This window comes from Ahaetulla prasina, chromosome 2 (genome assembly GCF_028640845.1).
Source record: "Ahaetulla prasina isolate Xishuangbanna chromosome 2, ASM2864084v1, whole genome shotgun sequence".
Taxonomy (NCBI): domain Eukaryota; kingdom Metazoa; phylum Chordata; class Lepidosauria; order Squamata; family Colubridae; genus Ahaetulla; species Ahaetulla prasina.
In genome coordinates, this window is record NC_080540.1 from 135146976 (window position 1) to 135417479 (window position 270504).

General features: G+C 41.3%; 6 protein-coding genes across 19 annotated transcripts; 2 read left to right on the forward strand and 4 right to left on the reverse strand.

The window, feature by feature from the left end:
• The first annotated feature begins 1673 nt into the window (after positions 1-1673).
• LOC131190576 (autocrine proliferation repressor protein A-like) lies at positions 1674-33949 on the forward strand. Its single transcript, XM_058167916.1, has 12 exons — positions 1674-1860; positions 5103-5286; positions 20960-21092; positions 22643-22741; positions 23658-23747; positions 25044-25173; positions 25707-25827; positions 27486-27612; positions 29397-29485; positions 29694-29778; positions 30662-30727; positions 33308-33949. The coding sequence occupies exons 1-12, from the start codon at positions 1674-1676 to the stop codon at positions 33431-33433; spliced, it is 1437 nt and encodes a 478-aa protein (XP_058023899.1). The 3' UTR covers positions 33434-33949.
• Positions 33950-37981: 4032 nt separating this feature from the next.
• On the reverse strand, positions 37982-115595 carry CYTH1 (cytohesin 1). 3 transcript variants are annotated; one of them, XM_058172840.1, is made up of 13 exons: positions 115444-115595; positions 62202-62284; positions 60496-60560; positions 59693-59759; positions 58784-58902; positions 57471-57551; positions 55889-56001; positions 54060-54208; positions 53633-53745; positions 44498-44576; positions 44029-44100; positions 40948-41102; positions 37982-39654 (listed from the first exon to the last, which is right to left on the reverse strand). In XM_058172840.1, the coding sequence occupies exons 1-13, from the start codon at positions 115472-115474 to the stop codon at positions 39576-39578; spliced, it is 1206 nt and encodes a 401-aa protein (XP_058028823.1). In that variant the 5' UTR covers positions 115475-115595; the 3' UTR covers positions 37982-39575. The 3 variants fall into 3 exon arrangements, with proteins under 3 accessions (XP_058028823.1, XP_058028824.1, XP_058028822.1); XM_058172841.1 differs by lacking the exon at positions 115444-115595 and adding an exon at positions 83209-83400; XM_058172839.1 differs by lacking the exon at positions 115444-115595 and having other exon boundaries at positions 44498-44574; positions 53634-53745.
• A 10552-nt stretch (positions 115596-126147) lies between these two features.
• USP36 (ubiquitin specific peptidase 36) lies at positions 126148-151585 on the reverse strand. Of its 6 annotated transcripts, none has more exons than XM_058173877.1 (20): positions 151312-151584; positions 148472-148777; positions 148166-148381; positions 145502-145612; positions 144690-144792; positions 143544-143611; positions 142741-142811; positions 142012-142094; positions 140446-140557; positions 140073-140213; positions 139404-139504; positions 138470-138608; positions 137321-137980; positions 135804-135919; positions 133821-134348; positions 133268-133491; positions 132273-132422; positions 129822-129937; positions 128626-128760; positions 126148-127754 (listed from the first exon to the last, which is right to left on the reverse strand). In XM_058173877.1, the coding sequence occupies exons 2-19, from the start codon at positions 148722-148724 to the stop codon at positions 128629-128631; spliced, it is 3324 nt and encodes a 1107-aa protein (XP_058029860.1). In that variant the 5' UTR covers positions 148725-148777; positions 151312-151584; the 3' UTR covers positions 126148-127754; positions 128626-128628. The 6 variants fall into 6 exon arrangements, 5 of the variants coding, with proteins under 5 accessions (XP_058029860.1, XP_058029857.1, XP_058029858.1 ...); XM_058173874.1 differs by having other exon boundaries at positions 132273-132425; positions 151312-151550; XM_058173875.1 differs by lacking the exon at positions 151312-151584 and adding an exon at positions 150933-151305 and having other exon boundaries at positions 132273-132425.
• Positions 151586-158295: 6710 nt separating this feature from the next.
• Positions 158296-188516, reverse strand: TIMP2 (TIMP metallopeptidase inhibitor 2). The gene is made up of 5 exons (XM_058173885.1): positions 188061-188516; positions 166622-166722; positions 164868-164976; positions 162873-162997; positions 158296-160840 (listed from the first exon to the last, which is right to left on the reverse strand). Exons 1-5 carry the CDS (start codon positions 188188-188190, stop codon positions 160643-160645), a joined length of 663 nt encoding a protein of 220 aa, XP_058029868.1. The 5' UTR covers positions 188191-188516; the 3' UTR covers positions 158296-160642.
• A 21173-nt stretch (positions 188517-209689) lies between these two features.
• On the reverse strand, positions 209690-223692 carry CANT1 (calcium activated nucleotidase 1). 5 transcript variants are annotated; one of them, XM_058173884.1, is made up of 4 exons: positions 223270-223692; positions 218870-219527; positions 216568-216771; positions 209690-215959 (listed from the first exon to the last, which is right to left on the reverse strand). In XM_058173884.1, the coding sequence occupies exons 2-4, from the start codon at positions 219504-219506 to the stop codon at positions 215589-215591; spliced, it is 1212 nt and encodes a 403-aa protein (XP_058029867.1). In that variant the 5' UTR covers positions 219507-219527; positions 223270-223692; the 3' UTR covers positions 209690-215588. The 5 variants fall into 5 exon arrangements, with proteins under 5 accessions (XP_058029867.1, XP_058029864.1, XP_058029863.1 ...); XM_058173881.1 differs by having other exon boundaries at positions 223146-223691; XM_058173880.1 differs by lacking the exon at positions 223270-223692 and adding an exon at positions 222028-222136.
• Positions 223693-237123: 13431 nt separating this feature from the next.
• Positions 237124-257842, forward strand: C1QTNF1 (C1q and TNF related 1). 3 transcript variants are annotated; one of them, XM_058167192.1, is made up of 5 exons: positions 237124-237684; positions 238998-239112; positions 242141-242282; positions 247556-247683; positions 252125-257842. In XM_058167192.1, exons 3-5 carry the CDS (start codon positions 242152-242154, stop codon positions 252673-252675), a joined length of 810 nt encoding a protein of 269 aa, XP_058023175.1. In that variant the 5' UTR covers positions 237124-237684; positions 238998-239112; positions 242141-242151; the 3' UTR covers positions 252676-257842. The 3 variants fall into 3 exon arrangements, 2 of the variants coding, with proteins under 2 accessions (XP_058023175.1, XP_058023174.1); XR_009153239.1 differs by lacking the exon at positions 238998-239112 and having other exon boundaries at positions 237132-237684; positions 252125-255818; positions 256371-257842; XM_058167191.1 differs by lacking the exon at positions 238998-239112 and having other exon boundaries at positions 237132-237684.
• Positions 257843-270504: the final 12662 nt, after the last annotated feature.

Below are 270504 nucleotides of genomic sequence, written 5' to 3' on the forward strand. Positions count from 1 at the left end.
CTTTGGAGGATTGTTTAAATTTTTCAGAGGCCAGCATGTGGCAAACCATAAAGTCAATCTTTCACAAGTCTCAGCTCTTCAGGGTATCCAGACAAGAGGCATTATACCATGAGTACTAAGATTACCCTTATTGTAAAGTTAATGTAACAGTGACTTGCAAATCTAAAAGCACTTTTCTTCTTCATTTTTATGTTCAGAAAACTAGGAAGATCCCTTCTGAGACACTTCCCATGCTCGTTTTCATCTGTTGGCTGAGATACGTTCGGAATAATGACTGCCTACTAGCTCTTCCTCCTGTCTCCAGATCATTTTCACATATCATCACAAAAAGCATCCTTATTGCCAGGTCGCCAAATGGGCCCACATAAGCTTTCTTAAACATGAAGAGCTAGAGGCCAGTGCTTTGGAAGTATGCTCAGTCTGCCCAGAAATGGACTAAAGGAAATATGGATTTAGGAAATGTGAGAAATAAGGACTTCAGCAGTAGTATTCTAATAAATAGTTCCTTTGTTACTGGAGGGGATGTAGTGGCTCAGTGGCTAAGAGGCTGAGCTTGTTGATTAAAAGGTTGGCAGTTCAGCAGTTCGAGTCCCTAGTGCTGTGTAACGGGGTGAGCTCCCGTTACTTGTCCCAGCTTCTGCCAACCTAGCAGTTCGAAAGCACGTAAAACTGCAAGTAGAAAAATCGGGACCACCTTTGGTGGGAAGGTAACAGCGTTCTATGCGCCTTTGGCATTTAGTCATGCCAGCCACATGACCATGGAGACATCTTTGGACAGCGCTGGCTCTTCAGCTTTGAAACGGAGATGAGCACCACCCCCTAGAGTCGGGAACGACTAGCACATATGTGTGAGGGGAACTTTTACCTTGTTACTGGAATGTCCCTCATGACAAGGAATCTGTGAATGAGCATATCCTTGTGTGTCCAATCACACTTGGCCAATAAAGAATTCTATTGTCTATTGTCTATCATTTTTCAGCTTTTTCTTTTTCTTTTCTTTGCATAGTCCCAACATATTCTTAAAATTCCACATTTGCCTACTGGTCCCCAAAAATTCAGGACATCTTTGACTACTGGTCTCCAAAGATAGGGCATACATATATAAAAATGGACAGGATTATTTTTCTTCTTGTACCTAGAAAGATTTAAACCCTATGGATATCTGCCTGTATTTCTGTGCTCTTTCTTTATCTTTCCATTTTGAGCCTTCTTTTCATTAATTCCACAATTTGTATCAAATTCCAGACTGTGCAATAAAACTTATTTTATTTAGGTCTGTCTTCACAGCTTTGAGAATAATATTTTTTGCTTCTCTCTTACAGCTGGCTGAATATCAGGAAAAGAGTTGTCACATGTATGTTTTTGGCTTTTCTCTAGGCTTCTTCTCCTGTTTCTTACTCTCCAACAAGAGAAGAAAAGCTCCTAATTATGCTTGCAACTAGACTCGTCCCCCAGAATGTTGGGTTCTCTTTTATAAGGTCCCTCCGGTTCAGCCCTCTGAGGTTGCACATATAAGCAGAAGTGGAATATTTGGTCTGACACTCCTTTTGAAAATTACTCCATTGTAGTTTTGAGGTAAGGAATAAGGCAAGTAGATCTCTCCCACCTATTTGCCTAAGAAAGGAGGAGGAGGAGGAGGAACCACACACAGCTCCAACTGTCTATACTGAGGCATGAACCTTCTGTTCTACCTCTTCTTTTTCATCCATGCGCCCCCTGTTTACCCAACGGATCAGAAGGCTTTGGAGGATTATGTGAACCTTCCTGACCCTCATTACAGTTACACCCTTGTGTCTAAAGAGGAGCACCATGATTCCACTGTCTATACCATCAATATGACCTCACTGAAGTGGTTAGATGGTAAGTAGCCCTCTGGAAGTGGTGACTTGGGACTTGTTTGGCTGTTGTTCTTGATTGGTAACCCTTCTCAGGGAAGAAATTTATTAAAAAGGCAGGAGATGCTTTCTGATAAGTTGGTAAAATTTTCCTTTTTCTTCATAAAATGTGATGGGAAATAGTTGCCCCCCCAAAATCCTCTTTCCTATTATATCCCACCTGTAGTTTGAATATAGATTCTTGCTTTACTTACCTGAATCTGTCTAGAAGTGAAAGCTAGAATAGCCGCACAATACTATTGTCGCTGGAAGCACCAGGAGAAATTCAGCTGGAACCGCCTACCAGCTTTCCAAAAGTTATGGTAACATGATGCTCCTGTGCTGATCATCAAAAGACTCAGATTCCTTTGATTTGTTTCCAGTGATTGGAACAAAGCATAATTGAGTTATAGCGCTTTTTGAAGAAATACAGCGAATTTTACTTATATTAAAATTGTATAAATAGTACTAAACTTGACCTAGGGGAACACTTTCCAGAATAAATAACTTGTGGGTGGCCAACAAGTTCAGCAAAGAGGTGGTTTCATTACGTATGTCTTCCCACCATCTCTCCTGCCAGTCATCCCATATCTTGGGGATGTTATGCTGAGTTAATACAAATTGTCACCTCGAAAGCAACACTTCAAGCCTTTCAAGCATGAGGGGGGTTTAGGGGCCATTTCCCTCCTTCAATAAGTGAAAAGATTTTATTTCCTTTTTATTTCGCTACTCACGTGAAAAATAACTATACAGATCTACAATCAGATATACACAACTATAAGGATTACTTTATGCAACTGTAACTATAAAGCTCTATGAACAAGAATGTTGTTATCTGGCATTTTGTTCAGTGTCTCTCTCACCCATGTGAACTGCTTCCTTAAAGGGTAATGCCTTTTCAGCCAGAGAATATATGTTCTTTCAAGCATTTCCAGCATTTCCCTTAGTAAGGTTGTTCAGCCACAGTGGCCTTGCACATCAGTCTCATTTCTGATGGCTTGCCCTCTCTTGAACCAGCTAGAATCCTTGCTGAGGGAAATGCAGGTTGGGCTGTTCATAGACTCTGCCAGTCTTGATTCTCTACACCAACCATCACAAACTGGACACCTCTTACTCTTTTGGCTGCAGTCCTCTTTCCACCAGACTCATGGGACGCAGCTCTTTACAGATAGGGTTAGGGTTAGGGTTAGGGTAGTTCATCCCCCACATGGGTTAGGTAGGGCTGATCATCTCCCCTGAACTTAGCTGCAAGCAGGCATAACAGCTGGGCCTAGGGCAGGGCGGAGAGATAAAACTGGCATGTTCTCATATTACTTTTTCCTCACAAGTAATCTTTTGGTTAGTTGCTTCCCTGAATGGGACAATTTGTTCCTTATTTCCTTTTTGTCTTCTTAAGATGGCTCATGAGTAACCACTGTCTTCCTTTACGTTTTTGCCTCTTTCGTCTCTTATTCTTGAGTAAACTTTCTCCCTCATGGCTCAAGGTTGACTCAGCCTTCCATCCTTCCGAGGTCAGTAAAATGAGGACCCAGCAATATGCTGACTGTAAACTGCTTAGAGAGGGCTGTACAGCACTATGAAGCGGTATATAAGTCTGTTATTGCTATTGTAAATCTGTGTTTTCGTTTGTATCTCCTTTGATTACCTAAGCCATCCAGTTACTTAGCTTTTTTCTGGCCATTTCTTGCACTCTTGGTCCCTTTGATTGAAGCCTGCTAGTAATGACTCACACTTTTATATTTTTTATAAATTATCAATTTATTCCATCCGTTACCTTATCCTGATTACCTCTCAGGCTCCCATTGATCTTCCCAGAAGCCACCCATCTCACCCTGTGATCTAATTACCTTATCTATTCATCTTTAGGTCCTGTTTCCCACATCCTGTAAATTTTGAGCCTTTGTCACCCTCCGTTTCTTTACCTCAGATTATTCTCTTCCTTCTCATAGCAGACCTCTGTCATATGGTTGAGTACAGGCAGTCCTTGACTTACAACCACAACTGAGCCCAAAATTTCTGTTGCTAAGTGAGACAGTTATTGAGTTTTACATTTTATGCTCTTTCTTGCCATACTTGTTAAGTGAATCACTGCAGTTGTTAAGTTAGTAACACGGATGTTAAGTGAATCCCCCATTGACTTTGCTTGTCAGAAGGTCACAAAAGGTGATCAAATGAACAGCCCAGACACTGTCTAGACACTGTCATAAACATGAACCAGCTGCCAACCATCCAAATTTCGATCATGTGACCATGGGGATGGTGCCACTGTGAAAAACGGTCACAAATCACTTTTCTCAGTGCCGTTGTAACTTCAAACAGTCACTAAATGAATGGTTGTAAATTGAGGACTACCTGAAACTCTCTGGCAGGGGCCTGGGATAATTCCATGGGGCACATCTTTCTGCCTATTGAAGCATGGGAGGAATGTATATTAGTGCAGTCGTCTGGTGGAATCCTGTAAGAAGGATCTGGAGTAGCTCTTTCTTTCTTCACTCAGATTTATTTCGCTTCATGTCTAAAAATGTATTAATCACTCTGTAGCTTATGGTTTTCTTGGGGATAATCAGCTAAAATAAATAAAATCCATATACCAATGCAATGTGATAGCATAAGTAGTAAAATGAAACAACCGTGAAGAGCAGCAAAAATAGTTCCTGGATTCAGTAGGTCAAATCTACATATTTTCCTTATGTGGGATCGCATAGGAATGTTGTAGGCTATTGTACGTTCTGGGCACTGTACAAAATCATAAAAACTTGAACTAAAGCTTGAACTAAAATAATCTTAAAAGAAACACAAATCAAACAAAACAGCCCCCTCCCCCCATAAAATACATTAACCCCAGGCCTGAGACCAAAAGCAAGTGTCACTTCTGGCATTTCCTCTCCTTGAGCTCTTTGGCAAGGAGCATCCTGGGATTGGCACACAGAGAGAAGCCACATAGGAGCAGTCTGGTCCAAGGCCTTAGTCACATGCCTATTAGAGGCTATAGCCAATGACTCAGCCCAACTGCCTGATAGGTCTGGTCCCACGCTGTCTCTGGAAATCAACAGGCCATCAGTTGCCTGGGGCAGACCAACTTAACAGGCTTTTTTGTCCCAAGGAGATGGATGGTCCCAGCGAATACTTTATAATGTGATAATGTATCATTGTTGGAGATTGTGTCTGGTTGCATTGGTGTGGGGCTTGGGAGTCTTGTCTTGACTATATCTATCTTTTCATCCCCAGATTCTGAAGTGGATAAAACAATCTGGTGGCATATGATGACCATTGCTGTGCCCAAAGTATATAAGAATGCACAGATGAAGAAGTCATGTTTCCTTTTGCTTGCTGGTGGAAGAAATGGCGATCCAGAAGAACCTGCTGAATACTCTGCTGATCAGATTAAAACTCTAGCAGTCACAACTGGATCGTATGTAAACTTTTCCTTAAGGAGGGGTAATGACAGTTCAACAACTTCTTAGGAAAAGTGATCAATGATTTCCATAGGAATCAGGAACCGTGGTGGCATAATAGTTAGAATAAAGTATTGCAGGCTAATTCTGCTGACTGCCAGTGGTTCGATCCTCACCAGGTTGACTAGCCTTCCATCCTTTTGAGATCGATAAAATGAGGACCCAGATTGCTGCTGACTCGGTAAACATTTAGAGAGGCTGTAAAGCATTGTGAAGCAGTATATAGGTCTGAGTACTATTGCTATCACCAAACCTACAGGAATTAGGAACCTGAAGGCAGGAAAATGTGTTGTAGAAAGCAACAACTGAATGTGTATCAACTGTACATCCAGAGGTGGTATTCAGACAGTTCTGACCGGTTCATCCGAACCAGTAGCAGAAATCGTGGGTGGGCCTGCCCCAGTTCTATGCCATCCTATTTAGGCACGTTTTTGAGGCTGGGTACATTCACGGAAGGCGTGCATGCCAGCAAAGCACATGCGCAGAAGGCTGGGCGCATGCATGGACGGGGCACACACTCACATTTGCGAACTGGTAGGGAAAGTAAGTGAATACCTCCCCTGCGTACATCTACTGTATCTCTAGTTATTTTTACACTTTCTTTGTCGCAAATAAAATTAGGATTTAAAGCGTAATAATAAACAATAGAGGGAGGAAAATGGAATAGAAGTAGGATTAAACAGGGATGTAACTCCAACTTCCTAGATTAAGAACTAATAAAGTATGAGATTTATTATTGTTATTGGCACTTAACTTGGACTTCTTAAATAGACTCTTCCAGAAGTTTTGATCACAGCATTTTCTCCAAATCCCTGTTTCTTTATTTCATCCGATCAACCTATTGGTCCATCATATGTCTTTTTGCAGATTCTCCTGTGACTCTCCTAAAGACCATATAAAGGAATTAAGATAGATGGCTTAGCACAAAGGCTCCAGAAGGTAGTTTGAAATATTAAGGGCAGCAAAGGAGAAAGAGCATTAATCTTTTGAGGGAGGAAAAGGTCTTTGAAAGCTGGCAGAGGAAGAAGTGGAAGAGCAGTAGCTGCAAACTTTATCAGAACAAAGAGCAAAGCAATCAGAGCGGGAGAAGACTGAAGGAGGAGTTCAGCTATTTGCATAATCATGATTTATAGTATCATCATATATTGCTCTGGAAATGTAAAACATCTCTTCATTGCTGTTATATCAGCATATTGGTGTCTGGAGATGCTTGAAGGTGCTATAAATCACTACTGTGGAAATAATTTGGGGATGGGGAAGGAAAGCCAAGCAAAGAGAACAAAGTAGGTATCCCAAAGTGCACTTACTTTTGGTAACATCACACAGAAAGACTTATCCTGTTACCCTTGTAACTATGGGCCTCTGTGGCTCAGACTGGTAAGACAGTCTGTTATTAACAGCAGCTGCTTGCAATTACTGCAGGTTCTAGTCCCACCAGGCCCAAGGTTGACTCAGCCTTCCATCCTTTATAAGGTAGGTAAAATGAGGACCCAGATTGTTGGGGGCAATAAGTTGACTTTGTATATAATATACAAATGGATGAAGACTATTGCTTAACACAGTGTAAGCCGCCCTGAGTCTTCGGAGAAGGGCGGGATATAAATGCAAATTTTTAAAAAAATTGTTTGGGGTAAATTGACTAGTGACCTTCATAACTGAGTTAGATTTGATCTTTGACATCTCGAGTCATTATTTAATTTCATATCACATTGACTCACAAAGACACTTTCTCACTAGTTGCATTAAAACAAATGTCTTGTTGTTTCTTGGGGAGCCAGGTTGTGTATCTGCGTGTCTCTGTGTGTGTTTGGCTTAGTGTCTTAGTAAATAGTAGAATTATTCAATAAATCATGGTGTAGGCTAATGTGTGAAAGAACTCTCTCTCACACTCACATCAACATTCATGTCATTTAGGAAAATATACAGTCCTGTTCTATAAAAGATGTTCTTCCTCATACTAACTTTAGTATGATGCCGTCTGTAAATGTATCTTGAAAACTAGACATAAAATCTAACAAGGATACTTTATCCCATGATGCTGCAGCCACATTCAGCCAGCTATTGAATGTATTATGTAAATGCATATACACATATAGACACTTTTTATTTTAACTTTTAAACAAGAAGACAAAAGCTGATGTAAACTAAAGGAAAGTAAGGAAGAAAAAAAGGAAAGAGGTTAAAAGAAAAAACAATAAGTATAAGAAAAGAAAAATATTGAAGAAAAATATACATATACATATACACGTGTGTGTGTGTGTATATATACACACACACACACACACAGCAATAGCAGTTAGACTTATATACTGCTTCACAGTGCTTTTTCAGCCCTCTCTAAGCTGTTACAGAGTCAGCATATTGCCCCCAACAATCTGGGTCCTCATTTTACCTTATTTGGAAGGCTGGAAGGCTGAGTCAACCTTGACTCTGGTGAGATTCAAACTGCCAAATAGCAGGCAGCCAGCAGGGAGCAGAAGTAGCCTGCAGTACTGCACTCTAACCACTGCACTACCGCACATACACACACAAACACACACACAAAACCTCTGGCCTTTATGTACTTTATGTACTTTTCTTTTATGTACTTTATGTACTTTTCTTTTATGTACACTGAGAGCATATGCACCAAGACAAATTCCTTGTGTGTCCAATCACACTTGGCCAATAAAATTCTATTCTATTCTATTCTATTCTATTCTATGTTCCACATTGTCTCCGGTTCCTCCTTGTACTTCTCCAGTTTCTCATATTCTATATATAAGGACCATAGTTGTCCCAGTGATGATAGAACCACTTGGGGCTGTGCGACTCTTAAGCAGGGCAAGTGGCTCCAACAGATTCCAGGAACAACATCAGAGCTCTCTGTCCAGAAGAGTGCAATGCAAGGAATAGCTGAGATACTGCACAGAATCCAAGATTCTGGTAGAGGACCCAAGATTTAGGAAGACATATACCACGTATAAGCACGACAGGGGAATTTTTATGTAAAGAGAAAATACAGTACTGTACATACATACCTACATCTCTCTTTCTCTAAAGTTACATCATATTGCTCTTCTTTCTATAATCTATCCTGTCTAATCATGAAAACCATAAATTGCAACTTCATTCTTTTCATTTTTCTACAAAAAATCCAAAAGAGGCTTCCAGTCACCAATAAAAATAGAGATAATGTCTTTTCTCTAATTAAGCAAGTTATATTTAATCCTAATATTTTTCTCTTACCATATAAATTCAGATATATATATTTTGCTATTGTTTAAATGGTACATCTAATGTCAAAACACATACATTGTCTATACAAAAAAAAATATCATTTTGGGCAAAAAAAAATCATCTTATTTTACAAATTCTCTCCAAGAGTGACAGTTTTAATTTCTCCCATCTTAATATGTCATTCTTAATTTCAGTCCTTGTCTTAACATAATTATTTTGAAATAGCTTACGATTCATATTTGCCACAGTAACACTCAAATGTTTTACTTTTTTCTACTCTTAAAACACGTTTTCTCTATTGGTTCTAATTAATCTGATTATGAAACCATTAGCTATTTGTTAATATTTTTGTCTTCTGTTTATTCATCTTAAATCTGCTAATATACAAAATCCCTTTGATTTTTCCCATTAATGCTTCTACTCCCTCTAGTGGATCTTCTAAAATTAACATCAGGACATTCACAAATGACCTTAATTTATACATTTTTAAAAAAAATTTACATTTATATCCCGCCCTTCTCCGAAGACTCAGGGCGGCTTACAGTGTATAAGGCAATAGTCTCATTCTATTTGTATATTTACAAAGTCAACTTATTGCCCCCCCAACAATCTGGGTCCTCATTTTACCTACCTTATAAAGGATGGAAGGCTGAGTCAACCTCGGGCCGGGCTTGAACCTGCAGTAATTGCAGGCTGCGGTGTTCTAATAACAGGCTCCTAACAGCCTGAGCTATCCACGGCCCACATTTCAAGCTACATTAATATTCTTAAATGCAGAGAAGACCCTTTGATGATTTGTATTTGTATTTGTTGTTGTTGTTGTTGTTGTTGTTGTTGTTTAAAGTTCCAGAACATATGAACTTTATTAAATAGGTAAAATTGATTTATATTCCTCAGAAATTACAAATAATTGTTAATAGAAAACTAACAAAATCTTAATAGGGGACAAGACAGTATGTCTATTAGCTCCAATTTTGTTCATTTGGGTTCTTGAATAGAGATACAGGTAGTCCTTGACTTGTGATCACAACTGAGCTCAAAATTTCTGTTGCTAAGCGAGATAACATTTAAACGAGTTTGTCCCATTTTACAACCTTTCTTGTCACAGTTGTTAAGTGAATTACAGCAATTGTTAAGTTAGTAACACAGTTGTAAAGTGAATCTGGCTCCCCCATTGACCTTGTTTGTCAATAGGTCGCAATAACTGATCACATGACCCCGGGATCCGAATTTTGATCACGTGACTATGGAGCTGTTGCGATGGTTGTGTGAAAAACATCACTTTTATCAATCTTTTGTTCAGATTGTAACTTTGAACAATCACTAAATGAATGATTGTAAGTTGAGGACTAAAATATGGGGGTTATGATTAAAAAAGAAATAAGTTATGGGTGTATTTTTTTTTTTTTATTGAAAGAGTTTTAAAAAAAACAAAAACATTTTCCCCCCTTTTTTCCCCCTCCCTCCCAAAAAAAAAACAAAACACCCCCCCTCCCCCCCCCCGGCTTCCCGGGTCAATCACAAGGTAAAGTTATACATAAACCAAACATAGAATAAAATTTTCCCTTCCAATCCAAATAACCACATCCAAAGCTTTTCATCTCCCAACCCCCTCCCCATTACATAAAATAACTTTCTAATTATTCAAATGGGTGTATTTTCTAAATATAGTTTAATAATTATTTGAATATCCTCTTCAAGGCTGTACTTATATGCCATTAAGATTATTTAAATAAAAACTTTGAAGTCCAGCAACGTTCAAATCCACACTAATCCATTATTTTCTTACATTGTAATACTATACTAGAGTTGGGTCTAATGGAATAAGCCTAATGTTATTCATTTGAAAAGCAGAATTGTTCTCAATGTCACATAGCTGAAGACATTGAGTGTATGAGCAAGGACCATGAATTTTAGAGCAAGCTGATTGCATTGCATTGAGCCATGGCGGTGCAGTGATTAGAATGCAGTACTGCAGATTACTTCTGCTGACTGCAGGTTGCCTGCAGTTCAGTAGTTCAAATCTTACCAGGCTCAAGGTTGACTCAGCCTTCCACCCTTCTGAGGTTGGTAAAATGGGGACCCAGGTTGTTGGGGGCAATATGCTGACTCTGGAAACTGCTTAGAGAGGGCTGTAAAGCTCTGTGAATCTGTATATAAGTCTAAGTGCTATTGCTATTACAGGACCCTTAGCTACTAAACAGCATATATTTTATTTTTTATTTTTATTTATTTATTTTGTCACAAAGTATGTATAAGCATAAGCATGAAATAACTAAACAATATATAAGCATATATATAAGCATGAGTATATAATAACTATATTAATTGGATATAACGAAAGGAAACAATAGGACAGGAACGGTAGGCACGCTTGTGCTCTTATGCACGCCCCTTACAGACCTCTTAGGAATGGGGTGAGGTCAATTGTAGACAGTTTTTGGTTGAAACTTTGGGGATTTTGGGAAGAGACCACAGAATCAGGTAATGTATTCCAGGCATTAACAACTCTGTTACTGAAGTCATATTTTCTACAATCAAGATTGGAGTGGTTAACATTAAGCTTAAATTGTGTGCTTGTGTATTGTTGCAATTGAAGCTGAAGTAGTCTTCGGCACGAAGGACATTGTAATAGATGATTCTATGAGTTAAACACAGGTCCTGTCGAAGGCGGCCGAGTTCGAAGTTTTCTAAACCCAAGATTTCAAGTCTGGTGGCATAAGGTATTTTGTTGTATTCAGAGGAGTGGAGAACTCTTCTTGTAAAATATTTTTGGACTCGTTCAATTGTATTAATGTCAGAGATGTGGTATGGGTTCCAGACAGTTGAGCTGTATTCAAGAATTGGTCTAGCAAATGTTTTATATGCTCTGGTTAGTAGTGTAGTGTTTTTGGAGAAGAAGCTACGCAAGATTAGGTTTACAACTCTTAAAGCTTTTTTTGCAATGTAGTTGCAGTGGGCTTTGGCACTTAGATCATTTGATTGAAAATTCCAAGGTCTTTAACAGGGTGGGGGTTATCTGTAAGGTAATGTTCATCAAGCTTGTACTTAGTGTTTAGGTTCTTTTTTCCAATATGTAAGACTGAGCATTTGCTGGTTGAGATTTGGAGTTGCCAAGTTTTAGACCATTCAGATACAAACTCAAGGTCTTTTTGAAGGGTAGCTGTATTGTTGGTGGTGTTAAATAATTTGACATTGTCAGCAAAGAGAACACAATTACTTGTAATATGGTTACAGAGATCATTAATGTATAATATGAAGAGTGTTGGTCCAAGAACGCTGCCTTGGGGAACGCCACTTTTGACAGGAACAGGATTTAATAGAGCATTGCCAATTTTGACCACTTGTTGTCTGTTTGACAGGAAAGCTGTTATCCAATTGTGGAGGGGTTCTGAGATGCCATAGCATTTTAGTTTTAGGAGAAGTTTATCATGTACTACTGAGTCAAAAGCTTTACAGAAGTCTATGTAAATTGCATCTATTGCTTTGCCTTGATCAAGATTTGTAGTCCATATGTTTTTGCGGTGGAGAAGTTGTAAATTACATGATAAATTTTTTCTGAATCCAAATTGTTTATTAGAGAGTTGGTTGTTTGTTTCTAGGTGAAGGGTAATGGATTGGTTGATGATAGATTCCATTACTTTGCAGGTGACGCAACATAGAGACATTGGTCTGTAATTTTCAACTAGGCTGGGGTCTCCTTTTTTGAAGACTGGGATGACCGTGGTTAGTGACCAAAGTTTGGGAAGGGAACTGGACGTGAAAGCTTTATTAAAGATTATGCTTAGGGGTTCTGCTATATTAGTGGAAAGCTTTTTTAAGAAGTATGCACATAGTCCATCAGGTCCAATAGATAGGGATGGTTTCAGTTTGCGAAGAGGTTTTTCAACATTATCTTCTGTGAAATCTATTTGTGTTAGGTCGTTGTACTTATTGTTGGTACAATAGGGGAATGTTGGGTATGAGCCATTACTGTTAACAAAGACTGAGCCAAAGAATGTGTTAAAGATGTTTGCTTTAGCTGTTTCATCATTATATTCTTTGCCGTTAGATTCTTTTAGTGGTGGGATAGATCTCGAGTCTTTAAGTTTGTTGTTTACAAAATTATAAAAAGCACGATTGGAATTTGTGCACAGAAGGTCTTCTTCTTGCTTGGTGTGGTAATTGGTGCATTCAATTTTTATTTGGTTGCATATATTTCTGTAGCGGTTTTTGAAATTTGCTACGTAGCCCTTTTTGTTTCTTCTCCAGAGGGATTTTTTTTTTTGGATTGGAGCTTTTTTTTTTTATATGGGTAAATTGTTTTTTTCTGATTTTGGTGGTGATTTGTAGTATGTACAGTTTAATGACTCTATTGATTTCAAGTAGGAAAACTCTGTAGTGGTCTTCAGTCGTGATACAGGTTGAGAATAGATTTTGCCAGTCAAGAGATGAGAGGTAGGTGTTTATAAGGTCATAGTTGGCTTTTTTGAAATTGTAGTTTGGAATACCGTTATTATGATGATTTTTGTAAGGGCTTATATTGAGGCAAAAGTCTATCATGTTGTGGTTGCTGTTGGAAAAGGATTCTTTTATTTGTAGTCCATAAATTGAGTTTTTGTTGTTGCAGAAGATGAGGTCAAGGCAGTTGTTGAGTCTTGAGTTGTTAGTTACTAGTTGTTCAAGACCTAGGTTTGTAACAGCGTTGTATAGGGTAGTATGGATGGGTTCAGTTGTACATTCATTTGTTATCCAGTTAATAAAAGGTAGATTAAGGTCACCCAGGAAGATGAGAGGATAAGGGCAAGAGGTAGCCCATGTTAGTAGTGTGGTTAACATGTTCGCATGAGCGATGTCATAGTCAGGGGTTCTGTAGCATAGTAAGAATCGAAGTGTGATGTTAAGGGACAGGTCGCATACAATAGTTTCAAGAAAAGGAAGTTTATGTGCAACTTGAATATTTTTTAGATTCAGTGACTTTTTGTAAAATATAGCCACTCCACCTCCTCTGCGGGTTTAATGATCTGACCTAAAAACATGATACTCTTTGTCTGAAATAATGGAGTCAGGGAGGGAAGAGTTCAGCCAAGTTTCGCAAACAAATATAATATCAAATGTACCATTGTTTAACAAGAGGATAAATTCAGGCAATTTGTTTACAATGCTTCTTGCATTTATCAATTTGCATTTAAGATCTGTAGTGTTTGGTGTAGAAGAAGTAAGGGGTGTGCGTACCTAGTTTTGGATGATAGTTGATTGGAGGTTATGAACGACGGGTGGTTGGAGATTGGTTATATAACCACCATTCTCTGCTTTTCAGCCACATCTAAAAATCAGAGTTTTGCTACAGTTGATAAATATAAATTGGCTGCTAAAAGAGTTGTTCATTCAGTGCAACATAATCTATTCCCATTCATTCCAATTGCAGGTCAGATCTTTGCCAGACATATACGGATTTAGGGGTGGTGAGGGTGGAGAGACAAAAGTGGTGGAAAAATGCTCCCGCAATTGCAGAGCTCAGATTTATTGTTTTTCTAATGAGTGGGTGGGAATGATGAATGGATGTTTATGTACCTGCAGTTTGATTTCCATTTTGTTGAAATGAAAAGCTTGGGCACTTTCAATTGTTGCTTTCTGTTTAGAATAGTGGAATAGTCTTGACTTAACAACTACCATGGATACTTCCAGCCCTGTGACAGCTGGGGATTTATAGAACATAAAAAGGGATTGAAAGCTGGATCCAGCCCACAGGCTGACTAACTTTAAAACGGCATCTACCTGATGTTACTGTTGTCAAACGATTTTGTCTGAGTTTGCCCATTATAAAGCAGGCTCTGCCAGAGTGGGATGATGTTTTGTTCTTTAAAACTAGTTTGGACTGACTGGTTTGTCTTGGCAGGGTTGCAGTTCTTCTGATGCAAATCCCCTTCCAGCCTCTCACTTTCTACGTAAGTACTTGTGGGTTTTGCCTGCTTTGAAGTTCCCTTCTAGCTTTCAAAGGAGAGGTAGTGGTGCAGGACAATAATTTTGGACCCCAAAGAAGCTCCTGATGGAAACTTTCTGTGCCATTGCAATAGACTGAATGTCTTGCAGCACTGCAGAAGAGCAGGTAGTAACATTCAAAGGAAAGCAGAATCAACAGCCAGCATTTCAAGAGTCATGAACTGAATGAATTAAAAAAAAATATAGCCACTTAGAGATTGTTGCTGTTGTTTTTTTACAAAATGAAATCACTCATTTGTACATCAATACATGTACTCAAATACTTAATCAATGTAAATTTGGAAATAATGTGTATTACAAACACACCAAAAAAAACAAACAAACAATGGTAACTTAGATATATAAGCATACACATATGGCTTTTGAGTAAATGCTATACTTTGGTCTGCAACTTTGGAGCCCTACCAATTTTCTTATGGTACTTTACTGTATGTGGACGAAGCAGTCTTTCAAAACTCGATAATGATAGTTCTGTCATATTCTTCATCTTGGATGGAGTTACCATGGCAGAAGGAACAAATCCAGAAAAAGTTCTTGAAATTCTGATCGTGGCAATATCCCTGTGGTGACATGCTTGACATTTGAGTGCTTTGCAACTGGTGGGCATTCACAATAATTGCAACTTCCTGTAGATACATGATCAGTATTTGTACATTTCACAACCAGCTTCCAATAAGCAGAATCAATGGAGAAGCAGTAAAATTACAATAGAATAGAATAGAATAGAATAGAATAGAATAGAATAGAATAGAATAGAATAGAATAGAATAGAATAGAATAGAATTCTTTATTGGCCAGGTATGATTGGACACAAAAGGAATTTGTCTTGGTGCATATGCTCTCAGAGTACATAAAAGAAAAGATACGTTAGTCAAGAAACATAAGATACAACACTTAATGATAGTCATAGGGAAACAGTCAATATACATCTTAAAGATACCAGCAACAAGGTTACAGTCATACAGTCATAAATGGGAGGAGATGGGTGATAGAAACAATGAGAAGATTAATAGTAATGCAGACTTAGTAACTAGGTTGACAGTGTTGAGGGAATTATTTGTTTATTTTATTTTATTTATTTATTTTGTCAATCATATATAAGGTAACAGTAAAAGTATAAACATAATTTAGATACATGAAAAAAGTAAGTAAAAAGGAGTATTATGACAGGGATGGTAGGCACATAGGTGCACTTACACACTCCTTACAGACCTCTTAGGAATGGGGTGAGGTCAACAGTTGACATATTTGTTTAGCAGAGTGATGGTGTTCGGGAAAAAACTGTTCTTGTGTCTAGTTGTTCTGGTGTGCAGTGCTCTATAGCGTCATTTTGAGGGTAGGAGTTGAAATAATTTATGTCCAGGATGCGAGGGGCTTGTAAATATTTTCACAGCCCTCTTTTTGACTCATGCAGTATACAGGTCCTCAATGGAAGGCAGGTTGGTAGCAATTGTTTTTTTCTGTTTTAATGATGTGATGACTGTAATGTATTACTGTAAGTTTTGGCGGGAGTTTTAGGCGGGAAATATCTCGTTCCTGATTGGTTGCAGCCTCAGGCTGAAGTGTATATAAGGAGAGGTTTTTCTCCAGAGTTTTGCTGGGTCACACTATATTAAAGAGCTGTTGTCACTAACCTGGTCTCCTGCCTCGTCAATACCCGAACTTAACATTGGCGACGAGGATGGGATCTTGAGGCAGAGCACCAGAACAGAGCTGAACTCACTACGAGAATCAAACCCAGCAAGGTGATAGCGAATGCAGCGATGACCGGCTACACGCCACCCACTCCGTTTGACCCTGCTCAGGAAACATGGGGAATATACATGACCCGTTTGAAAGTTTCCTGGAGGCAAGCGAGCTACAGGAGTCTCCGACAACCGCAAACGGGCTTACTTCATAAGCCACTGTGGGTCCGCAGTCATCGCCGTCGCAGAAGCCCTAGCGGAGCCAACACCGCTACACTCCGTGTCGTGGCAGACCCTTCAGACCCTCCTGAAGAATCACTACGCACCAGCCCCGTCCAAATCGTTCGGATGCGAGTTTGGGGAGCGAGGCAACAAGAAGGCGAGTCTATCAGCGACTACATGGCAGCCCTGAGACAAGCCTCCAAGCATTGCAGTACCGCGATCTGGACGAAGAGCTGCTGGAACAACTTATACGGGGGGTCAGAGACATCCGTTTGAGGAGACGGTTGCTAGCCAAGAGCAACCTGACATTGGCAAACGCTCTGGACGAAGCCAGAGCCCATGAGATGTCCAACCATGCAGCAGACACCTTACAAAAGCGACTCACGCCGATGGCGGGCGCAAAGCGAGCACAGTCCACCACGAAGAAACCTATCGTGAGTCAACCAGCGAAGAGGAGGAAGAAGTCCACTACACCGGAAAATCGACAAGGAAGACCCGGAGGAATGCGGAAGTTGCGGGCGACATCAGCGCCAAAGATGTAAGTTCAGGGTCGCCATTTGCCGGCGGTGTGAAAGGAAGGGGCACCTGGCTCAAGTCTGCCGAGCACCCCAACCTTCCCGCCGAAAATTCAAATCGGCCAATCAGAGCGGCTCTGAGTCAGAGATGCAAACCCCACATTCCCGCCGAAATTTCAAACCAGCCAATCAGAGCGCGAGATCGGCGAGGCGACCCGCGATTGGCCAGGAAAGAAAGGGCGCGGAGTCAAACCGAATGACTGTTACCATAGACCACGCAGCTACCCGCATCGAAGAAAAGATCTTCACAAACCCGACAATTGAAGGCGTACCGTGCCGACTGGAAGTAGACACAGGATCAGCTATCACAATCATGTCCTGGGACACTTTTGTGAAAGCCTTGCCGCACATCGCAAAGCGCAAGCTACAGAAACAACGGCTCCGGGTGCAGGATTACCAGGGCAACCGCATCCCTGTTCGAGGGACAACGACCGTCGAGGTCAAGTACGGGACATACGAAAAGACCCTGCCCATCACGTTAGTCGAGGGAACCTTGCCAAGCTTGCTGGGGCTAGACTGGTTCCGGGCGTTGGGAATGGGGGTGACTGGCGTCCACCGGAGCGGATGCAACCTGCAAAACGCCCTAATGGAGGAATTCGCAGACGTATTCGAGGACCGTTTAGGCAAGTACAAGGGGACCCCTATCTCCTTCAATTTAGACCCCCAAATAGCTCCCATTAGGTTAAAGGCAAGGAGGGTTCCTTTTGCACTCAAACCTAAAATCGACAAAGAGTTAGATAAATTAGTCAGCCAGGGGATACTAGTGCCAGTTGACCATGCCAAATGGGAGACGCCAATCGTCACCCTTATAAAACCAGACTGGTCCATAAGAATTTGCGCTGATTACAAGGCTACCTTGAACAAAGCATTGCAAAAGCGCCTACCCAGTTCCAGTAGTGCAACACTTATTGCACTCACTAGGGCACGGACAAGTTTTCGCCAAATTAGACTTGGCACAAGCTTACCAACAGCTACCCGTAGATGCTAGCACAGCTGAAGCCCAGACCATTGTAACGCACCGGGTGCCTTTAAGTGCACCCGGTTACAGTTCGGGGTGAGTGTGGCCCCGGGGCTATTCCAAAATTTGATGGAGCGGCTCCTACAAGGGTTACCGGGAGTCGTACCCTATTTCGATGATGTGTTGGTATCAGGGGAAGATTTAAGAGAACTGGGGAAGCGATTAAGGAAAGTTTTGGCCATTTTTAGGTCGGCAGGATTAAAAGTTAAAGCAAGCAAGTGTCAGATAGGGGTCGAATCTGTTGAATTTCTGGGTTATAGAATAGACAAAAAGGATTCACCCACTGAGAGCAAAGTCAAGGCGATAAAGAGAGCCCCAGCACCCAAAAACAAGACAGAACTCCAGGCTTTCCTGGGTCTGGTAAACTTTTACGCCGTGTTTTTAAAAGACAAGGCAACCGTTGCTGAACCGCTGCATAAATTGCTTGGAAAAAACACTGTTTGGTCGTGGGGGAAGTCAGAGAATAGGGCATTTGAGGCAGTAAAAAGTTTGCTATCAAGCGATAGCCTGTTAATACAATACAACAACAGACTGCCGTTAGTATTGGTTTGTGATGCGTCCCCCTATGGAGTAGGAGCTGTACTTAGCCACAGACTCCCAAACGGCACTGAAGCCCCTATAGCGTTCTATTCACGAACGATGTCCCGGCTGAGAGGAATTACAGCCAGCTAGATAGGAGGCTCTAATAGTGTCAGGGTGAAAAATTTCACGAATACGTTTTGGGAGAGACTTTGAAATTATCACTGACCACAGACCGCTATTGGGATTACTGGCTGGCGACCGCCCAACGCCAGTGGCACTATCACCCGGCTGACCAGATGGACTATTTTTGGCCGCCTACTCTACAAACTACAGCATCGACCTGGAAAGAGCTGGGGCATGCGGACGCACTGAGCAGATGCCCATTGCCGGGAAATCGAGGACCCTACTCCGGCACCCCGTTCTACTAATTGACTCTTGGGACTCTGGCCCAGTCACATCGCAGGAAGTGGCTCGGGCCTCCTACCGGGACATTGTTTTAAGAACTGTAATCGGTTGGGTTCAAAGGGGATGGCCCGCTGCGCCGGGCGACCGTTTTAGAGAATTTGTAAAGAAAAGAGGGGAATTGTCTGTGCAAGGGGGGTGCCTGCTCTGGGGGGATAGGGTGGTAGTTCCAGAGAAGCTGAGGAAAAAAGTCCTGGAACTACTGCATGAGGGTCACCCAGGAATTGTAAGGATGAAGGGGCTAGCCAGGAGCTATGTCTGGTGGCCCCTAATGGACAGGGAAATCGGTGACAGGGTTGGCCGATGCCAGGTATGTCAGGAATCCAGACCACTACCACATACGGCCCCAGTGTTGGAGTGGAGAAACCCCAAGGCCCTTGGTCCCGCATACACATTGATTTTGCCGGCCCCTTCCACGGCCAAACATTTCTAATTGTGGTGGATGCATTCTCCAAATGGCTGGAGATCATCCTAATGAAATCCACAACCGCGGGAGCTGTCATCTCAGCACTAAAGCACCTTTTCGCCACACACGGGCTGCGGACACCCTCGTGTCCGATAACGCCCACAGTTCACCGCAGCATTATTTGAAGGGTACCTGGCTGAAGAGGGCATCCGACATGCCCTCTCAGCGCCGTTCCACCCCGCGCCGAACGGCCTTGCTGAACGCTTTGTTCGGAGTGCGAAGAAGCGCTATCACGAAGCAGCCCGGAGACTGGCAGGCACAAATCGACGATTCCTAACCGTCCAACACAGGACCCCTGTGTGGCCACCGCCGCAGCCCAGCCGAGCTATTAATGGGCGGAAGCTACGGTGCCCGCTAGACCGGCTACACCGAACTACGTGCAGGACGGGTTCAAAACAAAACCAGATAGAATCCGGGAATTAAACATAGGAGACTCAGTGTGGGCACATAATTACAGCGACGGCCCAAACTGGAAGAGGGGATAGTCATAGACAAACGGGCCCCAAATCTTATCTAGTGGAAATAGACGATGGCAGAGTTTGGAGGCGCCACATAGATCAATTAAGAAACAGATTGAGCGATAAGGCAGAATTAGGCGAGACCAGCCCTGACTATGATTTAATTAACCCCACAGCTGACTGGAACCGAGAACAAACAGAAAGCATAGAACCAAACAGAGACTTATCTGAGTCAGGCGAGGTCCAGCGACACCCTCAGGTCCCTCTAGAGGACAGCAGGTCCGAGCCGGCGAATAATCCAGGGCCGGATGGCGGGAGGAGGAGCTCAGAGGCGAAAAGTCCCTCCGGCAAGCTCGACTCAACTCCAGAAAGTGAACTGCGCAGGTCCGGGAGAGTCAGGAGACGCCCCACGTACCTGCAGGACTACGTAGAGAAGTAATATGCAAATATTGGCAAAGTGCCTTCTGGGAGGGAAGGAGTGTAATGTATTACTGTAAGTTTTGGCGGGAGTTTTAGGCGGGAAATATCTCGTTCCTGATTGGTTGCAGCCTCAGGCTGAAGTGTATATAAGGAGAGGTTTTTCTCCAGAGTTTTGCTGGGTCACACTATATTAAAGAGCTGTTGTCACTAACCTGGTCTCCTGCCTCGTCAATACCCGAACTTAACAATGACTTGCTTAATAACTGAATGGAAAATCTACTGCAGTCATGTAATGTTTTACTTAATTGTGTTGCTTAGCAATGGAATTGTCAGTCCCAATTGCTAAATGAGGACTACTTGTACTTGCATTATTTTACAGACATGAAATCATACATACTTTTTTTTTTCTAGGCTGCAGTTGAAGAGAAAAATACAAGCATGACTGTAAATTATTGGCTAAAAGTCTCTTGCTAAGCAAAGAGGTTGAATGCTGAGCAATTTGCAACAGATGCTGGGAAGTAGACAAAATGCATTCGTCCTTGGAGCAAGTGATAGTATCTGCCATTATTTTGTAAAACAAGAAATGATTATTTTTTTCTTATTATTATTTCCAGAAGCATCCTTTTGGGATGAAGAATATAACAGAAAATAGTTTATTTGCATATGTTTTATGGAGATTTATTAATGACCCAACCACTTCACTGGACTGGGTCATCCAATTCCCAATGGTCAAGGTAATCCTGAAATTCATATTCTTTACTATAGAGTTGTAGAGCTTGGGTTCCTCCAGAGGTTATTGGGCTCTGATCCCCATCAACCTCAGCCCGCTTGAACAGAAAAGACAGACTGGTAATCCTCAACATATAGAGCAGGAATCCCCAGCCTCCTGGCTGTGGACTAGTACTGATCTGTGGCCTATTAGAAACCCAGCCACGCAAGTGAGTGAAGCTTCATTTGCACCTGTGTGGGATCTAGGTAGCACATGAAACCATCCAACCCACCTACTTCGTCTGTGGAAAAATTGCTTTCCATGGAATTTGTCTCTGGTTTCAAAAACTGCTGATATAGAGGACTGCAGATTTCCCATATTTACTGTACAGTGCAGCTGTTGAACCCAATGGAATCTTTTTAGGGGACAGATGATTTGTGTAGCTATATGCCCTTCTAATGTCTGTGTCTGTAGACCAGGGATCCTCAATCCCTGGGCCATGGCCCGTTCAGAACTGAGCAACACAAGTGGGGGCAAGCGCTTGTACGCATGCACAGCTCCATTTGTGTGAGCAGTGGGCACTGGCATGTGAAGCTCCATTTGTGGAAGCAGCTGGCGCTTACACAAATGAAGATGTGCATGCTCGTGCACCTGCCACTCAGACAGAACCCTGTCCCACCCCACGCCAGTCCACCAAACCAGAAAGGTTGGGGACCGCTGCTGTAGATCACATGTGATTACCCCGTGAGCTGTCGAAAAGTCCTTTCTATTAAACGTCAGCAATTTATTTATTTTTTTATTTTGTCACACAGTATATATAAGCATAAGAATGTAATAACTATACAATATATAAGCATATATATGAGTATGTAATAACTATATTAATTGCTTAGTCGTCAATGAAAAGAAAGAAGAGAAAAAGGCATTCTCAAACCAATCTGTTCACAGGTGTGGACAATAAAAAGGTTTCCAAACTACTGTTGTTCTCTTCCTAGGAAGACTTCATAAAAAATCATTAGCAAATAACTTGTACTTACCACACTTAGAAAAGAATGACAGGACTTTTAAATACATGCATCTAAATAAATCCTTGTGGCCACTTTAAGATTAGCTTGGCATTGCCACAAAACATTTAATGACATAGATGATGCAACGGCTAACCTTTCATGTTATGGGAAATGAATAAAACTTATAATAATAATTATTTTATTATTTATTTATTTGTCACAACAGTATATATAAGAATAAGCATGAAATAACTATACGATATAAGCATATATATAAGCATAAGCATGAAATAACCATACGAATTGGATACAATCAAAGGGAACATTAGGATAGGAACGGTAGGCGCACTGGTGCTCTTATGCACACCCCTTGTTCTCCTGCCTCACATGTTGAGCACTGCTTGTTCTGTTTTCCCTTTTCAGCAGAGAGATGTTGGTTTTTCAAAGGAGCCTATTAAATATACATGTTTAAAACATAATTTTCTCGATGCTTTGAATCTACCATGTCAAATCTGCATAAAAGCCAACCTCTTTTCAGAAACTATAATTCTGCTCTCTTCCTATGCAGGCCACTGTGCGAGCCCTGGACACGGTTACAGATTTCTTGCTGAAACAGACTTGTGAAGATGTACAAATCACCGAATTTATGCTATTAGGTTCATCCAAGGTATCTGAGAGGGCCAAGGCCTAAGTAAGATAGCTGGACAGTTGGGTTTTTGTTTTTTTTAAGTATGCTCTCCTTTCATCCTCTGGGGGACCCCATCCTTTTTATTCCCCCATCCCCCTTTGTCTTCTCTGCTTCTAATTCCTCTTTGGTAGAGGTAGCAGAACTTGGCTGCAAAAATTCTGCTAAACTCCAAATGACAACAGAGTTTTCTGTACCTGCTAGTTACATCTAGTGGTTGCCTGGACTTTTGCAGCCCAAGTGTGATAATCCATGTAAATTTGATTTGTCTGGCATCCAAGAGTCTACATAATGGTGAGCACTGGTGGTGCATTGGTTACAATGCAGCACTGGAAGCTGACTCTGCCCACAGCCTGGTGTTTGATCCTGGATGACTCAAAATTGACTCAGCCTTCCATCCTTCCAGCGTCAGTAAAATGAAGACCTAGATTGTTGAGGGTAATATATTGACATTTGTAAACCATCCATAGAGTGCTGTAAAGCACTATGGGACAGTATTTAAATCTAACTGCTACTGCTATTGCTATTGCCTGCAGGTGGGGGAAAAGTGAAGGAGACAAAACTGAGTCCTGAGTTAAGTTTCCAAGTCTTTCTTCATTCTCTGGTGGCTGCCAGCACAAATTTTAATGTTTACCACCAAGACAGCTGTATAATAGTATAAAAGCCAAATAATTCTATATATATGTTATGAGAGAAATGTGTATAGATTTACAATTAATCTTTAATGTGATAGAGTGATGGTGTGGTTTATTGTAGGTCATGAGGTTGTAAACAACAAAAAAATACTCCTCACCACTGTCTTTCTTCATTAAAGTATTCAAAAGGCTATCCATTCCCAGAAAAATTCCTGAGTTTATTTCCAGCGGCTCTTCTCCATCTTTCTATCTCCCCCTCTTAGCGTGGATGGATTGCTTGGTTGACTGCAGCCATTGACAAGCGCGTGGTGTCATTTGTCTCAGTCGTGATGGACGTCCTGAATTTTGTTGAGGTGAGAGTTTTCAGCTGCAGTACAGTATACACCTGTACTTTATGTATACTGGGTTGGATTGTGACAGAAGAAATCTTCTGTTCCTCCAGATTTTACTAAAGGAGTTTCTTAACTTTTTGAAGGAGTTCCATAATTATAAAGCTAAACAGCTTAGAATACATAATCAAAGCCTGATAGGTCTCAGACATTAGTTGGAAACTCAGCTATTGGAAATGAAAATTGGGCTATGGTGGAAGAAGGATGAGCATCCTGTTTTAGAAATTCTGGACTTGACCTCACAACAGTCCTCACCAGCACAGCAAGTGGGAAAGCACTGGAAAAGTTGGAGTCCAAAATAATGGATGGAACCAAGCTGCTATTGCTAGCTCTCATTTTAATGGGGAAAAATATCCTGTCCTCTCAGAGCTACTCTCAGATCAATGCCGGTGCTTCCCTGTCTACAGGTTACTTCTCCATTCAGTTCAAATTGAGTTGAGATATAAATCCAAATCTCTGCACTCTGAACATGTAGGCTTACAAATTATTGCATAAACTGGAAGGGGCATTTTGTTTCAAGGTTTGAGATGACTAAATACAAATTCTCAGTGTCTTTCCCAAAAGGAAGCTACTTTCCAGATTTTTTTTCAATAGTTTCTATGGCAACCGCCACCAGCCTCCTCCCAACATCCTAGTGTAATGGTAAGGTGAAGGACTTGTACAAAATACAAAATGACTGCCATTAAAGAAAACAAAAATTTAAAACTTTTCCATTTGGGTTTTTTTTTAAAGGAGGAGTACAGTTAGACTGTCCTAAACATAATTGAAACATAACAGCCCTAGAAAAGTTAGTGAAATTATCATCTCTGTTACTTCATTCAAAATAAAAAAAATGAAAATGGGCATTTGCTCCAAAGCAGAGATGTTATCTGATGTGTCACTAAAAAAATAGATGCAGTTTCCAAAAATCCTAACTAAATTGTCCCTTGAAGAAGCTATCTCTTTCTGTGTCACAACACCTGTATCTGTGTACCTCATCTAGCTCATAGCATATGCCATGTCCCCTAAGAATTTCAGAGAGTTGCAATTTTTACAAATGGAGGGCACAAGGTTGGGAAAAGCTGACATTTATGCTACAATGTGGTTTGAACCCAGTATTACTGACAGGACCTCAGGAGCCAAACTATGTCTGATGCTTGCAGGATTGGTCTGCCCATGTGATTGGGGAGTCAGCTACTTAAAAATCTAATCCCAACAACCTAGCTTTTTCTCAAGCTTCCCTTCATTGCATCAAAAGATCACAGCTATAACCTTCTGCAGAATTTACATCACCAGTACAGATCATATTGTGGCTGGAGTTTCGCACTGGCACCTTTCTACCACATCAATATTACTCAACAGATTGATCATCCCCGTTTTGAACTTATTGCTTCAAATATCGACCCTTTGAGTAAGTAAGCACCACTGAAGATGAAATGAGTGGGTTGAATTAATGAAGGATTGGATTATAGGACTGTGGTATTTAACAGGATACAGATGGATTTAGGGAGATGCAGAGTATGTGAAAAGAACTTGAGACATACATTGATGGGCTTTGAGAACAACCTTGAGGAACAGGAGGAAGAGCTGCAGCCAATGTAATGGTCAGATAAGAGAAATCTTACCTCAAAGGAGGAATAGAATTTGCGAAAATGCCTCAGACCAGACTTTTCCTAATTCTCTTGAGGATAAAAGCAGGGAGGGGAAGATACAACCGGAGTTTCTAGGTTCTGTTACTTTGACACTCTACTTTGATGTCCAATCTGCCTTGAAGAGCTGACATATACTTAAGGTGTGAGTGAGGGGACAAATTAAATATCAAAAGCAGTTCTATTCTCTTTCCTCTGAACAATTACCTCTATCCTATTTTGCTTTCTGCTCAACTTGAGGTAAGGTTGAGATCCACAATCTTCCTTTCCCCCCCCCCCTTTTTTCTGTTCCCAGAATATAATGAGCATTATATAAACAAAGCAAAGTACCTGCTTGTGGCATCAGGAGATGAAATGGGCCAGCCTGACAATTCTTATTATTATTTTAATCAGCTAACAGGAGAGAAATATCTCCGGTGAGTTGAGCCATAGAAGAATGATCTCTGGTGTAGAGGCTTTTGGGCTGCATTTTTAGAAGAGTGGAGGGGAGCAATAACCAGTGCTCAGCAAGAGTTTGAATTAATGAGATGCAAATAAATTGTACAAAAAGAGTGCATCGGAGGGATTTTATTACAATTACAACTTAACTCTTGCAACAACTATACTATATTGATAGCATAGGTTAGAGTCAGATCAGGAGTGTCAAACTTGATTTCACTGAGGGCCGCATTAGGCTTGTGTTTGACCTTGGGGGGCCGGGGTGGGCATAGCCAGGGTGGGTGTGGCCAGCTTGATGTCACTCATGTCAGGAGCACCTGTGGTGGACCGAGTGCTCTGCCAGCAAAAACGGGCTCTCGAGCTCTGTTTTCGGCCGCAACAGCCTCCTGCAACCCTCTGTCAGTGAAAATGGAGCTCCGTTTTTGCTGCCAGAAGGATTACTGGAAGTAGACCATCATATAATTATAACCTACAAACCTGAATCATAGTAACCGCAGAAGATGTCCTCCACTCATGAAGAATCCCATCACTTGGTATAAAAGTGTATGCCATGGGCTGGTCCTTCGCATTTTCTAGGGTAGCCCTGCAGGCCAGATCTAAGTACCCTTCAGGCCAGATCTGGCTTGGGTGCCTTGAATTTAACACCCCTGGGTTAGACAGTCACTTTCAATTTAAAATGAGAAAAAAATTGTGCTGAGCAAAGTCCAAGCCCTCCTTCGGACATATAACTCAATGAATGAGTTTAATTAGTCACTCTAGAGCAGTGATGGCTAACCTTTTTGCTGTCGCATGTCAAAAGCAGGGGGAGTGTGGGGGGGTCACGCACGTGCGTGCCCACACCCATAATTCAATGCCCACCTACACCCCACACCCCCACACATGTGTGCATAACCCCCCATGTTCTCCCCGCTTTTGGCACGCGACAGCAAAAAGGTTACCGGCGGGCCCAGTAGGCCCGTGTTTTGCCCTCCACAGGTTCCAGAGGCTTTCTTGGAGCCTGGGGAGGGCAAAAACGGCCTCCCCAACCCCCCAAGGCCCTCCGGAGGCTGGAAATGGCCTGTTTCCTGACTTTTGGCGGGGGCCCAGACGGCCCGAAAATTAGCTGGCCAGCACGCACATGCACGCTGGAGCTGAGCTAGGGCAACATTCACGTGCCCACAGATATGGCTCTATGTGCCACATGTGGCATGGGTGCCATAGGTCCGCCATTACAGCTCTAGAGCATAATGAGAGGCAGTGGAGAAAAACAATCAGACGTTACTATTCCTAAATGCCTTATAATAATGGCAAGCTTGTTTTATTTGGAAATCACCTCAAATATAGCTTGAATTCCACTTCTCTGATACTATTTGTGGATTTATTGGACTTTGCCGATTGATGAATAATATCAATTCTATATAATATCCAAGGAGCATTAAATAGCTTCCTTGGTCAGGGTAGAGGAGAAATGGCATTTTGTTTGGGAGCAGAGAAATAACCCAGTACTTCAGTTTATTTTAACAGCATAGCAGGATTTGTTTACTTTGCGTGCCAATGCAAAATTAAATAGGCAACTGTGCAAAGCTGTTTCAAAGCAAACTCTTACTATTCAAGCAATGCCTGCATTTCACCCCATTCTCACCCTGATTGTTTACAGGATCATCCCAAATACGAACCATGCCTTAGCTTTCTATGAAGACAATATTGGAGTTCCAACTGCCACTTTTTACCTTATCACCATGCAGAATCAACAGCATCCCCAGGTCCATTGGAACAGGACTGTGGTGAGAGGCACATTATTCACAACAGCCAAAAACAGTTGATCTACTATGTTAAATATGTGTCAGCTTTGGAAGCCGTACTAGGCCGGAAGCTTCCGTGCTGCCACTTTCTCATGTGTGGGAAAGTAGGAGGGGGGCTGTCTTTAGACATAATAACATTCTTCCTGTTGGTCAAGGTCAGGCTGATCCTGCATCTGGAGAAGGAGTGATCAGAGTGCTGTCTTGAGATGGGATGGTTGATGACTGGAGCATGTGATCGACTGCGGAGTCAGGGGATGGTTTTGGAGGGTTTTGATTTACTGAGGGAAAACCTGGATCTCTCAGATTTGGGTTTTCCCAGATGTGCCAGTTTACCTATCTTAGTAAATAGAACTTTGAAAGATGTGTACTTCGGAGTTTTTACTTGGAGTGGGGTTTTTTTTCTGGAACGCTGACAATATGAGCTTAGGTTCCACAAAAGGGCATTTTCAACAAACAATTTAGAATACTCCTTATTACGATACCTTAGTATATCAGTACCTTAGTATATCCAATAGGATGGTCAAGGAGAGCACCAACCTGGAGAGCACCAACCTGGAACCCTCTAGATGGAGTGGTGGGGAATTCTAAGAGTTTCAGTCATAATACCTCTGGTGGACACTTTTTGGGAAATCTTTGTTACGTTACTCATTACTTTTAAGTACAGTGTTTAAATTAGCTATTACTTTATTTTGAGCAAACATTAGTCACAGCAAACCAATATAGACTGTACTCCCAATCCAATTCTGACTGAGAAAATGTACTTCCCATTCTTTGAGAACTGGGGTGATGAGGGTGGCTGGGAGAACTGGGGTTGATGGGAAAAGGAGGGCTGGAGCAGGAGGATTACAGCCCTGAGGACCACATACCAGCCATTGGGTTAGGGATCAGGGTCCATACATTCACTCGTATTCCTGTCCACCCAGATACCAGCCTACCAATGATCTCACTGCAGCTGAGATAGTTAAAGCAAAAAGGATGAGCTGCGGTGGCACAGTGGTTAGAGTGCAGTACTGCAGGCTACTTCTGCTGACTGCCAGCTGACTGCAATTTGGTAGTTCAAATCTCACCAGGCTCAAGGTGACTCAGCCTTCCATCCTTTCGAGGTGGGTAAAATGAGGACCCAAATTGTTGGGGGGGGGCAATATGCTGACTCTGTAAATCATTTAGAGAGGGCTAAAAAGCACTGTAAAGCTGTGCATACCCTAAGTCTGTGCTATTGCTATTGCTATTCACTTGCCTGTCTCTTTCCTGATGCCTCAGTCTTGCTTCCACTGCTGATTTTGTACAGAGCTCTCTGTGGTCCAGTAACTGTAAAATTCTCTCAGAAAAGAAGGTACCAGAGAAATAGGAATGTAAACCTTAAATAGACAAAACAGAAAAATCCCATCCTTTACAAAGAATCCCGGACCCAACCATGTAGTGATGTGACTTGAATCTGCCTATCTCTTAATACATGCTTTCTATTGCAGCCATCATTCTTACCCCTTTCAAATATCAAATCCAGCCTCAAGTTACCAAAATATGCTTGTTCCATAGACAAGCTGATGGCCCATCATATCTTGACTTCATCAAGTCATAATAGAGGATGTTGAGGGTTGACTTCCAAATACATCAGGACAACAGCAAATTAAAGAAGACAGCAAATCGTCCAAGATTTGATTTATGTACCAACAATGTTTTTTGTTTTCACTTAGGGAAAAGGAAAACAACATTCAGAACAACACCTGTCTTTATTTCTTTCTCATTGATCCTTCCTCTTTTTCTAGAAAAATACTGGAGGAGCTATTTACTTTTCCACAGACCAGGAGCCTTCATTGATCTATGCTTATTATGCTAACACTAATGATGATACAAGGTATTGGGGCCCTATACATTTATTTTTTTCATTCTCTGTCCCTTTTTGAGAGTTAATTTTGCAAAACCAAATGACATAATTTTTTTTTAAAAATGATATAAACCAAAAGGAAATATAGAATTAAAATGAGAAATAAACTAATTAAAAAAGGAGGAAGAAAAAAAATATTGGAGTGTACAATTTTCTCCTCTACTTTTAACACCTCTAGGAGAGATTTCAGGATGCACGTGTTATCTGGACAAGAAGCTAAAAGGAATCCTATTAAATGGAATCGTGCTAAGGTGAAGAAAGTGGTGAGCAGACATTCGTTCATTCGTTCATTCATTCATTCATTCAACTTTGGTGGGGAAAAATAAAGCCATCCAATTAATAGCAAGCACCCAGGTGTATAAGACATGGATGGGAAATTTATGGATGTTTAAATATTGTTATCACCCTACAGTTCCCAATATATCTCACCATTGAGTGCCTAGCTGAACCGCTCCTTGATCTGTCATCTCTGAAGAAGCGTTAGCATATTGTAACTCATCAGATAGAGTGGCTATCCAGATCTCACTGTGGGCCAGCTCCTTGGTTTATTTATTTTTTGTTGCACAGTAGATATAAGCATAAGCATGAAACAACTATACAATACATAAGCATATATATGAGTATGAGTATGTAATAACTATATTAAGTGAGGACAATTAATCAGAGGAACGACTTTGCCCAGATGTTGTGGGTGTTCCAACACTGCAGGTCTACAAGAAGAGGCTGCGAAACCATTTGTCTGAAATGGTATAAGGTCTCCTCTCTGAGCAGGTTGTCCTATCAGTAATAGTAACAGAGTTGGAAGGGACCTTGGAGGTCATCTAGTCCAACCCCCTGCTCAAGCAGGAGACCTGTACTAGGGATTCAAACCGCCGAACTGCCGACCTTTCTGATTGACAAGCTCAGTGTCTTAGCAAAATATTTGTTTTTATCTGCTTTGCCTTCCTTTCTCAGTATATGTTTCAGCCCCCCAGACTGCACATTCGGGCTCAATCTGGCCAAAACTAATAAAAACTCACTATTATCGGTCTCTATAAATAATACTCATTCAGATACACCAGAGGTTTGATATCTTGTTTCCTCATAGATAATTTCAACTTTCTAAACAGTAACCAGCTATTTCTTGTCTTTTTCTTTCTTGGAAAGAGCACAAATGTTTATAAGAAAGAAATCAAAAATCCAGACAAAGGATGGACAGGATTCTTCATTGAGGTAAATATTCAGTTTTGGAGATAATGTTTTCATTGGTGGGGGGAGCAGTCAAGGTTAAAGACTGGGCTTCCTCCACTTCTGAATGTTCAAGACTTCTTACCTGAATAATCAGCTTTCATAAGGCTGGGCTTGGTATGGGGGGAGTACCAAATGTTTTAAAAATAAGTCACATCCCTGTCCCTGTATGCAAAAATGGTTTCACATTTGCAAACAAAGCATGCTTTAATTAGGATCTTGGCAGGGGTGGGCTTCAAAAGTTTTAGCAAGGGGTTCTCTGCCTGGTTGCTGGGTGGGCGTGGCCATGGTAGGCGTGGCCTAGTCGCCCTCCTGCACCGCAGGGAGGGGTGGCGTTTTTGCCCTCTCTGGGCTCCGGAGGCTTTTCTCAAGCCCTATGATACTTTTATGTCGTATTTCATAAAAATTACCAAATTTCAGTTCCAGGGAAGTTGTGGGTCCCAGTTTTTGGATAGATTCTGTAAATTAGCCCACTTGAAATGTCTTGGCAGAAAAAGTGTTGATCTATGATGTACCAGTTTATCCAGTTAAAGGTTATAGATGTGAGAGTTTTAGAAGCATATGGCTTATTATGTACTTGTCAGAGAAAGATTTGCGCTTTAGCTGCCAGGTCTGATCACATGTTTTGGAAACCTGGATGGAATGATTCTTCCTCTTTTTGCTACTTCTGAGATTAGAGTCTTCATTGGTATTGAGTTGCCTGTCTTGAACACCAATATTTGTCAATCAGCAAGTTCCCATTTAACTAAGCAATCCCCCTGTTCTTAAAACTACCGTTTGGGCTACTTCAGGCTCTTTCAGAAGTGTGTCAAAAGCTGTGTTTAACAATAACTTGAAATACAGCGTACAGGCAGAGGGCTGGGGGGCGGGCACAGTGGTTGTGGAGTGGGAGCAACCAGACCTGCAGTCAGCTGTTTGTTGGACTACTTTACTGTGCATGCTTGATCTTAGCCGTAAGGCCAACAAGTAACTGGAGCTTTTTAAAACCCCTCTTCTAAAAGGATGCTAAATCCATATTCAGAAGCAACCAGAACATGGGTTTAGCACTTGTTTACAAGAACACTAAGCTTGCATTTAACAGTAGACAGCTTACAGGCATTAGCAACTTGACTTTTCCTGCCACACCTTGTAATTTGACCGCTAGGACTGGAAGAGGTCAGGATAAGCTGGGAGTCTTATCCCTTTACTTCCCAGGTGCTTTACCTGTGGCTGATCTATAGAATCAGGAGAAATTTCTCCTGCTTTACCAGGTGATCCTTGTTCAGCTCATACATCAATATCCTCAGTAACAGAATGTAGATACCTATTTATTTATTTAGTTGAGTACATATTAGATAATATATATAAGTATAAGTATGAATTGAATACATAAAATGAATACAGTTAAAGGGAACATTAGGACAGGGACGGTAGGCACGCTGGTGCTCTTATGCACACCCCTCACAGACCTCATAGGAATGGGGTGAGGTCAACAGTAAACAGTCTAAGGTTAAAGTTTTTGGGGTTTTGGAATAAGACCACAGAGTCAGGTAGTGCATTCCAGGCATTGACCATTCTGTTGCTGAAGTCATATTTTCTGCAATCGAATTTGGAGCAGTTAACCTTAAGTTTGTATCTATTGTGTGCTCATGTATTGTTGTGGTTGAAGCTGAAGTAGTCATTGACAGGTAGGACATTGTAGCAGATGATTTTATAAGCTATGCTTAGGTCGTACCGAAGGCGGCATAGTTCTAAATTTTCTAAGCCCAAAATTTCAAGTCTAGTGGCATAAGGTATTTTGCTGTGAGTGGAGGAGTAGAGGACTCTTCTTGTGAAATATTTCTGGACACGTTCAATTGTATTAATATCCAATATGCAGTGCGGGTTCCAGACAGACGAGCTGTATTCGAGAATTGGCCTAGCAAATGTTTTGTATGCTCTGGTTAATAGTGTAATATTACCTTCCCATCATCTATCAAAAATAAATCCCTGTCCTAGAGGCAACCCATCTTAGAGTGAGGAATTACGTTAATAATTCTTTCAAATTAGTAATTCTTACACTAAAGTGAGAGCCATTTTGATCTAGTGATTAGGACACCATGCTAGAAACCAGGAGTCCATGAGTTCTAGCCCCACCTTAGTCATCAAAGCCAACTGAGCGACTTTGCAAATCACCTCACAGAGTTGTTCTTGTGGCGTAAATAGGAGGAAAGTGTGTAGGGTATGTTCACTGCCTTGAGTTATTTGTATAAATAACAAAAGGCAGGATTCAAATAAATAAATGAAGCTACCTGGAAGGTAATACTCAGTGGAAAAACCAATTTGCTTAATTTGTGCTGTGATAAATCTGTAACAGCAGTACTACTTTCCAACCAGAAGAACATAGGGTATTATATTGCAGCATCCTTCTCTACTAACTTAAAAATGGACAGATGGCATGTTAATATAGGTGTCCAGCTATGCCCTTTAATGCCTCCTCGCCATCTTCATGAGCAATGTAAATTGAGGAATAAGGAACTGTTTGGCACAGCATTCTTTTGCACCTTTTTCTGAAGCAAGGCTTTAAAGAATATGATTCCATTACAGGCTACATATTCCGGCTTTGAGGATTCCAGTGAAAAATTAGTAATAACCTCTGAACTTCACATAATCCCAGAAACTTTTCCATGCGAGGATTGCGTTGGAGAAGAGTGCTATAGCAAACTGGTCTGAGAACATTCAACTAAAATGGAAGATGCCTTTGGATGATCACTAAGAAGAGTCAGAAAAGGGGTAGTCATCCAATTGCTGGAATAACTTAGAAGAGGGAATGGACAGTATGTCCTTTCAGATACTGCTGGGTCAGTAATCTTCAGCAATCTCTATAACACGGCTTCCCCATCTTTAGCATAGGTGGGTCTGACTCACATATTTTGCATAAAGCAAGCTATTTTCAAGGAATTGTCTGGGAATCATAGTGGTAACAAACATTACTGAGTAGATATAGTTGCCTTCAAATGATTTTTCCCCCCACTCTTACTTAATAAAATTGTACTCTGCATCACATCTGGCTAATTGGGATTAATGTACATTTAATATATGCTTGGAATTACAAAGGGTTTGACGTTCTGCAAAATGTTTGGCAATCTGGAAGAAAAAAGGTTGGGTTGATCTCGATCTGATTTCTGCATGAAGAATCTCTGAGTACAGGGCAGAATTGAGGCACTTTTGTTACATTTCACAAAGGAACTGTGATAACATATCACGCTTTATATACAGAGGGAGTGTGTAGCATTAATTCCTAAATCAGATTTAAGAGCAGTTGGAGAAAAACAGACTCGAGGATACTCCCAACAATCTTCACAATGCATTTGCATTTATCAACAGGTTTTCCGAAAACTGTTGTCCAATATATTGGTGCCACCACTAGTTAGTAAATGCCATCCATTTAGTAGTTAGTAGCTGCACCAACATCTTGCACCTGCAAACAATTAATGGTGGCAGATGTTTCTAGTTCCCAGATGACAGAAATCTATCATCATTCTTACTATTCTCTGTAGACTCCTTAGAGGAAAGCTAGCAGATGCAAGAATCTCAAATAAAAATATAAAAGCAGGTTATAGCAATTTTATCTTTACAAGGAGCTATAATATATCCCCAAACTTGTTCGGGGAAGAGAGAAGGAAGACAGCCTGAACACTACAGAGTCATAATAGCATGGAGTCTCAGAAGTTTCCTGGATACCATCCGAACTTTAATTCTTCCCTTGCAAGTTACTTACTGTATAAGAAGCATGCTGTCTGCTCCATCTTCCAAGTTTTCATTGTGCCAGTTGATAAGCAGCTTTGCAGCTGTCGCCTTCCATTCACACAATTTGCTCAAAGTTGATTTATTTAGAAGTTTATTATTGCAGCTCAAACTTCAGCTCTGGATCTGTCACATGGGGGCCCCCTGGTGATCAAACATAAGTCATCACTGAAGGACCTGCGTCTTGCCCTTGTGGAAAGTTTCAATGGATCCTTCTGAGTTTTGGTGAGGGGTGAAAAATCACTTCTGAGATCATGCATTTTATTTATTTATTTTTGCTTTGGCGGGTAATCTGTTCTCTCACTGAAAGGGATTCACCATCATCTCTTCTCACTTCCTGTATTCCCAGGATGTTAGGCTATTAGATAAACAAAAACTGCTGCCATGCCAACATTAACCGTTTGGAAGGCAGTGGACACTTGTCACCATAAAGAGCACAGAAAGAGAAAGGCATTAATTTTTTTATGGAGATGAGGAAGGAGATGCTTTTCTGGAGGTTTTCAAGAAAAGATTGGACATCCATTTGTATGGGATGGTATAGGAATTCCTGCCTTGGGCAGGGGGTTGGATTGGTAGGCCTTCAAAATCCCTTTCAGCCCTGATTCGATGATCTGAAGGAAACATACACAGAAGAAGCTTTGCATATAGGTATTGAGTGAGGTCAGAGGTGGGTTCTACTTACCTTTACTACGCGCGCCGTTCCTGTTGACGCCTGGGTCAGTGGGCCGAGTCTCCCGCCGGTTTTACTACTTGCGAACCGGTCCAAACCGGGGGCAACCCACCACTGAGTGAGGTACTGTACAGTATGAATCAACACAATACTCCCCCTGCCCCAGTTGTCAAACTACACTTTCTAATACTAAAGGCCATTTCACAAAAACACTGAATTCCAGGTAGGCAATTCTCATTCTAAACAGGGTTTAGAATAGGAGTGACAATTCAAAAATCACACTTTGCTGCCATCTTCAGGTAATCAACCAGGCAGCACGAGTTTCAAAAAGTACATTTCAGGAAATTACATGATACACCCGCACACTTATTTCCTGAGTGCCTTTAATAAACAAAGGCCCCGTAACTTGTATCAAGTAACTACAAAACTAAGCAGCTTCAGGTTTTGAATGGCAGTGATGGTAAAAGGGAGCTAATCACCATCAGACATTTCTTTTCCATTTTGCCAGTGAAAATAATAATGTGAATGTAATTTACCTGCGTGCTTGCAAGAGAAACAAGAAATAGCGCTGTCGTGATTCACACATCCTTGTATGCATAGGTATGCATAGGTAATGTTTGCATAGGTTTGGGTTTTGGTGAAGAGTAAAAAAAAAAATCACTCCCAAAACCATACAATAGACCTGTTTGTTTTGGTGGGTCTGCTTAGCGATACTAAACACAGTATCTGAGATTTCATCCCTGGCCAACTCCTGCACTGAAACCATGGACAGCGGCTGCCAGAACATGTTGAGTTTTGGATAAAGTAGACTAATAATATAACTTTTTTTTTCTTTGTTCTTCCTTTTCTCTCTCTCCTTTTGCTTTCCTTTCTCAAATATTTCTTTAAAAATTGTAAGCAAACTAGGAAACGAATCTGGTTCACCTCCCACCCCCAATTCCTTTTAAATGATCTGGGAAATTGGAAAGGATGAGCTCTAACTCTAAAGAGCTCTAACTCTAGCTCTAACTCTAAAGAGTCACCCCTTTTTAACACCCCTCCTCCCTGTAAGTAAATTAATATTTGTATTTAACTTGCCATGCCAAGTGGTATAGCATTGGCTACTCAACTTTCTAGGTCAGGGGTGTCAAACTCAATTTCATTGAGGGCCGCATCAGGGCTATAGTTGACCTCGGGGGGGGCTGGGTGGGTGCAACTGGGTGGAGGTGGCCAACTAGGGGGGCATGGCCAGCTTGATGCCACTCACTGGGTGTGGCTGATTGGGTGGGTGTGGCCAGCTTGACACCACTCCCCAATCTGCTGGCATGTTTCCTCTTTCCATTGAGTAGTCCGGGCCGAAGCCACACTGGCCCCACATTTCCTCTTTGCACTGGGTAGACCGGGCTGAAGCGACATGGGCCGGGCCCTTACGTTTTCCAGGACAGCCCCATGGGTCAAATGCAACCACATTGTGGGCCAGATCCGGCCCGCGGACCTTGTGTTTGACACCCCTGTTCTAGGTAGTTTACAATGCTGTAATGCTTCACAATTTATTCTTTAGAACCCAACCATGTGTTCAATAGATGTGCTGGACTACGACACCCAGCATTCCCAGACAGTATTGCTGACTCCCTTGCCTGATTCCTTATAGAACTTCACCTGCTCTAAATGGTCATCTCATTTCAGAATCTATTTTGAAAGGCATCTAGGGTGGGCTAAATTTAAGATTAGGTCATGTCTGCATGCAAAAGCATCAGTAGCAGCCTCTCAGCTGCAATAGTCTGGAAGGCAAATCTTCTCTTTGGGCAGCCTTCTCTCCCTGGTGCCCCAGCCGAAAGTCCATGCCTTCTGCCTTAGGCTGGTGAAATCTACTTTTTTCATCCCTACAACCCAAAAGGGGTCAGCAACTAAAACTTTGAATGTGGAAACAGGATGTGTCAACTCATTTTCTATACAAACATCCATTCCTAGCTACCTTTCCACTTCATCCCCACTTTCTTAATTTCAGCATCCTAATTTAGTGGGCTGTTGTGAAATGCTTGGGAGTCAGAAACTCTTGATTTATTTCCAATTACCCAGAGATGATCTAGCATATTAGAGTTTCCTGTTTGCCTGCTCCAAGGATAAACACTGCACTTATTAGCTCTAAAGGGACCTGGTTATTTTACTTTCTTGGCTGAGTGGAAAACTTCCTGCTTCCATATTGCAACTCTGCATCTTATTTAGTTAAATTACATAGAGTAGCACTGAAATGTTCTAAGACTTCAACAATTATCTTAGTCTTTTATACATAAGATGACAAGTAATATATAAATCCCATCATCAGACAAGTCTGCACATGTTGAAAAGCTCATTTCTGTATCAGTGGGTATACCATATTTTTAATTTCAAGTAATTACTTAAAGAAAATAGACATCTCTCAGTGTAAGCTGCAAATCAGAATTACCTCCAAAACTGGACTTCATCCTGCCAATATCCTCCATAGCCATTAAGAATTGCTTAGACCCACTTCAATATATTATTTTTTCCCCCAACAACAGGCAAAAACCTAGGATTGGCTGGCAATAACCTCATGCAAAAACATTGCTGCTGGGATTCCAAATTAATTCTATCTCATTATCCCTGTTTACCCAGCTACAAGAAGACCTTCATATGATTTTGATTTTGCAAATTCAAAGAGGCTGCTCAGATTATTTGGCCCCTAACCAGCAAGAGTCGGTTTCTTTTTGTTCTTCTTTTTTTGGTGCAAGACAATCCTCAGAACACAAAATTTGCTTAATTGTCAGCAGAGGAACACAAGCAGACAAAGATGAATGTGAGCCAGATGTGAGTTCAATGTTTATTTGCTGCAGGTGCTCTGTGCTAAATCACAAAGTTGTGGGAAATAAAAGTTCCAAACCAGCCCTGAAAAACAAAACTATAACCCAACTGTCTGACCTGTAATAGCTGTAATAGCTTTCACTCTCCCCATTTTCCCCTTATGCTACAGCAATATGCAGGAATCCTGTCGTGTTTCATAAAAACAATCTTTAAAACAAATACAAAATAATCTCAAGGGGAAAGAAATCTGTACAGAGAGTATCTACATCTCAGATAAATAGACTGATACTAGAGGTGGGTTTGGAGGCTTGGAGAACTGTGTGAGGAATCGAGAGTTCCCCAAAATTTTGCAAGGGAAGGCAGCTTTCTTTGTGGCTCTCCTTCCCACCCCAACAAACCTAGTTGCAAATATTAGCCAGCAAAGCCACCCCCTCCAAATCCCTAATCTCTAACCGCTTACTTGTGCTTCACTCAGGGTCAAGGACTACTGCTTCCACTGGCCCAGGGCAACCTCAGCTGAACTCTATCTGGCCCCATCCCTGCCAAAAAAGAACTGCAAAAGACAACACTCAGGGTGTGTGTTTTACCCTTCCTTATTATCGGAAGTTTCCCCCCACCCCCTTCTTCCTTAAACTCTGCTATTCTGAGCCATTATTCCAATGCTAAATAAAACAGAGGGTGGAGATTTCAAAGCCAGCAGCTGAGTGGGGCAGATCCCCACAAATTGTTGGCCAAAATCTTCCTGCAAAGCATCAATACTAATCACACAATCCGCCTGCCCACTTCTGCAAGCCTGTGAACTGGCTCTCAGCAATAACAAGAACCACTTAAAAGTAGGTGCCCTCTAGAACGAGGACAGTGGAAATCCTGGAGGATGGCAGCCTTGCCCTAGGCCACTAATCCAGGTGTTGGAGCAGACATCTTGATTGCTCAATACTCCTAATGGCTAATTATAAAAAAAGTGAAAGAGGATCCCAGCTAATCATGCCTAACAGACCACATGGCTGAATCGCTTTAGGAACTGAAGCCACCAATCTTGCTTGACTAACAAATAAAAAAATAAAGGCAATAGGAGGTGTCTCTGGAAACTCTAGGCTTCAAAGCTAGCATGTCTGCTCTATAGATCAATGTATACCTTTAAAGGTCCATGGTCCACTCCTGGTGCTTGGGCTTTAGAGAGTAGCAACTGCAACTTAAAACAGAGTTACATCCCCTTAGGGGTGCATGCTGCATGATGCGCTCTACCTCTCCATTAGCTCACACAATGAACAAATCAACTATGATAGCCCCAAAGACTCCAACCGCTTTCTCGCTTGGTCACCTGGACTGCAGAAGATGCAGTGGGATTCAGGTTGCCAAGATAAGAAGCTGGCATTCTTCCTAAGAAAGAAGTTAGTGAGTTGGTGGCTGCCATCTGCTTAGTGCCCCCTCCCCTTCTTCCTGCTCCCAAACAGGAAAAGAATAGCAAAAGCTGAAGCTGGTCTCCTGAAGGCAGCAATAGAGAGCAGACGATCTAGTGCAGCCTCTCGTTCCCCCACCCTCAGGAGATGGGAGGGGCATCCCCTGCCAAGGTCACCACCGCAGAGTTAGACGAGGGGACTAATGCCGCTTGGTGGAGGAAACTTTCTTCTTGCGTGCAGCAAGCATCTCGTAGAAAGGGTCCCGGCTGATTGCAGCTCTGAAGAGAGAAAAATGGGGCAGGGGAAAAAAGTGATAATTAAACTCTTAGGTGACTTCCCAGCAGGACTTAAGTAACAGGGGCTCAGAAATAGCTTCAACTTCTTTCCTGACTCTGTAAGGAAAGCCTTCCTTCACCGGCTGTTCTCCCACCTAACAAGGAGATCACCGGATCACTATTTTAGGTTACAAAAAAGGCAAACATTTTATTATGATTTCATTAGGGATTGCCCTACCTCTTTTCCTCTTAATCAGAGCATTACAGGTAGTCCTTGACTTACAACCACCATTGGGACTTGAATTTCCATCATAGATCATTGTGCTTGTAAATCATTGCGAGACAGGATCTGATTTTACCACCATTTTTAATGCAGTAAGTCAAGTCACACGGTTGTAAGTGTGAATCCTGCTTAAAATTGCAAATCATAATCAGGATACCAATAAAAAAAAAATTGTAGCTCAGGGTCGAAATGAGGGGTCCTTGCAAAGGTGGGTTTCAGCAGGTTCCGACCAGTTCTGGAGAACCGGTAACAGAAATTTTGAGTAGTTCAGAGAAACGGTAGTAAAAATTCTGACTGGCCCCGCCCGCATCTATTCTTTGCCTCCTGAGTCCCAGCTGATCAGGAGGAAATGGGTATTTTGCAATAACTTTCCCCTAGAGTGGGGTGGGAATGGAGATTTTACAGTATCCTTCCCCTGCTACACCCACCAAGCCACGCCCACCAAGCCATACCCACAGAACCGGTAGTAAAAATTTTTGAAACCTACCACTGAGTCCTTGGCACACTCTGGACTTGGTTGTTTTCTTGCAGATGTTTCATTATCCAAACTAGTACCGTTAGCATCATCAGTGCTGTTGATGTTATTTTGGGTAATGAAACATCTGCAAGAAAACAACCTCAAAGAACACCCAATGACCCCTGATTGCAGGATGCTGAAGCCAGTCATAAATGTGAGCCGGTTGCCCAAACTGAGATCATGTGACTGCAGGGGTGGGGTAATGGCCGTAAGTTTGAATTTAAGACATAACCAACTTTTTTGGGGGGTTGTCATTAATTCAAAATGCCGTTAAGCAAACAGTCATAAATCAAGGACTATCTGTATCCCTACAAACCTATTTACAAAGATTAGCAAAAATCTAATGCTGCTCCTCTCTTCCTAATTTCAGCTTCTTCTTTGGCAAGAGATTTATACTTTCTCTTCCTGCTTCCCTATCAAAAATCTGAATTATGTACAACGTTCTAGCAAATTCCCATATTGCTTCAAGCACTGGCCATTCCTTTCTTCCTCTCACTTGATGCATTTGATCCATTCGTCCTTCTCTTCTGTAGTGGGTGCCGAGATGCGGTACACAGTGTGGTTTCCTTCGACCACACGTCCGTCTGCCTCAGTCTTACAGGCTTTGATGACCTGGTCCTTGTTGTCAGGGATATACAGTTCAAAGCAGTTCTGCAAGAGGAACAGGTCAAAACCTATTGCTGCACTTCATTCAAAACTAAGTCAGAAGTGTCAACAACACAGAATGCAGTTGATAGAAAAGTCACAAGTTTTCTGCAGCAAATATCAGTTCCATAAACCAAATTCTGTTAACTGAAGTAGGAAGACACTAATTCAACATAGTTTCCAATGTCATCCAAAATGATAAATTATGATTACCAATTAGACCATCAATATTAATCTTGAATCATTCACTAAATGTGGGTGCCGCGGTGTGGCTCAGGCTGTAAGAAGCCTGTTATGAAAACACAGCTGCCTGCAATTACTGCAGGTTCTAGTCCCACCAGGTCCAAGGTTGACTCAGCCTTCCATCCTTTATAAGGTAGGTAAAATGAGGACCCAGATTGTTGGAGGGGGCAATAAGTTGAAGTTGACTTTGTAAATATACAAATAGAATGAGACTATTGCCTTACACACTGTAAGCCGCCCTGAGTCTTCGGAGAAGGGCGGGATATAAATGTAAATTTAAAAAAAAATGGCTTATTCCAAAATTGGACATATTAATTTCCAAATTCAGTTGAAACAGGAAACTATAATTAAAAGGCTTCCCAATTTGTTCCTCCGTTGGAGGCCTGAACAAAAAAAACCCGGTAGGTCTTGTCAAGAAGTTTCTTCATCTCTTCTTTTATTAACCCAAAAGTCAAGTTACAACAATAATTTATAGAATTGTTAATATGGCATCTACATCCTAGCTCAGATTCTACGAAGTTCGTCTTGACTTGGCAACCATTTCAGGACAGCGCATATCAGAGTTGTCCATGCTTCAGAAATCATTTGGAATGCTTGGGAACATGAGCAGATCACCTCAAGGTAATTAAATCTTTTTTCAGGCTACTGTGCACACCTGGAAAAGATACAACCACATTAAAGAAGTGCTGCTCCCTTTATTTATTTATTCCCATTTTTGAATTGCCCAATTTTCCTCTGAGAGAGGACCCTTTTTTAGAAACAGTGTTAAGCTATTAAAATAGTTTTTAACCTGCCGGGATGAAGGAGAAAGTTACTTATTTTTTCCTTCTCTTTCCGTTTCTTCACACACACCGTTTTTCTTTTCTTTGTATTTTTTTTGGCATGGATGCATAAAAGCACCAGCATGCCTGCCATCCCTGTCCTAATGTTTCCTCTATTTGTATCTATTTTATGTAGCCAATCTACGTTTATACTTATTATCTATACGTTTTTGACGAATACATAAAATTAAAAAAAATATATATGTGTATAATTCTTAATAATGTAATTTGTATTAAAGAAGTATTGCTCCCTTGTATTAAAGAAGTACTGTTCCCTCATGATTCAAAACACCTCTTCCAAATCAGTTCTGAAGTATGGAGAGCCTCAGTAAATGGTTTGTGCACTAAAATAAAATATTCTTTAAAAAAGAACCTTTCACCTTAAGAAATCATCTGATCAAGATCTATTGTAAAACAAATCAAAGGCAGCAAAGGTAGGGTTTGAAAATGTTGTGGGTAAGACCTGGCCAATTCTCAGAAAACTATTTTTTTCCTCTGTAGGATTTCCCTGAGCTCAGTGCTTTGGGGATGTCATGCATACTTTTCCTTCTCTCACTGAGTAATAGAAACAGAAACAATTCTACAATGTGGGTAAACCTGCTTAATAACTCATATTTCAGGGTTACTGCCGCTTTTCTTGAATTCTCTCTCTTTTTCTTTCAAAGCATGCAGAATGGCAACAAATGAGGGGTTGGGAAAATTTTAAGAGGGATTCATTTTGGTATTGAATAATGATCTCCCACCTTGGTGCATATATTAGAACAGTGATGGCTAACCTTTTTGCCATCGCTTGCCAAAAGCAAGGGGAACGCGGTGTGTGTGTGTGTGTCACATGTATGCATGCTCACACCCATAATTCAATGCGCCCTGAACCCCGCACATGCGTGCATGATCCCCCCCCCAGTGCTACCGCTGCTTTTGACACACGATGGCACGGTGAACCCGGTAGGCCCGTTTTTCGTCCTCCCTAGGCTCCAAAGCCTTTCTAGGAGCCTGGGCCCTCTAGGTACAGAAACAGCCTGTTTGTCGTGTCCCACTCCTCCGCTGACGGCCGGGTCAGGGAAATCCGAATCAGGCTTGCCTCTGCAGCTCTGCCCAAAGTCCTAGCAAAGTCCTCAGAGCAGGCAGGAGACCAGAAAGTGACTTCAGCAAGATAAGTTCGACTTTGCCTGACTCAGAGACTGCCAGAAAGCAGATCCTTTATATAGGCCATGGGGTGTAGCTCCATGACTCAGCACTCATTAAGGCCTGCCCCTCCCTTCCTTCTGTTGCCTCCGCCTATCCAGTCTTCTGATGCGAGGGTCACTCCAATCAGCAGCTGTTGGAAGTAAACTTTCCTCAGGCTCACATGCTGTGGAGGAGGGGGAGGGGTCTAGCTGCTCCGTTTGCCTGGGCATGGAGCCAGGGCTGGGGGGTGCTCCCTCCTCTGCAGCCTGCTTGGGCATGGAGCCAGGGCTGGGGCCGGGAGATGCCCCCTCCTCAGCCTGTCTGGGCATGGAGCCAGGGCTGGGGCCGGGAGGACATTCTTCAGCGTTCGGAAGCAGATAAGCAGACCCCGGCTGCGCTGAGAGCGGGCAAGACACAACACTGTTTCCCAACTTCTGGTGGTCCTGGAAGGTCCAAAAATCAGCTGGCCAGTGTGTGACATGCGCGCCGGGGCTCAACTAGGGCAATGCTTATGTGCTCATCGATATGGCTCCGCATGTCACCTGTGGCTCACGTGCCATAGGTTCGCCATCACGGTATTACAACTTTCATTTTGCTTTCAACTTTTAGTAACCATAGTAAAAAAAACCAAAAAGGAACAAAAGGCTGCAAAAAGATGACCTCACCCTATTTCACACGTCTCCAGTCTTAGTATTACTCACCGGCTTCTTAGAATCTTCCACTTCACGGATGCTTAGATTCTCCAATGGAATAATGCCTCTCGGTTCCTTGTCCTACAAGATGGTCAGATTTGAATCCATAAATTATCTTTTCAGTTGTAACGCATGTTCCAAATGTTCATTCATCACAAAGCTAAGTGGGGAAAAACCTCCTCTCTCAGACAAATATATCCAGACAGATGCTTTAAAGACAAAACTTTCAGTGAGGAGGCCAAAGGCATATATCATAATAAAGTAAGGAGAAAATGGCATGAAAAAGGCCAACAAATATATTGGGGCACAATCATTGTGGTATTTATTCCAATAGTGAAGATTTCAGGACAACACTTTATGCTAAATACTCCAATCTTATGTTAAAACAAGACTTCACACTGAGGCCACCACTTAGAGTAGCACTTGGGTTGTACTTGGGTGCATCTGCTCACAAATGGTAACAACCTGAGAGACTCACCGTGGTGTACTCAAAGTAGTAAAGGCAGTTGTCTGTCAAGATGAACCAGCGTCGTTTCCACGTCTTCACTCGGCCACCTGCACAAGGGAGAAGCAAGCTTGACAATGCGTGCCCAGGCCAAAAAGCTGGCTCTGGACACGAGAGCAGCTAAGGCAAAGGCAGAGCTACAGCCTATGGGCACAACAGACAGTAGCCGAGCACATGGTTGTCAACAGCGCAAGCAGAGCCAGCCCCACACCAGAGCAGCAGGTGGCTTCCAGCTGAGCACAACAGCTTGGGGAAGTGGAAAAGGTTGCATTGGTCAACCCTATTATATGCTACCGAAGAAGCCTGCATCTGCTCTGCACAAGGATGGAGAAGAGGCAACTGATTTCCACTAAGATAGACTTGCTATGAGTAAAGTCTATATTTTAGCTGGACCCTCAGATGAAGGTGCTCTCTAGGATTCCACCCGAGTCTAGGAAACCAAATCTGCACCACCCTCTCACCTCTTATTTCATAAACAACCCTTTTTATTGCAGGTGAAAGAAGAGGGAATTATTTACACTCCATGATAATTTGGCAGCCAGGAAACAGCCTTTTTGATCTTGATGCTCTCACCCCTACCTGACCGTGAGACATTATTGTATTTTAAGATACAATAAGCTAGGCTAAGGGTCAACGGGAATAGCTATCTCCACCCCAGTTGCCTTCAAGGTGTAATAAGGATTTTGGATTTGTGAAACATGTACTTGTGCCCCATGCAGAAAAAAGGAAGCATGCTAAAGGGCCTGATATTGGAATTTGGTCTTAGCTTCTTTCAACTCATGCCTTCTAAATTACTATCTCAGACCTATGATTCCCATTTTCCCAGCTTAAGACAGCAGTCCAAATCACCCAAAGGGTACCAGATGAACAAACATTATCCCATGTAAACAGGTTATTTTCAAATGAGATTTCCCCAGTGGATAGGGGATACGTCTAAAAGGGAGTTGGCTTAAATTAACACCTGTTAGGGATATGTATATACATATCTCTTTTCTTTTGCCTAATACTAAGTTCCTCACAGGTAAAACAACCCGGTTTTGCTAGTTGCTAAACAACCTGTTTACTCCCAGTGCGTTTCAGACGTTTATCCTTTACCAAGGAACACTCCAAAACAGAAGCTCGGTGGAAAAGACATAAATCCTGTCAGGTTATTTCGTAGCAATGCACCGGCTCTTACTGGGTTTTCCCCCCTCCCCTTTTCCCACAATTAGCCAATGGCTTTTTCCTGAAAGTCAAGTCAATGTCAATAGGAAGATTCAGATTCAGGGAAGAACATTGCTTTTGGCAAATTGTGGCAAACATTTAAAAAACCCACATCAGGTTTTGTCAGAGATTCAGAAATTGTGAAGGAATCAGTACAAATGGGTACTATTCTGAACAGCTACTTCCTAGAGAGACCACCAAGGTGACTTCCATCCACAACTGCCTGCCTTCACTCATTAAAGGATGGACGTTTGCACAGCCCCCTTGGGCTGGTTTAGCCAGTTTATGCAAAGGGGATGTGTGCGCTCCTGTGGTTCCAAGAGGCAGAGCAAAGTTGAGGTAAAATCAGCTCAATCAGCAGTGGCTATTCTGACAAATCTAGTTGAGCTAACCAGAAATTACCAGGAGCAAAAATATAAGGACCCACTCAGGGAGATTCTTACCGCCACATATAGGCACAGATGAACAACAAGACTTCATTCAAGCAACATAAAAACAAAAAAACAGAAAGAAAGGGACAATGGTGGATGGAAGAAGCCAATTGCTCCAGATAACGTCTGCTACAGTCCCCAAGGAACCTGGAAAGCTTCAACTGTTGTGAGTCCCTCTTACCGACTTCATCACAAGTCAATATATTAAATAAAAACAAAGAAAACAAAACCTCCTCAGCAATTCTCCAGTTGTATCCTCCCAAGTATTTGGCAGTAATGTTTTGTCCATTTCCTTTCACTGTAGACAAAACTCAGCTAGGTGGACAAACAATCTGTGCCAGCAGAAGACAACTTCCAGAAGAGCCCGAAAAAGAATGTGGTGAGATTGCTTCTAAGGAACACTAGGCCGGCCACCTTTAAACTGAGGCTTTCATTAAACAGGAAGAGAAGTGAATTGTCCACAATGATATTAAAACTAACAATTGAGGATCAGGGCCTTGGATGAAGAAGACGATGATTAATATTAATTAATTAATGTATGACTATAACTTGTTGCTGGCAATTCCTTATGATTTATATTGATATATTGACCATCACTTGTGTTGTAAATGTTGTACCTTGATGAACGTATCTTTTCTTTTATGTACACTGAGAGCATATGCACCAAGACAAATTCCTTGTGTGTCCAATCACACTTGGCCAATAAAAATTCTATTCTATTCTATTCTAAAGGTTTTTTTATGTATTTGCCCCAAACTGTGAACAGAAAACCAAAATGTGAAAAGATTTGCCATTTCACCTCCCCTCCCTTTTTTCTTGAAGTTCTTAAAGTGATGGGGAAAGTGATTCTTGTTTGGGGATGGTAGACTTACAAGTGTCACTTTCAAAACACCCTTCAACTTGGGTGAATATGTAAATAAATTCTAGAGTTGCAGTGTGTAATTAGAGGGACATAACCACAAGCAGGTTTCAATCATCTTTTTCCATCTTTTATCTTTTGACAATTGAACAACTGTAAATATAAAACAGCTCAAAATTCAAGAAACACCCTCGCTTCAGAGAGTTCCAATTTGCTGCCATATTTACAACTAAGAAATGCTGAGGGGACAGTGTTATATCTGAATGTTACAAGATAAGAACTTATAGAATAACCACTGACAGGGTTATTAAAATCCCAAAGAACTTCTTTCTGTCAACTATTCTTCATCCTGATTTTCAATTCAGACATGGCAACTTTAATAGTTGGGGTATATTTTTAATGGCCTAAGCCAGGGGTCTGCAAACTTGGCTCTTTTAAGACTTGTGGACTCAGCAAAGCTGACTGAGAAACTCTGGGAGTTGAAGTCCACAAGTCTTAAAAGAGCCAAGTTTGCAGACCCCTGGCCTAGGCAGATTCCTACAGTAAAAGATACACCAGCATTTCTTTTAGTTACACGCTATTTTAACTCCTTCAGGTTATAAATCACTTTAATAATACAGTTATAGTTAATGCTAATATTATATGATTAACGAACGATGGATTTCATCCATTCATCTACAAATTCATTGGGTGGTATTAATCAAGCCTCTGCCTTCATCAACCAGTCATCTCCAGGAATGCTGATACTTTAATAACCACACAGGCTGAAAATTACAGGAGTTACAGTCTGGACTCATTGGGCAGATTCCTGATTGGGGAAGGTTCTGATCCTGTTCTTATTCCAAGTCCATAAAATAGAAAGGATAAGCTATTTGCAGGTTTATTATAAAGATTAAAAAAAGGATTGTAAAAAAAGTCACATCCATAAATTGATCAATAAGTTAACCAATTGAAAAGAAGAGCCTTAATTATGCATGGTGGATTCTAGTCAGTTGGAGTGGCACTGAACCAGAAAACTGTACCTGATAAGAGATAGGATCACGATCTTCTCTCCTCTGATCCAGTTGGACATTTTGATCCTGTGCCATCCCAACTAACTGGAAACGATCTCATATATAATTAAGGGAAGGGTCTTCTTCTCTGTTCCAAACAGGACCACAGCTTCATTAACTCATTGCCACAATCAATGAAACAATGTTCTATTATTCCTTTTCACACTGGCAGCATGTTTGTTTTGTTTAGTGCCCCTGGTTGAAAATTACATATTACCAATACAGATTCTGCATTTAAATCTGCTCTCATTGATTGTTTCGATTTTCTTTGCTTCTTTTTTTTAATGACAAGCAGGAAATATGAATGGGCTCCTCTTAAAAGTATCCTCTTAGTGATACTTTTCCTATTGGAAAGTATTGGGAGAGGGTTAGTCAACTGAAGGTATTTTAGATTTAAACAAAAAAAACCACTATGCTAGGGCCTTGAGGGAGAGGTGAAGAACATAATTTCTGAAAAACATATATGTGGAATTTGGTAGAACATTGTGTAGTAAATGGAAAAGACCCAAAGGTGCTTTTTCTGGAGGCAACTGGACTATGGTGTTTTTTTTTAAGATGTTTCGCTTCTCATCCAAGAAGCTTCTTCAGTTCTGACAGGACAGTGGGGAATGGAAGGATTTATATCCCTTGCAGACAGCTGGTCATTTGCATCCTTTTAGCGGGTCGTTGAAGCACTTGGGGGTTTATCTGTGTCTTCAGGGTCACCTGAGTAGTGCTCCTGGTTCCTGTAGTCTGCTATTTTTCATCTGGAAATCCATTCCCACCCCATTCAAAGGGTGTTCATCCCAAATTATATAGCTAAAAGTCTGTAGAGATTCTCAAATCATCCAGGTCATGGTCATCCCAAAGATGCTTTTTCTGGAGGCAACTAAACTTTCTTGTTTTTTCTTTTGAAAATAAAAGGAATATAAATCCTTCCATCCCCCACTATCCTGTCAGAGCTGAAGAAGCTTCTTGGATGAGAAGCGAAAGTCTTAAAAAAAACAAAAACAAGAAAGTCCAGTTGCCTCCAGAAAAAGCACCATTGGGACAACCATGGCCTGGATGACTGAGAATCTCTACAGACGTTTAAATGGAAAAGAGGTTCATGATTCATCTTACAATTATTTAAATTCATTAGCTGCATGATGCAGGGCTGATGAAGGTTCATGATGGCACTGCAATCAAGACTGAACTACAACATCTGGAAAAGCCTCCTGAAGCAACTACATTGCTGTGAACTGCCCACTGCCTAAGACTGGAATGGTATAACAATTGTGTGAAATACATAATTTATTAATCTGTGGTATGCTAAGTGTAGCTGAAATACAACTCCCAGCATCCTTCAAACTTAATAAGATTTTTTCCCCCCTGTAATATCTATCCCAGAACAGGTCCAACAACATTTTGGGATTGGAAGTCATACTTTATTTTTAATTTATTATTTTTTTCAGCCTGTCAGCACCATAGGGAAAATTTTCAGTAATACTAAGGGTGAAGTGGAGAAAAAGAGGGAAGCTGACAATTCTGAGCTCTCCCTACTCTTTTTTTTTTTTATGGGGTTGGAGAAGTTTAAACTTGCTCTCCTTGATTGTTTCAATTATTTGCTTCTTTTTTTTAAAGTATTACTTAAAAATTACTTGGTATTACTGAAAATATTATGCATGTATCTATATTCTCTATCATCCAATTGTAACTCTGAATACTTCCAAAGGGATGTGGGCTTCCTCAAGCAAGGCCAGCATCCTATTCTACAGGAGGAATAGTTCCACCCCCAACCCCTGAGCCCTATCATGCCCTTCCTAGCTCCTGCCCCTCTGGAAGCCCAAACCCACATCCAGGCCTAGTTCTGACAAAAGGAAGTACTTCAGGACTCTAGAACTTGCCATACTCTCACAGAAGACATCCAGCAAGGTCAATGTGAATTTTAGAAAAGCAGGATGGTTTGGGAAAGTCACTGCTTTCTCTTCTCTTTCCTTTTGGTGCCCAGCAGAACACAAGCACTTCATCTCCCCACCTCTGCCCCCCACCATCCCACGTCTCCCCCACCCCAGCCCAGTTCCCCAGGGACTGTGCAGCCAATTAGCAATGGTGGCAACAACAGCAATACGAGTAACATCAGCAGCAAGTAAAAATAAAAGAGAACAAAAAAACAAGCAAGCACTGCAGCACGGCCTCGGCCCCAGCAAAGCTAGCAAGGAGATATGGGGGTACGTACCTCCTGAAGTTTGGGGGCAGGGAAAGGCAGAGCCAAAATCATGGAAACATACAAATGAGGGAAAAAGAAAATTAAAAAACAAAGGACTAAAATTTGCCCTTCGTGCACATTTCAATTGCAGTCAGCAGTGGGCACTGCCCAAGCTAAACATTTTTGAGCAAAAGGGGAAAGGAGGGAGGAAGAGCTCTCCTTAAAGGGAGTCAACGTATCTCCTACCTTAATTCAAAAAAAAAAGGGGGGGGGATTGAGACATTTCTGGGGCTACCAGCATGCCAGCAAGGCCATGAATGCAGCAGCCGTTGGGATTCTTGATAGAAAGGTTCACCTCTCCTGATCCAATTCCTGCCATTGGGCATATCATGAATGTGTTTGCCACACAAACAGTTGACTGAGGAGTTAGTGATTTTAGTACCAAGGCAGTGGTGGGGGTGTTAAAATGGCCTGGAGCCAGGAGACCTCTAGGAGTGGGATGGGAAGGGTAGCATGCATCATCAAGGGCCAGAGGGTTCAGCCAAAGAACAGCCATATGTGGAGAAAACCAGGGTTATGTCCCACACAGTCAAGGCCAGTGGTCCTATTTGATCCACCTTTGTTCTCCTGTTACCACCACCTCCTTCAACCCTCCCCTCTGGAACACAGCAAAGAGACCTCGTGTCTCCTCCCACTTCTCTGTCTCTACAGGGTAAGCCTCAGTCTCTCCTTCTTTGCTGTGCTCTTAGCCACATTTTCCTGAATTGCACAATACTGCAGTTCGCCTTTTTTTTTTTTATGATGTCACTGAAAAGACATCATCATGACAATTCTAAAACAAGATTTGACATACAATGACGAGGATCATTACTATTGTGGTTGTCTCTTGAACTTGGGACCTTGCTATTTGAGCAAGTCTTCAAGCTATGATGTTCACTCAGAAAAAAATTCATATCTTCTAGATAAATAAATCGGGAGCACTTATTCCACTCTCTTTTGTTGCCCCTGAGAAAAGTTAACAGAAGAAATATCCAAACCAGGAGGCACTGCAGAATTGGGTTTCAAGTACAATGTTGGGGCTCTTGGCATTAATACCGTAACAATTTGAGACACATTTTTTAAAACAGTTGCCACAGAAGTTGAAATTGCAAATAACAAAACATTCTGTCTTTGGAACTGAAGTAAATTTGGAGGTTGTTTCCTGAAATGGAATATTAAAAGTTGGAATTTGCATTTTACTTCTAAATCTTCATTTCTTTTGTTTCAATCAACCTCTCTTGTTAGATGGCAAGAATCTACCCTAAATCATGGTCATTCACTTCGATATCTAAGGGGAGGCCAACAAACAACAACAATAATAACAGACATTGTCTTATTCTGATAGTCAATTTGCCTATAATTTTATAGATTCATCTAATTTATATAGCCACTCATCTCGCAGAAGGTGACAAAGTTGTGCTGTCTCTCAGTTACCTCTACTTGCATAACCTCTTCAATGTGAAGAATCTCTTCAGAACTGGGTCCAGCATGTAGCCAACCAAGCAGCCTTCAATTTTTACCTAAGCCATAACAAATTCTAGTTCTACTGCATATGCAGCTTAATAATTCTGCCCAAATATTGCAGCTATTCTTTAAAATGCCAAGCAAGCTAAACGTGTTTGCTCAGAAGGCACTTAAAATTCCTTTTGTGTAACTACTCAAAGTCCAGTGAAATATTTTTCAATAATTTTTTAGGAATTGTAAAACTGAAAACGGAAGGGATTGAAATTGAAAGTGTAATTGAAAGTCATCAGATTTTCAACTATTTAACTATTTAAATGGAATGCCTATTATTCATTGAGCAGATATGATACAGATAGACTACAGCAGTGGTGAAATCCAATTTTTTTTACTACTGGTTCTGTGGGCGTGGCTTGGTGTGCGTGGTGTGGCTTGGTGGGTGTGGTGGGGAAGGATACTGCAAAATCTCCATTCCCACCCCACCCTGGAGCCAGCCAGAGGTAGTATTTGCCGGTTGTCCGAACTACTCAAAATTTCCACTACCAGTTCTCTAGAACCTGTCAGAACCTGCTGGATTTCACCCCTGGACTACAGCTCCATCATCCCATGGCTATCGAGGCTAGTTAGTGGAAAATAAATTTTGAATCTAATTCCTAAATCACTATAGCTTTCCTATTCCATCACAGAGAATGGAAAGTCTGGACAGTTTGCTACCAAGCTAAGGGAAACCTTATTGTAATAACTGTAATTAAAATATGGATCAATCTTATATTATTAGATAGGAAAATGTGGTTATTATGTGCACTTGCAGTAGTACACAACTGTGTTACTATTGTACAACTACTAGTATGTATTACTGACACACTTATCAGTCTACTCTCAAGACTATGTGAGGACAGATCCAGGTTCCATAATAGCATTAGCAAACCTATATTAGTCCTGTTATAAAACAAGATATATCGTGATCCTTGGTCATTTTTTACATGCCTTGATTGAAAGAAACAGAAGAAGAGGGATAGAAAAAGTGGGGACTTAGAATCAGATCTTATTTTGGACATCAAACCAAGATGAGTGTATGTCTTCTCTCTGGCTCAAAGCAAAGTATGAAAAGTTACGTATGTAGAATAATTTCATTAATTTAATTCAGTTCAGATTCAGCAATTACAAGTTTGACTATTTTAAGAGATTTCCATTTTCAGATTTGATTTTCAGATTTCAGGTGATTTAATATTCCTACAAGAGAGGGAAAAAACCAAAAACTAGGCAACCACCCGTTCTTTAAAGAAGCCCTTTAAAGCCCTTAAAGAAAACTTTTAGAGCCAAATCCTGGCAATTGAAAAAAACAGCTTTGAGTAAACATGAAGCCAAGAGCTGCACAAGGAGAGCTAGTGAATGCATCCTAGTTGACCTGTTAACACTGTCAGTGAGCGCAGAGCTGCTATGCGTGAAGTGATGCCAGAGACTAGTCTGAAAAATGAGAGTGAGACGCAAGGGACCATAGGTAAGTCTTCAGCTTCTCTGTAGGCTGCTGTAGGTGCACATTTTGGAACGAGATTCACCTGCCATTCCTGGGACCCAAGTAACCTGCCTTTTTTCTTCCTAAGTACATTCCTTTGCCCAATTTTGGTAAGAATTGGTTGGCCAAGCCAACTTATGAGGGCCATAGGAAGTTACTGAGCACTGCAACCAAGACCCTCCTCACTGGGTACGCTGTTCAAGAAAAAATAATGAGAAGCTTTCAGGTTGTATAGCTGGTCCTTTGTGCTGGACTGTGGCCACCGAGCCCCATGCAAAGAGACTCCTGCTGAGCTCCATGCTCCCTGCAGCCCATGCCACACCATCAGCAGCCCTGCTCCTTGTTGGTCAGGCCTTGCCTCGTGCAGACACACACACTCACCAAGCTTCAGAAGCCAGCCTTCACGGTCCGGATTAAAGAAGGTATGCGTCAAGTCATTGCCATCATCCTCGGGAATTTTGAAGGGCTCATTTTTTATGCTCTCATAGAGATTCTGGTGTGAGGGAGGAGAAACATGTGGTGGATCACTTCCACGGAAAGGTTCTGCACCACCTTTTCAATATTGCACTAATGCAGTTTCTACTTCCCAAGAACATGACTGAGTTTTGGAAGCTCAGTTATTTGAGCGGGAGATACTGGGAAGACCAAGGTAGGCTCAACCCTGACCTATTCCTGGGTCCTTGGTGAGCCTGCCAGGCAGATAGACAGACAGAAGGGCCTCTGTTCCAGTGATTCACCACCCCCACCGAGTTCTCCATTATGGCCTATTCACAGAATTCCACTCTGTTCTCTTCCCACAAAACTCACCCTGAGCAATTCCTCAGGTAGGTCCCCGCCATCATTGATGCCACGGTTCATAGCGATGAAGCGCTCCACAGTGGGCTTGTCCTTCACGTTGGGATTATGCAAACTGGTATTCAGCATGATTATGGCAAAGGAAAGCACATAACAGGTATCTGGGACCGAAAGAAAAGAGAACAGGGGATTCAAGTCAATTTGGGAACATAGTTCAGGTTATACAGTATCAAAGCATAAGATCAAATCCAAATTAGAGCCTAGAGGTAGCCTTCGACTTATGACCACAATTGGGGGCTAGAATTTCCATTGCTAAGCAAGTCAGTTGTTAAGTGATTCACACCCAATTTTACAACCTTTCTTGTCGTGGTTAAGTGATTAATCTGCATTACATGATTGTTAAGCAAATCTGACTTCCCCCATTGGTGTTGCTTGTCAGAAACCAGCTGAGAAGACTGTAAATGACAATCATGTGACCCCGGGATACCGCAGCCCATTGCCAAGTACCCTGGTTTTGATTACGTGACCATGGGGATGCTGCAATGGTTGTAAATGGACATGCTTGTAACTCACTTTTTTCAGTGCTGTTGCAACTTCCAATTGACATTAAAGAAATGGTTGTAAGTTGAGCACTACTTGAGGAGCCGAAGTTGACCTTTAAAATCTTCTGAAACTCTAAGCCAATTGGGTCACTTTACCTGAAATACTGCTTGCTACCATATTTATTTATTTATATCCTGCATTTAATATTTTAATAAATAACTCAAGGTAGTGAACGTATATAATATTCCTTCCTCCTCCTATTTTTTCCACAACAACCCTGTGAAGTGGGTTGGGCTGAGAGAGTGTGTGACTGGCCCAAATACTCATCTGGCTTTCACAGCTAAGGTGGGGCTAGAAAGGTGTCCTAGGATCTAGTCTGGTGCCTTCACCATTAGACTAAACTGGCTCCCACATAAGACTTACTCATTTCTTCAAAGGCTGTGTGTGCCCACAGAATAAACAAATAGCTAGTAAGGGAGAGGGCTGTTGAGTAATGTCATGCTTAAGAAATAGCTTTCCCAGAAATAAGCATGAGTACCATCTTTATGGTCCTTCTAGTGGCAATGAAGACTGGGGAGGTAGTGGTGGTGCCCATCTCCTTTTAAATAATTCAGCTAAGATATGTTTTTACTTGACATCAAGGGTTTTTTTCACTTTGTCTACATCATTGTTTTTTATTATAATTCCATGCTTAATTTTTGTATTTATTACATTTGCTGTCCATCTGACCACAATGTAACTCCATTGCTGAGTTGTTATAAATTACTCTTAAGATCCTTTGTTATGCGATAGCATGCCAGCAAAAACATCAACAGCAAACTAAGAAGGTTAACTGAGAGCCCTATGTTTCAAATTCTGGAATTCCTGGATCATTCACAAGTATTGCTACTACTTTTTTTTTTAAGGAGGGGAGCATTATTCCCCCATTTCAGTTAAAACAGAAACAAAGGATGAGAACATTTTTAGTTCTTTGGTTCCATCTTCATTCATTTCAGTGTTCAGTCTTTTCCACCTTCATCAATGAACTTGGAAGGTTTGTTCAGCACTGTAAACTAGAAGGCCGTTTTTTCTGGAAATCTTATTGGTTAATTTAACTTTGCACATACTCCACAACTTAAAGTGACAATTAACAAAATAATAGAATAACAGAGTTGGAAGGGACCTTGGAGGTCTTCTAGTCCAACTCCTTAGTCAAACAGGAAACCCTATACCATTGCAGAAAAAAGGTTGTCCAATCTCATCTTAAAAACCTCCAACGTTGGCGCACCCACAATTTCTGGAGGTGGTTGTTCACTTACCTGTTGACTGGAACACGCCAGGATTGCATTGACAGTACCGTTGTGCAAATGCTTCCATCATTCGGTCAATTTTTTGCGCTTCACCTGGCAACCGAAAGCTCCAAAGGAATTGCCTGTGAAGAAAATGAAAATTAAGCCCATGTCCATTTGTGTGCCGTACAGTTGTGAGGAAAGATATACCACAAATAACATTCCGTGCATCTTTCCCCTGGCAAATTGTTGGAAACACAACTCTTAGAATTTCTTGCCTACATAAGCAACCAGCTGGGAATTCCTACAAACCCAGCATATCTGATTGAGGCTAGCTTGACAAAGAAAGTGTTGTGAAAAATAAGGCTGGTTCAAGGCAGGAATGCTTCAGAATTGTCAACAAAGCATTGGCATACTTCTGGTAAGATCAGAAAAACCTGTTTTGAGGCTGAAATAGGATTCAAAACTTTTTCCACACCTCTACCCACCTCTATCCACACCTCTACATCAGGAACAGAGCAGATCTGGACTTTCAAGTGCTACCAGACCCTCAGTAACTCCCATAGCCCAGCCAACATGCCGTATAATCATGGATTCTGATTTGTGTGTGTGTGCCTTTGAATTAGTTTTTCGGTCATTGTGATGTGGTTTGCCATTCCCTCAGTTTTAGGATTAGGAGTGTCAGGAGTAAGCAACAGATCCATTAGTGAAGGGTTCAAGTCAGCAACTTTATTGTGTTCTACCTATAATACTAGAATCTCTCCAGACTAATTGCCTTCTTCTTGGGAATAGTCAGATAAGGTTCCATGAAACTTAGGATGGTGAGTCAAGCTTATGCCTCTTGCGGCTATGCAAGGACCCAAGGCTAGTTCCCCACCTGACCCCTCCTTCCTGCCTGGCTGGGAGTTTCCCAACATTGAGAGATTGTCAGGCTCCAAATCACATAGTTGGCCTTATGGCTAAGGTAGGTCTAGAACTCATGGTCTCCCAGCCTCTAGCCTGGTGCCTTTAACCACAACACCAAACTGGCTCTCTACAGTCATAGAAAATGCTAGTTAATCTAGTTAATCCAAAATCATGAGAAAGAAAACACGATCTACAGCTACAGGTTTACGGGACCGCCTGCTGCTACCGAATACCTCTCACCGACCCGTGCGCTCTCACAGAGAGGGACTCCTCAGGGTGCCATCGGCGCGACAGTGTCGTCTGGCGACGCCCAGGGGAAGGGCCTTCTCTGTGGGGGCTCCCGCCCTCTGGAACGAACTCCCCCCAGAACTCCGTCAACTTCCGGACCTCCGAACCTTTAAATGAGCTTAAAACTCACTTATTCATCTGCGCTGGACTGGGTTAGTTTTAAATTTATGGGTTTTTAATGGGTTTTTATCCTAAATTTTTAATCTTGGCCAATTTAATAAGTTTTTTAATTGTATTTTAATCGTATTTATATTGTATTATTGTGTATTTTTTATCTGGCTGTGAACCGCCCTGAGTCCTTCGGGAGAAGGGCGGTATAAAAATTTAAATAATAAATAAATAATAAATAAATAAATACACCTACAGATGCATAGACATGCATCTGTCTAATATTATAATCTTTTCCTCTGTCACTCACCGCAGTGCCTGTACAAGGTTGAGATCTGTAAACTCGTGCAGCTCCACAAAAGAATGTAATACTTGGATATTGAACTCATCTCTGAGGGAAGGAAACAGAATACATTGAAATTCTGGACCGAGCAATTTATTGTTATAGATTACATCACATACAGGTGACAGAGCTTGACTATAGGTAAGGTCTGTGTTTGCGCCTCCTGCCTAATAATTATATGCTGAATCCATATAGTTTAGAGTTACTACTCTGATGGTCCCTGAATCAGAAGGATCTTCCTATTTCCTCCTTTCTGAGTACAGACTATACATAGGTAGTCAGTCCTCAATTTACAACTACAACTGAGCCCAAAATTTCTGTTGCTGAGGCAGTTGTTAAGTGAGTTTTGCCCCATTTTATGAACTTTGCCACAGCTGTTAAGTGAATCACTTCAGTTGCTAAGTTAGTAACATGGTTGTAAACTGAACCTGGCTTTCCCATTGACTTTCCTTGTCAGAAGGTTGCAAAAGAGGAACATGTGACCCCGGGATCCTGCAACTGCATATAATTTTGAGCCAGTTGCTAGGCGGCTGAATTTTGATCACATAACCACGGAGATACAGCAATGGCTGTAAGTGTGAAAAACACTCATAAGTCACTTTTTTCAATGTGGTTTTTTTTTGTATAATTTTTTTTATTTTTTTCCTTTAAGACAAAACACATAAATACAGAAACATTTTCAATCCAATTATTGTGTGTCGGTGGGGTGGTTACATATCTCTTGCGCACCTTCAATTTAAACATATCCTTAACTTATCTAAAGTTATGTTATCTCCATCTAGTATCTAGACTTTTGATTAACCAATGGCTATAGCCTTTATTTCTCTCATTCCATATGCATATCCACTAGTAAATATTTTATCTGGTAACATCATTCATTCTATCATTCTAAACTGTTCAATTTAATGTTTCCATTAATAATACTCTTTCTCTAATCTTTACTAACATAACTTTCCTTCTAGCCATTGATAAAATATGTCCCATATCTTACAATATTGCTTTTCTTCCTGTTCTCTTATTTCAAATGTCAATTTACTGATTTCAGCACATTCCATTATTTTCCTAATACTTTCATTTTGAAAAGGTATTTTCTTGCTTTTTAACTTTTTTCAATATTGATGTAACGTCACACAATCACTAAAAAAATGATTGTATCTAAAGGATTACCCGTACTCTACTACTGAGTTTGGTCCTTTTTCTAACATTAAGAAGAACAGTGTATGAAGATTAACATACATTCCATTTACTAAGAGGATTAACTAATTAACTAAGTTAATTACCTTTCACCCAGGTAGTCACCAATAGCAGTCTTGTTGAGTCCTTCCCCCTTGTAGAGAAACTGGGCAATGTCCTCACAGGTATTCTTCAAAAGGTCATTCTCTATGAGGAACTGAATCCCCTGCATGTCCAGGGAAGAAGAAGAAAAAAAGAAGCCCTTCAAACATTTGCTGTGCGAGGACATAGAAATAAGAGCTTGTAATGTCTGCCATGCTATTCCACATGAATTTCAAATTATCCTAATTGATTACATCTATTTCAAGCACAAGGGACTGCAGGGAGTTGGAAGTTGCAATCAATATAAACAATAACTTGCTTAAAACTCACTTGATGAATTCTGCAGCTGCAGTTAGTTTGAAATTATTTCTTGACACATGATTTAGCCCAAATTCCACACTTTCTCCATGATCATGAGAAGACCTAACTAACTGAAACCCCAGCTATGTTGGGGTTGTGTTAAGTCAGGGCTGTCAAACTCACGGCCCATGGGCCAGATGTGTCACACGCTGACCATACACACACACCCGGTTTAGTGGGGGAAAGGGGGGGGGAATCCCGATATGTCACGTGACGCCGCCATGACGAAGCGAGTTTGACACCCCTGTGTTAAGCTGTCTTAAGATGAGTTCTGCTTTTAAGAAACAGTTTCACCCTTACGTTTTCCTGGATGGAGAAGGGAAATTGCAGACCTTATTGTTTATTTCCAAAGAATCTTTGAAGGGAAGAATTGTTCTGAGGGGTTTAGCAGATAATTTGGGAAAAGAGGGAAAAATAGAGACAAATACCAATATAAGTAAGGCCCAAACTGATAGCAGCCAATTTGGGATCACAGCCTTTAATCCTGTTGATAACGCAAGATTTTTGCCTGATGCATAGTTGCTATTACCACATCAAGGAAGCAGTAGATTTACCTTCTTAGGATCCATGTTAAATTTCTTCCTCCCCATTGCCACCTGCTTGTTTCTCTGCATGTTTTTCCTAGGTAACACAAAAAGATTGCTCAGTCTCCTTTGCTACAAACCAGTCTGTAGACTCTACTTCTGTAATCATCTCTGCTTGCAATACAGTTAATTTTTTCCTCCATCTTGCATTCTAACTGAAACCTTAACAAACACATTCTCATACCATGCTGTTCAATACTTGATACTGTGACTCTAATGCCCCTGAAAGGCCTTAAGACCCAACCTAAAATCTCTAAACACAAGCAAACTCCTACACTCTCAAACATATTAGGGAATCTGGGTAGCAAGATTAATTTCTCAGAAAACTGAAGTCAGCAAAACTCTCGGTAATATGTCGTCACTGAATATTTTCATGAGAAAATCTCCAAAAAATGTTGATTGTTTAAAACATAAAAACTAGTGTGCTGCATATATAGAATGGCATGTTTGTTATTTGGATTAAAAATCTGTCACCGAATTGCTAGAAAATGGAATGTAAGCAATTCAGTAGGCAAGGCACTTTTGGTTTTATTTATGAAGGATTTCTTGTATTGTTCTAATTGATTGCTATTAGTCACCCAAGTTCTTATGTAAGATAGGGCAGCCATTTAAAATTTCTAAATAACAATCCTGAATACCCACTAACATCAGAATTTATTTTCAACAGATTAGAGATTTTGGTAGAGTGGATTACTTCTTTCTTTCCAATATTCATTCCAAAAATAGTGAAATGCCACCAAATTTCATCTTCCCACTTCTCCATCAGGACTCACCTCTCTTCTGTGGAGCCCAGATTCTCAATCTCATTTGTGACCTCTGCTATCTCATCTTTCAGACGCTATATAGAAAAACAAGGGGGAAAGTCATGGAATAAGTAATGAAGTGATGCTTTTGATCAACTTGAAGCAGGGAGGAAGTTACGTTTATTTTTAACCTCAGAATGGAGAGCAACCTTTATTATTATACCAGCTTTGGCTGAACTCTTTTTTTTTAATACCAGCTTCACTTTTTCAAATTTCTAATTCAGATTTGGAGGGGCAAGGGAAGAGAAGAAAAGGCACACTTGCAGAATATAGAAAAGAATAACCAAATTCATGCTACTGCTAAAAGTCAAAAGTATAAGTAAGCTGAGATTTAGAAGCATCCAATATCCCAATTGCAGCTACCGAACTATCTGACCTCTGTGGCTCCTTTAAAACCAAGGGACATTGTTGCTTCACTGCCCATCTTCTGCAGCCAAAGCTTAGGCCAGGCTGGCCAAAATGAAGCAAGTCTCTCTGTCTTGGCTCTGAGACCAACTAAACCACCAGCATGCTGGCCTCTCAGCAGAATCCTCGGGGCTAACACAATTACTGGGCTAATCCCATTAGCAAGTGTCCGGCACATGGCAGTGATTAGCCTCTGCTGCTGTTTTATTTATTGCTGATGGGCTTGATGAGCATCCGTACCAAGCAAAGCTCCAAGGAGTAAGTTGCTGCAGGGAACAGGCAGCCCCTGCCAGAGCCAAAGGCAGATCTATCTGACTAATAGATAATGCAATGAGTGGCAGGGGATGCAATAAAGCCACCTTTGAAAATGTACAATTTATTGAGCGAAAAATGCAAATTTTTAAAAAAATGGCCCTATCTTGGTCTGATAGGGAAGATGAGAAAGCTGAAGGACTGGGGACAGGAGTGAAGGGAGATAATATAATCAGATAATTCAACATCCTCCTCACTTCTTTGACAGATTCCACAGGCCAGAAAGTTGGTGTCTATTGGGGAGAGGGGGGAATAATTTGGGAGCTGTGCTGTGCAATTGGATCTCCTGGCCATTTTGCACCTCACTCTCCTCAGTGTTCAGAGTCATGGCTGCCCACTCATCTGCAATATTACAGCTCAAGACCTTCACTGTAAAAACTCTCAGGACCACCCAGAGACAAAATCCTCTGGGAAATTGAAATCACCAATTTTTAAATTTTTAAAAACTTACCCAAAGATAGAATCCCTCGCTCTCAGCTACAATGTCCAAGAGTCAGGCTATAGTTACTCAGAGTCAAGGTAAAGAAAGAGGCATGGGAAGGGAAACCTGCACATATTTAAATTTAGCTTATCTTAGCACTAACAGCAAAGCAAACAATTAAGTCCCAAAGGGAATAAGGATGAGACGCCAGAACAAAAGTGCCAGGGATTCAGAGTGAGAGAGCTGTATCCCAAAACAGGGATTAACTCATCTTGGAAGAGGAATGTAAACATGTTTTAAAAAAAGTGTTACCTTATGTTAGAAATGGGGCACACTAAAACCTATTAATTTGACATTGCTTAATCTCTTCTGCAGAAAGCTGTTTATGTGCAGCCAAACTATTACCACTCTTCATATTATTTTGATTGTCAGCAATTCTTAAAGATTTCAGGCAGGTGCTCCAGAGACACGGACTTTAACCCAAGCTATGGCCTACCTGAATTGAACTTCTACTCCCCTGCCCTTTCCACACACACACCTGTATGTCTGCCAGCAGTTCCTGTTTCCGCCGACGGATGTTCTCCAATTCTTGACACTCCTCAGGGGTCAGGTCGCTTGGTACTGCAAGGTGAAACAAGGAGTTATGCTCTAGGTCTGCAGTTGGTTTGCCTAGTCTTATAGGTACCCTCTGTAACTATAAAACGTTCTATGAATTCAGCGGTTGCTTGTGTGAAAATGTAGGGATGTAGAAAAGAAAGGACTGAAAGTACAAAGACTATCAAGAATGCATAAGTGAAGGATGGAGATTGCTCAATATATTTTTTTCACTAGACCAAGGGTAAATGTGTTGTATGTGTGGGGTGTATACACATACTATCACAGAAATGTTCTCCAATGGCCAAGGATACTAAATTCTAGATTAAACATCGGCACCCACAAAACTTCTCTTCTAAAAGACATACACTTAACATTCACTCAGGTTCAGTGAGCACAAATATTACAGTTAGTTTGTTGTCTAATATAGATTTTCTAACATCCCAGGATTGTTGATAGCCTCCCAGAGCAGTGGATCCCAGAGAGGCCGTCAAAAACATAACACCAAAGGGAAAAAGATTCCTAAATACTGTGCATGGAGTTTCCTTACACGAATATTTAATTAATGTAATTTAAAGTAAAAAGAACACACATTTAATTTTTATTCTGGCCCCATTCCTTCGTTAAGTGGGACCCTCTGAATGCCCCTTGAAAGCCTAAGGTTAGATCTCTGTCCATAAAGGCTGTACATTCTAGATCAGGGGTCTCCAACCTTGGTCCCTTTAAGACTTGTGGACTTCAACTCCCAGAGTTCCTCAGCCAGCTTTGCCAGGGATGTCAGGGACTCTGGGAGTTGAAGTCCACAAGTCTTAAAGGGACCAAGGTTGGAGACCCCTGTTCTAGATCAATGTAATGTCCCAATCTGTTCTTTGAGAAATGACAAGTCCCTGACATTATAGGCAGCACAGCTTTCTATCACCAGATTATGCTATAAAACTTTTGGGTATACAGCATATGTCTTCGTGCACACATTCTAGCCATTTTACTTATCTTTCAGCCTTGAGCTTACAAGTTTCCCAGACACATCTGGCTGGCCCCACTAAATACAAAAAGCTGGACTAGAGAGACTCTTTATCTGATCAAGCAAAAATAATATTTGCTTGATCAGAATGAGAAGTGGATCCTGGACTTACAACACAAAATGCCAAAAATATTTATTGTAAATCTGATTTCTTTCTGCTCAACATACTTCCTTACTGTATTACCTTCTGGGCATAATCTGTTTTTAACAATAAAATAAAGATTCTTAAGACTTAGCACTACAGTATATATTTGCACTTTGGAAGAAATGTTTTAATGTTTCTTTTGGGATGGGGAACAATCTTAACTGTAATTTGATATGCATGGAAAATGTTCTTTGGTTTTACCAGCAAGCAGAATCAAGCTTTCTTAGGCTATGATTTTTCTGCTTCTTGCAAACATAAAATGGCACTATCAGATTGTGCAGATTAGGTTAGAAAAGCCTGCATTAGATCACAAGTTCTAAGTGCACACCTTGAACACAGCACAAATGCTACAAATCTCAGATTTGTAATTCTTGGGACAAGAAGTAGAAGGCATTATTATATTTTCTAAGGGGGGAAAAACATATAAAACCATGTAACGTTCACTGAAAATGTGGAAGTCTCAAAATACATTCAATATTCCTAGGAGAATGACCTGCTCAAGATTCCAAATGAGAATGCATTTTTTCTATAATGCTGTGCAGAATGGATACTTTCACCATTCCACAAAGTGAAGAATTTTATTGCATGAAATTTCTGCCTTTAAGACAAAGCGGTGGCAGAAAAGTTTGTGATCCCTGAGCTATATGCTATTTCTTTTTTTACAAAGCACATGAGCTTTTCTCAGTTCTAACTCTTTTACAAAGCATGTCAGCCTAACATTAGCTTCTGTATCACTCTCTCCTTTCACAAATCTAGATTTATACCAGCAGGTTTAGAAAGCTAACCCCAGGAAGGATGGCCGATGGATCCGTTTAATATAAATCAGGATGTTGGCAATGGGCTGGTATTGCAAATGACCCAAGTCTGCTCCAATTATAAATCATAAATAACATCTGATCCTATTATTCAGAAAAATCCTAGAACAGCTTCAACTTTTCAGAGTGAATTAGGATGTGCAGATGTGCATCAGGTGGTGGTGAATGGCAATCATATGCACACAGCTGTGTCCTATCTTCAGAAACAGCTTCACGAATCCCACTGCAATCTTTTGATAGTTAATCTGGTTGACCCTAGAAGCAATACTAGGGTTATGCACAAGGGCTCTGTGTAGAAAAGCTTTGCATCTACTGGCTTTATGCCCACAGCAAGGACATGTGAAAGAGATAATTTATCTTTCCTATATGCACGAGTCCAGCAAATGGAGGAGGCATGGTGCCTTGGGATTCCTAGGAAAAAAATCAGAACTTTGTTGAGCATCCTATCTATATCAAAGATACCCCATAGAAGAGGCAGAACGTGATAGCTGAAGGAGCCAGTTCATTCCAGAACTCTGACCTACATCTGCACAGTGGCATACACAGATTTTCACATATGCAGCCAGCATCATAAGACAGCCTGCAAATGCCACTAGAAGAGTTCAAGCATACTCTCTTCATTACACATGCAAGATGCCTTGACTGAGGATTTTTGCTGATTAAGTTGGCTTGAAATAAGAGTCAAGATGGAACTCCGAGGTTAATATTAGGATATCAGATGTGGAAGACCAACAGTGGGTACAGCCAATCAGCAAATATGTTGTAGATCTACCTGGCAAAGTGTTTGTAGTATTGCCGGAGGGTGTGTGTGTGATATAGAAAGCAATGGAGACGATGTCCTAATGGAACTACAGATTTCCAATTAGGAGTGGGAAGTCAAATCTCTTTAGTTAAAGCCAATTCAGAGAGCAGAGTTCCTGACACAACAAGGCTTCATTGTGTGTCTGCTGGAACAGAGAAGCCAAACAAGGAAAGCCTCTTTCTTTGCTTTGTAGTTGGACACGAGGATAGCAGCCCAAAGCCAAGCTTCCTGCAGCCACAGAATACAAAGGAGGATGGTCTTAAAGAGGCAGCATCTTCTCTTTCAATCATAAGGGTTAGCCTAGGTAGATTGAGCCTTGATGTTTCGCTTAGAATAGAATAGAATAGAATAGAATAGAATTTTTATTGGCCAAGTGTGATTGGACACACAAGGAATTTGTCTTGGTGCATATGCTCTCAGTGTACATAAAAGAAAAGATACGTTCATCAAGGTACAACATTTACAACACAATTGATGATCAATATATCAATATAAATCATAAGGATTGCCAGCAACAAGTTATAGTCATACAGTCATAAGTGGAAAGAGATTGGTGATGGGAACTATGAAACGATTAATAGTAGTGCAAATTCAGTAAATAGTCTGACAGTGTTGAGGGAATTATTTGTTTAGCAGAGTGATGGCCTTCGGGAAAAAACTGTTCTTGTGTCTAGTTGTTCTGGTGTGCAGTGCTCTATAGCGTTGTTTTGAGGGTAGGAGTTGAAACAGTTTATGTCCAGGATGCGAGGGATCTGCAAATATTTTCACGGCCCTCTTCTTGATTCGTGCAGTATACAGGTCCTCAATGGAAGGCAGGTTGTAATTCATGTAGTTCAGATACTATTATAAGACTGACAGCATTCATTTTCAAAATTGATTGAGAACTTTATAACAGTAAATGAGAAATTATATGAAGTCCCCTCTTCCCTATAACTTTGATCTCATTCCTGGGCATTACATCAGCCTTTTTAATAAAGTTATTAAAGTTTCTCAACTTGTTTGTAAACCCTCAGAAGAAAGGCAAAGTGTCTTTCTAAGAACATGGAAAATATTTTTCATTTTTGTGAAACGAATATTTCTTTTATCTGAGGAGCGTGAAAACAGATTCCACACCTTGCTTCATCTTGTCCTTCTTGGATATCAATGTTTCCCACTGCCAAGCTGTACTACTAAAGAGAGGCGATTATCAAGTCAACAGAGAGGGAAAAGTTCAGGGTCTGCTCTGAAGTTAATAAATGGTTTGCATCACATATAGACGAACACAGAAACATGAAGTTGTGTCCTATAAAAGTAAAGCCAGATGTTTCTGTGGTCCTCTTATTAAAGAGCATAACGGTATAGAACAGGATAAGTGTGCACACATCTGGTTTGTAGTAGTATAAATGCAGCTGTCTCCTACAGATCAAATGGGCAATCCTAGACCAATAACATTACAACCCCAATGTCTCAAAACAGATTTCTTAAAAAGACAAGGTAGAACTTTAAGGAGATGGTATAATCTTGGAGGAGACCTTAGAGCAGAGGTGTCAAACTCAAGGCCCACGGGCCGGAGTGCTTAGACCTGGTCCATGGCGCTGCCCTGGAGTCAGCGAAGGACCTGCCCACAGTGCCTCTGCCAGCAAAAGCAGGCTCCCAAGCTCTGTTTTCACTGGCAGAAGCTGGCAGAAGCCCTTCCCAGCCGAAAACGGAGATTGGGAGTCTGCTTTTGCTGGCAGAGTACTCAGGCCCCCACAGGCGACCCTGACATGAGTGACGTCAAGCTGACCATACCCATCCTGGCCACGCCCCCAACGAGATCAAATACAACCCTGATGCACCCCTCAATGAAATCGAGTTTGACACCCCTGCCTTAGAGTTTATCTTATCCAGTCTGCTACTCAACGCAACAATCCTCTACTAAATGATCTCTGAGAGATCACCATCTGGCCTCTGTTTAATCACCACCAGCAAAAAGGGAATCCACTCTGTCAGGTGGCAGTCAATACAGCACCATTGTTGAACAGTTCTTAATTTTCCCCCAATTCTAACCCAACTCTATAGTATTTCCTATCATTCCCACCTCTAAATATTTTTGGAGCAAGAGAGCAAACCCAAATAAATATGAAATCTGATTTCCCTGTTCTATTCTATACTGACATCTAAACTTGTATGTATGCACACAGCTCTACTAGTCTAGAAACAGCAAATGACTAAATCCTGTATAGATCAGCAAAGTATATACATAAACTTTCCAATCAGTTGATGTTCAGAGAGTGGATTATAGTATTTCTCTTTTTTCAAAACAGCTGCTAATAAAGTAAATTCATGCATTTTTAAAACTATTCGTTCCCTCCCACCCGCTTCCAAACAAATTGCTTATGTGATGGTTAGCCTTATCACCCAATATTGCCTTGGGACTTTAATAAAGGAATCTTTCTACAGATTAAATGCATGTGTGCCTAGTTCAAATGAAAGCATCCTATGGGTACTCTTTCCAGCTTTACTCTGTGCCAATATTAAACCAATAATTTTTACAGAAGTGCAGTCTGCGTCTGCAAGAATGGAGCAATCAAGTTCCCATAGATGACAAAAGCTATACTGAGTGTCCAATCTCAAAGTTTGTCCTCTACGCTGAGTCACATGGGTGATTGTATGAAATGCTACATTTTAAGTTTGAAACAGTTCCAATATAATATAAAAAGTCTGGGGTAGTGGGGGGAGAGTTATTATTCTGGAGTTTGGTGTTCAAAGATAAAGGTAAAAGTTCCCCTCACACATATGTGCTAGTCATTCCCGACTCTAGGGGGCGGTGCTCATCTCAGTTTCAAAGCCGAAGAGCCAGCGCTGTTCGAAGACGTCTCTGTGGTCATGTGGCCGGCATGACTAAATGCCAAAGGCGCATGGAACGCTGTTACCTTCCCACCAAAGGTGGTCCCTATTTTTCTACTTGTATTTTTTACGTGCTTTCAAACTGCTAGGTTGGCAGAAGCTGGGATAAGTAACGGGAGCTCACTCTGTTACATGGCACTAGGGATTCGAACCGCTGAACTGCCGACCTTTCAATCAACAAGCTCAGCCTCTGAGCCACCACGTCCCTGTTCAAAATAGAGGATAAATTCAAAATTCCAATATCTTGCCTATCTTTAGTTGGTTCCAACCTTTGATCCAAAAAAAGGAATTTCCTTTGCTCTTGGTGATATAATGTCCATCATCCCAGAAGTTTAAACTCTTGACTATTGCTTCTTTAGAAAATCTTACACCCGAGTTTCTATCTGTTTACTGGTCAGACTAGCAGTCACAGCCCTTAACTCAGGTATCTACCCCTGTAATTCCAAACCAGTACAATTTGTCCAGAGCACATCCAAGACACAAACTGTATCATTTTTCACTCAGGAACATTAAGGAACACTAAGGCTCATCTAGGTATGGACACTCTACTTGCATCAGGAAAATCTAGTTCCTGAATGCACATTTGACAGAATGATGAACATCTGAGATCAGAAGACAAGAGAGATCATCATAAATAAGCCTGCAAAATCCTCAGAACTACAGCCACATTTACCCTGTTGGCCGCTTTTACCCTGAAATCCTTCAAAGGAGCCATTTCTTCCATCCCAACACTAAGGAAATTATTAGCATAATACCCTCTATGCCCCCCCCAAAAAAGCTATTGGGAAACTAGAGTTACAGACAGTAGGCAGATGTGAAAGCAAAGCCCACCAATGGCAGGACAGAAATATATGTCCCACCAAGCATGCCTATGACAGAAAGAACGAGCACATGGGACTCTCATGAATAAGACACAGACCTAGCACACTACATGTAATTGTGACAGATGGGCCAGCATACAGAAAGGGTGCCAAGCAATAGCAGCTTTTCCTAAAGCAGAGACAATTTCCCATTTGCACACACATGCATACCCTTACCCCAATCAGCTGCCTTGCTTTTTCTGCTTGCTATGGATGCAAGTCCTGTGACACAGCATCAGTGCACTGGTAATCCATGTGCTGGGGGAGCCCAGCCTTGTCAGGGCAAAGGGGTTGTTCCTTTTTGGGCCCTCATTCTATTCCACTGTGCTTCCCGGTCGGCCTTCCAGAGAGACTGATGGCTTTGGGACCACCCACCTGCCACTGCACAGAGCCCAAGCATTAACTCCTGCCTGCCTGAACCGCAGCTAGGACTGTACAAAATGTAGTGGAGCTCTTGGTAAGACAACCTTGCTCTTTCAGAAGCAGTCCCAGCCCTATCCCAGTCTTAAATCAGGAATACAAGCCACTTCTACCAAAACGGCTTCTCTTCTCTGCTGCTTACTAGTTCAATACCAGTAAAATCTTTTCCAGAATGCAGAGAAAGCTGAGCTACATTATTTAGCTTAATAGGAACCTATTCAGTAAACACTACCGCATCTTGTAAGATCTGTTTAAGGCACACACCGCAGAATTCTGTTTTTACCCAAATGGATTGGCAACACTTCCGCGTTGCTATAAAGCCATACGTGAACTTTTGTTCTTCTTGTTAAGCAAGCCCACAGTTGTGATTGTTCTTTTTATTCAAAACTCACATCAGTTTGGCAAATGTTGATTTACCCTCTGTTTTCTGAATGCTCATGGATATGCCCCAGCTGACTGAAGTATCCTTTTTCCTCCTTTACCTTTGACTTCATGCTGTTTGCCCTCTTCCAACATAAAAGATTTTCTTCCTCTGCATGCAGTCTTTTCTGCAACAGACTTTTAAAAACATTTTGGAAAGCTTCCTCTTTTCCTTTCTTGGCTTTTAATTGGCTTAAAAGGAGTCACACGTCAAGAGTCAAGTGATTATTATTTGCTATTGGTATTTGCTATAAATTCTGGTAGTTAAAAAGAGAAGTATTTGTGTGCCATCGCCCCTTTTAGCCAAGTAAGGCATTCATCCACCACAGGATTGTCCTGATTAAGTCCTACATGCTCAATGATACTACATATTCTATGAATTTATCTACTTTTTAGGAAAACTTCATAGACAAGAATCAAAAGGAATATTTATGGCATGTTGGGCTGGGGAGAAATGTAGGAAATAAAGAGGGAAGATCCTTATCTTTGGCATAAGTCGGATAAAACAAAGCAGCACTCCAGTTTAATAGTTTTTAAATGCTTTTTGAACAAGACAGTTTTAATTTTATTAATTTTATTAAATTTCATTTGATTTTAATCAAACTTTACATTTCAATCCTATTTATTTATACCATTGGCCTGTTAATAAGCTATTAAAATGCAATATTGTATAACACTTCTGCGTCTGGCTATTCTAGGCATTCTGTCAATATATTTATTGACTTCTTTGTATAAGGAAAGAAAAAGTCTGAAATCCCGTTCAGTGCTGAAAAATATGTTATGAAACTGATTTGTTTGGAAGTAGATTCCACCAGAGATGAATTTTTGTACTCATTCAGGAAATGTGGTTTAGACCTCATCAAAATTAATTTCAAAAACAGGGATCTGATAACATTGTAGTGCTGACAAATCAGGTGTAAAGAACTTCACACTCCAAAAAGATTCTTATTCTAGGCTGGATGTTTATTGTGTGATTATTTGTTTTTGTTTTTAGTTTCAGTATTCTTAAGCTTTATGAATTAAAGAGAACCTTATATTTTCCTCACATGATTTTCATTATGGGAAAATATCATTAGAAATAAGTATCCAAGTCATATTTTTACTTTGGGTTTCTATTTGCTTAACAGTTTTGAGATATACTTTCTACACCAGCCTTTCTAAATAAACTTTGTAAATTTCAACCCTCTTTATAGCCTGAGTTTTATATATCTTATTCTTTGGCCTTGTTTGATACCCAGATCTAAAGATCCATAATATTCGCTCTAATAGGACAAACCTATACATGATTACTTAAAAGTAACACCCATAGATTTTATAGGGGGTTACTGTGAGATACAGAGGATGGAAACCTAAAAATGAAGCAATGAAATTGCTGAAAATGATTTCTCCTCCTATGTGCCTTAAGTAATCTTCATATGCTGGACATTCAGGAGCTGCTGTCTTCCATTTTGTATGTCATTAGATATGTTTACACACAGATGGCCTGTTCCTGCTTGAGATCTGATTTTTTTTTCTAATCCTAATTGCAGATTCAGGTTCAATACTTCCATACGTTTTTAGTTTTTTACTTCTACCCAAGCCACACAGCAAATAGAGGTTAACCTGGGGATTTAAAATAAAAGAGCTACCATCATCATCTCTTCATAATTTGTGTTTTACTGTATATCTAATAAATCAGGAAATCCCTTGCTTCATTTGCTCGGAGTGAAAGATGACAACAAATGCTTAGATGGCATTTACACTTAATTCAGTGCTTCCTTAATACATCTTGGCTAATACATCCCAGCTGCATCTTCAAAAGCCAGATTCCTTGTCAGGATTAATTTTGTCATGGTAGCTACCGACAAGGCAGAAGACAGCAGTAGTTGCCGCAAGCCAACAATAGGAACCAACCATCAATTTGAATGATCAGTGAACTTTGGGGACATTCTGCATTTTGGCTGCCATACAGAGCCTTCCTACAACATGATAAATCTGTTGAAAAACAATTCATCAGAAAAGCCCCAGTGTGGAAAAGCTGATTTAAACACACTCCATATGATGACCTAAACACACCTGTTCCTTCCTGCAAGTTGTAAGGCTCAAGATTCATCTATGTCGACCTTCTGAACTCAATTAATCCAGGTGAAGGAGCAGCCATCACAGCAAACCTAGATTGGGCATCCTTTAAGCAAAGCATTTGAAAGCCTTCAAAAATCAACTGGAATCTCTTCCTCTTTGCTAAGAGTTTCCTATGGCAGTTAATGTCTAAGACTGGACTCCTCTCAGGTTCATTTCTGATTTGTTACTTGCCCATCAAGTGGTATCTATCATTTCTTCCTGGCATGTATTGCTCCTTTGTGAATCCTTATATGATTCACCAGGGTACCATAATTCTGTATTGCACTGCTTTTCAGGATATGATATGAACAATTTCAGACATTGCCATATAGGGAAGCACTTAGAAGAAACATCCACCCTGTAAGAAAGGCTGATAAAGTGCCACATGGGGAGGTTAAGAGAAAAAAATATGAAGAGGGAATTGGCTTTAGTATGTATTAGTGCAAAGGAAAGACTACTCATATGACTGCTGGTAGGTTTTTTGCTACCAGCATATCCAACGGGTCTTAAATGCTTAGAGCAAAGGAGGAAAATTTCACAAGGAAAAGGGAAAGGCAAAATAAGAGATGAGTACATCTACAATCAAGGCTGCTTAGCCATATGATGTGGCGTATGAGATGTAGCTATTTCTTTCCTTCAAAATATTTCCTCTACTTGACACTTTGAGAGGCGGTTTGGTTAATAGTTAAGGCACCAAGCTAGAAATTGGGAGTCTGAGTTCCAGTCTTGCCTTAAGGACAAAGCCAACCAGGTGATCTTAAGCCAATCAATCTCTTCAGCTCTAGGAAGAAGGCAATGGCAAATCATTTCTGAAAAACCTTGCCAAGAAAACTGCAGGGACTTGTCCAAGTGGTCACCAAGAATCAACACTGACTCAAAGGCATAAATAAAAAAAAAAAATTTGAAAGTTTTTCAAGCAGTTGATTTATATGACTGATCAGTCCAAAAAATATAATCAAGTCTTAACCATAATTAGCATTTCCTTATTTATGTCTGCCTCCCCTTTCCTGTTTTCTTTAAATCAAATTATAGATTGTGTATTTCATCCTGGTTCTTTTCTTGTATTCTGTAAAGCAAGCATGCATGTTCATAGCATTCTTACCAATGTATAGTAATATACTGTGTACATGCACTGTCAACTCTCCTAACCAACACACTTAGCTATAAACAAGATGAGGTGTTGCACCACTCAGATGAGAGGAAAGAACTGTTCTACAACAAGACATCTACACATTAAGTTTTAAAAACCCAGACAGTAGCAGTAATTGAAGTTTAGAAAGCAATGGGGAAGATAAATTCCAGATTTACTCACCTTCCTGTGTATGTGTGTGAGGCATATTAGCTCAGTAGATAGCCTAATTATGAAATCATTTGGTGCTTGAAGCAGCAGCAGAGCTCCTGACAATATTTGTTTCTCCCTATCCCTTTTTGAGGGAACTTGGGTCCCTCAAAAGAATTGCTTTTGACATGAGATCACAATATTTACAGTAAATATTCTCATATCACAACTGCAGACAAAGGCAGAGCGGCGGGACAAAAAAAACTTGTTTGTATATTACATCACTCACACCCAATATTCATTGCAAGAACCAAGGCATGTAACTTCCTTAAATCTGAGTTATCTTCCTTGCAAAATTTAGAGATGATGTGAGAAATGCAGGCCACAAGCCATGGAAACAAGCTCATCAAACAGTCCCAAGAGACACATTTGCTATGTCAATGGTCTGACTTCAAAGCACATCTTTGGTGGAGGTTCTACATCCAGATTTGTTATCAAACTCATTAAATTACAGTGGGGTTGATATACTTACGATGTTCGAGGAGCAGAGCACGTAACACATTTTTTTTCTAGAGAGTGGGACAATCTTTATCTTCTGCCAGTACATTTGTTCACAAGCCAATTTATTCATTAACAATTCTCACACAATTCTCCTGATGCAACTGGCATCAGAAAGAGGAAAGGGGAGGAAGGATAATTTATTCAAGAGTGGAGGAGGGTGTTATGTACACTAAACACCATGATACATATCAAATTCTAGCACATTGTAAGAAAAATGCTTCATTTTCCTCTTGGCTTTCAGTGTTGATAAATGGCTGACAGATTCCACCCAAAGAAACCCCATTACTGGAAAGGGAAATTTAGTTTCCTCTCCCTGTTGTTTATTATCATTCAGCCCTCGATCCTCAGTTTTATAATATGTTACTCCCATATCATCACAAGACCTCAGCTATTCATTTATCTGTTACTGATAGAGATAAAGGGAGAGCGTTGGAGAGAAAAAGAGGAACAGGTCTTGCCCACTATCTCTTTGATGTCTATGGAGATTCTCAGTCATCCAGATCAGAGTTGTCTCTAAGGTGCTTTTTTCCTGAGGCAACTGGACTTTCTGGGTTTTTTTAATATCACTTTGATGCAACAGAATATTCCAGCTACGAAGGAGTCAATACTATACTTGGAAGCAAGAATACTGTACTGTCCCCTATGTCATAGGGAGTGTTCAGATGGATTCATGGCAATGCATGTGGGCATCCCTGCCCCAAATTCTCCTAAAAAATCACACTGCCACACGCCTACGACTCACTTGCCTGTTGGGCCAGGGAAAATATGGGTTTGTAGAAGCAACTATTCTTGGGGGTGGAAATGGGGGCAAGGATAGAACTACAGCTAATCCTCAATTTATGAGTACAATTGGGACTGGGATTTTAGCTATAAATCAGTGTGGTCATAAGTCAAGTCCTCATGAGATTTCCTGTGGCTCCGCTGGTCGTTGAGGACGGTATTTTTAGACCGCCAGCCCTGGATCGCATAGAGCCGCTAAGGCAGTGAAAATCAGCTGTCTAGCGGCTTGGAAACCTTTCCCTCGGATGAAGAAGGAAAGGTGAGTGATCGGGTGGAGGTAGAGCTGCCCCAAAAGCACAAGGAATGATCCTGGAGGCTTGAAGGGGAGAGCTCCCTTGGGAACCCGAAGAGCTCCGGATCCAGGACACCTCTGTCTTTTTTGGCAGAGCAAAACACCGCGACCCATCTGCGATCAATATTGAGTTTAAATGGATTTTTGACTTAACCAGACAGGGCAATGTCAGGAGGCAAGGTAGACCTCAACCCCGTGTGTGGATCCCGTTTGAGAAGAAAGGAAATGGCGTATGAGTATAATGGGCATGAAAGTGAAAGTTAAAGAGGTGTTTATTAACACAGTTTATAACTTTGCTTAAACTTGCTGGATTTATGCTTATATGAAGAAACTATAAAGTGAAAGCTGGAAGGATTATGCAACTGACCTAATTTATCTTAAATACTGTGTTTATGGAAAGACTTTGACTTTGTTTCAAATTATAAAATTAAAGTAAGATGGCTTCTGTACAAATACAGCCTGCTGTTTTCAAGGAAGTTGGAGCGCCGTTAGTTCAACTATATGAATTACAAAAGGAGCTGAAGGACTTTCTGAAGGCTCAAATTTCTGTTTGGGATAAAAAAATTAAGGAAATTGAGGAGAAAATATTGAAAATTGAAGACTTTGTTGCAGCTGAGGATGAAGAGATAAGAGAAGAAGTGCTGGCAGCATTTAAGACTCTGGTTGAATACAAAAAACAATTGAGTGAAAAAGTGGAAGAGATGGATCAAGTTAATTCGAACTTAAAAAACAAAATAGAGGAGTTTCAAACCAAGGCAGAGAATATAAAGCAGTTGGATTATAGAGTTGAAGAAATTAATCAAGTTAATTTGGACTTAAAAAATAAAATAGAGGTGCTCCAGATCAACTGGAGAGAGCAGAAGAAGAGCGGGTTCTATTGCAATACAGAGTTATGGAATTTGCATTGAGAGTAAGAGGTTTGAAAGAAAATAAACGAGAGGACTTAAAAAAGATTTTTGCAGAGGCTTTTGCACAGCTGATTGGACAGAAACCAGTGGACTTTGAAATCCAAATTGAAAAAATTTACCGTGTTAATTCATGGGTTGCAAAGCAGAGACATTTGCCAAGAGATGTAGTAATTTATTTTACATCTAGGAAGATTAGGAATGAAATTTCACAAGTTTCTTATAAAAATAAAATTCAAATATTGGGACAAGAGGTATTGGTATTGAAAGAAATTCCTCCTAAAATGTTAAGAAATAGAAAAGAATATGCTTTTTTGGTGGATCAGCTTAGAAATCTCCAGATACAGTATAGATGGAATGTACCAGCTGGATTAACAGTAAACTATAAGGGAGGGAGATATTGTCTTAATACAGTTTTTAAAGCAAGAGATTTTTATACTAAAGTATTGAAGGTTGGAAGTTTGCCATTGTTAGAAGTTAAGATGAAAGGAGAGGTGGGAATGCTTAAAAAAGGGGAAAAGGAAGCAAAGCAAATACAAGCTAAAATTGGGGTTGTAAATTTGGGAGAACACACACAGAAAGCCGTAAGGAAGGATCAAAGTATAATTGTAACTACTAAACGTAAACAGCAAGGAGTAAAGAAATAATATTTCAAATGAAAAGAATTTCCTTTCATGAGATAGAGTAAATTATAAGTGATATTTCTATAGAAAAACTAGAAAGAAGTTATGGATTGTATGATAAATAGGGTGTAAATTGTTTAGAAAGTTATGGTATGGGGAATATGGGGAAGAATATGAGGTAAATGTTAAATTCATATAAGGAAAAATGATGTTTATTATTATGTATGATAGATATATAAATATGATGGATTATAAAGTATACTGAGGAATAATTTTTGATATTACAACATTGGAAGATGGGATATTGTTTATTACAGAAGATTGGACTTTAAATTTAATGGATTTAGATGAGAAGGTAGAATTATCACATTTGAAAGATTATTTTTGAAAGATATATATAATGAAGCCTGAAATAACAAAATACTAAATAGCTTTTAAATGAATAGAAGGTAATTGTATTAGTATTAATATTTTCCTTTTTCTTTTTTATGGAAAAGGGGAGTTGAGGTTCAAGAAGAGGGATGGGAGTTTATGTTAATTAGCATATTTTATTTTATGATTGTTAGATACAATACCCTGTATTTGCTCTGGGAAGTCGGGGGAGAGGGGATGGGGGAAGGAGAGAGGAGGGAGGGGAAGGGTTAGGGTCGAGGGGGGGGATGTATGGGGGGGGGGAAATCTTGTAAAACTTTTTCAATAAAAAAAATAAGTCAAGTCCTCACATGACCAGACATGATTTTACAACCATTTTTTCAGCAGTCGTTAAGCAAATACTTTTTGCCCTTTTTTGCAGGAAACCAGCAAAACAAGTTGCAAATCACAATCACATAAACTACAGGATTTTCAACCAGTCATAAACGTGAGTCGGTTGTCAAGCACCCGGACTGTGATCACCTGACCACAAGGGTGGTACGATAGTTGTAAGTGCAAGTATAGAATCATAAAGCACTTTTTTCCAATTTTGAAATATCATTAAATGGTCATATGTTGAGGACTACCCGGTTTCCCTGAAAATAAGACATCCCCTGATAAGTGCAATCGCACTTTTGAGTGCATGCACTAAAATAAGCCCTCCCTGAAAATAAGCCCTCCCTGAAAATATTTAAATGCATGCGCAGCTGGTCCCCGCCATTTCCTCTGATTAGGGTTAGGGAGACAGAGCTGGAAATCAGATAAGATGGCAAGAGGAGCCCCATCTTGCTCCACGTGCCCCAAAATAATAAGACCTCCCCGAAAATGCCAAGCACTTATTTTGGGGTTCAAACAATATAAGACAGGGTCTTATTTTCGGGGAAACACAGTACCTGTATTAAAGTAGAAGGGAAACGTCTTTCCTTTTATGGGCATTTGCCCCCAGCACCTATAACATTCACAGGAGCCATAAGGAACAAAACATTTTCTCTTCGAATTATGACCACAATTGAGCCTAACAATTCTACTGTTAAGCAAGACTGTTATTAAGCAAACGTAGCCCCATTTATGACTTTTCTTACCACATTTGCTAAGCGAAGCACTGCAGTTGTTAAGTTAGTAACATGGTTGTTGAATGAATCTGGCTTCCCCATTGACTGTCAGAAGGTCGCAAAAGGTGATCACACGATCCCAGGACACTGTGGCCATCCTAAGTATGAGTCAGTTGCCAAGCGTCTGAATTTTAATCACATGACCATGGGGATGCTATAATGGTCACAAGTGTGAAAAATGGTCATAGATCCATTTTTTTTCAGTGCTGTTCTAATTTTGAATGGTCACTAAACTGTTATATGTTGAGGACTTACCTGTACTTCACTCCTTGTGACTAATAGTTGGCAAGATCAGATATGTCTACTACGAAATGATTCATAGTATTGTCAATGATTACTGCAAGTAAGAACTTCTTTTTGCACAGCTATTGACATGTGAGTCCACTCAGCCAAGGAGAGGCAATTCCCAAGATACAGATGTCAGAGTGAGTGCTAATTAGAAGTCTCTGCCTCTGCCCCGCATCAGAATCGTTCATCATATTGTTACCTGCCTATATTTGCATAAAAAAAGTAAGAGTAAAGTAATTTTTATTTTGTTTTTGTGTATTGTGCTTTTTTTTTTGTATTGTGTATTTTAACTTTTGGAAATTCAATAAAAAAAATTTTTTTAAAAAAAAGTAAGAAAACATGTACTTTGCATTGCTTCACTTATTCTAGATTCAGCCTTCCCTCTTCTGGTGACCTTCAGTAGTGTTGTGAGTAGAGTTCCTGGAATAATGCAGTCCTCTACATCTGGACAGCATTAAATTGAATAAAAAGCTGCACTATACATGCTTACATATCAGAAATTCCAATGGCCATATGTGAGGTTTTTCCTTCACAAAAGAGACGAAGCACACCAATTCACATTATGTTATGTTTGTTAAAGGATGCAAATTGTTCTTTTAAATAATAGCTTTGCTGGCTCACATTGTCTCTTATAGCAAAAAGCTGGCATTAAAGTGTATCGGGGTTTTGTGTGTGTGTGTGTGTGTTGTTTTTTCCAGGATTTCAACATTCCTTGTGGCCAGAGCAGAGGCCCCTTTACTAATCTTTCTTTGCTTTCTATTGTGCTTGTTGTTTCAGGGCAAATGCACTGAACAAAAAAATAGAGCCTTGATTCCATAGAACATATCCCAATATATCGCTGGAAAATCCTTAAGCATCTGACTATTAAATGCAGTCTTAAATACAGAGGAAACAAAATTAATGCTAATGGCAATTCAAGAGTAGCAACCTGTACAATCTTAGACCACAGATTGTTCCTAATTTTGTCAAATTCTAGAGTGTTTGGGCAGAGCACATACATGGTAGAATTTAAATTCAAAAAGAAATAGTAACCCAGATGTGCCATGCTCAGTGAACACAAGCAGTAAAGAGAGAATCTAAGCTCCAGTGAGAAAAACCTAGCACTGTGCATACAGGCAGGGAAAAAAAGACCCTGCCATCACTAGCAGACAGAAAGGTGAAAAATGTATGTGGCTACTGAGAAATGAATTGGTACAATAAATCAATGTCCTGGTCATTTCGTTTGCAAGCTTAGGCTATACTATACCTGGCACTATGCAATGGAGAAGTAGCTCTTTATTTAGACCAAGAAACTGAACTAAAACTGCCTTTTGGATCCCACTCCTCTGTCAATTAAACAGTTCAATTTATGCAAAGTGACTGAATGAAAATATATACATGTATGTATGTATGTATGTATGTATGTATGTATGTATGTATGTATATATGTATGTATGTATGTAGGTCTTTTGTTATTCGGGTTTTCTCCCGCGTAAAATTGGAAGTGTCTTGGCGACGTTTCGACGAAGTCTCATTCGTCATCTTCAGGCTTCAGCTTCGTGCTTCTGGGAGCAATGTGCTTCCTGAAGCTGAAGCCTGAAGATGATGAATGAGACTTCGTCGAAACGTCGCCAAGACACTTCCAATTTTACGCGGGAGAAAACCTGAATAACCAAAGACCTACATATAAACACCCGCGAAAACCTCAGAAAACAAATATATATATATATATATCTCAATACTGTTAAAATCAGATAATCAAACCAATTAATTAGCTAACAAAAATAGAAAATACCATAAAACCACCGCAGGCCCCCATCATATGTACATTAAAATTCATAAAGAGCTGCAGAAAAGCCAGTTTTAATAGCTTTGCAAAAAGATGCAGAGGTCAGTGCTAATGGGTGTGGGGGGAATGTGAGCTGTTCAGAGTGAATTGCTCAGAAGCCATGTTCAGGATGGGAAGGAAACCACAAAGTCAAGGCTGGGGAACAACTGATAGCTTTGCAATAAGGGTGAAGGGGAGCCCATGGCTACAAAGCATTGGCTTCTTTGAAGGTTGTCTTATGTTGAAGCTCACCATTATGTAGGGAAGGCCAAACTGGGAAGGCAGGTATAGGACCTCTTTCCAGGTTCACTCCCTTAAGTTAAGCATACTACAGTGTTGACCTTGCTGATAGTCTGTTAAAGCCAGAAGCAATAGAACAGGCATTGGTCCATCCATCTCAATAATGTTTACATGGAGGGAAAACAGAAGAGAATTGGCATAAAATGCTAGACTTAGGAAAACTTGTAATCGCTCCCCAAGAATTTCTAACTCCACACAACAGACAGAAATGAAAAACATTTTCCTGTACCTTCCTGAATATTTGTTTTTTAAATCCAACAATAACACACACATACACAAAGAATCAAGAAAAATGGAAAATATTAGGGAATGTCAAAAGGGCAGTCTTATGGGTTTATTTGGAATGAGGAAATACTTTTAAAACAAGGTTTTACAGTCTCAACATTAGTGGATAAATCTCTAGTCACCTGAAATGTGCCTAGGAATAAATTACAAGTTTCATGTACATTTTCACTGTTGCATATAATGTAATATTAGAATTTGTCTTTAACATTACAACTACATGAGGTTTTCCTTAAATATCTGCATTAGACTATTCCAATAAAGACTGAGGAAAAACCAAGAGTCAATTGTTATAAATGAACAAAAGCTGTGATCTTAATTCAGCTATTGAAAACACATTTATAGGCTCAGCATGTGCACTAAAAAACATCTTTGCCTCTTAATTTTATAATACACAGAAACCTCCAAGACACCATTTTGAGGCTCTTGACAAAAAAAAGAGGTCCATCAAACCTAAAATCGGCCCATTCCCAATTATAAGAACCAGCAGCATCTTCTCTCCCAACCTTACAGAGAAGTTCCTCAGACCTTGCTGGAACTGATCTTCTACAGGCCAAGTAAGTCTTCTGCTAAGTCCCAGCCCACTGCAATCAACAGGAATACTGTCAGGTGTTGCAGGGGGAAAAAATCCTGCTATTCAACAAAATGGTCTGCTGATAACTTGATCAGCATCTTTGGAAAACGACTTAAACTTTCAGTGAACTACAATCTGAATCATTAGTTTCATCTGTTCCTCTAAAACAGGTGGCTGAGAAATTCTGGGAGTTAAAGTCCACAAGTCTTAAAGTTGCCAAGTGGCAACCAAGACCTAAACCAGTGGTCACCAACTGGTGGTCTGTGGAACCCTGGTAGTCCATGAGAAAATTCTGGTGGTCCGCAGAAAAATTATTTGCATTTTTTGATATTGCACTAAATCAGGGGTCCTGAAACTACGCCCCCTGGGCCGGATACATGCAATTAACTTCCGTGTTACTGCAGAGAGTCTCCCCCTTCAGGGTCTTTTTGTGTGGGTTGGAGGGGGACAGAAATTCCGACTAGGGGCCTGCTTCTGCCTCCTGGTGTGGGGCTTTAGGCGAAGGCTAGAGGGAAGTGCCGCTGGTGGCAAGGAGATGGAGGGCCTTGTTCCAGTGGGAATTCCTCGTGGCCTGAAAATGGCTAACCATCTCAGCCCACTGAGCCTCCAGGCACCGGTACCTGGCCTTGCACTCCCACAGGTCTTCTCTCTGCTTGGAAAGCCTATGCTCGTAGTCCTCAGTGAGGTTCTCCTGCTGAACCTCCTTCTCGGTCAGATCCAATTTGAACTGAGTAGCTGTTTTGCCAACTCTTTCTCATGGTGGCTGCTTAGCTCCAACAACTGCTTCCTGTTGGAGCCCTAAGGAGCCCAGGCGGAGAGGCGAGGAATAGCTGGGAGGGTTGAGTAGAGGCCAGTGAGGTGCCCCTTGATGTGAGTGACATTTAGTTGGCCACTCCTACCCAGTCACATGACCACCTGGCCATGCCCACCCAGCCGATCATTAGGCAGATCATATTAGTGGTCCGTGGGATTTAAAATTATGAATTTAGTGGTCCCTGAAGTCCGAAAGGTTGGGGACCCCTGCTCTAAACTGCGGGCATATATGTGTAGTAGTGTTGGTTACAGAGGACTAATTCAGCTAACCCTCAGGAAATCATTTAATAACTTAAAAGTTAGCCAATAAATTAGATGGGCTAGATATTTAAAATGCTGCATTGATAAACAGCCATTATGTTCAAAGGGAGCACAATTAAGTGAAGGCTTTTTTTCCCATCGTGAACATAAAATAATCATTTTACAGCTCACCAAGGAGCGGGAGACATTTACTAGATCAAGTGTGCAGGGAAGAGAATTAAAAAAGCAAGTATCCTTTGATGAATACATTGACTGGGATAGCTTTGGGCTTGCTGTTTAACACACACACACACACAAAACCAGAAACGTTTGACCTTTGTAAGTTGCTAGAATTTTTAAATACCTAATTTTCATACTTGATTTCCACTTAGAATTAGCCCTTTAATAGCCCTTTGAGTACTGTGACAATATTTTGAATGATCTACTGAAAATGTATTCTTTGACAAATCAAGTGGCCTCCCATGTTTTCCCTTTGTGACAACAATGACTATTGCACTTGCTCGTTTACAATGTGTCCCTCAACTAGTTCAACTCTCCAGTTCACCTGGATATACGTGCGCTCAGTGAAAATTACATCATTCAATGAAACCTGCCCCAAATTTGGTTTCACCAAATCCACATGCTCTCTCTCCCAAAGCCTCCTTAGTGCCCAAAGGCCAAGTGGAACAGGCAGGAGAACTCTTGTATCCAAGACATGCTATGGCATGCCTTGTGTGCCGCATGCCTCCACAGCTGCCAACAGAAAGTCTCCTTTTTGAAGTATAGAAAGTTCTAACTCCTCCTACAGAAAAAGAAAAAATGGGGTGCTTCCATTTTCACAAGACCTCCTCAAATTTTTAGAGCCCAGCAACGTTCACAAGAACAAGGGTATGCACTACTGTTTTTTATATAGACCATGCACCCAATGCTGCCCTATATACCCTGGTAGAACTGCCAGGGCTACCTCCAACTTCAGACATATAACTCATGAACAGGAACCCAAGGTATATTTCTACTCTACTGGGGCTGAGAACTGGCAGAAGTTTTGATAAAAGAAACATACCGAGTCATTTTTGGAAAAACATTACCCCATGGTCTCCTAAATTAAACAGATAGACCAAGATGTCCTTATTATATTCAGTCAAAGTGGACCCTAGGATGAGGTCCCTCAAATGAAATGATTTGGCTCAGCCACCCAAATGATCTGGGAACACCTAATACATATATACTCACCACCACTCTCCATCCTGAGCACCATGCTGCCAGCAGCAGAGACAGACTACAGACCACGGCTGGTGTTCGATCCAAGATAGGTGCGGCCCAGCAACTCGACTGGGCTGATACCTGCAACTGACTTGCTGCTTGTCTGTTGTTTCCTGGAATGAGTCAATTCTTGTTCCAGCTAGTGGGTGGTTCTTGCTTAGGACGGAATAGGCGTCACTGCCTTTCTGCCTGCAACGGAGATAACCAGTAACGCCCTGTTCCTGTGCTGATCCTTCAAGCTTAAGAGAACCATTAACCCCTCATGCTCTGGACATCAGACAGAAATTTTAGCCTGATAGATGGAAGTGTAAGAGATCCCACTAAAGAAAGTTCTCAGGAGCATATAGATCCTATATGGAAACAGACCTTGTAGCAAAAGTCTGAGGTCTCTCAGGTTCACTGTTGAGCTTTTTATGCATGTAAGCAATAAACTAAGAGTCAATGGTATATAGGGGTCGGAATGTTGGAAAGAAGTCAAGTTCAATCTATGGTCAGCTTTGAAGTTCAGTGAGTGATCCTGGAATAATCAGTATGTCTGAAGGTTATTTTCAAAAAAAGCTCTGTGAAATTATTAAAATCGTCTACCGTCCGTTAAAGGAAGGGAGGGGAGGAGGGAGAGAGATGTTAAATTACATCATGCCACTGAGGAATTACATGACTTTTACCATCTTTCTAAGCAGTTGCTTAGTCAGCTGTAGAATGGTGTGTGTGTAAAAAATGATTTCATGCCTACCATAGAACATGTGTTAAAACAAATGGCAGTTGGATGTTCTAAGGCAGGGGTCAGCAACCTGCGGCTCTGGAGCCGCATGTGGCTCTTTCACCCCTTTGCTGTGGCTCCCTGTCACTCAAAATATGCATCACAACCGCCAATGTGTGACACCTACCGCCACACAGTTTATTGAGCTTTTCAACCATGGATAAATCCAAGAAAAGAAAAGTTTCAGAAGAAAACAGATTGTTTAATTCAACTACATATGCTAGTTTTGTGGCCGCTCAAGAAATAGTCAGGCACGGGAAGGGTTTTATGGCTCCCGGTGTTTTCTTTTCTGTGGGAAACGGGTCCAAATGGCTCTTTGAGTGTTTAAGGTTGCAGACCTCTGTTCTAAGGGAATTATTGAACTGCTGGATGCAATTGCTAAAATTACCAGATCTGAAATGCAAAAATGTGGATAGCCACTAAAGGGCAGCAGCAGAGTGTCTTTTGCATTTGCATGCTTTTATTTTTCTGATTTCTGCAACCGAGACCTGGCAGCCTTAAATCTACCTTTCTGCAGATTCATTCACCAGTAATGAAACAGTGGTCTCTCGTTATTGAAGACTTTTGCAAACACATCACTCTGGAGAACAATTTTATTTATTTATTTTATTATTTAAATTTGTATACCGCCCTTCTCCCGAAGGACTCAGGGCGGTTCACAGCCAAGTAAAAATACACAATACACTATAAATACAATTAAAGAACTGGTACAGATTAACAAGAAACAGTTAATCCCAGATTTCACCTTATTTCTCTCTATAGGCCCTTTCTGAATCTTCCTAGTATTTCAAGAACTGATAAAGAACAAGAGGGGCGATGGTAAAGAAAGATTCCTGTCTAATGGGAGAAATAGAAAAAAGCACCTCAGTCATCCATTCTAACGCAGTATTCTTTGTTTTGCCCCTTCACGTCTTCCAACTAAAGGCCTTTAGGTATTTGTTTCATCTTGAAATGGAAGGATGGGACTTCTTCTATGGCAGGAGTCACCAACTTTTCGGACCTCAAGGACCACTAAATTCATAATTTTAAATCCCGCGGACCACTAATATGATCTGCCTAATGACCAGCTGGGTGGACGTGGCTAGGTAGTCATGTGACTGGGTGGTCATGGCCAACTCGATGCCACTTACATCAAGGGGCACCTCGCCAGCTTCTATTTGCCCCTCCCCTCCCAGCCACTCCTCGTCTCCCCGCCCAGGCTCCTTAGGGCCCCAACAAGAAGCAGTTGTTGGAGCTACGCAGCCACCACGAGAAAGAGTTAGTCAAACAGCTCAGTTCAGATTGGATCTGGCAGAGAAGGAGGTTCAGCAGAAGCACCTCACTGAGGACTAAGAGCATAGGCTTTCCAAGCAGAAGGAAGACCTGTGGGAATGCAAGGGCAGGTACCGGCGCCTGGAGGCTCAGTGGGCTGAGATGTCAGCCAGTACCAGGCCATGATGCAGTCCCACTAGAACAAGGCCCTCCGGTTCTTTGTCACCAGTGGTATTTCCCTCCAGCCTTCGCCCAAAGCCTCACACCAGGAGGCTGAAGCAGATCCCAAGTCAGAATTTCTGCCCCCCTCTGCCCCACACAAAAAGACCCCGAAGGGGGAGACTCTCTGTAGCAACATTCATTGCACATATGTGTCCCAGGGGCTGTAGTTTGAAGAGCCCTGATTTAGTGCAGTATAAAAAATGCAAATAATTTTTCTGAGGACCACCAAAATTTTATTGTGGACCACCAGTGGTCCACGGACCACCAGTTGGTGACCGCTGTTCTATGGGATCCAAGTGTCAAGAGCACTCCGTTAACTGGGAAGAAGCTTCCAGAATGACCAAAACCAGAATTGGCTTCCTATAGCTTTAAAACCTCTGTAAGAAAAAGAATATCAACAAATGCACTTATTTTCTTATCATGATAGGAAACCCTGTCATTTGCTCTTATTATTAATGTTCCAAATAGTTCTGTCTACCTTTGCACCTCTATCTTCCGGCAAACATATTCAGGAAACATGAAACATCATGAAAGGAATAGCAGCATTTGATCTGCATCGTTGCTACTAGGGAAAGAAAAAAAGTAAAGGCTCATATCCCTAATCACAAGGAAGGACATGATTCGAGAAGAAGCTGGTACAAGCTGCAGCTAAAGAACAGCCATTTTGTTTTATTAGTAGCCAATGCCATACATAGCGGATTTACATCTTAGGGTTTTGTTTTGTTTTTTAAGGACAATCCCTTACATCATTCAAGGCTGAGCCAAAAGTTGAAAAGTTGGGTCTGCGCTGCCCTCTGCTGATTGGGGAAACACATTGGCTTTAACCCAGAAAACAGGGGAGGACGCAGCAGGGGGGGGGGAAATCACACTTTTTACATTGGTACAATTCATCTTCCTGTCATCACTCCCATCTCAGCTTATTATATGCTGACCATAAAAGGAACCACACACATTAATGTGTCAGTAGCTATTTGTACAAGGCAGTCACTCTTTCTTCCTGCCCCCAACAACAGGACTTCTAGGAAGAGATGCTTGACTATTATCAATCTATAATTGCCCCACAACTCTTGCTAGTCTAATAATTTTTCTGTATGCTTTGCAGCCTAGTAGCTGCATGACAAAAACATGTCCTCAAACAGGAAAATATATGCATCTCAGTGCTGTCCCATACCTTCCTCATTATATGTGGATTGGTTCTATTAAACTTATCTCCTTTTTCTCTTCTCAGAATGCATTCAAGCCCTTATTAGATGAGGCTGGAGTGTTTGTAGGAAATCCACCTCTCAAAACTATGCAACAATTTCACCACTGATCAAATTGTGTTAAGAAAATAATTGGCTGCTCTTCAGCCATTCAAATGCCACTCCCAGGAAGAAAAAGAAATGCAAAGAAGTTAATAAATAAACCTTTAATGCAGCCAAGCGTTAAGGACATAACACAAATTTGCCTCTGGTCTTACCATTTCTGAGGCACAGCTGATGTCTGGGTAAGATAGATGGAAAATACCCTAAATCATTATTATCTAAAATGCCCTTAAGCAGGAAATCCATTTGGATGACAAGTCAACTTTGAAAAATTGGACAATCTGTTTTAATTTAACAAAGGGCCCCTTCTGGTTTAAATAATGTCAAACATATGCTATAGATCCTACCTGCAGATTTTGCCAGGCAATGCAGAACTTCCTGTCCTCGGCTGCTGATGCTACCACATCCTGTTTTCCTGATGGCAAATACCTACTGCTTTAGCATCAGAGCAAGAAACAGTGACAGAGAAAAGTCCTAACTTCAAGTCTGTGAGACTTGCGTCTCAATCTTGAAGCTAAAATGAAGCCTACACTATAAATCCATTCTGTTCATTCATACCTGAAATGGAGCCCCTGTCTGGGATTTCTTTGGAGTGGAGGCCAGGTTTCCATGGTCACTTCCTGGCTCCCATTCGCACACAACCCTTCCAAAGCAGATCCTCTTCTGCTGACTTTTACAAATGGATCTAACAGCCACCTGGGAAACAGCTGTCCCTAACATCTGTGAGAGCAGAAAGAATCACACAGCCAGTCTCCCTCTCTTCTCTGAGAAGCACAGTTGTGGGGTTTTGGGGTTTTTTTGTTTTTTGTTTTGTCAAACCACTGGGTATCATAGGATACCTTCTCCCAATCTGACACAAGACTGCAGGCAGAGGTACAAATTTTCACTGTGTTACTACTAGACAACACAGATTACCAAAATGTGTTGCTGTATTGGAGATAGATATAAGGTAGATGGATAGACAGGCACTGCAGAAACAATTTGAAGATACTTTGGGGTTCACAGAATATTTTCGAAGGAGACAAACTAGGTGTCTTCTGGGTACTTTAAACTATAACTGATATAATTTATCTTTCATTATGATCATGAGATTCAGGAGAATTGCAGACCCAAGCATCAGAAAAGCACCAGGTTATTTCCAGAAGAAAAATACATGAAAAGGCAACAGCTAAGCATCAGATTCTGTGGGTTTTGCCTCACTTGCAGATAACCAAAGCGCAAATCTGATTGAAAATTTCTGTCGGCGGAGGATGTGCATTTCACTTGGTTGCCTCTCTAAATGACTTTCTGAACAATCAAGTGTTAAGTTTAGTAACATAAAGAGTCAATCAGGTATGAAACTTGCTGTGCTAATTATATAAAAACAAATTAGTTTACTAATAGAATAAAACAATGTAATTAACTTTTAAGAATAATAATGAGGTAGTCATGGTAGAAAAGTTTCTTTAAACATCTTACTTCATAATTATTCTTTCACCTCCTAGAATATTGATCACCCTATATATTTTAAATGGAAATTAAAATAATGATCTTTACTTTTTTGATGGCTGTTCATCTTCTTGTTGGGAGATATTATCAACAGTACCAGGCATGAATTTTTGAAATAATTTCCTCTGATCAAATAATTTATTTATTTATTTATTTATTCCGATTTTTATACCGCCCTTCTCCCGAAGGACTCAGGGCGGTGTACAGCCAAGTAAAAAATTCACTATATACACATTAAAAGAGATTAAAAAGGAACATATTATAATGTGGCTGAAAATTTAAAACAATTTAAAATCTTAAAATATAAATAACCCCAATAAAATTTTAATCCAGTCCCGCTTGAATAAATAGGTGCGTTTTCAGCTCACGGCGAAAAGTCCGAAGATCAGGCACTTGACGTAAACCAGGGGGAAGTTCATTCCAAAGCGTAGGAGCTCCAACAGAGAAGGCCCTTCCCCTGGGGGCCGCCAACCAACATTGCTTGGCGGACGGCACCCTGAGAAGGCCCTCTCTGTGTGAGCGTACGTGTCGGTGGGAGGCAAAAGGTAACAGCAGGCGGTCCCGTAAGTACCTGGATCCTAAGCCATGGAGCGCTTTAAAGGTGGTAACCAGAATCTTGAAGCGCACCCGAAAGACCACAGGAAGCCAGTGCAAACTGTGCAGGATTGGTGTTACACTATTACCCGCGCAGCTGCATTCTGGATTAGCTGCAGCCTCCGGGTGCACTTCAAGGGCAGCTCCATGTAGAGAGCATTGCAATAGTCCAAGCGGGAAGTGACAAGGGCATGAGTGACCGTGCATAAGGCATCCCGGTCAAGGAAGGGGCGCAACTGGCGCACCAAGCGTACTTGGTGGAAGGCCCTCTTGGAGACGGCCACCAAATGATCGTCAAACGACAGCCGCCCATCCAAGAGGACACCCAAGTTGCGCACCCTCTCCGTTGGGGCCAATAACTCGCCCCCCACAGCCAGCTGCGGCTGCAGCTGACTGTACCTGGGTGCCGGCATCCACAGCCACTCCGTCTTGGAGGGATTGAGCTTGAGTCTGTTTCTCCCCATCCAGACCCGTACGGCTTCCAGACACCGGGACAGCACTTCGACAGCTTCGCTGGGGTGGTCCGGGGTGGAAAAGTACAGCTGCGTATCATCAGCGTACAGATGATAACTCACCCCGATAATAATAATAACTATCTACTGTGCTATCCCTCCGTAAGACTGAACAAATACTGGTAGTTCTTAACAACCATAATTCAACCCAAAATTTCCTTTCGCAAGCAGGACAGTTGTTGTGAATTTTGTGTCATTTTACAACATTTCTTGCCACAATTGTTTAGTGAATTCCTGCAGTTGTTAAATTAGTAACATGGTTGTTAAGTGAATCTGACTTCCTATTTGACTTTGCTTATCAGATTGCAAAAGGAGATCACATGACTCTGGAATACTGCAACCATCAAATACGCACCAGCTCCCAAGTGGTCAAATTTTGATCACGTGACCATGGGGATGTTGCAACAGTCATAAGTGGGAAAAATTTATAAGTCATTTTTTTCACCTCTGTTGTAACTCTGAATGATCACTAAATGAATGGTTGTAAATCGAGGAGTACCTGTATCATCTCTAGTGAATGATGGTAGGGTTCTTTTCTAAAACCACTTTCTTGCTATCTAACAACTAAATCAGTGGTTTGTTCTAATTCGACTAGTTGGTGATTTTTGGGATGGCTGTGGATGAGGTAGACTGATCTACTGTTTATCTGAAGGTAAGAAGCGTTTCAGGCACAGAGAAAGATTTTCTACTATTGAACTGTCCAGCTATTTGGTTTTCTCACAAATCCCAAGTGCTGTTACTGTGTTTCTTGTCTTCTAATATAAAATGTTATGAGGCAGAGATGGTGCAAAGCTGAATGAGAAAGTTACATATTTTTATTTCTTGAATACTACCCTGGTCAAGGAATTAAGGAGTCTACAAAGCAGACAGCTTAATGCTTTTGTAATGCAATGATTCTAACAACAACAATCACTAAATTAAGATCTATCAAATGGCAATTCTCCATGGCGGGACAAGACACATTATAGATCAGGGTCCCCAACCCCCGGATTGAGGAGCAGTAGTGATCTGTGGCCTGTTGGGAACTGATCTGTGCCAGCAGCAGGTAAGTGAGAGAAGCTTCATCTGGTCACGTGTGGGATCTAGGTTGCACGCATGAAACCATCCCCACCCACCCCCGCCCCACTGGTCCATGGAAGATAATTTTGCTCTCAAAGCCAGTCCCTGAAGCCAGAAAGCTTGGGGACTGCTGTTATAGATGATGGCATAATCCAAAAAAAGAAAGTGAAAATATCCCCCGACCCCACCCCATGCTTATAACCTAGCCAAGGTCACCAGACTTTGAAATTGATTCATTTGCTGTTTTAAATATATATATATTTATTTTAGTCTAAATTATCTGCACCAGTCTTCACTAGTGATGATCCAAATTGCCCTAAAAAGGGGCAACATTTAAATATAATTATTTTCATACCTCATACCCCTCCAGGCAAATTCCAAATTGGTTGGTAAAACCTGTGACTACTCAGTTGTACATTTTCTTGTTCGGGAAGGTCGAGCAAAATATCCTGGCTGCAAACCTCCACTAATAGCCATCCTGCTCAGCACCAAGTTGATCCATTTGGGAAGATGTAATTAGCAATCAAACCTATTATTAGGTTTAATAATCTCATTATTTCCAAAGTCACTTGGTTTCTGTTTCCTTGCACAAAGATTCTTCTAGCGATCCAAAAACATAAATTATTTTTGCCCTGCTATAATCAAACCAGAAGTCAGCTCTCCTTCCACCCAATCACTGAAAGTTAGATTGGCTTCCAAACCAAGAAACCAATGAAACAGTTCAGTAGGCAACTGAATTAACTTTGAGTGCACAAGCTCCAAGAAAAAAGGTTACCTTTAAACAGAACATTAGTGTAATGATTCTTGTAAAAGGAAAGCTACAATAAACACACTGAAGTACAATCCACAATACAGCCTTCGGAATTGATGGTAAACAGTGGGATCCCAACAAACAATTCTATCTGTGGCAGAGGAATAACTTAAACTCTCTGCATCTACCCTGTCTTTTGCTTCCCTCTTACCATAACGTCAGCAAAATATTCCACAGCAGAAAAAGTTAAAACACCTACCTGGCTTGGTGTCCACCAAGATGGAAGGGCAGAGGAAGGCTTGGAAACTGGAAGCACAGAGCTCACCGACCGTGCCCATAGTGGCAGCACAAGATTATGCCCTCCCAAGATTGGGTGGGAAAAGCTGCCCTTGGACAGCCAACAACAACCTAGCAAGTCAGAGTTAGCAAAGGAGACCAAGGTGGAGAGCAGAGGTTAGAACTTAGGAAAGTCCAGCTTCATAGCATCAAATGTTCAGCTGCACCTGCCACACTAAGAGGGCCAAGGAAGAGAGAAATACAAAGCAAGGGTTCCCCAGTCCGGCTGGAGCAGAAGGAACAGCAGAGGCTCCCACGCACTGAGCCTAGCCAATCCCAGCTGCCTGCCAGGAAACTATTCCTAGTACTGCAGTGTGCAGCTGACAAGACACACAAAACCATTCGGACAGCAGTTTGGTTTTGGAATTTTTTCCAGATGCCCCTTCTGCTGGCTCCATCCACCTCAGCCACTCCCTTGAACGGGTCTGGGAAGGTTTGGGCAGAGAGTCTTTTTAGGGTGGTTTTATCCAGCTTCATCATTTGAGTTTTAAGCATCTAGCGAGCTGGGCTGTTGCATAGCAACTGTCACTGCATAAAGGAAAGGTGCATGAAGATACAGTGTATACGGACACCAAAGATTGGCAAATACATATGTGTAGATGGAAAGTGCAACATAGCAACTGGGTAGGAGTTGTAAAGCAAGGAAACTGGCAGAATTTTTGCCTCGGCCCCTGCAATACTATAAAGAAGACTCAGGAATAAAATCCATGTGGTTATTCCTGGTAGTTCAAATCTTTGTCAGGAAGTAAAAAAACCTTTTCCAAACAAGTTGGCTAGCATTTCTCTAATTGTACAAGTTTCAGAATCAAGGGTGGTATTCACTTACCTTCCCTACCGGGTCGCAAATGTAAGCTTGCATGCCTTCCGTGCATGCGCTTTGCTTGTGCACGTGCCTTCCGCGTATGCGCCTGGCCTCAAAATCGTGCCTAAATAGGACGGCATAGAGCCAGGGCTGGTGGGAGGAGAGGGCCCACCCGTGATTTTCTCTACCGGTTTTTATTTTTTATTTTTTTTATTTTTTTTTATTTTTTGGATTTATATCCCGCCCTTCTCCGAAGACTCAGGGCGGCTTACACTATGTCAAGCAATAGTCTTCATCCATTTGTATACTATATACAAAGTCAACTTATTGCCCCCCAACAATCTGGGTCCTCATTTTACCTACGTTATAAAGGATGGAAGGCTGAGTCAACCTTGGGCCTGGTGGGACTTGAACCTGCAATATTGCAAGCAGTTGCTGTTAATAACAGGCTGCATTAGCCTGTTGCGCCACCAGAGGCCCACCAGAGGTTCACCTGAATCAGTCTGAACCAGCTGAATACCATCTCTGTTCAGAATATGTAAGCTGCAGTTGCATACTTTATTGAAAACCAAACAACTATGGATGTGTTTTCACTTGTTTTCTGAAAAGGTCATTAATCTTTATGAAGAGAGCAATGCCAGCTAAGGACGAATTGAACAAACTGGCTAGTACTTCCTTTCGACACAGCTTTTATTTGGCTGAGAAGCCTAGCAGGCCTGATGGTTACATTTGTCTCTAGGCAGTGCATCGGCTTCTTCTATATGCTAACGGCTTCTCTTAAAAAGATAGGTTCTTATAAACAGGAAGTCAACTTCTGGCAAAATGAGTCATGCAAAATATGTAAAATAGATATAAACCCATGTATCGAGCAGCAGCAGGAGCATGATAATGGTCCTGAATGAGAGCCAGCCTGCATCCTACAAATGCTATGGGGTTGGCCATATGGGATGATGGCCATTTTAGCCATCATCTTCACTATACAACATGGCTCAAGACGAAGAGGGATTAGACTCTGCCTAAAAATATAGGGCAGTTTTGCTGTGCTTTTATAATTTTATCTCCGAACGACTAAGTGGTGAATGGGATTGAACTGAACCAGTGGTGGGTTGCTCCCAGTTCAGTCCAGTTCTATAGAACCGGTAGTAAAACCGGCGGGAAGCTCCACCCACCTGCTACGTCATCAGGTGTGATCTGCACATGCGCAGAAGCTTCTGCGCATGTGCAAAAGTGTGCGCGCTCCCGCTGCGAACCAGTAGTAAAGGTAAGTGGGAACCACCCCTGGACTGAACTAACAATCTCTGTACTGGAAGTGTTGGGGAGAAGTCATGGAGTGAGCTGGAACTACTTACTCCTTTTCAGATAAGAAAAAGAGAGATGTTCTGTATCTTCCTGGTAAGAGCAAGATTTATGTCTGGCATAGGGGGTAGCCAGGCCAGTTGACTAGGGTTTGAATGGTGAATGCTCACAGAAATGCACTGGTACCCAGATCTATTGGTGATTTTGCTGGTGTGTGTCGTTCAGGTGATATCTGAATCAAATAAATAATTACTATCATTATCTGAGGTGTGATGGGACCTTTTGATATGGGGGAAGACGACTAAGGTCATAAGAAATGGATATTGGGATGGGGGAGTAGCCAGGTAGTGACAAAGGGGAAGCAAGAGACAGAAGGGAAGGCAACCTTGGGGAAGGCAGTCTGAATATTTGGTCCCAATGCTTGCCCTCCACCATCTGTGTTTGGCTCTGAAGTCTGCTCACTGGAGTGTTGGTGGCCCCAGTCTACATCTGCTGATACTTAATGAAATATTGGGCTATAATAAAGCTTGTCTCAACTATAATCATAAATGAGAGCTGACCTGATATGCATTACTGAAACCTGATTGGGCATGAGGGTGGTGGTGGGGTACTTTCTTTGAAATATGCCCACCTCAGTTTTGGATGCAGCACTAGTTGTGAATTCAGGACAAGATGTGTGTGTGGCTATTGTCATCCAAGAAATTCTGGTGGCTGCCATGGTGCTATTCCACAGATACCTAGATGTAAAATCATATCTGTGATGTTGGGTCTTAAGGATGAGCTGGAGTTGATGGCAGCAGACCAATCTTCCTGATGCACAGCTGCTTCCATCCTAAACTGCTGAATTCTAAGGACAAGTTGGCAGTGGAGTTCCCCAGACTTATATATGGTTCTAAGGACTTTTCTCTGTTTTCTCTAGACCAGAGGGTGGCTTAGGAGTTCATGGCTGGCATAGTAATTATGGCCCTGATCCAGGTTATCAGTGGGGGTTATATATTAAGATCTGTTTTTTGTCTTGGGGCAAAAAACATGGTCTGAAGTTGGGAGATGTTCTCATTTATCCCTCATATATGGATCGCTCCCTACTAGTTTCAGAATAAGCCTAGTTACTTACACCCACACACAAGCTGCAAAGAGGTAGGGCATATTTTATTGGTCTGTCCCAAGACATGATTGATCAGTTGGGATTCCAGAGGGTTTTAGGATTAGTCCCTGAAGCTCTATTAAATGGGTTAATTAAAGCCTTAGTCATTGCTTGCAATGAGTGGGTGACAGTTACTTAGGATTTGATCATACCTGTGCAGATTTTTGTCCATGAACCTCTCAGATACAACCTTGGTTTTCAAAGGACCTCCAGAAGATGAAATGACATAAAGATGCCTACAGCTTTGCTAGAAGATGGCGAAGTACAAATCTGACCAAACACCAGGTAAGAGCCTTTATTAAGAATTACCTGTGGTGCTAAGAATGGCAAAATAAACAAAATATCTGCTTCACCATTATGTCCGCAGATAGACAATCACCCTATTCCAGTAACTTGGTCCCTACTGCACGAGGAGGAGCTGGGAAGCACTGCAAAGTCATTATTCTAGGTATTTTAGTAGATTAAATTCTGCCTGTACAAGCATTATGGAAATGACAAAGGCAAAGCCTTGCTTGGTTATCTGGACAGACTTTCAGCGTGTCAGTCCAAAGACAATAGACAATCCTTAAGACTCTGAATTCCATCACCACTTTTGGGAGCCATATTCTTTCTGGCTGGGCAAGGCCTCACAGACAATGAAATGTTTTTGGATCAAGAGATAACAAATGTAGGAAGGGACCATTCTGCCTGCTCTAAAGAGATGATGGTTCATCCTTTAAAAGCTACACAGGATTCAACAGTAGTGGACAATTTTCATCCAGTTTTCAGCTTTATGGGGTTTTGGTGCTTTCTGATCTTGGTTGTTTTTTTGTAGATATTTCATTAGGTAACATCATTGGTGCAAGAATGGAGTTGACTTTGTCCTGAGCAAATGTTGACTAATGAAATATCTGCAAGAAAATAACCAAGAACCCCATAGTTCAACCTTGAGCTACAAATATTCTCGTCTATCAGTTTAAAAAGGCCACCAAAGGAAATAATTATTTAGAACTTTTTCAGTTAGTTTTCAGGCCAGGTTTTTTTTTTCTGTTTTGTTTTGCGGCTAGGTTATAGTATTGAGATGGCATGTTTACACTTATGCTTGTACCACTGGCAGACTCAGGCAGGGGAGGTTTATCTGTCTTAACTCTCTTGAGCTTTTGGTGATCTTCCGTACCATCAATCGTAGTATTCTTCTGGACTAGCTTAGTGAATTGGGATGGAAGGCATTGTTTTACAATGGTTTTCTTCTTTCCTCCAAGGGCACTACCAGCTGGTCAGGGAGGGAATAATCTAGCCAGAAGCCTTTGCTTTGCAGGATGCCTCAAGGCTCAATCCATTCCTCCTTTCTATTTAACATCCACACAATGGATTAGGTCATTTATTAGCATGAGATTAACTATCATTAGTATGGTGATGATATTTAGGTATACCTACAGTATCCACCTGAAGTGATTTCGCAGAAGTATTTTCCCAATGCCTGGAGACAATGAGGGTCTGGGATGTAGAAGAACAGGCTTTGATTCAGTCCTAGTAAACCTGCTTGGCTGATGGCTATGTGGAGACTTTGCATTGGTAACTCTGAAGAAAGCAGCACTCCAGAGTTGGTTCATAATTTGGTTGTTTTTTTTCTGGATTCAAACTCATATCTTTTGCTCCAGTGATTTCTGCCTATTTCCCCAGTTTCAATACTGTCAACATGTTTTGGGTCCCTTTTTTTTTTTTTGAAACAGTGCAATCTAACGGGACCCTAGGAAGTGCACCTTCTCTGTAATGGCATGTGCCCTATGGAACAGGTGTCCCTTGATTTTACCTTCACAAAAACCTTGTGAGGTAAATAGGTTGAGAGTCAATGACTAGCCCAAACCCTCCTGGGGAATTTCATATTTAAGCAGGAATTTCAACCTGGGTATGTGTGGTTCCAGCTTAACAAGAATTAAAAAAAATAGGTATGTGAAAAATACTCCTCTTGTAATATGCAAACTAAACTAGTCCTACCCTCAGTAGGCAGAGAATCCTCATCAAGTTTGAATCTTCCAGATGTTGTTATAGTGACTTCCATGATTCCTATACAACATATATGTACAGAGAACCAAGACAGACATACTGTACATTAAGGATATAAGTTTGGGACATGTGGCTGCTGGATATGCATAATAGCCAATTGAAGAAATCATAGATTTGCTTCTCACAAATGTGGAGAATCATTTGCAAAACAGCTCAACAAAAAGAATTCATCACAATATCCCCAAGTCTCCAAACCACACCTGGGTCTTCCTAAAAGGCTGTTAAAAAGGTTTAGAGGAAAAAGGTGGAAAATTACAGGTCCTAATATAGCTGTTTTCCACATATGACCCGACTTTACTATTCTGTGCTAGTTCTTCCTGCTTCTGATTGGAAGCAATATTTAGCCATTGTACTCTAGTTTCTTCACATCTGTAGAATATTCCTACAAGCACTTAAAAGCTAAAATGTTATAAAAAGGAGGCCTGAGGAAATCTTTTCAATTTTGTAATTTGATAAACTATGGGATAGCTTGGGCAGGAAAGAGAGGAAGCTCATTAAATAAATTAAGCAAAAGACTAAGCCAAGACAGATAGTTCTTATTTGGCTGTAATCTTGTTGCTTCTCAGTTAAAACAAAAATGAAGTAAGTTGACGGTCCACATATTAATTTTGTTCAGTACACAAACCACAAGCACAGTTGTTGTTTTTTTAAAAGTATCTTTTTTTCCTGTTTCCTCTAACAATAGTTCATGCAATTTTTCATATTTATTACATAATCTATAGGCTACTGAATAGAAATAAAATAGTTTAGGAAGCTGACAGAAAACCATACCACTCAATTCAATAGCAAATATAAAATAATAATTTACCAGAAAAGATTTTGCTATAGGAGGGAGAACAGGAGGAACAGAAAGAAGAGGGAAATAACTACACAGGCAATATAAGGCAGGGGTCTCCAACCTTGGCAACTTTAAGACTTGTGGACTTTAAGCAAAGCTGGCTGAGGAATTCTGGGAGTTGAAGTCCACAAGTCTTAAAGTTGCCAAGGTTGGAGACCCCTGATATAAGGAATGAAAAAGTCCAGGGGGAGGCTGTGCAAGAAATGGCAGCGCTCCTTCTTACAAATACACATGCACATGCATATAAATGCTTGCACATCATTGAACACTTTACAGAAACTCATTGTTTGAGGTTCAAATTCTCCTGAGCATTAATTTAAATCTTTATGATACTAGCCCATCAATTGTTTTGGAATCTACAGGTGATTAAATACATTCTCAATGTTCCTTAGGCAATAGGGACCCCTTTTATGTAGGCATTAGTTCAGTTTTCATGTCCAGGATAGATATGCTCCAATAAATGTTAGCATCAGGTTCCTAGGATTAGTGATTGTGAAGTTTGGTTCAGCTTTTCTATTTGTCGAATATTGTGCAGCTTTGGCGACTTTAATAAATTACCTACTTTGCAGGGTTATTGTGAGGTAACCAAATATCCAAGCACAGAAAGCATTTCAAATATAAATTGCTTTTAGAAATAGGGTTTTCTCATGCTACCACCTTTATTTCCACATAATGCTTCTTAGTAAGAAAGAGAACTAGAGTAGGTGTCAAGCCTTAGTCGTTCATATGACAGCTGCAACAGGGAGTAAGGACCAATTGGCTATGGCATATTTTGTCCACGTAGCATAGGAACAATCAAACCCTGTTTTACCTCAAGCAGGTCATGATTTTTTGTGCAAGTTATGATCTCTAACGTCAAAATTGCACTGCATATTATCATCTGCATCCCATCAGTTAGAAGTCATACCATGTGCTGACGAATATGTTGACAAAAATGAACGACCAGTATGGAAGAAGCTCCTTGAGAAGATTGGTTGATGGGACTTACAGAAAAAAATGTAGATTGAATCTTAAAACTTAAAATATGAAGAAAGAGTTGAATGGATTGTTAATCGTTTGCTATTATTGTTTGAAGAACATTACATTAACCCCCAGTCTTGGGACCTAAGCCAGGTTTTAAGAGCTTACTGGAACCCTGGGAGGAGGCACAGTTCCTGTTTCTGGAGCTATGCTGTTTCAGAGGGTGAGAGCTACAATACAGAAGGCACACATCGTCTGTCCCACTAGATGACAATGTTTAATAAAGAGGAGATGGAGTGCACTCACTCTGCAAGAATGGACAGAAATGACTGAAAATACGCAATCTTAAGATATCCAGGCCCTAATGACATACAGAGCTTTATAAGTAATAACCAGGACCAGCTAGGAGATCTTCCATGTCTGACTCATTCATGATAGTCAATACAAAAGAGAGCGACCAGTATGAATAGGAATCATGGTGGTGCAGTGGTTAAAATGCAGTATTGTAGGCTAATTCAGCTCACTTCCAGGAGTTCAATCCTGACCGGCTGTCGTGTCCCACTCCTCTGCTGACGGCCGGGTCGGGGAAGTCCGTATCAGGCGTGCCTCTGCAGCTCTGCCAAAGTCCTAGCAAAGTTCTCAAGGCAGGCAGGAGACCAGGAAGTGACTTCAGCAATCCAAGGTAGACTTTGCCTGACTCAGAGAATGCCAGAAAGCAGATCCTTTATATAGGCCATGGGGTGTGGCTCCATGACTCAGCACTTATCCAGGCCTGCCCCTCCCTTCCTTTTGCTGACGCCGCCTATCAATTCTCCTGAAGCGAGGATCTCTCCAGGCTCGAGCTGTTGGTAATTCACATTCCTCAGGCTCACATGCTGTGTGGGAGGGGGAGGGGGAGGGGTCTAGTTGCTCCCTTTGCCTGGGCATGGAGCCAGGGCTGGGGGCTGGAAGCACGTCAGGCCCTTTGTCTTGCTTGGCCTGTCTGGGCCTGGTGCCAGGGCTGGGGCCTGGAGGCATGCCAGGACATTCCTCAGCGTTCGGCAGGAGATAAGAGGGACCCGGAAAGCAAGCGAGACACAACACCGGCTCAAAGTTGACTCAGCCTTCCATCCTTCTGAGGTCAATAAAATAAATATTGAATCTCGAAACAAATACACTACAGATAGTCCTCAATTTACAATAGTTCATTTAGTGACTGTACAAAATTACAACGGCACTGAAAAAAGTGACTTAAGACTGTTTTTCACATTTATGACCATTGCATCATTCCCATGGTCATGTGATCAAAATTCAGATGCTTGGCAACTGAGTCATATTTGTGACAGTTGCAGTGTCCCAGGGTCATGGGATCACCATTTGCGACTTCCTTACATGCCAGAGTCACTTAACAACTGTGATACTGACTTAACAACTGTAGTGATTCACTTAGCAACTGTGGCAAGAAAGATCATAAAATGAGGCAAAATTCACTTAAATGTTTTTTTTATTATTATTATTATTATTAATCATATTTATATACCGCCCTATCTCCTGAAGGACTCAGGGCGGTTTACGGGCACTTAAAAAACACATAAACACATAAATACAATATAAAAACAATTTAAAAACTTATTCTATAAGCCCGTTATTGAAATATAAAACAAAAACCCAATTAAAACCCATAAATTTAAAATCTAGCCCAGTCCTGCACAATTAAATAGGTATGTTTTAATAGGTATGTTTCATTTAGCAACAGAAATTTTGGGTTCAATTGTTTTATTATTTTATTATTATTATTATTTTTGTCCTTCCTGGTTAGTGCTGGCTGCTCAGGAAGTGACACGAGGCTGGCTCCAGGGGATTATAAATGCTTCTTTGGTGGAAGGGGTTTTCCCCGCCGCCTTGAAAGAGGCGGTGGTGAGACCTCTCCTCAAGAAGCCTTCCCTGGACCCAGCTATTTTGGGAAACTATCGTCCAGTCTCCAACCTTCGCTTTGTGGAGAAGGTTGTAGAGAGTGTGGTTGCATGGCAGCTCCCCCGGCACCTGGAGGAAGCTGTCTATCTAGACCCGTTCCAGTCCGGCTTCCGACCCGGTTATAGCACGGAGACGGCTTTGGTCGCGTTGGTGGATGACCTCTGGAGGGCCAGGGACAGGGGTTGTTCCTCTGCCTTGGTCCTATTAGATCTCTCAGCGGCTTTTGATACCATCGACCATGGTATCCTGCTGCGCCAGTTGGAGGGATTGGGAGTGGGGGGCACCGTTTATCGGTGGTTCTCCTATCTCTCTGACCGGTCGCAGACGGTGTTGACAGGGGGCAGAGGTCGTCCTCGAGGCGCCTCACTTGTGGGGTGCCCCAGGGGTCGATTCTCTCGCCTACCCTGTTCAACATCTATATGAAGCCGCTGGGCGAGGTCATCAGTGGTTTCGGGGTGAGTTATCATCTGTACGCTGATGATGCTCAGCTGTACTTTTCCACCCAGGACCACCCCAACGAAGCGGTCGAAGTGCTGTCCCGGTGTTTGGAGGCTGTACGGGTCTGGATGGGGAGAAACAGACTCAAGCTCAATCCCTCCAAGACGGAGTGGTTGTGGATGCCGGCACCCCAGTACAGTCAGCTGCATCCGCAGCTGACTGTCGGGGGCGAGTTAGTGGCCCCAAAGGAGATGGTTCGCAACTTGGGCGTCCTCCTGGATGGACGGCTGTCCTTTGATGAACATCTGGCGGCCGTCTCCAGGAGGGCCTTTTACCAAGTTCGCTTGGTCCGCCAGTTGCGTCCCTTCCTTGACCGGGATGCCTTATGCACGGTCACTCACGCTCTGGTTACGTCTAGGTTGGATTACTGCAATGCTCTCTACATGGGGCTGCCCTTGAGGTGCACCCGGAGGCTACAGTTAGTCCAGAATGCGGCTGCGCGAGTAGTAACGGGAGCCGCTCGTGGCTCCCACGTAACATCACTACTCCGTAGTCTGCACTGGCTTCCTGTGGTTTTTCGGGTGCGCTTCAAGATTTTGGTTACCACCTTTAAAGCGCTCCATGGCTTAGGACCCGGGTACTTACGGGACCGCCTGCTGTTACCCTTTGCCTCCCACCGACCCGTACGCTCTCACAGAGAGGGTCTCTTCAGGGTGCCGTCCGCCAAACAGTGTCGGCTGGCGGCCCCCAGGAGTAGGGCCTTCTCTGTGAGGGCAGCGACGCTCTGGAATGAACTTCCCCCTGGCCTACGTCAAGTGCCTGATCTTCGGACCTTCTGTCGTGAGCTCAAAACACACCTATTTATTCAAGCGGGACTGGCATAATAGTGTTGAATTTTAAATTTGGGGTTTGTTAATATTTTAAAATTTTAAAATCTAAATTTTTAATTTATCAACCTTTATAATCTGCTATGTTTTAAATGCTGTTTTAATTGTATATATTTTGTGTTTTATCGTTGGCTGTACACCGCCGAGTCCTTCCGGAGAAGGGCGGTATAAAAATTTAATAAATAATAATAATAATAATAAAAGGTGTCTCAAGGAGATGAAAGGTGGGATAAGAACCATTCAGTGTTAAACTGATAAGGAAACACTCACTACTGTACAAGAGAAACTCATTCATTTTATTATCCACATGAGTCAAACAAATTCATGTATCTTTCTTTTTCAGGAGACACAGCACCATAGCCTTCAAGAACCAACCAACCAATCTTCCTTCCTTCCTTCCTTCCTTCCTTCCTTCCTTCCTTCCTTCCTTCCTTCCTTCCTTCTCTTTCTCTTTCTTTCTCTCTCTCTCTCTCTCTCTCTCTCTCTCTCTCTCTTTCTTTCTGCTGTCTATTCACCCATGGCAACTCAAGGTGGCTTACAAAATATAAAACCACATTTAAAACAATAAAACCTAACAAAAGGAATCAAAGAAATTAATATAGTACAATATGACAAAACCACCTTCCACCCCACCTCCAGCGACGGCTGATCACACAAGCCATTTAATGGGCTCCATCCCACTCTGAGTTCCCCAGGCCCACTGGCAGAACCAGGTCTTCAGTGCCTTCCAGAAGAATATTAGAGTGGGGGGCATTCTAATCTCTGGGGGAATGATGTTCCAGAGAGAAGGAGCCACCATGGAGAAGGCCATTCTTCTGGGTCCTACCAGGTGTATCATCCTCAGGGATGGGACCCACAACATTTCCTGCCTCCCCACTCTGATGGGTCAGGTAGATGTGACTGGCAAGAGATGGTCCCTCAGATAACCTGGTCCCAAACATATAGCATAGCTAGTGCTAAAACCTTCTTTAGGAACAGAGGCAAAATTCAAGCATGTAATCTTACAAATTTAGGAAAACACATAGCAAACAGATGTAAATGTTCCAGGAAGGTAGAAGGTGACAAAGCAGGAAAGTAGAAAGCACAAATACAAGACTCTTTTCCCAGATCAATTAAAGCAGCGGTTTGAACTATATAGTTAAAGCAGGTTCAATGCAGGGAGGAGGGGCTGGAGTAAAAAACCTGTCCCAAGGATAAACCTTTCTTTATTTAAGCACTAACAGCAGCCTAAATATGCCCCAGACACGTCTTTTTTTGCCATGTTCTCCAAATGTCACTTTCATCTGATCCTCAGCCCATACCAGAAGAAGCCTTCAATTGTCTTTAGTTGTACTAGCTTTGCGGTAATGTTTTCCCCCTTAGTCCAAGAAAATGTTTGCTGTGAATACAATCTGGCACTCTTAACTGGTTATGCTGATGATGATGCGGTCAAGTGACTTCTACTGGTTGGGATCAACCCAGAGGTGGGTTTCAGCAGGTTCTGACCAGTTCTGGAGAACCGGTAGCAAAAATTTTGAGTAGTTCGGAGAACCGGTAGTAAAAATTCTGACTGGCCACGCCCCCATCTATTCTCTTCCTCCTTCAGAAGATAATCCAGGGCTAGAAGGGACCTGGAGGTTATCTAGTCCAACCCTGCTCCAGCAGGACATTGTTAGTGAGTTTCTGTCTTTTGATCCCCTAGTCACATAGCCACGCCTACCCAGTCACATGACACCCCCACCCCCACCAAGCCACACCCAAACATAAAAAGAATCCAACAAATAGATCTAATGATCTAGGCTCTTGACATAACTCACCTTTTTCCTAGCACCATCCTACATTAAGAAGAACGGGTAGCGCATATTTTCCTGCTGGCTGATGAAATTTTGAGGTGACGGCGGAGACAGGTAACAAAGCCAGCAGAATCTACCATTTCTGGTCTTTAACGGATCTGCACACCCTGCACAACATTAATACCATTTGCCAATACTGTGCCAGCAGCAGCATAGAGACTGTCAGTAAGGACTGCCAATGTAATGCCAGAATTGGTTTCTGCTGTCTCAAATACAGTTAGAAAGAACATTAAGTCAGCCATGACGAAGAGCCCTGTGTGAGGGAAGCCAAGATAAAGAAACCACATTTGAAATACATGCATGTGTTTTACATGCATCCGATGATTGTGCAGTTCTTTGGATTGGTTCTCTTGAAGAGGCACATTGAAATGCAAGGATGGCCCACACCTGACTGATCTTAAAGAAGCTGAATCTTTCCCAAGGAAGCATAGCAGCATAGCCAGCAGCTTGAGCCCAGGAAAAAACAGAGTTGTTTTAAGGTGCTGCAGATAGGGCCTACATTCACATTCCTCTGTATCCCCAAAATACCTTTTTGGAGACAGAAGCTAAAGTACCATGCAACTCTACATCACAGATCCTTTGACTTTGATTCAATTGTAATGCAGAGGATTCCTGGGTTAAAAACTACTGGCCACAGGATGGGTTGGAACAGTGGGGAAAAATAAATGGCTTTGGGATGCACTATGAAAGAACCTCCACAAAAACAAACGGTAAAACTTTTTAGTAAAATCCTGTCAGTTTCTCATATACCAAAGGAAGGTTGGGCTTTTAAAAAACCCGTTTTTTCCAGTATAAAAATAATGCTTCACTAAAATGTATGTTTTAGTCATGTTCTAGTATGTTTTGGGAAGAGCTAATTACAAGTGTTAATATTCTTGGACATCCATATTCTTTGAAACTATAGGTAGACCTCGAGGTATGACCAGTCATTTAATAGCCATTTGAAGTTATGACAATAACTTCACCATAAAACCCAATACATCGCCATAAAACCCAAACAATCCTACCCAAGAACCACCAGTCTCAGATTCCATGTAAGTTACATGAAACTTACAAATAAGATGCTTTCAGATACAGAGTACATACAGTATTTGTAATGAAATATGGCCATTGTGAAAAACTTAACATGCATATAATCTGTATAAGACGTGAATCGGGGTGAAATGCTCCCAGTTCAGACCGGATTGGCCGATCGGGTAGCGATGGCGGAGGATGGTTTGGAGAACTGGTAGCAAAAATCCCTGCCCCCTCCCCCTGCCCATGCCCACCCAATGCCCGGTCGCCTGCTTCCCCACTTGCTGCTTCTTTTAAAAAATGCTTTTAAAAGGTAAAAAAAAGGCTCTGACAATCATAGCTGAGCTGCACGATCGTCAGAGCTTTTTTTTTTCTTTTAAAAGCATTTTTTTACAACCTATTCAGCCGAATAAATTGAAAAAAAAATGCTTTTAAAAGTAAAAAAAAAAAGGATTGCGCGCCACAGCTGATCACCCTCCCCCGGTGCACTTACCCCATGCCTCCTTTTGGCATGCATTGCGTGTGCGCACCTTGCATTTGGTGTGTGGTGCACACTGTGAATGCGTGCACTCAGCACGCATGTGCAACCAGCAAACCGGTAGTAAACTGTTTCAGATTTCACCACTGACATGGATGTGTATATAAGCTCTTTTCTGTCTTGTTTATTTTTCCCCTTTGTTTTGTTTAATTAATGCCCTTCACCATATTAAAAACAAAATCAATAGTGCGCTTCCAAATAATTTTTTGCTGTCAAGTAAGGACTAGACAACGAACAATTTTGCTATTAGCAAGATGAAGCTTGTTTATGGCTAGGCAACACTTCTCTTAGGTTTACTACCCTATTTACATTTGGGTGTATTTCCCAATACTTTACCAGTGGCTAGTAAGAAGAAACTGAATTTCTTCACCTTCCTCTAAAATGAGGCATAAGCAACACTCTACTGGAATTGCAACCATCAACCAAATGTAAATGTAAATGAACTACTTCTAAAACGTTGTTTTTCAATGAAATTGAAGAGACATAGTTAATCTCCAACAAATCTGCATTTTTCTAATTAATCTCTGACAAAGCAGAAAACATACAGCACAAAGTCAAATCGGTTGCCCAATTCCTTTTTCTTACCACTGCAACCAGGAGATTTGGTTGTAGGACCATTCCTACACGTGAAAACAGATCAAAACATATGTACCTCTAGAGCAAGGCTGTCTGGAACAGTGCTGACTAAACAAACTGTCATGCTTCTGAAATGACTTCTTACCACAAAACCACTACTTCATTGCAAGCTACTGTTTTCCCAGATGCCCAGGATTGCCAAAGAGTGCAAGATGATTATTCCACTGCAAGTCTTTTTGCAGAAATGCATGAAACCAAGGCCAGGAATACTGCACTATGAACATGAAATAAGAGGCTGGGTTATGTAAAAAATAAAGATCCACTTCCTAACTCTTAAAACATTTGCGGCCTGTCAATAAAGGATTCAGACCCAGAAATTCTGCAATCTAACACAAAACAATAGTTCTTTGTTTTTACCTGCACAAGCACGTACCATTAGAATAGTGTTGTATCTTATCTACTGCAGCAGTGACCCATCAATCCCTCTTGGACTATCTCTGTTTTGATCAAAGAAAAACCAAAGCCCAACAACCATGGCACCACCAATGTTTCTAATTCCCATCTTTCAAAATGCCAGCTCTCTCCTGGAATAGAAAGATATTTATGTTCTAAATCTGTGAAAGCAAACTATGGCATGCGAGCCAGACGTGGCACCCAGCACCCTCTCTTTGGGCACGTGAACCATCATCCCAGTTCAGCTCTGTCGCGCATGCCTGTGCGCCTCCCACCGGCCAGCTGGTCTTCGGGCCTCTGCTACACATGTGGGGGGGGCGGGGGACGCACGCACACGTGCATGGGGGTGTGCACGCATGTGTGGGGGCTGGAGATGCACGCACAAGTGCAGGGTCGAGGCGCATGTGAGGCTTCCGTGTGCGAATACGCAGGGAGGTGGAGCACGTGCACAGGGGCCTCACGCACATTGCATTTGGGGGGTTCAGGCGCATGCATGCACATTCACATGCGTACATGCACGCTTCGTTTCCGGGAAACGTTAGCCATCATTGTTCTAAATGATGGGCCGTGGTGTGGCTCAGGCTGTAAGAAGCCTGTTATTAAAACACAGCTGCCTGCAATTACTGCAGGTTCTAATCCCACCAGGTCCAAGGTTGACTCAGCCTTCCATCCTTTATAAGGTAGGTAAAATGAGGACCCAGATTGTTGGGGGGGCAATAAGTTGACTTTGTAAATATACAAATAGAATGTGAATATTGCCTTACACACTGTAAGCCGCCCTAAGTCTTTGGAGAAGGGCGGGATATAAATGTAAAAAAAAAAATATATCATAATATCCTATGGCAGGGTATATGGCTCTTTCACCCCTCTGCTGAGGTTCCCTGTCACTCAAAATATGTGTCATAACTGCCAATGTGTGACACCCACCGGCATGCGATTTATTGAGCTTTTCAACCCCCGGTTGAAAACCCCCGGTAGGCGAACCATGGATAAATCCAAGAAAAGAAAAGTTTCAGAAGAAAATGGGACGTTTTGTGGCCACTCAAGAAATAGTCAGGCACGGGAAGGGTTTTATGGCTCCCGGTGTTTTCTTTTCTGTGGGAAACAGGTCCAAATGGCTCTTTGAGTGTTTAAGGTTGCAGACCCCTGCCCAGTGGTGGGATTCTGCTGGTTCTAGGCGGTTCGGCCGAACTGTTTGTTAAATTGCTGGCTCACCCTGCCGCTTGGCGCGCCCCTCCCCACCACTACTTACTGGTCACCAACCGGTGGACCACTGGTGGTCCGTGGCTGGGTCGGGCTCCTCGAGAGACGAGAGCTTGCAGGGAGGCGATCTGGCTTCCGCCTCCCTGCAAGCTCTCCTCACGAGGAGCCCGACCCAAGCTTCCCATGCTGCTTCAGGGAGAACTTGAGAGGCAAGAGCTTGCAGGGAGATGGACACCAGATCACCTCCCTGCAAGCTCTCGTCTCGAGTTCTCCTTCAAGCGGCACGGGATGTCTGCAGGTGATAACTATAATGAATATGTCCACCTGCCCTCCTGAAGCACCACCACAGCGAACAAATAACCCCATTGCTCTGCGCCTCTTCCTGCAGCCAAACGTGCCCACCCATGCGTGCCCTTTCCTCAAATGGGCTGTGCACGGGGCGCTTGGAGAGCAAGCAAGAGAGCTCTCCAACCTCTGTTTTTGTGTGTGCGTGTATGAGGGAGGGAGGGAGCGATTTGAAGGCGAGCCACCCAAACTTCTGGCAGAGATGGGGACGGCTTCTGAGCAGCCCTGAATCAGCCAGCTCCACCTGACCTATTCCCTGAGTCTCGCAGTTCTCCTCGCCCCCCACCCCACTCAAGCAGCGGGCACCATGGATGCATAGCTTGTTGGGGCTGAGCAGGGAAGCTGCTGCTGGGGGGGGGGGCTGAGGAGAACTGCGAGACTCAGAGAGAATAGGTCAGGTGGAGCTGACTGATTCAGGACTCCTCAGAAGCCGCCCCCATCTCTGCCAGAAGTTTGGGTGGCTCGGCTTCAGATCCCTCCCTCACACACACAAAAAATGATTTTGTGATTTCACCCCAGGGCTGAACCCACCAGTGGCTGTCCCCGCCCCTCGCCGTCCCTTCCAAGCCACTCCTCGCCTGGCAAGGGAAGCGGGAGAAATAGAGATTCGCTCCATATTCCAGAGTGGGAGCTGGATCTCGTGGCTGTTTCTTGGTGTCCTGAACCTCGGTCTCCCCGGCTTGAGTTCCTCTCAGCCGCAAGACACTGGCTGGCCCATGAGAAAGAAGGAGAGAGGGAGAGAAAGAGAGGGGGGAGAGAAGGGTAGAAAGACAGAGAAAGACAGAGAGAAAGAAAGAGAAAGAGGGGGGAGAGAGAAAGAGAGATGACAGAATGAGTGTGAGAGAGAAAAAGAGAGAGAGGGGAGAGAGAGAGAAAGAGGTGGGAGAGAGAAAGAGAATGAGAGAGAAAGAGGGGGGGAAAAGAGATTAAGGAGAGAAAGAGAGAAAGGGGGAGAAAGAGATGGAGAGAAAGAGGGGAAAAAGATGGAAAGAAAGAGAGGGAGGGAGAAAGAGATTAAGGAGAGAAAGAGAGAAAGGGAGAGAAAGAGATGGAGAGAAAGAGGGGAGAAAGATGGAAAGAAAGAGAGGGAGGGAGAAAGAGATTAAGGAGAGAAAGGGGGAGAAAGAGATGGAGAGAAAGAGGGGGGAGAAGGATGAAGGAGAGAAAGAGGGAGGGAGAATAGATTTGTTCTGGTAATTGGTTTAACAAGCATGGCACTGAAAAAGTGACTTATGACCGTTTTTCACACTTACGAACATTGCAGCAAACTGTCATTAGGGCAAAGATGCTATGTCACATGACCACCTGGCCACGCCCACCCAGTCACATGAAGCACCGTAGTTGTGACATGAGTGATATGGTTATTAAAAATGCTGCAACAAGCATAAATGTGAAGATGGTCATAAATGCGAGGTCTGATCAAAAGTGCGAGAACCTGTCAGAAACCACTTTTTTCAGTCCTATGGGTAGTCCCTATGTGCATAGGGCTGAAAAAAGTGATTTCTGACAGGTTCTCGCACTTTTGACCAGACCTCGCATTTATGACCATCTTCACATTTATGCCCGTTGCAGCATTCTTAACCATGTCACTCATTTCACAACTGCTTCTCTTCACCACGGTTACAAGATAGGGTGCATAACATAAAATGTGAGGACAGTCGTATGTGTGAGGACTGGTCAAAAGTGCGAGGACAGGTCAAAAATAACTTTTTCAGCCCTTTGAGTAGTCCCTATGCACATAGGGACTACCCAGAGGGCTGAAAAAAGTGATTTCTGACAGGTTCTCACACTTTTGACCAGTCCTCACACTTATGACCAGTCATCATTTATGCCTGTTGCAGCATTTTGTGCATAGGGATTACTCAGAGGGCTGAAAAAGTTTTTTGACCTGTCCTCACACTTTTGACTGTTCATCACACCTACGTCTGTCCTCACATTTTACATTTTGCACCCTATCTTGTAACCGCTGTGAAGAGAAGCAGTTGTGAAATGAGTGACATGGTTGTTAAAAATGCTGCAATGGGCATAAATGTGAGAATGGTCATAAGTGCGAGGACTGGTCAGAAATGACTTTTTTTAGCCCTCTGAGTACTTTCTATGCCCATAGCCATGGCCACCCAGTCACATGACCAGCTAGGCTCGCCCACCCAGTCACAAGACCAGCTAGCCACGCCCACCCAGTCACATGACCACCAAGTCACGCCCCAAAATAAGCCACGCCCACAGAACCAGTTGTTAATCCAACCACTGCCCCTGCCCTATGGAATAATGCCTGAAGTTGGTATTCCCCAACATTGGGATTCAGTGAGGCATAAATGTTAACTTAATAGTATGAGAGTTCTTGAAAATGGCCCCACCTTCTGGCAATAATGATTAATTTCATAATTGTTTGGACATTCATTATAACAAGCTAGCCTTTTTTTTTTAAGGAGTGGAGGATCAATTATGTAACTAAATCTTCTCCAACTTGATGCCATCCAAATGGACTATACCTTTTATTCCATAATCCTCACTTAATTATACCAAAGCAAGTCAGTAAACTAGAGAACAGTCCCTGATGCAACCTAAACGCACTCAGCAAATAAAACCTACTAAATTTCCATAGTACCCATGGAACTATTTTAAATACCATCCCATTTAAAAGAGACATTTCAAGAACAGAAGCAGCCATGTCTCTAGTTACAGGCAGCTGACAGTTGTTCCCTGACCCAGAGCAGCTGCCAGTGAATATATGCACATTTCTATAGCAATTTCATGTAACCTGAGACCAATATCTTATTCTGTTTGTATCCAGAGTCTACAGCTTTTATTAGCTAGCCATTAGAACAGACATGGAAAATACTATTAAATATAATCTGCAAAATGTTATGACTATATTCTAACAAAGCAGACAGCCAAGGACACGACTGCATTGTTACAGCAGATAACCAAATTCAGGAAACTACTATAAAAATGAAAGAAGATGTAAAGAGATACAGTGAATAAAACCTGCAGTTGCCTAGTCCTATCCAACCACAAACACCAAGAATAGGACACACAATGAGACACACAAAGGGCCCTCTGAATCGATGACAAGTCACATTCAGGAGAGAACAGAATCGGAAAGAGAGAAGGATCACATCTGCATGATAACTCAAGAAGCGGAACTGAGATGTGGGGCAAGCACCCAGTTAGGAGAAACAATGTGCTACAGAGGATGTGGCATTCATTTCATGATTGCACACAAAGCATTTTTTCTCCCTATTATCACACTTGAATAAGATAAGACAAAAACCTTACTAAGACTAAGGTCCCCTTGCACCAGGACATCAGACGAAGAGCAGAGGTGGGCGTCACATATGGTAAAACCGGTTCGCCCAGAACCAAAAATGTGAGCGCGTTTGCCTTCCACGCATGCGCATGGCATCAAAAAAACTGGTGATTATATAGGACATGATAGCATCAGGGCAGGAGGGTGGGCCCAGCCGCTGGTTAGAATTGCTGGTTCACCCGAACCGGTCCGAACCAGCAGCAGCCCACCACTGACTAAGAGTACGGGTACCAATTCCCTGAGTAGCCAAATTCCTTTTTTCCTAGAATTAATTTAGTGCAATGAGTGAGATTGTTTACTGACAATCCCATAATCACCAATTATTCATTTAGTGACGTTCAAAGTTACATTGGACACTGAAAAAAAGTGTCTTCCATCTGGTCCTTGGACTTACAACCACTGCAACATCCCATGGTCATGTGATCAAAATTCAGGCACTTGGCAAAGGGGTCATGTGATCGACATTTGGGATCTTCCCAACCAGCTTCCGACAAGCAAAGTCAATGGGGGAAACTGGATTCGCTTAACAATGTCTGAGTCACTTAATTGCAGTGATTTGCTTAGCAATTGTGGTAATAAAAAAAAAGTTGTAAAATTGGACATGATTCACTTAATAAATCATCTTGCTTAGAAATGGAAATTCTGGTCCCAATTGTGGTTCTAAATAACAAATAGGTTGTAAATCTATTTTTCTGGAGATTCTTACTATCATAATTGCAAGAGAATTGCATTCATTTGATGAGTGCCCCCACTTCCTCTGTGGTTGAAATAAGAACCTGACAACACCCATGCAAATCTGGTTAAATTTAGCTTCCCCATAAACAAAATAGGCCAGTAGAGCTGAACCAATGATAGATTTCAGAATGTACTGTAACTGGTCAGAGGCATAGTCAATCAAGTCTATTCTGAATTCCTCCTCCAAAATAATATTCACAGTATTCCCTGGAAACACACACTAATCCATGTGCTCAGATTAAAAGTGATGCCCAGATGGCAAGCAGGGAAAGAAACTCATTTTCCCCCCTGTGCAATTTAATCCTAGACAAGCAACAACAAGACTCCTTTCCTCATCTCACTTAATCTCTCTAGGTCAATGTTTCTCAACCTCAGCAACTTTAAGATATGTGGACTTCAATTCTCACAATCCCCTAAGAAACACAGCTCTAGGTGAACAATGCAAATTGTAAACCTTGTTCAGTCCATTAAGCAAGAAATTTCGGAGGTGCATCATTTCAACATCTCCCTTCTTTGCAGATCTATTTGCTGCACTATTTTCCATTTAAAGGGAAAATAAGTTAAATAAAATCATACTCAAGCTGGGAAACCCCTACTCTCTGATGTAACTGAAATAGTTTAAAAACAATACTGGCATTCTAGAGTGGAATATTGCTGTTCTTATCTGTTTGATTTTCAGAAGTAATTTCACAAAACTTAGAAAATAATCTAAATATGACCAACTGCACTAACAATGAAACCTCAGCTCAAATTGAGCCCCACTTGGCAGCGTCTTGTTAGTCTGTGAGCCAAAAGGCTATTGATCATCTACCCCTGGATCATCTACCCCACTGCCTCTCAGTTATCTCCGTTGACAAACGTACAGGATCCCTCCATGTGACTGGGCAGCACATCCAGGTTGAAAATATAGCAGATTGAGTGATAGGTGAGCAGAACTGGGCAGCCTGCCATTTGCCCAAATGGGAGATTATCTATTGCTGAACATCTAATCCAGCACTTGCAATGCACACTAGATGAGAAAACAGTTGCATAGGTTGTTTCACCATTACAGTACTTCTCTCTTACCAGACAAGTTCCCTAGAATAACAGCATGATGCCTGCAACACAGCTGGAATGTTCATGTACAGATCAATCAAGAACAAGTGTGCGGATGGCAGGGGCATATGTGCACACAGCTTGCCTCTCTAGTACCAGCTGCAGCTCCCATGTCTTTCATCTCCAGTCCAGATCTCTGGAATAAAACAATGTGTCCAAGCTGCTCTAAATCAAAGCCATTCAAAATTCAAAGCTGATTTCCAATGAAACCACAAATTCAACCCACCTGCATTAAAAGGAATACCGGTGTGAGCACCCACAATATTAACTGAAAGGTTAAAGAAATTCCAGGTTTTGTTTCTGTGACAGAATATGCCAAATAAACGGAGCAGGCCTCTTATCACTTCAGCAATGCAGAAATCTGATGCCCAACTCCACTGGGGAAATCTGTAAGTCAGCTACTCACCCATAACTGGGTCATACACACTGATTGGTGCAACAACACTGCAGAGATGCTCTCAACATTCAGAATGTCAGTGGATTTAGAGCCAACATGAATGAAATTAATTATGAAGACAGTGCTGAGGCAGTCCCTCCATTGTACTGTCACACACACCAGGTTGAGTAAGCAAAGGATCACAGTCTCTTTGAAGCAGACTCTACAACTGAGTTCATGCTTCATTTATAAGCCCAAAAGAAACACATGTATTTTTACTGCAAGATCTAAATCTTTTTTTCTCTTAGGCAGTCTGCCTATTCCAGTCTGAAGCTCTCTGGATGAACTGGATCAGAGCTTCTATCTTCCTAGCCTACATACGATGCTGGAAATTTCAGAACAATACATCTGGACACCACCAAAACCAGAAAGCAAATAAAGCAGGTAAATTACAGTTATTCCCACTATCTTTTCTATATATATATTCTGGATCACTATGTGAACTGCACCTCTCTTTCCTAGAGCTATGCACACTTGTTATGAATGAGAAAGACTAACATGCTAACTTGGATGCCCGTTGTTGGACAGTGACAAGAGTTAAGCTATAAATACAGAAGACTGAAGGCTTGTTTCTCAACGTAAGACAGCTTTGCAGGAAACACATCTATTGGAGTTTTAGCAACATTTATAAATTTATCACTGCATTTCTGAATTGATTCCAGTTCCTTATTTATTATGACAGCAGAGTTAGGAAATGAGCCTATCCATTTCTCTTTTTTTTTTAATGCAAAACATGACAGAGTTTTGCCTTGACAAAAGCTTCAGAATCCTTCAGGCCTGGATGCGTTGCTCCTTTGCCAGGACGAAGCCAGAGGAGCCGATTAGGGAGAAAAGGCACAGTTTCGGAGCACTGCCAAGCTGTGAGCTGCACACTCTTCTTACTGCTTCAGAGAACCTATACCTACTTAAAGCTTTACTTTGAGTTTGGTAAGAAAAGGGCTTGGCTAAAGTCCAGGGCCTCCCAGACATCACACAATAGGCTGAACAAACAGAACTTAGACATGGAGCTCACACCACTTCCGTTCAGGACCCAAGTCCACTGAGAGCTCACAAGAGTGGCATGGCAGCAAAGGCTGGCAGCCGTACACCAGTCAAGCGGCACTACCAAGGCCCAAAGACGACGGCATGTTTCCTCTCCTGCAGTCCGAAGTCTGGTTGGCGTAAGAGAGCAAGAACGGCAGCAGCTGCCATCCACTGCAGCTGTTCCCCTGCTGTCATGCCCAACGCGGCACCCCCTTTCGCGATCCGGCCAATGCTTCTCCGCTCGCCTCCTGTCCTCGCAAAACAACCCAGCGGATAAACGCCCGTCTTCCGGCCGGTTGCTCCCCATCCCCAATTTGCCGCGCTTCCAAGAGAGTCCTTGGCCAAGACCGAAAGAGCGACCCGCCATTCCCGCAACCCTGTCGCTGCTAGCAACTCCACGCCGAACTTCTCGTGCCCGAAAAAGAACAGCTGTCTTTGCCCCGAACCAGAGGGCACAACAGCTGCCTGCCTGTTGCGATCTGAAAGGCGTCCAGCCCAGCCCAACCCAACCCAAGGCAGCTGCCCCGCAATTCGGCGCCGCCGCCCCCAACAACGGGGCAGCCTTGAGCCCTCCCCCCCTTCGTCCCCGGTTGCTCCTCGCTCAGCACGTTCCCGACGCCCGAGGTGGTGGGGCTGCTCTTGTCACCGAACACCACCTCCTTCCTGCCAATTCCTTCGCCCTTCGAGCAACCAGCCCCCATGGCTCTTCTTCGGCTCTTCTCTTGCCCGACTGCTTCGTCTCCTTGCTAAACACAGAAAACGATCCTTCAAAAGCCTCCGCAAGCCAGGAGAAGCGGGGGGCGGGGGCGCGGGGAGAAGGGGGGGGGATCACCGGATCGCAGCGCGGCGGATCCCAAGGACAGTTTGGCTGAGCGTATGAGGGCCACTCCCCCTTTATTGCCATCCGGAGATAAAATGCTTCGTTTTATCCCCGCCGCGATGCAGGCACGGCGAGAAGCGCTGCTCCCTCACCCACCCACCCGCAATTCATTCTGCTCGCTCACCGAAACCGGCGGTCTCGTCTTCTTCCTCCATGTTACCAAAGGGGAGTTAAAGAGCTGCCGAGGAGGCAGCGAGGTTGAAGCAGCCGCCGCTTCTCTCTGCAAGTTCCTTCTCAGCCTCCCGAAAAGAGGCGCGGCGTTTTTGTGCCACGTGATCGAAGACGCGCTTCGGGGCTCGTAAATGCCACCAAGCCCCACCCAAGAAGGGGGGGGGAGAAATCGGCGGTTTCTGCTGGGTCAGAGGTGCGCCTGCTGGAGGAAGAGAAGCTACCGCATCTCGGCAAGCCGTTCAGACGGCGAGAAGACGGGGATTTCGGCGTTACACGTCTTACGGCTGCAGGAGGACAGAGTGGACCGTGGGACTAATGTCCCAAGGCGATAGGCGGAGCCACTCACGTCCACGTTATTTGCTTTGGGAATTAATTGTAATTCTAATTGTAATTAATTGTAATTGCTAATTCGTCTGTGTCGTAGCCTCCCACTAACAGCGATTCGGAGAGTTGGGAGCTAGCAAAACTTGCTTCTGCTTGGCCGACTTTGCCCTCCACCCCCCCGAAGCCAAGCACTTCGCCCTTCTGGTTCGCCATGTCGTTCTTCGATGAAACCTTCGAATCCAGAATTTTCCTAAGAATAGCTTTAAAAGTCCCATTGTCATTAAAAAAAAACAAAACACGAAAGATTGCTTGCTTCCTATTTTCGTGCGTCGGGTATTTTTACAGTGTAAGCGGGAATGCAGAAACTGATCTTGTAAATTATTACGGGAAGCTGTTTTTCTAGCTGAGTGGGGTTTTTTAAAACTGCAGCAAGCAAAACTGCCCCAGAAGAAAGTGCATTGGGGGAGGGGGGACACACCTAAAGATTTACTAGAGGAAAGAAGAAAATCACCTGCAACATGTAGTAGAATTTTGAATGCTGGGAAATCGCCCATTGCACAGAAGGTGCTGGTTTGGGGAAATTACCTTTCATGCAAGGACACCTGGTCACATCTAGCAGTTCAACATAAACCCTGTTTGTGTTGGAAAATCAAGAAAAAAGTGGGAAGGAATAACAATAATACTATTTTCTGCAAGACCTTTCCAACAAATGCTAGTTCAGGTGTTTTACATCTTTGAAATTAAAAAAACCTCACTGGCTTAATTATGTCAGCTCAGTCATCATCAACTTGCAAATATAGCCTACATCCAGTGGTGGGATTAAAATTTTTAACAACCGGTTCTGCAGGTGTGGTTTATTTTGGGGTGTGGCTTGGTGGTCATGTGACTGGCTGGGTGTGGCTAGCTGGTCATGTGACTGGGTGGGTGAACCTAGCTGATCATGTGACCGGGTGGCCATGGCTATGGGCATAGAAAGTACTCAGAGGGTTAAAAAAAGTCATTTCTGACCGGTTCTCACACTTTTGACCATCCTCACATTTATGCCCATTGCAGCATTTTTAACAACCATGTCATTCATTTCACAACTGCTTCTCTTCAGCACAGTTACAAGATAGGGCGCAAAATGTAAAATGTGAGGACAGTCGTAGGTGTGAGGACCGGTCATAAGTGTGAGGATTGGTCAAAAGTGCGAGAACCTATCAAAAATCACCTTTTTCAGCCCTCTGGGTAGTCCCTACTCAGAGGGCTGAAAAAGTTATTTTTGACCTGTCCTCGCACTTATGACTGTCCTCACATTTTACGTTTTGCACCCTATCTTGTAATCATGGTGAAGAGAAGCAGTTGTCAAATGAGTGACACGGTTAAGAATGCTGCAACGGGCATAAATGTGAAGATGGTCATAAATGCGAGGTCTGGTCGAAAGTGCGAGAACCTGTCAGAAACCACTTTTTTCAGCCCTCTGGGTAGTCCCTATGCAAGCTATGCATGCATGGTGCCCGCACCAGGATCTGGAGAGAAGCAGAGAAGAAATGCCACTGCTTGAGTGGGGTGGGGGTAGGGGGGGCGAGGAGAACGGCGAGACTCAGGGAATAGGTGAGCTGGAGCTGGCTGATTCAGGGCTACTCAGAAGCTGCCCCCATTTCTGCCAGAAGTTTGGTGGCTCGCCTTCAAATCGCTCCCTACCTCCCTCACACACACAGACGCACGCACAAAAACAGAGGTTGGAGAGCTGTCTTGCTCGCTCGCTCTCCAAGCGCCCCGTGCACAGCCCATTTGAAGTTCTATTTATTTATTTATTTTATTTGTCACAACAGCATATATAAGCATAAGTATGAAAATAATTATATAATATATAAGCATATATATGAGCATAAGTATGTGATTACTATATTAATTGGATATAATGAAAGGAAACAATAGGACAGGAACGGTAGGCACATTTGTGCTCTTATGCACACCCCTTATAGTCCTCTTAGGAACGGGGTGAGGTCAATAGTAGAGAGTTTTTGGTTAAAGCTTTGAGGATTTTGAGAAGAGACCACAGAGTCAGGTAGTGTGTTCCAAGCACTAATAACTCTGTTACAGAAGTTGTATTTTCTGCAATCAAGATTGAAACGGTTAACATTGGGTTTAAATCTATTGTTTGCTCTTGTATTATTATGATTGAAGCTGAAGTAGTCTTCAGCAGGAAGGGAATTTGAGGAAATTTGAAGAAATTTGAGGAAGGGAATTTGAGGAAATTGAGGAAATTTGAGGAAAGGGCACGCATGGCTGGGCACCTTTGGCTGCAGGAAGAGGCACAGAGCAATGGGGTTGTTTTGTTGGCTGCGGTGGTGCTTCAGGAGGGCAGGTGGACATATTCATTACAGTTGTCACCTGCAGACATCCCATGCCGCTTCAGAGAGAACTCAAGAGACAAGAGCTTGCAGGGAGGCGATCTGGCGTCCACCTCCCTGCAAGCTCTCGCCTCTCGAGTTCTCCCTGAGGTGGCACAGGAAGGTTGGGTGGGGCTCCTCAACAAACGGTTCGGTGAGCTCCGAGGCCAGTAAGTAGTGGTGGGGAGGGGTGGGCAAATGGCGGGGCAAGCCAGCAATTTAACAAACGATTCGGCCATACCGCCTAGAACTGGCAGAATCCCATCACTGCCTACATCTCCAGCCAGTATTTGAGCTTTGTAATCAAAGCTGATGCACTCAAACTAACTTTGATGATGGAGAGGAAGGTGGACTCATCAGAGAGTCAGCTACGACAAACTTCAAAACAACAACAAAAATCATCTACAACTGATGCAAGGCAGGTTGAGCTCTGCTGAGAGAAGAACTCCTCCCAAGGCTGAAAGGACTCTGGTTGGTACTGCTCTCCTCAGAAACCACCCCTTGTTAAGCTCTCTGAACCCAGCAAAACCATGCCACATTTTTGGAAAGCTCTCCCAAGCTGTGGGTTTTGTCAGTTTCCTACATTGGGCCTCTATGCAGAACCTTCTCTTTTCCCTGTTTGCTGCTGGGTTTTTTTGTTTTTTTTTGGGGGGGGGGGAGAGAGCGGTTTGAGAATAGTCTGCAGATGTGTGAAACTTCAGAAACCTCTAACAGTAATAAAAATTCAGCCCTGCTCATTCATGGCAGTTTTTATAAGCTGTTGATCGAAAATGCTACAGCCAGTTGTTCACTGATCTATTTCAGCACCATTCTTCACAATTGAAAAAGGTGCGTCACAGGTATGAGTCTCATAGATGGGCTCATGGGAATTCAGGTAGCAGAGAATTTACTGGGTAAATAATATAATATGTCATTCCTATTGCTGTATTAGAATGGAAAGGAAAATTTAGAAACTGTAGCTGTGGAGTTTGGGAGATGAAGTAAGAGACCAGTAGGTCTCTACCACCCCACTTCCTCACTCCTACCTAAAGCTACCAACTTCTAATTATGTTTTCAAAATAGAATAGAATAGAATAAAATAGAATAGAATAGAATAGAATAACAGAGTTGGAAGGGACCTTGGAGACTAGTCCAACCCCCTGCTTAGGCAGGAAACCCTACACCACATCAGACAAATGGTTATTCAACATCTTCTTGAAAACTTCCAGTGTTGGACCATTCATAACTTCTGGAAGCAAGTTGTTCCACTGATTAATTGTCCAAACTGTAAGGAAATTTCTCCTTAGTTCTAAGTTGCTTCTCTCCTTGATTAGTTTCTACCCATTGCTTCTTGTCCTACTTACAGTAGTTAAAAGACTATGAAAATGTCAAGTACTATCCAATCGTATTCAGTTTTCTTAATGTGCTCTAGGGGCAAATTGGGGATCTATCCAGTAGCTTCTTGATTTGACCTCTAAGGCTGATGATTAAATTCCCTAGAAATATGTTTCTTCCTTGTCCTGGGGATCAGATTGGGGGTAGTTTAGGAATTTTTGTCCTGAATAACAGCCATAACTTTGTCTTAGGTCATTATCAAACTCATATGGTTGGCCACATATTAGATCTTTTTTTAAAAAAAACTCAATAGTTCATTCAGATTGGGAAATTGGGTGGGTGGGTGTGTTTCTGTTAATATTTTATCATACCAGATCGCTTTCACTTGTGCTATTTGTTTCTTTTAAGCGTGGAGGACCAATTAAAATACCCACTCCAGGTGCCAAATCCCCATGTCATGCCTGTCTGATGGCAGCATTATATAACCTTATGAAATTTTTAAAACCATACTTTGACATTCATATGAGTCTCCCTTTAAATCTTATAAGCAGCATGGAGATTGTAATGGAGAAAATCTACATAGTCACCAAATGTTTACACCAATTTGATGGTGTATACTTCTGAAACAAGGATCTCAAATGAACATAAAGAATACATCCATGTTTCTCCTGGCCAACTTCTTGTCTTTTCAGTAAATCATACATACCCCTTACCTTATATCTGGCCCACTAGGTAGACCGGAGTAAGATATCCATTTCACAGGAACGTTAAAAGTACTTTTTTTGGGATAGATAGACTATAATATCAGAATCTTAAAAGTCTGACTATACTGTACCTCCTTCTTGTACTTCAGTGAATTGGGGGAGTTCTGAGTCATTTCTAAATGATTTCTGGATATTTAAAAATTTTATTTATTTATTTATTTATTTATTTCGATTTTTATACCGCCCTTCTCCCGAAGGACTCAGGGCGGTATACAGCCAAGTAAAAATACTATTAATACTATTAAAAATACATTAAAAGAAATTAAAAAACATATTATAATGTGGCCGAAATATTAAAACAATTTAAAATCTTAAAATATAAATAACCCCAATAAAATTTCAATCCAGTCCCGCTTGAATAAATAGGTGCGTTTTCAGCTCACGGCAAAAAGTCCGAAGATCAGGCACTTGACGTAAACCAGGGGTAAGTTCATTCCAAAGCGTAGGAGCTCCAACAGAGAAGGCCCTTCCCCTGGGGGCCGCCAGCCGACATTGCTTGGCGGACCGCACCCTGAGAAGGCCCTCTCTGTGTGAGCGTACGGGTCGGTGGGAGGCAAAAGGTAACAGCAGGCGGTCCCGTAAGTACCCGGGTCCTAAGCCATGGAGCGCTTTAAAGGTGGTAACCAGAATCTTGAAGCGCACCCGAAAGACCACAGGAAGCCAGTGCAAACTGCGCAGGATTGGTGTTACATGGGAGCAACGAGTTGCTCCCACTATTACCCACGCAGCTGCATTCTGGACTAACTGCAGCCTCCAGGTGCACTTCAAGGGCAGCCCCATGTAGAGAGCATTGCAATAGTCCAAGCGGGAAGTGACAAGGGCATGAGTGACTGTGCATAAGGCATCCCGGTCAAGAAAGGGGCGCAACTGGCGCACCAAGCATACTTGGTGGAAGGCCCTCTTGGAGACGGCCGCCAAATGATTGTCAAACAACAGTCGCCCATCCAAGAGGACACCCAAGTTGCGCACCCTCTCCGTTGGGGCCAATAACTTGCCCCCCACAGCCAGCTGCGGCTGCAGCTGACTGTACCGGGGTGCCGGCATCCACAGCCACTCCGTCTTGGAGGGATTGAGCTTGAGTCTGTTTCTCCCCATCCAGACCCGTACGGCTTCCAGACACCGGGACAGCACTTCGACAGCTTCGTTGGGGTGGTCCGGGGTGGAAAAGTACAGCTGAGTATCATCAGCGTACAGATGATAACTCACCCCGAAACCACTGATGACCTCACCCAGCGGCTTCATGTAGATGTTGAACAGGAGGGGCGAGAGAATCGACCCCTGCGGCACCCCACAAGTGAGGCGCCTCGCGGTCGATCTCTGCCCCCGTCAACACCGTCTGCAACCGGTCGGAGAGATAGGAGGAGAACCACCGATAAACGGTGCCTCCCACTCCCAACCCCTCCAACCGGTGCAGCAAGATACCATGGTCGATGGTATGAAACGCCGCTGAGAGATCTAATAGGACCAGGGCAGAGGAACAACCCCTATCCCTGGCCCTCCAGAGGTCATCCACCAACGCGACCAAAGCTGTCTCCGTACTGTGACCGGACCGGAAGCCGGACTGGAACGGGTCTAGATAGACGGCTTCATCCAGGTACCGGGGAAGCTGCCATGCAACCACACTCTCTACAACCTTCCCCACAAAGCGAAGGTTGGAGACTGGACGGTAATTTCCCAAAATAGCTGGGTCCAGGGAAGGCTTCTTGAGGAGGGGTCTCACCACCGCCTCTTTCAAAGCAGCGGGGAAAACCCCTTCCATCAAAGAAGCATTTATAATTCCCCGGAGCCAGCCTCATGTCACTTCCTGAGTAGCCAGCACCAGCCAGGAAGGACACGGGTCCAGTAAACATGTGGTCGCATGTAGCCTCCCCAGTAACCTGTCCACGTCCTCGAGAGCCACAGTCTCAAACTCATCCCAAACAACCTCAACAAGACCTGCCTCTGCCATCCCACTTGGATCATTGCAATTTTGGTCTAAACTATCCCGAAGCTGAACGATTTTGTCGTATAGATAACCGTTAAACTTCTCAGCACGTCCCTGTAGGGGGTCATCCCGCCCCTCCTGATGAAGGAGGGAGCGAGTCACCTGGAACAGGGCGGCCGGGCGGTTATCTGCCGATGCAATGAGGGTGGAAACGTAGGAACGTTTCGCCTCCCTCATTGCCACTAGGTAGGTCTTAGTAAAAGATCTCACTAGTGTCCGATCAGCCTCGGAACGGTTAGACCTCCAGGTACTGTCTAGGCGTCTTCTCCGGCGTTTCATCTCCCTCAGCTCCTCAGAGAACCAAGGAGCTAAGTGAGATCTACGCCGGGTCAGAGGCCGCAAAGGCACGACATGGTCCAAAGCCCCAGCCGCGGCCCGCTCCCAGGCCGCAACTAGTTCTTCAGTCATGCCGTGGGCAAGATCCTCAGGGAACGGCCCAAGCTCCGTCCGGAACCTCTCAGCGTCCATCAGGCGCCTGGGACGGAACCAACGCATTGGCTCCGTCTCCCTGTGGTAGTGAGCGGCGGTCCGAAAGTCCAAGCGAAGGAGAAAATGATCCGACCATGACACCGGTTCCGTCACTAAATCTCCTAATACCAGATCATTAATCCACTGTCCAGAGATAAAAATCAGATCTAGTGTGCCTCCCCCCATGTGTGTAGGGCCATCAATTACTTGAATCAGGTCCATGGCCGTCATGGAAGCCAGGAACTCCTGAGCTACCGTTGATGACAAGCCGGCTGATGGCAAGTTGAAATCCCCCATGACCAAAAGTCTGGGAGTCTCAACTGCCACCCCGGCCAGCACCTCCAGCAGCTCAGGCAGGGCTGTAGTCACGCAGCAAGGAGCCAGGTACGCGATCAACAGACCCATCTGATTCCTATGGCCCCATTTCACAAGGAGGGATTCACAACCAGCTATCTGAGGCACAGTGGACACTGTTTAACCTTTGTTTAGACAACAGCTTTTACATATCAGTCAAAGTTGTCTCTGCACCTTAGGATATACTACAATAATCTTTAAAAGTGTGAGAAGGCTTTTGTATAAATTACTGCCAAACAAAATATTCTCAACATTTCCTGTCCAACATCAGCAGGTGAAATACCAACTTGTAATGCATACAGTGTGGGAAGCTGTAAGGCATCCTTTTATAATGATGAACCATTAAGGCAAACCTCTACTGGATTGTTATAAATCTTTTAATGCCTTTTCTTAAAGCCATATTTGCTTTTCTTTGAGAGCCTTTAGCTCTGCACAATGCTTTAGCTTTTGACAGTATACACTGCATTCCTAATTGGAATTGTAGTTCCTATGGGAATATAAGTACCTCTATTATTGCGGAAGGGATGCAGTGGCTCAGGGGCTAGGACATTGAGCTTGTCGATTGAAAGTTTGGCAGCTCAGCGGTTTGAATCCCTGGTGCTTCCGTGTAACGGGGTGAGCTCCCGTTACTTGTCCCAGCTTCTGCCAACCTAGCAGTTTCGAAAGCACGTAAAAATGCAAGTAGAAAAAATAGGGACCACCTTAGGTGGGAAGGTAACAGCGTTCCGTGCGCCTTTGGCATTGAGTCATGCCGGCCACATGACCACGGAGACGTCTTCGGACAGCGCTGGCTTGACTAGCACATATGTGCGAGGGGAACCTTTACCTTTACCTCTATTATTGCGGAATAAATTAATCAGAAATAACAATAGTTCAACTAAATATTGCCTTTATACACCTTTAGCCAAATAATTTTGATGTGTGGAGTCTTTCTTGTTCTCGAAACTTGATTGCTTGCAGACATTTTATTATTTAACTGGATCACATTGGTAGTAGCTAGTGTGGGGTATGCCCTATATCTGATGATGAACCTATGGCATGAGTGCCAGAGGTGGCACATAGCACCCTCTGATGGCACGCGAGCTGTCGCCCCATTTCAGCTCCACCACGCATGTGCAGACACCTCCCATCAGCCAGCTGGTCTTCAAGTCTCTACTGTGTATATGCAGGGGCAGGGCACATGTGGGGGGCATGTGCGCACATGTGCCGCTCACATGTTGCATTTTGGGAGTTTGGGCGCATGCACACATGCTTTGGGCACTCGGTCCGGAAAAGGTTAGGGATCACTGCCCTATATTGAATACAATAATTTGTCCTGCCAGCATTGGTGGGGGTATAGTTATCTCCTTGATAGTTCCTTGATCAGGGCATTGTTTTTTGTTGGCTTGTCTGGTGATCTGAGTGTTGGCTGCTGGAAAGGATGTGTTGGGGTCTTTTTATTTCCTTTTGAGTGGTATGCAAATGTGGTTTATGTTTGGTTCTGATCTCCTTAAGGACCATTACTTACTATTACCATTGCTAGTTCAATACCAAGTAGCTAGAGGACACGCCCACAAGTGCGTCTTCTCTTAGAAAACAAACACATTTGTTATCCCTATTAAACTTCAAATGAAGGGTTTTTTTTTTTGGTGAAAAACAAGTTTTAAAAGAATGCTACAATTGCATGCTTAAGACTAGATTAAAATATTTGAGCAACCATAGTTATGAATTCTACTACTTCTACTATATTGTTCTATAATCCAAAATATTGTCTTGCTAAAATATATAGAGGAAGTTGATGTAAAACAAATCAGGCCATTATTCCATCAAAACTGGTAATGTTGACAAGGGTCTAGATACTACATGACGAGGTTTTGTAACTTTAAATTCATAAGGAAGAGAAGGCTCAGGGGTAGCAGCTATCTTCCAATACTAGAAAGACTGTCACAGAGAATAAGGGGTCAATTTATTCTCTCTAATACCTGCGGGTGGGACAAGAAGTAATGGATGGAAACTTGTGAGAGGGAGATTCAACCTGGAAATAGAGAACAATTAATCAATGGAACAGCTTGCCCCTAGAAGTTGTGGGTGCTCCATCATTGGAGATTTTAAAGAAGAGATTGGAAATCCATTTGTCTGGGATGGTATAAGGATTCCTGCCTTGGACAAGGAGTTGGGCTATACTTCCAAGGTCTCTTCCAGCCATACAATTCTATACACCCCTTTCCTTTAGAAGTTGAAGGAATAATCAAAATACTTCTTCTCAATGGTAGCCAGTTCTGAGAAAAGGTTACTGGGATAAAATCATCCTATGAGCTTCCATGGCTGGGATTGAATTTGAACTTGAATTTCCTGGCTCTAGTGCAACTTCTGAACCCGTGTGACACTGACCAAAAAAAAATGGTTTATTAAATACATGTGATAGCCGGCACTGGTTCTCTAGGGTTTACACTGGAGGGTTTTTTTCCCATACATAACAAGATATCAGGGGGCCAAATAAGCTTTGCTCATGAGCCAATTTTTCCACTGAACCCTGAAGTGATCTAACTTCTAAACTGTATCACAGTTCTGCTAAACCCAATTCAAAAGCTGTTTCTAAACCTTCATTTTCTTCCATGTCTTTGGTAATTAATTAATTTTACCAAAAAAAACACCCTTCCATATATAATTTATCCAGCATTTCTATCACAATCAGAAGCCGAGGGAGGAGTTAATACGTAACAGTAACAGTGCATTATATAAATGAGATTAAACGAATGAGAGTTACTCTCAGCTACTGCTTCTTGCTAATGACCTCCTGGAAGGGTATGTGTGTTTGTGGGGTCATTGAAATGGATGCACAATGGATACCCCCAATATACATGCAATACTTAAAAAATGTGTTAGATGTAGCTACACCCAGCTAAACTCTTCCCACTCCAAAAAAGCTTTCTCCCCCTCACCCCAAATATAACAATGGTTGTGTTTATCTCTGGTACTACTAGCAATCTCTGAAAACTGGATGTCTAAAATTATTTCTTTAGACCTTCTTAATCTCTCATTCATCAGACACGTTAGAAAAAGACACAAGAGCTTAACTGACAGACTGAATAAAACAGGACACATACACAAAACATTCCTTTATTGCACCATGAACCGTTGCTACAATGAGGGCTGTTAACATTAAACCCCAGTATGAGGTGCAAAGTGTGCCCATGTTCAGGGTATCTACATATTGGCAGAAGACTGTAAAACAGAAGACCCTGTTCCCCTCAGAGAAATAAGAGGCCCAGAGTCCCTTTCATCAGAGAAAAACAGTCTTAATTGTGAGCCCAAAATAGATACAAGAGCCAAAATTGGTAACAGTTTTTGTGTGTTATGCAGTGGAAAGAATTAACGAGTTTTCAAGCTTCACACCCCATCTGTGAATAGAGAAAACGGATACCAATCCTAAAAAGGCTAATGAATGGACAACAGAGATATGCAGAATGGATGGAGTGCACATGGACTGCCCCTCAGAAGTGACCGTGCAGTATTGGCATATGACAGATGAAATATGTCAGCCTTAGAAAGAGCAGCAATTGTATTGGTAAACAACAAAGGAATCCCTTTTCTTATTGGTGAAATATCCCATTTAAAAAATTCTTGCAGGCAACTAGTGTTCCTTTTAAATTGGGCAAGAAACAAGATTCTGCCTTAGTGCTAAAGCAGCAATGATTCAGTCACCTCTTTCTAACACTAAATCTGTTGCGTGAATCAGATCTTCTAGGAGACTCTGCTTCTGCCTATCAAATTGTGCAACAATACCCACCAGAAATTAATTTGCATGAGGGGAGAAAGATGAAAAAAAAGCAAAGATAGACATGTCCTCGAATATTCAGATGCCCTACTTCAAGAGTTCCCAGTTTAGGATATGTAATGTTGTTTTTTAAACGTGAAAGGACCTTCAAATGTTCAGTTTTCAGTTTACACATCCAAAATCGCAAGAATCCACCAATAAATAAATTTGCTTCCAAGCTCCTTGAGAACATAAGCTAGTAGAAATCATGTTTAATAAAGGCAAGCCAATCAGACCACCAGCTTTTCTTGCGGAACAGAACTCAGTTCCAAAGATCGTCTGCAGCAAGAATAGATGGTAGAGAAAATTCCTGAGGGGAAAAAATGTTTGTGATGGTGAGAATTTATGCTCATCTATCTGAAAGGCTGAACCAAGGGACAGGTCATGCGGAAGTAAAGAAAAATCATACAAATTACACTCATAATGGCAGCTGTAAGTGGGGAAAGGATAAGTGCCATTTCAGGCAATAATCTTAGAAACCAGGCGAAGTTCTCAGTTTACTTCAAGTTCTCCTGGTAGGAAAGGCTGCTGAGGGCATCACAGCTCACCAAGCCTAGATTTCTGGGTGTGGAGCAGCGGAAAGATTCATTTCCAAGGGCTGACTGCCCTGCCCCCATTCTCAATCCACATTAAGTTACCCTGGAACAATGCTTTTTACTGGCACGGTATCTTGCAGCGCCCCTGATATAGTACGGTCAAGAACCTGTTTTCTCCAGAGGCTGTAGAGAAGCGATGCGACATCCTAGCACTCTGAATAGCAGCACCCTACTCAGGGCAAGAAGAGGCCCTTCTCCCCAGAAGCGGCAACTGATGATTTGATTCTGGTCACTTGAAGTTCCACAGTTGTAGAAGTTGACCAACTGCATTTCTTCAGCCAAGACTCATCTGTCAGGTGGAAATGGAAATGAAATTTATGACACAGAAAAGTCCTCATCCTTGTGGAATCAGAATGACACGAGCCCAGATTCAAACCCAGAAGGGGAAAGAATGGTAGAATTAGTATGAAATGACTTCATCACTCGTGTTCCCTAACTTCAGAGCCACAATGCATCTTCTCCATCCAAGATAATGAAAAAAAAAAAAAAGTCACATTTGACAACTGCAGTTTAGCTATATCCAATAACATACATGTAAAAACCGGGAACAACAGTTATACTGTATAGCACATACTTAAAGATATTTCTGCTTGGATTATTTATCAATGTTATGCAGAGGCCTCCACCTGAAGTAGACATGGGTGTGCAAATAATATCTGTCAGGAAAGTGTTAAACTAAATGCTTATTTTCTCAGAACCATTTGTCAATTGTGAAGCATGGCTAAAGAAGGCCTGTGCATTCCTGCATGCTCCAAGCCATATTTTGCCATCTGAATACAATTTTCCACACAACTCAACACTGTAAATATTGTTTTGAAGAATACATAGCATTTTACCCATCATGGACACTAGTTACCTTTCATTCCCTAACAACTGGCCATTTCCTATTCCATCTTAGCAATTCTATATAAAATAACTATCATCAGTGGTTCTCAACCTTTTTTTCACCATATGCCCCCTTTAAATACCTTTTGTGACATGGACCATGGCCACGGACCACCAAGACTTAAGTCAAGATTTAAATCATAACATTTCTTCAAGACTTTGCAGACCCCCTGTGATGACATCGCAGGCCCCCAGACCATAGGTTTAGAACCACTGCTATCATCATCACCACTCCCACCTCATCTTTCTGCCAATAGGGTGTTCAATTTATTTACCTTTCAAAGCCGATAGCTCAAGCTAGCTACTTTGGCTGGATGTGTCACAGCCCAGAAGTTACGCCTGCTTTGCAATTTTTGGAAGACATTGTAGTTTCTCCTCCGTTCACGCTTGAACTTCCTAATTTTTTTCACCTACGAATAAGAAGATGTTTTATTGCCCAGTTCCTGATACCAAAACTGTGACATAGGAATTATCCTACAGAAATACAAAAGTGTAGAGAGGACAATGTGTTTCTATAAAAGCCTGGCTTTAAAACAAGAACTGAATTTGCTACAAGTATTTTCAAGCCTTCCTAAAACCTAAAGTGTTCTAGACCATCTATCAAGCATTCCAAGTTTTTCCAAGACTGCGTTACTATATTTATATTAGTATTTACTATATTAAAGAACAATGGGAAAAAGTGTCAGAGAAGCTAAAGGATCAGAATTTACTACTATGGGGTTCTAACTGAATCCAAGATCTAACATATCCACAGGCTATATTACTTTATCTTGCACTCTTACCCTGCATTCACCAAGTATCTGAACTCTGTAGTATGCTCAGTGAAAATTATGCTTATTTTAATAAATTTATTTTAATAAATTATATTTAAACTTATGCACGCTAATGGGCATGCATAAGTGCACCGGCGTGCCTACCGTCCCTGTCCTAATATTCCTTTTTACTTACTCTTTTCATGTATCCAAATTATGTTTATACTTTTTACCTGTTATCTTATATATGATTGACAAAATAAAAAAATAAAAAAAAAATTCCACTGGATGGAGAAATGCTTATTTCCCGACTTAACAACTTCTGCTATGGAAATGTAGGTTTAACCTTCCCATCACTCACATTAAACTCTGTTCAGTGGAACTTATTCCTGAACAAATGTCCACAGGATGGAAACCATCAAATAAATGATCTTGCCAGTGTGACATGGGCAGAGGCAGAGAAAAATAAACTGTCTCCCATATTAAAGCAGAATGTAACATTGTACTCACAAGGGCTGCATGATCAAAAATTTCGGTTATGTCCTTGGACTTACATTATTTGTGTATTTTCTGACCAAACTACATTGCAACCGCAATTCTCCATGCAAATATGCATGCATATTTACCAAAACTATCAATTTCAAAACAGAAAATTTTGAAACTCAGCCCAAATGGTGGAGTTGGGGCACTGCTTAGGCTCACACGAAATGGCTCCGTACCTTTCCACCATCAAATTCTTCATCCCAATCATCAAGGATGGACTGCTTCTGGGACCATATAGCATCATGTATGGCATCCTGGCTGATAGCAGATGCTTCACCATTCCATGTTAAAACTGTGGATTAAAAGTAGAGCTGAGAGTGGGAGCAGCCAACCTCTTTATTTCAGCTTACAATGGATTCCTTATTTCTGCCCTGAAGAATCAAGCAAGCATCTATTTTCAGAAGTACAGGCAGGGAAATAGGAACACCTTATATTCACACGTCGCCATCATAAACCTCAGGAGGCCATCACAAAATAACAGATCTATTTTTGCTTTCTTTCATTAAATGAAATATGAGTCCTTGATGATTTAGATGGCAAAGACCATTCCAAACTTGGCACATTTCCAGTCGTCGAAGAATCAGAAACCAGACAAAACTTTTGCATGAATTATTCTCATATGTTCTAAATCCTATTCCAAGGTCTTTTCTTAGCTCCCAAAGTTTCTACAATACGATTCTGATGGAAGAAGTTAGAAAGATGTTAGGCAATAATTTTTCAGGTTATAATTTATTGCTAGATATCAAACTTGGCTAGAGAATTCAGAGCCTGCTAGGTTGATCACATTTCATTATATTTTCCAAACTGTAACTTTCCAGTTACTGTAACTTTCTGGTTGTAACCGCCAGTTGTAGTCCGTGAACTACTGGTAGTCCACGAGAAAATTTTGGTGGTCTGTGGAGAGATCTTTGTATTTTTGCCAGTCCACCCTGATGGAGGAGCTGCGGCACAAGTAGGCCGAAGCAGCAATTGCAATGGCTGGAAGCTGTGGGAGTAAAGCACTACTTGCACTTGCGGCACAAAGCAGCCTTCGTCTCCTGCCGCTTGGGACTTGGAGCGGTAAATGGCGACTGGTCCAGGGAGCAGCGGATTTTGCTCTCTATTGCAGACAGCAGATCGGCTCCTTGCAAGTTCTCGTCTCACGAGGAGTGCTCGCTGAAACGGTGCAGGAAACTTCAGCCGGGCTCCTCGAGAGAGGAGACCTTGCAGGGGGCTGATCTGGCAAAAAGGAGGAGCCCAGCAAAATCCGGCTGCTCCCCTGATCAGACGCCGTTTACAGCTCCGAGTCCCAAGTGGCAGGAGACAAGGGCTGCTTTGTTCCACCGGCTGGGCAAATATACTGAGGCGAAATGCTGATGCTGCGCAAAATGAAATAGAGAAAAAGAGAGAGAATGAGAAAGAGAGAATCAGGATGAGAGAGAAAGCGAGCGAGCACCGCCTTCTTGGAAGAAGTGCGGGGGTGGGGCCGAAGGGGGATGTCTTGCATTAAGTATCGCCCCCCCCACCTCAATTTCGCAAGGTCGGCGCAGCAGGCAGCGGTCCTTCCAGGCGCACCTTGTTTCTCTGGAGCACTTTGCCACCCCCTCCCGCTTCTGCCCACATGCTCCTCCTCCTCCCAGAGTCTCTGGGCTGCTTACTCAGCCGGAGGGAAAACTCAAATTGCGCTCCCCCACCCGGCTTGCCCGCCTCCCCAGGGAGGTCGCCGGGGTGGGGGGGCGTTCTCTTTGCAGCTTTTGCTCGAAGCCATCTGGCTCTGAAAGGGACGCACGGAGAATTAGAATGAGAGAGAGAGAGTGGGGGGGAGAGAGAAAGAGAGTGGGAGAGAGAGAAAAAGAATGAGAGAGAATGAGTGGGGGAGAGCGGGGAGTGGGGAGAAAGAGAGAAAGAGAAAGAATGAGAGAGAAAGAGTGGGAGAGAGAGGGGAGGGGGTGAGAAAGGGAGAGGAGGGACAGTGCCTGAAGGACCCCATCCCATCACTGGGCGTCCAGGCGCTTCAGCAAGCGGCACGCTGGATTCGTATTAGTGGTCCATGGGATTTAAAATTATTAACCTGGTGGTCCCTGAGGTCCATAAGGTTGGGGACCCCTGATATAGATGATCCTCATTCAATGACCAGTTCCTCAGCAACTGTCCGAAGTCATGACAATGCTGAAAGAGTACTAGTTACGATCAGTCTTCATGCTTAGGTTAGTCACAGTGTCCCCAGTCACATGATCATTATTGGTGACCTTTTTTGCCAGCTTCCTACTAGCAAAGTCACTGGGGAAGTCAGCAGGAGGTCGCTAATGACAGCCACATGATGCCTTCAGTGATTTGCTTAACAATGGCAATTGGAAGTTCAGGATTTTCTGCCTCTAATTGGCTTTGTCAGGACCATGTTGTTTACTAACAAAAAATCTAATTGCTATCATTAACTACCTGTGAATGTGTTGCCCCCTTTTTTCCTTTATCTTAATTAGAAAGTGAAGTACAAGACATACAGTAAAAATTGTATAGTAACGAGCATGCAGCAGTGTGACTCAGTAAAAGCTTGGAAGAACATGCATGCTCCCAGTGAGAAATGTTTCCAAAGTCCTCGTGAAAGCTGCAATTGGAAAAGGAGGGAATTCCAAAAGTACTGAGTGTACCTTGTTTTCCATAAGCTTTATCCAAAGAACCCTTCAGTAGCTCCTGAACTACATCAACTGGTCCACATTCGTGCTGCGTAATTTCCTTCTTTGGGCTCAGGACATTGAGGGAGAACTTGTCTCTATGTCCGAGCTGGTTGCCCCAAGCCACTGCTGTTGTGAGAAGAAAAAGGTGAAGAGCATATTAATGTAAGAAAGGTACATGCAAATCTCCTCTTTTCTGCAGGATGAGCAAAGCAGGTAGCAATAGCAATAGACTTATATACCGCTTCACAGTGCTTTACAGCCCTCTCTAAGCAGTTTACAGAGTCAGCCTATTGCCCCCAACAATCTGGGTCCTCAGGTAGGACATCCATAAGTGTTCCTTTAGGGTAGTGTATTCTTAATGCAGTGGAATGACAGGCAAATTTCTCACTTTCAAGGTGAACACACATTGAATTATTTTAGTTCTGCCAGTTATTCTTCACTGCACTATCTTATGAAATACAATGCTGTAATTCAAGCATTTATAGCCAGAATCTATCCTCCAAATCCATTTCTTTTCAGAATATCCGTGCATGTCTGTGTGCAAGGAAGAGAGGGGCTGTTTACTTCTTTCAATCAAGGCTGATGAAAAACTAGCAATGTGGCTTATCCAGGAACAGATGCCTAATCTGTGAAATCCCCAAATGAGGTTTGGGTATAAACACTAGCGACACAAAAGGATCTCGGTGAAAATATCTTGGGATTAATACACTACACTGGTGCTAACAGATGCTTCTGTTTTAATTTGGATGTAAAGACATCCACTCTTATTGCTGATGAGGTAATAGATTTTTATTTACAATTCAGCTTGAGTGCAGTAAGTGGAAGGTCACCTACACCACATAAAGGAAGCCACTAAACTATTTCAGGTGGGGATGTATACCTTCATAAATGAATACCTTCATTACCCAGATTTTGACCTCCCTTGCTTCCCCCTACCCAATCAACTTCGATGCAGGTGTATTACCAACCTGGAGGGCTGCCTCTAGCCTCAGAAAATCCATTCTCGTTTAGTTCTTCTTGGGCACTACAGACTTCAGCCACATGAGAATGCAGTATATTTCTTTGCTTATCTTTGTGATGCTCACTCTCTCCAGAAGAAGTGCTCTTGTCTGAACTGGGTGAAAGCAATTGCTTCTTCTTTTTCTTCTTCTTCTTTGTCCTACAGGAGCTGACTTCAGGTGGAGGAGAACAGCTGTACGTAACAGATAAAAGGTTTTTATTGTTGTTGTCAGCTTTACCAGTAGACTAGACAAGAAACCTGACCAGAGAAGCTGATTTTCTTCACTGTAAAGCTACTTTAACAAAACCTTGCAAGTCTAAAAGTACAATCTTCATGCCTTCTCCTCTAGAGAAACTAAAGTTCCTTCTGACCTTCTTTGCCCAGCCAACTCTCCAGCTGTGGGCTATCTCTTATCATTCCCTAGGCAGCATCTCTTTGCCCTGTCTTCCAAGATATTTCCCACATACCATTACAAGTGGTCAAGTAAAACCTTGACTTGAGACAACCAGCCAAGCACTTACCAGTTCACAGGGGACAACAAAGATGAGCAGTCTTCCTCCCTTTGCTGCAGCCTTTTCTTCTTCTTTTTCTTCTTCTTCTGGATGGAACTATTTTGACTAGTAGCTATTGCCCCATCATCTCCAGCTCTTTTCTCTTCCTCTCCCTTCCTAGTCCTCACCAAGTTGGCTTCCCATGCAGGGGAGATCACAATGCTGCCGTTTTCCTCAAATTTCCTCCTCTTGCTAGGAGGACTGGAGAGCCAAGTCCTCTCACCATTGATGTCTTTCATGTTTCGGCTACCATGATCATCCTGCTCTTCCACTGGGGAACTATGCTTCCTTTTTTTCTTCTTACTGCTGACAACTGATAGGTCTTTGCTGCTGTCTGGATAAGAGAGGTGTGGTGCCGAGGTGGGTACAACAGGTGATGAAAGAGGGGTGGCAGCAGAGAGGCAGCATGATTTGAAGCTGGATGAGGGCATGAAGTTGGCAAAGGGACTTCTGGCTGTTTGTGGAGGTGCTGAAGATTTGGAAGCAGGTGAGAGCACCCTAGAGAACCACATAAACATAAAATTAAGAAGACCAGCAGATTCTGAAGCTTTGTAAATCTTTGGAAAATATCATTGCTGTCGCAATTCTCTAAGGGTCAGTGCCAACCATCTCACTAATTCAATGTACAAACAGAATGGCATTATCACATATCTGATTGCTTCCAGGTGAAGGTCAGAATTACATTTTTCCCTTTTTCAAAAGATCCAAGTACCAACTTAGAACACAATTATTTCAATTCCAGAAGTGGAGCTATCAAAGATTTCACATCACTTTAGTTCCCAACCAAAGAGAATCATATAGCTGGGCATAAATGCAGGACTGTCAACTAACATACTTCCAAGCATGGAGATTTTCCAATTATAGAATTTCTATTTCCTTATTTCACTGCCAAATCTGGAGCCACTTTGTTATGTAACAATGGCTGGGTCACACATCATGCTGGATCTTTAAAGTGGCTTGCATGGTTGCGACTTATGTATTATATGCAAACTAGATAACTGGGGCTTATTTCCCAAATGATTATAATAAATCAAGGTTTATGTGAACACTAATTTGTTTTTCGCTTTGCAGATAGTATTTTATAGTATTTTATACAATAGTTATGTTCCAAGGTAGGATGGGAATGAAATATGCTGTCCCATATTACTTCTAATTTATGCGTAAATGACTAGAAGGCATTTCTCTTCAATATTTCCATCATCTAGTTAATCTAGTTGTACCTTTTGTCCTAGAGCACTCCTTTTTTTTTTTATGGAAGACATCTACACTAGTTCTTAATTTTTAAAAAAAAAATGCACATCCTATGACCTTTTGCTAAATAAACTGACCTACACCATTTGCTCAATTTACTTGAAAAAAATGTTCCAGTATGTGAAGCATTTACTATTCAGCAGCAGGACGGCATTCTGTTTCCAGGGGTTAATCTTTTGCTACAAAGTATATTTATCACTAGGGATTTTAGGTAAGGTGCTGATCGGTTCACAGGTCAATTACTGGACCCTAATAGCAACAGCACTTAAGACTTATATACCGCTTCACAGTACTTTACAGCTTCTCTAAGCGGTTTACAGAGTCAGCATATTGCCCCCAACAACTTGGATCCTCCTTTTACCCACCTTGGAAGGATGAGTCAACCTTGAGCCTGGTGAGGATTGAACTCCTGGCAGTGAGTTGAATTAGCCTGCAATACTGCATTCTAACCACTGCGCCATCACGGTCCAGAATATGGATCAAAAAAGCACCTGAACCAACCAGATTCCTCTAAGCTAGCAGGCTTTTAACCCAGAAATATTTAGGCAAATCCTCGGGAGGGATTCCAACAAAGACTTTAACTAACAAAAAGGCCTTATTGAGGAAAAGGATTAAATACCGCAGGTACCCATATTCTAACGGCACCCAGGCCACTTATGATGCAGGCTGTCCTACCCTGAAGCCCCACTGGCCATAGCTTACCTGGTTTGGACAGGTGCAGCAGCGCAGACGAATTGGGTGGTGTTTGTGGCAGCTGGGGGGGAATGGGGCGGTGCCTGATGCTCATTGCCGCTCACTTTCCGCAGGGTGTTGCTGCCCTGTAGTTATCGACATAAATAAAAACTTGGTGGTCTAAAAGGAGGTTTCCATGACCCCAGGGACAGCGGGTGGCGTAAGAAGAGAGAGTGGGCACAAAACAAAGAGAGGTAGGGGTGGAAGAGGGAGGGGAAGAAGAATCAGAAAAGTGTTTGTGGTTAGAAACAGAGGGAAAACAAGGAAGGACATGTCAAAAGACAGAAGACGTGTTAGAATAAATAACAGGCCACTGACACTTCCCCATTTCCCAGGGCATGCTAACTTTATCCCTGAAGGTCACACCCATGCCAAGCTGCTCTGTTCTGGCCTAATGAAGCAAAAGGCTCTTTCTCTCTCTCCCCAAGCAGTCTCATTTACTTGCAGATGCAGCAGGGGTGGGGGTGGAGACACGCTGTGGATCAGGACCACGAGCTGCTCACAAAGCCAAGAGGGCCTTCCTCAAAACCCCACCCCAAGAGGGTTACCAGCGCATGGCAATTCTCACCATGGCCAAAGGGGGAAATCTGTTACTTCTATATTTTAGTCAGTTAATATCTCCTTAATTGTTCAATTCAATACCATTTTAGATTTTTTTTTTGTCGTCCTGGACTTGTTCTCTTTTTGGAATGCAGCCCTCAGCATGCCATTCAAGTGGCCTAGTATGGCTCTTAGTCCCGTCCCCGTCCCCCACTTCCCAAAAAAAGTTTCTACATCTTACGCTTCATAGCCAGAAAGAGGAGGGGGGTGGGGAGCAAATTCAACATGTTTCACCCCAAGGCCATGGAAAACAGTCTTGGTACAGAGACTGCAAGTATAAAGCATACTTCCCGCAAATGCTGTCTATTGCACTTGGGCATTGCAAGTTTGCTAAATGAGGTATCATTTTGGCGACTGCCTGCATATACAGGGAGTCCTTGACTTACAGCAGTTCGTTTAGTGACCATTCAAAGCTACAACACTGAAAAAAAAAGAGACTTAAGACCGTTTTTCAGAGTGACAAACTTTGCAGCATCCCCATGATCATGTGACCAAATTCATATGCTTGGCAACTGGTTCATATTTATGACCATTGCTGCATCCCAAGATCATGTGATCACCTTTTGAGACCTTCTGATAAACATAGTCAATGGGGAAGCCAGATTCACTTAACAACCAGTTATTAACTTATCAACCGCAGTAATTCACTTAACCGAGGCAACAAAGGTCACATAATGGGGCAAAAGTCACTTAACAACAAAAATTTGGGGCTCAATTGTGGTAATAAGTCAAGGACTACTTGTAGATGCCTCTGAGCATATAGTGAGTGCCTTTACTGATGGAAAGGCCACCCGGTTTTCCTTTATCAAGCTTTCACTTTTCTCACCACCACTCCTCTCCCCCGCACCCCGGAGAACAGTGTGCTCAATCCCTTCCCCCAAACGCACCTTCCTGGCAGAAAGTGCCAGTTTCTTTGCAGGTGGGGGCGACATGGTGCTTCCCAACTCCAGATTGGCCAAATTAGCCAACAACGGGGATTTCAGCTTGGCAAACTTGGTGTCCTCAGAAGCGTATTTCCCAGACACACAGTCCGATTCCTGAGAGGAAGAGTAGCCATCAGCTCCTACTGTGGCATGAGAAAGTCCCTTAATTGGCTTATGAGCTGGACTGGAGGAAGATGAGCTGCTAGAAGACGATGAAGATGACAAGGATGAGTCCTTGCTTGGTAGCTCTGTACCTTCCTCATGCGCTTTGGCTTCAGAGGTTCCTCTAGAGCTGCCTGACAGTTGCAAAGATGCTACCAAGTTCTTATCTCCCCAGGAACTCTGCTTGGCCATCTCCAGTTTAGTACTGTCAGCCTGACCAAAGTCCTGAGAAATCTTGTGAGATAAAGGTGGCTGTTTCTTGGATCTCTTGCTTAAGTCATCCAAGAAAGCAGGCTTACTGGAGAGTTTAGGAGATGAGAATCCAACAGCAGGTATGAGTTTGGGAAGAGGAGGAAGTATCCCGTTCTGAGTTTTGTTGTTGGAAACAAAGGTGTTGCGGGAAACAGGAACACCGGATTCCTCAGGGTCTGAAGCCTTCTTAACCTGAATTGTATCTTGTCTCTATGGAGAAGATAGACAGAAGTGCTGGATCAATAAAAATATCCATTGCACCACTATCTGCATAATAGGGACATACACATGTACCTGAAAGATGAAAAGCTGACTATAATTCTAGTGGCCTTGCCAAATGCAATGGTTGCTGTTATATATATTAACCTAACTATCTTAAGATTCAACCCCATTTGATCAACTAAAATAAGTTAAATGGAATCACTACAGATTACAGTGAAATTCTGCCGCCTCTGCACAAGTTCTCACAACAATAAATCTGTACAGCTAGCAGCCAGATTTGAGAGAAATTAAAGGCAGAGCTAGATTTTTATTGTCTGGGGGCAGATCGTTTTTACTTAATAGCTATACTATATGGATTCCTCTTCACTGGCCCAAATTGACTACTTGGAGGCAAATTTTCCCACCCATGTTTTCTCTCATAGATTCACACAGACACGTTAGACCAATTTTGGTGTGTGGCTCTAGTGTGCCACTCACTTTGTTTATCAGTGGTGATGCCAGGATACCATTAGTTGCACTTTTCTTCAAGTGATCAGAGGAGATGTTTGTTCGGCTGGGCATTGAGCAATTGCTTTTGGACACAAGTCCTTCAGGATTCTTCTTAGTGCTTGGGATCCTTAAAGAAAATTATATTATTTCATTAATTTGTTCATAAATTTGCCTGATCCTTTGCCTTTCACTAAACATTTTTCTGAAGTACGCCCAGCAGCTAACTAGGAATAAGGGTAACTATTTGAACACTCGAAAATTGGGAGCCGCTGCCCCATGGGAGCATTTAGTTGCTATGTATTTTGTGTACATTACTCTGTGTAATAGAAGGAAGAGTTCTGAAGACTATTAAACTCAAAAGCACTTGGGATTGAGGATGTCCACAAAAACATAGGAAGTCGCCTTACTCCACATCAACCCAGTCATGTATTCCGACTTTGTACTGTCTATATCAACGGGCAGCAAATCAGAGATGGAAACTTTTCCGTCCCAGTCTGAAAGTGCTGGGGATTGGACCCAGAATTTTTTTTCCCCCACCGCAAGCATGTTGGCCCTTCTCTAACAGAAAGAATGGCTGGATGCCATGATACAGTGAACACATTTCTCAATAATTAACCAGGCCAATTCAGGTCATCAGTAGTACAAGGAGATACTTGCCACTAAGGCTACCTCCCAGCCATCCGGACTTGCAATGGCACCAACTAGGTTATCCCTAGTATGAATGTTATTGATTTTCATTCGATAATAATCTTGAGGTAGAATGCAATAAAATCCTATCAAATTTCACCAGCTTTTAAAAGGGCATAAAATAAGAAGGCATAAAACATGAATGGCCTAGAAGATACCAGTTCAGATATCGGGGTGACAGCAACAACACCCAAAGGGAAAGTAGGAGAAACTAATAACCACAAACATCTCTTACCTAAGATAGAAGAGTACATAGGCCTGCTGGTTGAGAACAACTTTGATGTTGCTTGAATGTACTAGAGAATCATTCATCTGGTACCACTGCCCATTACTAGCCTAGATATACAAAGAAATAATAATTGGTCACAATCCCCTAGCAAATCATCATTATCCTCAAAAGATGTATTCATTTATTTCATTCATTTATTAGTTAGCAGCAAGGCAGGAAAATCAGCCCAAGTACAGCAATGTCTAAAGAGTAATACTGCAGATTATCTAAGAAGGTGGATAATGTCATACCTAATCCTAATATGCTTTGCCTTTGGTGTCTAGCTAATTTTAATGTTATTAGACTTAAGACATTAGGACAATCACTGTCTGGACTGAGCTCAACTGAGCTTATGATGTCACATCACTTCCAGTAATCTGTAGCTTGGACATCTCAGAAAATCCCCAAATCACAAGTCCTTCAATAACCAAGGAAATTTGGAGATGGATCACAAGATACAGAAACATTCTGCACAGATATTAAGAATATCCACAGGGAGACAAAGTAAAAAAAGTTATGCTGGCACACGGCAATTTTGTGAACTTCTCAAAAGACACAGAAGTAAAGCCTCTCCCGCTAGGCTAAAGCACACTTATCAACTGTTACCCATGGCCCAGCGTATCAACAAAGACCCACCTTGACATAGCAGTAGTAATGCCCTGCATGGCAGCTGTATCCTGAATGCACAAGTACAGCGTAGAGGCCATACCTGACAGGGTCCCCACTGCTCTGCGACATGTAAGGACGAATATTCAGGAATTCAGGGTAACCCACGTCCTACATGAGAGAAAGAGTCCGTAAGAATGTGTTCCACCTTTTACCGATCTGCATAAAGAGCACCAGCCTCACCAGGCACAAGTCAGTGATCTATAGATTGAACTATCTATAGACTGGATTGAGCTATCTATCAGATTGACATCCACTCTTAAGGAAGTCAGAGGTACTGGCCATCTAGATTCACCCAAGCCCTCTTTCTGAGAAGGGACCACCCTCCCCCTTTCCTGATCACCTTGGTAATCTTGCCCCCACTGAAGTTGGCAAAGCGCTTGAGGGAGATGGTAAGGACATTAGAGGCCCGGTGGATAGTAAAACGCTTGGTGGCTGGAACTTTCTTCTTGCATCTGCATGAAAGAGAAATGGGTAAGTTCTATACACCTGCTCAAAACATGAAGTACTTGAAACACAGAGCCAGTCCCTAAACGTCTATCCTCAATAGAGGGTGCAGCTTCTGGACTGCCACACACAGAGGCATGTTTGAAGCATCTCAGTCTGCCATGTACCTGAAAGGAAAACAGCCCTAAATTTAAGGCCACTCCAAAAGAAAAGCAGTTATAAAAAGTCTCCTGCTTCCATTACTAGGCAAATATGTAATTTTTCCCCAAGATAATGTTGCAGGATCCAATCTGGATCAATCACCAGGACCAGTGTCAACTTCGAACCGAACCTGGCAACAGCCATCTTTCTTTTCCCCAGTTGCCGCACAGAGGGGGAAGGAGGTTGGAATGCATTACTAGACGCAACAGAGAGCTTTCTCGTGAGAACCAAGGTCACCTCTACTGGCAACATAAGGTTGGGGAAGAAGTGCCTGAAGAGCCCGCCAATTAATCCAATTGGCCAACGTGACCTATGACACTTGGGGATGGGGTTATTTCCTGTTTACTTTTACTGAAACTGCAGAAAAGATTTAGCATTGGTTTTCTTTCAAAACTGTGCCGATATGATGTACCCAATAAAGAAGACCTTTGAGAAGGATCATAGTTTCAGAGTTCTGATTTGCTTGGGTCCATTAGTCGGAGTCTTGACACAGAGGTTTTGTCTTGGGAGTTTGGAAGACAAAACCTCTGGCCCCAGTGACCGACCCAGATTGGATCCTGCAATCCTTTTCTTTCTTTCTTTTTCTTTCTTTTTCTTTCTTTCTTTCTTTCTTTCTTTCTTTCTTTCTTTCTTTCTTTCTTTCTTTCTTTCTTTCTTTCTTTCTCTTTCTTTCTTTCTCTCTTTCTTTTTCCTTCCTTCCTTCCTTCCTTCCTCCCTCTCTCCCTCCATGTATGTATGTATGTATGTATGTATGTATGTATGTATGTATGTGAAGGCCTTGGTTAAGCCTTGATCATTTGTTCAGCAACTATTCGAAGTTCCAATGCTGCTGAACAAGATGATTTAAAGCCAGATCTCAAGGGTTTAGCATCCCCCCAGTCAGATGATCACAATTCAGGTGTTTCCCAGCCAGCTCACAATTACAATTGCTGCAGCATCCCAGTCACGTAAATCCATTTGCAACCTTCACTGCCAGCTTCCAACAAGCAAAGTCAATGGGGAAGCCAGCAGGTCACAAATAGCGATCATGTAACTGTTGGATGCTGTGACTCTGCAGGATTCACTCAATGATCACAACTTGAACTGCCAGCCTAAGTCAGCAGAGACACATGACATTGTGCTTTAGGATTGTGTCACTTAACCAGGTCCCAATAAACATTGTTAAATGGGAACTACCTATATGTCTAATTATGTGAAGAGAAACTGTTTATACACATAGCAGACAAATCAAGAGGGAAGTCAAGGAAAAAAAGTAACTCACTTGGCACACATGTAGGCATTCTCCCCACTCAAGACATCAGCTTTTACAAATAATTCTAACGCCCGTACAATGTTGGCTGCTTGCTGTAATAAAAAGAGAGAAGAGGGAAATTTAAAGAAGTTTCAGCTTGAGCACCTAGAAGTTCAGACTAGAGGGAAGTAACCTTTATCTCCCTGAGAGCCATCTCTAGTGCTTGGGCTCAAAGATATATCTATAATCATATGCATTCATATGCACAGACAAACAAACATATGTCCACAGGCAGGCACACAAACTTATCCCCTAACAATCTTTCTCTTCATTTGCCTGCCCCCAGGCAAATAAATGTTATTTATCAATGTTGCAACTACTATTGTGTAATAACATAGTGCAGTATCCTTTTTGGGTATTCCAGATTTAAGTGAGGGGAATAAACCTGAAAAGCAAGCTGGGCAAAAGGATTATAGTCTTCCAGAAGTGGGTGTGCCCTAGCTACTTCCTCCTAGTAGCATTTTAGCGGATTTTACTCCTTTTTATAAAGGACAGCTGCCTTTTTCTGCGAAGGCCATGAGCTTTAAGAAACGGTATGCTTGGAACAGCTTCTTGTAAATATATCTACCCCATGGTTTAAAACAATTCAGAAGCTGGCCTTCAATATTTCACTGCTTTCACAACGGACAATTAGATGATACCATCCTTTGAGTTGGATTTTAAAGAAAGAAAACAAGAGAAATAACAATGCTGGCATACCCTTATTTCCAAAGCCACATCCAGGTATGGGTCGTAAGTATCTGAAACACTCTTGCACACGGAGCACTTCACTGCAAAGAAAGCAGAACAGTTGCTTGCCTGTTCTTCATGGTCACAGCTCCCTGACAATGTCACCTTTCATAATGAGACAACGAGGCATGAGGCTTCCGTCTCTGCATCTAGCAAAATCAGCACTGAAATCAGCTAAGCAACCAGATGCTTAGTATCCCCTCCGTAGCCTTGAAAGAGGTCAAAAACTAAAAGGAAACATCTACAGCAAGAATGTCAAAGTCAAGGCCCACTGGCTGCATCCGGCCCACAGGGGGCTTAGATCTGGCCCGTGGGGCCGCCTTGGAAACAGTGAACGACCAGCCCATGACAGTGTCTCTGCCAGCAAAAATGGAAACTGAGAGGGCCATGCGCTGCTCTCCCGAGCTCCATTTTTGGCTGCAACGGCCTCCTGCAACAGTCTGCCAGAGAAAACAGAGCTCAGAAGGGCCGTGCTGGCAGAGTCCTCGGGCCACCACAGGCGCCCGCAACTTTGAACTGGCCACGCCCACCCACCCAAAGTTCAAACACAATCCAGATGTGGCCCTCAATGAAATCGAGTTTGACACCCCTGGTCTATAGTGTCTGGAAAGCAACTACAAATCAACTGAACCTATAGAGGTATAATTGGGCACTGAAGGAAATTTTGGAGATACCATATTATAACAAACTTTGTCAAAATTTAAAACTACAGGAACATGGAAAGGAAACCTCCCAGCACACCCTCATCTGGGGCCTCGCTAAGCTGCGCTCACCACGAGATCGGAGGTAGCCTCCAAAGATCTGGTGCACCAATGTAGTAGCTTGAGTCTGACGATCCAACCTGAAAAGACAAGCAACCAGGTGACTAGATTTCAGAAATGCTTTCATTTAAAACAGGGGTCCCCAAACTCTTCTGCGCATTGATCTCTTCATTAGGTTTCAGATGGTTCATTCACCCCCAACATTTATTATATGAAAATGTAATAAATACAATGTTAAACTATAGAACCATAAATAATAACAATAATAATCAATAATCCCATTGATCCTTGGAGGTCAATACTGATCACTGGGGAACTCTGATTTAAACTGGGTGGCCTAAAAAAGGATTAGGAATGTTGCTATGCTACATTTTCCAGGAATTGTAACCAGCATGGCCTGTAACGTGGCATGATAGGGGATGTAGTTCAAAACTATCTGATAAAAATTCTTCACTTATGAGTTAAAACACAAGCAATCAAAATCACCAAGCATGAATTTCCTCCTCTCAAAGAGCAAAGAATATCTGTAACTCTGGGTTAAACTGGGTTAAACTGAAGGGTTTGGGGGTTTCTATGAGCTCCTCAAATGTTTTTGTTAACAGTGCACTGGCGATATTATCTAGCTTGGTAACAAAACATCTTCAAGAAAATGACCAAGCTAAGAGAACACCAAGAACATAACATGCCATGGTGGCGCAGTGGTTAGTGTGCAGTACTGCAGGTTACTTCTGCTGACTGCCCAGCTGACTGCAATTTGGCAGTTCAAATCTCAAGGTTGACTCAGTCTTCCATCTTTCTGTGGTGGGTAAAACGAGGACCCAAATTGTTGAGGGCAATATGCTGACTCTGTAAAACCGCTTAGAGGGCTGTAAAGCACTGTGAAGCAGTATATAAATCTAAGTGCTATTGCTATTTCTTCCTTTGATAGGAATGTTTGCTATCCTTAAAGCAAGGGTTACTTGCTTTAATATTTACTTCTATAGCAAGGAAAGGAAGATCTAGTCACTATTGTTCATGTAGCATGCGTTTTTCTCCTTCCCCATATTTGGGAAAGCTAATCCTCCAGTACGCAAATTTAATGAGAGGCCACAATTACAACATCAGTTCAACCGAGTGTTCTCTCCCAAGCACGCAGCCAAGTGAGCTAGTTGTTCATACCTAGTGTAACCGTTGAGGCAAGCCTTTTGCATGGCATCAATGGTGTAGCGCAAGAACTCATGAGCATCCTCCTGACTACCAAAACGGAAGTGTCGTGCAATCTCTGTCAAAGGAGATAAAAAAAGAACTTCTTACAGAATACCTCAGAACAGTTTCAGAAACAGATGTCATCATTGAACCCAGCCTGGAAGCTCAGAAGTTTTTCCTCATAAACTGACCACCTCCGAAACCAAACTCTGCGCCTATGTTGATGAGTAAAACAAAAAATAAAATATAGTAAAAAATGTTTTTGAAATAGCCAGTTTGGTCTAATGGCTAAGGCAATAGGCTAGAAAGTAGAAGACTCTGAGTTCTAGTCCAGTTTTGGTCATGAAAGTCAGCTGGGTGACCTTGAGCCAGTCACTCTCTCTCAGCCCAGTCCACCTCACAGGGTTGTTGTTGTTGTGGGGAAAATAAGAGGAGGAAGGCTTGTTGGATATTATCACTGCCTTGAGTTATTTGTAAAAATATAAATAAAATAAAAAAATAAAAAAATAAAATAACATTTTTATGTTTCACCCTTACAATCTTTGAGATGTGTTCAGTTATATCTTGGAAAATCCTGAAAAAGAGCATCTTTGGAGCACAACTTTTACACTGATGGCTGACGTGTCTTAATGCTTCACTTTGTAATCATAAGTTCTAGAAATCTTGCTTAAAAAACAACAACCAAACACCATTCACATGTGAAATGGTCAACATCTTAAAAGGATTGCTGGTCTCTTGCCCTGTGTGAACTGGACAGGTAGACAGTATTCCAACCCCCTGCTTACTTTTAAGATCTCTGATGAAGGACACAGGTTTGATGGCATTACCACTATTGGCAAAAGCCTGGATCATGTGATTCTGCATTATGCACATCATGCAGAAGCCTCCCTGGTGACCTGGAAGAGAAAAAAAATCACAATTGGCTATTTTCATCAATAGCTACATTATACAGTCTGTTGTATCACTTTTTTTTGCTAAAAGCAAAATAAAGATAGAACCTGCACTTGAAACCCTCACTTTACTGAAATAGCCTACCTATTGAGTTGTGATCAGACCTATACAGACCATCAGTCTGTCTCTCTGTCCATCCATCCATCTTCTCTCTTTTCCTCTTTTATCTGCTGGCTAAAGGCTATAATAAACAATATAGATTGATAACATGGACAGTTTAATAACTTCCTATCTTGACTCCAAGCTTCTCTGCCACATACCTGTAAATCTCAATGCAATGTTACCCATTAAATAGCTCAGACAGGCAAACACTACTCAAACAAGGGGAAAAATTTCTAAAGTATGTGCATTAAACTGTTGGCATCTTTTGAGCACAAAATAATCCTTGCTGCTATTTAAATAGCTCATTTGACTTTTAAAACAAAACCACCAAAGCTGCCATCTACCTATCTCTACCTAGTCATAGATGTACACTCTCCAATTAAGGGGTCAGTACCACTAGTAAGGAAGGGATGGCATAGTGAGGAAAGCAACTCTTACGTAAGGCTGACTCAAGACCTTCACAGCTGCTAGCATACTCTGCCAGTCTCCCATCACAAAGTTTGATGCAATGAAAAGCAGCTGGTGGCTGGAACGTGATACAGCACCGCATGTGGGCTAACCTTGCATTACTCACCCTTCCCCTATCCCCACAAGCCAAGAAAAACCCACCCATTAAGCTCACACAACATTGCAGACCCATTAAAGATAGTCCTCGACTTACAACAGCTCATTTAAAGTTACACAGGCACTGAAAAAAGTGGTTTATGACCATTTTTCACACTTATGACCATTGCAGCATCCCCATGGCCACATGATTTACACTCAGGTGCTTGACAATCGGTTCATACCTATGACGACTGCAGTGTCCTGGGATCATGTGATCATCTTTTTGACCTTTTAACAAGTGAAGTTAAGGGGGGAAGCCAGGTTCTCTTAACCGTGTTACTAATTTAACAACTGCAGTGATTCACTTAACAAATATGGCAAGAAAAATCATAAAAGAGGCAAACCTTAACAAATTTCTCACTTAATAACATATGTTGGGCTCAATTGAGGCTGTAAGTTGAGAACTACCTGTATTACAATTGGGTTCAAAGTAATTCTTTGTCACAAGAAGCACTGCGCCTAGATTTCAGTTACAGAAATCAAAGGCCCCAGTAATCGAACATATCCAAATCCTAAACAAAAAACCTCAAATGCAGCAGAATCTAAAATCACAGCCTAACTTCATTATATAACATTTTCTTAAGAGAAAATTACTTAAGATATTTCCTAATGTTTTAAATACATTGAGATTCTTCCCATGTAAGTATGTTAAAGCATAACCTCATATACGATATTGGAAAAATCCAAATGTTTTCCTCAAAACACTATCAGAATAGAGGAATCAGAAATTTGTAATTATAAATCGTAGAGCAATTCAAAAAATAAGCTCCGATCAAGGGGGAAAAAAAGATTTCCACATCAAATGGGCAGAATTATAGAATTTGAAATTATATTTTGGAAAAATAACATCATCATCGTTTGAACAACACTTCTGAGTGGTCAAATATTTTTACTTGCCTGATCTTGATATGATCCTTACTACAATCCTGTAATGTAAAAGGGCATAACTTCCTCCCACAATGCATGAACTCCCACTGGGGATCCTATGCCCATGGGATTGATGAGATCGTGGCAGAAGCAAAACTAGACATAATTTTCTAGTTTTGGGGACAGTAATTCTGCCTGTATCAATGCTCTAAAAGTAATAATGGGGATAAGAAAGGAGTAGCTTACCAGAAGCAGCCCCGAATCCATCCGATCCCTTCCAATTGCCTCAACACACACCAAAAGACATACACCAACAATGTTGTACACATGCACCCTCTAAATGCCTCATTCCCTGATCATTCATCTTCCCTGGGCTGCTCTGCCAGCCATAACCTTATATTTTTAAGAACTCCATCCTTCATAGGCCTTGGAAAATGAAACAGGTTATTTCTATAGCCTTTGCTCTAAGGAGAAAAGAGATTGTCAGGCCTGGAAGCCATCTTTTGCATTGGGCCTTCAGACCTGCCTCATTTACTACTGTGGGAAACTGAGAGGGGGGATTGTATGGAGCACGGGTGATATATAGTCATAACATTCCTTTCTCAGAGAGTTAAGGACAACTTGCCCTGCACCTGGAAAGCTGGAACTGGGAGGCATCTTCAGTTGGGACGGTGCTTTGATTGGACCATATAATGGACTTGTGGGTGTTAGGCAGGGACTTGAACTTTCCTTTGGGTCAGGAAAACCTGGAAACTTTCAGATTCGGGTTTTCCCAGATGTGCCAATATGACATCTCTAATCAAGTGTAACTTTGAGGAAACTCAAGCCTCGGAGTTTTCTTTTGTTGGAACCCTGACAAGAGATATGAACAAATGGGCGCATACAGAACTGCAAAGTGCACACAAACTCAGCCACACACTTACAGTTGCGGCTGTGCTCCTTGGAAAGCAGATAATTTGCTAGAGGTGGAGTGTACGTCAGACACTGTAGAGTTGAGTTGAGGAAGCAGGTGTTGCCCAGGTTGTGGAGACCAGCTCCAACACGATACATCCGCTCCCATTTTAGACAGAGACGCTCCAGAGGGAAGAGGACCTTTTGGGGAGCTGGCACCCCATCACTTCCCGACACATGCTCATTACCTGTCGGAAGAAAAAAGGAGAAGTCAGCAACTCAAAAACAAATGAAGAATTCATTCGCCAAAAGACAAGTACAACAAACGAGGCAGGCACCTTGTTTTCGTATGGGTCCCTCTTCAGAGCTCTTGTGCCGACTGCAGTTTTCTGTCCTTGGGTTCAACAAAACGTACTTGCTCTTGAGGGTCTCCAGCTGGTAGGAGAAGTTTTTGGAGGCTGGTTCAAACTCAATCTTTTGCAGCAAAATCTTCTTGGCAGAAGCTGCCAACAATTTACCCAGTTCAACATCGTCAGCAGAGTCTTTTCGCCCAGGCTTTAGGGCTTCTTTTAATTTGTCCACTATCGGCATGGTGCATCACTTGGTAAAGGCAACAACCACCATCCTAGCAAGGCAACTTCACTCTGCAAAAAAAGGTTTATTCAACCTCAAAATCAGATGCCTCCAGCTCAGCCTTCTTTTCTCTGTACTGTAGTAAAATCCACCCTCAAATATGTTATTGAGACAATCAGATAGTCTTTCTTTTTGTACTTCTACCTCTATTTTGTTTCCCGTGTCTCTCATATTCCTATGATGAATATGGATTATAAGGATTTGGCAGGTACCTTTTTAAATTGCCATGAACTTTATGATGCTTTAGAAATCATGATCAACATGAATTTGGTTTCCACAACACAGCTTCTGTTAAAAAATCTAAAACCAATCTACCTTTAAATTAATTATCTATCTTTAAATTAATTTATAAATGATTAGGTAAATTCAAAGCACATCTATAATTCAGATTTCCCAACTTTAAAATTTCAAATAAAAATGCATAGCAACAAATATATACTATCTATTAAGATACAGGAATAAAATTCCCATGACAAAAACTAGAAATACATTTATTTGAAAGGCAGGATAGGATAAAAACTTTCCACATTTCTGAAAAGCCTAAAATTTTACCTACATTATTAAGCCCTTTATTGTATTCTTTAGCATCTCATAGCTCCTGGATCCAAAATTCTCTACTCAGTAAACAGATTTTTTCCCAAAAACGCATCAAGGGATTAGATTATATAATAGTTTTTGCTGCATATGAGGGCTCTAGATGTACTTTCATGTTCCTTTGCAACTAACTGGAAATTAACTTGTAAATGATGCATTTCTGTTTTCTGAAATGACTGTGCTCTGAAACATGCAATTCACATTATAGCCTTTAATGAGGTGTGAAATTTGCTCAGTCTTTAGACAGATAAATTAGCAGCCATAGCAAGAAATATAAATAACATAAATAAATAAAAAGGCTCACACTATTATCTGACCATTTCCTGGATTGCCTTGAAGTTTGATTGGCAATAGTTTTGCTTCCCATTAAGAAACCCCAAGGGTCCCTACTAAAAGAAGATTAAAACATGCTGCCAGGCTGAATAGATGAATCTTTCTTATAAATATATCAGGCCTTGCTGAAGGAAAAAAGTCATATAGTACTCTGTTTTTGAAGGGAAGGGGGTTTGCATCATGTGTCTCTTTTCTTGGAAAAAGGTATTTTTCCAGAGGGAATGTATTTTTATATATATGTAAATGTAGGTGGCTATATACACGGCATGCTATCACATACACATTAAAGCATACTATAATCTGAACATGAGCATCTCCCTAAAATAAACAGCATCAGGAAAGTTTCCTCAGTCTACCTTGCTTCAAATTTGCCACTCACATCTTTTTTTTTCCATTCTCCCATTAGAACATAGAGGGATCACACTTATCTAACAAAAACAGTCTCCCACACCTGGGATCTTCTAGATGTGCTGGATTACATCACATGATTTCCAGCTAGTGGGCAATTAAGTACAGCCTACCTGGAGGGCACCAGCTGCCATATGCAAAACAAATCTCACCCACTTGGCAAGTAGCAGCATTTAACTGGGCAGCCAAGGGCACACAAGATAAGGATGCTAAGGAAACGGCATAGGAAGGTTGGGGGGGGCGGGGGAGAGGCACAGCTGCAGGCGCATTCTTGCACCTGAGAGCATGTCAGGAGAAACTGAATCATCGGGGAGAAGAGAATGTCACTGGGTGCCTGGATGCAAACTTCTCCAGCGCAGCCTCACAAAGGTAATCTTTCCGAGATGAAAGGGAGGAAGGGGAGAAGGAGGGAGGTTGCTCTGTGAGATAACAAACCAAAATGAGTCCAGCGTTTAGCAAAAGGCAATTATTGCAAGGAATCAGCAGAAATGTCCCAGTTCCAAGGGGAAACTGCTTCCTCTACCCTCCGATCTGTTCAAGATTGGCGAGACAAGAAGGGACTCAACTCTTTCCTCCTCTCGCCCTGTCCTTCCCCTCCTCCCTTCCTTTGCAAAGAGCGCGCGCGCGCGCGCATTAGACCCACCAGCCACAATATTTGTCCCTAGAAGAGTTTGGGATAAGCCATGCGCAGCCCCCTCCCCCTCCCCGACACGCTGTTCTCCCCCATCCCAGAAATCCTTGGCCGAGGTTAATCCGGCGCCCCCCCAACCCCCATAGCAAAATTCAAAGGCGCTCCAGAGCCTCCTCCGGCGTTCGTGCAAGGGCACCTACATGCGTCGCCTTCCGGAGACGGTCCAGGCAGGGCCCGGGCTCGCAGCGGAGGAGGCTCCTCCTCGGCGCGGTCCCGATTCACCGGGTACGCCCCGGGCATTCGAGCAGAAGCCGCTCGCCCTGGCGCCAGGGACCATCAGTCCAAGCAGCCACGGCCCAGAGGAAGCCGAGCAAGGGCTGCACAGGAATAGCCGCGGTGCCGAAAAGGGGCAGAAGGGAAGCGGGGGGGAAAGAGTCACGCAGCCAGGCAAGTCGGACTCCAGAGCGACCGGTCTCCGCGGGCAGCCAACACCCCGTTGCCCCCGAAGCCGTCTCCGTTGCGCCGCGCTGCTCCTGCTCCTGCTCCTCCTCCCTTCCCATCCCGACCTTTCTCCCTCACCATCCGGAGCGGTTCCTACAGCGTGTGCGCATACAAACACGTGTCCAACGCAGCGCAAAGGGAAGGTGAGAGCGCAGCTGCTAGGCCGCGAAGCCAGGCCCAATCCGCCTCCCGACGGGGCGGGGAAACGAAAGCTAACCCTGCCCGTCCTGCTCTGACGCAAGGCAGCGCGTCTGCTGCCCCTTCGCACGTTTCCGGGAGGCAGCGCCGCCTTTGCCCGAGTCGTCTTTGGCCCAAGCAAGCGGCGAAGCGATGGCTTTTTTGGTAGGCAGCAGAGGCCGCTGTGTCCCTCAAACCCTCGCTTTGCTACCCTTTTCGAATAAAAGTTGTTGCCGCTTGACCGACTCTCTTAAGCGGGTCTACAACTCGCCACTGTCCACTCGCAGCAGGACAATTTGCCACGGCCAACTTGCTGCGGAACAACTCTCCACGGGACAAGAGTTTTACACTAATATCGAAGAAAGAGTGGAATACAGGCAGCCCTCTGCTTACGACCGCAACTGAGCCCATAATTTCTGTTGCTAAGTGAAATCCTTTTTTTTTTTTAAAGTTTTATTTTTACAATCATATCAAATAATTCATCCAATGTACAGTTATATACAATTAGTCGGGCTTGCCCAGTCACCACCCCCCTTTTTAACACTCTTCCCTCTTCTACCTTCTTTTACTTTCCAAACCTTCCTCTCCTTCTCTTATCTACATCCTCTCCTCCCTCCACCCTCCACTCCTTCTCCCTCTTCTACCCCTCTTCCTTCCTCTTCTCCTCTTTCCTACCTCCTACTCTCTCTTTTCTCCCTCCCCACTGTTCTAAAATGGTAACTGGGCAGACCCGACCCTACATTAATTATATTTATACATCTTCAATAATCCCTGTACATTAACCATCACTCCATCTCTATCCTCAACCCCCAATTCCCTCCCCTTACCCCCACCCCCACCCCGACTTCCCAGAACAAAATGCAGGGTATCAAAACTAACAATCATAATCTAAAATAATTCCTAAATTATAATCTCTAGTCACTCCACATTTAATCACACTCTCAATTCCCCTCCTTCAGAAATATATCTAATACAAAATATTTCCTAAATTTACTCATATGCTATTTGATATTTTTTTATCTGATATTTTGAATATAATCAATCCACATTTTCCATTCTAAAATATATTTTTCTTGTGTATAGTCTTTCAAATAAGCAGAGATTTTTGCCATTTCTGCCAGATTTGATACTTTAAGTGTCCATTCTTCAATTGTAGGTAATTCTTCTTTCTTCCAATATTGAGCAATCAAAAGTCTTGCGGCTGTTATTAAGTTCAAAATCAATTTAGTCTCTATAGCTGTACAATCCATAATTATTCCTAGTAGAAAGAACTGCGGAGAAAACTTAATCTTTTTCAAAATATTCTGCATGATCCACCATACTTTAATCCAAAATGCTTTAACTTTTTTACAAGTCCACCATATATGGTAATAAGTGGCATCTTCACAATCGCATCTCCAACATTTAGCCTGTACATTAGAATACATACATGACAACTTTTTGGGGTCTAAATGCCATCTATAAAACATCTTATAAAAATTTTCTCTCATATTTTGTGCTTGTGTAAATTTAACATTCCTCACCCAAATTCTTTCCCAAGTTTCCAACATTATCGGTTGCTGAAAATTTTGTGCCCACTTAATCATACAATCCTTAACCAGTTCAGTCTCTGTCATATTCATAATAAAAAATTCTTTCATTTGCTTTTTACATTCATTTACATTTTGTTCATATTTAAACAAATTCTCATTCAACCTCCATGATCTCCTAGCCTCCTTTTCCCGATCAAATTCAATCCAAACCGGACTATGATCAGATAGAGTTCTTGAACAAATCTTCGTCTTCTTCACTCTAGAATACAAATCATTAGAAATCAAAATAAAATCAATCCTCGAAAATGATTGATGCCTGTCAGAAAAGAAGGTAAAATCCCTCTCTTCTGTGTTATGTTCTCTCCAAATATCTCTTAATTCCAAGTCCTCCATCATTTCAAAAAAAGCCTTTGGTAATTTCGCCCGGCTTGACATTTTCCTTAAACTTTTTTTGTCTTTTTGAGTATCCAACACACCATTCCAATCACCCATTAATATATATGATTTATAATCCCAAAATACTATTCTTTTATGTAAAAACTTGAAAAAAATTTCTTCTTGTTGATTCGGAGCATAAACTCCTATTAATAATATCTTCTTTCCCTCCAACAAAAGTTCAATAGCAATGTATCTTCCTTGCTTATCCACCTCAATTAATTTTGCTGATATATCCTTCTTTATATATATAACTAAACCGTTTTTTTTTCCAAAGAGGAGGCAACAAAATGTACTCCCAGTTTTGAGTTTATCAAATATTTCTGGTCTAAAGATCTAATATGTGTTTCTTGTAAACAGGTAATGTCATTTTTAAATTGTTTCAAATAATGAAATACTTTCCTTCTCTTCTGCGGTGAATTCAAACCATTAACATTCCAAGATAATAGTTTAATTGCCATTATCGGCCAAAGGAAACTTTTGGAACACTAGCCGCAGATCACATTTTGCTTTAGGCCTTGCTCCTCCCACTGTTTCCGTTGTAGTAGTTGCCAGTTGTTGTTGTGCCTTCATCTCTTGTTCCTTGCGTTTAGCAGCAGCTCTTGTCAGCCTTTGTTCTTTTGAATCTGAACCCGTCGTAGGTATTTCCAACACTTGTAATAAATCTTCTTCCATCACAATCTGTTCTTGTACCTGCTTCACTTCTCTTTCCTTCACTTCAGCCTCCCTTCTTCTAGCTTCCAATGGGGGAAGACTTCCAACTTTTAATGCCTCAACATAAAATTCTCTTGCTTTTCCAACTGTATTGAGACGATGTACTTTCCCTGCATAATATACTATTATACCAGTTGGGATATCCCATCTATATTCAATCTGACGTTTTTTAAGTTCATTCACCAGGAAGGCAAATTCCTTCCTAGCCCTTAACATTTTGGTGGAATTTCCTTTAATATTAAAATATCTTGACCAGCAATCTGAATCTTCTCCCCTTATATGAGGCTTGCAAAATCTGATTTCTCACTGTTCTGTTTGTAAAATAAATAACAACATCCCTTGGCAACTTTTTTGCCTTGCTATCCAAGAATTCACACGATATATTTTATCAATTTGATAAGCCACATCTGCTGGACGAGCTGCTAATATCTCAGCAAATACTTCAGAAAAATTTCCTTAAATTCTCTTCTTTATTTTCTTTCAAACCACGGATTCTTAGAGCAAATTCCATATTTCTATATTGTATCAAAACTATTTCATCATCTGTTTTTCCATTTTATTTTGAAATTCATCCATTTTATTTTCTAATTTTGAATTATGTTGTTTAATTTCTTCAACCTCCTCTTCTAATAAAATCACATTTGTTGCCAAACTTTGTACTGCAATTACAAATCCTTCCTTAACTTCTTTATTTCCCACTTGAATTTCTGATATCTGCTCTTTCATTTCAGACATCTCATCAGTTATTACTTTAAATTTTTCTTGCATAAAGTCTTTTAAATTCTCTTGTACTGCCTCTAAGTTCAATGTTCTAGTCTCTGCTGTATGAGCTGGAGAGGCACCAGCTGATGAAATTCCAGAGCCCTTTGTTACAGTAGACTTTAATTGCTTGGCTGCCATCTTCTATAAAATTATTTATTTATTTATTTCCAGCTTAATATTCACTTTAAATCTTCTTAAGCTCTGAGAAACACAGTCTTTAAAACAATTTTTTAAAAATCTCCCCTAGATTCTATCAGCAGGCAGCAAAGAGTTAAAAAGTTAAAGTAGCAAATAACATGCAATTTACCAGCAGCAAACGGCGGCCGAACGCTAAAAGTATCACTTTCGCTTTCCACTCGTTAGCTTGTTAACAATTCGCCTCCATTTTCTTGCTGTTTTCAAGCTTGTTACAAAGTATCGGGGAATTGGCTTGGCTACTTGCTTAAGGTTCTCCCACTTTCGTTCTGTCCGGTATAATCCTTTATTGTCCAAAATAAATCTCGGTGTTTGGTCGTGGTGATTGGTTCCGCCAAAGCAGAAAAATCCTCGGATCTGGAGCACTTCGGGTTGCTGGAGGGAACTTAACCCTTCAAACCCCTTTTTTCTCAGGGGCTTTAGGGAAATTCTACCTCTGCCCTCAGCTCACCATCTCTTCTTCTCCCGAAGAGAGGGTTTTTCGAACCACTGGACAGCAGATTTAAGCTGTCCTAGCGATTCCACATAATCCAGAGGTTGGTGATCGTAAAGATCACCGCCATCACCTACGGTGCCAAACAGGAAGTCTCCGCTAAGTGAAATCCTTGTTAAGTGAATTTTGCCCTATTTTATTACCTTTCTTGCCACAGTTATTAAGTGAAACACTGCAGTTAAGTTGGTAACATGGTTGTGTTGGAAGAAATATCCATCTGGGTTCAGTTCCAAGTGGGGAAAAAGACACTGGAAACATGGAGACTGCTTGGAAAGATGGTTTAATGGTGGTCAGGTTCACATGGCTTGAGTTCCTGAACAGAAAAGGGATGAGATCCTGTGCGCTCCCTAGCTTTATGCTTTTTCTGAGCTTTGAACTTTCTGGGGCACAGGAAGAGTACCCTGATTGGTTGTCAGACTCTCGGGGTGGGGGTCTTAGCTAACCTTGCTGGCTGATGTAATCTTCCCAGGTGTCATGTTGTGAGTTTTTGTTGCTAGATGGGTCCTATTGTGTTGCAGATGATGGTCCCATTGACAAAGGTGGGGAGAATGAGTTTCTACCTCTGACCCATTGACAAAGGTGGGGGGGAGTCAGGAAGCTGCTTTGTCTTTAAAACGTGTTTCTCCATTTTTCATCCAGGGAAATATATTCTGCCTTTTAAATATTTTCTAAAATATTTCATTCTTCTAGGAGGGGGGTAGGTGCTAATTTCCTACAGTTGTTAAATGAATCCTGCTTCCCCATTGACTTTGCTTGTTAGAAGGTCGCAAAAGTTGATCACAGGACCCTGGAACACTGCAACCCTCATAAAAGAGTCAGTTGCCAAGCATCTGAATTTTGATCACATGATCTTGGGGATGCTGCAAGGGTCATAAGTATGAAAATTGATTATAGGTCACTTTTTTAGTGCATTTGTAACTTCGAACGTTCACTAAATGAACTGTTATAAGTTGAAGATTACCATAGAATCATTAAAGAAAAGATGTGAATGACAAAATTTAAAACAATTTTTAAAATTATTTTAAACAATTAAATTGAATTGTCCCACAGCAAGTTGGTCAGAGCGAGTTGGCCCATTCAGCTCTTGAGCACCACTGAAAACGAAGAGAGGAGAAGATGGGACACTCCCAAGGCAGCTTCAGGTCCAGAAACCAGGGTCCTGCACAGAACCAATTGCGGCTCCTACCGTGACAATCCAATTTAAATGACCCCACATAGCAGTGCTCAGAGGATCCGTCATCAGGATTTTAGACAACATAGGGTGGATGGTTGTCCTTTGAAGGCAAAAGTTATTCTTTGTGTAATTTTATTCCCAGATACCTAAATCAGGAGGGCTGATGAGGTTGGGGCTGTGCTAAATCAGCTTCTAAAGTTAGCACTGGATAAGTTATTTAGAGCTGTGAATAGCAGTAGTGAATCTTCAACTCCTTTTAACGATCCAGTGTATTCTTCGAACTCTATAAGACAGGGGTGTCAAACTCAAGGCCCGTGGGCCGCATCAGACCCGCAGAGTGCTTACATCTAGCCCGTGGGGCTGGCCTGGAAACAGCAAAAGACCAGACCCCTCTGCCAGACTTTTTGCTGGCAGAGAGCTATCAAAACAAACTAAAAAAACAGAAGAAATATTTCCCCTTTTGTATTTGAGCATGCAAGAAGGAACAGGAAAGGATAAGGAGAAAGAGGAAAGACACAGAAAAATAAGGAAAGAGGGGAAGGAAGAAGAAAGGATGAAAAGGGAGGGAAGGAAGATTGATTATGAGAGTGAGAGAGGGTTTCAGGGAAGCCCTTCCTTAGTAATTGGCCCCCACAGGTGCCCCCACAGGAGTGGTGTTGATCTGCCACACCTATCATGGCCACACCCCAGCCATGGCCACCTGGCCCTCCAAGGTCAAACACAACCCTGATGTGGCCCTCAGTGAAATCGAGTTTGACACCCTTGCCATAAGATAAGTAGAGAGCTTCAATTGGAATTGTGCATAGTTAGGGCTATTGTATCTGAGCTGCAAGAATCCAGGCGATTGCTACATAATAAGCAAAAACAAAAATTGTTTCTGTATTCTGTATCTCTTAGTGATCCATCCAATGATATTGGGGTGGGGTATGCCTTTGTGTCTTGATTCCTGGGTCTGTGCATTTTCTTGGCAAGATTTCAGAAGGGGTTTGCCCTTGCCTCCTTCCAAGGGCAGAGGGAGGTTGACTGGCTCAAGGTCACCTAGCTGGCTTCATACCTAAGATGGGCCTAGGACTTATGGTTTCCCAGTTTCTAGCTTGGTGCCTTAACCACTACACCAAATTGGCTCTGTTTGGAAATAGGCACTTTATATTGCAATGATTTTAAGTTGTTCAGGAAGAATAAGCAGAATTCCTAAGATCCCTTTTGTAATTTTTGCAGTCCTGCTAAACTGAGGGAAGGGCGAGTGTTATGCATACAATATAGAGCCTGATGTATTATTAAACAGCATTGCTGGATTACTACCGTAATTAATTGCCATCACTCAGATAATTGGTAACTCCAATTTTGGATTGGGAAGGGAACATCAAGAACATGGGAGAAATACTGAAAATAGACAGGAAGGGGAAAGTTAAAATCATTGATGCTGGGGCTACGGAGAGGAAAAGGGGTCCTCCATTGATTTGCCTGCATTCTTCCATTCAAATCTTCTCAACTAGTAAGTGGTTAAGAGGCCCTGCAGGAATTTTGGCCGCCTGTCAGCAGAAAAAAAGTGTATGCCACCCAAAAAGAGCCTGTTTCCATTTTCTTTGATAATACTGTTTATTGTCCGGAGACTCAAGTGTCCACATACGAATTATACAAAGCGTCAGAGACATGCACAGTCTGCTTGTCTATTCAGCAACTTTCATGTGTTCCCAGCACAAGAAAATCTCAGCTTTCAGAATCCAACAACAACAAAAACAACCCACCCCATATTATTCTACCCACCAAACAATCTTCCCACCCCAGCTGCTCCCCAAAAAGCTTTAAATTACGGCAGCAAGTTAACTTATCTTTTCATACTCACTAAGCAAAGATTTGAAAATAATGTAAACTCTTTATTATTATTTTTTAAAATATTTTCGAATTGCTGGCGTGGAGGGGAAACTGTTCTGTTATGGGTGCTTCAGGGAAAGTTATGCGTGACACTAAAACCCACAGCTATAAATTAAGCCAATTGAGGAGTCTTTTATATTGTTTTTCCATAAATAGGTCTTTTGCAAGAGTTGTTTTCACACCACTACTTAAATGGCCAACTTAAGTTTGTTTGCTTTCTGGCAGGCTGGGAGCTGCAGTTTGGCTAGCAAGAAGCAGTCACGTGTTGCTGCCATCCTCCAGTCTCTGTAAAAAACTTACACATGCTGCAGGAGAAACCAGAGAAGACCGGAACAGAATACTGCTTCCGCTGGCATTCCGCAATGAGGGAAGGAACATTGTCCTCCATACATTTGACATTCTTCCCAACTGTATGTTAAAAGCTTCCAACACAGAACCCCTTTACAAAGTAATAAGTGCAAATCTAACAGCTAAACAAGGACATTAAAAAAAACATAATAGAGGAATGATACAACTGATTGCTGAAACAAACTGAAAAAAATTAAAAATCAAAAAGTATCAACAGAGAGAAAGAAGGTAAATGTCACATAGGATATAACCGTACAGGAAGTAAATCAGGAGTCTTATACTGGACTGAACAGATTTTTTTCCTTTTTCTTGTTTTAAAAATATATTGAAATCAACAGACTGGCCCAGTATGACATCTTTAAATTCTACCTTGATGAACAGCATGAAAAGGCCACAGGGGGCAGGCTCAAGTGTGAGTGTCCTTCAGATCTAGGTCTGAGAATCCCAAAAGGAGGGGGGGGCACACACAGCTTGGGGAAATCCAGGAAAGAAAGGACAAGCTCAGAAGGGGGAATGGAAGGGTTGAATTGAATAATAGTCCTTTTCAAACAGCGGAGGGTTTTGTCATTACTCCAAAGGAGCATTTATAATCACAGTTTAATAAATGTATCTGTATATCATCGGCCAGCTCTCCTAATCACATATTTGGGAAGAGAACACAAATGTTTGCCATCTGCAAAGAATTCTTGTTGCAATAATTGGTTTCTCCATTCAGCAAGTTGCAGGGCTTGGAACTACATTGGTCTGATTAAAAATTACTCTGTGCCAGGAACTTTGGAGGAGCAAGAGGAAGATGACAATTCCTTGGTCTACAAAGTTCCAAAATACTAACAAAAATAGCAAACCTTACAACTGGCTAAGAGAGACTGATATCAGAATTACATTAATGGCACAAATATGAAAAAGGTGGATCAAGCATATGGAGTAAGCCCATATCCTGAAACAGTTTTTTAAAACTGAAACTTGACAATTCCAGTTGCAAAGCTAAAAGCTGTATGTATCTCCCATGCCTTCCAGGCTACATATATTAACTTAGTAACATAATTACCTCCAATTTTTGCCCCTGAAAGAGGATACTGTCTCTCTCAGATAGTCAATTTTCAAAGAGTTGCTTAGTCCTTGGAAGATAACACAACTCTTCTCTTTGCCAGTGTAAAAGGATGCCCTGGACTGATGGCACCACCACTACTTTTCATGGAGCCCAAAATGCATGTTTAATCTCAGCCCACCACATGTGTCTCTGTGTATGTGTCTAAGAGAAAGGAATGATTTTAAAGTGGTAAGTGTGGAATAATTTCATATGTGGAAAGAAGAGGGGGTTTGACCAGGCAGAAGGTGGGAGAGTGGGAAAGAGAGGGTTTACGAGTTTTCTTCACAAGGAGGGATGTCTCTCAAGACAGTAAGAACCTGGTAGGCCTGCTACCCAGAATCGGAGACAAAACCTCTCAGCCAATCATACTGTTGATACTGTCTTCCTCCATTATACCTTATACCATAGAGTAAGAAGACACTCACTGGAACAGCACTGGAGAAAAAGCAGAAGCAGCAACGTATGAATGGCCTCAGCATCCCTTTCCTTAGCACTCTCCACCCACCACTATTGGCCTGCCCATAAGATTTTATTTTCATGCTGTTTCCAGGAAGTGATGTCAAATGTGGACCGATCTAATTCCTTGCAAGCCATGCTGCCGGTGCCAAAGGAACTCAAGGATCCTCAATGTCAAGGAACTCCTGTTTAGGGGGAGCCACTCCACGGTACCACGCACAGGAACCATCACTCCGCTTGATGCAGGCATAGTGTTTTGCCTGCCGCCCATTGATGTTCTTCTCCGTCACCCAGTCAGTCCACAGACACTCGTCCTGAGCAGAGACATAGCAGGGGATGGAGGGGCAGCGGGAAATCTGCAGAGAAAAAAATACCAATAACATCATGATTTCCTAGGCATTAGCTTTCTTAGGCATTTGCTGGCATTAGATTCAGGTTCCATGTATTGCAGCATTTTGGACCAAACATCTAAGCTATCTGACAGGTTAGCATGCAAGACTACTAGCAAGACAATACCATCAGTATGGAATTATGTGCATTTTAAAATGCCTGCACTGGTTATCAAATTCTGGGTCCAATTTGAAGTGTTTCAAAAGCCCTGAATAACACAGCCTTGGGCAGGATGTTGGACTAGAACACTTCCAAGATCTCATTCATCTGTAAGAGTCTACAAGGTCTTGAGCAATACCTTGCCAGAAAGGAATCTGCCTATCTGGTACGAATGAGAGAGAGCAGGAATTCTGCTTAGTAGTCTGTGCACCATTCACCAGCAGTAGTCCAGGCAACTCTACCCATTTGCAATTCTGGAAGCAAGTTTTTCATGTCAGCCTGCCTCCTGAATTAAGATTCTAATTTTTGGTATTAATTACTATGGTTTTTTGTTTTGTTTTGAGGCTGTACATTACCCAAATCCTTGGGGATTGGGATGGGTTAGGAGTTCCTCAACTGAATAAATACTTTAGTCTGCCAATACTTCCAAGAAAGTAAACTAAAGAGCAAACAGGAGCCATTGACTAAAAGAACATGCTTCTTCAGCTCCTCGCAGGAGGTCCAAAGTTGAAAGGGTTCAGGCCAGGTTACAAGTTTAAGATGGCACTGAATACACTCACAGTTGACCTCTGGCAAGAGCAAGATGGGTGTAATGTGACCATCCTCACTCTTCTTGACCTATCAGCAGCTTTCAATATTAGTGATCATGGTTTCCTTCTGCACTGGCTTTGAGAATTGGATGGGGCAGTATTGTGCTAAGCTGGTTCTACTTCTGGGGTCAATTCCAGTCGGGGTTGATGGGGCAAGAGGATTCAGCCAATGACCTCTACTTTGTGAGGTACCCCAGGCCTAGTTCTCTCTTTTCTCCTATTTAACATCTACATGAGTTTCTGCGTGAGGTGATCATTAAGGATTGGGAAGCTTTATAGCTCCATGCTGAGCTACCATGTGTGTCCTGCCCACAGTGCATGGAGACTCCTAAGGGTTGGGATGGAGTGCAGTCAGCTTCTACTCAAGCAAGACTGAATGGCATTGAGTATTTGGGTCTTCTGGAGAAAAGGTTTTCCCACCATTGGCTTTGGTGGCGTTCCCTTTGTGCAGTCTGGGGGTGGGGAGTATCTTCTGGGATTTACGGCTCCTACTAGAAGACCAGGTAGCAACTGTGGCCAGAAGGGCCTTTGCACATCTTAAGAGTTGTGAGCCAGTTGCACCTGCTGCTGTATTGGGAGTCTTTGTTTACAGTCACTTATGCCTCATGACCTCTTTTCTGGATTGCTATAATGCACTTTACCGGGGACTGCCCTGGAGCATTCAGAAGCTTCAACTGCGGTTGCATGAGCAGTAAAAAGTGTTGGATGCTCAATGCATGTTAACACAACTACTACTGTATGTCAGTGGCATTGACTGCCAGTGTGCTTCCAGGTACAATTCAAGGTGTTGGTTATCACATTTAAAGCCCTTCATGGCTTGGGGCTGGGTTAACTAAGGAACAGTCTCCTCCCAGTCATTTCTACCTGCCAATTGGGTCCAGCAAGTTAGGCGTATTAATTGTCCCATCAGCCAAGGAATGTCGGCTGGCAGGGAACTAGGAGATGTACCTGCTCTGCCATATCCTCTGCCCTCAGGAAAAATCTCCCTTCAGAGATCAGGAAGACCTCGACCTTGTGGGCCTTTTTAAAGACCATAAAGACTTGGTTGTGTGTCTGGGCCTGGGGTTCTTAGTGACTTAAGGGCTCAGTTTCTTGACTGTATTAACATCCATGGCAATATATGTTTATTTTCTATTATTTTAATTGATTTTGTTTTACATTTGATAATGAATGTAAGCCACCCCAGAATCACTTGTTAAGATGGGCAGTTATAGAAATCAAATAAACAAGTACATAAATTCGGATTTACCTTGCATTCACAGCCCATCTGGTACCGCTGGTTGAGACTCTTCTTTTGGGTGGCACTAAGGGAATCCCAAGGAATGATGAAGTCACAAAGGGTGATGTGCATCCTGCCATTGCCCTCCGATTTCCCTGAGAGAACAAAGCAATTATGAATAGCAGCCTGCAAGCCAGAGGGCATTTTCCTGATTATTTCCAGAGTTAACTTATGCAGTGGTCACCCTCTTAATTTGATTGGGAAGACTAAATTGTAAATGAGAGCTAAAACAAACGTTGATTTGTAAGTAATTGCACTCTCCTGACACAGCTTCCAATCAATTGGGGAGCTAGGGTGGCAGCTGGTAGGCACCACTGGAAATTTCCAGATCACACTTTAGATTTATAAAATGGCTGCCCTTGTGGAGAAACTAAACATTCACAAAATGGCTGCCACATTCGGCATCACCTATTGTAAAATAACTATTCCCCAAAGCAAATTGGCAAATCAACCAATCCCTGTTACTCCAGTCTTGCCTCCCCACCTAACTGCAGCCCCTAACAATCAGCCTGTTAAAAGATACAGGACCAACATATATTTGTGGAAATAAAGATGAAGTTGAAAGCTCAGGCTGTGATGTCTAGTATGCTCATTTCACATTCATCTTTTGAAAAATAGAATAAAGTTAATATGTATACTCTATTCCATGTTAGGCTACACATGAAATACTGTTCTCCATTTCTGGCATCTCATTTTAAGGAGATTGAAAAACTGGAATATGCCCAGAGAAGAGTAAGTAGGATGATAAGGGAACCAAAAGGCAAATCTCATTAAGAACATTTCAAAGAAGTAAATTTGTTTAGCCTGTAGTGTAAACACAAGCATATGTGGGCAAACTGAGATTATGGCAAAATGAGGATCCATGTAGAGTGAGGTTTCAACATAAGTTTCACAGTTATATTGTGGTGTCCCAACAAGCACATATGCCACAGATTTTGCATCATGAAGTGGCTGTGTGTTGCATCACTCCTCTACCCTTTGCTGCCCTCACCAATGACTATGCCTAAAAAAGAGAAAATTATGAGCAATTGATAGCAAAGATTACATGTCTGACAAGCTATCATGAGGAAGACAAAACAATTATTCTATTCTTCTAGAAATAATCGTTGGAAATTGCTAGGGAAGCAGATTTCAGCTAATCATTTGAAGACATTTTACAACTTGGAGAGCTTCAGGGATTTAAGATGAACCTGGGCAGCCCCCAACTGTGGATGTATTATAAGAGCCTGGGCTATGAATCTTCTAGAAACCTGGCACCCTGACAAATTAGTTATCAATATCTGCAGACTATGCAACAGAAACAATCAACAAGCCAAAAAGGGAACAAAAAGACCAAAATACCTCCTCACCAGCAGTTAGATCCAGATGAGCACAAAATAACTCCAAAATTAACATCAGACCAACAATCAAGTAAACAATACCCCAATCAAAAGAACTGCCAAATAAACAAACAGTAGACAGCCTAACCAAAGAACCTCTAAGAACACCCCCACTAGCACTGACAGAGCAAGACACTAAAATATTAACCGAGAGCAAACCCCACTCCTTACTAGCACTGATGATGTTATTCGCAGTTTGTGTAATGAAACATCTGCAAAAAAAACCCCAAACTCAGAGGGCATGAAGGACCCCTCACTATGAATCTTGAATTGAGCAGGAAGCTGAACTAGATTCAGACTAAGGTTCCTGTTTATTACTTTATTTTCTAAGAAACAGCCAGTCAAACACCACTGCAAAGTCCTAGTACGGTAGCAACTTGCCAAAGATACATCATCACCTAATTTGAAGTTGCATTTCTTGCTGCAAAGTTAATTGTCAGAAATATTTTGGGGATTTACAGTGGTATGGTGCTGGTGAAAAGTAGGTTTTGAATTTTTATTTTTATTTTGGTCTTTCATACCTCCATTTCATTGCCTTTCTGTTTCTTACTCCTCTTCTAGGCTTTGAAATTTTATTATGCTTTACCTGCAATGAGATATTCCTTCTTGCCACCAACATCCAGTGTCACTCCACACACTGCTGAGGAGGGAGCTGTGAAGATGAATTCAATGTCCTGTTCTGGCCCTTTAAACATCTGAAAGGGAAAGGCCAAGAGTAGAGATCAGCAATCTACCAGTTAATATTTTTTTAAAAAATAAAATGGAACACACCCTTTAAAGATTTTACATGCACAAATCTTTCCTCATGCTAACCATCATGTCAGACATGTTTCTGGTACAGCCTTTTCAAACTGGTACCCTCCAGATGTACTGTTCTCATTCTAGAAATCCTCGCTAGAAACTGTAAGAGCGGTTATCTGGCACATTTGGAGAATATCAAGATGGGGAAGACAACTCTAGTATTTCCAATGTTTTTCCAAGTTCTTTCCCAAACACAGTCAAAAGAGAATGATAAATGTTTTCACAATTTTCTTTAATCCTTTGACAGGCATGTATATTTTTCCTACCTGTTTTCCCTCTTGGAGAAATCAATCCATATGCCAATAAAATGTTGCCACCTATTTATTTTTTAAAGGCCACCCTTTAACCATTATTACAACAAGAGGATTCAAAGATTGTGTCAAGCCGTAAATTGTGATTTAGAAACTAAAGTTATGGTTAATGTGGTATGTGAATTCTATCATTCAATATGCAATCTTATATCCAACTGATTTCCATTTGACAAATGCTAACTTTATGTTTAGGGATATTTTAAAAATTCATAAAGTAATAGATCATTAATAAATCTGGCAAATGGGATGTTGCACTGAGACCTATGATCAAGTTATTTTAGTGTAGAGGTCTGAGGTATGGAAAAAGAGCATTTGTTTTCAATAGCTTCTCCAGCAGAGGGAGAAGCTTTTGCAGATGACATGCAGGGAAACCAAAATAATGTTAATGGGCCAATTCCAAAGAAATTCCAGAAACAGGAAACCAAAAACTGCTCTTAAAGGCTGCTTCTTCCACATTAGTTTCAGTGTATCTCTAGGATACGGAATGATAATTCTTCTGCTCTTTCATTAAATCAGTGTAGGAATAGAATGCCAATTGGATCTAACATGTCAAACCCTTGATTCATTTGCTTTTGAGGTGGTTTTTCAGTGTTTTTATGGGTTTTCTTTTCCTTCCTCTTTCTTATTCTTTTGTTAGACTAAGTATTCCTGACAGATAAACTAATAATATTTTTATAGTTCTAAATAAGGCAGCTGGAATTCTGAAATGAAAACATAGAAAATGTGTAGCATTAAATAGCACTAACGTAACAGGTTTATGGGTTCTCTGCAGTTTCACTCTGTATTGCTGTGGTTCTTCTTTGTGTGTATGTATAAGGCAGAGTTACACAGGCGGTCCCCAGGTTCAGAAAGTAAGGACTATCTCCTAATACAAACAGGCTGCCTATTGCTAAAAATGGCAGACGGTGTTCTCCCTTCCTTGACCCAATGAAGTGCTGAATTCATGCAATGCTTTCAGGAACCATTTTTAATATATAAGCCTGTTTTCAGCCATTTTCAGCAATTCCTGAAAGCATTTTGCAGCTTCAGCAGTTCATCAGCTTAAGGAAGGGCAATGTCAACCCCCCCTTTTTTAGTAACAGGCTGTTCGTGTGTTAAGTACGAGTTCCGACTTCCATACAAGTTTGAGTTAAAGACAGCGTTAGGAACAGAAGTCATTCTTAACCTGGGGACTGTCTGTATACACATAGCCAAAGCTAGAGTTCTCATGTAGTTCTCATGTTGTTACCTTTATCTGTTTGATCTCATATTGGATGTGTTTGATGGGGTTTCCATAGATGTCATTCCCAGAGTCCACCTCTTTTTGAGAGACAGCCTTTGCTCTGATCACTGAAATACAAAGAGACAAATGAAGTTGGAAAGATGCAATGCCAATGGTGAATCCAACCGTTCCAAAGCAGAATACAAATAATGTAACCATGAGTCTCACTCTTCTTCCTTCCCTTTATAGTACTCGACAGCTATTCTCACAAGCAAAACCTGGGGTTATTAATCCTGGGGAGAGTTTCTATTGCATGCTGCTAAGGAAAAGCCTTTTGCCCTTTTTTACTCTTTCCTTTCTGCAGTTCTTTGATTATAGACTCCTTCAAGCTCGCAACAATATTTGAAATGCCACCTGGTTCTGTTTATTTCAGAGATAAGGATAATGTCTGCATTATCTGCAAGCAGCCTCCAGGAACAAAGAAGATTACTTTAACTAAAATGTGCTGCTGTAAGAATACTGATATGAGAAACAGAGGTTAATAGCTTTTCTTGTCAAATGGATTTGCTATTAAAACTCAGGTCTCTTCATCCATAATGAAGCCAAACACATTGAGACTCAACTCAGATGAAAATATTTTGCATTCAGACTCTTTGTACATAAAATCTTCAGGCTATTGTGGATTTGGGGTGGGAAGAAGGAGAGAGTTTGATTTCAGTAAAGGGAAGAGGTGAGAAAGGAAGGATTTCAGTAAAGGGAAGTAGGAAAGAAGATACCTTTTATTCAAAGACTATCAGGATATCACACTAGGCTGAGACCAAGCAAGACTGCACTCACTTCCACATTAGGACTGGTTTATCATATCTTATTTTCTTTCTTTCTTTTTTTATTCAAAAAGTTTTACAAAAAATTTTTTTCCCCTTTCCTCCCCCCTCCCCTCCCCCCTCCCTTCACAACCCCCCTCCCCCTCCCCCCCAACTTCCCGGAACGAGCACAAGGTATAGTTAAAAATAAAACAAACATATGCTAAAAAAATTTCGTCCCAACTTAATTATACTCATACAATTCTCATCAGTTCCTAACTTCCCCCGAAAACAATCAAAAATAATACATCATAATCATTCAAAAGCAGTCTGATAACTCTTAGTCTGATATCTACTTTGAATATAGTCAATCCATTTTTTCCATTCCTTTAAGTATCTTTCTTGCATATTGTCTTTCAAAAAGGCTAAGATTTTCGCCATGTCAGCCAAATTGGCAACTTTCAATATCCATTCTTCTATTGTAGGTACTTTTTTTTTCTTCTAATACTGTCCTATCAGTAATCTTGCATATCTTATTTTCTTAACCAGAGTTTGTTAAAACCACAATTTGTTTTGTTTGCACAAGAAACTAAGCCATTGACAATCTCAGTTGTGCGTAGCAGGCATGGACTGAAATCAGCTTGGGATCTCCTGGTAATATTTCAGAGTACAGATAGCCCTCAACTTAGAACCACAATTGAGCCTCAAATTTCCATTGTTAAACAAAATAGTTAAGAAAATCATCTCATTTTACCTTTTTGCCATGGTTGTTAAGCAAATCACTATAGTTGTTAAATAAATCATGTGGTCATTAAGCGAAACTGGCTTCCCCTATTGACTTTGCTTATCAGAAGCTCCTTAGGAAGATTGCAAATGACAACCCTGGGATGCTGCAACTATCATAGATATACGCCAAGCACCCATAATTTGATCACATCACTGTGGAGATGCTGCAATGGTGATAAGTATGAGAACAGAGGTAAGAATTCATTTTTTCTAGTGCCGTTGTAACTTTGAGTGGTCATTAAACAGATGGTTGTTATGTCAAGAACTACTTATAATTCCTGTTTTTAAACTACCTAACCATTCTAACAAGTAAGCCAGTTTGTTGTTTCTTTCATCTAAAGTAACCATTGAGAAAGTTAACAAAAAATTAGTTCTTTGTGTGAAAGGATTGTGATCTCATTCAGCTGAACTGCTGAAAACCAATTGTTAAGCTCAGAATTCACTCAAAGGCATCTTATTTATTTTAAGCTAAATTTTGTATTCGGATACAATGGAGCCTTGGAATTAAACAACATAAAACACTAATGAGATTTACTTCTGCTGAAATCTGTCCCAGCCCACTTATGGTTCATAATAGAAATTTTTTTTTTGCTTTGATTTCCAATTATATTTCTTGATTTATAAATTCAACCACTCAGATCATAAAATAGCAAAACAATGATCCAAGACGAAACCAAATTTTGCTGTGCAACATTGTAAGAGCAGTGACTGGCGGTTTTCTCTGGCTGAAATCTGAATGCCACCAACTGCAGGCAAAGCTGTCACCAACTGCCATACAGAACACATTTCAGATGATCTCTGCAAGGTATTCCAGCTAATCATTTTCCCCTTAACTTTGTTTCCCCAAAGACTGTTGACCTATTATCCTAACAATGGCTAAATTGCAACAGTTTCGCTGTATTAACTGCAAAGTTGTGGCTGCCAGGATTTGCATAGCTCAGATGCTGCCTCTGTGTAAGGATTCCTGGGCCTGGAGCTGAAAATAAAGAGTTAGGCCTGTGTGAATGTGTTGAAGTTGTGACATGCTGTCACAACTGTGGCCTAGAGGCTAAGATGCTGGACTTGTCGACCAGAAGGTTGGCAGTTTGAGATCCAAGTATCTTGTGACAGGGTGAGCTCCCGTTCTTGACCCAGTTCCTGCCAACCTAGCAGTTTGAAAGCATGCAAATGAAAGTAGATAAATAGGTACCACTTCAGTGGGAGGGTAATGGCATTCCATTCAGCATATAGTCATGCTGGCACATGACCACAGAAACATCTTTGGACAAGGCTGGCTCCCTCAGCTAAGAAACAAGAGATGAGCACCGCCCCCTAGATTCAGACACAACTGGACAGGGGAAATCTTTAGCTTTTTTTTTTTTAAAACATACACATAACTGTTTCAAAGTTACTGATAATTTATCTATTGGCCACTAGGTGGCATGAAATAACTATGGTAGTTTTTTCTGTATGTCCTGAGTGCAGAGATGCTGGATCAGTGTGAGCTTTATGCTATATGCCTAGGCCATATCCATACCAAGAAACATTCTATGATGGAATTGATTTTTTAAAAAAAAGAATATTCCATGTGTAGAGGAACTGAAAAGCCAGGGACATTCCCAGTTGCTCAGGCCACATACCATAAGTTAAAGAGGGGAACCTTTTCAACCATTCTTTCAATTATATACATTAAATTAAAGATAGGCTCATCAATTTCAGGGCTTCAGCACCCTCTAAATCAGGAGTCAAACTCACGGTGTCACATGATGTATTGGGACTATTTTCTCCTTCACTAAACGGCATGGGCGTGGCCAGCATGTGGCGCATCCGGCCCACGGGCCAGGAGTTTGACAGCCCTGCTCTAAATTGTTTTTTCTCCAACTTGGCAACTTTAAGATGTGTGGACTCCATCCGTCATGAATTCCGAGAGTTGAAGTATGAGATTGCAAGATGGAGAAATACTGCTCTAAATCAAGTAACCGATCAACAGCTTTAAAAGTGGAGGGGAGGAAGCAGCTGCCCTTCAAGGCTCCCTTGCAGCCAAAATGGTACTGCAGAACATCCAAGTCCAGTGATCCTAATGGAAAGGAATGGTTCACAGCAGGCCCATTGGGCTAACTGTAGCCCAGTAGATTACTGGCCCCAATCATAATCACATTATCTCAAGCCTCCTTCTCTATGGGGCATTGATTCTCCATACAAATTTGGATCAGTTTTGGCTTGTCTCAACAGCAGAATGCCTGAAAGAGAGACATATCCTCAGCAAATGGTAGGTGGTGCATCTTTGAACCACAATAAGGCGGTTGTGTGGATCAGTCTTTCCACACATTAACCGCCAACAGACTAACCACTAACCACAGACTGAAGACCATATAAGTAGAAGCTAATCAGGTATACCACACCTAATCCATAAAAAGCACAACAATTCATACACTGAAACTGCCAAAACAATCCAATCACTGGGTACAGGACGTGCCAATATAGAAATGTTGTATATTGCATAATACTTAGAATTGTTTAAGGAAAAAAAGCTCTTTCCCTTATTTCCCTGCTGTAAATGAAATGCAGTTCATTTACAACTGCTGTAAATGAAGGTTTACATTATGAATGTATACCTTTATTTACAACAGTTGAGGCTTCTTCTTTAATGTCTCTGGCCAGACCTCTTTTTTTGGGGAGGGGACATGGGGGCTTAATTTACCAAAGCCATCCTCTTGTCTTTTCTATCATTTTCTCTTGCAATTACAAGGGAGACAGGTTTTAAAATACACTCCTAGGGGTCAGAAGCTGAACTATAGATAACTATAGTATGTTTTGTAGAAAATTATATTGTAATTTTTCAGTTTCACCAGCAGGAACTCACAAAATCCTATAGTGACAAATTCCACTGTTAAACTGTTCAACCTGCTAAGCCTGGTGTTTTTCATACACATGTTGCCAACCAGTTTAATTAGGCCTACATTCCAGAAGAGCAGCTATGTGAACTTGTTGCAGGCAGCAAAAACAATGGAGACCCTTGGCATCATAAACACCGTTTTAGCTTTCATGAAGTCAGAGTCTGCTTTGTCAAATATGCTGCCACAATATCTTGGTTAGTCTTCAATATACCACAGAACTTTGCTAGTTTTACTGGCTATAGAAGGTTTGTGTGTGTGTGTGTGTGTGTGTTAACAGATTTTCCATGCGCTGTTAAAAACAGTACAAAACTGACTCAGCATTCCCGCTTAGAAATAAATTTTCCATATATAGCTGTTTTAATGAAAACTAAATGTTTGGTCCAGCTAGGGTAGTAATGATTCAATGTGCACATTCCACCAAGCCAAAAGGTGGTTTGGTTTTGGCTTAGTGTTGTGTAAATCTAAGCCTTCTGATTTGTCAACCAGTTATGATGATTTAATACAATATGTGAGCCCCAGCAAGTTATTGTTGAAATCCAACCATAGTTTAACATAATGTGAACCCAACCGCTGTCTACTTTAACTGAAGTGATTCTCCAGAGCTTTAGGCAGGGATTATTTCCAGCCCCCTCATTCATGATAGGAAATAACATGTACTGAATGTGCCTCACATAGAAGCAAAATATATAAGTACCTATAGCTGAGCAGTAGTTCATTTTCATTGCGATTGCCCAGAAGATTCTAACATAATTCTAAATAGACGATTTGCAATTTCCAAAGTTTACCCTTAGTATTATGCACTAGCTTACTTAAATCTTACTAAGTGTTAGCAATGCTGGTTGCTCCTATGTATTGCCAAGGATGTTTAATATACCTGTCAACATTCAAAAATATCTGCTTTCCTCTCCCTTGCTGATACATTGGTGAGAAAGTGGTGTCCAAAGTGGGGAAAGGTGGTATGTATATAAAGGAACTCGGGAAATGAAGAGATTGTGCAGAGGGCACACAACAGAAGTCAAAGGGCTACACAGAGGCTAGCTGATGAGCAGAGTAGGGGTCAGATGAACACTTGTCAACAACACCCAAACACACTTCTTCCCTCCCCACCAAAAGCAGGCCATCTAAAGTTGCCTCCAAGAGAATACACAGATGACAAAGCATTACAGATTTTATACACCACTGATATGGGACAGGGTTGATTTAAGGAGGAAAAGATGATTTTAAAACCAGTACATCTAGTTCTTGGATTACATCTACTCCTATCTTTGTGGTTTAGAGAATCTGCATTGACATACTGTTCCATATCCCCATGATCCAGTTAAGTACATACAAAATGGAAAATAGGTAACTGAGATGAGGAATATTTCATTTGCTCACAGCTTCTGAAAACATTTTCTCAAGTGTGAGTACAAGAGCAGTTTTTTTCAAAACAGTTTGCTTTAGTTTTAGTAAAATCCTTGATGATTAGTTGGAATTCATTTGCGGTCTAAAATGCAACTTGTAGGCTTCCTGTTGGTCACTCAATGAATCACATCCACTGGATACTTTCCACATTAAAGGCACTTACAAATAAGCTAGTACTAACATGCATGCATTGTCCTATTGAAAACATTATTTTATTAAAGTGCTGAATTTGGAATTAAGTTATCCCTTATAGCAGGATCTTGAAAATCAGTTTCGGGTTAATAATTCTCAGGGATTCCTTCTGCATTTATTACTAGCTATGTGTTTCAATCATTCTATGGCAGGGAGGAAGATAACTGATAGAAACGTGCACAAAACAAGAGGGTAAAAGAAATCACAAGTCCACAAAAAAAAAGGCAAGAGGCTTAAACAAACACATTTCCAATTTACAGAAATTATGAAGGAGACGATACAGCACAATCAGACTTGCAAGGTTCTGTAATTATAGCAATTCTTGATAGAACTACTTTTGTTTTAGCCTTCTTTTGAAGTTGATTTCCTGGCCTGGTCAATTTGGTGGTATCACATAAGAAAAGCAAATAGGCTTCCCAGTTTTAGGGCTCTAGAGTAGAACTACACATCTGGTACAGCCATCATCAATTGTAGTTCAGAATCCCGTCCCCCCACCCCTTTCTGTCTCTTGAAACTGCCTGTGGCCTGACTTGGATGCCTTTGGTCTGGCTGAGACAACTGTGTGACAGCAGCTGAATTTTTAGGCCTAGCTAATAGCTATGGCTCCAGGCTTTTCCACTCACGTGCCACTGAATCACTGTCAAAAAATGCAACCTCGTAGAAAGAAGATTTCTGTGCTGAACAGAGTGGCTTTGTAGAAGGGAATTTGCTGCTTTGGGTTTTCTTAGCCAAGTTCTGAAGGAGGAGGCTGGGAGGAAGGAGAAAGAAATGGGAGAGGGGCAGAGAGAGGATTGAGGAGCATATATATTTGATTCCTATATACAGTGCATTCAGAAAGTATTCAAACCCCCTTCACTTTTGTCAGTTTTGTTATGCTGCAGCCCGATTTGTTGAAATTCATTTTTTTTCTCATCTTAATCTACACTCAGTACCCCATAATGATAAAGTGAAAACAGAATTTTAGAAATATCTGTAAATTTATTAAAAAGAAAAAACTGAAATATCACAGACCCGTCACTCAATACTTTGCTGAAGCACCTTTGGCATCAATTACAGCCTCAAGTCTTACTGAATATGGCACGAAAAGCTTTGCACACCTGGATTGGGGAATTTTCTGCCCTTCTAACTTGCAAATCCACTCAAGCTCAGTCAGGTTGGATGGTGACCATCAGTGAACAGCCATTTTCAGGTCCCTCCAGCGATGTTCAATAGGGTCCAAGTCAGGGCTCTGGCTGGGCCACTCTAGGACATTCACAGAGTTGTCCCTAAGCCACTTCTGTGTTGTCTCGGCTGTATGCTTAGGATCGTTGTCATGTTGGAAAGTAAACCTTGGGGCCAGTCTGAGGCCCCAACTGCTGTGGAACAGGTTTTCATTGAGGATATCCCTGTACTTTGCTCCATTCAGCTTTTCCTCAACTCTGACCAGTCTCCCAGTCTCTGCTGCTGAAAAACACCCTCACAGCCCAATACTGCTACCACAATACTTCACTTTTGGGATGGTATTGGGCAGGTGATGAGCGGTGTCTGGATTCCTCCAGACATAACATTTAGAAGTGAGGCCAAACAGTACAATTTTGTTTTCCTCTGACCAGAGGAATCTTTTTCCTCACAGTCTGAGAGTCCTTCAGGTGCTTCTTTGCAAACTCCAAGTGTTCTTTCATGTATTTTGCACTAGGAGAGGCATCTGTCTAGCCACTCTGCCACAATTCCAGATTGGTGGAAGGCTGCAGTGATGGCTGTCCTTCTGGAACTGTGTCCCATCTCCACACATGATCTCTGGAGCTCAGTCAGAGTGACCATAGGTTCTTGTCACCTCTCTTATTAAGGCCCTCCTCCGAGTTTGACTGGAAGAGAAGTTCTTGAAGAGTCCTGGTTGTACAAAACTTCTTCCATTTGAGAATTATGGAGGCCACTGTACTCTTAGAAATCTTCAGTGCAGCAGAAATTTTATTGTAGCTTTCCAATAATCGCCTTGCAATAATCCTGTCTCTGAGCTCTGCAGGCAGTTCCTTTGACCTCATGGCTTTTGCTCTGCTATAATATGCATTGTCCGCTGTGAGGCCTTCTATAGTGAGATGTATGCCTTTCCAAATCATGTCCAATCCCTTTCATTTACCACAGGTGGACTCCAGTCAAGGTGTAGGAACATGAGAGCCACAATCAAGAGAAATGGGAGGCATCAGAGCTAAATTTCATGTGTTGTTGCAAAGGGTCTGAATACTTATGTCAATGTGATGTTCAGTTTTTTTCTTTTTAATAAATTTATAGACATTTCTAAAATTCTGTTTTCACTTCGTTATTATTGAGGAAAAAAATGAATTTCAGGCTGCAGCATAACAAAAGTGACAAAAGTGAAGGGAGTCTGAATACTTTCTGAATACATTGTATACATTTTGTGCCACCCTAAGAAAAGAAGATTCTTGGTTTTAAGGGGTGGTGGTTAATGCCTGACTAATAAGGCCTCTATTTTCCCTATGGATCATTGTTTGCTAGCTAGATCATTATATAATATTCTAGCTGGCAAACAGTATACAATACCTTTTGTTCATAACAGGTGTAAACAGTAGTTGCCATATTTCATTTGCAAGCAGCTGCAATAAAATCTTGCATATTTGGTTGGACTGATTCTTCACAACAAATGACTGCAGATTCCCACGGGGGTATTACACCAACTCAGAAGCTCATGAAACTCAACCCTGCTTTTAGCACCTTGTAAAGATGGATCCCATCATTCTGCAGATCACATTTCAGTCATCATAGCAATAAAATCAAATGAACTGCCTTTGTGCAAGTTTTTACTTGATTTCAAGTAGGTCTTCAATAAGAAAGAAATTACAGTAACTTAGCCCATTGCGAATGGAATTATGTAGCAACCTTAATTTTTGTCACCATAGATACCCTGAGGGTAGGTGAGGTTACAGATCAAATTGTGTGAATACAGCAGCCAGCAGGCTACCCAATCCCATCTTAACGAGCCCTTCATCACATGGCAGAAGAAATAATTTATTGATCATCTATGCTCCACTTTGACGCAGCAATGAAGGGACCAGACCGAGGCACTGAAATAAAGAGATCTATAGAAACATAAGGATAAATTTAACATAACAATCCACATACTATGAGGTAGCATGTTTTTTCTGATTTCTACTTTATTAAATGACTACCTTTAAGAGCTATGAGAAATACCTTAACCTAGATAAATATATCATTGCAACATACTGTATTGCTATATAAAATTATCTGAATAAACTGTGTTACAATGAGAAATAGGCAAATGAGTCAAAGCCAAGATTTCAACAGTATGTGTACAAATGCAAAAAGCCAGCAGGGCTTTTCAAAACTGTAATATATTGGTAAATATAAAGACAGAGAACCTACAAAATACATATTAGGAACATGATCTCAGTTATAATTTAGAGATCTAAAATAATGGCATTGCAACATATAATAATGATTAGGATTAAAGACATTCCATGTTAGATGTTCCAGACAAATTCCTATGGGAAAAGTAGCAGAATGAAGTGATGTTTGCTAGTATAAGATACACCAATGGCAATTTGGTACGGTGATGAGACAGCTGTCCTGAGGGATTCCATTAGCAATCAGTCCTCCCCATTTGGATCTGTTCATACATCCAGTTACAGGTAATCCTTGACTTACAGCTATTTGTTTAGAGACCGCTCAAAGTCACAAATGTACTGAAAAAAGTGATTCAAGACCATTTTTCACACTTAATCGCTTTGGTTATGCATTCCCATGGTCACATGATCAAAATTCAGGAGCTTGGCAACTGGCATGTATTTAAGACAGTTGCACTGTCCTGGGGTCATGTGATCACCATTTGTATTCTTCCCAGCTGGCTCCCAACAAGCAAAGTCAATGGGGGAACCCAGATTCTCTTGATGACCTCATTATACTTAACAACTGCAGTGATACACTTAACAATTGTGGAAAAAAGGTTGTAAAATGAGGTGCAACTCACTTAACAACCGCCTCATTTAGCAACAGAATTGTTGAGCTCAATTGTGACTGTAAGTCAAGGGCTGGCAATATAACTTTCTTTTCACACAGTGATCTATTAGCCTTTCCTTTCCCATCATCTTATGTCTTCCTATCAGTCTGCTTGCCTGGATTTTACTCACAGTCCCTGAAATATGTTGCCAAGCAAATCAAGTCTCAGCAAGCATATTTATTACTCCGTGAAGAATTCTGGCATTGCCTTAGAGACAGCATGTAATCAATACAATTGGCCTTGATGACATTTAAAGAGCTCAGTGCCCCCCTTCTCACAGCTTTATGGAAGTCAAACTATATTCTTGCTCTCACAAAGCAGCCTTTAATAGAATTTCTGTCATTCAAGAAATAATATATCTTTGGGGGCAAAAAGATAGATTCCCATGTTAGCAGAATTTAGCTTTCTACCAGCAATATATCATTCCCCCACCTTTCAGTCATCTCCACCTTATTTTATACATAAAACTGGGCTTAAACAAACAGGTGTGTCACCCCCTTGCCCCATCTCAGGCAAACATATTAAAGAACAATAGCAGTTGCAGTTGGATTGAGACTGATGAAATCCAGTTTTTTTTACTACCAATTCTGTGGGCGTGGCTTGGTGGGTGTGGCTTGGTGGGCATGGCAGGGGAAGGATACTGCAAAATCTCCATTCCCTCTCCACTCCTGGGAGAAGGATATTGCAAAATCTCCATTCCCACCCCACTCTGGGGCCAGCCAGAAGTGGCATTTGCTGGTTCTCCAAACTACTCAAAATTTCCGCTACCAGTTCTCTGAACTACTCTAAATTTCCGTTACTGGTTCTCCAGAACTTGTCAGAACCTGCTGGATTTCACCCCTGGATTGAGATCAAAGGAAAATTAACAGGGAGCTTTCTTGTGTTCCTTTCAGAACTGAATCAGTGCATGGATGTGATGGAAGCAAGGATAGCTTGATTGGATGGTAGGTATTTGAGGCTGGAAAGGTATTTTGAATTGTCTTGGTTAAAGGAGACTTAGCTGAATATCCTGTTCTTATCCCATCTCTTTCATTTATTTGGCTTGCTGTTCTATTCCCTAAATTACTTTTTCTATACTACGCTCAGCTGTTGTACATCTTTGTATTATCCTCAAACAAGGGAAACTTGTATCTGAGGTTGTGAAATGGAAGCCAGAATCTTCTAAATATGCCTCACCAAATTATTCACAGATACAGCAGCTCAGCTGGTAATACCTCTATGTTGTACTTCCAATGTAGAGATATCACACTGGCAATTTAGGTCTTCCATCTGTTTCCCGTAGCTCCTCACACCTCCCATCACTCATCAGTTTCTTTTACATTACACACATGCATATGCCTTTATTCTAATATGAATGATAGGTCTTGCTTTACTGGCGGCAGCAGCCAAGATTTTCTGTTAAGTTTCTCTGTTTATGAGCTTGATTGCTTACTTAAGATTATGCACATCTCTTTAGTCTTTCTGCAAGTCAAAGAATGGTCCCTCTCAAAAATTAATTTCACACCAGGAATCTGGCAGAGACTAATGGTGACCAGCATTTGTGTTCTTATACATTTGCCTGATGTCCCTGTTCACTACCGAAATACGACTAAAATCAGGCCAGAGCAATTATAGCTCCATTGCTCTTTGCTTTGTTCATTCCTGTTTGTTGTTCATTGTTGGCTAATTTGGATATTTTTCTACAGCACATCCATCCACAAAAATTTGATTAAGCCCGAGTTGATGCAACTCACATTCCTAGCAGTTACCATAGCAAGGGACCCAATGGCCTCTCTGCCTTTTTCTTTGGAGAAGTCCAAGGCTTTAACCTAAACCACTTGCAAGGGCTAAATAGGCAGCTTAAATAGCCAGGATGGATGAACATCAGTCAGGTGCTTTTTTTGGATTAAAAACAACACAGTACAATCAGTACAATCCAAATTAGAGCACTAGTGGCTACTCCTACTGCTTGTGGCAGTCCTACCAGTCTCTGAAATTTTCAAAAACAGGAGAGCTGATTTTCTATTTTCCAGCTGTAAACAGAACCAGAAATGCAGAGTTCTAAATGCATAGCTAACAAAACTGTTTGCATTCAAGATTGTTTCCTAAGGACAATTTTTTAAAATAAAAATTCATCTCACAAGAGTACTCTCAACATCATTTTCTCCCAGATTACAATAGATTATTTTCTAGAGGAAGAAGCTGACACAGTTAAACACGCATAAAGCTAGCCTAAATTTAAAGCACTCAAATGGTCATTTTATTTATTTTAAATTGGACAACCCATACCAAGAACAGTCTCTCTCTCTCTCTCTCTCTCTCTCTCTCATGATTTTATACTTCTGAAAAATGAGAAGACCATACCAGAAAGTGAGAGGGAGTGTCAGACAGGTTCCCTCCCGCTTTTGACTCTGACCCCACCCATTGCTTTCTTCAAACTGCCCTCAACAGAACAGAAAATAAGACGCTCCATTTTTGTTTTACATTTCATCACAACCTTACTTCTTGCAGGTAGAATTTACTTTAAGCAAACTTCAGCTCTTCCCATTACTGCCCACATTTGAAAACCACCCACCTTCCTTACATAGGCATGCCTGAACGGAAAACTGAATTAAATAAAATATTCATTAAATGAAATATTTCGACTTAATCTTTCAGTATTCTCAGCCAAAAAGGAAATGATGCTGGTTCAGTTAACACATCCTACACACTGTCTGGTTTTGGTTTAACATGATGTTTGAGTGTAGTCCCTGTTTTAATAACTATTAGAACATAAAATCAGTTTTCAAATCCCCTCTCCTTTTGACATCCACCCTCTCTTAATTCCCATCCAAATCTTCTCCACAGAGACAATCCATATGCTGTGTTAAATACATATTGTGGCTTCGCATTTTTTAGCTATTAAAGAGTAGCTAGAAGTTTACCTCATAATCACAGAATTTGCTATTTGGCACAAGAAGGAACTTACTCCTGGAACCAGTCATAACTTTTCTCGCACACCAGAATAGCATCTGGGAGAAAACACCCCTGCTCCAGGGGTGAAATGCTTCCGGTTCTGACCGGATCTCGTGATCCGGTAGCGATCGTGGCTGGTGGTTCGGTGATCCAGTAGCGATCGCCGAACCACCAGCAACACCCACTGCCCAGGTGTCATTAATGTGTTTTTTACCTTCTGCGCATGTGCAGGTTTTGCGCATGCACAAAAGGTCTGTGCTTGCATGTGACATGTGCGCACGAGCGGTGCAAATGCACATGGGCATCATGTGGACTTCCGAGCTTGTAAGTAAGGTAAGTAGATTTCACCCCTGCCCTGCTCTGACACCATAGTCCTAAATTACCACCCTTGCTACCCACAGGTTTGGGACAGACAAAATGGCCAACTTTATGTTTAGTGTAACATTGTCAGTTCTCACATAAGAAAAGAGAAAATCTCCTCCAAATTGAGCTTAACATCTGGTGATCTGAGACATATCCATGATTTTTTTTTGGCAAACAGTGACAGATTGGAGGCATTCACAAATTTGTGGATTTCATGAACTCATTCAAGATACTATAAAGTGATGGAAAGTGCCAAGGGTTGCCTTGGTTAACCTTGAGAAGAAGAAAAAATCTGAATCAGGACTGCTTAATACATGGTTGAGATGCGAGGATTGTAGGCTATTGGGAAGTTGAAAAATAAGAAAATTGGAAAGAAGGTATCAATGGTAAACTATTTCTGTATTGCCACCTGTATTACCAGGAATCAAGGTTTTTTTTTTAATCTTCCTAGTTTTTTTACTTATACACATAACTATTGTCATCCCCTAAATCACTGACATCCCCTAAATTCTTCTAACGATGTTACCTAGCCTGGTAACGAAATGTTTGAAAACCAACCCACAAGCTCAGAGAACAAACCTTCACCCTCAACTATTGTGACAAAATAGGGTGCTTATATGCAAAGTCTACATAACCATTTACTTTAAAACGACAATATTGTATTTTTTTTCTTACTATAATTACTATAAGATTTTCAATGTAGTCATTTTCAATATTCTGCAAATATTTTCTGGACTTTTTTTGGTTTTACTTTGTTCACAATTCAACGTTTAGTTTATTCTAAGGCAGCCATTGAGAGTTACTATGAATCTTCTATTTTTATTCTAAGAATTTAAATCAGGATAAATCAGACTGAAATAAAGTAAATAGGGTAGTAAGCAATGCAGCATATGTTAGTTGTATGTATGTGTAAGAGAGAAAGGAAGAAATTGGTAAAAAGAAAAATATATAAAGAAAAAGCAGTTCAAAAAGAACCAAAGTTGGCAATATTAAATGCTCATTTGGAAAGGAAAGGAACACCACCTTAATTTTCCTTGCAATCACCTGATAACATCCAGAAATATTTTTCAAAGGGATAGGCCAATATTTCATTTGGTATAGCAATCAGAATACCCAATGGCTTGGGAAAGATGATTTCATCTTACAAATCGTTCCAAATTTGGAACATTTCCATTTTTCTCTTTTACTAGGAAAATGGATAGCTATTTAACCAGGGTATCTTCAGGTGTTAAGATCAAGAAATCTCTGACCTAAGCAAACTTAGTAGATAATGGGAAGCTAACGTAAAGGTATTCAGTAAGCCAAGATAATCATTGTTTTCCTTTTCAATAAAAGGTTAGTAAGACTAAACCTGGTTAGTAAGACTTTAAGAATTTATATTCTTGGTTGTGAGTGGCTGCTATAAGCTTGACACACACTCATGGGCAAAGATAAACTCCTAAAAATCTCAACCTCTCAGCACTTTCAATTGCTGCTAAGTACAGTAGGTCTCAGTTCATAATTCTGGCAGCCTAAACCCATTTACAAAATCATATCCAACCTTAGCTGTTCTTACCTCTCTCCTCTCTATATACTGAACATATTTGCCTTTTCCTTTTTTGCAAGCATTATGTGTGTGTATATTCACTCCTATCTAATTACTTTTAAAACATCAAAATAAAAGTTATTTGAAAAGGAAAAAAGAGTTATTTGACAAAGGAATATTTTCAGCAAGAACATGAAGCCAGCCCATTAGTGCTGGCCAAGGTAGGCTCTACTTTTGAAGTTTTAAAACAGGTAGAAAGGGAGAGGGTTGAAGGAATTAGGGCTTGATCCTGCAAAAGAAAGGAGGTAAGGGAATTAAGAGTGGGAAGGTTCTTTACACAAATATCCTTGTCTCAGTGTGATGCTTCAATCCTGAATGTATACTCCCAAAATCATGTGCATTATCAATTTATAAGCAAAGTTATGGTTCAGATGGGATCTGAATTCCTTATATCACATGCTGATCTGATGTAACAGACATGGTATTGGGGGGGGGCTTTCCTGTGTGACACTTAAAAGTCATGGGAAAAGAGGTTATTGTCTAATAGTCACCAAGTATCCAATATTATTCATAGCAAGCTGCTGCCACAGACTCTAGATCTGTAGGACAGTTCAATGGCAGGAGCTGATTGCAGTTGTACAAAGGTTTCTGGACTTTTGTGGCTGCATGGCTCAAAACAATGCAAATAAAAATAGCATAGTGTTGTGGCTGCTACAATAGACTCTGCAAACTCTACCACAATTCCATGCGAAGGAATGTGAGTAAACAGACATCTGTTGTTCCTCCAAGTACCATGTCAGCCAAGAGAGCTTCCCAAGGGAAGTTAAAAGGAGCATAAATGAGCATATGGGTGTGTGCCTACATAAGCAAGGGGAGATGGCCTAAGCACATCAAAAGAACCCCTCTGGCTTTGATTTTTTCCCCATCTGGAAATGCCCCTAGAAGTTCTTAAGCAGGGGACAAATGTCTGCAGCAGGAACTCATGTAGTTGCATGACTACCATATTTAAATCAATCACCGGGGCCAATTCTACCATTATGGCAGAAAGAAGAAATCTCTCAGGTAGCATATGATAGTGAAGACAGCAACAATCTCCCCATTCCCTGTGGGTTCCCAGAGTAATATTTTCCCCTGCCCCTCATCTGCTGCTAATCTGAAATAAAAGTCAGATGCCTATACAGTTGCAATGTGCAGGTTGGACAGCAAGACAAAGTATTTTCTTAACTGGGAGCAACAAAATGTTTTGATTGGATTGATTTTTAAATATAACTTTTTAAAAGTTTAAAAATCCAAGGTGTAAGAGACTGGTGTATCTTATCTTAGTCATCTTGGTGTCCATGATTTGATACCAGCTATGCTCTTCTTGCCCAAGCTAATTTCCTGCTTCAATATCTTTCTGCTGAAATAGGAAAAGGAGGAGACCAGGGATTGATTTATAACTAGCTCATTTATTTTTCTGTCCAGTGTTTGGTGATAAATTGTAGTTCAGTGGTACTACACAGCCTTCAAAAGGCTCTAGGTTCAACTGTGCTGGGAAAGGAGTCTGTTTATAACCACCAAAATGCCAAACAATGTAGAGGACACTGGATTAGGTGGCTCATCAGTCTGATCTGATACAGCTTTCTTTGTTTCCTCTTCTAAAATGGCAGAAATCTGCAGAAAATCCCAAGCGTACCCAGAAAAAAAACATAATCAAAAACCAGCTCTGTTCTCCCTGAATAGGATGTGGTCTGAGGGTTTATTTTTCCTTACAGTAGAAATAATCAGAAGTCCTTCAGATACTTTGAACTTTGATTCCATCAGTCCTGGCTATTAGAAGAAACTCGGGATTATAGCCCCAATCATTACAAATCTTAAACATATAAGGGAAAAGTGGAAGGCAACTGATGAAATACACATTACAAGGTCATGATGCAAGTCCTATGATGTCATACTTATGTTCAGCAGAGGGAGGCAAGAATTCATGGGCAGGTTTTGCACTATGATATTGTCACATGTGTGTCACTCTTCCGCCATTGTATCTAGCTATACCAATGATTGTAAAGCTACCAACTGCCTACTTTCAGTAGATTAAAAGTCCAAAAGCAGTGCATCTTCAGGGAAGAAACCTAATTAGAGCTCTGTATGTACTATTGCCTGCAATAGATGGAAGCAAAAAATGTTGCTAAACTTCTAGTTGTGGAAAGAAAATAGTATTGCATAGGCCTTCAGTGTGTATTTCTTACTCCAAATCTGTCCTGCTGTGCTTGTCCTGCTCCCAGAAAACTTTGTTTTGAAGTGGCGTACTCAATGTTTTATAATTGAGTCTGTTCTATGTGTAGTATGTAAAACATGTCATGTTTTTAAATCAGTGGATTCTTTCTCCTCATTCAAACCTTCTGCTAACACATAGACTACATACCAATATACCAACATCCCACTGAGAACTCCCCCCCCCAACACACTATTTATTTATTCTGAAACATGACCAGTCCTTCTCTTTTTCCATTGAGCCACCTAGGTTTGGTTCTCAGATGTCTGTCAGATGTCTATTGTTTCTGTCACTACAGACAACTGCCACATCTCTGGAAAATCAACATATTGTGTAGTCTATTGCCAAGTAGTTCTCTCCCCATCATTTTTCATACTGAATCTTCTATTATGACCTATATTTTCCTGTGTGGTTCTACATCAAGTAATTTCCCTCTGTAATACCCAAAAGATCCAGAATAATTATACTCCATTCTATGTTCAGGGAACCGATGTTCTGAAATATTAATGAAATTTGGAAAGAAACAAAGGAGGCTCATCTATTTTTCTTGCGAGTATTGTTAGTGTTTTGTGAAAACAATTACTTTATACTTTGGATTGAAAAGAATGTAACTCAGAGTTGAACAAAAACTAGAACTCAGTTCATGCCTGAGCTACAAATATTCTTCTCTATTGGTACAGCTTAGATTCCAGCTGTTAAAATTAAAACAGAAAAATATATTATTTAAAGTAAAATTATTAATCAGTATGGATTCTCTCATATATCGACCACACTGCTATCAAGCTGTTAATTTTCCTTTTCAAAACTTGTTCTGGTTGATGAAAAGCCGTACTGTGGTAGCCAATTTAAGGGATACTAGAAATAAGTGAATAGGGCAATCTGTAAAAATAAAGAGTACTGTGAAGATTAAATACAAACAGGATTATTATCACATCAGCAGCTATACACCTTGAATTTGACAAAGTAGGGTTTCACAAAGACTTGTAAAATCAAATTCTTCTAGTGTTTAAGACCCTACAAATCTTGAAATTGTGTTTGTGTGTTTGTATAATACGTGTGTATGTGTGTGTGTTTGTGTGTGTATGTTTGGCTGTTCCAAAAGATTAATACAGTGCTTCCCTGGATAATTAAAATATGTAATATAATTTCAAATTGCAAAAGCACAAGGGGTTCAGCAGGGCACCTTGGCTATAGACTGGTGGCATAGTTGATATTAACCCAAGAGAACTGCTCCTAGAAGGATTGTCTCAATATCCAAGAAGTGCAAACAAGGATTTCAGCTAATTCTAAGAAACAGAAGGGAGTCTTTGCGGTTGAAAAAGTCACAAGACCCTAGTGCAAAAATTCTTTGACTCAGAAATTCTCATGGACGGAAGAAATACTGGATAGTAAAATGAAACTACAAACAATTGCTGCCGAGAGCAGCCAGTCAGTTCCTGGAGACATTACAAAATTAAGGAAGGCAGCTTGGGCATACCAATTCTGCAAATCCTGACAGTCAGAATCAGTGAGACAGATAAACTGCCCCGCCAAAATATTTCCAAATCCCAACTGTAGAGCAAGACCCAGAAAAATGAGGGCTGAGTTGTTTGCTTATTAAGTTAAGGTTTAATAAAAGGAATTTCACAGGGAGAAAAATATGAAACTGAAGCCCAACCCTGTCAGATCCAGTGTTTTCAATAGATTCCAAGCTTAGCAAATTGGGAAAAGAAAAAGATAATGTCAAAAAAAGAAAGAGCAACAAGTGAAGAAGGATGCAACCGAGCCAACGGGTAAAAAAAGAGTCTCTCTCCTTTAACTCGTTCATTCTTTCTTTCCAACTGCCAAGAAAAAGGGACACGATGATGATGATATCACAAGGCCTTGATTAAATCAACATGGAAACAAGGAGTGTGTTTTTTCTCATGAGGGCCTCAGCCATACTGGGACAGAGGCTTTGCTGGAGACATTTTTCCGCTCGCACAAAAAGCAACTACCCACAATGCACAACTCTGGATGGAATTGAAATAAGAAAAAGCTTACTATGAAGGGCCTTCAGAATCTTATATTCCCAAACTGGCAGGTGAAGCAGAAAGAATTAAATGGGCAACCAATTCTTGAATCTCAGTTGCTTGGGAACCTTGTACAATTGTTCAGAAGCTAGGACAAGATGTAGGTTCAGAAATGCTCTCCCCCTTATTACTATTTCATATATTCAGGTTATGCCTTCACTTTGGTTTTGGGTTCCAAATGATAATCTGACTGCCTTTGGACCACTGGATCAGAATCCAAAGGTTACGAAGGCAGAAGGAGATGGCTCTTAATTTTCTGATCTCAGGCCAAAGAAATTATCCCCAAACCAATTATAGGTTGTCCTCAATTTTTGACCATTTATTTAACAATGGTTCAAAGTTACAATGAAAAACTGGGTTACGATCCATCCTTGAAATTATAGCCATCGAACCACCCCACAGTCATGTGATCACAATTTGGGTGCTGGGCAACCAGCTCGCTTTTACAATGGTTGCCATTTTCCAGACAGCTTCCAACAAACATAGTCATTTGGGGAAGCCAGATTCACTTAACAACCCCATGATTCATTTATCAACCACCCAATTTGCTGACCACAGTCAAAATGGTCGTAAAATTAGGTCCAGTCACATGATCACTCACTTAACAACCAAATCACTTAGCAAACCAAAATTGCAATCCCAACTGTGGCCATAAATCAAGAACTACCTGTACCTCTTAAGTACTTTTTTTTGTTACTAGGCAGATGGAGGCTGTCAAATACTGGGAATAAATTTTGGGTCCCTCAGGGTGATTTTACATCTGTCTTCAGATATTGCTACATTACTCTGTGAACAACAGCTCTTAGTTTGATTTCCCCACCCTCACTCCCACCCCCTCCCACAAAAACTTTGGGCCTCTGGCTTGATTACCACACAGGAAGTATGTTGAAGATGATGGAGCAAGCAAAAAGCCCACAGCTAAGGGACCAGTGGTTGCTGGAAGGCTGCTCAAAGCACTCATTAATGGGAAAAAAAGCTTTAATGACATACAACTAAAAGCAAAAACACAGCAGGGTGAACATAGCAACACTTAAAACAGACTCCAGCTTCTGTTAGAGGAAAACCAAAAATGTTCTACCCCTGAGTCAGGAGTTTTAAGAGACTGTAAAGAGATTGTATTTATATAATTTATATAGGGAATGGAAATCTGATTCATTTCCACTACCACTTCAGAGCCCTGGAGCTTTTTTATCCTTTGCCTCCCCGTTTCTGGTTTCCTTCTTTCCAAACCCCTGGTTCTTTGAACCCCTGTAATTCTGCTTTGCCCAACCTGAAAACACTGTTTGAGAAATCTGGGAAAATCTCAGGGCACAATAGGAGTATATTTGCATTTAGAGTTCAAGGCAGAGAGGGACATGAGAACTCTGTATACATTCAAAATAGAACTGTCCAGCAAGTGATTCGATCTACCTCTTTTGCCAAACGATTAGTGGGGTTTAGAAAAGGTTGGCTGCAACCTTTCATTCCAAAACTGAATGTTGCCTTTTCAAAGCCATACAGATCTAAAATCTTACACGTCTAAGGGGGGAATTAATTCTTCTAAGGGGGAACCGATTCTTTCCCCTTCTGGGTCAGAGAAGATGGCCCTATATGGTTCAAGCTTGCCTTTGTGAAGTTTTCGTTTTGCGGTCGTTTCTCTTCCAATTTCCACATACTTCCTCTTCTCCCCTCCCCTCCCCTCCCCATTTCGAAGCTGTTCCATCAGAGTCTGGCAGCAGCCTACATTTTGCAGGCAGAAAGCCATCGCCAGAAATTAGGAATTTCAGTCCGCGGTTGTCTTTGTGCTTTCAAATGAATTCCTGTGGATCAGGTCAGCGAGCGCGCTAAAGCGAAAGGCGGGGAGGGAGAGAGAAAGGAAGGAAGCGAAACGCAAGGCGAAGCGGGGCCGGCACTTCGCTTTTTCTTTTTTTCTTTCTTTCTTTTTTTAATCTTGAGTAAGGTGGTGGTTGTTTTTTTAATCAAAGGGATCTGCAGAATCAGCCCGGGGGCTTTCAGACGCCCGCACTAACGACGGAAACTGCTGGTCGCTACCCAGGCAGGGGCCAAGCGGGAATCAACGTGCGGGCTCCCTTCCAGGTTTCTCCCAAGGCGGCTCTTTCCTTGCAGGATAAAGGGGTGGGGTTGTTTTGGCCGCTAACAAGTGAGTTTGCAGTAGGGGAGAAAAGGGGGCTGCCCGCGATAAGAGAAATGCGGGGTCGACCAAGCCACGAGCAAAGCCACTAGGGGAGCCGCAGAGAAGGGGAGGGCGGTCAGCCGTATTTTTTCTTACCTACATCTGCATTGCAAAACGCCTGTTGCGGATGCACCGGGGAGCAGCTGCAGGCGTCGGCAAGGCGGTCCACCCTCCCCAGGAGCAAGACGGCCAGCGAGGCCAGGAGGCTCGGGAGCGTAGCACTCATCTTGCGGAGCGGGTGGGAGGGAAGGCGGGCTGGCGGAGGGGGTGGCCGAGGCTTGACTGCTCACGGTTCCTGCCGCCTCATCCAGACAGGCGCGCGCGCGCGCCCCCGCTCAGTCCTCTGAGCACGGTATCTGTGGCGATTCCAGGGGGACGCGTGCCGCTTCCGCAGGAGGCTGTCCTCAAAGTTTGCCTCGCCGTCAAGCCTGTCTCTCGGGATGGGGTGGAGAGGCTGGGCAAAAAAAGGTTCCCGCGGCTGGAAAAAGAGAGACGCCTCGCCGATAGCTCCTGCTTCTTGCCTTCTGGAGATGTTTTCTTCTCTGGGTTCCAGCCTAAGCCTGGCTTTTTAATGGGCTCCAGGGAATTGCAGCCCCGCCTCCTGGTGGCGCTGGGCCAAAACGGGCGGTTGGCCTGCTCCGGCCAGAGTGTTCGCTGCTGCTTTGCTTTCCTTCGCCTCCGGCCCTGCGAGATTGGGTCTCGGCTGCCTTTGCTTGACAGGCCCCCACCCTTCTCAGGCGGCATGCAATTCCCCACTTAAGAGCAGCCACTCTCCATGAGTCCGGGCAGCAACCAGGCTCTTATTTTTTATAGTAATTTTTATCAGAATTATAATAGCAGTTGAGCTTAGGAGGAATGCAATTATAGGAGGCGCACCCTGATGTGAGGTCTCCTCCTCAAAACCAAGGTTAACCTGCCCTTTTCCCACTGAACTGACACCACCGAGTCCATTGCTGTCCTGATCCAGGCCCTTAATTGGGACCTCCCTCCACCCAGACTTTGCTGTTTTAGAAGGCTAACCTTGGTACAAGGTGCTAAAGAAGGCCTAGCTGCTATTAGCAAGACAATTAACCTTAGTAAGTTCTCCAGAAATAAATGAACAGCTGCTGAAGAAAATAGACATCACTGTGAAGACAGAGTACCAATCTACTCCTGTTATCAAGACTGAAATGTGGTCAATACAGTACTAATTCCAGAGTCTTGGAAAAGGCATCTCCATCTTTCTCCTTGCATTACTCTTAAAACAGAAGGTGGCGTTTCTAGGCAACCTTAAGTTTTGGCATCAATGAGAAATCTGATTTTCAATAAATATGAAGTAAAGAACTTGAAGCTCAATACCAATCCATTCTTAGTAGTCTTTGGGAGACTGTTTTTGACTCTTTGCCAAAGAAGATGGTTTTTCTCAGGTTCTGAGTTTATTGACTGAATGCCATTTCAGCCATTTCAGTTCCTAACAAAAAAGAACCAAGTGTGCTCTTCTAAATATTCTTGAATATTTTAGAGACAGAATATGTTAGGTGCCACGTGTAGCACATTTTCTTAGACATTCACACTACAGCATTTTTGTTCCTCTTTTAAAAATAATTTCCATCAAATGATTATTGGTATACCGGTTGACACATGGTTTCCCTCTATGGTATGGTATTCCCCATAAATACAATCTTGAGAAACTTGGATTTGGTAAGATTGGTGTCATATTTGGGTTGACAGCAGCCAACTTTACAAAAGTTGGAGGAATGGGGAAGGTCTGAAGTCTCCATTTCAAATTCTGCCTCTTTTCATGTAATTTTGGTTTTTTTCCTTGGAAATATCCTAAACAATATTCTGTCACTTCCTTTGAAAATGGTCATTGTCTAATGTTCTGCATGGTAAACTTTATGGAACTTTGTTTCGACACACTAAGCCTTAACTTCTGCTACTTCAGTGTCCCACATGAGCTTAGTGATGACACCTCCATTCACTTTTAAATGTAGACCAGAAGATAGTGAAGAGAAGGATGTTTGCTTACTATAAAACCACCCTAGAATGTCCTGGGGGCACATAAAAAATTTTTATAATAGGCACTGAAAGAGTGTGTATAAGTGTTTTGACAATGCTAGGGTCAGGAAGCCAGGCTGGAGGCGGGTCTTGCTGACAGCCAAGGAGTGGAGCCGGCTGAGCGCCCAGCGGTGAGTCATGGCTGCTATGAGTTAACTGGAAACACATGTGCAACCATTTGCAGGCTTTATTACTCACAGCAGGGAAAGTGTGGACACTTGGTAAACACAGGCCAAAGGCTGGGCTGATGCTTGCATTCAGACTGCCACAGTTCCCACACCCACTGTTGCAGAGTCTCATCGGTGGAGGATGAGGTCTTCTAACTAAATTCTCCATATTGGCTCAAGATACTCACTGTGCAAATTGAAGCCTCCCCCCTCTCCCAGACATCCTGCTAAGAGGAATGCTTTATGAAGTTCTGCTGTTTCAAAATTTCAATTGTGTCTTCATCAATTCCTCTCCTTGCCCAGGGAGCCATCTGAAGTTGATCATCCTACTGCAGGGCACAATTAACACTCCAAAGGCAAAGAAATGATTTCACACATTGTCAATCTATTAGTTTGTAACTATTTGTGTGCACATATAGCATTCATAATAATACAAATCTTCAATTTCCACTTCAGTCAGAAAAAAACAACCCAAACCAAACAGCAGTAAGAGACCAAGTCTAAGCCATGCCACCTGGTTATTAAAGATCCTTGGAGTTGTTTTTCTCTCTAATGAGCCATATCTACATCTGCTTTTCTTTTTTTTTTTTCTTTACTGAACTTGCTAAACATTATCACTGTGTCTATTTGTGTCCCAAGAAGAACTAGATTTTTTAAAATTTCTTTTGTCACAACAGTATACACAAACAATTGTCATAGATAAAACAACATGTCTTGAAGAAAATATATATATATATATGAGTAAAAAATATGCATCAATATGCATATATGCATATATGCATAATATGCATATATTAATTTGATATAATGAAGGGAACAATAAGACAGGAACAGTAGGCACTATTGTTCTCTTATGCACGCCCCTTATAGTCCTCTTAGGTCGGGGTGAGGTCAATAGTAGGCAGTTTTTGGTTGAAGATTTTGGGATTTTGAGTAGAGACTATGGAGTCAGGTAATGAGTTCCAAGCATTAACAACTCTGTTACAGAAGTCATATTTTCTGCAATCAAGATTGAAGCGATTGACATTTAGCTTGAATCTATTTTTTGCTCTTGTAATATTGCGATTGAAGCTGAAGTAGTCTTTTATAGGAAGGATATTGCAATAGATGATTTTGTGTGTTAAACACAGATCACGTCGAAGTCGACGGAGTTGTAAGTTTTCTAATCCCAGGATTTCAAGTCTGTTGATATAAGGTATTTTGTTGTTTTCAGAGGAGTGAAGAACTCTTCTAGTGAAATATTTCTGGACTCGTTCTATTGTATTTATGTCAGAGATGTGGTATGGGTTCCAGACGGATGAGCTGTATTCAAGAATAGGTCTGGCAAATGTTTTGTATGCTCTAGTTAGTAGTGTAGAGTTTTTAGAAAAGAAGCTGAGTAAAATTAGGTTTACAACTCTTAGGGCCTTTTTTGCTATGTAGTTGCAGTGGGCTTTGGCATTAAGGTCATTTGATATGAGAACTCCAAGATCTTTGACAGGGTGGAGGTCGTCAGTTAGGTAATGTCCATTAAGTTTGCACTTGATGTTAGGGTTCTTTTTTCCAATATGTAAGACTGAGCATTTGCTGGTTGAGATTTGGAGATGCCAAGTTTTAGACCAATCGGAAATTAAGTCAAGATCTTCTTGACGGGTAGAGGTATTATTAGTGGTATTAAATAGTTCGACATCATCAGCAAAGAGAACACAATAACTTGAGATGAGGTCACAGAGATCATTTATGTATAGTATGAAGAGTGTTGGTCCAAGAACACTATATTCAGAGATGTCAGCTATTATCATAGAGCAGGGTTATCAAACTGGCAGCCCGCAGGCTGGATGCGTCATGCGCCATGCCCACCCTAGCTCCACAAAAGGAAAAAAAACATTGCAAAATGTCACGTGATGGCAACATGACACCACAAGTTTGACACCTGTGTCATAGAGGTTGCTTTGGAAAACCAATAGCAGGAAGCAAAAATCGAAATCTCTTGGTGAGATGCAATTAAGGTGAGCCCTTCTTTATGAATGTTTTAGTCCTTATAGTCCTTTCCCTGACTCCACGTTGGGAGGGGGAACTTTGGAGTCCTTAAAATGATAGAGCATATTCACTAAATCAATTTTTCCATGGTTGTTTGAGAAAAGCCAAACTTCACTACTTTGGTACTACGATCCAAATATGTAGCTGGTAGTACCCATATGTTAGCAGCAGAAGATTGAAACAGTAGAAGAGAAAATAGTTTTAATTTAAGGATGCTGGATTAGAAGATTAACATGGTTCTGAAATTGGAAGAAGAAAACTCAATATCTTACCTTATACTGATGACGGTACTGAGGGCAAAAAATAAAAATAATCTCTATAAAAATCTAGGAACCTAATAAAAAACCAGAAGACCAAATAATTAATATGTTTGTATAATACAGTTTCCCATGTTAACTAAACCATGCTTATACCATTCACTCAATTTTCACCATGACTTATGAACCTTAAACTAATCTTATTGGCTAGGCTTATTCAATTTGCTAGGCTAAAAAGTGTTTTGCCTTTTTGTGGCTCAAGATGTTGCCTCAATCAACCTTTGAATGGCATTATGGAATGCAAGAGTCTCAGTAATTTACCTCAGGAAAGCACACTCACCATCGCATAAAAACTCAAGAGTCAGCTATTCGGGAACAACCACAGGAAAGTGTATCTTTTCCACTGAAACTTCATGTGCTGATCCAACATTCTTGAACTTTCAAAAGTGACTACTCGACTACTGCATCTTCTTCATCGTCTGGAGTGAAAGCATCAATCAAGCACACATTTCTATGTGTGTCAAATTCTCACAAGTGAAAGTTTTCAGTTATACTACTTGACCAGATAGGTAACTAGGCATCTTCACTGATAAAGCATTTGTTCTACAATTCCAACTGAGCATCAACAGAAGGAATACCAAGAAATAGGAGAAAGCCTCATTCTAGTAAGTTTAAAGACCTGACACTTTATCACAATGAATCCAGTCTATGCAACTTATCATAATTTTAGTTGGCTTTGAGAAGTTGTATCTGATTATAGCAAATTAAACATGAATCAATTGTTCTCAAACAATTCATTTCATTCGTTTCTTCTCAGATTTGTGGAAGAAAAATAAAAGTAATAATATTTTAATAAAAGTGTAGGTTTTATCTTAACAAGCCTCTTTTCCTTGTCCCCAGGAAACAAGTAGACAGGAAAGTATAATTTAGAATAGAATAGAATAGAATTTTATTGGCCAAGTGTGATTGGACACACAAGGAATTTGTCTTGGTGCATATGCTCTCAGTGTACATAAAAGAAAAGATACGTTCATCAAGGTACAACATTTACAACACAATTGATGGTCAATATATCAATATAAATCATAAGGATTGCCAGCAACAAGTTATAGTCATACAGTCATAAGTGGAAAGAGATTGGTGATGGGAACTATGAAACGATTAATAGTAGTGCAGATTCAGTAAATAGTCTGACAGTGTTGATGGAATTATTTGTTTAGCAGAGTGATGGCCTTCGGGAAAAAACTGTTCTTGTGTCTAGTTGTTCTGGTGTGCAGTGCTCTATAGCGTCGTTTTGAGGGTAGGAGTTGAAACAGTTTATGTCCAGGATGTGAGGGATCTGCAAATATTTTCACGGCCCTCTTCTTGATTCGTGCAGTATACAGGTCCTCAATGGAAGGCAGGTTGGTAGCAATTATTTTTTCTGCAGTTCTAATTATCCTCTGAAGTCTGTGTTTTTCTTGTTGGGTTGCAGAACCGAACCAGACAGTTATAGAGGTGCAAATTACAGACTCAATAATTCCTCTGTAGAACTGAATCAGCAGCTCCTTGGGCAGTTTGAGCTTACTGAGTTGGCGCAGAAAGAACATTCTTTGTTGTCCTTTTTTAATGATGTTTTTGATGTTAGCTGTCCATTTTAGATCTTGCGATATGATAGAACCTAGAAATTTGAAGGTTTCTACTGTTGATACTGTGTTGTCAAGTATTGTGAGAGGTGGAAGTATGGAAGGGTTTCTCCTAAAGTCTACCACCATTTCTACGGTTTTGAGTGTGTTCAGTTCCAGATTTTAAATTATATTAAATTAAATAAATTATAAATTATTTATAAGTTCCAGATTTTAAATTATATTAAATTAAATAAATATAAATTAAATTTTAAAATATATGTATTGGTACCTGAAATGGCAATACATCATTAAGGCAGCAGGGTTTGTGTTGTTTTTCTTTATTTTCTTTTTTCTTTTTTTTTTCTTTGTATTCATGCTGACGGCATTGTACTGATTAGGAGGTTAACCAGTGACTAAATATACAATACATTTTTTTATCTACCAATCTCTCTGACATGTTTTTTATTAAGGAAGTGTTTTGTTCAAGATTAACAATTAAGAAAGGAACAATAGATACATAACTGTTTTTAGTAGCTAATTTAAGATTACTATACCTTCTAATCAATGAAAGACAAAGGCTGAATTCAGCTTCTCACCTGAGAAAATTGCACCCTCATTCCGTTCCCCATGGAGCAGAAGGCTGATTTCATTGTTTATACCAAGAACTGCTTACTTGCACAAAGATGAAGGAGATTATGACATTTTCTGCTGCCAGCACAGTGAAGCTGAAGTCATGGTCCTGCTGCTGTCATATAGCTTGCCAAAATCCTTAGGAAAAACACCCAGAAAAATCCAAAATACCTCCTTCCTCCAATTAAATATAATGTCTTGAAATAAAACATCAAGAATGAGTCTAAGAAAATTTCAATGACCAGAAAAGTGCAAAATGGAGAAGCTTGCTATGGATTTGCAATGTCATGCAAAAATAAGAGCCCCTATACAATGGGGGGAAAAAACCCTTATGGAACAATATGAGCCTTTCCATAGCCTGGATGCTTCGATTTACCATATTCATGATTTTGGAAAATTCAGTTATAAACACAAGCACATCAAAATTATTTATCAACTAAGATTAAGATTAACCCTTAAATTCCATATACATAGTAAATTGTTAAGAACAAAACTCTTTATATTTAATCTAGGATCATGCATAATTTGATTGTGGAACCAAAGAGTATAGAATATAATGCAATATATTCCTCTCCCACTGCTATTTAAATTATGTCCAAACTCAGACCATGATGGTGATTCAGCTGAACATCTAAGTATTTTACTAGAATTTCTATTATGGCTGTCACTTAAGTGAGAGGAGCTATGTATAAATTTGATAAATTAATAAATTCCAGCAGATCCTACAGTTCTTCAGCCAGCTGATCTTAAGAACTGTATGTTTTAAATAACAACATTTAAAAAGAGAAGGCATGTTTTAGTAGAGCATAGACAGAGAAATATATATCCAGGAAGCAAAATGGCTTTTTTGTGGTTTCCATATAGTTTGAAAAAAATATACCATTTAACCTAAAGATGTCCCGTGTGAAATGGATGGGATTGAACAGCAGCTTTTCCCAACCAGGTGTTGGGGAAACTGTGAGATTACATAGGCAGCTGATATTCTCATGGAAACATAACATATGTCCTGACTTGGAATTTGAGATCAGGAAGAAAAGCAGAGAGATGAAAAATAAGGTCAGTCAAAGCCTTCTTATTACTTGAGGTAAAGGTTTCAATTATGTGCACAAAGATTATGTGCACTGGCATGGGAGTCTTGCTCCAACATAGATGGTAGACCATATTTTCCATCAGGGATCTTCTGAAAGCAGCAGAAATCACAATTAGGGGTCTTGGAGTAGTTAGTATAATATACTCAGGTCCTCTTCAAAAACCATCTCTCAGCTATATATGCCACCAAAGGTAGCTCCTCCGCTCTTACTGGTAGAGCTACTGGTTGCAGTAAATAATGTATTCCCAAGGTCCATCGGCATCCACAAGTTTTCTAAGAAATGGAAGGTGCTTTTGTACCTTCCTCGTGGGCTGTACCCACTGTTGCTTCTGCTGTATTGATAAAGCTAGGAAACAGCAGACAAAGGAGGCATCACCAGAATCTCAGCTACTGTCCTCCACTAGCCCTCATAATAAATGAGATTTTTAATCACCCAGCTACACTGTGCCATTGTACATGCCTGCAAACAGAGAAGAGAAAGTTAGCAGTGGCTGGATACAAACCTTCTCCAGCCTGGCACCACTCAATATGAAGGATACTGTTTTCAGAATTCCTGTTCAGCGTGGCTAGATGGATTGAGCCAATCCATCTGGACAGCAGTAGGTAAGGAAGGCTGTACTAAAAGGAGGAGCCTGAAATATCAATTAGCAATTCTTTTTTGTCTCAAATTCCTATGATAGCTTTTGGGGCTAGTTGCCCCAAAATAGATAATAGATAATCCATAGTGCTTATTGTTGGTCCTGGTGATGAGGGTGATGATGATGGATACAATTTCAGAGATGCTACTTTGAATTATTAGCCTAAAATAACTGCTTTAATTAAAACTGTATCCTGTATCACTTTCTAATGTCACAAACTTTCTTGATATTTATATTTCAGAATAAAATGTTATATCCTAATTCAACAGTTGCTTCTCCCTCCATCATTGTAGTGGATGTTTACCACTTGATTAAATAAATAAACCATGATAGTCCTCAAGAATTGCTGTTGTAAGTGAAATTCTGTAAAGTACTGCTTGCTTCTGCCAATCAAATAGATCACTACATTGATGTGATTATGGAATGCCCAGAGGTTATCCAGGAGATTCCAGATTTGGGGCAATTTGCTAGGCTCACATTCTATCAGGGCACAGTTTGTTGGCATCATTAATAGCAGTGCTTCAGATATGGGTTCAAGCCTATCAAATCTCAACTGAAGTACTGTCAATCATACTCCTTTTCTAATGACCAACATTGCATTGAAATTGGTCATCATTTCATGCAGTTTAAGACATCAACCTATGCTTTATCTACTTCCAGGTAGAATACAGTTTGCTCAGATCCCTATTTCAGAAGTCTGATCCTGTTGTCAGATTAAGTTAGTTTGGATTGCACAGGTCTCCAGAATTAGATTCTAGATTTATCTTATTTTGTTAAACTGTCAGAATCTCTGAAAAGCCCAGCTTAACAAGTAAGTTAAATAAATTTAGCCGTAGCAGACAAACTACTGGCAACCAAAATAAAGACATTTGTAACAAACCTGGTGGAAAAATATGCCCTAACTGAAGGATATCTTTAACTTGCTCTAAGCCTACCTTAGTCAGCTGTTTCAGAGAGATAGAGTTTGTGTGAGATCATGCCTTCTGCAAACAGTAAGCAGCCCATCTCGCCAGGCCCAAGCCCGAAGACAAGACAATGAAATTGTCAACTTTGGAAGCCATACTAGGCTGAAGCCTTCCGCGCTACCACTTTCTCCTGTGGGGGAAAGTAGGAGGGGGGGTTAGTAGAAAGGGGCCAATAGACATAATAGCATTCTTCCTGCCAGTCAAGGTCAGGCCAGGACTGCATCTGGAGAAGGAGTGGTTGGAGGGATGTCTCGAGATGGGACGGTTGGCGATTGGAGCATGTGATCAGCAGAGGAATCAGGGTGTGGTTTTGGGGTTTTGATTTCCTGAGGGAAAACCCGGATCTCTCAGATTCGGATTTTCCCAGATGTGCCAGTTTACTTATGCTAGTAAAAGAACTTTGAAAGATGCTTGCTTCGGAGTCTTTACTAAAAGGGGGTGGGGTTTCTGGAACACTGACAGAAATCCAATTGAGTTCAGTCCATTACTTAATTGTACCTAATGGCAGAATCTTGCCAAACTAAAACTATAACTTTCTAATCTAGTCAATATATCCAGAGAGAGGTTTTATAATCTATCTAGTACTAAAATTCTTGTGTCGGTAACCTTTAACTGGACAAAACAGTGCATCAAAGAACTGTAGTTCTTGATTCAAGATGCCTCAAATGAACTAACTTACGGAATGCATCCAAAATCTGGGACTCTTGACTCCCATTGGATTGAAATTTGGCAAATTTGTGGTGACTTCAGTACTGCTGCATTGTTGCCCAGAAGTTCAGTAGACCAGACCCACACTCACCCTTTCGAGGTCAGGTAGACTAGTCCCACAGTCAGCTGCCAGAGGTCAGTCAGTCATAGTCAATTCATCATGAAGTTGGAAATCACCCCTGCCTGCTCCCACTGCTTTTTTGTTTTTTTGCCTTTGGTCATACTATTTCTGTTTAAGTAAAGGAAATATCTCTGAAATGACAATCCAACAGGTCATGGGTTGTCTAGTTATTTTTAAATCTAATTGTAAACTATGTTGAAATCTTTTACAAGAAGTAGTATATAAATGCTGCCAAGATGGGGGTGGTTGATTGCAAACCACTCATGTATTTGAGATGGAAACTAGTTAGATTGTTCTCTGTCCCCACCAACACTTGGATGGTCTCCATTAACCCACCTCTCCACTGTAGCTGTCTGACATTTATATGTTCTAAGAATAACTTTGAGGTCTATGTGGAACACAGAGGCATTAAATAGCTTATTGCATCCTGGAGATTAGCTTTACAATTTCCCTCTTTTTTTAAAAAAAAAAGTAAAGCATATTTACAATATCAGCTTGCGTAAGGCACTTGGCAGGCCCCAGGAAAGGATCTTGAAGCACCTCGATGCTCAAAGGGCATCTAAGTTATCTGTAAGAGATACCTTATGTTGACTTGAAAACATAAGCTTCTAATCTGTTCCCATCTCCCATTCTGAATGAAAATGAGGGAATTGCCTGTCTAAAGTCTGGCTGGATTTATCACATTAAATTATGATTTCACATTCCTTTTAATGAACCTAGTGGTCCCTTCTCTCGTGAATGAATTTGCTTTTTGAAGAGAACATTCCATAGGAGGGAAGGGATGAAAGACTGTCCAGTATAGCAATTTTCCTCTTACTGCTTCTCCATTTCCTCTTGAAGCAAAAAATGATGGGGGCTCTAATAAATGCCTTTGCATATAATATACTATAATCTACTAAATCTAAAAAATAAAAAAACTATCATATCCCTCGTTTTTTCATATTTGTTGAAGTCTTTCTAGATACTGTGTTTAATCTACCAAGGCTTCAGTTCAGAACCCTTATTGATCTAGAAAAGGGTTGATTACACTGCAGTGGACTCACCACTGGTGGACACTGAATTACAAACTACACCTCCTTAATGCAATTATCACTCTTCTACTGCTGCGCAGTATATGGCAATCGTCCTTAAATTCTTCTTGTTGCATTGGCTAGAATTCCCTTTAGCCAGCAATGAGAGAGTGCAAAAAGGAGATTGGGCAGCTTTTTACCCTATCTTAATCTTTACTTCTCAGTGTTGCCTTTTTGCTGTTAGGAAGTGACAGAGGAGGAAATGGGAGAAAACCAGAACACCATGGTCTCCTGGCTTCTGGAGAAAAGTATAATACCAAAATTAGGACATGGTGTGAAGCAAGAGTTCCTATCAAACAACTATCATTGTCGCATGGATTAACTTCTGGGGTTCATCATCTTACAGTTTCAAGATGGCTAGACGTGCAACTTGTGAGGTTATAGAAGGGTGGCATTCATCTGAAATGGGTGGTATCCTAACACATGAGGGTCTGATTGTAGGTGGTCACTTGCAGTGATGCTGATGGCAAGTAGTTTAAGTCTGTCACTTGCTTTTGCTATCTATCAGATTTGGATTGCAAAACTCTAGATGATCCTACATAGCTGCTATGCTTATTGTTATCTAGCAGGCATGTGCAGTTTTGCAATAGCAATAGCGATAGCACTTAGACTTATATACAGCTTCCTGCTGCATATAAGCCCTCTCTAAGTGGTTTACAGAGTCAGCATATTTCCTTCAACGATTTTGGTTCTCATTTTACCCACCTTGGAAGGATGGGAGGCTGAGTCAACCTTGAGCCTGGTGATATTCGAACTGCCAAATTGCAGGCAGCAGAAGCAGCCTGCAGTACTGCATTCTAACCACTGCATCACTGCGGCTCACAGCACAAACCAGAATTGGAAGTCTGACTATATTACTGAAAGATCAAAACAATTATAATACCCCGAGAAGTTTAAAATGCTTTCCTACCCCCATGTACAATACTCAGAGTGCTCAGCTCTTGCAATTCTTATTCAGAACAGATGCAGCAGCATTTAGAAGTCATAGCTTGGGAAGTCTTCTGAAGAGGCAAGCCTCTTGCCTCTCCCACAGCAACTGTGTCATAAGAAAATGTGACCATCCATACAGCCTAAGCACAGCAAAATGTGGCAATACAACAAGAATTTCTGACTATGTATTTCCATAAACCCACACAATGGCACAGTCCAGTAAGTTTCCACTTGAGACAAATATTTTGAATCTATTAAATAAATATGTCAGTAGACAGAAAAGGGAAAGTATTTTTTCCATGGACCAAAACTAGATCTCTCATGCTGATTTTCATCTCACCCCTTGGGGAATTACAAAACATCCAGGTTTCAGGGATTTTTTTTTAGGCATACAGCAAGTTTTAACAATATAAGAATATAATATAATGAAGTTTTTTTTAAAAGCGGCAAGTTTCAGAATTTAAAAGAGTTGGACAGTTAGGGATTTCATGTCATGGGAAGCTTATTCAGGGAATATTTACTTGGTCTGGGGCTCATAAATATATTAAAAAGCATAAACAGAAACTCATGTTGCTTCCTGGTAGATCGTTTGCAATTTCTTGTTCTTTGTCTGATTCAAAAGTACAGGTGGACTGAAAAAATAAATGAAAGATCAACACCTCTGCACTGCCAAATTAATCTGAGATCATTGCAATCCACCAACCATTTTTCATAACCGTATCAAACTTTCAATATCAATGTGTAATAAAAGAGGATAAAATCAGTAATGATGGCAAGCAAAACTATTACATTTTAGTTAAACTAATATCTTCAAAACCATCTAGCCAAACATGAGATTATTGTGATAGTTAAAATGGAAAAGAAAAACAAAACACCTCCCAATCCAAAAGATACAAGAGTTGTTTGAGTTAATGTGAACTTTAGGCTTGGTGCCATGCAGTGAAATCTCATAAGGAGATGTGTGGGGTTTTTTTTTGGTTTCATTTTTATTTATTAAATATATTTAACCTTAGGAGATGACACTGCATAGCATTAACCTAAAGTTCACACTAGGTATTATTTAGACTGCTCTTGTACTCTTTGGGTCAAAAGCAAAACTTGGAAACTGTTTTACACTTCTAGCACATTCTGGGAAACAATAGCATACACATAGTGAGCAATTCATATATGCAAATGGGAAGCAGCATCCTAGGGCATGGTTTGAGAGCATGTGATATGGGAATAGGTCAATAGCTTTAATGATAAGTTTAAATCTCTGAGAGATTCACCTGTTGAGCATGGGACATTCCTCACATCAGCTGAGAGAATTAGCCCTGTTCAGCAGATCATACTGAGGTCTTAAGTAAAGTCTCCACGCTAACAACATGGAAACTAATTTGGATTCTACAGTGAAACCAATCCAATTGCAGAGATTTCTATAACTTTTTCCAATCTGCTTTCAGTCAATTTTGTTAAAATAAAATCTGAATAATTTTGCTTTCCACTGAAATGAATGGTCAGGAGCATGGCTGTCTGAGGAATTCTAAGAGTTGAAGTCCAGAAGTCTTAAAATTGCCAAGTTTGGAGACCCCTGGTCAAGAGCACAAATGTGGCTGAATAAACTCCTATGCATTTCACAATGGAAAAAGTCGAATTTAAAATAAATGAGTATTTGTACATTTAAGCAGATCTCTCAAACAAAGATGAATGGCATTACGTTCAAGTAAGCCGTTTTGCTTTTGATCACATGGATGAGACTTGGAAAAATCAGTCCACAAACTGGCTGCTACTAGTTCCCTTAAAGCAGTTTTTCAACTTTTGTCATAAAGAGCTCTAATTAAAATGATATATTACCTTATTCAATGCTAAATTATGAGAGAAAAGATGCCACTGCATCTTTTCCAATGCAGGGTTAGAAGGAGATAGCGTCATATTTACCCCGCACCCCTACGTGCAATCAGCTAATTGCCAACGGATGAAGGTCACACTCATTTTTAAAAGGTATCGTTTTTAGTATTTATGCTAATCAGAATGAGGTATACAATCATGCTTCCTTCCTATAAATATAGCTACTTAGGTTTGTAGATAAAGATTACAGAAAATATCCAGTGACAAGGAACTATGGTCAAAACCTAATTTTATGTGGCATATGTGAATAGTGTATATATATATATGTCAATTAGAGAAGAGGCATGAGTATGGGACAGAGAATGAATTTTTATTCTAAACTATTTTTATTCATGAACAGAGGTAGTGGTGAGTGGCAGCATTGGTCCTGACAAGCTTCTGAACAGAAGTAGAACATCAAAGAAGTTGCTTTTATAGACCATTAATTAAGCGTCTGTTCTATGTAATCTTTCATGTAACAACTTGTAGATACCATCGCTTAATCTGGTAAGGGCTGGACGAGTTTACAACTAGTGGGTGGGTGTGAGTATATGTTCATGTAAAGTGAACAAGAATATTTCTGTTCTACAGATTATATTGTAGCCTAGGTGATAAGAAGGCTCGCTTTAGCAAAATGTAACTATTGTTTTGACCATTGCAAATATGCAGCCATCTCAGAAAATTTAGATTTCAAGAAAATGGTGAAAGAACCCTTCAGCTTTTTGTGACATTAGGAATTAATAGTGACAATGTAGTTTTTCAAATTGAAGTGTCCCTATCCCATATCTGACTCCCAGTCTAAAGTAAATATTCACCGCAGGCATAAACATCAAAGATGCAACTCAATGCAGCTTGTAAAGACAGTGTAGCACCTGAAAATGAGGCATGATGCGAATAATCTGAAAACAAGTTTATTTTCTCCCATTGGCACTATGCACATTGGACAATATCTACCAATTGCTGTAAACATAAAAAAAAAATGGAGACAAATTTTATTCACTTTGGATTGATTTCTTTCTTCTAGAATCTGTTGCTTCTTTTTAATACATAAGTTAGGGTCTCCAGATGTATTGAAAGAATTTCAGATTGGAGAGAGGCAATTTAAATTATTAAAAAAGTACCTAGGGGAATACAAGAAGATAATAACAAGTTTGAATTGTGATACTTGCAGTGGTCAAACTTCAATGTATCCTGTAATACTATGCCCCTCTCTAATGCTATCTTTTCATGCACTATAGCCTCCAAACTAGGAATTCTGAAGAAAGACAGGAATGCCACAAAAAGAGAATAAGATATTTGAGGTATAGGGTATCTTTAGCATAAACTGCACAGTATGTGTTAAGGTTCATGGAAAGGTGAGAGAACCCCTGACCTATCTAAAATATTTTACCAGATTTCTGCATTGTTCCTCTCCAGAAGTTGTTTCAAAGAGGTTGGTAGCCAAAACATTTGAAAGAGGATATTACCATGATAGCAACCTTTCAAACAAAACCGGTAAGGGCTGTTTACTCTGCCATTAGCAGCAGGTCAAAGTCGCTCTTTAAAAGAGGTCACACAAGTTGAAGAACATACATTCAGTGTCTCTTATTAATCACTTAATGCTGCAATTAGAAACCAATGAAATGTATCTTTCATTGTCCTCCATCATTCATCCATCCATCCATCCATCCATCCATTCACTCATTGTTTTCCTCCCCATGCCATCACTCTGCTAAACAACTAATTGCCACAACACTGTCTATCCCCTGGGATGCCAAACCACTTAGTAGGGCTGTATTACTACTATCCTTCTCATTTTTCCTATTACCTATTTCCTTAGCTTCTTATGACTATAACTTTGTTGTTTGGATCTTATGATTTATGTTGATTGTTTTTATTAGTATCCTGTTATGTATGTTGACTAAAATCAGTGATTCTGGGCAATGAACAATCATAAAAACAATCAAGAGTCCAAACATAATACAAATAGCAGCCAATAGGTATAATCTGTATGTCAATATAGCCAGGAAATGGGGCCCTTCACACACTCAGGACTCCTGACCTGGGCACATAGTCAGGTTTTCAAGGTCTTCCAGAAGGCCAGCAGGATCAGGGTCAGCCTAATTTCAGGAGAGAGGATGTTCCAGAGGGCATGCGCTATGGAAGACCTCCTGGTGCCTGCCACCTGATGTTTCTTGGTTGACAGGACCCAGAGCATGCTCATCCTATCAGATTGGATTGTAAGGATAGAAACAAGAAGAAGACGATCCCTCAAGTATCTGTCCCAAGCAATGGAGAGCTTTAAAGATAAGAACTAGCACCCTGAAGTGCACCCAGAAACACACTGGCAACCAATGCAGCCCTAGTGGGCCTCTGGTGGCTCAACAGACTAATGCACTCTGTTATTAACACAGCTGCTTGCAATTACTGCAAGTTCAAGTCCCACCAGGCCCAAGGTTGACTCAGCCTTCCATCCTTTATAAGGTAGGTAAAATGAGGATCCAGATTGTTGGGGGCAGTAAAAGTTGACTTTGTATATAATATACAAATGGATGAGACTATTGCTTAACACAATGTAAGCCGCCCTGAGTCTTCGGAGAAGGGCGGGATATAAATTCAAATAAAAAAAAAAGAAACAATGGTGGTACATGTACCAAATAACTGCAACTATTTACGTCCTAATTCTGTACCAGCTGAAGCTTCTGAATGCTCCTCAAGGGAAGTCTCATGTAGATCCCTTTGCAATAGTCCAAAGGGAAGGTCACAAGAATGAGTGACAGTGACCAGAGCATCCAGATCCAGGAATGGGAATGGGGACAATTGGCGCATAACCCAGAGGTGTGTTTGGGCCTCTTAGCCACAGCTATCACCTGCTCTTCCAGCTGGAGCCAAAATTTGAATTATGACCAAATTTTCTCTGTGATGGTTATACTGACTAGTAGTGTCCTTTGGGCTTCTAGTTGAACACCCTTCCTTTATTGAATATGGTCATGAAGTACACACAGAGGAAGATTAGAAATCATAAATATGACTTAAAATATGATCTGTTTGCTATATAAGTACTATACTAGTTAAAGAAATCTAATTAAACAAATGAGTCAAAAACATACTTATTGATTTATTGAGGAAAATGATCCAAAACTACATTATGTATGTTTGGGGAAAGTATGTGAACTTTTGCTTTCAATAACCGGCCAAAACTGCCAAATAGCTAAGCTTCCAATAACTGTCGTTCACTCCCGTGCATCAGCTTGGAGGAATTTTAACCCATTCCTCTTTGCAAAACAGCTTCAACTCAGGGATGTGGGTGGAATTCCTCACATAATCTGCCCACTTCAGGTTCCTTCTATCACATTTCTATAGGATTCTATAGTCAGGACTTTGACTTGGTCATTCCAAAACACTACCTTTCTTCTGTTTTACTCATTTTTTGGTCATACAACTTGTGTGTTTTGGGTCATTGTCTTTCTCTTGAGCTTCAATTTATGGACTGTTACTCAGACATTTCCTGTAGAATTTGCTGGTAAAATTCAGAATTCATATAATCAATGATGAAATGCCATTCTGGTTGAGAGGTAGCAAAGCAGGCCCAAACCATGGAACAATCAACACTTTGTTCACAGATGGGATAGAGTTTTTATGCTGCACTGCAGGGTTTATCTTTCGCCAAACACAACATTTTTCATTCAAGCCAAAAAGTTCTATTTTGGTCTCATCCGTCCACATTCTTTCAATAACCTTGTGGCTTATCCATGTGGTCTTTCCCAAACTATGGATGGGCTACATTTTTGGGAGTTTTTCCTTGTAACCTTGTTGTACACACCATTGTTGTTCAGTGGTGGTCTCATGAATAGAGACGTTTGCCAATGCAAGAGAGGCCTTTAATTCCTTATACCTTACCAGCATTCTTTTTAGACCTCCTGGAGTATTACACACCTTGCTCTTAGTGGGAATTTGGTTGATCAACCACTCCTGGGGAGGATAATAATGGGGCTGAGCTGCCTCCATTTGTTCACAATCTGCATGGCAGTGGACTGATGAAGCCCAAACTCTTTGGAAACCATTTTGTAACCTATTCCAGCCTGATGAGCATCAACTGCTTTTTGTTTGGGCTATGACATACTGACACATACCTGTGTTGTGAAGACCAGATTTTGATAGCGAATGCCTGGAATTCTGTTCTTTAAAAAACTCAGGACCTCCCTGATCATCATCTCACTGAAACATCTGAAAATGAACATCTAACCCTAAAACTTCATACATTTGATACACACAAAAGTGCAGCTGTAGATCATTTTCCTCAATAAATAAATAAATAAGATTAATATTTTAAAACTTGTTTAATTGGGTTTCATCTAATTTTAGGATGTGTGGAGAAAAGACCACATTTTAAGTCATCTTCATGCACAAATACTGAAAATTTGAATGGGTTCACAAACTGTCAAGCACCATCCATATATGCTGCTATCTTGGAAATCAGAACTCCTTGGATTCATTTAATTAGCGTTTATTACTTATGGTTCCTTCACCCCAAAATAAGCTTTGGTGTATTTCACAATATCATGCCCAGGACAGGTGTGCGTGTGTGATGTATATATGAAAATATATAATAGTCATCCTTAGATATCATATTGCAGAGCTGAGAAAGTTTTCAGATGGGAACAGATAGAAAAAAGAAAAAGAAGTTGCTTAATATTTTTTTGAATAATTTCATTCCAGATATCAGAGTCTTAGCTTTTTCATTTGGCCAAGTGAATAGATAATCTTAAAGTAAGCACTTTAATTCATATATTGGTTACTTCTCAAAGGTGCTTTTTTTAAAAAGGCAATTGGACTTTGTTTTTCCTTGAAGATGGTTTGCTTGGGAAGCTTCTTAAGTTTGGGACAACCACAACCTGGATGACTGAGAATCTCCAAAGACATTTTGTTTACTTCTCAGTTGTCCTGTGAGACATGTGTTGCAGGGTCTGCATGATGCAGAAAAAACACCATGCCCTGATGTTGCAGTTAAAAATGAAGTTGATTGGAACTTCCTAGATGTTAGCAAACCTTAGCCAACCGATACTGAAAAAGCTAAGCAGAGTTGGTCCTGGTTAGTACACAAGTGGGAGAGTACCACAAAGTATCAGGACTGTAGACTAGAAAACGTTTTTACATCCTAGAAGGAATCATTCCCATATCAGCTCATGTTATGCCCGTGTATTACCAAAACATAATGTTTTATCACTAGGATTAAAAGTTGATGCAAAGACTTTCATTTAATCTTTTACCTTTTCATCTTTGTTTTATCTTTATTTCTATAATTTCAGGACCAACTAGCTGGAGAAATGAAATGGGAGAAATCCTTCTGATTGAGGTAAAATTATAAGCAATATTTTTCATTATTTTACAGTATGCATTATTTTTAATGTTGCCTAATTGTTTCAATCTCTTCAACATTATATGAGATACTGCTGTTTGAGCACTATTTTTAATCTTACTGGCAATAAATATCTTATTCCATCCAATTGAAATATGGTCACCTAAAGCCAAAATACAGGATTACTGTGACTATTTACCTTTATGTGCATTTGACAAGCTGAAAGAAATTCTACTCCCTTGTTCTCTTTTTCTTATTTTTAATAACATTGACTTTTAAATCATAAAATGGATTATTTGTTTTCATCTCCTCAACAGGAGACAGAATAGTGGATTTTTGTCAAAAGAAACATTTTGAAAATGGCAACAAGTCAGACAAATTGAAGCTTACTTATTGCTAAAGAAACAAGAGATTATCCTGGATAATCAATTAGATTCAACAGTGTCAAGAACTTATTTTCTCATGGAAAAAATTCATCTTGATCTATAAAAAAGGAAATGACTAAAGCAGTCATTTCTTGTGCCTTGGCAACTTTAAGATATGCGGATCATATGGCTTGGGGAATTCTGGGAGTTGAAGTTGAAACTGCTGAGAAAATTCTGAAGTAAAATTGTATTGGCTGGGGAATTCTGGGAGTTGAAGTCCACATGTCTTAAAATTGCCAAGGCACAGGACTAAAGTATACACATCTATTTATTTACTGAATGCAAACTACAAACTACAAACTTTTACGGCATTACTAAGAAAATAAATAAATGGACTTTACTGAAATTAATACATTATACAGATTGATAACAACTGGATTTGTTACAAAAATTTACATCACATATAATTTGAATGGGGTGTCAAACTCAAGGCCCGCAGGCCATATCTGGCCCACAGGGTGTTTAGATCTGGCCCACAGGGCCAGCCTGGAAACAGCAAAGGACTGGCCCATGTTGCCTCTGCCAGTGAAAATGGAGCTTGGGCTGTGCACAGCCCCCCCACACCTGATTTTTGCTGGCAGAGGGCTGCAGGAGGCCATTGTGGCCAAAAGCCTCCCTGAGCTCCATTTTCGCTGGCAGAGGGTTAGCAAAACAAACTAAAAACAAAAAAACAAAACAAGAGGAGAAATGTTTCCCCTTTTGCATTTGAGTATGCAAGAAAGGACAGGAAAGGAGAAAGGGAAAGACAAAGACAAAGAAAAAGAAGGGAAGATGGGAAGAGAGCAAGGAAGGAAAAATAAGGAAAGAGGGGAAGGAAGAAGAAAGGAGAACGAAGAGGGAAGGAAAAAGAAAAGGAAGGAAGGAGATTATAATGAGAGTGAGGGAGGGATCTCAGGGAAGTCCTTCCTTAGCACTTGGCCACCACAGGTGCACCGGACACGAATCCTGTGTCAGGGCCACCATGCACCCCCCCCCAAGATCAAACACAACCCTGATGCGGCCCTCAATGAAATCAAGTTTGACACCCCTATAGATAAATCAGAAAAGTAAGAAGGTGACTATGACATCTTCTCAGTACAGAGAAAACTTTTGCAAGGATTTTTTGAACATGAATTGTGGGTCCCACAGTGTGATCTATGTGGATCACACAGATACAGAATGTTTATAAGGAACGAGGAGTAAATGTTTTTTATCACAATCATGTACTTTAATGAAATTTGCCTGCTTATCTTTGTTGGCATTAGGCTCTGGAATTAAATTAGCAACCCACATATATAAACTGAAAATATATACTGATGATATTGTACTTATGATTATTCAACCGAAGTAGCCACAAATATTTAGACTCGATAATAGAATACACACAAATAGCAGTATATTTGGTGTAAACATTGGATCAATAAGGAGAAAACTCAGTTGTCATGAAATATAACTGAGAAAGGATTTTTTGTACAAGATTTAATATTACTACAAATATAGTTGTTTTTGGCAACAATCAGGACTGACCGCTTGATCACTAAGTGAACCAGTATCTAAGTGAAATCATGATTTTACTTCAGCTTTCCATTGCTTTGCAGACCTGCAAAGGTTGTAAATGCGAGAATTGGTCACAAAATTATTATTTCATCACTGTTGCAACTGAAAATGATCAATAAATGTGTCAATTGTTAAATGAGGATTATATGTAGGCATGATTTGACAAAAATAGTATCTTTTAAAAAATGATTACTCAGTCATCTGAAAAATTTAACAACAGATATATTAAGATGGAGAAAGTAAAACTGTCTTGGTTAGGAAGAATTGCAGCCATTACAATGAATATTGTACCAAGGATTTTTTTTTTGTTCTAAATGAGTCTTATAAATACTAAAAATAAAGTAATACATTATTGCCAGAGGCAAGTTAAACAATTTGTATAGTTCCATGAATTACCAAGGATTAACTTTACAATGCTACAGGATCTGAAAGAACAAGGTAGCCTGGCAGCTCCAATCTTTTAAACTATATTATCAAACTAGTTGTCTATCTTGGATTACTGATTGGATCATATCACCTGTACTGATGGAGCAACTCTCAAACGGTCTATACAAATATTTTTGGACTATACAAACAGAAATAAAAGTCTGTAAGACATTATGCAATAATTAACAACTTATTACATTTTTTTGAATAAATTCAGAAAAAGAATAAAATTATCATCTCTCACCTTGTTATTAAATATTTATTTTTATAAAAAGGAAAGCATTGCTCAGTGGAGAAATATCAAATCAGATATACTGCAAGATCTCATTTTTAATAAGGCAAATATAACATCTTTTTGAGAAAGGCCAGAAATACTTTATCAGTTTTAGAATTTTAAATAAGCAATAGTTTAAAAATTATTTTCAAAAACAACATGGAACACTTAGGACACTCGATTGAATATGAAAACCTAACATAGGTTTTCATAGATTTGTTGGGTCTTATTTACAAACTATCAATGAAACATGAGTCAGAACAATGAACAAATTAAAGACTGTATGATTAAATGGATGTAGAATTTAGATACAACAATAAGTTTGCAATAATACAAATGTTAATAGCGGAGAGACGTTAACACCAAATATTAAAGAAAACTGGTAGGTTTTACTAATACTATTTTAGTATTAGTTGCTAAAATAGACAATTCGTTTTCTAAAAGTTGAAAATGTAACAACCATATTCGTTTATTTTTCTATATTTGATTGCAATTTAGTAAAGTCTAACAATTTTGGGGAAATTACAACAGAATGAAAAAATTAAAAGCAAGATTTTCTTTTAAACTTGTTATTTTTTAAAAAGTAAATTATTATTAAATCTTATATTCCCACAAAGTATTCTAATTAGTTTTGCATGTAACTACCATATCAAAAGACTACTTTATGAGTCTTTATGCAAAGTATGTACATTACCTTCTGCAGAAGAATGCTAATTAATTTGTGGGAATCTGCTTCAGTATCCAAAGTAACATCCTATCTTAAAAGTAAATTTGATACTGAATTCAATTTGGAAATCATTTTTGAACTGTAATTCTACATAGAGGCTTATGCTATATCCAAATTTGGTTTTCTCTTAACATAAAGTCTTAATATTTTAACCTTCAAATATATCTTCAACTGCTCAGGTTGACGTTATTACAATTCCTAATTCATTTTATAATCTATATTCTGCTGATTGCCATTGAAATTTATACCTTACTTGGATTTTAACAATGATGTGGAATTTTTAAAATAATATATTCAATTATTTAAAACTAATTGAACACTAAAAAATATAACCTAGTCATATAATGCTTATAAATGCCCTCTATTCTTTTTTCTTTTTCTTTTCTTCTTTTCTTTCTTTTCCCATGTGTGTATGTGTGTATTATAATATAATATAAAAATTAATACTGGTTACATGCCTCAGAGTTACCAAGACCAGGAGTGATGCTAGAGTTCACTATATTTTCTGTCTTACCATTATTATGCCATGCCATACATGGGTAAATTATTCAGATTCTGAGAGAGCTCCATCTCTCTTATAAGCTGACCTCAAGGGTAAGGAATTAGGACAAGATACTTCTCTCCTCCATAAAGGTAGAAAAGTACTACACAACCTATAACCAGAAACTGCACCAAGGTAAGTGGGAAGCAAGGCCAAAAGACATGGTTGGGAAGGTTCAGACTCCTCCTGCTATCTGTCAATAGGTGTCCCATCTCTAACCATCCAACCAGGTTGTTTGAACCTAGGATATTGCAAAATACTGAAAACAGGAACCAACACATCCTGTTCATATATCTTAAATGGTTAGCCAATCCCCCAGTAAAACAAGAGTGGGGTAAGAAAGATCAAAAGCATTAAGAAAGACTCATCTCAGCACATACACTGATACAAATAGTCCTCAACTTAAGACCACATTTGAGCCCAAAATTTCTGTTGCTGAGTTTTGCCCCATTTTACAATCTTTCTTGTCACAGTTCTTAAGTGAACCACTGCAGTTGATAAGTTAGTAACCAGGTTGTTAAGTGAATCTGGCTTCCCCATTGTCTTTACTTGTCAAAAGGTCGCAAAAAGGGATCACAATGACCCCGGGACACTGCAACTGTCATAAATATGAATCAGTTGCCAAGCACCTGAATTTTGATCACATGAGGAGTGGGGATGCTGCAACGCAATGGTTGTAAGTATGAAAAATGGACATTTGGTTATTCTCCACTTCTATCTTTTTTTTAAAAAATCATCTTTAAAAAAAAAACTTCCATAGAGAACAAGATGCTGTATCTGGAGATATAAGACAGGGTTATTTACAGAGAGGAAAATGCTTGTACAGTACTGGGAGCAGCTTTTCCCAAACTTGTCCCCTCTATTATAAATGACTTCCAAGCCAACACTGCCATTAGTCATGCTATCTAAAGCTCATGGGAGATGGTTTAATAAATCTAGAGGGCACCAGAGTAAAAAGATCATAAGAGGGAATAATCTGCAAAAGTTCATACAAAGACGGTACAGCCATGTGAAAAATTGGATTACTGAATTCTGAACTTCCTTAAATAAATCTGAACTTAAATTTAAAAATGTTGAGCAAAATCACACAGAATTTAATTTTGGACCTACAAGGATGGTATTAAATCAATGGCTCAGGAGCTTAATTAGAAGTCTATCTTTAGATTATCTGTCTGATTGTGTTTGGGCTGGCTAATTCAGCAGGAGAAGTCAAACATCCATAGGTCAAAGAGGCTGATAATAAAAGAAATCACCATGATATCCAAATTAGACTTTAATTTGCTAATTTGTGCAGAGGTGAGGCTGTTTAACAATTGAACAGTATTTCTGCCAGAGTTTTAAATTAACTAATATAATAGGGTCCTTTGTGAAGTGTTTGAAAAAGAATGAAATCTTTTCTTCTTCTCTTAGAAATTAGAAATATATTTGCATTTTTCCAGAGTTCTGGCATTTTGCTTACAAGACAATCCCTACTAACTAAAATTCAAATTATTTTTGCTTCTTGTTATCAGCCACTTAATAACAAAGACATACCACACAAAGAACTAGAGTGATGCTAATGAGCTCATATTTAAATATTATACCTGGGCATCCAAGAAAAAAAAAATCCTTAAATTGTTACTAAGTAATCATTTTAACCAAATTAACTCTTACTAGCAGATTACAAAAACCAATTCAACTTTATAGGCAATATTCTCAATGCAAAATGGGAGGCAGTTATCAAAATCTGGTTTTGTGTGTCCAAACTTTTTTTGTTGTTGTTTACATTTATACCCCGCCCTTCTCCGAAGACTCAGGGCGGCTTACAATGTATAAGGCAATAGTCTCATTCTATTTGTATATATTTTTTTACAAAGTCAACTTATTGCCCCCCCAACAATCTGGGTCCTCATTTTACCTACCTTATAAAGGGTGGAAGGCTGAGTCAACCTTGGGCCGGGCTCGAACCTGCAGTAATTGCAGGCTCTGTGTTCTAATAACAGGCTTCTCTACTGCCTGAGCTATCCCGGCCCCTAAATAAATAAATAAAACTCATTTATTATTTTTGTATGTTTTGGACTCTTAAATTTATGATCTAAATCTTAAATATATCTAACAGGAAATGCCAGCACACACAAATACTGACTGGACTTGATACATTTGATGTAAATGCTAGCCACGCCCCTAGAGAGTGTTCTGATCCTTCCACGGAAAGCTGACAGTGGTCTTTATGTCATGGCTATGTCACAAATAAGTACAGTAGTGCCATCTAGTGATCAGCCTTTCTGAATTTCACACAATATTCAAAATGTATTATTATTTCTATTCCGCCCTTTGTCTGTGTGCATCACTTTATGGTTCATGTTCTTAAGATACAAACCAAAAGTATTGGGTGGAAACTTTTGGGGAACATCTACGTAAATCCCCCACTAGAACTGCATCCAATTTAATATGATGCTCTGTGAAAAGAGAAACTGCAGTTCAACAGTAAGAGGGCATATTTTGCACGCAGATTAGCTTAGCATCAGTCTCTAAAGGGAATTACCAGTTAGAATAGGGAATATTGAGCACAATGACCACAATGGTTTGGTAAAAAGCACATTCCTTTATATTCACACAATTTATGGCACAGCCTTCAACTGTATACATTTTGGCATATCCCAAAAATTTTATTACATTTCTTTGGAGTTTGTGTAGCTCAGAGGTGTCAAGCTCAAGGCCCGGGGGCCGGATCCCGCCCACGAGGTGCTTAAATCTGGACTGTGGGGCTGCCCTGGAAACAGCGAGGACCGGCCTGTGGTGCCTCTGCCAGCGAAAATAGGCTTCTGAACTCCATTTTCGGCTGCAACAGCTTCCTGCAACCCTCTGCCAAGCTCCATTTTCTCTGGCAGAGGATTGCAGGAAGCCATCACAGCTGAAAATGGAGCTCAGGAACCCATTTTCACTGGCAGATCACTCGGGCCACCACAGGTGCCCCCGACACAAATAATGTCAAATTGGCCACGCCCACCCTGGCCCCCCAAGGTCAAACACAACCATGATGTGGCCCTCAATGAAATCGAATTTGACACCCCTAGTGTAGCTCATCTTCCTACAAAAGTGCTCCTTAATATTTGTGTTTCTTAAACATATATTTTTATCTTATCTGCTTAAAAGCTGGCACGTTACAACTGGCAACACATTTTTTGTTTCATTTCAGGTAATAGGTAAAAAGGTAAAAACAGGTAAAAAGTATAGGTAAGTATAGATAAAGCATAGGTAAGTTCAAGTAACTTTCAAAATATGAAAGCTGTTGATAATTTATTTGAAAAATAAGACACAGTGCTAGGATTGAAATAAAACTTTCAGAAAATGTCCAGCAATGAGAAGAGACATGGAAGCAAAGTAATCTCACTTGCCCATTTTATTACACATAAAGAAGGAACGATGAATACTTAAAATTCTGCAGCTGGAATAACTTTGGAACCTGATTCCAGCTACAATATTTTCATAAGATCTTGTTTCCTAACACTGAAAACATTTTTTTTTTAAATGAAGGATCACAAAAAGCTATGACATATAGGTTTCTTAACAATATGAAGCTTGATTTCTCAATATTAAGATTACCAAAAGGAAACTCTTTGCTTTTAGAGACAAAGGCAAAACAGAACCTCTCAAAACAGATGAGCCTTTTGTTCCAGAAAGTTCCAAGTTATGGCATCAGCTCCTTTTCTGCTGTTATCACAAAGTTTCCTGATTAGAAGCCAAAGTTCCACCCTGAATTTCCTATCAAAAAGGAAACTGCAGACAAGATTAAAATGACTGCTGCAGAGCTAGGCAGAGTCAAAGGGAAAACCTTCCAAATGTTTGACTTATATCTTTGCTGAATAATTGGGTTTGAAGACTTTATCTTCTCAGCAAAGACACATGTGAATAGTCAGGGGACAGGAGGGAGGAGGGAAGAATAAGGCAATTCATTAGGTTTGCTCTGCCGAATTAATAGTCTTATTGAATAAAGGAGAGAGTGGGCTAAATCCTAGGATGAAATAGAATAGAGAAAAAAAAGGCTGTACAGGCTTTGTACCACTAGGGGGCAGCACAGAAACAAGCTACAATTGCCGAGTAGTTTTTAGAGGTGAAAACTATGCCAAGAGAAGCACTTCAATGTCCCATAATGCTCTGCAGCAAAAGCAGAGTTAGAGTAATAAACAGGAACAGACCTTCTGCCACCTCTCAGCAGTTCATCTGACCTCCTTAAAAGTATGACTTCTTTTAATTAGATATAACCTTTTAATCAGATAAACTCAATACCCTCATATTTGACGGAACCAATGCGAGTTTCAGGTAACAGGCAACGTCCATCCAGCATGAAGGCAGTGATATAGGTTGCCACATGTCCAGCATCCTCTTCAGATTTTAATGCCACAATTATCTGATCATCAGTGTCAGGGACAAACTTGAAGGAGGAGAAGCCGTGGGTGGGAATGATATCACCAATATGGCTCACAGAGATATCAGTGAAGTCTGGTGTGGAACTAAGAAGCAAGTTGGTGCCACGATGCTCATCCTCCTGCTCATTGTAGCGTCCATGGCTGGCACGGCGTGGCAGGAAGAACCAACGCTGCAGTCTCTCACTCCAAGAGGCAGACTCATGGATCAAGTAACCTGGGAAGCATACAGAACCAAGATAAATATCCTCAAGCATAACCAGAAAGACTTACAGAATAAAAGAACTGAAAAGGATCTTGGATGGAGTCCATTAAATGGCTAATATGAACGTGTGTTGTTGCCAGGGTGAGTGGAGGGGTTATTATTTTATTCTTCTTTTTATTTCTTTTATATGGTGTTTTTATTTCCTTGTAATTGAGTAGCCATGTGTGAGTAGGCAGCAATATAAATTTTCTAAATAAATAATAAGTTTTCTAGTGCAACTCCGTGCTCAAGTAGGAAAACAACACAGCACAAGCTGACAAAGTTCCAAGGAAGAAGAACCATAATATTACAACATTAAACAATGATGGTAGAAGCTTTATAGGTATTGATCTGGGTATATCATAGCCAGCATAAGAATAGACATTATACACTGCTTCTCTAAGGACACTCATACTTTTCATCCTCAAAATCCAAATCCTCTTTGACTTTTTAATTCTAACAATTAAGTGTGTATAAGCCTTCGTATTACAAGAAAGGAAGTATCAGAAGCAGAATCATGCATAATATTTAGCTGTTGTTAGGTTTATTATGTTGTTAACAGAAGCCAGTCCATTGCTCACCTGGAGATTTGATCCCAGCTGCAGTCCGGAGTGCATTGTAATTGACCACCCAGTTCTCATGAGCCACATCACCTTTGTAGCCAATGACTTTCACCCATTCTGGATTTTGATTAAGCACCTCTCCTGTAGTTGTGGTCCATTCCTTGCCCAGGCCTCCCACATAGAGGTGCTCGTCCTTCACTGCCAACCATTCTGCCTTAAATCCTGAACAAAATGTGAGACAATGTAAGTAAGGCAACACTTATCTAACCCAAACCATTCCCCACCCCCAACAGTTCTCTTAAGACAGGCGCCACAGTTTCCCCAGTAGTTGAAAAGGATCTGTCTGATCTTTAAGACAAATATTAAAATTTCTCAGGAATTGTTCAAAGCATGAGTAAAATACAGATTGACCAAATGTCTATGGAGTTTCTCAAACATCCAAGTCATGACTGTCCCAATTATACTTTTTCCAAATGGCAACTGGACTTTCTTGGTTTTTTGTTTGAAAAATGTTTCACTTCAGAATCCTTTCATTCCCCATCAAGTCAGTTAAAACTGAGAAGTGAAACATTTTTAAACAAAAAACCCAAGAAGGTCCAGTTGCCTTTTGGAAGAAGCATCTTTGAGACAATTTGATCAAATTACCTTAAGAATATTTTCTTCAGCATAAACTTGCCTCCTCTACCACCAGTCTGTCTCTTATTTTTCAGGTGCTTCCAGACAGCCTCTGATATTAATAACTCTTTGTTCTTCCAATGTAAGTTACAAGGGTAACATACTTTTTCCAAACCATTTGATGTAGTTTCTATATCTTCTATTTCTTTACATCAGAGGTTCTGGGAACTTTTGAGTCTGAAGAACTTTTCAGGGGGTCCGCAAAGTCGAATATATTATTTTTTAAAATTCTCAGTTTTAATTTTTAATACAATAAATAGCAACAGATATAAGCTACATAAACCAAAATCTTTGGTGTTCTTAATCATTTTAAGAATGTACAGTAACCCCACTTATGACCAGTCACTTAGCAACCATTCAGAGTTATGACAGACCTACAGGGGAGTACACGTGTACTTACAACCTAGCTTCTAAGTTCTCATAGTTGTGTGTACACACACACACACACACACACACACACACACACACAAACACACACACGGTCATATGGCTGCACTTTGGGCCATTTTTATGGCCATTTGTAGCATTCTGCAATCACATGACCAGGTTTTACAATGGTTTTCCTGAAAATGATTTCCTGACTTCTGATTTTCAGCAAATCCAGCCCATAGCAAATCATGGATTCAGTTAACAACTATGGCATTTGCTTAATGACCCCTGTAAAAAAGGTCATAAATTTGGGTTGGTCACATGACCAATCCAATTTACAACCATCATGACTTACAACCATAACAGGCAGACTCCATTATAGTTATAATTCAAGGACTAACTGTAAAGGGCTCCTAAGGCCAAAATGTTTGACAACTGCCAATTTACATTATTATATTCAGCAGATAAAAATGTCTTATTGTCATGGTTGTTATATGGGTGATGATCTTGGCACAGGTAAAAATTTATAAAATATATCTATAGCAGCTCAATACATTCCTTCAATGTTTTACAACAGACATTATTTTTATCAGTTTTGTTTTTTTAAAAAAACTCATAATACTGGAAAACTCTTCCATCTTTTTCTTTTTGCAGTTTTAATGCTATTTCTATAAACTGCCCTGAATCATTAAAGGTGTGAGAAACAAGACATACTAAATAATTTAGTATAAAATGCTATAGCACTCTTCCGTTGAGGTGTGCATGCATGTATATAAAATGGAAACAGAAGTTTCCACTGACCATTATTTTAACAAACTGGATAATGGTAAGAGCATTACAGCTATATGAACAGTGCTATAATGTTCTTTAATATAAATATTTCAATATTATTTTAATGTATTAAAAACACAACCAAACATTCCAAATCAAAAGCACTTCAAATGTTATATTCTTCTCCCTTTTTTCTTGCTTTTATAGTGTATTTCATTTTTAAAAATTTTTGAAGATGGGGTGTGTGTGGTGATTTTATGCCAAAAGGCAGAAGAATTTTCAAATAAATATTTCTTTTACCTCTAAAGAAGTTTCACCTATACTAGACAATGTAACAGGAAGTTAGTAAATCAGGTAAACTTCAAAAATGGAGGCATGATTTTTAGAGAATTCTTAAAGGTTTCTGGTGGCCATAGCTTTACTTGCTTTACTTAAGAAACTGAGGAACTACATAAGTGTTAGGGAACCTTCCAGTATAAAACCTCGAACTTAAACCTGAGCTCACCTTTGTCAACTGTGCCATCTCCATCAGATAATATCACCCAAGGTACCACCCTGGTGTCATCAATCTGGTAGACCACACCCGTTCGATCATCCACGGCATAGAGTTTACCATTAAAGACTACCAGTTCAGAAAGCTCCATGCCACGTCCTTTTTCCGCTAGGTGAGATTCCAATATATGGTCCTTTGTATCCCACTCAACAGAGACATGGTCCCCACTGGCTGACAATGTGAGATAACCCTTCTTCAAGTAGCTGAACCAGGTATGCTCATTTGGACCCTTGGAGTTTGTGTCAAGGTCAGCAATGAGTCCAATACGGTACCGCACACCTTCTGGGATCCGCTGGGGTGGTGACAGTGGGTAAGTGTCATTATACCTCTCACCGGGTAGAACATTAAGCCTCCAGTTATGAGCATTGAGAGGAACTGGCCTGTTTGCTGGGGATGAACGCTGGAAACAAAGGAGAAGCAACACTAGGACAAGGGCCAGAGTGGTCACCACAATGGCCTTCCAACGTAGGCGGAAACGGGGGTCAGCTGCTTTGGTCATGGACGCCAGCACTGGAAGGCTGCCCACACTAATCCTCAAGGGATTCAGAGTATCATCCCATTGCAGGCGTGGATGAGCTGAGATGGGCATCAGCCTGAGGTTCCCGGGAACCTTGGAAAGAAAAGGCAAGGTCAGCATGAAAGGACGGGGATAATGAACACACCAATTGAGTGCTGTGATAATTGCCCAGGTCTACGGGAGGACAAGGAAAAGACAAGAAACATAGAAAGAGCTGCCACAGCATGACAGAATGTCAGACAACTGAGAAATTCTGTAGTGGAACAGGAAACAAGACTAAGTAGGCTGTGGTCCTTCCAAGAAATATGTTACTTGGATACCTGGTGGAACTAGAGGAAATTGCGTTTTAGAAACTGACACATAGAAAGCAGAACTGCCAAATGATTAACACATTTTTAGTGACTAATGGTTTTTTCTTTAATCAGGAATTGGTTAACATAATATATATTTAAAACCTTATTAAATGCATCTTGTTAAAATAACATGGCTTGCACTCTATTATTTTGCCTTTCTTCCAAAGAGATCAGAATAGGTATCATCTCCCATTTTATTGGCAAAAAACACCTCCATATAAGGTAGGTCAGGATAAAAGACATGACTTGACCGAAGCCACTCATTAAGCTCTATCCAAGTTAAATCTAAACCCTTTGCCACAGAGGCTGTTCATATACAAAACTATCCTACGCTGCTTGAAGATAATGATATATTTAAGGCTAAACATAAGACCAAAATAGCAAACAGCAGTATACTTACAAAGTGATCCCAACTTACAGAATTTGTTCTCAACCATTAAAATAAACTCATAATAATCAGTTAAACCACTGCTGCTAAACCAATTAAAAGTGAAATTTCAACGCCAAACAAAACACCACTGAAAGGTGGCAAATGGGAACATAAAAGATAGTGTGCTGAAGTTATATAACACACATCCCTTCACCTCCAGCAGTTTTTTCAATCCAATTTCCCTCTCCTTATCAATGCTTAATTCCATGGCTGTGACCAGCAGTCACCATCAAAGTTGCTACGTGCTCTTTCAGAAAGCACTAGGTTTAATACTTCACCTAGCACTAGGAAATACCCCCTACTCTTTTTGTTATATTGAGTAGAAATTAATACCCCTTACAGACCTGTTTGATCGCTCCAGAATCATATCTTGCTGGAACCTCAGGGGAGAAACTTCACTAACAGAATGCAACAGGTGGCAAAGCTCAACTCCTCCTCTAGAAGGATTGAGGAAATACAATCAGGAAATGTCAACAGGTCAAAAAGATTGCTGACTGGTCCAACCAGTTCCACTGAAAGACCCAAAAGACATTTTTTTTCTTTTCTATTCAAATAGTTATGGTGCTATGTCTCATATATTGCAAACTCCACCCTCTCAGAACTTATATAACAGTTCTCCCAATGTTACTCTACATTACTACCGGTAGATTTATCATACATCCGGGACTAGATAAAACAGCATTGCAATGAAATAGTAAGGGGGAAGGGAGCTTTTTTTTATGGTAAACATCCCAGGTGCACATGGAGACTGAAAATCAGATGTCAAATTTCCATCAATTCCACAGCCAATTTACCCATAAGAATCTCTTTGCTGGAAGTTATATGAAGAGCTGAAAACATTTTTCCACTGACAAATGTCAGTGCAATGACAATGCTGCATCAGAAGTCTTCCTAAATGAGACATTCTGGGAAATAAAAATGTTTGATGAGGGATAAATTGCTGGGGCAAGATTTGCGGAGGTATGACTGGCATCTTTGTGCCTAGGCAAGTATCCTATCAAGAGAAGTAATTGCTTCAGCCTTTTACAAAATGCCTAGAGAAACTTCACAGCATTCCAGAGTTTTGAATATAAATATCACTGGGACCCAGAGTGAAGCAAATCAATTGATGGAAGCAGGTCTGGCAGAAATGAAAATCATATATAGGATAGCTGTGCAAGTGCCCAAGATTGCCATTGCTGTTCTGTGCTTTCCTGTTCCAATTATGCTATTATCTTTCTCTTCACTATCAGCATGTTTTTGGTTGCAGCAGCATCCTCAGGTTATTTCATTCTAGGGATGAAAAACTAGAGCAAACCGAAGCTTATTTTGAAAGAGTTGCTGCTGTCTTCATCAACTCCTTGCTTGGGGCAAGGGAGCCAATGGAAGGCAAGTCAGGAAAGGGACACAAGGATAGACAAGAGTGATCAGTATCTGCATTACCAGGCCTTAATGGCTTTGACCTAAATCTCAGAGGTCTGCTGCCATCCTATTTGTCCCCCTACCCCTCTCTGAAAGCTGACATTAGGCTTGCAGGTTAAGACAATGAAATCATCCCACATACAGCAAAAGCAATACCATACATAGGCTGGCACAACCTCTGAGGATGGAGACAAGAGTAAAATGATTAACTGAAAATCATCTTACCTAAACCCAGACAAAATGAATAGTTTGGGGGTGAGGGTGGGGGGCAATCTGAAGTCAATCACATAAGAAAAAGAAAAAGGTGGGAAATGCATTTTCCTCTCAATCTCACCAGTTCTTCCTGAAAATCTAGGCAAAAGAAGCAAAAAACAAAACCCCCTACATCTCCCCTTTTCTAACCACTCACCGACCAGGCTCCTCCCCACACCGGGAACAACCGGAGGAGGGAAAATCTTTCTGCAGCAAGCCCTCCCTCCAAAATGACTGCAGATCCCAACATGCACCACACCCAAGAGTTTACTACAGGTCCCGACACCCTTTAGTTTAATCCAGAGAATATATTTCACTTCCTGTACACAGAAAGACTACATTTCCCACAATTCATTACACAAGAAATAAATGAGGCTTGAAGGCAGAAGTGAAATAGAAGTACAATATGCCGCAACTGTTAGTTCAGTAATAATGTATTACACATCCAGATAGGTGTCATCTCAACACAGAAAATGGGTACATGGAAATAGTAACATCACAAACAAAATATGAAAGAAATAATACAAATTCAACCAAAGGTATTGGCTCCTCTTTGTTATGTGTGGCTGCTATGCCCACTCCTGAAAAATTTTCAGTGAATGTGGTGAATAGCTAGGTAAGCAGAGAATAAACAACTAATCAGTCTTGAACAATTAACCAGCTTTCCTAACCACTATCACGGGGCCCATTTCTGTCAAATTATTTGGCACATCTGTGCCAGGCACCTGGATCACAGCTATAGCTATGTCAAATGCTGCATGGGCAACAAACAATGCTTTATTGCAAAGGAATGCAGCCAGAATATAGTAATTGCTTGTTCCAGTTTTTTCTCCAGTTGCTCTGAAAAAAAAAATCAAAACGCTGCTGAAAATATCCTATGAACGATTTTCATTCAGAAGAAAAGCAGCAAAATATATTATGACTGGAAGGATTTGATTATAGTCTGCATAAGGTATCTGTCCTTTAAAGACCTGCTCAAAGTGGCAAAGGCTTCCATCCACATCTCCAATTAAGCTGAATTACAGTAGTGATATTTGCCCGTACATCAAAATCTAGAAGACTTTAGGTCTCCAGCACTTACACCATATGAGGGCGATTACTGCAGGAATATTTTCAGCTATATGTGAACCTCGGGAGGCTATTTCCTTCATAATATGAAAATCTGGAAATTTTTCATCCAATTCCCAATACCCATATATGTGTGCATATACCCACACACACACCCCTCCCGCAAATCTTTGCAGTTCTTCACTTTCTGCGCATTGCTGGACTTACAGAGGGGCCTGGTAGCAGAGAGCGGCACTAGAGCTTTTGCTGCAGAGGGCACAGAAATCCTGGCGTTTGCAAAAAAACAAAAAACAAAACACCCACCCCCCTCCAAAAAAAACCCCAGATATACTTTATTTTTGCCTCCGCAGTTTGAGTAGCGCGCAAAGGAAGCCCGGCGAGGGTCTTTGTTGAGCGAACTCAACGAGCTTCCGAGGGTCGGACGTTTCCCTACATCCTAGTGGTCGGAGAGGACCATCTGCCCGTCGACGAGGCTGGTCTTAAGGTTCAAGAACGGTCGGACGGGGTTGAGAACTCCCGGAGCTTTAACGCCAGTTCCGAACCAGGAGTTCGGAGCCATTTCCCGGGGTGGCTTTAGATGGATGAGGTCATAAATCTTGTGTTCCCGGCCTCTGAACGGAACAAACGCCGCCCGCTGGCTCCCCGCTTCCCCTCCTTTGCCCTAAGACTCCCTTCGCTCACGCTCGCCTCACCAGCGAAAAGGCTCCTGAGGCTGCTGGGGGGGGGGGGGAGGAAGGGGGGGGGCGCTCGCCACCATTTTTAAACGGCCCTCTCGCCCGCCATCTTAAGCTACCCAAAATACCACGCTCGAGAGCGGGTAGAGCATTTCGGGTAATTTAAGATGGCGAGTGCCCGATGTCGCTCCGAAACGTCCTTGGCTGGTCGTCGTCTTCCTCTACGGATCTTGTTGAAGTAGACGGAGGATAAGCGCTCTCAGCAGTTGCTGGTCTTTTGGCAAGCGGAATTAGAGGAGAGGATGCAGCTCTCCCTCGGTGCCCCGTGCCTTTTTAACTTTTCTCTCGGATTTTACCGGAAAATCATGTACCAGCCCTGGAGTTTCAAAAGTGTCCCTCTTGTGGAAAAGAAAATGGTGCTAATAATGGGCCAAGAAAGCCCACTGGGCACTATAAAGTTGTATTTGATACGAAAACCCGTTTTGAGAAATCAGAAATGCAGGGTTTCCTGCTGGGGGTGGTGGTGGACTAGATGACCTACAAGGTCCTTTCCACCTCAGTTAAATTGAGTCAGCATAAAATAGCCCACCACGAGTAGTAATTTGCGTCAAAATAGCACACATATTCCTGAGGGAGCCCAGACATCAAACATTGAAAATGTCTCCTGTCCACACTGCTGGTTGTTACTAAGGGCCTTATCTGTTAATAGGGTAGTGTTCTTCACTTGTCCTTAGGTTGGCCAAAAAAACCTCAGTACTGCCCTGACATTTCTTGATTCACATTGCTATTCTTACTTGCCATCTGTTCCCAGCCAGTGTCTCAGCCCCCTACTAATTTTATATATTTCAAAAATATCCTTGGATGATGTCAGAAGCTACAGTACTGTCTTAGTAGCTAAGTATGGTTTAAGCCTGTCTCATGCATGGCCTATGAAATGAAGGCAGTGGTGTGGAGATAGGGCAGAAAAAATATGTTACAAGGTTGTTTTTTGTCATAGGTGCAGGTCGGGAAAAGCCTTGAGCATTTCAAGTGGCAATAAACCTAAATGTACTTTTTTGCTAATATTACCAGGATTTCCTGGAAGGTGAACCCTACAGTATCAATTTTTAGTATCTGCTCTGAAAAGGTAGTTATTTGTGGTGTTTGTTATGCTTTGCAGAAGTAAGGTTATCTGATGAAATCAGGGGTGGGTTCTAAATTTTTTTTACTACCAGCTCTGTGGGTGTGGCTTGATGGTCATGTGACCGGGTAGGCGTGGCCAACTTAATGTCTTTCATGTCAAAGGGTACCTTGCCTGGCCCCTCCCCTCCCAGCCATTCCTTGTCACACCCAGCCTCAACATATCTATAGTTCTGCAAAAATGTTCACCTTTTTTCAACTTTATTATCTACATACTATAGATCAGGGGTCTCCAAACTTGGCCACTTTAAGACTTATGGACTTCAACTTCCAGAATTCCTCAGCCAGCTTTGCTGTATTAAAATCTTAAAGTGGCCAAGGTTAGAGACCTCTGCTATAGATGCACTTTCATGGACCACTGAAAGGAGGAAATGGCTCACATGTTTTGCCCAAGAGTGTGATAGGCAACAGTCTTTTAAGGGGCTGCTAGAAAGAAGGGGGGGGGAGTATTTTCCAAAGCACCAGAAGGCAAAACAAGAAGCAATGGATGGAAACTCAACAAAGAGAGAAGCAACCTAAAACTAAGGACAAACTTCCTGACAGTGTGAACCTATATAGATTTCAGTCATAATTTCGCATATAAAATAGCCATTCATGTAATACAACCTGCATATTGTTCAAAACAATCATTAGTATTATGGCTGATGTTTGACAACAAGCCTAAAATCCCCATTCCCTCTCCACTCCAGGGGAAGGTTACTTCAAAATCCCCATTTCCTCCCCACCCCACTAATCTGTTCTGGGAAGGAATCGAACTCCCCCATCTTCATTTCCCAAATAAAATATCCCAGATAATTAAGGAATAATCAAGCTGCTAGCAAGGAACCTGCCTGAAATTCCACATTCCTGCCAGCTGCATGAAGGAAACTTTGTAAGCAGAAAACAGCTACCGGTGCTTACAGATAATACAAAGTGGAAGCCGGAAGTTCGGCTCCATTTACAAGCAGGCAGAAAACTCATTCAAGACAGGATACGTCACAATGGAAATCGGCCAAACCTTTTTAGAAACACAAAGCCCATGTTGCACAAACCCCAAAACTTCAAAAACATTGAACCATATAAGAATTCCTCCACTTATCCAATTTGTTGTTCAGCTGACCCAGAAAGGAGCTTCTAGCCGCTCTGTCAATTTAAAACAACAGCGTCCCCCCCCACCCATTTCTTTGCCAAGCAGTCTCCTGGCTGAGAAGCGAGCCAATCAGTTGGTAGGTTTCTTGGCTTCTCAATTTAAAGGGATGGTGTCTTGGTTTTTTTCCTCTTCTTCGACAAGTGAGTCTTGATTTTTTCCTTCTAGCCGATCAGCTGGGAGTCGGGAGGCAGCAATAGATTGGGGGTGGGGCCAGGCAAAATTTTTACTACCGGTTCTCCGAATTACTCAAAATGTTTACTACCGGTTCTTGCGAACTGGGGAGAATCGGTAGCAACCCACTACTGGATGAAATGCGTAGAACTCATTTCAAAAGAACAATTCTGTACCAAAAAAAGCTAGGTAATTAGAGGTGACAAATCTACCTGTCAACAAAACTAATAAATCCACTTTCTTTGGATTCAAGATTATTTGCAGACAGCATTAAACTGGCAGGAATAACCAACACCCCAGATGATAAGCTCAAGATTCAGACAGTTCTTGACAGACTTGAGCATTGGGCCCTATCCAGCAAAATTAAATTCAGTGTAGAGAAAAGTAAGATTTTACTCTTGGGCAAGAAAACACAAATCTATAAATACAGATAAGGTGAAACCCTGCTCAAAAGCAGTAACTGTGAAAGGGATCTTGGAGTCCTAGTGGACAATCACTTAAATATAAGTCAGCATTGTGCAGTAGCAGCCAAAAAAATTCAATCTTACATTGCATAAATAGAAGGATAAAATCAAGATCACAAGAAGTATTAGTATTGCTTTGTAAAACCTTAGTAAGATTACACTTGAAATGCTGCATCCAGTTTTGGTGGTCACATAAAGAAAGATGTTGAGACTCTGGAAAAAGTGCAGAGAAGAGCAACAAAGATGTTTAGGGGCCTGGAGACTAAAACACATGAGCGGTTGTAAGGATTGGTTATGGCTAGTCTAGTGAAAAGAAGGACCAGGGATTGGCATGAGACCAGTGTTCCAATATGTGAGGGTGCCACAAAGAAGTGGGGGTCAAGCTATTTTCCAAAGCACCAGAAGGCAAGAGAAGAAACAATGGATGGAAACTAGAGTCTGGAGCCGATGGAGGCCATTGTTCCTCAGATAGCCGGTTGTGAATCCCTTTACGTGAAGTGGGGGCGTAGGATGCAGGTGGGCTTGTTGATCACGTACCTGGCTCCTTGCTGCGTGGCAACAGCCCTGCCCGAGTTGCTGGAGTTGATAGCCGGGATGGCAGTTGATACCCCTAGGCTTATGGTCATGGGGGATTTCAACTTGCCATCAGCCGGTGTGTCGTTGATGGCGGCTCGAGAGTTCATGGCCTCCATGATGGCCATGGACCTGACCCAACTAATTGACGGCCCCACCCACGTCGGGGGAAGCACACTGGATCTGATTTTTGTCTCTGGACAGTGGTTGAGTGATCTGGAAGTACAAGAATTAGTCATTGAACCTTTGTCATGGTCAGACCACTCTCTCCTTCGTCTGGACTTTCGGACTGCTGCTCCACACCGCAGGGAGACGGGACCAATACGTTGGTTCCGTCCCAGGCGACTGATGGACCCGGAGAGGTTCCTGATGGAGCTTGGGCTGCTCCCTGGCGATCTGGCCCACGGCTCGGCCGAGGAGCTTGTTGCGGCCTGGGAACAGGCCGCAGTGGGCGCTTTGGACCGTGTCGTGCCTTTGCGGCTTCTGACCCGGCGTAGGTCTCAACCAGCTCCTTGGTTTTCCGAGGAGCTGAGGGAGATGAAACGTCAGAGAAGATGCCTAGAGAGCGCGTGGAGGTCCAGCCATTCTGAAGCTGACCGAACACTAGTTAGGTCTTTTACTCAGACCTATCTAGTGGCATTGAGGGAGGCCAAGCGGGCCTATGTCTCTACCCTCATTGCATCAGCAGAGAACCACCCAGCCTCCCTGTTTAGGGTGACTCGCTCCCTCCTTCACCAGGAGGGTTGCGATGACCCCTTACAGGGTTGTGCTGAGGATTTCAGCAGGTATCTGTTTGACAAAATCGCTCAGCTTCGGGACGGTTTGGACCAAAATTGGGTAGTTTCGGGCGAGGTGACAGAGGCTAGTCTTGTTGAGACCATCTGGGAGGAGTTTGACCCTGTGGCTCCCGAGGACATGGACAGGTTGCTGGGGCGGCTGAATGCCACCACATGTTTATTGGACCCGTGTCCCTCCTGGTTGGTGCTGGCCACCCGGGAGGTTACACGAGGCTGGCTCCAGGGGATTGTTAACGCTTCTTTGAGGGAGGGTGTTGTCCCCACCGCCTTGAAAGAGGCGGTGGTGAGACCCTCCTCAAGAAGCCTTCCTGACCCAGCTGTTTTGAGTAACTATCGTCCAGTCTCCAACCTTCGCTTTGTGGCGAAGGTTGTTGAGAGTGTGGTGGCACACCAGTTACCCCAGTACCTGGATGAATCTGTCTATCTAGACCCGTTCCAGTCCGGCTTCCGTCCCGGGTACAGCACGGAGACAGCTTTGGTCGCATTGGTGGATGACCTCTGGAGGCCTGGGATAGGGGTTATTCCTCTGCCCTGGTTCTCCTTGATCTCTCAGCGGCTTTTGATACCATCGACCATGGTATCCTGCTGCGCGGTTGGGGGATTGGGTGTGGAGGCACCGTGTTTCGGTGGTTCTCATCCTATCTCTCCAACCGATCACAGACGGTGTTGGCAGGGGGGCAGAGATCGACCTCGAGGCACCTCCTTTGTGGGATGCCACAGGGGTCGGTTCTCTTGCCTCTCCTGTTCAACATCTACATGAAGCCGCTGGGTGAGGTCATCAGTGGTTTTGGGGCGAGTTATCAACTGTACGCGGATGACACCCAGCTGTACATTTCCACCCCTGACCACCCCAATGAAGCTGTCGAAGTGTTGTCTCGGTGTTTGGAGGCCGTATGGGTCTGGATGGGGAGAAACAGGCTCAAACTCAACCCCTCCAAGACTGAGTGGCTGTGGATGCCGGCATCCCGGTACAGTCAGCTGCAACCGTGGCTGACTGTCGGGGGCGAGTCATTGGCCCCGATGGAGAGGGTGCGCAATCTGGGTGTTCTCCTGGATGGTCGGTTTTGAAGATCACTTGGCGACCATCTCCAGGAGAGCCTTTTACCAGGTCCGCCTGGTCCGCCAGTTGCACCCCTTTCTAGACCGGGATGCCTTATGCATGGTCACTCACGCCCTCATCACTTCTCGCCTGGACTACTGTAATGCTCTCTACATGGGGCTCCCCTTGAGGTGCACCCGGAGACTTCAGTTAGTTCAGAATGCAGCCGCGCGGGTGATAGAGGGAGCCACTCGTGGCTCCCATATAACACCGATCCTGCGCAGGCTGCACTGGCTACCTGTGGTTTTCCGAGTGCACTTCAAGGTGTTGGTTACCACCTTTAAAGCGCTCCATGGCATAGGACCGGGATATCTTCGGGACCGCCTTCTGTTACCACATGCCTCCCACCGGCCGGTACGCTCCCATAGAGAGGGTCTTCTCAGGGTGCCGTCAGCCAAACAGTGTAGGCTGGCGACCCCCAGGGGGAGAGCCTTCTCTGTGGGGGCACCTACCCTCTGGAATGAGCTTCCCCCAGGACTTCGACAACTTCCTGACCTCCGGACCTTTCGCCGCGAGCTTAAAACATATCTATTCTTCCGAGCAGGACTGGCTTAATAGGGTTTTTAAACATGGATTTTATTGGGGTTTATTTTATATTTTGTATTGTATTTTAAATTTAGGCTTTATTGAATAAGTTTTTTAAATAGTGTTTTTATTGTAATATATTGTATTATTTTATCTGCCTGTTCACCATCCTTTGGGAGAAGGGCGGTATAAAAATTAAATAATAATAATAATAATAATAATAATAATAATAATAATAATAATAATAATAATAATAATAATAATAATAATAATAATAATAATAATAATAAAGGAGAGAATCAACCTGGAATTAAGGAGAAACTCTTAACAGGGAGAGAACAATTAACCAGTGGAACAGCTTGCCTTCAGAGGTGGTGGGTGCTCCATCACTGGAGGTTTTTAAGAAATAGGGTCTCCTGCTTGAGCAGTGGGTTGGACTAGAAGACCTCCGAGGTCCCTTCCAACTCTTATTCTGTTAACTACTAAAAAGGGTTATTTTTTTTATTCAAAATAATTTCTTTTGGCTTAATTATTTTTCATTTAATCTTTGCTCATATGAATAGTTTTTTTTTAATTTAATAATGAAATTTGTCTAGTGCCTAAAACCAAAAGGAGTCTAAAGGCTCCTTTTACTTATAAATTTACTTATAAAATGCAGTAAAGTTGGTATAATTAAAGCAGTAATTTAATTAAATCTCATTTTAAATTAACACTAAAAGTGAAAAGCTAAAAATGTATTGAATTTGGCACTGCTGCATATAATTAATTCCCTAAAGTCTGCCAGAACAGCCATGTGTTTACCTGCTTCTGGAAGGCTAAAGCGCCATCCTTCAGGGCAAGCTATTCTGAAGGAAGCTGTTATGACAAATGCCTGCAACTGTGCCCCCATGCCCTTGATTGATGGACACGCTTAGCAGTTGTTCTGTAACTGTTCAGGTATAGAGAGCAGAAACTATAAGGAAATTGTGGTTCCTAAGTTACCTAGGCCCTGAGCCATATAGGGCTTTATAGGTGCTGATCTAACTTCTTATAAAGCAATTTGAACTACGTTCACAAACCTACTAGTAACCAAGGCATCTTCTGCACGAGGGATGTAATATGGTCATATTGTGACTGACCACTGCCACTGTTCCGGACTATTTGAAGTTTCCATGTGTTGGGCAGCCTCATGTGGAATGAGTTACAGCAATCTAGAGATGATAAGGTATCCTATTATAGATAAGGCCATAACTGGCATACCAGACAAAACTGCAAAAGCCATTCTGGGTGCAATTGCCCCTTGTTCTATGAGCAAGAGTGTGAGTTCCGGAAGATCTTCAGTGTGAATCTACTTTTTTTGTGGGGAAGCACAATCACATTAAGAATTGAGATTGTTTTTCCCCATTCAGATCTTGAAAGCCTCCTAAAACTTGTGATTTCTACCATCTTTCACAATGGGCCTAGGATAGAAATGCATGACTGGATGTCATCTACATATTGATGATACCTCCAACCAACCAATGGCCTCTCCCAGTTGTTTCACATAGACCGGAATAACAAAAATGACTGAATCCTGAGGCCCATAAGTTATCCATGAGTTAAACTTCCTTCCATAATCATTTGAATTCATTTGGGTTAGGGTTAATTCAAGACAATGATGAATCTGCATACAGATGGGAGGTTGAACAATTTACCCTGTGGTGCGACTGGAACAATCTGGAACTGAACACACTCAAAACTGTAGTGGTAGACTTTAGGAGAAACCCTTCCATACTTCCACCTCTTACAATACTAGACAATACAGTATCAATAGTAGAGACCTTGAAATTTCTAGATCTAAAATGGACAGCTAACATCAAAAATGTCACCAAAAAACCTCAACAAAGGATGTTCTTTCTACGCCAACTCAGTAAACTCAAACTTCCCAAGGAGCTGCTGATTCAGTTCTACAGAGGAATTATTGAGTCTGTCATCTGCACCTCTAGATCTGACTGGTTTGGTTCTGCCACCCAACAAGATAGGCACAGACTTCAGAGGATAATTAGAATTGCAGAAAAAACAATTGCTACCAACCTGCCTTTCATTGAGGACCTGTATACTGCATGAATCAAGAAGACGGCCGTGAAAATATTTACAGATCCCTCACATCCAGGACATAAACTGTTTCAACTCCTATCCTCAAAATGACGCTATAGAGCACTGCACACCAGAACAACTAGACACAAGAACAATTTTCCCCCAAACGCCATTACCCTGCTAAACAATTCCCTCAACACTCAAACTATTTACTAAGTCTGCACTACTATTAATCTTCTCATTGTTTCCATCAACCATCTCCTTCCACTTATGACTGTAACTTTGTTGCTTGTATCCTTATGATTTATATTGATATTGTTTCCTGATTGCTTCTTTGTACCCTATGACTATCATTAAGTGTTGTACCTTATGATTCTTGATGAACGTATCTTCTTTTATGTACACTGACAGCATATGCACCAAGACAAATTCCTTGTATGTCCAATCACACTTGGCCAATAAAAAATTCTATTCTATTGTTCAAGTAGATGTGAAATGCTCTTCTAACTCTTGCAGTCCAGAAGGATACTTGTGATTGACAATATTGAGGGCCACTGAGTAGTCTAGGAGGAACATGATGGTTGAACCACTCACATCCAAGACCTTTTACTTTAGTGGTCACCCATGAAAGTTACCAATGCTGTTTTCATCTGATATCGAGGCCTGAACCCAGGCGGCTAAGTGACCAGATCATATCTATCCTCCAGAGCTCTCTGCACATATAGCTTCATCACTTATTTGATAGCTTTTCCCCCAAAAGGGAGACTTAAAGATGGGATAGTAGTTTTCCCATTTTATCGGATGCAGGCTACTTGAGGAGGCCTTTTTAATGGCATCTCATTATCCCTCAAAAAGGCATTGATTAAAGCCCAATCTGGCTTGTAATTCTCTTCTGATCACCTTTATTAGCCTGGGGTCAGGCCAGGGGTCCAATCCACAAGTGACAGAACCATGATGACAGGACTCTATGTGGGATCCACAGCTCAAAAACCTCCCAAATAAGCCCAGAAGGCATCAACGTGACCATCTTAATAGACTGTCCATCTGGCTTCCAATTTAACGTGAATGTGATTTATTTATAAAAAAACTGAGGCCAAGATATTCCAAAAGCAACCAGAACAATGCCAAGAATAAAATACATTTTTAATATAAACTTGCTGTATACCTGGCACTGCCTTTCCCCACTGATCTGTTACTTCTGAGACACTTATAGAAAAGGTAAAGATTCCTTTCATTTAAACATGTCTCCTGATAACTTCATGAACACACCCATAGAGCTTTCTTGGCCATGGTACAAAAGCAGTTTGCTGTTTGTTTCAGGATGTTTTTTTAACCTTCCACCCCAAGCCTGGGATTTCTTGGCAGTCTTCCATTCTACTATTCACTAGGCCCAACCTTCCTTTTTGAAGATCAGTCAAATTTAACTAAGTTCTGCCACCTGCTGTGAGATTGTACAATGACTCGTCTGGTGTTCTGGTATTCTCAGGTGGGCATTACCTTTATGAACATTAAAAAACAGTGAATAGTATAAACTTTTGAGTTCCCCAGAACTTCATCATGCCAAGCATTAAGAAGGATACAGTCATTGTTTGGAGTCCAGGGGTGTCAAACTGGTGGCTCACGGGCTGGATGGGTCACGCACAAGCCACATTCACCCCAGCTCCACGAAGGAGAAAAACGTTGTGAAATGTCACACGATGGCAATGTGATGTGATGAATTTGACACCCGTGGTTTAGACTGTTATGGTTATTTTGTGCTTGTGGAAAGGAAATAGTAATTGTTTAGTTTTTCCTCTGTCTGCTTCAAGAGGTACAGAGTGTTCGGCATGTGTAAGATTTTCACAAAGATGATTGATTATACTTGATGGCTTATTTTAGGGTTTGAGACTACTATCGGTCTTTTAAGTTGTCTCATTTTCACTTTTGCCAATAAAAAATACATACATCCTTGCAGCATGTTGTTCTAGCATGTTTGTAAGGGATATTGTGATAAGTACTTGGATTATACTGCAACATGAATAATGAAGCCGTCATTTTGCAGTCTTTGTATGGTTAATCCCCTGGGGCTAGTGACAAAGAGAAATAACACTGTGACTTTCTCCAGATCTATCCTAGTCGAGTCAAAGCATTGACTTTCTTGTAACTTACTAGATACGGTGCACCTGCTTGTATGGGAGATAATTGGAGGGTGAACATTAGAGAGTAAGCAGACAGCAGTTATTAGCATCCTTCCTCAAATACACTTTGGTAGGTAGACTGGAATAAACAGAGTTTAAGATAAAAGAATCAGTGATGTGATTCAGTGTAAATCAGTTACATAAGTAGCTATTCTTCAAAGAGCAGCTGTCCCTTGTCAAGCATTCTGTTCTAATGGAGAGATTCTATTTTCCTCCTTCCTCTTTTTGGTTTGTTTATTTCATTTTTTGGCACATCCCTTCTCCGATATATTCCCAACAGGATGGATTTTGGAATTTGAGGCTGGAATTATGCTGAGGTCTGTACTGCAGCTGGAGGCCAACTGCCAATCCCTGCAAATCTGACCCTTCTAATATTTCTCCTAATGTTGTTGTCTGCCTGTCTCCTATCCTCCTGTAAGCAAGCAGATAGTGAGAGGATTCATAGTATTTCCACATGGCCATACTTTCCTTCTGAGTTATACAGATTTCAGTCAAGAGGGGCAAGCAAATAGCCAACGACAAGCTAAAAAGTGGGTACTGAGGGAGCGCAATAGAAGCATTTTTAACACCATCTTTGTTATCTTTATAAATAATTCAAGGCAGCGAACATACGTTAATATTCCTTCCTCCTCCTATTTTTCCCACAACAGCCCTGGAAAATAGTGGACCGGGAGTGAGTGAGTGGCCTAAGAGGTTTTGTCAAACTTGTAGGTGCCACAGAGGAAAAAAAGCCAAAAGAATTAAGAGTATAACAATTTGTTATCCTAGTTAAGACAAAGATAAATGCAGATGAGCAACTTGCCAATTGGCAAGTATGGGAAGACCCTTTGAAAAATCTGCAAACTTTGTTGCTCATTAGACATTGTGGCAACATTCCTCCTGCCCCCCAGGTCACCATACTCATTAATACAGATGAGTAATCTAAGTGAGGAAAATCTTACAACTTTATGAATTGGTTGACCAGACTAGACTATAGATGAAAAACCCTGAAAAAAATTATTATAGCCAGTGCTGCCTTTTATGTATTCAAGGAACTGGTACTAAGTGCATACCACTTCTGATCTTGGAAGTCCATTTAACCATCATTAGTACTACTTAATGGCTCTGCTTAACATGAATTTGTAATCACAACCACATCTGGTGATAGTGAATCTATAACCTAACTGGAGTGTATGCTGTATACAAAAACACATTTTATCTGATCTGAATCTCTGCCCAATGAGTTTTATCAAATGAACTAAACTTTCTAATGTCACAAGAGAATATGTGTTCAAAGTACAAAGTACTTTGTACAAAGTACAAAGGTCCATATTCTGGGGGTGGGGATGGGGGTTTCCTAGAATAGATGCTTAAGATAAATAAACTGATTAAGAAAGTGGAGCAGAGAATCTCAGTTCAAAAACCACAAGTTCCTGGATTTGGAAAAGTTTTTCTCCAGATTGTTGTGTTGCTGTTAACTAGCTTTGAACTGACTTAATTAGGTTTGTATTTAGCAAATATGATTTTGGTAAGATTCCTCCTCCCCCTCCATATGTATTTATTTTCCATGGACAGTGGTGAGGCTAGTAAAATAATGATAATATAGAGAATAGTAGTGATATAAGCAGTTCTGCCTTTTCTATTGTCCATTGATGCCAGTCTTTTCCTAACAGTCAAGTGAGGGGATTGGACTATTACTGAAAATAGAAATGTGGATTATTGATAACGTTGGTATTTATCTGAGTATAATGAATGCTGCAATGCATTTCTTAGCTGGTAAAGGAACAATGGAAAAAAATAGACGCATCAATAGGACTTTAGCAAGTCTTCCTTGCCTAGCTCTTCAGAGATTAATAAATAGAAAAGGCATTTCTGCTCTGTAAAAAGTGATCGATATAACAAAAATAGTGAGATGTGGGAAATAATCACGGGGCACATTTTCTAGAGCAGTATTTTTAAAAACTTTTTTCTCTCAGGACTTGCTCCCACTTTTAAAAATTATGGAAGTTTTGACATATTCATCAATATTTACCTTACTGAAACTTAAAATTAATGCATTCACTGCTACTACACTTCACAGTTATTTGATTGGACTTTAATATTGTATTATTTTTCAACTTAGGCTGGCAAATAATTTGATTTTGTAGATGCTTGAGAGGACCTTGGGGGATCCCCAGAGCTCCTAGGACCACTCTTTAAGAAACACTGCCTTAGAAGAAGTCTGGTAGTAGATAAAGTGACAAGGGGAAAATCCTGTCACCAGCTAAAACCATCATTAACCTGAATAGGCAATGCTGGACTAAGTGGCTCAGAGGTAGTATAAAGCATTATTTAAATGCTCCTATTTTGGAGGTGGAAGGAAATAACCAGGCTTAGAGAAACTATGCCTAAAAGTATTTTTATTCAGCAGGAGCTGAGCCCTTGGAATGAGAACAAGATGAGGAAATGAGAACTGGGTGAAGAAGATGCTGGCTTAATGTACTCCTAGCTTCATTTCCTCTTTCTTGGTATATTGGTGTATAAGACCAAAAGGAAACAATTAACAGGTTGTTTGCTTCCTTTCTTTCTCTCAGACTGGATTAGTTGAGGCTGCCTGCTGGCAGAAGATTCCTTGCTTTCTATGTTTTCCCTGGCAGACTGAGGACAACAAATGGGAGCCTCCCACCAGATTCTGACAATTCTGTTTTTCTAGTATTTTCCTATATTATCCTAATTTTAGTTCCCAGTACATTTTCTGACTTACTTCTCATATTCCCCCTGCAGACTTCATGTCTGCAGAAAAGCCTCCCAGAGTTCCTTGCATATGATTTATAAAATAAAGTGTTCCTTGAGGCTTATAACATAAAAGTCCTGACACCAAAAGAAAAAAAGGTTGGGGAGGGAAAACAAAACAACCAAGCCCAGGCCAACTGTTCATAAAACCATACAGGAGTCTCAATTATGACCAGCTGGAATGAGAGCAAGTCAAGGATAGGAGGAGCTGGCTGGTATCTTAGCAGAACTGATGTGATGACTCTATTTCCTATTATGTCTCTGTACTTTAATGTTTCTTTTTCCTTTTGTACAAAGTCTTTCAACTAAATTACCTATAAGTATTAGCTTTGGGGTAATTTTTATAGTCCCTGAGACTAAGAAAGCATAGACTGTATAAAGTTAACTAGTCAGAAGAAGCAAAACTCACATAGAGACAGATAAAAGCTAAGTTTCCAACCTCATTGTGATGTACAAGTTTATTATTCAGCGGATGTTTATCGGTCACTGACTCGCATTTATATTCAGTATGTAAAAGAAGCAAATTTGGGACCAAAAGGAGAGAAGGGAGAAAGAGTTGTAAGCTGGTAGCTTGAAGCATACATAGATCTTGCTAGGGATCTGCTTGGTAGAAATGCATATTGCTTATCTCCACTTACATGCTGCTGCTTGCAGCAAATAAGCCAGAAACATTTGAAAAACTAGGGAAAAAGTAATGATTATGTAATAATATAGAGAGACGGCACTAAGAAGTGCCTTTTCCCCACTGTTGTAAACAGTGACACTATCTTTCCTTTCTTTCCATGTTTCATTTCTTGGCTCTGGATCCCTAACATCTGGAGATACTTTCTGGCAGAGGAAACCTGTCTTTTTTCTCTCAGCTGTGGGTGCTGGGCATACATATGGTTAATGGCAGCTGTGCTCACAACTGAGGGAGGAGGGCTGGCGGCGTGCAGTGTCTGCCCCTTTCTTTCCCTTTCTCTCTCTCTCTCTGTTTTCCAGAAAGCGTCTTTCTGCTTGGCGCCTGAGATCTGAAGACTATAGGCGGAACTGCTGGGCTCTCCTCTCTGCCTTCTCACAGGGAGGGGAAGTATTTACGTGGAGGGGGATGCTGTAGACTTCCAAAGACAAACACAAGCAGTGGCTGTGGCAGCCTATCATCCTGTCCCCAAGGTAGGTACCAGCAAGTTGGGCCGTACCAAGGGTAGGTACTTAAAGCTGTTTGAAACCATGCAAGCAAAGGGACAGACATTGATCTGAATGTGGGGAGGGGGGCAGGGGGATATGAATGACCAAGTCTTCCTGGAGTCTTGTTTGAGAATCCTTTTTCCAGAATGTGCTGCAGAGCTTGGGCAGTGATGCTTTAAATGTTCCAGAGGATGGAAATTCCCCTGGATCTGCCTGGAGTGCCTGCCTTCTATTACAATAACAGATAAGTTGCTTTTCTCTCTCTCCATTCTACTATATAACTTTGTTGGGCAGAGATCTCATTCTAAGATAGATGTACAGAGTGAGTCAAGGTTCACATTTGCAGCAGACAAGACTCCTCATCCTCTAGTCTTATACAAATTCTGCTTTTGAGGAATTGTCATCTGAGAACCAGCTGGGGCAGTCATGGATGCATCATTGCCGTGGCATGGGGAAGGGATACAATCATTGTCCCTTTGAGTTTGATGCCTATCAACACAATTCCTGAAACCTAGCTCCTTCACCCCAAATGTCCTTTCTGTGTTTGCCAGAGTGTTAAAGAGTTTCTAAGGCTAAGAAGATTTTTCTTCCAGGCCATGATGACTTTATATTCCCAGGCACTACTGGCTGCTATAGCAGACCCTTGGGAGATGGCAAGTTGCCAGAGTGAAACCGGAAAAAACAAATACAGTCTGAGAACACATCTTTGTATGTACTTCTGGACATCTCTCCATACCAGTCAACATTGGTCGGGCCTGTTCTGTGCTGTCCCGTCCCGTCCCGTCCTGTCTCTCTCTGCATGTATACAGAACTTTTTAGTACAGCAGCTATTGACAAGCATCTATTTATGGGGATGGTTTTCTCTTTCTCCAGGATCAATTAGATGTTCCATTTTCTGCAATACTGCTTGCATATGCTTCGGGGGAGACTTTGAGGGAAGAATGAGGGATAGAAACAGTATATCTATTCAAATTTCTTGCTTTCGCCATTCCAAGGCTTTGGGACAAGTGGCTTTGGGAAAGTACCATGAAAGTTGAATATAATCTCATTAATTATGAAAGGTGGTTAGACAAGAGCTCTTTCTCAGTCATAACCATTGCCATTTAACATTTTTCATGCAAAAAGATTTCTATAGCACATCTCATAATACTGGAGTTAAGTCCAAAGAAAAAGAAATTTGGAGAAGTTACTAAGAAACAGGCTCCCCACTCTGTGTAGTATGCTACCTTATATGGAAACTTGTAAGTCTATATGCAGATGTTTTTCAGTTTGCACCAATTAATATATGCTGGTCTTAGGGCATCAGATCCAGCCTCCCTGTTGAAACACATGAGAACTAACTTCCTGGGAACCTACTCTTTGCTTCTTTGACGTTCACGGTGAAATACAATAGGAAGCATTATACTGTTAATGGTATGTTCCTTAATCAATACGAGAGTATTGACACATTCATATACTTGATGACTGAAGTATGCCTGAGCTTGCATGTGTGCTTCCTAAATGTGGCCTGTAACAGTGTGACTTCTGCTTGCAGTGGACTACAGTTGTGTTCCTTTGACAACATGCCATCTCATTCTTTTCCATAAGAAATATCACTATTTCCATGAGACTCTTGTGTTGTATAAAGAAGATGCTGAGACTCTAGAAAGAGTGTAAAGAAAAGCAACAAAGATGATTAGGGGACTGGAGGCTAAAACATATAAAGAATGGTTGCAGGAATTGGATATGTCTAGTTTAATAAAAATAAGGACTAAGAGTGACATAATAGTAGTTTTGTGTTGGCTGTCACAAAGAAGATGGGGGTCAACCTATTCTCCAAAGCATCTGAAAGCAGGACAAGAAGCAATGAAACTTACCAAGGAGAAATCCAACCTAGAACTAAGGAGGAATTTCTTGTCAGAGAGAACAATCAGTGGAACAACTTGCATCCAGAAGTTGTGAATGCTCCATCATTGGAGATTTTTAAGAAGAGATTGGACAACCATTTGTCTAAAATGGTATAGGATTTCCTGCCTGAACAGAGAGTTGGATCCCTTCCAACTCTGTTATTCTGTATTTCTTGGGGCCTTTTGATCACAGATTTTAGGAAATATGGTCAATTTTGTTGGAACTATTTTCTCTTGGTTTATTACAGACTAAGGATGGGCAAGCTGTCAGTCTCTTCACATTTGTAACTGCTATGTACATCACTATGTATTTTGCCTTGAAAGTCTCAGATGAAAAGCAATTAAGAGGGAGTGAAGTTCATTATTGCATTGAAATGTCCCAGATGCAGTTTTTCTATCAGATTTTTAGAGCAGAATAATGTGTGGGAGAGACGTACCCATCTCAATCTTCTCTGCAGTCTTTTTTTTCTCATTTTGTAGGAAAGTTATTTAGGAAGCATGTGTCTGGAATGTCCAGCTTCCATTTTTCCACAGAAAAGAGATAGAGGAAAAGCAATTTGCAGGAAGAAAAGAATGGATGATGAGGAAGTGAATTGAACCATCCCTCTCTCCCACCCCAGTCATATTTTAACCATAATGACCCTCAGCTTATTTTTCCTCCTGCCCTTCTCAACAACTTTATCCATGAAAGGAAGGTTGGAGATTCAATGATTGTAATGTAGTATGACTTAATCAGGTGATGATTTCTTGAAAAGAAGTTCTATCACCAGCTCTTTCAAGCTTCCAAAATTTTGCTTTCACCAGCACATTGACCCAGCCTCCTGCTACCTTTTTAGAAGCATTCACAACTAGGAAGAATAGGGATCCCGACTCTAAATGGCAGAGTTAATACCACAGAGAATCTTGTCTGCTTCCTCTAGACCAGTAGATTTAAATTCATTCCAGAGAACCTCACAAGACAGTCTCAATTCGGGAGGAGTTGTCCAGCTGGCGTTTAAGCCCTCAAACTGGATTTGTCCAGCAGAAATCTAAAAAAAAATTCACAGTGTTTTTGCAGATGATCTTCCACTAATTTTTCTCTAGAAGAGTAGAGTCCATGTTATTTTGAAAGTGACTGCTGCATGATAACACGAGCAAAGAAATAATTATGCCTTGATGCTTTTACTATTACAGTGTAGACTTGAATGTAGGTTGCTATCCATGTTTGTTCAGATTCACTCAGTCTTCTGCAGTAATGCTGTAGGCTTCTTCTAAGCCAGTTCATCTCCTAGAGCTCTTCAGTAAAGAAAGGAATTATTTCCTGACAAACTGGGAGAGACTCAGTGGTGGGATTCAGCCAGTTCGCACCTATTCAGGAGAACCGGTTGTTAATTTTCTAAGCAGTTCAGAGAACCGGGTGTTGGAAGAAATCTTATTTTGTTTTTTTCCACTTTACAGGGCTAATCCTGTAAGGAAGGCAGGAAGGAAACATTCTGGTGTTGTTTCTAGCCTAATCTTTATTGTCCTGCTTACAGAAATTGCCTCTCTGGTTAACTCTTATTACATTGTAACAGCTAAGACAAAGCGCCCATCAACATGAGTGATGTTGAGTTGGCCACGCCCACATGGTGACATGACCATCAAGCCACGCCTACTCAGCTGGTCATTAGGGCAGAGAACTGGTTGTTAAATTATTTAAATCCCACCACTGGCATAGATAAAATCCTGTCCAAGGTTTTTACCTGCCACATTCCAGCCACTAAAGCCTCAGCAGGAACTACCACCCAGAATCTCAGGAAACTCCCTAACCACCTTCTGGAAACTGAATGCTTCTAGTAGACACCCAGAGCGATCATATAGGTCCTCCTTCTCCTTTATCTGGGAAATTCTTATGGTGGCCATGAATTATTAGACCAGGGGTGTCAAACTCAATTTCATTTGAGGGCCACATCAAGATTGTGTTAGACCTCAGGGGGGCCAGGGAGGCATGGCCAGCTCGATGTTACTCGTGTTGGGGGTGCCTGTGGTGGCCCGAACGCTCTGCCAGTGAAAATGGGCTCCCAAGCTCTGTTTTTGGCTATGATGGTCTCCTGAAACCCTCTGCCAGCAAAAATGGAGCTTGGGAGAGCAACCTGAGCTCCATTTTTGTTGGCAGAGGCACTGTGGGCTGGTCCTTTGCTGTCTCCAGGGCGACCCTACAGGCTAAATCTAAGCACCAAGTGGCCTTGAGTTTGACGTCCCTGTACTAGACTATCTCTGGCGCTTCCTTTGAAGAGGGCAGATTTAAATCCCCATGCATCACAAGCCCAGAGAATTCCACCAATCGCCTCTGTGATGATCATACAATTTGGGACAGTACACTAACCAGAGTATCACCTTGTCCTTTGAGTGCGACAGTACAAACAAACCCTCACAACTGATATGTTTAGTGCTTTTGATTGAATATTGCAGTGGAAGGGAGGCTCTATTTCCTATGCATCGGCAGAGAATCGGCAGAAATGAATGGTGAGCAAGCAGGTTAATTTCCTGCCTCTTGAGCATCTCCAGCAGTTTTATTGGCCTGTTTTCTCCAACAGGACACAACGCCATGAAGGGACCACTGATACACAGTACTTTTTGGCTTATCTGCCTGCTATTTCAGAATTCCGGAACTGAGAGAGAGGCGGAAGAGAGGCCCGGAACACCCACACGGCCACCACTCTGGGATCAGACTTCTAGGTGAGTCATTACAATAAAACCAATATGCCATAAATAACACACACACTCACAAACACACACACAGGACCTGTTCTCTTGAGTAGTGGAAGCTGATCTCAAGGGACCGTGTTTAAACAGACCACATATATGGGCAGCTGTTCAGAACTGTGAAACTTAACCAGAACTGCTGACAGTTGAAGAAAACACTTCATGGTTGTACTTCAATGCCCAATTAACTTCATTAATGTGAATCTTCAGTGTGCAGTTTATGCACAATTAACTCACTCTGTCCCACTTTAAATTAAGCCAGAGGCTGCTGGGTACAAATGGCTCTGGAGGAGGTGCAAATGACTGCAAAAAACCTTAATGGTTGAATCATAGGCACACAATTAAGGATCCTGTTTAATCAGAGTGAACATTCTCTAGGCATCTCTGTACTGGAAAGGGCCATGTTTGTTTATGCTAGCACCCACCACCCATCCACCCACCCACCCAGTCACCCATCATAAACTCCTTCATTGTCCAGCCTCCATCCAGTCTTAATCTGGCTTGATCATTCCTACAAAACGGTATAGGAAGGTTGAGTGCTTCTATGTTCTTTGAGAAATGTCCAGTGAGGGAAAACGGTCTCCTGCTGAATTTCTTTAGCTTCTTCTTTTCGTCTCTGAACAGAAAGGAATAGAAATAACTAGACAACCTGTAACCCACTGGGTCATCCTTTCAGATATATTCCCTTACCTAAACAAACAGGAATGATCATGGGTGGGGGGAAAAGCAGTGGTAGTGAGAGGAACTTCCAAAGTCCTGCCTGCTTCCCCATTGATTTTGCATGTGACAGCATTGGGAAACACTCTTCCTTGGCTGACCTGTGGAACTGCCTTACCACTTTGTTGGAGGGAAGGAGGAACAAAGGGAGCAGTGGAACACAAGGAAAACCACCTATGCTCTCCCATTCCAGTGTGTCTCCAAGGGTCCCCTCCTTGCAGGGAGGAAGAGGGCTCATCCATCAACTTCCAATACTGCCCAGTCAGTCCTGCTCTCTAGCAAGCACCCAAGTCATTTCCTGGCCTTCCCTCACCACCCACCCGCTGTTAAGAGATTTCGAACTGTAGTCTTTGTTCCAAACCAGACAATTGCCACTCACCTGTTGGACCTTGTTGCCAACCAATTGGGTGCAGGGACTACAGGGAGGCAGGAAAGAGGCCGGAATACACTCCTTCCATCTTCCCTTGTGTCACACAAACTAAGGTTTCTGGGAAGTGTAGTTGGAAGGCACAGTGGTGCTGAAATGGCCACAACTTTGCTAAATTTCAATCTCACAGGAGTAATGGTTCCTGAATTTTGGATGCCTTTGAAATATGTTGATTCAAAAAATGTTGCCCTCTGATGCACCATTTTAGCCAACAGACAGCCATATAAATTTTAGTAGTATATAGATGCACACTAGATTTATTTAGGCATTCTAAGCCTTCTTCCTGTGATCTCCTGTGGTCTATTATATCCATTGTGTGGTCTACTCTTCCCCTTGTTCCCAAAGGTCACCCATCCAAGGAATGGGTGATCTTGGGGAATTATGGAAGAGATGCTGCCTGAAAAACAATCAATCAAAAGAAACAGGAGCACTGATGATGTTACCTAGTCAGGGTAATGAAATGTCTGCAAGAAAACAAGCAACCTCAGAGAGCACCAAGGAGCCCTCAAGAGGAAGAGGAAGTCCCCAGTGGCTTAAGGGTCAGAGAAAGAAATTTAGCAAGGACCCACCCTAACTGATTAGGCAGTCCAAAATAATTGCAAGAAGTTTACCTTCAAACTTCCAAGATTCTATTAATGTAGATTTATAATAAAGTAGAATTAACTCATCAATATTTGGGTGGCAACTCTATCAATAAGTTTGTTATACATCATGCTGTAGTACCCAGGAGATTGAAAATACTGACCCCTGAGCCCTCAGTATATTTCATATTGGAACCCTTCCCTCCTCTTCCCTGTCTTTCTGGCTACCATCATCTGCTGGTTTATTTTTCAGGCAAATGGGTTGGAATAATGGTTTGTAATAATGGAATTCGGATGCTGGATCACAAGGGGGGAAATACCGAGAAATATTTTGCCAAACTGCGCCTTCCCCCTCAAGTTATAGTGCTAATACAGGAACTGGGAGGAGGTCCTACTTAGTTCCTTGAAAAAAAACATTTAGCCCAGTTTCTTGGCAACTTGATCCCTTATTCGTGCTTTAGGCAAAAGGTTGTTCCCTGAAGGAGCACAACCCAGCAGTCATCTGCTAAAAGTTATGAGAAAAAAGGGTATGGCATCTTTTAAATTGAAGTACCTGGAGGGCATGACTTTTTCTCCAACAGATGTATAATTAGATGGGTAGCACCAGCCCTCATGGTTACAGAGTTAAATTCAGATTTTGTAGTCCCCTACAGTCATTGGGTGCAGCAGCTTTCTCTTCCACAGTAGCTGGCAATTTTTCTTCATGTCCAAGGATTTAGCTTGCTCTGGGTCTTTTCAGTCTGGCCAATCAATGATCTGTTTTCACTCCCACCTCCATAAAATGTCTAATTCTATTTCATTTTTAATGAATCTTAGGGCAGGAACTGACAGCTAGAAAATTTTGTTTGATTGTTATAATATATATTATAGCTATAACGTGTCTGTTCTATGGCAATGCACATCTTCATAAGATCTCCTGGGATGAGTAGGGAACCCAGCCGTGCTAATCACCTGACTATTCTCCCTTCCCCATTCCTAAATCACCCCTGTCAGTGTTTCATCAGTTTTCACCAAATATCTGCTTTGCAAGCTTGTGCAATGTGAAGGATTCTAGGGGTGAAGGTTTTGGACTATGGGAAGGCCCAAATTCAAGTCTGTCTTCAGCAAGGAATCTCACTGGATGACTCTGGAACAGCTTAATCTTTTTCTACTTCACAGGGTGGTTGTGGGGAAAAATTAAAAAAGGTCTTAGAAGAAAGGTGGAATATTCATCTGACAAAAAAATAATGTTTCAGAGATCTCCTCAGCTAGTTCATACAATATACTGTAGATCAGTGGCGGGTTTCAAATTTTTTTACTACCGGTTCTGTGGGTGTGGCTTGGTGGGCATGGCAGGGGAAGGATACTGTAAAATCCCCATTTCCTCCCGATCAGCTGGGACTTGGGAGGCAGAGAATAGATGGGGGTGGGGCCAGTCAGAATTTTTACTACTGTTTCTCCGAACTACTCAAAATTTCCGCTACCAGTTCTCCAGAACTGGTCAGAACCTGCTGAAACCCACCTCTGCTGTAGATGTATTTAGAGCTTTTCTTCACTTGTTTACCACAACAACTGAAAAACCTGGCAAACCTGGTACACATTGGTTCGTGTCACTGGCTGTGTCTTATCCCAGGCCATTGATTTCTAATGCCAGATCCTGGTATTACAGCAAAATGTATAGAACAGAGAATTGGGAAAATGGATAGTCATTCTAGCAACCTTTTGTATTTCTATAGTGAGGCCTAAGTTTCCCTAAAGATCGCTAGTGAAAAAAAGTGAACTTCTGTGGCGCCATTACTATAGATCACAGATTTATTGGAAGGAGGCAATATGTTGATGGCTTTAATTTACAATTCTCCCTTGTTTTTCTTTTTGTCCACTTGTTCAGTTTTTCTTATCCTTAATAGCTTGTGTTGCTGCTTTTATAAGAAAAAAATTAAGAGGAAAATGATGGGAAGGTTGCAAGGGGTTTTTTTATTTTTGTTTTTCATGATTAAATATCTATCCAGCTAGTTTTTATTATTGCTTAAATGTATTAAATACAGGTATAACAAGGCCCATTTTGACAGTCTTTTCTTTATTATCATTTTATTCTGCCTTTATTTTGTACAACTCAAGACAGCCAACATAATGTTCCCACCTCCTATTTTCCCAACAATAACCCTGTTTGGTGGGTTGGGCTGAGAGAGGGAGCAACTGGCCCAGAGTCACCCATCCAGTTTCCATGCCTAAGTGAGGACTTGATCTCCCATCTCCAGGGTTCTATCCAGTACTTTAACCATTACACCAAAATGGCTCTCTTGTTCAATTAAAAGAACATGCAGCCTTGTTTCTATTAGACAATCCTATAGCATCCTCATACAGATCATTCTGGAAGTAGCTGGAGAGTTTGTATACAGGATACACATATTTATTTTTCTCAGTCATAACAAATTAACTGCTTGGGACTGGAATCATAGTAACTATAATGGAAAAAGAATAAAATATGATTTTTGAATCGCACTGTAAACTGATCAAGTCAATTGAAAGCTGGCCTTCTCTTGAATTGGAGTAATAAAAAACTATCCCAGTGTTCAAATGACAGTTCGAAAGCTGTAGTCACACATTCCTGGTTCAACAACCAGGATTTATAGCATTTATAATTTCTAAACAACCAGGATTTATAAGCATTTATAATTTCATAAAAAGTCAAGATTCCAAGGTTAACTAGGTATCAGTGTTTGGAAGTACAAGTACCTCAACCATTGCAACAACCACTGATTCCATATATGTTCTAATATTTGAATAAATGCAGACTAAAATTTTTCCTCAACAGTTCTTAGGGTCTGTCAAAGGACACTTGCCAAAGCTTGGATTGAATTATAATCCATTATAATCCATACACATGTCTACTCCCAAAGTATTCTTTCCTATAATATGGCATTCCTCTGCTATTTTGCTCTCTGGTGCTTAAGTTGGAAGCGGTGACCTACTTGCACATTTAATTATCGTACCTTGGTTTCAAAGTCTGGGTTCAAGGTTGCAGGATTGGGGAAGGCAACTATACTAGGCCCTGGTTTCTTGGGATTGGATTTGCTGATTGTTTGCTGCCCATAAGCTGCCCAGGCAGGGATCTCAATAATTCCTGTCAACCAAGGGTGAAATCTAATTACCTTCCTTACTGGTTCGGAAGTGCGCGCACGCGTCCCATGCACGCACACACCTGCGCATGCGCAAAATGTTTCTGCGCATGCACAGACGGTACAAAACACATTCCTGGTTTTAACCAGGAAGTAACGACAGCCAGGCGGGTGGGCAGAGCCTCGCACGGTGATTGCTACTGGTTCTCCGAACCACCAGCCAAGATTGCTACTGGATTGCGCGGTCTGGTCCGAACCAAGAGCATTTCACCCCTGCTGTCAACTACATTTAACTTTTCATATTTTGTGAAACAGTGCTGTCGGGGAATAGGATGGGCTTATAAAAGTAAAACTCAAGGTCTGAGTCTCCTTTCCCAGTTCTGGCCCTTTGACCATTCTGTCTGTGCTGTTTCTGCCTCCCAGAACTGAATATGGCTATCAGAGACACAGCAAGCAGCCAGGAAGGTCGGAGTGTGTTCGCTGCTGTGATCCTCCTGCAGCACATCCCATGTATTACCCCATGCCTCAGATCAACATGACCATCCTGAAAGGTAAGAGGCACCGGGCCAGTTGTGCTGCTTTGCATTCAAAATGTGAGATTTAGGGAAAGGTCGGCCATCCATTTATCCATGAGCAATATGCACCACAAACATACCTCTGTGGACAACATGAAAGTTATCATGGATATTAGAGCATCATGCACATTTATCCATGATCTGTTGGACTGGAGATGTTCTGCTTGCCCTCCTAAGATTCCTGATCTGGGTCTTTTTATTTTTTGTTTTGTCATCCCGGAAAAACATTTATTGTTCCTACTATTAGTCATTCCAAGGCTTAAAATTGGCAATGTCCTGTGACTAAACTTTTCTCCAATGCCAAGGTCACATCCACACAATTGTTTTGTTGTACTCCTGTCCCTGCGCCAGCAGGAAATCATGCTGTGCTAAAACTTGCTGCCCCTATACATGCCCCTATGGGGCTGCTATCTATAAAGCTTTAATGGGCAACTCTTAAGGACTGTGATAGGCTGTTTTCCTAGTTGACAGCCAAGCTTGCCCAACATCATCCATCATATGAAAAGCCTCCTCCAATGGATACACATAACACTCTGATTACTCCATACATCCCTCCCTATTTCTTTCCTGTGATGTTATTGACTGATTTTTAAAAATTACTTGAAAGTACAGGTTAACTAGTTGACTGACGTATCAACCACTAGATAGCAGCAGAGAGTTTTTGTCTCTTGGTTGCGAGGTAGTGGCCATTCAGGATTGAACAATGAAAATGCAGTTGGATAAATGCTGTTGAAGAATTGGAGTTTGAGAAAGGGGATTAGCTATGGGGATTGATGTGAAAGCTATAAATTACTCTAAGAAAATTATACTAGGAAAGGAAATTAGGAGCAAGTGCTTAAGCAATTCCCTACCATCCAAGCTAGGGAAGTACAAAAAATGAGTCCTTTCAATAAGATCCCAAATGTGCTTTTTCAAGAGGCAACTGCATTGTCTTTTGAAAAAGCACCTTTGGGACAACAATCAACTGGATGACTGAGAATCTCCATAAACACTTTCAATAATACTTTGAGTAATCTCTTTTAAGCCAGTGATTAGTTAAGGTTTCACACTCACTAGATCACAGGTGTCAGACTTGCCACATCACGTTGCCGTCATGTGACATTTCACAATGTTTTTTCTATATGCAGAGCCTGCGTGTGACGTATCCCGCCTATGGGCCGCCAGTCTAGTCCCCTGCGACTAGATCAACCAATCTACTGGTGGCTAAAAAAAGAGGTTATAGTAGTTGGGGTTCTGGTGTCCCATGTAGCCGAAAGAGGATTGAGGGGTAGAAGAAATCATTATGGACAGGAAGCCAGCAGAATCAACTGGAGTCTCCAGTCTGTCAGTACAGGAGACCTAATTTCAGACTGCCTCTCCCATGTGCATCAGTGTTTCCTTTATTTCCTTACACACAGCAACTGGGGATAAAATAAGAGAAAAACACAGAACAAAGCACTGAAAAGCATATTTGAGTTGCCTTCTGTGAACAGTGAGATACAGGAGGGGCATGTGGACATGCCCTCTGGAAGTAGTTAGTAGGCTCTCCTCACCCTGGTATAAGGCAGTTTTATAGATTTGCCCCAAGGCTGTATAGTGAGTTGGTTGGGGCAGCCTGAGGGAACATCATTTACATTTCCTACAATGTCCCCAGCATAACATTGCCCTGGAGCATTATGAGAAGTTAAAACAGCAGCTCAGAAAAATGAGAACATAAATATAGCTGTATTGGATCTAACTAAGGCATATTGAGCTGGGACTTTGTTCCTATCCAATATTTTTGGTTCATACACAAATGAGATTTTGTCACTTCTGTTCTCCACCAGTTGGTTTTACTAGATTGAGAAGCCGCACTGATCAGCGAGGCAATAGAACTATCATGACTAGTAGGCATGGAAAAGCCGCATCCCCATTAATTTGCTGAATCCCCTTTAAGATATTTAACTCAGCAGCAGCATTATAGTCTGAGGTAATGAACACAGCTGTTTGATCAACTTTGGAACAGAGGAGAGAAGACATAAAATCCTCATGTTAAAATCAGTTCTATACTTGTAAATCCTTCACATCAGGGGGCAAGATAGCCAGGGTTTCTCCATCCATTTTCACCTGGTTTTCAGAATCCATTCCATCCATAGGGTGGCCTCCCTGTACTTTGTCTTAGATTATTACATCAATTCTGCCTACGGAAGCAGATGGGGAGGGAGCATAATGCACAGCCAGAGGGCGAATAAGCTAACAATATTGCAGCTGCCTCATCTCTTAATTCATGAGGGGATTTCAAAGTGCATAAATTTCAGAGAGCTCTAGGATATGCCCTAACATTTCTAAGTTCCATCGTTTCATAAGGGACAGAATCACAACTTATTACTTGGCATCGGCAGCTCAGGTCAGGCTTTGAAATCCCTGCCCATCTGACCCAAACCATTTAGCTGCCAGTTTGGAGCGGAAATGAGATAGGCTTCCAGAAGCCATGGAGAGTTGGCATTTGGAGTCCCGTCCCTCCCATGTTTAACCACAATGTGGAGAGGCTGTCTTTGGACAAAATTTTGGGTTCTGCAAAATCTAGAGAGTTAGGTTAGGGGGAAGTTGTATGGGTTAAGTAAATTCTTTGGCTGGAAGGAACTGTTATGATAATTTCATCCAAGTTCCTTCCTTAACAGAGGCCAAGGGAAACCAACAATTAGTCTTGAGTCAGACTTAGGACACCAGAGGTTGCCTTAGGACATGGCCTGATCTGAAGGGTGGAGAGATTGTATGATCAGAAAAGGCCCCAGGACTGCTGAATCTGAGATTTCAAAGGAAAATTAAATCTCAGAAACCAACATTGGGTTCGGCAATAGGCAGAAACCTTTGTCCACACACTCTTTCATAGCCCCACCAACCTTTCATTTACATCCCATCCTACACACAGTTTTTCTTCTATCAGTATATCATTCATTTGTATTTCCTCTACTTACTTTTCAATTTATATCCTGCTACTCCTTCAGGGTCTCAAAGAAATATATATAGTAGGTGTCCACAATTATAAAAAATAAAACAAGCCTATGAAATTAGGCTACGAAAGACTGGAAGTTAGCTATTTTATTTAAGGACTGGGTTAAGCCTGGGTTAATAACTATGCGTATGTCCATACCTTTGTCCACATAAATCTGTACTGCCCTTCCCCTTACAGTGCAAGTTAGTTTGATAAAATCTTTAAACTGAATTAATGGAAGATTTTCCAATCTGACTCTCTCATTCTCTCACACGGGGATGCACACCTTGTTTATAACATTCATATATGCATAACCCAATTCCACCCCCTTGGCAACTGCAATTACTCTTTCCTGCTGACTGCAGATTCATTTGGGAAAAGCATTCAGTTGAAACCAAATATAAGTGCTCCTAGCAGGACTGGGGAGCAGTGGAGAGAGGCCAACCAAATCATATGGGGAGACTCTGCAGGCTGCATCTGGCCTATGAGCCAGAGGTTCTCCATTTGAGTTACTCTATGAGTGTACTGTATATTTACTGTAGAGTTCTCCCTTTTTTTCCGCAATCTCTGTCTTTTGATCATTCTAGATTCAAAACTGAAAACTTTCATGTTTTTTGTACATTTATTTTCAGATTACATGAGTATGTTACACGTTTTATCTAATGGATAAAACAGAAACCATTGCTCCCTATTTAATATTTAAACTGATTTAGCATAAAATTCAGTGGTAAGTCTATTTAATATACAAAAAAATACTCATCGCTTTGAAGGCATTGCAGTTCAGACATACTTTCATCCATGCAGGAAAAAGTATTTTACCACATATGTATCTGTCTGAAATCTAAGCCAGGAAGGACATCATATTATGTAGTGGTTTTTCCCTGCCACAAGAATGGAGATGGTATAGAGTATGATTAAATGGTAAGCCAGCAAGGAATAGCAGTGAACCGACTGGCACCATTTCTGTTCAGGGTTTTCTGCCACAAGTGGGATGCATGGATTCTTTTATTTACCTCCCTGTTGTATTAAAATGTATAAATAGATGTTTAGCCAAGAAATCAGCCATTTTTTACACCACAGTAATAGAAATAAAATATAAATAGCAGAGAGGAAGTCTTATAAAGTGCCAAGGAAAAAAGTAGGATTCAGATCAATATTTGTTGCTCAAAGCATTTTGGACACTTTCCATTTTAAGGGCATTTTCTGCTTTCTGGTTTGAAGCCAGAAAGCCATTGCACTTTATGAGATCCTTTTCTCTTACTTTGGTGATTCCATAAACCCTTGTGGTTGTCTCTCTTCAATTGTTCCTAAAAGATGCCTTCACCAATTGCTACCCTCCAGACGGATTGGACATTGGTAGCCTTAATCCTCAATTAGGCCGAGTAAAACTCCCACACATCCTGGGGGATGAGGGCAAGTCAGCTGAAGGAAACTGTGATCTGTCATGACATCTTTATTTCTCAGGTGAGAAAGGGGACCATGGTGATCGTGGCTTCCAAGGGAAGTTGGGAAAAGCTGGTGCAGCAGGCAAGAAGGGTGAGATGGGCTTCAAAGGGCAAAAGGGCAACATGGGATCACCCGGAGAGAGTTGCAAGACCAACTATGCTGCCTTTTCGGTGGCTCGGCGGAAACCCTTGCATAGCAATGACTATTACCAGATACTTGTCTTTGACACTGAGTTTGTGAACCTCTACAGCCACTTCAATATGTTTATGGGCAAATTCTACTGCTACGTCCCGGGCATATATTTCTTCAGTCTCAATGTGCACACCTGGAACCAGAAGGAGACCTACCTTCACATCATGCACAACACAAAGGAAGCAGCCATCTTATATGCACAGGCTAGTGACCGAAGCATCATGCAGAGCCAGAGCCTCATGATAGAGCTACAGGACCAGGATGAAATCTGGATACGGCTCTTCAAGGGTGAACGTGACAATGCTGTCTTCAGTGATGAATATGACACCTACGTCACCTTCAGTGGATATCTGGTTAAGCCTAGCTCAGACCCTTGAATCAACTAGCAGATGGACAGCTTGTTCCTATCAGCTTTGGCTTCTCCCCTTTTTTTGCTAATTTCTAGCACTGCTCGCTGCGGGGAAGCACTCACTTGCACTGGAAGCACCCACAGAACTTGGTCCTTGATGAGATATTCTAAACTAGGATCTTTCTTTTGATAAACATGGCTTTTCTTCTACATCAGCCTTACCTGGTGCTCTCCTAACATGATGGATTAGAACTTCCAAGATGCTGGTATTGTCCAGCTACAGTTTTCAGTCTAGTTAGGATTGAGACTTTGGAAAGACGTAATCCAACACAACTTGAGGATCTCAAACTGGAGATTGGATCTTATTATTTTATCTTGAATTTCAGTGATCAAAAATTCATATCTTCCCAGATTATAGCTTAATGGCTGTCCTGATAGGCCTGCCATAACTTGGAGGTCTTTCTGTGGTACTAGGATACACAGCCATTATCTCTCTGATTTCTGGTGTTTCCATTGCCCATCATTGAACTTCATCTTTCCTGATGGAATCTCGTCCCTCACAGCTATAGAACTGTACTACCTCTAATTCATGTCCATATTGACCTTAATCATTCATTTGTATTAATTTCCAAACCTTCTCCAGCGGACTCAGCTGAGCTCCCTAAGAGAGATACCAGTACTGTCATTTTTGTGCATTTTTTTGCCCTCAAATGAACTATCAGAGGATCCCCTGTATATGATTTTTTTTCTCATTGACTTCTGTCCTTCAGGCCTTCTTTTTCATTTAACCTTTTAGGTCTTTGAGTTCTCTGCAATGCACCTAAGCCGCCTTCTGTCTCCTAGCTGGACATTGTATTAATGCCACCTAATAATAAAAAGCTTGTTATTATTTAGTATAACAGTTGAAAAAGCTATACCTTTTCTTTCTTTTGGAAGGTCTTGTTAACTGACCTTTTCATTCAGGAGCTGCTGTTTATCTGCATCCGATGGGGATGCATTAAAAAGCGTAACACTACAGCACTGGTTCCACAAACCACTACCTCCCTCCTGTTGCAAGCATATTCCCTCTAATACAGTTCTTGGACCCTGCCCACCATGGTCATTTTAACTTGGTTTGCAGGGAAGAATTAAGATTGAATTCCTGGCTTCAATCAGAGGTATCTGACTGTGTAACGCCTTTTTAAAGTGCTTTTTGGGTGTTACACAGGCTTTTGCTATAAATGGGTTTCGCACTCTTAAGAGAGTATGTTAGTCCCCTGCTGCACAGAAGGTCAATTTAATTATAAGTTTCGTGCTGTGCCGGGTCAATGCAGACCCCATGCATGGTGTGAAGAGGCGGGAATCTTCAGCAGTTTCCCACTTTCCATGTAATGATCAATGATCATGACGATAGTGATGACAATAATGATGGTGGTGTTGAATCTTTCCCCACTTTTGGCGCTGAGGAGGGCTGGGAAGTGGAAGCAAATTCCTGTTTTTCCTTTTATTTTGGAGTCCTGGCATCGGATTTCAAGGTGGTCATGAATGGATCAGATCCACTTTCAACCCGCAGGCTAAGAAATACGATTGGCTGCTCATATGCCTGGGAAGGCAGCAAGGACTCCACATCCTTATGTCCCTATGCCAAGAATTGGGGCAGGTGAGCCAGGATTGTAATGAGTGTAAATGATTCCAAGTTGTGGAGAAGAGGGAGGTGTTGCTAGTGGGTGGATAGCTGGATATTTACATTCTTAAAGGTCACCCTTTTGCCTCCTCCTGTGCCCATTCTGATTTGCAGAGGCTGCTTGATGGCATAGAAGCTCTACAGCCCCCTTTCCATGTGGAAGCTGCTTTATACCAAGTACACACATACACAAACCAGACTGTTTCTCTTTTCCTGTCGATTTTTTTTTTAATGTTTTAACTGCCTTTCAACTTCGCCGTCTTTTTTGTGCATTTCTCACACGCACAGTCTTTTCAGACAGCTCTGCTTCCCATCTTCTGCTGTTTGCATTTTTTTTTCCTGACAATGCCACAGTTTCCACAGATGTTACCCATTCCAAAATATTACCCACTCTTTTTCTTTCTCCATTCTTTTGAAGTCTATTCATTCCCCCATCTGGAGCCCCCAGCCTTCTCCCTGAGTGTGACGTTACAGAGACAAATTATAGGACGTTTCTGCTGGCTGAAGGATTGGAACAGCACAGTATATCCTGAGATATAACCAGCTCGGGTTTTGTTATGCCTTCATCCAGTTTCCAAATACACCATACAACTCAGCTCTTTGGGGCACCCATTTTGGAAGATAGTTTTTAGAAATTGAGAGGGGGAAGACCTAGGAAACAATGAGGGATACTAATGAGCAGAACTATAACGGCTGAGGTGATGTAGGACAAAGAAAGGCTGAAATGACTGGTTTGAGTCCCACTTCAAGGCTAGATGCCGTGTTCTGGTTTGCTGAGTCTTGTGTTCACCATTGTTGCTGAAATAGCTCACTTCTTCTAATGGACATCAAGTTTTCTATCAGGAAAAGACAGTTTTGTGACCATTTAGTGAAGGGCTTGAGTCATTCTTAATTTGGGCCAGTGATCATCAGTACAGGTAGTCCTCGACTTAACAATAGTTCATTTAGTGACCGTTCAAAGTTACAACGGCACTGGAAAAAATGTTCATTTAGTGACCGTTTTTCACACTTTTTCACATCGATGCAGCATCTCCATGGTCATATGATCAAAATTCAGATTCTTGGCAACCGGTTCATATTTATGACAGTTGCAATGTCAGCTTTCGCGACCTTCTGACAAGCAAAGTCATCAGGGAAGCCAGATTCCCTTAACAACCATGTTACTAACTTAACAATTTCAGTGATTCACTTGACAATGGTGGCAAGAAAGGTCGTAAAATGGGGTAAAACTAACCTAACAAATGTTTCACTTAGTAACACATGATATTGTTTAAGGCACAATTTTAGGCTTAATTGTGGTCGTACGTTGAGGACTATCTGTACTGGACCTAGTCATTTTTCAGCTTCCAGAGGAGAGAAATCAACTGTACAACACACATAAACGTAACAACTACAGCGGACATGCATTCTATGGACCCTAAAACTATTGTCTTTGTTGTTTCTTTTGATGGATGCTCTCCTATTTCATTGTTCTATAAACAATATATGAAAATCTCCCAAATCTTCAGGTGAGTGCAAGTTTCACAGTCTCCAGGTAACACATTATATTGTTTAATGCATGAAACAATTGCTTGCTTTTTGCTGGCCACCAGCAGCTTCAGAAAATGTTTGAAGTCATCTGCTTATACAGGTTCTTTTGCCTACACGGTTGGATTGAAACCATGAGTTGTGATGGCTCTCATGGCCCCATGTTAAAAAAATGATTGTAAATCATAAGTTCCATATGTTTGTACCTGCATACCATACCATGACCAGGTGTATAAAGGTTTTGTATGCTGTATTTCTATTAGCTAACAGCATGTGGGAAATATGAAACAAAAAATGCATCAAACGTCTATTATCCAATCACCTCTCATTAAAGTAACTCCTTAGCAGGTCATTATGGCCTCCTTCGTGTAGGCAAACATTTTGCTTGCTCTTCTGAAATCATGATTGTGGAATGCCCTGGTGGGTGTTTTACCTATTTACCAAATGGCTGCCACTGTTGTCATCATCATTCACATGTCAGCTTCCCATCCTACTTTCTCTTATCTCAGTTTTCCTTTATCATTTTTTTCTAGACAGCTACATACTTCTACCTCCAACGTTTATTTCCCGAGAATACACGTGAGGCTTATGTGGACTCTGTGGCATTCCTGTGGTACAAATGAGGGTGGAGGCTGGTACTCAGCATCTCAGCTGCTCTGTCCCCCTTTTTTCTTTATGATCTAAAAATAAATTAAAATCAGGTGGGGTAGGGATCTCTTGGGCTTCTTTAGTCTTCCAAGTTATATTTTACAGCATGCCAATACAAACACGAATGCTTTCTTTTGCCTTCCCTAAACCCCTGTCACCCACCAGATGTGTTGGACTTAAGGATCCTTAGTCCCAATCTGTTGGTCCAATGTAAATGAAAGGCACCAGATTTGGGGAAGCTGTTGTAAAAACATCACACATTTTCAAAAATAAGCAGCTAATTATTTTCAAGTGTTATGTTTAAAGGAGGAAGATGGTTATTAGTAAAGCACAAAACGCTGGTGGATTAGTAAGGGCTTGAACTGGAAATGGCTGCAAAGAATGTTGTTTTCCCCAAAGGTCTGCATAAGCATTGGATCAAAGCAAAGTCTTGGGAGATACATGGAGTTCTGATAATTTGTTTCCCCATAATATTTGAATGTGTTTCATCTCCTTATAATGTTCCTCTTTCAACTCACTCCACCCAGTAATGAAGGATCCGCTAGGACTGATTGAAAAAACAAATAAGCTTCCCTCTGGGAGCATTGTTTGCATTTCAAGAGATCCGGCCAACTCAGAGCAAGGCTATATTTTGGAAAACAGTTAAATTGGGGTGGGGGGGAGGCGTGTGGGAGATAAAAGTTTTCTAATAGGGGAGCCAAACAGGGTCATGTATCTGAAACACTCCAAATCCCTTTGTCAAATGGTCAATTCCTTATAAGAAACTATAAGGCACAGATGGCTGGTTTGTTGGGAACAAGTGAGTATACATATATTCTTATGCATAACCTTCTAATTCTCAAGATATATGTAAAAACTTTGTTCCATTTTGGATTTTCATATTTCAGCTTATATCACATCCAGAAATGGTTGCAATATGTATACAGATATGATAATTCTGCAGGACGCAAAAATGCAGTCATAATAATTCATCTTTTAGAGGCTCATGTCTCATTGTGGGAAAACATCTAATCTAAGGAAAAATTTAGTGGAAGTGGGAATCTGTGAGTTAGAATGGAATACCAGACAAAACTAAGGTTAAGAAGCATACAGACTGTATAGTATTAGCATTGTTGTTATTTTGTATGTTTAATTTGGTAACAACAAGAGACTAGGGTTAATTTTCTAGGCTAATTGTGTAAGATTTGATTCAACAACTAAGATCTTCAGTTTCCCAAAAATGGGAGCCAAAAACAAAATAAAATAATAAAAAAATAATGTGCAAATGATAGACAGACAAGGGACATGTAAAGTAAAATTATTTCTTTTGTTTCTTTTTAACTGTCCAATTTAAAAGAACAATTCTTGTTCAGCCAAATAAATTAATAGATCAAACAAAATTTTGCATTTGAAATTTTGTATTTAAAAACTTTAAATATAAATGCAACCAATGTTGTACTGTACTTTTTTGTACCATGAACTCTGCTTTATAAAAGATACGTTTAAAAGTCTGTGTGAATGTCTCTAAGCAAACTGTTAAAAGCAAACTGTTTTTGAACAGAACTCTTAAACTATATACTGCAATTGTAATTTGAAACAGTGTGCTGCATTTCCTTTTTGCTTGTGCTTATCTGGGTATGTGCAGGTCAATACTCAGTAGGCTACTCTTTGACATGTTTCAGTATGTAGGATGGTTTTAAGAGGGAATAAAAAGTCTTATCCTATGGCAACTGTACAAGTTAGATTCTTCCGTGGGCTGGGAAAGCAAGCTATGAATTTGCCTAAAGCACTTTTTGCAGGTACCGCTATGTATCTGAAACTTCTCCCACAGAACTGTCAGCTTCATCCCTCTTATAATAATCATGGTTATTTTTGAAGTGAAGATAATATGGCATCTTGGTTTCTGTAGATGGGGAATTGTCAAAGATGAGAGTGGAGAAGCAGTTCTCACTAGTGGAAAATCTCCAAGTCCTCCAGCTCCAAAGAGGCATTGTGAAACAATCATTTACAGCAGTCCTCTGGAGAAGAAGCTGAACTTAAGAGCGAGAGTTGTGCATGCAGGTATCTCAGGAGTAAAGAAAGATCTCTGAATCCCAAAGCAATGAAGGTCTCCAGTGGGGAGACAGTTCAGACTCTGAGGCCCCTGAGGACAAATCGGGAAAGGAAGGGGGAGGAGAGAGAAGTACTGGCACCGCCATTTCTTTCCTTCTCCCACATAACCGTTACGTTATGGATTCAACTGTGGCCTTATCCACAAGACCAAATTTGTTCTGGGTCTGTGGCAAGAGAGGAACCTATGCCTATGGACATCAAGGCAGCCATGTTCCATTTCTTTGTGCATCTATGCCCCTGAAAAACATGCAGAGGCAACCTGGGAAAGTTCTCAAGCAGCTATTTTGAGCCTTCTGGAGCAATTGTCTCAAAGCTTTGGTGAGGGTTGCTCCACTTGTAGTAACATCCTCTGTGAAGCCCCTTTTGAAATCTTTGCACAGCCCCAGTGTACTCTTCGGACCAGTAAACTGGCTGATTCTTTTTACTCTTGTTAACTTTGAAATGCTAAGAACACAATGAGGATGCAGTCAATCAGTTCTCTCCTTTCATCTAACAGGAGTGTATTAAAAATGTCATTTGGTCAGTACCCCATGCAAACTACTGCCAGTCCTGAAACAACACAAAAAAGGATGAAATGCAGCAGGTTCTGACAGGTTCTGGAGAACCGGTAGCAGAAATTTTGAGTAGTTCGGAGAACCGGCAAATACCACTTCTGGCTGGCTCCAGAGTGGGGTAGGAATGGAGATTTTGCAATATCCTTCCCCTGCCACGCCCACAGAACTGGTAGTAAAAAAAATAGAATTTCACCACTGAGTTAAATTGCTAGCTCAGTACCACCATGATTGCTCCCAAATTTGTAATAGTTACCTGTCTCAGCTTTATGAGGTAGACCAATCATCACCAGATAATTATTGTAAATGCTACGTTTGCAAATCTAAAAGTATCTCTCCACACTACCCCATCTCCTTTACAGCCCAAGAAACTAGGGAGGGCCTCTTATGAACCTCTTGCCCCTCCCACATTCCTGCTGAGGGCTCCGTTGCCTTTTATCTGACTGTTTCCTTGGCTGTGTCCCTTTGCCCTGACTTCCCAAGTCATTTCCACATATCATTACACGGCCTGATCACCAAGCCATTATTTTTCTTCTATTAAAATCCCGTAGATAACAATAAAGGCAGCACCATCAGTTTGGCAACAAGTGCTTTCTCTGAGGCTTGGTAAAGGCCAAAATGAGGAAAAAAGCGGCCCTAGAAGAAACCAATTATTTGACCCTCGGCAGTCAAGTGCTGCACATGAGGCTGTCCCTGGACAACATTTGGAAGCTATAATTAGAACAAAATGCAGCTGCCTGAGCATGATGGGTTATCTAAGGGTCTGCCTTCTCCCGCATCCATCTGCCGATCTAATCTGATCAAACAGGGACAATTCCTTCCAGGTCTTCCCATGCGGGATTGTTACATGATGAAGTGTTGGAAGCGAGCATTTCCTTTCCTTTCTCCAATTTTTTTTTTTTATAAAACTCCCACCTAGAAGAGTTTCTATCAGCTTCACCCTTCTTAGTGTCAGGAAAATGTTAAAGACCTGTTCCTTCTTGCACAGGAAGAGGGTGTTTTATAACTGAAGTTGAGATTCACAGGTGCATGGCACTTCAATGTTTGTGGTTTTATATTTTCTGATTGGGCTATTTTTATACATCCTTGGGGTTTCTGGATAGTAGTTTATGTTGATGCTGTTGGACAGCCAAAAACCCCAGGAATGTGTGGCATACAAGCAGAGTAAGTATGTAAGAAAAAGGAAAGAAAAGAAATTAAATATTCTAAACCAAATGCTTATTGTTTATGTTGCAGACATTGTAACTTCTTGAAAAGAGAGTTCCACAGACTGTACATAGGTCCTTGTGGAAAGCATGTGGAAGGAGGATGGAGTCTTGTCAATTTTATCTCTTTTGGCTGTATTGTTTAAATTATTGAAAGGGACTAATAGTTTTAAATTTTATCTCTGTTAAATCAAGTTAGCATTCCTCTTAGAGAACCTGTTAGAATGGCTGAAAGTTAGAAGAGGGGATGGGTGAGACAGAAGTTCCCTTCCAAAGAGAAAATGGACAGTTCACAAGCTTTGCAGGGCTTCACTGATGCATAAAGAAAAATTGCTCGGTGTGATTTAGACTACACACAGCTGAGCTTCCAAGTTCAGCCAAAATTGTGGGATCAGCAAAGTCCAGACCTGCTATTGAATCAGTGCCAAGTCTTCCCGTGGAAGTGGCTCGATGGAAAATCCAAATGCCATCAAAAATAAAATTCACAATACATTAATAGACAAAACTATGTGTGGACAGTGGGAAATATGTCCTGTTAAATTCAGCTGGAGTTAAATTAAGATATATGGTGTGACATTACAGCTTGTGTAGCTGAAATTAGCCAGCTTTCAATAGCACCAATCATTTCATGCACATGACAATCCAGGTCACCCTTGAGAATCTAGTCTTTTAGTTGCTTGCTACTTTGCTTGTTCCTTTCCCTGTAAAATTTCAATTCTGGACGATCAGCCCTTTGATCCTAAAAACAAAGAATTCCTTCCTGTTTTCACTAATGGGATAAGGAGGTAAACAAGAACAACTTTGATGCTTAAAACTGAATTTACAACTTTCAGCTGAAACTCTTTATCTGTTGTTACTATCTTTCCACTTTAACATTTCTCTGAGCATCTTACTGGAGCTAAACACAACATAAACCTAAGATTCCATTTCCTTTTTCTTAAAGCATATTTGTTATTGTTACCATGGTGGTCATGAGGAAAACAATAACAATACAAACACACCACTACCTCTGTGGAGCCAATCAGAGTTTTAGTTGCAAGCTTTCAGGTTTATTAACAATTTTCAGCACATTTGTTGTTGGTGACGGAAAAATAAACAAGAGAGGAAAATATTTCTGGTTGATATTAGAGGTTATTTCCATTTCAACTATATTTTCATGAGCCAGATTCCCAAGCTGAATTCATTACACATTTTGTAATGTGTAGAAGGAGAGATTGGACAACCATTTGTCTGAAGTGGTATACGGTTTCTTGCTTGACTGGGGAGTTAAACTAAGAAACCTCCAAGGTCCCAATCCAAGTCTGTTATTCTATTCTAGTGCCTTAATATAAATTGCAATAAGGTATATTGTTCTTGTAGCACGCATGGTCCCTGGAAATTATTCTCAAAATTAACAGTGAAGACCTCCACATAGGTGCTCTCTATCGGGGTTACGATGTCTGTCATCCTGATCATTATATCAAGAGAAATAAAGATAAATAAAGATTTTTCTGTCCTTATTGCCTCCCCTGTTCCTTCTATAACAGTGGTGATTGCTCATGTGCCATAAGTTCAGTGTTGCCTCTTGGTGAATACATAGTTTTTTCCTCATGCTGATTTGTCTCTAACCTGGTCCTTCCGAGCTTCCAAAGGTGAACTTACACAATTGTAAAAACTGAGTCCATTCACCTTACTTGCTAGTTGTCCTCTTCTTGCCTTTCCTTCCACCTTTCCCAGAATCAGAGCTTTTTCCAGAAAGCTAGGTTTCTGCAAAATGTGTCTGAAGTAGGATAATTAGAGTCTGGTCATTTGTGCCTTGAGTGAGAACTCTAGATTGAGTAATAGCGGTGCCAATTCTCATTTCAAGAAGGTGCTAAGTGAAGCTTGTTTTGCAGCTCTTTCAGCTTGGCATCAGAGAAACAAGTTTTTTTCCTTGATGGGTATTAATTTTTCTTTCAGCCAAGGCAATCTCAGAAGGACGCTTGGCTATACTGCAAATTGCTCCTGGCTTCCTGTTTATCGTGTTGCAAATGATTTTTTCTTTACCAAGAGTGCCAAATATTGCTTTGAGCTTTTATCCAGATGTCCTGCCACACGTTGCCCTCTTTGTAGTCCAACAAAGAGAAATTATTTTCCTGAAAGAAGATTCTGCTTCTCAGGCTCCAAATCCACATATTTATAAGCAAAAGGGTTTGTACCTATCCTGTTGGGGTGCTAATGATTCAGAGGTATTTTTCTCTTATTTCTACTTGCTGAACATACAGAAAGGGGAGAATAAAAGAAGCATTGATCAGAGATGGCATTAAGAAAAAGAGTTAACCAAGTGCTTGAGTCTTGTTAGACTTGAATGATGACAAGAGCCTTTCTATAGTACTTCAGAATTTCCAAGCACTTAAGAACCTGAGATATAGGTCACCATTATTCACATTTTAATGAAGGGAACAGCGGCTGAAAGAGCATGTCTGATTCAAAGCCACAAATAGTCTGGGGGACAGATGAGATTGTACTTGTATGTCCTCTTGACACCAGCTCATTTGTAAGTACAAAAGATCAGTTCACAATATAGCTGTGGAACATTACCCAAAATCATCAGCCAAGCCTTTCCGGGACATCTTGTCATGAATGAAACGGGGCATGTAAAATACAGACTAGAGTTTTATACCCTTTAAGAAGTGGAAGTGGAACAGCTTGATACATTTATTTTATCTGCAGCAATGGAAGAGTAATAATTGCTGTGTGTTAAAATGAGAAGGCCTGAGAAATTATTGGAAGTTTGAAATCTGAGGGTAACCCAAACTTTGTGTCTATTGAGTCCTTTATTCCATTGGATTGAGCTGAAAGAAAAAACCAAAACCAATGTACTTTATATTGAGAGAAGCAGGCAGGAGCTGCTCGAGACTAAAAATATGGTCCTAAGAATATGTAGCATGTATTGTCAACAAACCGGTTTTCTGCTTCTTGGGTCCTCCAGGTGTGTTGAATTACAGTTCCAGATTGTGGCCTGGCATTTCTGTAGATTTCCAGGTTCGGAAGGCAAATGTAAACGGTGTGGCAAAAATAATTTGGAAGCGATTAAGGTTCTACTCGTCTATGAACTAACCTCCAAGTCCAGCATTAACTTGGTTGTAGCGATTACATGCAGAGAACCCCAGCACTCATAGAAGTGCTTTGCTTTTGCGCAACCACTTTCTTCTATCTGAGACAGCCTTCAAAGAAGCTCTAATGGGGAAAAACTGCAATTTGCATGCCAGCTTCAACCCATGGAATCCATGGAGCTCTGCAATGGGCTAAGGAAGTACACTCCATTTTTGTTCCTAAAGCATGTTGAATTAAAGCAAGGACAAAGATCAGTTGGCTCTCTGCCTCCTCCATATTTACTTAAATAAGGGATAACAAATACTTACTCTCACTCATGAAGTGAGCAGGTGCAATGGCAGCAGTCAAAGTGCCTCCTTCCCACGTTGTTGTAAGTGATAGAAGCAGAGAGGGAGAAAAAAGAGACGAAAGAAGAGGGAACAAAGGTATAATAAGGGCAGAAGGCCTTCCACCTTTTAAGGCTCATTGCAGTCTACTGCAGAAGAGATTGAGGGGTGGGAACTACATCAGTGCAGTGATGACCTTCAGAAGCAATTATTCACAAAGCTTCTTTTCTCTAGCAGCTGGGAAGGGCCCTGGCAGCCATGAAGGAGCTCTGTTCCTAAATCATAGAAGTCTCTATTTTAGCTACTGCATTTCTGTCTCGATTCTGAAGCTGCCAGGAGACCTTTCGCACACAGGATCTGCCAGAGCTAGAGTGGCACATTGCAATGATTAGGCAAGCGTGTCTCTACTCCACATTCATTTAACACCAGCTGCCTCTAGTTTCACTCATCATTTAATAGTTTGTGTATTTAAGTCTTATTTATTATCTATGGCTACTATTGGCTCTATGCAAACTCGGTTTTTGTGTGCCTTACACAAATGGACACCTCTTTGGAACTGAGTTGCTTCTGTATTAGTAGCTGATGGAATGGGACTTTTTGCCTTCACCGGGGTAGGGGCAGGGTGTTTCTCCTGTGGCTTTTCTCCTTGGCTGACACACCACGTCCATTCACCACGGTCAATCAGCCACCGCCCCTCCATCCCACACGCTTCGGCTTTGTCCATTCAATGCCACACTGTTAGTCCCGGGCTTTTCGCCTCCTGGGACAGTTAGCCACCAGCCAATCGGCTAGTTGCCAATGCTGGCAGCCAGAAGCTGGCTTCATCCAAAGGAGTTTTTGTTTCGGGTGGGTATCATAGCCTTAGAAAGAGAGAGGGAAGGAGGAAGGGAACGGAGGAGGGGGGAGACAAGAAGAAAAGAAAGAAGAAAGAAAAAAAAGAAAGAAGGAAGGAAGGAAGGGAGGGAGGGAGGGAGGGAAAGAGAGAGAGAGAAAGAGAGAGAGAGAGAAAGAAAGAAAAAGAAAGAAAGAAAGAAAGAAAGAAAGAAAGAATGAATCTTGGCAATAGATGCAGCTTCATTGGATACTTAGCAATCCAGGGCTGGAAGGGACCTCCGAGGTCATCCAGTCCAATCCCCTGCATAAGGAGACCTTATATCATCTTGATGTAATTAGATGTGCCTCTAACACAGAAGAGAAATTCCCAGAAAAGGGAAGGAGTTTACTAGGCAAGGCTGCCATGCAGAGGAAGGCAGAGATAGTCCTCCAGTTACGACAACAATTGAGCCCAAAATTTTGGTTGCTAAGCAAGAGCATTGTTAAAGTGAGTTTCAACGCATCTAACTCAATCCATCCCTGAGTTACGACTGTCATGGCCAGCCGTCACTGATGTTGTAGGTCCGTACCTAAGATTCTGCTTTCTCCCCACCCACATCTGATCCTGCAATTGGGCTGCTGTTCCCCCCACCACTGCCAGCCATCTTAGGTACGGACATATGACATTGGTGACGGCTGGCCATAACAGTCATAAGTCAAGGGTTGCCATCAGATTGGAAAACAGTAGAGGTAGTCCTCAATTTACGACCATATCATATAGTGACCGTTCAAAGTTGCAATGCCACTGTTGTCCATTTTTCACACTCATGACCATTGCAGTATCCCAGTGGTCATGTGATTTACCGTTGGATGCGTAGCAACTGACTCGCATTTATGACAGTCGCAGTGTCCTGGGGTCACGTGACGTGATATCCCTTTTGCAACCATCTGGCAAGCAAAGTCACTGGGGAAGCCAGCTTCATTTAAACGTCATCTGTCTGACTTAAACAATGATCCACGGGTCATAAAGTGGGAGAAAGCTCACTGAACAGCTGTCTCCCATAGCAACATAGATTTGGGGAAGCCAGATTCGCTTAGCGACTGTGTGACTGACTTAGCGACCGTTCAAGTTACAAAGGCATTGGAAAAAGGGACTTATGACTGTTTTTCACACTGAATGACCATTGCAGCATCCCCATGGCCAGGTGATCCAAATTCGGATGCTTGGCAACTGACTCTTACTTATGGCGGTCTCAGTGTCCCAGAGTCACGCAATCCCCTTTTGTGACCTGACCAACAAAGTCTGAGGGGGAGCCGGATTCACTTAGCGACTGTGTAACTCACGAGCTGCAACTACTCGCTTAACAACGGTGGCAACATGGGCCGTAAAGTGGGAGAAAGCTCACTGAACAGCTATCTCCCTTAGCAACGGAGATTGCTGTTCTCTTACTTGTAACAGTTTATAAAAAGGAAATTTTCCATTTGCTGTTTTCCTTTTTAAATAAAGCTTGATTTTATTGATCTCTTGTGCAATTGATCTAACTCCTGACATAGGAGGAAGGGAATGAGGGGCTGAGTTATACCTTCCCTAGTTACAAGCATCGGTGCTACAAGCTGCCAATTTATTTCCCTTCTATTTTTTATTTTTTTTACTAGCTATGAGAATCCTATCTCTCACACACAATGGGGCTAGTGGGAATACAATAAAGGCATCTTTCTGCAAGATAGGTGGCAGCAGGTGAAGTAACTACAGAATTGCGCAACAAGGAACCACGATTTGTAGATCAGAGGGGCTTCTGGAAGAGGAAGGGTAAAATCTCGAACTGTCCACCCTACAAATTTAGCCTTCTTGCACCCTGATCCATCTATACCAGTGGCGGGTTTCTACCGGTTTGCCCCCGTAGCGGTGGTGGTGGGAGGCTCCACCCATCCGCCCAGACGTCATCACAGATGTTCTGCAGAAGCGCCACACGCGTGCGCCGCACTCACAGTTCTGAAACGATAGTGAAGGTAAGTGGAACCACTACTGATTTACACTGTACAAGGAGAGGGAAAATTCAGTTACTGAACAAGATAGGTACATTGTATGTGGAGGACACTTTCACTTAAAACAATCAATAGCAGTTGTAATGATCATCAGGAGACAAAAACTTCATGTTGAGGCAATAGTTTTATTAGCACAGCTGAACAAAATAGTTGCAAGTTTTTGTGCTTCCCAAAAAATCCTTGATGAGGCGAGGCAGTTTCCAAAACCTGAGGATAATTAATTAAAATCCAGGCAAAGGATTTTTTCCCCCTATTGTGATAGGTGTTCAAACTATGTGTCTGCCAGATAATATTCCTAGAGGGAGTGACTGATAGTCTCCTAGGATCCAAAATGGTTCTTGTCAGAGACTTGGAATGGCTCTTCCAAAACCTTCAGGGAAGAGGCAGCAGGCAAATAATTGTTCCCCATTTTGTTACTTAGCATAAATTAATATTAAACTGGATTATAGAAAACAACCTAAAATTACTTCTGAAAAGAACAGGGGATGTAAAGAATAGGGTGAACATTTGTGAAATGTGAACATTTCATTCATATGTGCTCTAATCTGAGGTGGCCCATCCCCTCCTGGTTGTTTTTTTTAAAGGCCTTCTTTTCCCCCCAATCTTCTAGGTGACATCATAGTGGCTCTCTGGAGTGCTAGGTTGAAGAAGGTCAGGGGTCTCTTAGGGATCAATATTTTGGAGGATATGGCTTATGTAATACTGTCTTGAAATGGTATCTAACCATCCTTTGTGACAGGAGATGTGGTTATATTACCACAGATGAACACCAAAGGTATTCTCTGGAGACGGTTAAATCAGAAAGAGAATAAACATGTTTGGATGAAAGGGTAATGCACACATCCAAATTTGGGATCCTTTGTAGAATAAGATGGGTGGAAATTGCAAGGGGAAACCATGGAGATAAATTGCCTCATGAAGAACTATTGTCCACCAAGTGGAATAACAGTTTCTAGATCAACAGAATATTGGTTGTCTTCAGAGGAGAGAAGGCTTGTGAAATGACAGCTCCCAGCTTCAAATAAATCGTCTAGAGAGAAGCGGTTTGAATATACACATCCAAAGAGGAGAAGCAATATGATATGCAGATTAGAGAGATTGTTCTCAGAATAAACTGAGAATGAAATTAACAATACCCAAAGCTATTAAAATTCCAACTGAAATAACCTTGTTAGGAATGAAATAGCAGTGGAATGACAACTATGTTACAGGATTTCTGAGCAACCGTCCTCCTCACCCAACACATTACTTTTGCATACCAATAACCATAGCAGTCCTTCCACTTCTTCACCCTGAAGCAGCCTTCAGATGTTGCCATGAAATCTGGGATTTTGTAACCCCAGTAAGTCTAACACATACTGTACTTGCTGATTGCGGGAAGCATTTCCCTACAGATGCGCATTGGACATATTGGAAAATATGTGGGCAGTGGGCCTCTTTTTTTCTCTTTATTATTTCACATTTGCTTTTCTGATTGTTTGCTCTGATTGTTTCAATCTGTTTTATGTGATTGTTATGTACAATACTTCAGTTCCCTGATTGTTCACTTTAGTAGATATTTTACAACACAACTACAGTTAGTCTTTAACTTATGGCTGGTTATTTAGTGTCAAGTTAAGACAAACCTCCCCAGAGCTACTGGCAACCCAGGTTCAAAGTTCTGGTGGCCAGGTGATTGAATTTTGATTACTTAGAATAGAATAGAATAGAATAGAATAGAATAGAATAGAATAGAATAGAATAGAATAGAATAGAATAGAATTTTTTATTGGCCAAATGTGATTGGACACACAAGGAATTTGTCTTGGTGTATATGCTCTCAGTGTACATAAAAGAAAAGATACTTTCATCAAGGTACAACACTTACAACACTTAATGGTAGTCACAGGGTACAAATAAGCAATCAGGAAACAATTAATACCAATATAAACCATAAGGATACAAGCAACAAAGTTACAGTCATGCAGTCATAAATGAAAGGAGATGGGTGATGAGAATGATGAGAAGATTAATAGTTGTGCAGATTTAGTAAATAGTTTGACAGTGTTGAGGGAATTATTTGTTTAGCAGAGTGATGGCCTTCGAGAAAAAATTGTTCTTGTGTCTAGTTGTTCTGGTGTGCAGAATTGGCAATTGGCCTGCATTTATGGCAGTTTGCAGCATCCTGCAGTCATATGTACACGATTTATGACATCCCCCCCCTGAAACCACATTTACTTCCAGTTTCCAGCAAAAAATGCCCATGTTTACAATGGACTCACTTAATGACCATGTTCATGTAACCACAAAAAGAATAATAAAATCAGGCACGGCCATCTGCTTAACAATCAACATGACTTACGACAGTGATTTTGGGCTCAACTAGGGTCATAAGTCAATAAGTCAAGTAAAGAAAAATAAAACAAAAAAGAACATATGTTTGGAAGCAATGTAAGATTAATTAAAAGTAAGATGGAATTAGTGCTGCATATGAAAGTATTTGTATCAATTTAAGACTTTTGATTTAGAACATTTTTACAATCCCATTTTGTGGTCTCTATCCTACACATTTTCTTGCATTCAAGTGGGTTTTAATGGAATACCCTCTAAATAAGGTGGGAATTATCCACTTAAGATCCAAAATTATCCAAAGGCCTCTTATCACATGGGGGGAGGGGATTGGAAAATACATGGATGGAGCCACTTTATGTGAATATACAGGGCAAGTCTGGGGAAGAACAATTTTGAAGGTGAAGAGTGGTTTTTTTTAGGAATTACGTTTTTTTGTTTTTCTCATTTTAAGAGTAGGAAACAATGCTGCCAATTTATAGTAATCATAGGGGAAGAGGTGGATCCCAGGGCCAACCCCAAGAGTGAAAAATAGAGCAAAACGTTATCCATCTCCGGTGGAAGCAGTCTGTAGCCATTTAAGATATTTTAATAAACGATGAAAATGTGAGATATGCATCAGTAAAATATCCAACATGTAGCATGCTGTCTCTTGTATTAAAATTCTTCCCTGCAAAGCTTCAGGAAGATTGCATTCTGGTGCCTTTTCCAGATTCATTTGATTTCTCTACAATAACTTACTCACAAAACCATTTTTCTTTTGTTTGGGGACAGAGAGCAGATCCAGGAATCCAATATTCTTGCCTTGATCTTTCTGACAAAGAGGACTGTCTGGTGGTGGGGTGTTTTTGTTTTGTTTTTTTGGTGGAGCCAGCTGTTGAACTTTTCTCAAGCAAACAGTGCAAAGGCAGGCAAATCGGGCAGTTACTATTATATATTACTACAGAGGTTCTTGTTACTTCAATGCACTAGTTGATTTATTAAATGCTTATGGACTTTATTAAATGCTTGCATCTAATATATACACTACAGTATAGCTTAAGGCGCTGTATGACAACTACATCCCTTGAACTATACACAAATGGCTATTGACCCTGCTGCTCTGAGCGATGACAGGCTTGCCTGCCTCCTTGTCCCAGAGATGAAGCGTTTTATCTGGACATTATTGTAGAAAGCTTCCGAAGGATGATCCTTGGAGAAGAATTAAGGAAAAAAGTACATCCATCCATCAGCCTGACACTCAGGAGAATTCCCCGTGTGACATATCCTCCTCCTCCCCCCCCACCCCCGCAAAGTTTTCAGCAGCCAGGACTCATCCCTTGAAATTGCTTGAAACAGCTTGCCTTCGGAAGTTGTGTGAAAAGAAGGACCAGGGAGTGGCATGAGACCAGTGTTCCAATATGTGAGGGTGCCACAAAGAAGTGGGGGTCAAGCTATTTTCCAAAACACCAGAAGGCAAGAGAAGAAACAATGGATGGAAACTAATAAAGGAGAGAATCAACCTGGAATTAAGGAGAAACTCTTAACAGGGAGAGAACAATTAACCAGTGGAACAGCTTGCCTTCAGAGGTGGTGGGTGCTTCA

Bases quoted from the DNA above. Each gene is read 5' to 3' on its own strand.
- C1QTNF1 (XM_058167192.1), top strand. From the start codon at position 242,152: ATGAAGGGACCACTGATACACAGTACTTTTTGGCTTATCTGCCTGCTA. The intron at 242,283-247,555 runs GTGAGTCATTAC...TCTGCCTCCCAG, and splicing joins CTCTGGGATCAGACTTCTAG to AACTGAATATGGCTATCAGA. The intron at 247,684-252,124 runs GTAAGAGGCACC...TTTATTTCTCAG, and splicing joins CAACATGACCATCCTGAAAG to GTGAGAAAGGGGACCATGGT.
- LOC131190576 (XM_058167916.1), top strand. From the start codon at position 1,674: ATGAACCTTCTGTTCTACCTCTTCTTTTTCATCCATGCGCCCCCTGTT. The intron at 21,093-22,642 runs GTAATCCTGAAA...CTTCCTATGCAG, and splicing joins TCCAATTCCCAATGGTCAAG to GCCACTGTGCGAGCCCTGGA. The intron at 22,742-23,657 runs GTATCTGAGAGG...TCCCCCTCTTAG, and splicing joins TGCTATTAGGTTCATCCAAG to CGTGGATGGATTGCTTGGTT.
- CANT1 (XM_058173880.1), bottom strand. From the start codon at position 222,120: ATGTTGGGATCTGCAGTCATTTTGGAGGGAGGGCTTGCTGCAGAAAGA. The intron at 216,772-218,869 runs GTGAGCTCAGGT...CATTTTGTTCAG, and splicing joins AGATGGCACAGTTGACAAAG to GATTTAAGGCAGAATGGTTG. The intron at 215,960-216,567 runs GTGAGCAATGGA...TATGCTTCCCAG, and splicing joins AGCTGGGATCAAATCTCCAG to GTTACTTGATCCATGAGTCT.
- TIMP2 (XM_058173885.1), bottom strand. From the start codon at position 188,190: ATGAGTGCTACGCTCCCGAGCCTCCTGGCCTCGCTGGCCGTCTTGCTC. The intron at 166,723-188,060 runs GTAAGAAAAAAT...TTTGTATTTCAG, and splicing joins GTTTTGCAATGCAGATGTAG to TGATCAGAGCAAAGGCTGTC. The intron at 162,998-164,867 runs GTAAAGCATAAT...TTGTTCTCTCAG, and splicing joins GAAGGAATATCTCATTGCAG to GGAAATCGGAGGGCAATGGC.
- USP36 (XM_058173874.1), bottom strand. From the start codon at position 148,724: ATGCCGATAGTGGACAAATTAAAAGAAGCCCTAAAGCCTGGGCGAAAA. The intron at 148,382-148,471 runs GTGCCTGCCTCG...TTCTTCCGACAG, and splicing joins GGGACCCATACGAAAACAAG to GTAATGAGCATGTGTCGGGA. The intron at 134,349-135,803 runs GTAAGCTATGGC...GTGGTTCTCTAG, and splicing joins GCTGCACCTGTCCAAACCAG to GGTGCTCTCACCTGCTTCCA.
- CYTH1 (XM_058172840.1), bottom strand. From the start codon at position 115,474: ATGGAGGAAGAAGACGAGACCGCCGGTTTCG. The intron at 57,552-58,783 runs GTAATTAACTTA...TCCTTCCCTCAG, and splicing joins GGTGACTACCTGGGTGAAAG to AGATGAGTTCAATATCCAAG. The intron at 44,577-53,632 runs TGAGTGTGTGTG...TCTCCCTTGTGC, and splicing joins GGCTGGCTTCTGAAGCTTGG to AGGTGGCCGAGTGAAGACGT.